General features: G+C 41.6%; 1 protein-coding gene and 1 pseudogene across 1 annotated transcript; one reads left to right on the top strand and one right to left on the bottom strand.

Annotated features, from left to right (window-relative positions):
• Window positions 1-80,310: 80,310 nt before the first annotated feature.
• Window positions 80,311-234,629, bottom strand: LOC126249947 (beta-glucuronidase-like). Its single transcript, XM_049951519.1, has 13 exons — window positions 234,516-234,629; window positions 220,830-221,027; window positions 159,652-159,834; window positions 148,499-148,665; window positions 138,870-139,015; window positions 127,944-128,137; window positions 124,683-124,829; window positions 116,542-116,714; window positions 115,183-115,326; window positions 112,806-112,890; window positions 82,680-82,856; window positions 82,151-82,289; window positions 80,311-80,602 (listed from the first exon to the last, which is right to left on the bottom strand). Exons 1-13 carry the CDS (start codon window positions 234,552-234,554, stop codon window positions 80,433-80,435), a joined length of 1,962 nt encoding a protein of 653 aa, XP_049807476.1. The 5' UTR covers window positions 234,555-234,629; the 3' UTR covers window positions 80,311-80,432.
• LOC126209462 (5S ribosomal RNA) lies at window positions 200,681-200,798 on the top strand (annotated as a pseudogene).
• Window positions 234,630-288,358: the final 53,729 nt, after the last annotated feature.

Genomic DNA, 288,358 nt, shown 5'->3' with positions numbered 1-288,358 from the left:
TTCCATCAATTGTCGCTCTCCTTTGCTGGTAACGGTCTGAGATTGTTCCAGCGTCCGAGAATTGTACGTAGCAGCTCTGTCCTTTTAAGAGAGGATGATAATTTCAAAGCATACGAGGAACTTCTCTATACCTAGAAACCTTATGTACTCTGCTGCAAGTGACCGGTGTAAAGTAACACCAATACCAGTGAAAACCACCCTCGTGCTGTTATGTGAGAGGTCTGCCGTGTACTCGATTCTAATATCCGTAGAATGATATACTTTCCACAAATTCGGATACTTTTGGCAGTACATACTGAAACCATCAGAACACGTCGGCGGCGAGAACATCACCGTTTTTCAAGAGCATCTGTCATTGTTGACGTGTTAGCAGTTCATTCATTTACTCGGAAGTAGTCCGCAGCTCGTGGTCGTGCGGTAGCGTTCTCGCTTCCCGCGCCCGGGTTCGATTTCCGGCGGGGTCAGGGATTTTCTCTGCCTCGTGATGACTGGGTGTTGTGTGATGTCCTTAGGTTAGTTAGGTTTAAGTAGTTCTAAGTTCTAGGGGACTGATGACCATAGATGTTAAGTCCCATAGTGATCAGAGCCATTTGAACCATCGCAAGTAGTTAAATGAAAATGTTTCCATATGGCGGAACTGAAAATGAAAAGTATTCCAAGATATGTAAGGTTGAGACTATACTGTCGTAAATGTTATTTGAGACAAGTAGATCATTTCCCAAAAGAAAATGAAATTTCTTTTCACGTTAGTAATTTTAGATTGCGTTACAGTTTTCAGGAACTTTATCGTTGTTCACGTGTCAGCAGTATCTTTATTTCCTCGAAAATCTTTAATGTTGGAGACACACAGAAATGCAGATAGATGGGCAGATAGATAGATAGAGAACAGAGGAGGAAGGAGGAGTTAGATTTTAACATCCTGTCAATATCGAAGTCATTTGACTCGGAGCACTAGTTCATCCGGACAAGGAGTGGGATGGTGAGCGAATTCCGGCATAACCTATCCCCCTCCCCCATCCTGCTCGACTATCATGTCTGGAGTAAAGAAACTTAACTAATAGGGGAAGGTAAGAGAAGATACTAAAATAAACTAGTACCCAAAATTTAAGTCCAATGAAAAAATATAGGGTACTTACTGAACAATGTCGGAAGGGATGCAGATAAGATAAAATTTAACCACAAAACGTTCGTCCGTATTCTCGTGCTGTACGATTTCTCCTCACACCAGGATGTTACAACCACTAGACTGGTCTATCTCCAACCAGATTCTGCACTTTTATCGGTTACCACTTCCCCTCCACATGACTGTAGTACAAGAATATTTCGTAAATTGAAACAAAAGTGACTGATATGTAAAGAACATATTCCTCCATTCATTTACGGTCCCATCCTGATGTTTATGACTCTACAAAGAAAGGTAATTATCTTCACTTCCGTGACATACAGATCAGCTACTCCACTCTTTTAGTACATAGTTCAATGGGAAAATGCAACTCCTGAGGCAACGATTGGATCTGTATGCAACTGTCTCGTAGAAACAAGAAAAAAAAACGAAGTAAGACTGGGTTTTAACCCTCTATTTGCCATTTGGCAACAAACCGTAAATTTACGTACAATGTTAAGGAAACCACTCGTTTATGCATGATGTTGCCGTCTGCCAATACACACACAGTGTGGCTGCAGAGAACTAAACTGGGTTTAGCACCACTATCTGGAAGAAACAGTAGAAAATCGATAATTTTTGCTGAAAGTCGAATGTACGTAAACACAAGCGAAAACATCTGAAAGAGTGAATTATTTCTGCCTTAAAGATCATATCTAGTAAGATTTTAAAGGTTTCTAAAATAATGCGTAATGATATCACAGATTATATTTCCATGTCTGTAAGTAAATGATTAATAATTAATCAATAATTAATAAAATGGCAACAAACCTGAAATATTGAATAAATCGATATTAAATCATAATTTCTATGTTCAACCTGTTACAGGGTATTTTCTGTGTCGGCCATAGCCCCTGAACTTTTTTCACTGAAATGAGTTACCTAAAAACAAAAGGGTCATACAATAGAGGGTTAAAATCGCGTCGACGATGAGGTCATTAGAAATGTGCACAAATTCTGATTGGATAAGAATAGGGAAGGAAATTGGAAGTTTCCTCATGAATGGAGCCATGCTAGAATTTGCCTTGAATGTTTTAAACAATGAATGACCAGACGGGTGTTTCATTGCTGTTCGCCGAAATGCATACACAGTGTCTTAATCACCGCGCCCCCTCGCTCGGTCGGTGTTGAAAAAAACATTGAATTTCGTTGTGCAGTTACTACCAGACTGATCACTCTTGTTCGAGTTTTCTATGCTTTACTACAAATATATCCTATCATCACAGCCTGAGGCACAATCAGTGCTGCTGAGCACAGCCTGTGTTTGCCCTGCACCAAGGAGTCTGCAGATTCTTTCATGTAAAACTGGCCGCAAACACCGTCTTCTTGCCATTACATTGTAAACTCTGACAATGATCGTAGCTACTCTGATTACAATCAAGTGCAAACACAACTTAAATACTACGCTGTTGTTGCACTGGAATAATATACGTTTTTAAATCACGAATAGGGGGATTGAGTAAGGTGGCGTTACGGTTAAGATACGGGACTCATGTTTTTATTCATTTATTTATTTGTCTATTTATATCCCATAAATCCAATACTGCGAGGCAGTCGCATGAATGTAGGACGTGTCATAATTATTACAAATAATACAAAAGGAATACATAAAAGTACCTCTTGCAAGAGGATATCTGGTATAAGACAAAATACAGATTAATAGGTATAGAAAAAATTACATTAAAAAATATGGTAGATTTTAATAGCTAAATGAAATACACAGTAATGTTAACAGTGATTCTGAGTATCGTAATGCACAATAGCACATCAAATTAGTAAATGAAAAAATCAATTACAGTTAACTCTACTGAGGAACTTGTTGGTAACTCGTTTTCATCATATGTAACTGAAAGGATACAAAACGCTGTATTAAAAAACTGAAGGAGGGTACATAATGAAACAGTTTCTTCATAATGGGAAATAATCTCTAGAGGTGTACTACAGGAAACGATATTGGATCCATCTTGTTCTTCTGACACATAAACGATCTTACATCGCATATCCAAGAACCATTATTAGCTTACTAGCTCTTTTTGCTGACAATGCAAGTACTATAATTAAACCTAATGGAGTAACTTCAGTACCTTAGACTGAATTAATATTTTCTTGAAAATTAATAGCCGTGCTCTGTGGCCTCGCGGTTAGAGGCGCCATGTAACGGACTGCACGGCCTCTCCCGCCGGAGGTTCGAGTCTTCCCTCGGGCATGGGTGTGTGTGTTGTTCTTAACATACGTTAGTTTAAGTAATGTGTAAGACCTTAGCATTTTGGTCACTTGGGAATTCACACACATTTGAACATTTTGGAAATTAATAACTGATGCTCTAGAAATGGACTGTCGCTGAATTTAGACAAAGAACAGTACATGCAGTTCAGTGTTGCGCAAACCCTAACCATATCATTAGAAATAATGCATGAAGGTAAGTCAATAAATTAAACTGAATGTTCTAAATTCTTAGGTATTTATACTGATAAGAAGTTGGACTGAGAGCCACGTACTACAGATCTTCTCAAGTGTCTAAGCTCTGCTACTTTTGCGTTACGGATAGTATCTGATTTTAAATATGATAATGCCAGAAAGTTGACTTACATTTTATAAGAGTTATGTCTTATCACATCATTTTCTGGGGTTTTCGTCATTGAGGAAAAAATCTTAGTTTGCAAGGAAGTGTGTAATATGTAGTGCCCATCTAGAACTTCTGGTAGACACCTTTTTAAACAGTTGGGAATACTGACAACGACGTCGTAGAACATTTATTAAATACTTTATTATGATTTAGGTTGTGAACAATCGTCCCAGTTTAAAAACAACAGTAGCATTAATAAATACTAATAGTAGAAGGAGAAATGATTCACACTTTTCACCACTCACCCTTAGACAGAGGTGAGGGATTCAGACATAAAATTTTTGACCACCTACCCATACAAAGATTTTAATGGGTAATGAAATTAACTTCAAAGAGAAACTGTTGTTACGTCTGTTAGACAACTTTTTCAAGTCCATAGAAAAATTTCTGACTGTGTAATAGTATGTGTGTCTTTAAGAGAGAGATAGGAAGACTGATCATAGTGAAGTGTAAAAATAAACTTAAGAAAACATGTAAATGATCAGCAATTTGCATTAACCCTATGAGAATAGGTACAATACTACAATTGAAAATCTGACTCGTTCCATACCAGAGTGAGATGTTTCAATTATGATTCATAGAGGGTGCAAATACTTAAATTAAGCGGGTTTCAAATTTTACTATGACCATCCAGACTTCTTTGGCTTCTACATCTACTATCATGCTCCGAAAACTACGGTACAATGCGTGTTGGAGGGTACCCTGTACCACTATTAGTCATTTCCTTTCCTGTCCCAGTAGCAAACAGAGCGAGAGGAAAAAAAAAATTGCTGTCTATAAGGCTCCATCCGATTCCTCAGTTCTAGTATCTTATCTTCGTGGTCCTTACTCGGAATTTATATTGGCGACAGCAACATCGTTCACCAGTCGGCTTCAAACGCCGGTTCTCTAAATTTTCTCAACAGTGTTCCTCGGAAAGAACGCCGCCATCCCCCCAGGGATTCCCAGTTGATCTCCGTAACATTTGGGTGTTGTTCGAACCTACCGGTAACAGATCTAGCAGCCCGCCTTTGAATTGCTTCGATCTCCTCCTTTAATCAGACCTGGTATGGATCCCAAAACAATCGAGCAGTACTCAAGAATAAGTCGTACCAGCATCCTAAGTGCGGTCTCCCTTACAGATGAACAACACTTTCCCGTAATTCTCCCAATAAACTGAAGTCGACCATTCGCCTTCCCTAGGCCTCACATGCTCGTTCCATTTCATATAGATTTGCAACGAAAATGACGGGCTGTGTCAAGCAGGACACTATTAATACTCTACCCCCAACATTACGGTATTGCTTTTCCTACCTTTCTGGATTAACTTACATTTTTCTACATTTAGGGCTAACTGCCGCCCATCACACCAACTTGAAATTTTGTCTAAGTCATCTTGTATCCGCGTACAGTCACTCAACTTTCACACTTTACCGTACGCCACAGCGTCTTCAGCTAACAACTGTAGATTGTTGACCAACCTGTCTGCCAGATCATTTATGTATGTAGAAAATAACAACAGTCCTATCACACTTCCGTGGGGCACTCGTGACATAACTTTGTCTCTGATGAACACTCACCGTTGAATCAAGTTCGTAACCACACTCAGGTCCAAATCCGAAGGCAAGGTCGGCAGTGAAGTAGAGCACTTAGAACTGACAGCGCGTTTATTACGAACACTGCGTAAAACCATAACAGAACTGAACTGCTGGATGGCGAGTGCTGCTACTTATGCGTACATCTAATATTCCAGAATACAAAAAAATTATAAACATAAGAAACTTTGAAAGCCTTCCAGAAATCATAAATACTAAATCGAAAATACACTGAAGAGCCAAAAACCTGGTACACCTGCCTAATATTGTGCAGCGCCCTCGCGAGCATGCAGAAGTGCCGTAACACGACATGACATGGACTCAACTAAAGCCTGAAGCAGTGCTGGATGGAACGGACACCATGAATCCTGCAGGGCCGTCCATAAATCCGAAAGAGTGTGAGGGAGTGGAGATCCCTTCTGAAAAGCACGTTGCAAGGCCTCCCAGATATGCTCAATAATGATCATGTCTGGGAAGTTTGGTGCCCAGCGGAAATTTTGAGCTCGGAAGAGTGTTCCTGGCGCCACTCTGTAACAATTCTAGAAGTGTGGGGGGAGGGGGGGTGTCGAATTGACCTGCTGGAACTGCCCAAGTCCATTGAAATGCACAATGGACATGAATGGGTGTACGTGATCAGACAGGATGCTTACGTACGTGTCACCTATCAGAGTCGTATCTCTGTGTATAAGGGGTCCCATATCACTCCAACTGCACATACCCCACACCATTATAGAGCCTTCACCAGCTTTAACAATTCACTGCTGACATGCAGCGTCCATGGATTCATGAGGTTGTCTCCATATCTGTACACGTCTATCCTCTCGATACACTTTAAAACGACTCGTCCCACCAGGCAACATGGTTCGAGTCATAAACAGTCAAATGTCGGTGTCGAAGGGCCCAGGCAAGTCTTAAAGCTTTGTGTCGTGCTATCATCAAGACTACACGAGTGGGCATTCATCTCCGGAAGCCCATATCGATGATGTTTGATTGAATGGTTCGCACGATGACTCTTGTTAATCACCTAGGATTGAAATCCGCACCAATTTGCGGAAGGATTGCACTCCTGTCACGTTGAAAGATTCTCTTCAGTCGTCGTTGGTCCCGTTCTTGCAGGATCTTTTTCCGACCGCAGCGTTATCGGAGATCTGATGTTTTAACAGATTCCTAACCTTCACATACACACGCGAAATGGTCCTACGGGAAAATCCTGACTTCATAGCTTCCTCGGAGACGCTGTGTCCCATCGCTCGTGCCGCAACTATAACACCACGTTCAAACGCACTTAAACCTGCCATTGTAGCAGCAGTAACCGACCTAACAACTGCGCCAGACACTTGTTGTCTTATACAGGGTGTTACAAAAAGATACGGCCAAACTTTCAGGAAACATTCCTCACACACAAATAAAGAAAAGATGTTATGTGGACATGTGTCCGGAAACGCTTAATTTCCATGTTAGAGCTCATTTTAGTTTCGTCAGTATGTACTGTACTTCCTCGATTCACCGCCAGTTGGCCCAGTTGAAGGAAGCTAATGTTGACTTCGGTGCTTGTGTTGGCATGCGACTCATTGCTCTACAGTACTAGCATCAAGCACATCTGTACGTAGCATCAACAGGTTAGTGTTCATCATGAACGTGGTTTTGCAGTCATTGCAATGTTTACAAATGCGGACTTGGCAGATGCCCATTTGATGTATGGATTAGCACGGGGCAATAGCCGTCGCGCTGTACGCTTAATTTCCATGTTAGAGCTCATTTTAGTTTCGTCAGTATGTACTGTACTTCCTCGATTCACCGCCAGTTGGCCCAGTTGAAGGAAGCTAATGTTGACTTCGGTGCTTGTGTTGGCATGCGACTCATTGCTCTACAGTACTAGCATCAAGCACATCTGTACGTAGCATCAACAGGTTAGTGTTCATCATGAACGTGGTTTTGCAGTCATTGCAATGTTTACAAATGCGGACTTGGCAGATGCCCATTTGATGTATGGATTAGCACGGGGCAATAGCCGTCGCGCTGTACGTTTGTGTCGAGACAGATTTCCAGAACGAAGGTGTCACAACAGGAAGACGTTCAAAGCAATTGATCGGCGTCTTAGGGAGCACGGAACATTCCAGCCTATGACTCGCGACTGGGCAAGACCTAGAACGACGAGGACACCTGCAAAGCACGAGGCAATTGTTCGTGCAGTTGACGATAACCCTAATGTCAGCGTCAGAGAAGTTGCTGCTGTACAAGGTAACGTTGACCACGTCACTGGATGGAGAGTGCTATGGGAGAACCAGTTGTTTCCGTACCATGTACACAGTGTGCAGGCACTATCAGCAGCTGATTGGCCTCCACGGGTACACTTCTGCGAATGGTTCATCCAACAATGTGTCAATCCTCATTTCAGTGCAAATGTTCTCTTTACGGATGAGGCTTCATTCCAACGTGATCAAATTGTAAATTTTCACAATCAACATGTGTGGGCTGACGAGAATCCGCACGCAATTGTGCAATCACGTCATCATCACAGATTTTCTGTGAACGTTTGGGCAGGCATTGTTGGTGATGTCTTGATTGGGCCCCATGTTCTTCCACCTACGCTCAACGGAGCACGTTATCATGATTTCATACGGGATACTCTACCTGTGCTGCTAGAACATGTGCCTTTACAAGTACGACACAACATGTGGTTCATTACGATGGAGCTCCTCCACATTTCAGTCGAAGTGTTCGTACGCTTCTCAACAACAGATTCGGTGACCGATGGATTGGTAGAGGCGGACCAATTCCATGGGCTCCACGCTCTCCTGACCTCAACCCTCTTGACTTTCATTTATGGGGGCATTTGAAAGCTCTTGTCTACGCAACCCCGGTACCAAATGTGGAGACTCTTCGTGCTCGTATTGTGGACGGCTGTGATACAATACGCCATTCTCCAGGGCTGCATCAGCGCATCAGGGATTCCATGGAGGGTGGATGCGTGTATCCTCGCTAACAGAGGACATTTTGAACATTTCCTTTAACAAAGTGTTTGAAGTCACGCTGGTTCGTTCTGTTGCTGTGTGTTTCCATTCCATGATTAATGTGATTTGAAGAGAAGCAATAAAATGAGCTCTAACATGGAAAGTAAGCGTTTCCGGACACATGTCCACATAACATATTTTCTTTCTTTATGTGTGAGGAATGTTTCCTGAAAGTTTGGCCGTACTTTTTTGTAACACCCTCTATTGGAAATGCCGACCGCAGTGTCGTATTCTGCCTGTTCACATATCTCTGTATGTGAATACGTATGCCTATAGCGGTTTCTTTGGCACTTCAGTTTAATTTCTGGTGGCCGAGTTCGAACTGGCAACTCATTTCACTCCAGCCAACTGGATGCACTAGAGCTCGCGGTGGCGTGCTCTAAGCTTTGTGGAGACCTTCCAATAGGAAGCAGGTACGCTAAGATCAATACTTCAACGTTTAACTTTAGTTCTTTCCTATTGATGTCACATTCTTCAGCATGACTTCACACTGTCTCAAGAGCCATGCATATGGCTCTTAGTTTTCCACCATTCTATGTCTGCCGATCACGAATGTCGTATAGAGAACTGAAGCTTTCACTGTAATTGTCCTTTAGCTGTAATGTATTTTTAGTGATAATATGGATAATCGGACAGAAGAATTTACCTTAAACGAGCGTTCTGTTTTATCGTTATAAATAATTTCATCGCCGGGACTCATAGAAGGTCGTCCATGGAAACATTTCCAATAGGGGGCAAGATTCTAGAATTGCAAGTGTTCCCTCTGGTTCAACTTTGCGGATGCCTTTGGACTCACAAGTAAATTTCTGAGGTGAAATTTTATTTGTTTTTCGAAGTTTGAATGTCATTCAAATTTGTCACCAAGCACTTTTGCATCATTGTATATGACGGTAGTATCTGTTCCCGAAAGAACAGTTACTGTTGATGACCATGCAGCTTTGCTAGAAATGAAATGATAGTTAAATGGACACTCTAGCTGAAATGAAGTATATCAACGCCTGTTTGCAGCTAGGGTGTCCATTTAATTATCATTTCACTTTTGCATCAGTTATCACACTATTAACATCCTCCTGTCATCTAATGTTCTTCAAAAAACTGCAAGCACTTTCGGGTAGCCTGAAAGATGAGAGACAGGCGTGGATAGTCGCCGTTGAGATAGCGTGCGGAGCTGTCTGTCTGACCAACCAGAGTCGCTTCAACTTCTTTCATTGGTGGATACGAAGTAAGCCGACCCTCTTAAGGGCAGCACGTAGTCTAAGGGATTACTGCGAGCTGATTTGCCCAGACAAGTAGTAGTTGCTGGCCTGTGTCTGGTGTGGGAGTGTCCCAAGTTACTGTGAGTTGATTTGCCCAGACGGGAAGCAGTTACTCGCCTGCACATGGTGTGGGATGCTGCTAGTTACAGCAAGTCGATTCTCCTGGAGGAGTAGCAGTTGCTGGACTGCAAGTGGTGTGTGGGTGCTACAAGTGACTGCATGTTGATTTACCTGGATGGCTAGAAGCTGCTATTTTGCATGTGGTGCAGAAGTACTACGAGTTACTAAGAGTTGACTTTCCTGTACCAGTAGCAGCAGCTGTCTGCACATTGTGTGAGGATGCCTTGAGTTACCGTGAGTTCAGTTGCCTTGACGAGTAGCAGTTGCTGGTCAGCATATGGTGTGTGGGTGTCACAAGTTACTGCAAGTTCATTTGCCTGGACAACTAGCACCTGCTAGCCTGCACGTGGCGTGGGAGTGCTGCATGTTACTGTGATTTGATTTGCCCTCACGAGTAGCAGTTGCTAGCCTGCAAGTTGTATGGTGATGCCACAAGTTACTGCGAGTTGATTTGCCTGGACGAGTAGCAGTTGCTGGCCTGTATGTGGTGTGGGATTACAAGAGGTTACTGTGAGTTGATTTGCACGGATGAGTAGCAGCTGCTAACCTGCATGTGGTTGTTGCTGTAGTACAAACTCAGAGTCCATACATCATTTCACGATCAGTATATAAGTAAATTCTGTATTAATAAAGATACAGAAAAAGAATCTGTAACCAGAGGCTCACAAAAAATATTCAGCTTTTTGACGAAATAAATAAATAAATATTCAGAATTCGTGGCATATAAGAGTTAAGATGTATCTGCAGGAGTTGGGGGTCATGGACAAACAAACAGACAAGCATTCAAGGAAAGAGTACAAAAGGTCACGTGCTTTTAGAAGAAAACCCAGAAGAAGAGAGAAAGGACATGAACAGAAGAAAGAAGAGATGAAGAGAGAGCAAGGATTAAATAGCACGTGGAAAAAATGGAACAAACAAGAGGAAAGGAATATAATAATATAAATGAGTTGTTTCGCTTGGTCTTTAGTTGGCCGAATTTGGATAACAATAACTCGTAAAGAATAGGCAGTGGCACCGCACAAAAGAGGAAAACGAGGTAACAACACACGTCTGAAGACCCACTGTGTTGATATAATAGTACTTTAGATACTGACGATGTGAGATATGAATATACCTCTATGTTGTTGTTGTTGTGGTCTTCAGTCCTGAGACTGGTTTGATGCAGCTCTCCATGCTAATCTATCCTGTGCAAGTTCCTTCATCTCCCAGTACCTACTGTAACCTACATCCTTCTGAATCTGCTTAGTGTATTCATCTCTTGGTCTCCCTCTACGATTTTTACCCTCCACGCTGCCCTCCAATGCTAAATTTGTGATCCCTTGATGCCTCAGGACATGTACTACCAACGGATCCCTTCTTCTAGTCAAGTTGGGCCACAAACTTCTCTTCTCCCTAATCCTATTCAATACCTCCTCATTAGTTACGTGATCTACCCACCTAATCTTCAACATTCTTCTGTAGCACCACATTTCGAAAGCTTCTATTCTCTTCTTGTCCAAACTATTTATTGTACATGTTTCACTTCCATACATGGCTACGCTCCATACAAATACTTTCAGAAACGACTTCCTGACACTTAAATCTATACTCGATTTAAGCAAATTTCTCTTCTTCAGAAACGCTTTCCTTGCCATTGCCAGTCTACATTTTATATCCTCTCTACTTCGACCATCATCAGTTATTTTGCTCCCCAAATAACAAAACTCCTTTACTACTTTAAGTATCTCATTTCCTAATCTAATTCCCTCAGCATCAAAATGGTTCAAATGGCTCTGAGCACTATGGGACTTAACATCCACGGTCATCAGTCCCCTAGAACTTAGAACTACTTAAACCTAACTAACCTAAGGACATCACACAACACCCAGCCATCACGAGGCAGAGAAAATCCCTGACCCCGCCTGGAATTGAACCCGGGAACCCGGGAACCCGGGCGTGGGAAGCGAGAACGCTACCGCACGACCACAGGATGCGGGCACCTCAGCATCACCCGACTTAATTCTACTACATTCCATTACCCTCGTTTTACTTTTGTTGATGTTCATCTTATATCCTCCTTTCAAGACACTGTCCATTCCGTTCAACTGCTCTTCCAAGTCCTTAGCCGTCTCTGACAGAATTACAATGTCATCGGCGAACCTCATAGTTTTTATTTCTTCTCCCTCGATTTTAATACCTACGCCAAATTTTTCTTTTGTTTCCTTTACTGCTTGCTCATTATACAGATTGAATAACATCGGGGAGAGGCTACAACCCTGTCTCACTCTCTTCCCAACCACTGCTTCCCTTTCATGTCCCTCGACTCTTATAACTGCCATCTGGTTTCTGTACAAATTGTAAATAGCCTTTCGCTCCCTGTATTTTACCCCTGCCACCTTCAGAATTTGAAAAACAGTATTTCAGTCAACATTGTCAAAAGCTTCCTCTAAGTCTACAAATGCTAGAAACGTAGGTTTGCCTTTCCCTAATCTTTCTTCTAAGATAAGTCGTAAGGTCAGTATTGCCTTATTGCCTCACGTGTTCCAACAGTTCAACGGAATCCAATCTGATCTTCCCCAAGGTCGGCTTCTACCAGTTTTTCCATTCGTCTGTAAATAATTCGTGTTTTATTGTGCAGCTGTGGCTTATTAAACTGATAGTTCGGTAATATTCACATCTGTCAACACGTGCTTTCTTTGGGATTGGAATTATTATATTCTTCTTGAAGTCTGAGGGCATTTCACCTGTCTCATACATCTTGCTCACCAGATGGTAGAGTTTTGTCAGGACTGGCTCTCCCAAGGCCGTCAGTAGTTCTAATGGAATGTTGTGTACTCCCGGGGCCTTGTTTCGACTTCGGTCTTTCAGTGCTCTGTCAAACTCTTCACGCAGTATCATATCTCCCATTTCATCTTCATCTACATCCTCTTCCATTTCCATCAAATTGTCCTCAAGTACATCGCCCTTGTATAGACCCTCTATATACTCCTTCCACCTTTCTGCTTTCCCTTCTTTGCTTAGAACTGGGTTTCCATCTGAGCTCTTGATATTCATACAAGTCGTTCTCTTATCTCCAAAGGTCTCTTTAATTTTCCTGTAGGCTGTATCTATCTTACCCCTAGTGAGATAAGCCTCTACATCCTTACATTTGTCCTCTAGCCATCCCAGCTTAGCCATTTTGCACTTCCTGTCGATCTCATTTTTGAGATGTTTGTATTCCTTTTTGCCTGCTTCATTTACTGCATTTTTATATTTTCTCCTTTCATCAATTAAATTCAATATTTCTTCTGTTACCCAAGGATTTCTACTAGCCCTCGTCTTTTTACCTACTTGATCCTCTGCTGCCTTCACTACTTCATCCCTCAGAGCTACCCATTCGTCTTCTACTGTATTTCTTTCCCCCATTCCTGTCAATTGTTCCCTTATGCTGTCCCTGAAACAATGTACAACCTCTGGTTTAGTCAGTTTATCCAGGTCCCATCTCCTTAAATTCCCACCTTTTTGCATTTTCTTCAGTTTTAATCTACAGTTCATAACCAATAGATTGTGGTCAGAGTCCACATCTGCCCCCCCCCCCCCCCTCTCTCTCTTTTCCTACTACCGAATTCCAGTCACCCATCAATATTAAATTTTCGTCTCTCTTCACTATCTGAATAATTTCTTTGATTTCATCACACATTTCTTCAATGTCTTCATCATCTGCAGAGCTAGTTGGCATATAAACTTGTACTACTGTAGTAGGCGTGGGCTTCGTGTCTATCTTGGTCACAATAATGCGTTCACCATGCTGTTTGTAGTAGCTTACCCGCACTCCTATTTTCCGATTCATTATTAAAGCTACTCCTGCATTACCCCTATTTGATTTTGCATTTACAACCCTGTATTCACCTGACCAGAAGTCTTGTTCCTCCTGCCACCGAACTTCACTAATTCCCACTATATCTAACGTTAACCTATCCATTTCCCTTTTTAAATTTTCTAACCTACCTGCCCGATTAAGGGATCTGACATTCCACGCTCCGATCCGTAGAACGCCAGTTTTCTTTCTCCTGATAACGACGTCGTCTTGAGTAGTCCCCGCCCGGAGATCCGAATGGGGGACTATTTTACCTCCGGAATATTTTACCCAAGAGGACTCCTTCATCATTTAACCATACAGTATAGCTGCATGCCCTCGGATCTTTAAAAATTAATGACGTCTAAACATCTTAAGCGATGTTAAAGATCAAAATGTCAACATGTAACACTGAACGGCGCTGACGAAAAACAGCTTCAGAATTTATATCAAAGCAATACAGAGTAATGAGCTGGAATGTTGATTATGAGGGATAAGAAACGGGTTTTGAAGAAAATAAATTGCACATCGATAAGTATAGCGACATATTAGGTAACACACTACATTAACTATTTGTAGACATATCAGTCTCATTAGCTTTAATACAGATAACGATAAATAATGCTAATCTTTACCATATCATCGAATAAGACACAAGTAAACTAAAAACCAAGAACGTCAGCAAAATGCAGGTGAAATTCTAGCTCTAATTGATGTGTAATACTGTAACCATGGAGACTGAAGCGAGGAAAGAAAATTTGTACCAATGTCAGGATTCGAACCCAGGTCTCCTGATCACTTGACAGACACTCTATCCGCAACACAACCCTGGCACCATGGCTTTTCACAATGCATGGATTTCCCTCCCCACACCTCCCTCCTCAATCCAAACTCCCAATCATACCTTAGCCCTCTAAGCTCAAACCACACTGCAGATACTCTCCACCTACGAGGGGACCGCGGGACTGCTACGGTCGCAGGTTCGAATCCTGCCTCGGGCATGGGTGTGTGTGATGTCCTTAGGTTAGTTAGGTTTAAGTAGTTCTAAGTTCTAGGGGACTTATGACCAAGGATGTTGAGTCCCATAGTGCTCAGAGCCATTTGAACCATTTGAACCTACGAGGGTCACTCCAAAAGAAATGCACACTTTTTTTTTTTAAATCCATGTTTTATTCTACATGTTTCAAAGTTTTACAGTGTTTAGATACATCCTTTAGGAACAGTATTTCCATTTCTCCACATAATTTCCATCCCTCTCAACTGCCTTACGCCATTTTGGAACCAGCGCCTGTATACCCGCACGGTAAAATTCCGAACCAACCTGTTGGAGCCACTGTTTGGCAGTGTGCACAAGGGAGTCGTCATCTTCAAACCTTGTTCCACGAAGAGAGTCTTTCAGTTTCCCAAAGAGATCATAGTCACATGGAGCCAGCTCAGGGCTGTAAGGAGGGTGTTTCAGTGTTGCTGTCCATCCGAGTTTTGTGATCGGTTCCATGGTTTTTTGACTGATATGTGGCCATGCATTGTCATGCAACAGCAAAACATTCTGCTTTTGCCGATGTGGTCGAACACGACTCAGTCGAGCTTGAAGTTTCTTCAGTGTCGTCACATATGCATCAGAATTTATGGTGGTTCCACTTGGCATGCTGTCCACAAGCAAGAGTCCTTCAGAGTCGAAAAACACCGTAGCCGTAACTTTTCCAGCAGAAGGAGTCGTTTTGAATTTTTTTTTCTTGGGCGAATTTGCATGATGCCACTCCATTGACTGCCTCTTCGTCTCTGAAGAAAAATGATGGAGCCATGTTTCATCACCTGTCACAATTCTTCCAAGAAATTCATCTCCACCATTCTCGTACTGTTCCAAAAGTTCGCTGCATACCGTTTTTCTTGTTTCTTTGTGAGCCACTGTCAACATCCTGGGAACCCACCTTGCACAAACCTTTTTTAACACCAACACTTTCAGTATTCTGCAAACACTTCCTTCCCCTATCCCAACGTAGCGTGACACTTCGTTCACTGTGATGCATCTGTCAGCAGTCACCAATTCGTTAACTCTCTTCACATTGTCTGGAGCGTGTGCAGTACGAGGGCTGCCACTGCTAGGACAATCTTCAATATTGCCGTGCCAACTTTCATCACGTAACCTGCTTGCCCACCGACTAACTGTACTGCGATCGACAGCAGCATCTCCATATACCTTTTCCAACCTCTTGTGGATGTTTCCCACTGTCTCGTTTTCACAGGACAAGAATTCTATGACAGCACGTTGCTTTTGACGAGCGTCAAGTGTAATAGCCATCTTGAAGACAAGCTGTGACGGCGCCACTCATGGGAACAGGTTGAACTAAGTTTGAAAACAAGCGGGTAGGATGTATCTACACACTGTTAAACTTTCATGCATGCATAATGAAAACTGTATTTTTGCAAAATTAGTGTGCATTCCTTTTGGAGTGACCCTCATATATTGGAACAGCACATCAGCAACGAACGAAATGGGATAGATGCTTTAATCAAATGAAACTATGTGCTTCTAGAGGCCTTATCAAGTGTCAAAAATGAGGCACGGATGGGAACTTGTACTGAAGAGGGAGGTGTACCAAGGTAGTCCACGCAGTTGTGCAAAGTCACTGTGCCAGTGTGGCATAGTGGTTAGCACATCTGCCTAGTGAGGAGGAGGCCTGGATTCGAATCCTGGCCATAATACAAATTTTCATTCATCGCATCAGTCTGCATATATACATTACGGATGATTGTGACCTTAAGGTCTTCGGAACCAAATAGTAGTTTCACAGGATTAATGCACCTGTGGTTCAGATTCAGGCAAGCTCTCATTTCGTTCGATGCTGAAGTGCTATTCCAACGCAGTTCGAAAGTCACTGCAGTGCTGTTGGAGTTGAGGGGCAATTTGACTGAGGCATCAATGGGAATTTGGGCTGAGGAGGGAGACATACTACGGTAGTCCCCGCAGTTGTGCGAAGCTGTGGTGCCAGGGTAGCGCAGTGGTTAGAGCATCTGCCTACTGGGTGGTAGAACCAGGTTCGAATCCTGGCCTCGGTACAAATTTCCATTTGGCGCTTCACTCTGAATTTATACACCATAAATTTTTGAGATTGATAGTGTCTCTGGAATCATATACACTCCTGGAAATGGAAAAAAGAACACATTGACACCGGTGTGTCAGACCCACCATACTTGCTCCGGACACTGCGAGAGGGCTGTACAAGCAATGATTACACGCTCGGCACAGCGGACACACCAGGAACCGCGGTGTTGGCCGTCGAATGGCGCTAGCTGCGCAGCATTTGTGCACCGCCGTCAGTGTCAGCCAGTTTGCCGTGGCATACGGAGTTCCATCGCAGTCTTTAACACTGGTAGCATGCCGCGACAGCGTGGACGTGAACCGTATGTGCAGTTGACGGACTTTGAGCGAGGGCGTATAGTGGGCATGCGGGAGGCCGGGTGGACGTACCGCCGAATTGCTCAACACGTGGGGCGTGAGGTCTCCACAGTACATCGATGTTGTCGCCAGTGGTCGGCGGAAGGTGCACGTGCCCGTCGACCTGGGACCGGACCGCAGCGACGCACGGATGCACGCCAAGACCGTAGGATCCTACGCAGTGCCGTAGGGGACCGCACCGCCACTTCCCAGCAAATTAGGGACACTGTTGCTCCTGGGGTATCGGCGAGGACCATTCGCAACCGTCTCCATGAAGCTGGGATACGGTCCCGCACACCGTTAGCCCGTCCTCCGCTCACGCCCCAACATCGCGCAGCCCGCCTCCAGTGGTGTCGCGACAGGCGTGAATGGAGGGACGAATGGAGACGTGTCGTCTTCAGCGATGAGAGTCGCTTCTGCCTTGGTGCCAATGATGGTCGTATGCGTGTTTGGCGCCGTGCAGGTGAGCGCCACAATCAGGCCTGCATACGACCGAGGCACACAGGGCCAACACCCGGCATCATGGTGTGGGGAGCGATCTCCTACACTGGCCGTACACCACTGGTGATCGTCGAGGGGACACTGAATAGTGCACGGTACATCCAAACCGTCATCGAACCCATCGTTCTACCATTCCTAGACCGGCAAGGGAACTTGCTGTTCCAACAGGACAATGCACGTCCGCATGTATCCCGTGCCACCCAAAGTGCTCTAGAAGGTGTAAGTCAACTACCCTGGCCAGCAAGATCTCCGGATCTGTCCCCCATTGAGCATGTTTGGGACTGGATGAAGCGTCGTCTCACGCGGTCTGCACGTCCAGCACGAACGCTGGTCCAACTGAGGCGCCAGGTGGAAATGGCATGGCAAGCCGTTCCACAGGACTACATCCAGCATCTCTACGATTGTCTCCATGGGAGAATAGCAGCCTGCATTGCTGCGAAAGGTGGATATACACTGTACTAGTGCCGACATTGTGCATGCTCTGTTGCCTGTGTCTATGTGCCTGTGGTTCTGTCAGTGTGATCATGTGATGTATCTGACCCCAGGAATGTGTCAATAAAGTTTCCCCTTCCTGGGACAATGAATTCACGGTGTTCTTATTTCAATTTCCAGGAGTGTAGTTTCATTTGATATAATAATTATGGTAGCGATAAGTTTAATGTTAGTTTTCATTCGTTATAAAGCTTACGTGCAATAAACGAAAGACATTAGATATTTGATTTTAAAAAAAGTCCGTGAAATCGATGTTTTTAAAAGCTCAATAGGGCATGGAAGCACAAATCATGTAGAGTGTTAACATGTGTAATTTTTATGGCATTGTGTATAGTATATGTAACTTTGTTGGTTTGGAAACTGAAGTTTCAGTCTATATGAAGGCAATGGCAATGCTGGTCAAATGGAGTTGGCTTTGAGAGGTCGACGAGATCGGACGTCCGTGAGTTAGAAGTTTGTCAGTCTCGAATAAAGTACTTAAAATTTCCGGTTGACGAGCTTACAGACCAGTATAATTTCTACAAGGGAACCATTCGACAGTTGCGCTCATTGAGTTTAACGTGAACAGCAGAGCAGTCAAAGACTTGAGAAATTTCCGCATAGCTTCATGGACTTGTAACTCTGAACTGCAGCGTCGTGTTTCGAGACTAGTGACATTTCTGAATAAGTTCGTGGATTTTGAAAAGTTATCCACACCCGCTTTTCGGACTTCAACGGTGAACAGCTACGTGGTGTGCTGGACTTAGTACTTTCGTAATCGAGCTAGCGATTTAATCTGCCGTTGCTCTTGTTCTAATGTTCAAATGTGTGTGAATTCCTAAGGGACCAAATTGTTGAGGTCACCGATCCCTAGACTTACACAATACTTAAACTAACTTATGCTAAGAACAACATACATATCCACGCCCGACGGAGGACTCGAACCTCTGGGGGGAGTGGCTGCACAATCCGTGACATGGCTCCTCAAACCGCGCGGCCACTCGGCGAGGCCCTTTGCACGTGTGATGCTAGTAGTAGTAGTAGTAGTAGTTATTGTTGTTGTTGTAGCTTTATTCATCCGTAGATCTCTTTTTACAAGGATATAGCACATGTCAAAGTATTTACAAGTTTAGAGCGATTTAAAATAAGTTTATTCGTATACACATACCTTTACAGACTTCTAGTTAGAGACAATCATTAAATTTACTCCTGATATAAAATACCACGCTGCTCACTCATACCTCACTATCAGTCACTGCACACACTATACACACATTGTTTCGTAACACTTCACTCACTACATACACAAACACACACACACACACACACACACACACACCGGTGACCTCTGGACCATTTTCTGTACCACAACTTCCCATTTGCTATCCTGAAAAACTGAGTCAGCATCTCTCTATAATGAATGAAATGCTGAGCTCAGAAAGGGGAAGAGGTGTTAGTGTTGTGCTATGCTTAGCTTGGGGGGGAGGGGGGGTAAGTATTTATAGAAAAGGAAAAACGAAGGGAAAAAACAAAGTGCGAAGGTGTTATGTGGAATGTTGGATGTTCTATAATCATTATTATTATTTATTTGTATAACTTTTTTTACCAAACACCTACTCTGTTTTATCTATTTAATCCCTCTTTGTATAAAATGTATTGCATAACAGATACTTTTTAGCTGCTTTTTAAATTAGTGTATTTTTGCTATTTCTTTAATCTCTTTTGGTAATTTATTGTACAGTTTTATTCCCTGGTAGAAAACGCTGTTTTAAGTTTTATCTTTATTTTTTTCTTGATAAATGTAAGTTGAGTCTAGCTCTTGTTCCAAGGTCATAGACAGAGCTGTTTGTGCAGTAATTACCAATGTTATTCTTGATGGTGTAAGGTATGTGATGCGTCTCAAACAGCCTCTCCATACAAATGCCAACCTCACCTTCACGAGTTGCAGCCAAGGATTGCTGCACGGTACACCCTGTTACCACTAACGAGGATATGGCGACCGGGTATCTCCCGGAATAAGGAGACACCCTCTACCAAGCGAAACGGCCTCCTAGGAGGGCGGATGAGCAGGTAGAGGCAGGGCACTCTCTTGTCCTTGGGATGGGAAAGTGTCCCTAAAGGCGGAAGAGCCACATGATGGCCAACGGCATAGAATGAAGAAGGCAAGGAGAAACCACTTCATTAAAGATCTAATTAGATTTCTCAAGTATCAGCAGCCATAATATGAATATGAAACAAGCTCTAGTAAAAATGCAATCCGGAGTAATAGCCCCTCATTCGGATCTCCGGGAGGGGACTACCAGAGATCTCGTTTCAACAGTTCGTAGGAAGAAAGGAAATAAAAAGAGCTGTAGTAGAATTGGAACGTGGAACGTCCGCACCTTACTGCAGATGGGGAAGCTCGAAAACCTTAAGCAAGAAATGAAGAAAATGAAGTTGGATATACTAGGAGTGTCTGAAATGAGATGGCCTAACTGCGGAGATTTCTGGAGTGATGAGTGCAGGATAATTCACACAGGAACGATAGAAGATAGACCTGGAGCAGGTGGGGTTGGAGTAGTTATGAGTCGAAAATTGGGGCAGAGAGTGAAGGGATATATACAATATGGAGGAAGGATAATACTTGTCAGTCTGGATACCAAACCTACAGAGACAGTTGTGATACAGGTCTATATGCCTACCACAAACCAGGAGGATGAGGAAGTTGAAGCTGTATATGAAGAGTTAAATGGAGCCTTGAGAGGAATCAAAGGAGAAACAAATTTAATAATCATGGGAGACTGGAACGCAATAGTAGGAGATAAAGAGGTACAGCCAGCTGTTGGACGCTACGGCCTTGGTAAAAGGAATGATAGAGGAGACCGACTTATAGAATTTTGTAACAGGAATCAACTGATAATATCGAACACGTGGTTTCAACATCACCCCCGTAGAAGATACACCTGGAAGTCACCAGGGGATAGAGAACGATACCAAATTGATTACATTCTAGTCAAAAATAGATTTAGAAATCAACTAAAAGACTCTAGAGCATACGCAAGCCCAGATATTGTGAGTGATCACAACATGGTTGTTGCGGAATGCCGACTCAAGTTCAAATGCATAAGGAAGAAAATAGGAAATGGAAAACTGGATATAGGGAAGCTTGGAAACCGTGAGACGCAGAAGGAGTTCCAAGAAAGGGCTAAGGATCTAATTCAACAGCACCCTATAGAGAATGTAGAACAACATTGGGAAAATATGAGAGATGGCCTAATAAAAGCAGCTGAAGAGATAATTGGAAAACAAAAACCTGAAAAGAGGAAGGAGTGGATAACTGATGAAATAATACTTATGTTTGAGGAAAGAAGGAAGCTCAAAAATAATGAAACGGAAGAAGGGAAAACGGCATACCGAGTGCTTAGGAACAAAATCAACAGGAAGTTGAAGCAAGTAAAAGAAAGATTCCTTGAAGACAGATGCAAAGAAGTTGAAGACCTTCTGAAGAAAGGGAACCTTGAATTAGCATACAAAACAGTGAAACGCTTCTTCTCAGGAGGACAAAGGATTAGATGTAATGCCCTAATAAGAGAGGATAATAAGATGGTGTATAATCATGAAGATATAGCACTTACGTGGAAGGAATACCTAGAGAAATTATATGGAGGCAACGTACAAGATGACATGATTGAAAGTGAGGACGAAGTAGATAAAGATGAACTAGGAGACAGCATACTAAGGTCTGAATTTGATCAGGCAATACAGGCACTTAAGCACGGAAAAGCACCAGGAATTGACTCATTGCCTGCAGAAATCATCAAAGCAGCTGGAACAGAAATAAAAGATAAATTGTATAAATTAATCTGCCAAATATATGATACTGTTCCATTACCAAAGAAAATGCCAGCAAAATCGTGTGCACAATACAGAACCCTCAGCCTAACATCACATGCATCAAAAATTTTGACGACCATCCTCCTCAGAAGAATTGAAGGGAACGTGGAATGCATGCTCACAGAAGACCAGTTTGGCTTTAGAAGAGGGAGAGGTACGCGAGAAGCCATTATGGCCCAAAGGCTTATAATAGAAAAAAGAATGGAAAAAGGAAAGGACACCTACATAGCATTTGTTGACCTCGAAAAGGCCTTTGATAAGGTTGAATGGAAAAACTATTCCAGATATTGAGGGAAACTGGAGCTAAGTACAAGGACAGGAGAACGATATGGAACATATACAAAGAAGAGGTGGCAATAGTGAGATGTGGGGAACATCAACAACAAGCAAAAATTAAACAGGGTGTGAGACAGGGATGTGCACTCTCCCCTGTCCTCTTTAATATGTACATACAGAAAGCAATGGACGAGGTCAGAGAAAAGTTAGGACAAGCTAATTGAATCAGGATCCAGGGAAAAATAGTTGATATGCTGCGTTTTGCGGATGACATTGCTGTCCTAGCGGAAAATGAGGAAGAATTACAAGTAGTGTTGGAGGAAATGGAAAACACTCTTGCTACACGGTACAACATGAAAATTAATAAGTCAAAAACAAAAATCTTAGTTGCAAGCAAACAAAATAATCAAGCAATTACGAATATAAGGCTGAATGGAGAGAAGCTGAAAGAAATACAAGACTTTGTCTACTTGGGAAGCAGAATAACATCAGATGGTCGTAGTAGGAAAGATGTAATAAGTAGAATAAATCAGGCAAAGACTGCATTCTATAAAAGGAAAGGACTCCTCACATCAAATATGATAAGTCTGTCGTTAAGGAAGCGGTTAATAAAGACCTTTGTTGGGAGTGTGCTTCTCTACGGCAGCGAAACCTGGACACTTGGAGAGGACGAAAGAAGAAGGATTGAAGGATTCGAAATGTGGTGTCTGCGAAGGATGTTAAAAATTCCATGGACGGCCAGGATGACAAATGAAGAAGTCCTGCAGAGAGCGGAGGAAGTTCCAGTTCTTTGGAAGACGGTCAAGAAGAGGAGAGGTATATGGATGGGACACATTCTGAGACATGAAAGTCTTCTCCACACTATAACGGAAAGCCTTGTGGAGGGCAAAAGGGCAAGAGGCAGACCTAGAAGAAAGTACATAAGCCAGATAATGCAGGACCTAGGATGCGGAAGTTTCACGGAATTGAAGAGGCTGGCCGACAATCGCACTGAATGGAGAGCTGCTGCAAATCAATCTTAGGATTGGCAACTTAAGAAGAAGAAGAAGAAGATTCTTGATGTGTACAGCTGACTGGTAAAAGTATTCACGTGGTGCAGTTAAAATCCCCAGTGTTTTGAACAGATCGTTACAATGAGCTCGACTACTATTTTTGGTTATTATTCTTATGGCTCTTTTCTGAAGTTTGAAAATTATGTTCATATTTTGTGCTTTTGTTCCCCAAAACAGAATGCCATAGGTAAGAATTGACTGTACATATGAATAATATGTAACTAAAAGACAATGCATGTTACACACTAATGATAGGATTTTAAGGGCATAATACGCTGATGACGTTCTGTTTGCAATTACCTTTGTGTGTTCACACTACTTCAACTGAGAATCAATATTCATTCCTAGAAATTTTGCATTTGTTACACAGTCTATAGAGGTGCCATCTGTATTTAACTTAACATTGTCATTTTTCTTCTTCAAACTGAAATTCATGGCATTAGTTTTCTTTATGTTCAATGCCACTTTTTTGCTTATTGACCAATCATAAACTTCCTTGAGAGTTTCATTTGCTTTCTCTTCGAGGAATTCTCTTGTTTTCTCAGTGACTATAACATTGCTGTCATCAGCAAAGAGAATGTTTTCACCATGAGTAACACTACTGGGGAAGTCATTGACGTACGTCAGGAATAGAATTTGTCCTAATATGCTACCTTGCGGAACTCCTATATTAACGCATTCTGGTTCTGCTAAGTCGTTTACTTAATGTTTAGATCTTTGTACCCTATCTGCTAGGTATGATCGAACCAGTCATTAGTTACCCCTCTTATTCCTAATGCTTCTAATTTATTTAATCTTGTGATCGACTGTATCAAAGGCCTTAGGAAGATCCAAAAATATGCCTGTGGCACACTCATCTTTATCAAGAATATCATGTACAACTTTTGTGAATTCTACTATGGCTGACTCCGTATTTTTGCCACTTCGGAAACCAAACTGAGATTCGCTTAAAAGATTGTCTTTATTCAGGTAATTCATTAATCTGTCTTTCATAATTCCTTCTATTATTTTTGGGAATGGTGTCAGCAGGGAAATGGGCTGGTGATTTTCTATATCTTCTCTATTACCTTTCGTAAGCAAAGGTACAACTCCGGCCTGTTTTAACTGCTCTGGAAATGTCCCTGATGTGAAGGATTCATTTATTATGAAACTTCCTGGCAGGTTAAAACTGTGTTCCAGTCCGAGACTCGAACTCGGGACCTTTGCCTTTCACGGGCAAGTGCTCTACCAACTGAGCAACCCAAGCACGACTCACGCCTCGTCCTCACAGCTCTACTTCTGCGAGTAAATCGTCTCCTACCTCATTCATTTATTATATTTGTTAAGGGACCTTGTACAATCTCTATGCATTGTTTTAGTACACACATTGGTACTTCATCTAAGCCTACTGAATTTTTATTTTTTAGTTTTTGAGCAGTTTTATTGACTTCATTCTCTGTGGTTGGAAGTAACATCATTGTATTTAATGCAACATTATTTACAGGTGTTATATTTGTATTGGGGAATTTTTGCTGTAACTTCTCTGCAATACTTTTAAGATGCTCATTTACATAGTTTGCTAAGTGTTGTGGATTATTTATTACCTTATACCTCTGCCTTAGCAGTATGTTATTCTGCATTTAGAATGAGATTTTCACTCTGCAGCGGAGTGTACGCTGATATGAAACTTCCTGGCAGATTAAAACTGTGTGCCCGACCGAGACTGGAACTCGGGACCTTCTGCATTTGTTTGCCTCTCCTCTTTTCCTTTTTTATAACGTCCCAGATTGTTTTGCTTTCATTCTCTGCATTATATATTATTTTGTCATTAAATGACTTTTTTGCAGCTCGCTTTGGTTCGACCAGTGCGGATTTTTTGACAATATTTTTGGAGTCAGAAGTAAAACGTTCAGGAAACATAGCCACATCAGACTGACTACAACAAGAGTATAACAGAATCAAGAAAGAAACATAGTCTTCAAGATAAGAATGAAGAAAAATTCTCCTGCTTCGACTAATATCTTGAAATGGTAAATGCCTGTTATCATCATGTGAATGACTTAACAGATCCAGAAGTCGTTGCTGGATAGTGGAAGGGTTTGGTGAGACAAGATCGTGTTAATGTTTAGTTTCATTTCAGTGGAATGACCTGCATGATAATATTGGTTATCGGACCTCGTGAAAGGCGTAGCGTGCAGGCTCGACTTGTAGAAATGAAAATACGTAACCGATAGCACACTGAAGGCGTGCGATCATCGCGTCAAAAAACCAATCACTTCCAACTAATTAACAGGCTGAAAATACATCAAATCTTTCTGGCTAAGTGGAACATGGTGCTGATTAGACTGTTTTAAATAAAATATATTGCGTATTTTAAGCATTTACTTATTATTTCATTAGTAATTGTAATAAAAATAATCAATACAGAACGTTATCGTCTGGAAGCTCTGATACGAAGGACAAGAGAGAGTTGTACATCGCTTTTGCAGTTTTTAAACAACAGAAGAACGAAAATTCCAGAGAGTGCTGAATACGAACAAGAGATATAACCTTTATCCAATACAATTAAGGTTTTTTTTTTATGGAAACATAATGTTTTCTTATATTTGTCCCTTGAATGGCAACGACAGTGTCTGTCACAGTTTCTGGTAGCGCCTGCGCTGTATCCCTCTTTCTAGAGATAAATATTCTAAAGAGAAAATAATTCAGATTAAACGTCTTTACGAATTATTAATTTTGTCAATCCTCCTAAAGTCAGGTGGGTGTAGCTCAGTTTGTTCAAAATAATAAACGATGGGGAGAACTTACCTTCATTTCGATGCTTTGCTGTAGATGACTCGTCCTCTAAGTTTCTTAAGTGAAGACGCGCCAGAGAACATCATTGTTCTCAAAAGATGTCAAAAGTCATTCAGTGTTTCAAGTGTACAGTTTATTACGTCAATCATAATGTACCCCAACAAGATTTCTCGCGCGCCTTATACGCTCTTCCTAACAATTGATGAACTGTTGCATTTCATAGTAAATTCGCTGATTACTATCACTCAAGTTGCTGATAATTAAAAAAAGTTATCATCCTGTAGTTACAATTGAAATGCATCGAATAACATACAATGGCAATTACAAATATCTTGTGCTCGTCGAAAAATAAATGGAATGGTATGAATAAACAGTGCTGATTACATTTTTGTTAGTTATACTGAAACTACAATGTCCCAGATATTCCTACCCTGTTTCTGGTTTCAAATATGAGTACATTATTTTTTAGTATGAACGGAATTTCAATATATTGTACAGCAGCCCAAATAAACACTTTGTTTAATTGTTAATCTGGTTTTTGTTTTATGAATTCTAATAAATACGTGATAATTACATGTGATTATGTTAGCCAATAGCGTAGCAACTGTCAGTATGATAGGTTTCAAAGATAGTAATTACAGTGTATTTGATACCTATTTTGTTACTCGATTGTTTGTAAACGAAAAGCCTAATTGCAGCTAAACGAAATGGCAGTATATGTTCCAATCAATGGATGGAAGTAATATTAGAGACTTCTTTGACATGAAGTTGTTGAAAATTACGTTACAGAACTCGAAAGGCGAAATTACTTACATGGGTCCTATTTAATAACAACATTTCATCAGGCAATCTAAATTATCTTCGAAATTGTAAGAAAAATAAGCTGTTATGTTCCGACCCTATCAGTCATGTTTCATTCAGTCGCTTATCGCTGACATATTGCTTTACTAAACAATTGGTTTGTTTTAGGTAACGAATGATTCATGAAGTTAATATGAGAGAACGGAATTTCTTGTCACGACATTCAGGCAAACCGTTTGATCGTAATAGACTGCTTAAAGTTTTCCAGTAAAGAGTTAGCTGTCATGACTTAGTGTTAAAGTCTGGAATTATAGCTGTGCTCAGGTCCATTTAAGGAAATATTTGCCCTCTCCCCCTTCCCCATTTGGGCATACTCGAGAGAAAAGCTGAGAAAACTGTGGCTCGAGCTACAGACGTTAAAACTTTGCAGAGTTAGAAATGTTATGAATAGTGAACATTGAGAATGGTACATGACAGGTTACAGAGACTGGATCTGTTGAGTACAGTTCTTGATAATGCGATTTATCACAATGCAGTGCTCAGTAAAATTGTCATTTAGTACTCGTTTTACAGTTTCGGTTCGTACCCCTCAAATTTGTCAGAAAAATTATATAATTAACAATTATACGTATATATAAACTTTGGTTACTGTCTTCATTATTACTATTATTATTATTATTATTATTTTGTTTTCCATCGTTTCACACAGGTAGCATCGTATGAATAAGATGTAGTACATAGGACAGACGCATTGAAAAGACTGTTAAAGTTTGTGTTTCACGATCTTTTGGGCCCACAGCATAGTATACGTCGGTATAAGACATGGTAGAAATGAATGATCCAAACAAGCTGCAATAAAGTAATATGTTTTTTTTTTTTTTTTTACTATTTTGCACGACGGGCCTGTTTCATCTTATTGCCATTATCAAGTGACGTCTAGTTGGAAGTGAAGATCATACTGCATTTATAGTAAAGTCTTTGTGTCATATCTCGGTAAGTAGGCCTATAATATCTCTTGTAGTTATAAGCTATTATACTTACCGAGACATAGCAGAACGACTTTACTATAGAGGCAAAATGGTCGTCACTTCCAACTAGACGTCACTTGATAAAGGCAATAAGTTGAAACAGGCCTGTTGTGTAAAATATTAAAAAAACATATTACCTTACTGCAGCTGGTTCGGAGCATTCATTTCCATAATGTTTTATATCGTATTTTGTGTTTCATTACAGTAAGTGTCAGAAATCAGGAAGTGCATTGTTTTTGCTGGTGTTGATAAAGTACGATGGACCCAAAGACATGGTGTAGGCGACAATGGCAGGCATCTTGGGACTCATCCCTGCAGTCAGGATCCAGACAGAGGTTGGTGGCCTGGCAGCAGGAAGGTCACGCCATCGCAATGCGGGTTGTACCTAATGACGCCATCAGATATCCCATCGATATCAGGTTACATGCAATAGTCTTACAACAGAATAACTACTATGGACGGTATGACTTAAAAAGGTTGTATTAAAAGACAATTCTTTGTTCAAATAGATGTGAAATTTTTACGCAAATAGAAATAACTTAGGATAAATCAAACATATTAAATAGATTCGTGTTATTGTGAGAGAGAGCGTTTCTTTTTATTTCATTTATGGAGTTTCGCTCAGCGTCCAGTACACGGTGATTTAAAAAACCAAGGATTTTGATGAACCATCTCATACAGCCGAAACCACTAATTTTGTAATTAACGTCCACAATATGCGCTGTATAAGGCTTTTTAGAGCAGTTTTTTCATTATTTCAATACACATTTCAACTCAATAACGATGGCGCAACTAGTATCTCATAACGCCAATCAGGTGAAATGCATGGCATGCAGAATGGTTAGTCAAGCCATTGGGTCGCTGTGCTAGTTTCACGCCGAACGTTTAAGTAAGTTAGCATTTGTGAAGGTGTGCGTACAATTGTCCCACGTCACATGAAGAAAACAAACTTAATAGTCTTGGACTACGCCACAAGTGGGTAGCAGACTGCTAAGCTCATCTTAGGTAATTACAAGATTATTCGTAGAGCTTCCATTGATGTTTTAGTTTTTGTTGTCTTCTTAACAAATCCTAACACAGTGCTAGTTTGACTGCGTCTTAACTTTTCACCATGTGTGTTCATCGCTGTCCCATATCTTCGTCACATACACACTAACACAACAACATTTTGGAAACTGAGTTCACCATATCGTATTTTATCAGTATATGTTATTTTCTGCATATGCTTTCGTGTCAAATCCATGAATCTCGATTGTTTTTAGTGTAAAGCAAAACACAGGCAAAATTGTTTGTAGAACTAATTGTGTACATCGTTCGGTAGGAATTACATCGATACCACATTAAAGAAGTAAATTTACAATGAATAAAATAGTTTTCTGTTTTGACGCTGACCTGATTTCGGAAAACCGAAGCGTTCTGCCCGAACGAACATTTATATATGCTAGGGCCGCGTCACGTATTCATAGGATAAAATTAATTTTTGCATAAATGGATCAACTCAAAACCATACATGGCAAATCACCTAAACATGGAGAAAAATGAAAAAAAGAAAACAGGCTCGAATTTGAGCAGAATACTTACTTAGAAGAGGTGAGATGCGAGGACAAATGTAATCATTCATAGCCTGCTTACATGGATAATTTTACGACTCATATGGCTTTGAATACTGTTACTATTAAATCAACTGTCCATCCTTATCATACAACAACATCACATGTTACGAAACATGTAATTGGTAATGAGGATATGCCTTTCTTGTGTCAATATTTCGTTTCATTTGTGCTATAAGAACTGGAAAAATTACATGAAGAAATATTACTGACAGCTAAATACTTGACATTTCAAACAACATATTATGTTATTTTTTCCAACCTAGCTCGTTGTTATTGTATTATACTGCTGCTCACTTGGACATATGACATCACAACCTAGCAGTGTGTTAGCTTAAGAAATAACGAAGAAATAGGTACTGGCTCACAATTGCAAAGCAACAATGTAATGGTACAAGACAAAATTATTTGTAGATGGTGCAATTTATAGATAGGCGCACCGCTCAAGGGATGATCTCAGTTTTAAAAGTTCACAGGTGTACTCATTGCTCATAGTCAAGACATACTATTCAGTGAACAGTATCTACATTGCATCAGCAAATGAAAGGTGGCCAAGACATGATCCATCACTTTCGCATGGGTCGCCCATGTAATTATAAAACCTTCTTTTAAGATTTGCCTGCATTTAAAAAAAGAAACAAAATATTTTATATTGGGAGAATACTAAAATAATATTTTAAGAAATCAGATTGGCTATAAAATAGTCACTGTTAATGTAATTAATCGGAGCACAGTGCAATTTATAGTGTAGAATAGTATAAGGTGGAACTTTCTTACCGATGTGGTGGCAGAGCAACTCAGTGCTAGGAAGAGAACAGCTCATCAACTGACTAAGACTGACCACATGCTAGCAGAACAGACGCTGACTTGTGGACAGTGTGATGTGTGATGTTATGTACTCATGACTTGTAGCACTGGGTTGCTCCCTTCACAAGCCAGCTGAATAATGAATTTTATTATGTGTTAACACTTAATCATATAAACAGGGCTTGTGATGCTGTGCCCCACTTTGCATAAGTGAATAAGTAGTCATGGTTTCATTGTCATTGTCATAATCTTGCCATTGCTGCTACCCTAACACAATGGTAACCAGCTTGGTATTTGTTACCATCTCACCTTCCCCAAATAAAATTTGGTGGGCCACGTTCAGCATGTCGAGCACTGTGTGATGGAGGTCTCACCAGCTGCGTCAGAGGACTGATGTGACAGTCTTTTGATCTTCAGTGACTGAAAAATTTCATGTGGGATGGAGAGTAGTGAGCTGCGCCACTATAATTATTGCTGTTATTGTTAATCGTACCAATAATGTACTCTTGAGTAAAATATTCCGGAGGTAAAATAGTCCCCCATTCGGATCTCCGGGCTGGGACTACTCAGGAGGACGTTGTTATCAGGAGAAAGAAAACTGGCGTTCTACGGATCTGAGCGTGGAATGTCAGACCGCTTAATCGGTCAGGTAGGTTAGAAAATTTAAAAAGGGAAATGGATAGGTTCAAGTTAGATATAGTGGGAATTAGTGAAGTTCGGTGGCATGAGGAACAAGACTTCTGGTCAGGTGATTACAGGATTATAAATACAAAATCAAATAAGGGTAATGCATGAGTATGTTTAATAATGAATAGGAAAACCGGAATGTGGGTAAGCTACTACAAACAGCATAGTGAACGCGTTATTGTGGCCAAGATAGATACGAAGGCCACGCTTACCACAGTAGTGCAAGTTTATATGCCAACTAACTCCGCAGATGACGAAGAGATTGGTGAAATATATGATGAGATAAAAGAAATTATTCAGATAGTGAAGGGAGACGAAAATTTAATAGTCATGGGTGACTGGAACTCGATAGTAGGAAAAGGAAGAGAAGGAAGCGTAGTAGGTGAATATGGAATGGGAGTAAGGAATGGTTGGTTGGTTTGTGGGATGAAAGGGACCAGACTGCTACGGTCATCGGTCCCTTTTTCCAAGTACTAAAAACACCCACAGAGAATAAAACCGATTATAAGAATAGAGCACAGACGACACAGAACAAGAGAAACTGAGACAAAGACCAGACAAAACGAACTAAAATCACACAGAGTGTGACGGTGGTTGGCCGACCATTGAGATAAAAAGGAAAAGCCAGCCACCGAGAACACATTGAAAACTCAGCATAAAATCATAGGCCAATGGCCAGAATCAACACAAAAGAACAGAACAAACATTCAGAGTAAACGATAAAAACCCCCTGCCCGAATAAAACGTAAAACTAAGCCAGCCATAACAGGGTCATCAGATAAAAGGGCAGGGAGCGTATCAGCCAGCGCAAATGTCTGCCTGACCACAGCTAAAAGGGGGCAGGCCAACAAAATGTGGGCCACTGTTAAAGCCGCCCCGCAGCGACATACAGGAGGGTCCTCCCGGCGCAGTAAATAACTGTGTGTCAGCCGGGAGTGGCCAATGCGGAGCCGACAAAGGACGACTGAGTCCCTGCGGTTGGCGCGCATGGATGACCGCCACACAGTCGTCGTCTCCTTAATGGCACTGAGTTTATTGGGCGTGATCCGATCGCGCCATTCAGCGTCCCAAAGCGCAAAAACTTTTCGGCGGAGGACTGCTCGCAAATCAGTCTCTGGGAGGCCAACATCCAGAGACGGTTGTCTCGTGGCCTCCTTCGCCAGGCGGTCAACATGTTCATTGCCCGGGATACCGACATGACCGGGGGTCCACACAAAGACCACAGAGCGGCCGCAACGCGCAAGAGTATGCAGGGACTCATGGATAGCCATCACCAGACGAGAACGAGGAAAACACTGGTCGAGAGCTCGTACACCGCTCAGGGAATCGCTACAGATAACGAAGGACTCACCTGAGCAGGAGCGGATATACTCTAGGGCTCGAAAGATGGCGACGAGCTCAGCAGTGTAAACACTGCAGCCAGCCGCCAAGGACCGTTGTTCGGAATGGTCCCCCAGAGTTAGCGCATACCCAACACAACCAGCAACCATCGAACCGTCGGTGTAAACAATTCCAGAGCCCTGATACGTGGCCAGGATGGAATAAAAGCGACGGCGGAAGGCCTCTGGAGGGACTGAGTCCTTCGAGCCCTGTGCCAAGTCGAGCCGAAGGCAAGGGCGAGGAACACACCACAGGGGTGTACGCAGAGGCGCCCGGAAAGGAGGTGGAACAGGGAAAAACCCAAGCCCGCAGAGAAGCTCCTTGATGCGTACGGCGATCGGACAACCCGACCGGGGCCGACGGCCTGGCAGATGGACGACTGACTGCGGGAACAGGACATGGTAATTTGGATGCCCGGGCAAGCTAAAAACATGGGCAGCATAAGCAGCCAGTAATTGTTGGCGTCGTAACCGCAGTGGAGGGACACCTGCCTCAACAAGGATGCTGTCCACAGGGCTGGTGCGGAAGGCACCAGTGACAAGGCGTATCCCGCTGTGGAGGATTGGGTCCAACACCCGTAACGCAGATGGGGATGCTGAGCCATAAGCCAGGCTCCCATAATCCAGACGGGACTGGATTAAAGCCTGGTAGAGCCGTAACAGGGTAGATCGGTCGGCGCCCCAGCTGGTGTGGCTGAAGCATCGCAGAGCATTTAGATGCCTCCAACACGCCTGTTTAAGCTGCCAGATATGAGGCAGCCAAGTCAACCGAGCATCAAAAACGACCCCCAAAAACCTGTGGGTCTCAACCACTGCTAGGAGTTCGTCGGCAAGATAAAGCTGCGGCTCAGGATGGACTGTTCGGCGCCGGCAGAAATGCATAACACGGGTCTTGGCAGCCGAAAACTGAAAGCCATGCGCTACAGCCCAAGACTGCGCCTTGCGGATAGCGCCCTGTAGCTGACGTTCAACAGCTGCAATGCCAGTAGAGCTGTAGTAAAGGCAGAAGTCGTCAGCATACAGGGAAGCAGAGACAGAACTTCCCACGGACGCAGCGAGCCCGTTAATGGCTATTAAAAACGGGCAGACACTTAAGACAGAACCCTGCGGCACGCCGTTCTCCTGGACGTGGGAGGAACTATATGAGGCTGCGACTTGCACGCGGAAGGTACGAAGCGACAGGAAATTGCGGATAAAAATCGGCAGAGGGCCCCGAAGACCCCATCCAAGAAGCGCAGAAAGGATGTGATGACGCCATGTCGTATCGTACGCCTTCCGCATGTCGAAAAAGACAGCGACCAGGTGCTGACGGCGGGCAAAGGCAGTACGGATGGCCGACTCCAGGCTCACCAGATTGTCGGTGGCGGAGCGGCCTATACGGAACCCACCCTGAGATGGAGCCAGAAGGCCCCGAGACTCCAGTACCCAATTCAAGCGCCGGCTCACCATCCGTTCGAGAAGCTTTCAAAGAACGTTGGTGAGGCTAATGGGACGGTAGCTGTCCACCTCCAGAGGGGTCTTTCCAGGTTTCAAAACGGGGATGACAATGCCTTCCCGCCATTGCGACGGAAACTCCCCCTCGACCCAAAGACGGTTGTAAAGATCGAGAAGGCGCCGCTGGCAGTCCACTGAAAGGTGTTTCAGCATCTGACAGTGGATGCCATCTGGCCCAGGAGCCGTATCAGGGCAAGCAGCTAGGGCACTGCGAAATTCCCACTCACTAAATGGAGCATTGTAAGATTCTGGGTGGTTGGTGCGAAACGAAAGGCTCCGACGTTCCATCCGCTCTTTAATGGAGCGGAAGGCCTGGGGGTAATTCGCAGAAGCGGAACTCATAGCAAAATGCTCTGCTAAGCGATTTGCAATGACGTCGGAGTCAGTACAAACTGCTCCATTCAGTGAGAGTGCAGGGACGCTGGCAGAGGTCCGATAGCCGTAGACGCGTCGAATCTTGGCCCAGACCTGCGAGGGAGGGACATGGAGGCCAATGGTGGACACATACCGCTCCAAGCACTCCTTCTTGCCTTGGCGGATAAGGAGGCGGGCCTGCGCACGCAGCCGTTTAAAGGCGATAAGGTGGTCTATGGAGGGATGTCGCTTGTGACGCTGGAGCGCCCGCCGGCGATCTTTAATCGCTTCAGCGATCTCAGGCGACCACCAAGGCACAGCCTTCCGCCGAGGGGACCCAGAAGAACGTGGAATGGCAGATTCGGCGGCAGTAACGATGCCGGTGGTGACCGATTGAACCACCGCATCAATGTCATCAGTAGAGAGAGGCTCAAAAGCGGCAGTGGAGGAGAACAAGTCCCAGTCAGCCTTATTCATAGCCCATCTGCTAGGGCGCCCAGAAGAGTGACGCTGTGGTGGTGACAAAAAGAGCGGAAAGTGGTCACTACCACACAGGTCGTCATGCACACTCCATTGGACAGACGGTAAGAGGCTATGGCTCCAGATTGAAAGGTCAATGGCGGAGTAGGTGCCATGCGCCACACTGAAGTGTGTGAAGGCACCATCATTTAACAGCGAGAGCTGCGACAATAAATGCTCAACGATGGCGCCTCAACCTGTTGCCACTGACCCACCCCACAGAGGGTTATGGGCGTTGAAGTCGCCCAATAGCAAGAAAGGTGGCGGCAATTGGGCGACCAGTGCAGCCAGGACATACTGCGAGACATCACCATCCGGTGGAATGTAAAGACTGCAGACGGTAACAGCCTGTGGCGTCCACACGCGTACAGCGACAGCCTCTAAAGGCGTCTGGAGAGGGACAGACTCGCTGTGCAGAGTGTGAAGGACATATATGCAGACGCCACCAGACACCCTTTCATAAGCTGCTCGGTTCTTATAATAACCCCGATAGCCACGGAGGGCGGGGGTTCGCATTGCTGGAAACCAAGTTTCCTGGAGAGCAATGCAGAAGAAAGGGTGAAGGCTGATAAGTTGGCGGAGCTCAGCTAGATGGTGGAAGAAACCGCTGCAGTTCCACTGGAGGATGGTATTGGCCATGGCTGGGAAAGGCGTGACGGGACGGGGAAGGCAGATTACGCCGCTGGGTCACCTGCTGCCTCCAAGTGAGCACCTGTGCCAGTACTTTCCATGGCGTCGGAGGGACTGGCGAGATCGAGGTCCTCAGCAGACGCCAGGATCTCCACCTCGTCCTCAGACGCAGAGTTTGAAGGTTGCGGTGGGACAGGTGCCACCGCAATGTCAGGATGCTTGGGAGCCTTTTTCTTCAACTGCTTTGCACGCTGTGCCTTTGGAGGGTCTGGCTGGGAGGGCCCCATGGGGTCAGTCTCAGGGATGGACGACGACCGTGAAGCCCTATGACCAGCGACTGGTTGTTGTTTCAAAACTTTGCGGGTGTCCGCTTTGACACTGGGCAAAGCCTGGGAAGGGAGGGTCCCAAGGGACCCCTTCCTGGCTAGAGTAGCCAAAGAAGCCCCACGCTTCTCCGGCTGGGAAGGGGGGACGAATGACCCCGATGGTTGGGGTGGTGTTGCTCCTGGAGTAGATGGAGCAACAGAGGGGGAAGTGCCCCCCACAACCAAGGGGGCCGGTTCATTGTGACATAGCTGAGAGGCAACAGTACGTGGCGACACGGGAGAGGATCGGACCGCTGTTGCAGCAGCGGCATAGGTGGATGTCATGGGCACGGGATGTAGCCGCTCATATTTCTGCCTTGCCTCGGTGTAGGTCAGGCGGTCCAGAGTCTTATATTCCATTATCTTCCTTTCTTTCTGAAAGATCCTACAGTCCGGCGAGCAGGGGGAATGGTGTTCTCCGCAGTTAACACAGATAGGAGGCGGGGCACATGGAGTATCGGGATGCGAAGAACGTCCACAATCCCGACACATGATGCTGGAAGTACAGCGAGATGACATGTGCCCGAACTTCCAGCATTTAAAACACCGCATCGGAGGAGGGATATATGGCTTCACATAACAACGGTAAACCATCACCTTGACCTTTTCGGGTAATACATCACCTTCGAAGGCCAAGATGAAGGCACCGGTGGCTACCTGATTATCCCTCGGACCCCGATGGACGCGCCGGACGAAGTGAACACCCCGTCGTTCGAGGTTGGCGCGTAATTCATCGTCGGGCTGCAGAAGAAGATCCCTGTGGAATATAATACCCTGGACCATGTTCAGACTCTTATGCGGCGTGATGCTAACGGAAACATCCCCCAACTTGTCACAATTGAGCAACCTCCGTGACTGGGCAGAGGATGCCGTTTTGATGAGCACAGAACCAGAGTGCATCTTGGACAAGCCCTCCACCTCCCCGAACTTGTCCTCTAAATGCTCCACAAAAAACTGGGGCTTGGTCGACATGAACGATTCTCCATCAACCCGCGTACACACGAGGTACCGGGGTGAATATTCTCCACTGCCTTCTTTAGTAAGACGTTCCTCCCATGGAGTAGCTAGGGAGGGAAACGATCTCTGATCAAATTTCTTCCCGTTGAGGTTAGACCTCGATCGCTTAGAGACTGCTGGTGGAGGCCCACCAGCGATAGATGATGTACCACGCTTCATTGCGGGTCATCCGCCCTGATGCCACCTACTCCGACCAAGGGCCCTCCCCACGGGCGCCACCCAGCCGCAGCAATAGCCACCTGGCAGGATGGCCATTGCCGGGAGTCCCGATGCCCCAGGGAGATGGGCATCTACTCCTTGGCATACGTGGGGAGGTAACGGTGCAGGCATCAGTAGAGCGATCCCTGTGTTGTCAGGGGGCTACAACCAAGAGGGTACATGGCGGCCCCACCACAACGGACTGGCTACCGTGCTGGATCTTAGGTGCAAAAATGGCCAAGGTCGTCGTCGCAGTTAAAAGAAACACTGCAGAGTGCAGCGTGGTAATCGCCCAAGAGATCGAAAACGAGCGGGACACCATTGCAACGACGAAAAAGTCGGCTAAAGGTCTCAATGCACGACGGATACAGTGCACTATGTAAGGCGCCCTTCCCCAATTGGCTCGCTCTTCGGAATAATTTAGAAAGATGGAGGTCAAACCCGAGAGGGGACCAACACATAAGGCCGAAACATTTGAGACTCATTTTAGTCGCCTCTTACGACAGGCAGGAATACCGCGGGCCTATTCTTACCCCCGAACCCGCAGGGGGGGGGGGGGGGGAGTAAGGAATGAAAGAGGAAGCCGCCAGGTAGAATTTTGCACATAGCATAACTTAATCATAGCTAATACTTGGTTCAAGAAACATGAAAGAAGGTTGTGTACATGGAAGAAGCCTGGAGATACTGGAAGGTCTCAGACAGATCATATAATGGCAAGACAGAGATTCAGGAACCAGGTTTTAAATTGTAAGACATTTCCAGGTGCAGATGTGGACTGTGACGACAATCTATTGGTTATGAACTGTAGATTAAAACTGAAGAAACTGCAAAAAGGTGGGAATTTAAGGAGATGGGACATGGATAAATTGACTAAACCAGAGGTTGTATAGAGCGTCAGGGAGAGCATTAGGGAAAGATTGACAAGAATGGGGGAAAGAAATACAGTAGAAGATGAATGGGTAGCTTTGAGAGATGAAATAGTGAAGGTAGCAGAGGATCAAGTAGGTAAAAAGACGAGGGCTAATAGAAATCCTTGGAAAACAGAAGAGATATTGAATTTAATTGATGTAAGAAGAAAACATAAAAATGCATTAAATGAAGCAGGCAGAAAGGAATACAAATGTCTCAAAAATGAGATCGACAGGAAGTGCAAAATGGCTAAGCAGGCATGGCTAGAGGACAAATGTAAGGATGTAGAGGCATATCTCACTAGTGGTAAGATAGATACTGCCTACAGGAAAATTAAAGAGACCTTTGGAGAAAAGAGAACCACTTGCATGAACATCAAGAGCTCAGATGGAAACCCAGTTCTAAGCAAAGAAGGGAAAGAAGAAAGGTGGAAGGAGTATATAGAGGGTCTATACAAGGGCGATGTTCTTGAGGACAATTTTATAGAAATGGAAGAGAATGTAGATGAAGATGAAATAGGAGATATGATACTGCGTGAAGAGTCTGACAGAGCACTGAAAGACCTAAATCGAAACAAGGCCCTGGGAGTAGACATCAATCCATTAGAACTACTGACAGCCTTGGGACAGCCAGGCCTAACAAAACTCTACCATCTAGTGAGCAAGATGTACGAGACAGGCGAAATGCCCTCAGACTTCAAGAAGAATATAATAATTCCAATCCCAAAGAAAGCAGGTGTTGACAGATGTGAAAATTACCGAACTATCAGTTAAATAAACCATGGCTGCAAAATACTAATGCATATTCTTTACAGACGAATGGAAAAACTGGTAGAAGTCGACCTCGGGGAAGATCAGTTTGGATTCCGTAGAAATGTTGGAACACGTGAGGAATACTGACCCTACGACTTATCTTACAAAATAGATTAAGGAAAGACAAATCTACATTTCTAGCATTTGTAGACTCAGAGAAAGCTTTTGACAATGTTGATTGGAATACTGTTTTTCAAATTCTGAAGGTGGTAGGTGTGAAATACAGGGAGCGAAAGGCTATTTATAATTTGTACAGAAACCAGATGGCAGTTATAAGAGTTGAGGGGTATCAAAGGGAAGAAATGGTTGGGAATGGAGTGAGACAGGGTTGTAGCCTCTCCCCGATGTTATTCTATCTGTGTATTGAGCAAGCAGTAAAGGAAACAACAGAAAAATTCAGAGTAGGAATTAAAATCCATGGAGAAGAAATAAAAACTTTGAGGTTCGCCGATGACATTGTAATTCTGTCAAAGACAGCAAAGGAACTGGAAGAGCAGCTGAACGGAATGGACAATGTCTTGAAAGGAGGATATAAGATGAACATCAACAAAAGCAAACGAGGATAATGGAATGTAGTCGAATTAAATCGGGTGATGCTGCGGGGATTAGGTTAGGAAATGAGACACTTAAAGTAGTAAAGGAGTTTTGCTATTTGGAGAGCAAAATAACTGATGATGGTCGAAGTAGAGAGGATATAAAATGTAGACTGACATCGACAAGGAAAGCGTTTCTGAAGAAGAGAAATTTGTTAACATCGAGTACTGATTTATGTGTCAGGAAGTTGTTTCTGGAAATATTTGTATGGAGTGTAGTTATGTATGGAAGTGAAACGTGGACGATAAATAGTTTGGACAAGAAGAGAATAGAAGTTTTCGAAATGTCGTGCTATAGAAGAATGCTGAACATTAGATGGGTAGATCACGTAACTAATGAGGAGGTACTGAATAGAATTGGAGAGAAGAGAAATTTGTGGCACAGCCTGACTAGAAGAATGGATCGGTTGGTAGGGCATATTCTGAGGCATCAAGGGGTCACCAATTTAGTATCGGAGGGCAGCGTGGAGGTTAAAAATTGTAGAGGGAGACCAAGAGATGAATACACTAAACAGATTCAGAAGGATGTAGATTGCAATAGGTACTGGGAGATGAAGAAGCTTGCACAGGATAGAGTAGCATGGAGAGCTGCGTCAAACCAGTCTCTGGACTGAAGGCCACAACAAGAACAGTGTACTCTTGAAATTGTTCTTCTTGAACAAGCATTTGAGAGAGGACGAGTCGCTCTCTTACTGTTGTCCATATTCAGGGCAGTTCTGTAATGTCAATTTTACACGCGAGACATCATTTTTGTGAGATGACATGAAGTTATCAGCGTGGGCAAGCACTGATGGGAACATGTATGTTGTTAATATATTTGGGATCTTTGTGGTGGCTCTTCTTTGAGTAGTTTTTTCTGGAGTTGAGAATAAACAGCCAGTTTGTTCATTTAACAGTAAATCTTGCAGTGGACGTTCGGGGCTTGGAAGCAACGCGCAGCTATTAGGGAAAGGAACATCTCGAAGCACTTACTGGGGACAGAATGCTGGTCCCAAGAAGGTGCAGACAGTGCGTTGGGCTGAAGAGGCGGAAAACTACCTTCACCTACTTTTTAGGCATCTCTAGCCATAGCAGGGCAGGGTCGCAAGAGAAATCTAGGTCGGCTGGCCGACGTTTCTCGACAGTGTCGTAAACACCCTTTGTGAAAAGGGATGGTGGCCATAAAAAATTATGAGTTTCTGTGTTCATCATGGACCGAATGCTGTCGAGAGAGCCATCAAGTGGTATCATCCCTCTGCCTGCAGAGTTTTTTTTAGAAGCCTCGAGCTTTCGAAATAAGTTTAGAAGGAATGCAACGTTTACTCTTAATTTAGCCGAGGCTCCTTATCGGACACGCTGTAACATTCAGGCTGTCCAGATAAGGATCTCCATGATAAATGGGTTGTTCACTTTAGAGGTATACGGAAACTCAAAAACATGCTGCCTAAAGTGGCCATTGGAAAAACAAGTTCGGAACTCAACATCTACTCCTCTCTGAGTGACTGTTTGTGAGTCAGCGATTGGCTGCTTCTCCTGTAAAGAGAAGAATATTGTTAACTTTGATTAGGATTGGTTGCTGGGTTGAGCAGACAATTTAGAGGAGAGATATGAAGCTCGTGGAGGCTTGTGGCTGCCATGAAAACCTTGTTAGGGCAGCTGTGGGAGTGATTTTGTGAGGTTTACTGTGGTTTGATGGAAAGAGAGAAGAAACTTTGTCTTGAGTCAAACTCTGGTCTAGAGAGGATTCTGGACTTCAGTTTTGTTATGAGGTGTTGCACTTGGGACACTTGTACTCAGCGTGATTTTGTAGTAGCGCTGGTCTTGACTGGGGAGCCTATGGTGAGGACTTAGCCCTACCGACAGTTTAGACCTCAGTCTTCTCAAACAACTCGCTGTGCCCAGGGCATTCGGATTCGTGACAGGCCTACTGCCTTGACGTTTGATCTCTTTGTTTGCACTGCCATATAAGTGAATCAAGCTGGTCCATGCTATGACCAGCAAACGGGAGTGTCACACGCTTGACATTTCAGGGCTTCATTAGAGAGTAATTGCGATCCATCTAACAGATCGCCAGCTGTGACTTCGCGGTTCTCGTGCCCGAGATAACGAATCAAAGGCGCCGCACATCGCTGCTCTGCAGGTGTTTAAACCAGGACTATCAGCTGAAACAGCGCTACACATCGAGAAAGGGGTATACACTACTGGCCATTAATTTTGCTACACCAAGAAGAAATGCACATGATAAACGGGTATTCATTGGACAAATATACTATACTAGAACTGACATGTGATTACATTTTCACGCAATTTGGTTGCATAGGTCCTGAGAAATCAGTACCCAGAACAACCACCTCTGGCCATAATAATGGCCTTGATACGCCTGGGCATTGAGTCAAACAGAGCTTGGATGGCGTGTACAGGTACAGCTGCCCATGCAGCTTCAACACGATACCACAGTTCATCAAGAGTAGTGACTGGCGTATTGTGACGAGCCAGTTGCTCGGCCACCATTGACCAGACGTTTTCAATTGGTGAGATATCTAGAGAATGTGCTGGCCAGGGTAGCAGTCGAACATTTTCTGTATCCAGAAAGGCCCGTACAGGACCTGCAACATGCGGTCGTGCATTATCCTGCTGAAATGTAAGGTATCGCAGGGGTCGAATGAAAGGTAGAGCCACGGGTCTAACACATCTGACATGTAACGTCCACTGTTCAAAGCGCCTTTAATGAGAACAAGAGGTGACCGAGACGTGTAACCAATGGCACTCCATACCATTACGCCGGGTGATACGCCAGTATGGCGATGACGAATACCTGCTTCCAATGTGCGTTCACCGCGATGTCGCCAAACACGGATGCGACCATCATGATGCTGTAAACAGAACCTGGATTCATCCGAAAAAATGACGTTTTGCCATTCGTGCACCCAGTTTCGTCGTTGAGTACACCATCGCAGGCGCTCCTGTCTGTGATGCAGCGTCAAGGGTAACCGCAGCCATGGTCTCCGAGCTGATAGTCCATGCTGCTGCAAACGTCGTCGAACTGTTCGTGCAGATGGTTGTTGTCTTGCAAACGTCCCTATATGTTGACTCAGGGATCTAGACGTGACTGCACGATCCATTACAGCCATTCGGATAAGATGCCTGTCATCTCGACTGCTAGTGATACGAGGCCGTTGGGATCCAGCACGGCGTTCCGTATTACCCTCCTGAACCCACCGATTCCATATTCTGCTAACAGTCATTGGATCTCTACCAACGCGAGCAGCAGTGTCGCGATACGATAAATCGCAATCGCGATAGGCTACAATCCGACCTTTATCAATGTCGGAAACGTGATGGTATGCATTTCTCCTCCTTACACGAGGCATCACAACAACGTTTCACCAGGCAACGCCGGTCAACTGCTGTTTGTGTATGAGAAATCGGTTGGAAACTTTCCTCATGTCAGCACGTTGTAGGTGTCGCCAACCTTGTGTGAATGCTCTGAAAAGCTAGTCATTTGCATATCACAGCATCTTCTTCCTGTCGGTTAAATTTCGCGTCTGTAGCACGTCATCTTCGTGGTGTAGCAATTTTAAAGGCCAGTAGTGTAATATTGCTGGTCTGGCTTGTTAGGGCAAAAAGAATCCCAGTCTCACCACTTGTTCTCAGCTGCACTAACGTAGTATAATTTCTGTGTACAATAGATCCATCAAAGTTTATTCAGTATTAGATAATTTCAGTTTGTGTTATCAATGTTTTGAGCGAGACAAACTAGTTCAGTCAGACAAACCTTAGTCTTTGCCAACCAGTAGCCAGCCAGTGGAGTGTTAAGTATCTGTTGCGTCTATTTCTGTTGTCAACAGTCATGTTTTATTTATCACCATGCTAACGTGTACTGTTTATTCCATTATTTTAATCAATAAACTCGTGCCATAACTTTTATAATAGATCAGTCTCTTGTTGATATATTAACCACCATCAACAGTTGACTAAAATAATGACAGGTCCACCATTTCATTAATATTATTTCCGCACTCAAGTTCATATAGATTCTGATAAATGTAATAGCTTCAAGTGGGGGCTAACAACAACACAGTCAGAGGGAAAAATCAAGTTACCAGATGCACGGACCAGATAGTCAAGTGGAAGGCTTACTAGTTAAAGCGATTGCTGTCAGGGCGTAAACTCATTGTTGCCTGTAGCCTTTGAAAACACACTACAGGTCCAGTGTAATCTTGCACATTCACTTAATAAAACTGACTGTAAATATGGTGCTGTCACTACCCCTCAGGACATTTAATTTGTGACAGGCCTGCATGATCCGTTTCATCGCTATAGATTTCCTCATCTAGTGTAGGAGTAATATTTTCACTACTGATTGTAACGACAAAGCGCAGTGTGTCATACACTATTTGTTTTAAAATGGACCGCCCTTCTTGCATACTACTAATTTGTGATGTAACAGTCTTGTGATTCCGGTAAACCTTTACCTAATTTAATTTCAAATGGATTTAATTCAGTGTTGACTACTTCTTCTGAGGCGTCTTTCTGAGACTAGAGCTCAGCAGCGGAATGCTGCACTACATGTGACATTTATGTTTTCCTGTTTAGGAAACATATCACCCAGTGTACTGGTTCCCCGCCTGGGGGTAACTACCTCCTGATGGGCAAAACGAAATTTTTTGAGGGGCAAAAACTTAGAAATTCGATTCTGTTTTAGTCATGAAAGTAAATTATTTTCCAAAGGTCCTTACTATTATCACAATTTTGTAAGGCTCTAATACTCATTGTATAAGTCATCAATAAGTAATTACTTTTTCTCAGTTAGTAGCATTAATGTGGTGGTTTCTCACATGATTCATCCACTACACACGTATGTCTGCTTTGTCTCATACATAACTGGTGATAAAAATGAGACATTTACGTAACAAATGCTAAATACTTCAAGAAAATGTCTCCTCCAAGTTGTAGATAGTACCTGTAGTAGTCCAGAAACTGCTTCATTACTCGCTTCGAAATGGATAAATGAATTAACTGACAGCTCGATGCAGCAGTAACTATGCAAGGACTGCTATAGTTGTACACAGTGTTATTATTAATATTAGGGTGGTTAGACACAAACATTAACAGCCTGAAATAGTCCAATTTCTGCCAGTTCAGAAATAAGGAGTGCAGCAATCAAGTGATTTACAAACATTAAGTATAGTGCACACATCTGAACCTGTTTGGTTTTAAATGGGGTTGCAGCGTGCATGTGAAGCAAGGGCTGCAGTGGAGAGAAGTAATGCAGGAGAAGTATGTTTTGTAACAAGTGTCTACCTCAGTGTGGATAGTTAGGTTTCTTATATGAGAGGGAGTTGTGGGCAAGGAGTTGTGGGTAGCACTTTCAATGTACCACGAATTCCTTCGTCAGGTCATTCATTTTAACGCCCCCCCCCCCCCCTCTCAAACAAACAAAGACAAACACACACACACCGACCACGGTGGCCGAGCGGTTCTAGGCGCTTCAGTCCGGAACCGCGCGATTGCTACGGTTGCAGTTTCGAATGCTGCCTCGGGCATGGATGTGTGTGATGTCCTTAGGTTAGTTAGGTTTAAGTAGTTCTAAGTCCTAGGGGACTGATGACCTCAGATGTTAAGTCCCATAGTGCTCAGAGCCATTTGAACCATTTTTGAAGACACACACACACACAATCTGTCATTCTTCTTTCATGATTTTAAAAATAAGTGTTCCAAGAACAGTCTTTCATTCAACAGTTTACTTAGGCGCTAAGGTTGGTGATAATGTGGGGGAGGGGAGCAACAGATGGCGGGGAGGGGGCGACAATGCGGAGTGCGGGGGTACTAGCTAATGTCTGATTGCACTCAAGAGTAATGGTCTAAGGTAGATTGAGAACCACTGACGTAGTGTATTTAACATTTCACTGTCTGCTTCCAAAGGTGAGTGCTCAGTGCCGTGCAATGCCATGCGAGAGGCCCAAGTATGATTCCCGGCCAGGTAGGAGATTTTCTTCGCTCAGGGACTTCTATTGTGTTGTCTTCATCATCATTTCATACTCATCAACACACAAGTCACCCAAATGGGGTCAACTATAAAGACTTGCACGAGGCGGCCGAGTTCCCCGCAGCTGGGGCTCTCGGCATAGCCACAAGCGTTATCATTACCAACATAGTCATATTTCGTTGACATTTCAGTACGCATTTCATCTTATTTACCTAACATTTCGCTATTCATTTCATCATATCTAGTTGACATTTCATTTGCCAATTGGCTAAACATTTGTTCTGTTGTAATAAAAGCGTTCAACATTTGCTTTTATCAGTAATCCTGACTTGTGATAAAATGCGTTAAGGATTAACTTTTTTGTTATGTGTTTCGGTTTCCATTGTGGTGGACTTAGTTATTTTTACTACAACATACAGGTAAAATCAAATTTTCTAAGGGGAAAAAAAGGTGTCGATTGTGTTTCGAACATAAAACTAAATTATTTGTTAAAGATCATCACTATTATCATCATTTAGTGAGTCTGTAATACTGATTACGTAAGTTAACTATGAGTACACTTTTTAAAGTACTAGCATTAAGACGTGACACAATGTAGTGGAGGTTACAGCTTGTGAAACAAATGTGTCAACTATGTGTTCCTCACATAGTCCACCCACTAAAAACTTACTTTCTACCCCATACCATGTACATATGACAGTAAAATTAAGACATATACATCACATATGCTTTAACATCTCCTGAAAATGCTTGCTCAGAGTTGTAGGTAGTTCCTGCAGTGGACCAGAAATTGCTTCATTGTTTACTTCGCAACAGATGAAGGAATTAATTGACAGCACAATGCAAAAGCAGCTATGTAATAGCTACTAAAATTCTATAGGGCCTACCCAGTATTATTTTGTTATTCTTATTAGTGACAGAAATCATACAAACAGCATTGGCAGGCAGAAGTCTTCGATTTTCTGCAAGTTCAAAAGTAAGGAATCCAGCAATCAAGTGACTTACAAACAGTAGACCTGATTATAGTACACATATTTTAAATTGGTTGACTTTAAGTGGGGGACGGGAAGCAGGATGTGGGTGAAGCAAGTGTCACGAAGGACAGGAGTGGTGCAGAGAAAGTATGTTTTGGAGCAAGTCTCCACCCCCAATGTGAATAGTTAGCTTTCTTTTCTGAGAAGGAGTTGTCGGTAGGACTCATGATCCACTAAGATCTGAAAATTAATGTTGTTAGAAATAAGCAGTAGGGGAGAGTTTGGCACCTAGAGAATAATGCACCTAGGAACAGATGAATTTTTCGGTCAGTACTTCAATCTAGTGACTAATTCTAGGATCACATCAAGAAATGCTCACTCGATACCATCACAAGCAGTCTCCACCATCTTCAACAGTTTTTGTTGTCAGATAAATTATCAAGTTGTGTTTTGCGAAGCATATCTAAATATTTCGCATTCTACAGATTTAAGTGCTGTGTAATATATCAAAGCTGTGTGAAATATATTGTTATTTCTTCAGGTACATAGTTTTATGGTGAGTAAAATACTATATATTTCTACAACTATTTGTATAGCACATGGACGGTTAAGCCAGGCTTACTCGGTCGTGCACCACCTTGTACCTTGAAACAGAAGAAGGTCTTTTACCATGGACGAGTTATACTTGCAAATGAAGTGGGTTTCTTTAGCTCTTAACAATTTTACCTATCTTGGAAATGGAAATCTGTGTTATTTTTCATTTTTCAGCAGTTTCTGTATTCACCTTGTAACTGGTTTTTGATAATGCTTCTGCTTAATTTGATTTCACTTACTGACTTTTGGCGTGTAGTACAGTAACAGATGATGATGAGGTCCCATACTCCGAGGAGCGTAGGGGACGATGCGGGAGACCCACACCGCAGTACTAGGGAAGGTCCTAGCGGAGGTGTTTGCCATTGCCTTCCTCCGACCTAATGGGGATAAATGATGATGATGATGAAGAAGACGACACAACAACGCCCAGTCATCTTAAGGTAGGAAAAATCACTGTCCCCGCCGGGAATCGAACCCAGGACCCTGTGCGCGGGAAGCGAAAACGCTACCGCAAGACCACGAGCTGCAGACCAATGCAACAGATAGACTATTAAATCCAGTATTTACAATGCCCTCAGTGTCAGTGGCATTGTAGCGAGAAGGAAGCGACTCTGCCTCACTTCTCCGGTTTCTGTTCACTAACCTGGTGTCTTGCTGCTTCGGTTGTCCCTCGTCGCACCTTAGTAGCGCTCAGGTGCCAGGTTCCATCCAGGTTGTGATCCTGCTGCAGCCAATAAGGACACTTCGCTCGTTTCCAAAATTTCAGCCAATGCGCGTTCAGATCGTTGTTGCTAGGCGGATCTGACGTCATGTTTGCGGACATAGTGACGGAAGTTTGTCTCGGAACACTGTCTCAGATTGTAAGATCCTACTACCGAATAGTCGGATCTTGTCCCTACTAAGGTTGCACAACATTGCCTCCTATGATTTCATCACTAATGCTCCTTGCTGACGCGTAATTGTCAAATGTACATGTAGCCCGGCTGCTACTGAGCATTCCCGATTGCATAAATGTGTGTAATACTTGGCTTAAACACATGAAGGGAATGCACGTATGCTTTACATATTGACAAGATTCTCAACTGCGGCGTTTTTAAACTATTGTGGAATGCCTGTTTCTAGGTATATGACCATGTTGTACCTTGGAACATGTTCTCACACTTGGAAAAATATTAATGTTTGGGAGTAATTTTTCTAATTTCATAAAAAAAGACTACTGCATATAAAATGTGAATGCCATCATTTATATTAAATATATTAAATTTCTTTTATCCAGCTGGCTATAGGCAAATCTGAAAAATGAACTAGGGTACAACTCAACCCCCCCCCCACCCCTACTAATCGTCTCATTGGCACATTAGTTTGTAGTTTAATAAAACACCTACAAAAACTAAATATAATTTATCTTTCGCCATTTTAAAAGTAAAAATCTTAACAGAAAATGTTTTTAGTTGTAATGTTTAGTTATGCGCTAAAATGATGATGTTGAAAGCGTGAGGGAAGGGGTGGGTTTTAGCGATTTTCGTTCTTTGCTACAGTCTGGACGTATTTTTGCATGGAGCAAACTGTGATATCTGCCAGCCAGTTAGTTTCACCAGTGGAAAGTTCACAACAGAACAAAGAAATGGCGTTATTCTAAAGAGAATAACTGATTTACTCTTAGTTGATTTCTCTACCACCGAACAATGTCTTCCTGTAGTTTGCTGGAGTAAATTTTCCACTTCCCTTAACAGTAGGAAAATTATCATCAGTTATTTGAAAGGAGCCTCTTTCTACAAGAGTTAGTCGTATGTCATCAGTTACTTTATCTCCCCATTGTCCGTAACGAGGCGATAAGTTAACCATACGAGAGGCAAACAATGTAAAATGACATTTTTAAAATGTTAAATAAACTCATAAGAAGTTCCAACATTCTCCGCAGAAATTTAGGGGGCTGGGATGATGGTGGGAGCAAGGCTCTAAACGTGTGGCTTTTCATACAAATGTGTTGGACAGCTTCGAGACATGTAATCCCACAAAAACTTAGTTTCATAGGTGACGGAAAACTTATTATTGGGTTGCTGTGTAAGTTTCTAGCGTTTTTTCGTAAATTTAAAAACACAATAGATACACATAACAGAGACTTTAGTCATCAATAATACATCCTCCTTCACTAATTATAGAAGTTTGCCAACGCTGGGCTAACTTTTCGGTACGCAACTGCATAAATCATGTGCTTCTGAGGCGAAGAACTTATCGTGGCATGACCGAAGTGCATTTTCATCCGGAAAGAGAATTCGTTGAAAGTTGCTTGATAGAGAGCGGGAAAGATGAAAATCTGACGGCGCAAGATCAGGTGAATAAGGTTGGATACAGAATTCATTCCCATCCATCTCCTGTATAGTGTTTTTTGTCAGCCTAGGAGAATGTGGGCGGACTTTATTATTGAGTAACACCACTTCGCGCAGTCTTTCTGGTCGTTTTTCTTGGACTGTGTGTGCAAAACGTCTCAGTTACTGATGAGAAATGTCAGCAGTGGCAGTTACGCCTCGGGGACGCAATTCGCGGAACATGACACCGCCGCTGTTCCACCAGATGCATAACATTATCTTTTGTGGATGCGCGCAGGTGTTTGTACGAAGAATTGCTGCTTCGCTGGTGCTCAGCCATCTCTTACTTTTCCTCATGATAGCGTAAAGACACCATATCTCGTCACCAGTCAGGACAGGAATGTACGGTTTCGTTCACGAGCATATTGACGAAGAGCAAGTAGAGATGCACACATGGCCACCCGCTGATTTTTATAATTTTGGCTTAGAGCGTTCAGTACCCGATTTTTGAACCTTCTTCATTGAATGTAAACATCGCAAGATGGTGGAATGATCACAGTTCATCATATTTGCCAGTTCTCGAGTGCATTGACGTGATCCAGTGTGGATTAGTGTGTTTAAACGGTCTTCATCAGACAGTGAAAGTCTTCCTGAGCGTGGAGAATCACTAATGGTAAAACGAGAAAGCCATTTTCTTGCCGTTCTCTGTCCAGTGGCATTATCCGGTTCAACTGAAGAATGAGATACAATCCGTCGGCTTTGTCCAGTGACGTCATAGTTTACTCACAGATATTAATTTCTTTATTTTCGAGCCATAGATAATAAATCACTCCCCTCCCTCCCCCATGAACCATGGACCTTGCCGCTGGTGGGGAGGTTTGCGTGCCTCAGCGATACAGATAGCCGTACCGTAGGTGCAACCACAACGGAGGGGTATCTGTTGGAAGACCAGACAAACGTGTGGTTCCTGAAGAGGGGCAGCAGCCTTTTCAGTAGTTTCAGCGGCAACAGTCTGGATGATTGAATGATCTGGCCTTATTAAACAAAACGGCCTTGCTGTGCTGGTACTGCGAACGGCTGAAAGCAAGGGGAAATTACAGCCGTAATTTTTCTCGAGGCCATACAGCTTTACTGTATGGTTAAATAATGATGGCGTCCTCTTGGATAAAATATTCCAGATGTAAAATAGTCCCCCATTCGGGTCTCCGGGCGGGGACTACTCAGGAGGACGTTGTTATCAGGAGAAAGAAAACTGGCGTTCTACGGGTCGGAGCGTGGAATGTCAGATCCCTTTATCGGGCAGGTAGGTTAGAAAATTTAAAAATTGAAATGGATAGGTTAAAGTTAGATATAGTGGGAATAAGTGAAGTTCGGTGGCAGGAGGAACAAGACTTCTGGTCAGGTGAATACAGGATTATAAATACGAAATCAAATTGGTGTAATGCAGGAGTAGGTTTAATAATGAATAAAAAAATAGGAGTGCGGGTAAGCTACTACAAACAGCATAGTGAAGGCCTTATTGTGGCCAACATAGATACGAAGTCCACTTTCAGGCTGGGCGGCGATGGTCGTAGCGCGAAACACAAACCAGCCATGCTCAGGAGCCAATACGGACAATGTGGGACGGCATCTCGGGCCGTTGTATGCACCCATCCTACTATTAACTTAATTGGTAATCTACATAAATTACTAAAATGTAGACTTTCACGGCCGGAAATATCATGTCCATTATAATTATCCGGGCTGTTATGCCGTGGTCGGTTGATGAATTCTGTGTCGATTCCCAACGTTTCGTCTCCGACTGCGGGAGACATCTTCAAGGGGGTCCGTAGCTCGATGGAAGGTCCAACACACCCACTGGCTCGCTACTGAGCCAGTGGGTGTGTTGGACCTTCCATCGAGCTACGGACCCCCTTGAAGATGTCTCCCGCAGTCGGAGACGAAACGTTGGGAGTCGACACAGAATTCATCAACCGACCACGGCATAACAGCCCGGATAATTATAATGGACATGACTACATAAATTAGTATGGCTGCCTGGTTCCTAAATGACTGTCTTACCATTATATAATCTATTTGAAACCTTCCAGTATCTCCAGGCTTCTTCCATGTATACAACCTTCTTTCACGAGTCTTGAACCAAGAGTTAGCTATGGTTAAATTATGCTCTGTGCAAAATTCTATCAGGCGGCTTCCTCTTTCATTTCTTCCCCCCAATTCATATTCACCTACTACGTTTCCTGCTCTCCGTTTTCCTACTATCGAATTCCAGTCACCCGTGACTGTTAAATTTTCGTCTCCCTTCACTATCTGAATAATTTATCTCATCATACATTTCATCAATGTCTTCGTCGTCTGCAGAGCTAGTTGGCATATAAACTTGTACTACTGTGGTAGGCGCGGGCACGAGCTCCACTGGACACATGGATGCCCACGTTAATGTTACTCAGAGCTTAGCGGAGCTGCTGCCAACTTGGCTCCATCCCGCAGTACAGCTGTCAAGGAGCTGTTCCCCTGAAAGACTGCCCTCCCGTTGGCATGTTGAAGAAAGTATCGGAATTCTTCAGACAATGCACCGCTCCGCCACTGCACTTCCAGTGCCAACGGTCACGTGCCCATTTCGGTCGTAGTTGCCGATGTAGTAGTATTAACATTAGCACATCCATGGGTCATCGTCGGTTGCAGAGGCCCATCCTTAGGAGTGTTGGGTGCACTGTGTGTTTAGACATATTTGTACTCTGCCAGCACGAGAGCTTCTGTAAAGTTTGGAAGGTAGGAGACGAGGTACTGGCAGAAGTAAAGCTATGAGGACGGTGCGTGAGTCGTGCTTGGGTTGCTCAGATGGTAGAGCACTTGCCAGCGAAAGGCAAAGGTCCCGAGTTCGAGTCTCGGTCCGGCACACAGTTTTAATCTGCCAGGAAGTTTCATACCAGCGCACACTCCGCTGCAGAGTGAAATTATCATTCTGCAAACATTTACTGTTATTAATCGATCATCCGCTCACACAGTCAACACAAAACCACTTCATCAGGCAATTACAGTGTCACCATTTTGGGGTCGCTCAGGGTGATAGCAAACAGAAACAGAGACGAGTGGACACGAAGTGTTCCGAATGGGGATCTGGCAGCCATACTAATTTATGTAGATTACCAATTAAGTTAATAGTAGGATGGGTGCATACAACGGCCCGAGATGCCACCCCACATTGTCCGTATTGGCTCCTGAGCAAAACACTTTGACGACCATTGATGTAGACCACTTGAAGAGTAAAATTAATTCAAGCGCTTTATGTTAGCCTGTTGTTACGAAGAATAACTTTCAATCGAGGACGTAGTTTACTGTCGTTTTCCAAAACACAAGCAGCTCCAAGGTAAATGACCATCTTGTTGCATACGAAGGGACCAAACTGCTGAGGTCATCGGTCCCTAGACTTACACAATACTTAAACTAACTTAAACTAACTTATGCTAAGAACAACAGACACACCCATGCCCAACGGACTCGAACTTCTGATGGGAAGGGCCGCGCAGCATACGAAGAGACAAAAGACATAGTTCAATAGCCATCTCGCTGTACGCAAAGAGACAAAATGAAAGTTGACAATACATGGATTTGTTCTGAACATTTTTGCGCTTTTATTGGAAACAGAGTTACAAATTGAACGTCGGCCGGTGTGGCCGAGAGGTTCTAGGCGCTGGAGTCTGGAACCGCGCGACCGCTACGGTCGCAGGTTCGAATCCTGCCTCGGGCATGTGATGTCCTTAGGTTAGTTAGGTTTAAGTAGTTCTAAGTTCTAGGGGACTGATGACCTCCTACGTTAAGTCCCATAGTGCTCAGAGCCATCTGACCCATTTTTTGAACAAATTGAACTGTTGGATCTACCTAATGCTAGTAGTAAATTTTAATCAGAGGCCAAGATGATTCAGTAAGACATGACCCGCGTGCCTTAAAATGCCTAGGAGGACATTCTATTCACTTGCAAAAGCATGACAGTCTTTGAAAACTACAGCACTAAAATGTTATCTTTTTGCAGATTTCACAGCTGAACAAGACTGAATCAATGCACTCCATCCCTCATTGTTTGTCAACGATATCGGACCTAGATACTATTTTTGTTTTTCTCTGTTGTAACGATGTAATGGAAACTTCAGCAGCTCTGATACATTTAAAATTTATCGAAATTAACACGAGTTGTATTTTATCGCAAGAGCTTCTATCAGCATTTCGTATTAAAATACGTAATAGAGCTAAATGAGAGGCAATGAAAAGGGCTTGGACAGAACAGGCCTGGATGTGGACAATATCGAGTTCTTTAGCTGAGTGAAATTTTCTGCGTTAACAGTAGAAATTAATGTATGTGCTGAATATGTTTGGCGAAAAGAAGCATACAAAATTGTAAAATATTCGTAGCAGTTAAGTGAAAGGTTGCAGCGGCTACTGCACTGGCCGCCTAGTGTCTACAGTATTCGTAATTTTCAGCCTTCCGCTTGTCAATCGGTAAAAACGGAACCCTTACAGGATCACTTTGTCGTCCATCTTTCTGTATGACTGTAAAAAGACTGTTTTTTTTTCAGGAACGCGTAACATGTCAAGTTGAAATTTTTGTCACATAGTAAGGTGTATGGTCCCTTGGCGGTGTAAAACATTGAAGCTTCAAAGTCAACGCAATCAAATAAATGGAAAATCCCAAGCAGCAGTAGTATCCCTGGACTTCTTCAAAGGCTTTTGATAGAGTACATCATGATGTGCTCTCATCAGAAATTGCAAAGAGTGGAGTCACTGGGGCTAGAAACTCATTTAAAGGGTAAAGCAGTGCACAGAGATGATACACTCTAATGGAGAAATACTGGAGAAAAGCAGGTCAAGTGTAATAAACATACATTTTTGTGTTCCTCAGGACTCTACTGTAGGTCCAGTCCTATTCACATGTTGTATAAATGATTTCCCAAGTTCTCTTGGCAATAAGCAATTGATCACTATGCATGCAGACGATACATCTGGTGTCTGCTGTGCAGACAGTGAGCCCAGCGTAGTTGAAGAGTGTAAGGTGCCTCTTACTTGAGGAAGACATATTTACCAGTTTTAATAAATTATTGTCTCTTATTGATGTATTCACGATAGTTAGGAAGCGCTGTAGTCCGTAGCCGGCCATGAGTCGGAGAGCATTTCCTACGCTGGCTGGCTTGGTGACGAAGTGACCATATGTCGCGCGTAGTGGGGTGGGGCTCGGCGCTGGACCTTAGCAACAAGCGTCAGCCTGGGAAATATATATGACGGGAAGTACCGCCATCTTGGCGCCAAAGTCACCGATTTTGTTTATTTATATTTAATAATTAAAATCATTTATGAGAACATGAATACTAGGAGGAGCCTCTGGATGTTTAAAACTATTTATCATAAGTTTGCCTCGTTAAAATTCACACCCGTTCATTAACAAATGCATATCGTAGTAAGTACGAACTTGATCGGAAATCCACGAACTGTGACGAAACTAGTAAGAGATACGGACTGCGCGCCAAAGTTGGCAGTCGGCGTTAAGAGCTCTTCCTGTCTTGTTCGATGGTAGCCATGCTCTCGGTTACGAGTAGTTTGTGACATGAGTGTTTCATTATTGATCTAATAGGAATAAAAGTGATATTACGGCATTCTGAATGTTGTGATTCTTGAGTTTCTCCCGGCGTATTTGATGATCAAAATATCCACGGGTGTACTGCCGGTCTACAGTGTCCAACGGGCACAATATTTCGGCGATCATACATGTCGCCATCATCAGGTGAACTGACGGACTGAGCTCCTGTGAACGTGCCGGCACGGAGATCCGTACACTACGGCTGCTCAGGTGGAACTGGGTTCGGTCGCGGCGGCGGCGGATTTAAATACCCTCCGCCCGCGGCGCGCTCACTCCGCCGTCCGCGCCCCGCGCCACGGTCGCGCGGTGGAACAGATTGCGACGGCGTCTGAGATGACGTCGGTGTGATGGCTCCGTCCGCCGTGGTCGTCACAACTATACATTTGCTCGATTTACTCTTGATTAACCCAATCGCTGGTTCCCAAGCCTTGCTAAGATTATAGCCACAGTCACGATTTATGATGTTAATTTCGAGTAAATACATACCCCAAAGTTGATCGACAGCAATTTCAGATAATTAGCTTCCACCGACAGAGACATGGTTGAAATGGCTCTGAGCACTATGGGACTTAACAGCTATGGTTATCAGTCCCCTAGAACTTAGAACTACTTAAACCTAACTAACCTAAGGACATCACACAACACCCAGTCATCACGAGGCAGACAGAGACATCCAATGCGCCAACGAAGAATCTGCACGGGACGACATTTACGAGAGCTGCACCGCGCACAGGTAGGAGGAAGTCCGACGACACGACCCTCCAAGGCGGATCAAGGAAGGTCCGACATACACTCGCAAATTCCGGGTGGAAATGCTGACCAGTTATACTGTACGTCACATATACCACCTCTACGGACTCGCGGCTAAGCTGAGTAATGACAGTATCAGTTTAGAAGCAAGGGGATCTTGCAAGAGATACATAACTTTATTGAAAAGGCAAGAGCTCACTTTGAAAGAGACAACCTAAAAGTAATCATAGAAAAAAGTAATGTTATTCGTTTTAAACCAAGTGATCCAAACGGACAAAATACTGTGATTGATGAAATTCTATCAAAAACCTGTACAGATTGTAAATTCTTGGATTTATGCATAGATGATCGACTTTCATGGAACCAACAAGCTGATTGTGTATGTACAAAAAAAAAAAAAAATCACACGCACTCTATGTGTTTTAAGAAGATTATCACTATATCTTAATTCTGAAACCCTAAGGACTGTATATTATGGATTAGTGTATCCTTTCTTTTGTTGTGGAATAGTACTGTGGGGTGGGACATGTTAAACTAATACGAAAATGGTTTTCATACTGCAGAAGCGAGCCTTGAGGATCATAGCAAAAGTAAAACCAAGAACTACTCGCAGACCCCTATTTGGTAGACAAAATATTCTCACAGTTTATGCCATGTATACACTAGAAACTATTATGCCAGTGAAAGAAGGCACTACGATCACAAAAAAACATGGATATTCACAACTATGAAACAAGGCATAGAAATGACTTTCATATGGTTAATAGAAGATTAACTTTAACAGCGAAAAAGTTCTATGTCGAAGGAGCTGTTTTTAATAACTTGTTACCAAACGAAGTTAAGATATTGACAGGGGATACTTTTAAAAAGCGAGTCAAGCAGTGGCTTATCCAAAAATGCCCTTATAAGTTGAATTTGTCATGAATTATATTGCAATAAGAAATAATGTAAACTAAAAAAATTGTAACTGTAAAAACTTTATACTTAGTTTAAAATGCACATGCATGTAAAATTATGTATTACAAGCAATAAATTGAAACTGAAATTGAATTGAAATCAAAAGATATGGCCATTTATGCCGCATATTTTGATACTTGCAAACTCTCTCATCAAGACATATAGGGTACTTCCCGTTGACCTTTTATCATGAGATTTGGCAAGAAACATGGTTCCACAGTACAAGTAAAGGAAAAATGCGGAAATAGTGCATTTGTAATTATATCACATGAAAAAAATATTTGTTACTTCTTATCTGACTGTCTGTCTGTCTGTTAAGACCCCTTTTCCTCAGAAACTCGAAATTTATGTCTTATACTAAGGTATGTAGTCCGCTGGCGGTGTAATAAATGTAAGTTTCTAAGCCAATGCAGTCAAAAGATACGGCCAGTTATGTCACATATTTTGATTCCCGCAAGATCACTCATCAAAACTTGTAGTAGGCCGATAAATAGTTCCGTAACAAAATAGCGAAAGTTATTCTTCTAAATGGCTCAATATGTTTTTTGGGGTTGCTGAATCCAAATTACATGTTGGCGACTTGTATGGGTTCGGCTTCACTATGAAAATCGCAAAAAAACTAAATTTTCGTAGTTTTTTATTTTACGCTTATATCTTAAAAAACTGTGCTTTATTCGATAATGACCATTGGACACAATTAAAATGGACAAAATGTTCTATAAAATGCGCTAGTCAGATCTGATTTACTGCCGAGTGGTATCGCTGAAGACAGCGAGTTTTTGCTCTATATGCGAAAACGTCAAAAACGCCCCCTCCCACTCCTTACAACGTGAAGAACATATATTTTATGAAAGAACCCACTACTCCACGTGAAAGCACATTAAATTTCCTACAAGAGGAGTCTGTAACATTCGATTTTCTCGCAAGAGAGGGAGGCACCAAATTACAAAAAATGCCTTCTGCTTCTTACAACCAAATGACATCTCTCATACCTCTGTCCCTCATCAGCGCTGTACTATCGGTGCGCTACTCTTAAAAGATGTTGTGTTGAATGAATTGATGGGAAGTATTTTTGATGAAATCATTAATAAATTATATTTACAACATGTTAGGTACACAATCAAGAGAAAATTCTTCACAAATCGAGCAAGTCAATAACGTGTTGCTCTACCTCTGACCCTTACGCAGGCAGTTATTCTGCTTGACATTGATTGATAGGGTTGTTGGATTTCTTCCTGAAGGATATCGTCTGTCCAATTGGCGCGTTAGATCGTCAAAATCCCGAGCTGGTTGGAGGGCCCATCCCATAACGCTCCAAACATTCCTTTTTGCAGTTTCTTCAGTTTTAATCTACAGTTCATAACCAATAGATAGTGGTCAGAGTCCACATCTGCACCTGGTAATTTCTTACAATTTGAAACCTGGTTCCTAAATCTCTGTCTTACCATTATATAATCTATCTAATACCTTCTAGTATCTCCAGGCTTTTTCCATGTATACAACCTTCTTTAATGTTTCTTGAACCAAGTGTTAGTTATGATTAAGTTATGCTCTGTGCAAAATTCTACCAGGCGACTTCCTCTGTCGTTTATTAAGCCCAGTCCATATTCACCTACTACGTTTCCTTCTCGTCATTTTCCTAACATCTAATTCCAGTCACCCATGATTATTAAATTTTCATCTCCCTTCACTATCTGAATTATTTCTTTTATCTCATCATACATTTCATCAATTTCTTCGTCAGCTGCAGAGCTAGTTGGTATATAAACTTGTACTACTGTGGTAGGCGTGGGCTCCGTGTTTATTTTGGCCTCAATAATGCGTTCACTATGCTGTTTGTAGTAGCTTACCCACATTCCTATTGTTTTATTCATTATTAAACTTACTCCTGCATTACCCCTATTTGATTTTGTATTTATAACCCTGTATTCACCTGACCAGAAGTCTTGTTCACCTGCCACCGAACTTCACTAGTTCCCACTATATGTAACTTTAACCTATCCATTTCCCTTTTTAAATTTTCTAATCTACCTGCCCGATTACGGGATATGACATTACACGCCACTGCGGCGACTTGCGTGGCGGTGGGGATGAAATGATGATGATAAGGACAGCACAACACCCAGTCCAAGAGCGGTGAAAATCTCCGACCCAGCCGGGAATCGAACACGGGCCGTTAGGTAAAAGATTCCGACGCGCTGACCACTCAGCTACCGGGGGTGGGGGACAACTCTTAATTAAATACAGAGAAGCGCAGTTAACAGCACCGTGTAAAAGACATTTTCACCATTTCGGGACCTCTTTGGAAATCAAAGTCAGTGTTATTCTATTTCTAACACTATTGCTCCCCCTCTACTGATTTTGTGCGTTGTTATTCTTTCCAAGCTTAGTTCAAAAATGGTTCAAATGTTTCTGAGCACTATGGGACTTAACATCTGTGGTCATCAGTCCCCTAGAACTTAGAACTACCTAAACCTAACTAACCTAAGGACATCACACACATCCATGCCCGAGGCAGGATTCGAACCTGCGACCGTAGCAGTCGCGCGGTTCCGAACTGCGCGCCTAGAACCGCCCAAGCTTAGTGTTGGGTAGCAAATGTTTCATGTGAGCTAAACCAGTGGTACTTCACTGTTTTGTTTTATCGAAATGATATGACATGTTCTCCCAGACTGCACCATAGATTAATAAACCCGTATATTTTCTCAGGACCTTTTGCCTGATAAACACACCTCAAGCCTATATCAGCGTGATTCGTTGGTGCGTGATTTAAGTGAAACAGTTGACACACGCGTTCTGCCTGGCGAGTTTCTGAATCAGAAACCGACAACATTATCTCAACAAGTTGACCGTTTGTGTATCACACGTTTAAAACCAAATATGTCACGTTTTATCTTGTTATCAGAGAACAGATAAAACAACAATCATACAAAGCTGGAAACTTCAGCCACGTTATCGTCGGTTGACTTCAAAGACACACTATCAAGTAGCGTATCACCCTGTAGCGTGGGCGTACACGATGAGGGGAAATCAGTGAGAGCAATTAATTTAATTAGGTGTCCTATCTGTTACCACTTACCCTAACAACAGATAACGATATCTTACCTGCAGACATCTGTTCGCTGACCCGTGTCAGCATCGGAGATCGAATCTCAAGTAGGTTTTTCATCCAGAAAAAGTTATACGTATAATAAAATACAGAGGCAAAGCAACAAACACGCAACACACAGGCAGTAAATCATTGGAATAAATATATATTGATCATTTGAAACACTTTGAATTTGAAGTAGCCTTGTTATCCCTGGGACGACATCAATCAGCAGTTCAAGATTATTCGTCGGATAGCCAGCTCGTTACAGGAATTAAAAATTTCAAGAGTAAAACAGTCGAACAGGAAATAAGGCCCTATTCACGCGGGAATACTTAAGTTTCCGAACGACTGAGGTACTCTACAACCAGGAGACCTGGCACGTGTAATTAGATGAGATCGTTTACACGGGGACACTTCAGTAGTGGCGTTCCAGTCACCGCGGCCCGACGTGCTAGTTGCCTAGTCTCTCAGTTTCATTCGTACCATTGGGTTTCGCAATGTGCGAAAAATGTTTAATTTGAAATTCTTGGGAGAAGTGGAGAAATACCCGAAACTATAAAATTACGAATTGAAAGGGTATTCAAGGAAGGAGGTGACAGAGAGCATGGCACGAAGTAGCCAAGGAGGTTGATCTATCTGGTAAATTCGTTATCAGGAATTAAAATTTTTTGCATAAAATAAACACTCCCTACTTACTATGCTTTAAGATCCATTCTATTGAAAAACTTATCAACGATTTATTAGCACCCACTATACAATGAATGCAATAAATACGTAACTAAAATGTTTTAATTACATATTAATACGTAAATAAAAACGTACAGAAACTCATTTTTAAGTTTTGCGGAAATACGCATTACACATAAAAATTTTGTAAAGAAAGACAATTATAGTAGATCCTGATTATTGTTGATGCCGTACTTCCACTGCCATGGGAGGGAAGCACGAGGTGTCAGAAGGTAGTTGGCTAAATAATTCCTTACTTCATAAGCAATAGAATGAGGATGCAGTGCAAAGTCTTACCTTGGCTGGATTCTGACTGTTGGAATTTCGAAGTTGTTGCACTGTTGTTCACCACGACTGTATTGGATATCTTCATGTTTTCGAATGAACTTATGGGGTACGCACACGGATTTTATTATGCCACTGCTCTTCCTGTAGTTCGAGAACGAATACGACTGCTCAGGACTTGGAAGTTCTGTGACAGCATTTCAGATGCGCATTCGACAGATTTTCTTCCTCTTCTTAAACTACGCTAATAAATTCTTTTCACATTATCGAATGTTCTTTGTGCGTATTGTCGCATCACGTAGTGTGATAATGGAAACGCTTCATCTTCTACAACGTAATAAGGAAAATTATATTCATTGTCATCATCTGGTAATCTCGAATGCAATGGAAAGTTTAATCTTCCATTTGTAATCCAGTGTTCGGTCCATGAAGCACGAAATATCCCTCCATCCCTTTATCTACCTGCATAACCAGTTTCAATGATAATGAATAAACCATCACTGAATGCCAACAGTACTGTAGAGTGGTATTGTTTTTAATTGAAGATAGTTGGACCCATCCCAGGTAATTTTTCAATGGGGATATGGTTCCCGTCCAATGCACCCAAGCAATTAGGCAATTAACAGTTTATATTATTCTCAGTGTAAGGATTAATCTACAGCTTCATTCTGTACCGGCTGTAATTACAATGCTGTATTATAGTATCATCATCACTAATAGAATCACTGGACACTGTAAGACTGGGGCCACAGCACACAAAAAAGCGCCCTACATACGTACGTCCTTTGCCCACAGCCAATGAAACTGATTTAATTTTCTGTTCACACTGCAAGTGACTTGGCAGTACAGGAGACTCGTGTTGTGCCTGTGTGAATGTGACCGGCTACTCGAGTCGTCCAGTCTCCCAGTCTCTTGGTTGTCAGACCTGATTTGAGTATCCCAGTGTGAATAGGGCCTATATGTCTGGCCAGACCGTAGAGAATCATAACTAGTGAAACGTGGAACACAATCTTAAGACACAGACAGGAGATAATTGTTGCTGACTCTGAGAGATAAGAGATTCGAATACAAGAGATTCTACCAAGAAAGAATAAATATAAAACTCAAAACACCATTTTCTAACTTGTAATAGAACTGAACAATAATTTTCCCAAAGAGAGTAAGAAGATTACTGAAACAAACCTACTAAAAAAGAGAGTTAAAAAGTACATGTTAAGCAATAAATTCTGTTTATTGAAGGATTACTTAGATAATACAGAGTAGGCGTTTGATAAAAGGTGTAACACAAATCTATATAGACCTATATAAAAGGCAATGTACTGACTAGTCAGTGACTCATCATCGCCCACCCGAAACCGCTAGGGATGGAAGCTTGAAATACTATATTATACTGTAATATATTATATTATATATTTTAAGAAGGGATATTTCCAAGTTCCACCCATACGGGGGTGAAATAGGGGATGAAAGGTTTCTGAAAGATGTTACTATTAAGGCACTGTAGAAGCTAGACCTACTAAAACTGGTGTTTCCTTTCTTAAAGCTAAATTTATTAGACTTTGAATTTGGATTCTCAGTTAGAAATGAAAAAGTACACATTTCACTGTTTTTGGAAATTCAATCCCATGTGGGTGAAATAGGGGATGAAAGTTTTTATGGAAATACTTCATTATGTAAGCATTTTTGAAAAGAAATCTTTGAAAACTGTTGTCTGGCTTCTCGGTTATAAATGAGATGCTTCACAGTTTTTGGAAATTCAACCCCTAAGGGGGTGAAATAGGGCCAAACTGAATCACTGACTTATCTTCGTCCAGCCAAAAAGCTAAAGATGAAAACTTGAAATTTAGAAATGTTGCTCTTGCACTGAGGGTGTCGTTTAAGAAGGGATTGTTCGAAATTCCAATCCCAAAGGGATGAAATGGTGGACGAACGTTTTTGAAAAAATGTCGTTATTAAAGCAATCTTCAAGGTTTAACTACGAAAACTGGTACTTGGTTTCCCAGCAGTGGCGTAGCGTGAGGGGAGACTTTGAGATTTAGTCTCCCCTGTATTCGTGCTTAAAAAAGATGCAATAATAATTCATAAAAAAATATAAACAACTTTCTACTAAGAGCACTAAATGTGCGAAGACATCTTTGTAGCCCGCGCCGCCGCACCCTGAGTATTGGTGTATCTGCCTGCTTGAGACTCGACTGCTCCCAGTCTCTGCCTCCCTTCCGTTACCTAGCCGTGTGCGCCTGAGCGTTCTCGGTTCCCCTCCACTTCCCCTCTTCCACGAAGGCCGGTGCGCTGCACTTGCCAGCAGGTATCGAGACTAGTCTCTGCCGCTTCTATGCTGGCTTTTAACACGGAAGTGAACAGTCGCGCGGTTTGTGTTCATAGTCATTCTAGGGTGATTTTAGTGCATATTTTCGTTTTGTCGCCAACATGAGGGAGCCAGCAACTGTACACCTTACAGAATTTTTATTAAAAACGCCTTTTTCTACATTAACGTACGAAAAAAAGTGCGAATTGAAGGACAAACGACCTACTCCTATACTCAGTGTAGTTTTAAGTGAAGCCAAACAAAAACGCACTTTTCAGACAGCCTGGTACGAAAAGTATGCTTGGCTGACTACGAATGCAGTTAATAACAGATTATATTGTTATATATGTCTTCTGTTTGGTGGTGAAAGGGAATGATTCAATGAGGGCATTTGTACAATAAAGAACTTTGACAGGAAAGCACAAAAACATCAGACATCAAAACGTCGCCTGCAGAACAAGGAATCATTTCAGTTATTGGGCAAAAGTAGAATTGAGCACGCCCTTTCTGAAGCCGCTGATCTGACTGCAATAAAATACAACGAACAAGTTGCATACAACAGGAGAGTATTGGCTAGTCTTATTCAGGCAATTGTATTTCTTTGTAAACAAGAACTAGCCTTTCGCGCCCATCGAGAAGACGAATCCTCCAGCAACAAAGGTAACTATCTGGAATTGTTGGATTTACTAGCTCAAGGAGAGCAGTTAATCCGAGACCATCTGTCATCATCCTCAACCTTTAAAGGAACGTCTCCAGATATACAGAATCATGTAATGGAAATGATAACTCTGGCAGTTAATGAGAAAATAAAATCTGAAATTTAGAACTGCAATTTCATTTCGATTCAGGCTGATGAAACATTAGACGTATCTTGTAAGAGTCAAATGAGTATAATATTCAGGTACTGTATTGCAGACAAAATTGAGGAAAGATTCGTTGGATTTTACGATGTTTCTGTAGATAAAACTGCTGAAAGTTTGTCAAACATTGTTCATGCAGTATTGCAAGAATGGAATGTGGAAGGAAAAGTGCCGGCCGCGGTGGTCTAGCGGTTCTAGGCGCTCAGTCCGGGGCCGCGCGACTGCTACGGTCGCAGGTTCGAATCCTGCCTCGGGCATAGATGTGTGTAATGTCCTTAGGTTAGTTAGGTTTAAGTAGTTCTAATTTCTAGGGGACTGATGACCATAGATGTTAAGTCCCATAGTGCTCAGAGCCATTTGGAAGGAAAAGTCGTTAGTCAACCATATGATGGCGCTTCAGTAATGGCGGGCAGATAAAGAGGACTACATCAATTGGTGAAGCAGTTCTGTCCCTATGCGCTATTTCTTCATTGTTACGCACACCAACTGAATGTGGTACTGTTACATTCCTCCAAAACACACGACAAGTAAGCATGTTTGTAAGTGATCTTACTGCATTCCATTCATTTTTCAGCAAATCATCAAAACGAACTGTATTGTTAACTGAGACAGGATTTAAACTGCCACATGCAAGCAACACTCACTGGAACTTTCGTTCCAGGGCAGTTTCAACATCTAGTCATTTCTCAGGACTATCTGATTTTTTAAAATTATATATTTGATGATACAGACTCTCAGTGGGACCCAGAATCTTTCAGCTGTGCTTAGGGAATGTAACGACAGATAGATGATCCTACGTTTGTCTACTTGCTTAGCTTCTACAGAGGGTACTTTGTTCATGTTGATCATCTCTTTAATGTTCTTCAGTCAAAATTTACAATGAAACGAACACCCTTAGCTGCTTACAGTCGTAGACATACGTCAACGGGGACAGATGAAAATGTGTGCCCCGACCGGGACACGAACCCGGGATCTCCTACGTACATGGCAGATGCTCTATCCATCTGAGCAACCGAGGACACAGAGGATAGCGCTACAAATAATAATAATCATAATAATAATAAGAATGACTATGAACACAAACCGCGCGACTGTTCACTTCCGTGTTAAAAGCCAGCATAGAAGCGGCAGAGACTAGTCTCGATACCTGCTGGCAAGTGTAGCGCACCGGCCTTCGTGGAAGAGGGGAAATGGAGGGGAACCGAGAACGCTCAGGCGCACACGGCTAGGTAACGGAAGGGAGGCAGAGACTGGGAGCAGTCGAGTCTCAAGCAGGCAGATACACCAATACTCAGGGTGCGGCGGCACGGGCTACAAAGATGTCTTTGCACATTTAGTGCTCTTAGTAGAAAGTTGTTTATATTTTTTTATGAATTATTATTGCATCTTTTTTAAGCACGAATACAGGGGAGACTAAGTCTCAAAGTCTCCCCTCACGCTACGTCACTGATCTATTGTAATTTGTATTTGGCGTCTCTATTAGAAATTAAAAAATATATATATGTTCCACTATTTTGGGAAATTCAGCTCCGAAGTCAGTGAAATAGGAGATGAAAATTATTAAGAAAATTTTTCGTTACATAAATAAATTAAAAAACTAAATCTTTCGAAATTGGTACGTATTTCACTTATCAGTTAGTATACAGAAATATGTATTAGGGGGTGAAAGGTTCTATGGAAATATCACAAGAAGAACGGAAAAGGTATGATTAACAAAAATTTCCACTCCAGTGACCAGAATAGCTTTTTGGTCAGAAGTACATTCGGAAATGCTTCTATGACCTTAATTAGCTTGAAAAGTTTAGAAGATATTGCAATTTGTGAACTACATAAAAAATCTATTAAAGAAAAACAAAAAACAAGTCTTTGTAGGCCATACAGTCTACGCGAGCGAAGCAACGGGCACTAAACTACTAAATGATAAGTACGATAATAAGACATTTCACACAACACTTTTACGCTATGTTTTCTTCCTTATTTCTTTTTTTCTGGAAAATCTTTCTACTAAAGCTATGCTTGTAATCTTTCTGAGCTCTACAAGTGACTCATTATGGAGGGACACTGACTTAGCCTATCAGGCTAACAAATGGGAAATCGCGGTACACAAAACAGAAGTCAGACATCTTTGCTATGACCTCGACATCAGCTTAGAGTGTGTGCAATGTTATATCATGAAACAACGAGTGTGCAATGTGTGCAATAACTGGGAGTTACAAATGAGTGAACAGTGTAGCAGTAGCCTTTTACATTTTTAAATAACTTATTTGTAAAACACTATTGTACGCTAGGGATTAACCGAATGAGGCTGCAAGTTTTAAACAGATTAGCATTGTATACGGCAATCCTAATTTACATTTTCTGTGGTTTCCGTAAATTACTTCAGGCAAATGACGGCATGGCTCCTACAATAAAGGCCATGCGGACTACCTTTTCCATCCTTATCAAACTAGACCTGTGAGAATACAAACGCGGGTATTTATCACTTACGTTCAGTATTCTTGTCAAAATGACCTACCGATGAATAAAACAACTACTACTAAAAACATTACAAACCTGTGCGTAAGTGGGCTCTGTCTGAAATATGCAACCAAATGAAGCCCAGACAGGGCTTCCTAGTATTTTATTGCCTCAGAGGAAACACACTGAAGCGAGTGATCCGAAAAAAAAGCAGTTCCAATAGCCATCCTTACCCGGGAGTCAGCACCGACCACTTCTGCGGTTTTTGCCGGAAGATGTGTAGGGGATCAGTACCAGTACAGAAGGGTTCTCCGCTATGACATTTCTGTACAAGCTGTGGAAAGCTCTCAGGAACTGGCGCAGTTATGTGCTGGTTAAGCAAATGAACTTCTAATGTGAGATACGGAAACCTGTAGGCAGTCAGCGACCTCGCCGACAGCGGTACGTATCTGCAGCCACAGAGAATGCGATCGTCATCATTAAGACCAAGGACTGTAAGTGGAAGAATCATGACATGCTTATAGGACGTTTAAAAAGAGTTACAAGCTGATCAAACAGATGATTTGGTACAGACTGTGAACTTTTAAATCCATATTAAGGACGAATATGCGCAGCAACTGGTGTTTTTTTTTTTTTTTTTTTTTTTTTTTTTTTTTTTTTTTTTTTTTTTTTACTGGAAATCTGTAAAGAGGATGTATCGCGAAACTGGCGAAATATTAATCGTCATTGATACAACCACAGAAGGTTGACGCACACCCATTATATCGAGGATGAAGAACACCCTGAAAAAAGAAAAAAAAGAAAGAAAACGGTCGCTTGCGGCACACAGAAAGGAAGGAAAATAGTAGATGTAACGACTAACGCGCTGTCGACGATGGGGTTATTAGAGGCGGAACACAAGGAAATATATCATATGAACCATACTGCCATTTGCCTTGATTTATTTTGGTACACTAAATAAAAAAATGTGGAACGTCGTCCTTCTAAATGCAAAAATCTCTAAAGTAGTTTCTGGCCAGTACAGCTGTGGCTGCGTAACATTCAATTGTATAACTCTTGAAATTGACGCTGGCAGATGGAAGGTTGATCCTATTATGTTAGCCTCAGTTCCATTGATTAAAATTCCTCTCCGCTCGAGCTCTACACGTTTCGCTTCCGTAAACACTCCTTGCTCAAAACAACTTACTACTACTATCAAATTCTCGTAGGTGGAGAAGATCCAAACTCAACACCGATTGTGTGACTACTTGTATCCTTAAATTTACATTATATGAACTGGTGCAATAAACACGACTTTCCTGATCCAGCATTGTTGATAACTAAAAATTTAAACAAGGAATCGTACGACTCTGACATCGTTCAACACATATTTATTACGGCTTTGGCGAAAAATTCACTCTGACGTATTTATTTCTCCAACACTCCACATACGTAAGACGCTACACTTCCCTTTTCAGTGACCTGAGGTCAGGGATCACCATCACCCTTCCTCCCTCTTCAATAAGACTGCTGCCCCTAGCAGGCTTACAATACTCGATAACACATACAACACATAAAAACACAACGCTTAATGAATCTACACAAACCCAACGATACATAACAAGAAAATAAAAAATAAAACTACAAATACTCTACTACTTTCTAGAATGAAAAGCATATGGTACTTCATGCTGTACTCTATCTTCCAGGTTTTCTCTGTGCTTAGTATCTCTCTTCACTCTTTCTTTCTTCCTCTTTCTTTCCTGTGACACGCCTGGAATCACATCGGGGCAACCCTTAAATGGCCATTATCGCCCAACGTGTACTATAGTCGTTCTAGTTGGCAGCTGATGCATCACATTAACGGACATGTGGTTTCAACAACTTGGTATGGCCCTTGATACCTCGTGAGGAACTTCTTCGTTTTCCCTTTTTGCGTATAGGGGCTGGACAGCATTACCCATTGCCCCACCCTATACTGGGTTAAACTTCCTTTCCGCTTTACTGCGTCTTCCTGTCTTTCCAAAGCCTCTGTATTCGCCTTTTGTGCTCGTTTCCAAACATCCCGAATTGTTCTCGCGATTTGACGTACAGAATCACGAGTCCTTTCTTTCTGTAGCTTCACTAAATCAAATGGTGACGGCATTTTTCGCCCGTACACTACCTCATATGGAGACAAACTGGTATTTTTATGGACTTTTGCATTGTATGCGCATACAATATGCTTCAAATACTCGTCCCACTGAAGGTGATGAGAATACACATAAAAACTCAGCATCTTCCCGATTGTTCTGTCTACCCGTTCTGTCCTTCCGTTGGCCTGTGGATGCAATGCGCTCGTCCTTTACGTTCAACAATTTACACAGCTCCTTCATTAAATCCGACATGAAGTTGGTCCCTTGGTCAGTAATTATTGTCTCTGGTACACCAAACTTCAATATCCAGTTATTTACTAACGCTTGCGTGACCATTGCTGCCTGTTGATTTAGCATAACCACCATCTTCACATACCTTGAAAAATGGTCTATTATTGTCAGAACGAATCTGTTCCCCGATGGTGTTCGCCTATAAGGTCCTAAGACATCAATCCCCAGCAAAGAGAATGGACATGTTGCTTCTGGTAATCGTTGTAGCTGTATCTGTTTCCGACTCAAATCTGCTCTCTGCGCACATGGTATACAATTCTTGACATACTGATCCACATCTCCTTTCCTACCTCTCCACCAATACCTCTCCGCCCTCTCCTGTTCGTCGCTCTACACCCTCCATGGCCGGATAACACGTGATCATGTGCTTCCTTTAAAACCTCGTCCCTCAGTTTCGCTGGCACTGCTGCCCTTGGCCCTAACTTCGTTGCCCTGCACAGAAGACCATCGTACATATTAAACTGTTGTTGTGTCCGATACAATCTACAATCGTTGTCCGCGACCTGTAATTTTTGCCATACTGCTAGGTTATAACCTATGACTTCTACTTTTGCCACCTTCCTACTTAGTACATCCGCATTACCGTGTTTCTTCCCAGCCTTGTGCACCACCTCGTAGTCGATTTCACTAAGCCTCACAGACCATCTAGCGAGTCTAGTAGACGGATCCTTCAACCCCAACAACCACTTCAATGCAGCATAATCTGTCACTACCCAAAATCTTCTCACATATAAATAATATTTAAAATATGTGATTCCATAGATTACGCTAAGCACCTCCCTCTCTGTTGTTGAGTAATTCCTCTCTGCTGCATTCAACTGCCTAGACGCATAGGCTACAGGATGTTCTCTCCCATCAATTTCCTGACTAAGAACACAACCTAATGATTGATTCGATGCATCGCATGCTAGTATAAACTCCTTTTCAAAATCTGGAAACACAAGAACCGGACTTGATGTTAACACTTCTTTCAGTTTGTCAAACGCTTTCTGACACTCAAATTTCACACACTTCCGTAACAATTGCGTCAATAGCTGTGCTAAATCTGCAAAACCCTTCACGAACTTTCGATAGAAATTGCGAAGTCCGATGAATGACTGCACTTCCTTAACTGTTTTCGGTTCCCGAAAGTCCTTTACAGCCTGTACCAACCTCTGATCTTTTCGTACTCCGTCCTTATTGATAATATGACCCAAATATTTTACTTCTTCTAACGCGAAATGACACTTCTCCAGGATTAACGTCAAAGGAGCAGCTCTTAACCTCCTAAAGACTTCCCTTAACCGCTATGTTGCTCCAAACTACTTGAAAACACTATAATGTCATCCAAATAGACAAGACACTGCCGCGGTTTCAAATCCCTCAATACAGTCCAGTAACCTCTGAAACGTTGCCGGAGCGTTTTTCAAACCGAATGGCTTCTAATGTACTGATAATGGCCTCCAGGTGTAGAGAAAGCAGTTTTTGGACGATCCTCTGGAGCCACCTCTAACTGATGATAACCATGTGTCAAATCCATCGTAGAAAAGTTCCGATATGTTTGGAATGGGGTGTGCGTCCGTTACTGTCTTACTATTGAGGTATCGGTAGTCACAACAGAACCTGTACTTCTTAGTTCCATCCGCAGATTTTTTAGGCACAACGACAATGCCTGTTCCCCAGCTATGCTCTATAATACCGTCCGCAAGCTGCTGATCAATGAAATCCTCCACAATCGGCTGCAAATACCTCGGTATTCTGTATGGTTTACGGTAAACCGGTGCTTCATTCCCTGTTGGTATCCTATGTTGAACTAATGGAGTTGCCGGTAACGGCCCTTGTGGAAAAAACAAATCCTTAAACTCCCACAATATTTCTTCCATCTGCTTCCTTTCTTCTCCTTTCAAATGCTTAATTTTGTCACGCAATGCAGTTCTATCGGCAGTTAGTGGTTGATCGCTTCGCCTACCTCTCGAACACCAGTCTTCATCAGCTGGGACGTCCAAATTTGCTGCTAAAACTCCTTTCCTCAAATTCGCGTCTACAGCGCTAAAATTATCCATGTTCACGGGAACTACTCGCCCGTCGTTCCCCTCCTGTACGCGTACAACACTACGTTTCACAAAACAACCCAACAGACCCAAAACTTCATTATCCTCCAATGGTTCAATAACACATACTGTACCCACAGGTAGATTCGACTCCACACTTACCCAAAGCGACTTCCCGGTGCCACTAGACACACACTCATGCGAATTAAGCCGTAATGCTAATGTACGCGGTTCTATTGGTTTGTACATTGCGACAGCTCTGCATTGACAACAGTTTCCCATAGCGGAAATAATATTCCACCAAGTTCCACAGTTCGTTGTCCAAGATCAATTTTGGCATGATGTTGATGCAAGAAATCTACTCCTAGGATCATGTCGTAGCCCTCGCTCACCCATGGTACTACCTCCATGCATGCGTTAAATCGGACTTTCCCTATGCGAAAGTCAACTGTCACTGACCCCAAAGGCGTGACCTCCTTATCCCCCACTCCACGCAACCAATAACGTGGTGGGTCTAACTTCCTTCGTCCTCATCATACCAACCATTCATCACATCTGAAATTTCCAAGTCCTCCACAAATGAACGCACATCCTCTGATGCCTTGCCAGAAAACGGAATAAAAAACTCAAGACGGCTGGATCAATCTCGTGCACCCTAGGCAACAACGACTGATCAGACGCGGTTTCCTCTTACTTCTAGATATTAACTCATTTCTCAACTGCGTATTGTCTGCTGTCAATTGTGCTATTTTTTCCAACAGAATCTGCACCGCTTCTGGTTCTGACACACCTCGCGTCCTGGACTCTGCCATTGTGTTGCTTTTGTTCTCAGTAAGTCCCGACAAAAAATTTAAGTACAAGAAAAATCTGACTTCCTACAACTCCATATCATCATACTCAGTAACATCACACTCAAATTAACACAAAAGTGATCAAACGCCACAAAACAATGTTACTCCCCGAACACACTAACACTTACTCTGACAACAAAAAATACTGTGCCCAAACAAAACATCTAAAATGTGGTTTCTGGCAAGCCATACTCAAAACACCAACAAGAAAGAAAACGTCCAACACTCAAAAGAACAATTTTGACAGCACTCACCACATCTTGTGACTGTACTGCAGGCGGTGGGCTCGAACGTCGTACTGGACAGACGACATCTGCTATTCTGACACCAAATGTAGTGGACGGGTGTCAGGAGGTGCCGTATTAAAACTAGTCCAAGCTTTTCAAATGTTATTTTTTCCACTACAGAGCTTTGTTGACCTCGGTCCGTGTCACAGGCCCCGCATTGCTGAGGTAGCACCCCAATGGTTTGTGCAACACACTGTGTCAAGCCAGCCTTGTACGGCAGCTACAGAGTTCCAATTACGTCAGGATGGCTGTGTTAGCAGCCGACTCAGGGGCCACCATCCCTGTTGACTCCGCACTGCCCCGCCGGGAGCCGTAGGCCAGCCGCACTGCTGCTTCTTCCTCAGCTGGCGTGGCTGGGAATGCGGCGGCAATGACTGCTCCCGTTCCAGCGTCCGAACCTGCGGCCCTCACCTTGTAAGTCTCCAGTGTGTGTCGGGAGCCGAGACGACTGTCGAAGAGTGGCCCGCCCTGGCTGGCTGCTGACCCCGCGTCGTCCACAGAGGGTCAAATCAGCGACCCAGCGTGGACTGGGACACTGTCACCCCATCTGTTACCGAGTGTCGCCGGTAGTGTGACACGCCCGTCCAGGAGAGCTGCCACACTTGAATGAATCTCGTTAGAAAACCACACCTATTTATACTCGGCTTCGTGGATCTGTTTCGCTAACGCATCGTTCCAAGTCACGTACGGCCCCACACCACGGATGCGCCAATGGGCCCCTTCTTCCTATAGCTTGCGATATGCGAACTGCTGCATTTATGCTTTTCAGCGGTTCGATGGCCCCTGTGGCCTCCATTCCATTTTGCAACCGCTGGTCAGCATAACTTACTGCAATCTGGCCCGCACCTGGCTGGAACTTGTGCTCAGAATATCGCACAAAACTAACTTTCCCTATCCTAAACTGTGGTGCGGCTACAACACTATGGGGTGAAGGTGGGCACCGATGCGTACGTTTCCCCCTCATGTAGTTAAATACCAACAGGCCACCAACAGTTTTTTTTTCCTTTGTTCTCAGATGTCGAGGAAGTACATCCGGAAAACAGAGCACTACAGTTATAGTGTAGACACGTTTAAACAAGCAATACATGCAGTAAGAACAGATGGGAGGAAAATCAGAGAAGTTGGTAGGAGCTTCAAAATAACAGAATCAACAATACGAAAATACCTCACAAAACCCATTAACGAGGTAACACAGCCAAGTTTGGAGCGTAAGGCTATTATTCCAGAGAGTGTTGAGCAATAAATGGTTGATTTTACCGTCCTTCTTTGCAACTTGTTCTATGGCGTAACACCTAAAGGCTTGCGGAAAATAGCATATGACTACATTGTGAAGAATGGTATTAACCACAATTTCAACAAAGAGAGTGGCTTAGCTGGCAAAGAGTGGATATACAGTTTTCTTAAGCGCCACCTGACCATCAGACTGCGGCAGCCGGAAAATACTAGTGTGAATAGAATCAATGCTTTCAGCAAGGTAGAAGTTACTCGATTTTTTGACAATCTGCTAACTTTAAAAGAAAAACTGAATAATAATCCCACAAGAATGTACAACCAAGATGAAACTGGCATAACCGTTGTACAAAAAAAGTGTTATAAGGTGTTTGCTACCAAAAGGTTCAAAGAGCGTAACCCCTGCAACTTCCACTGAGAGGGGCAGGACCATCACTAGCGTGTTTTGTATGAGTGCTGGAGGTCATTTCATACCTCCTATGATGATTTATCCAAGAAAACGAATGAGTGCAAGTTTTCAGAAAAATGTACCGGATGGGGCCATTTCCTGTTGTTCCAACAATGGGTGGACCAAAACAGAACTATTCAATGAGTAGCTTCTTCATTTTAAAAAACATACTCGCCCAACAGCTGATGAACCAGTGCTCCTTATATACTGGACAACCACAACAGCCACATTTCCATTGAGTCTTACAAGTTTTGTAAAGAAAACCACATCCACATGGTCTCTCTGCCACCGCACACATCCCACTGCCTACAACCCTTGGACCTAACCTTTTTCAACCCTCTGAAGAATGCTCTTTCTAGAGAATATGACCTTTTCATTGTACGAACAGGGCACCAGAGAATTACTGAGTACAAAGTTGCTGAACTTGTGAAGAATGATTTTCTTTAAGTTGCTACATTGTCAAATGCCTTATCTGGCTCCCGTACCCATACAACCCTGACAAGTTTTCTGAACTTGATTTTGCTCCAGCTTGAAAAGTAGACGGGCTAAGAGTGGAAGCAGCCACAGATTGTGACAGTCCATCAACATCTGCAGCACGTAAGACCCCATCAACTGCTACAAGTCCATCTGTGGGGCTCTTTGATGACCCTACTTCTTCAACATCCACAGGAGGAGAAGTTTATGACATATCTACCAGCTTTTGACCTAAAGAAGAAATCTGATAGGCCTAAGCCTGCTGAGGTTAAAACAAGAAAGCTCAGAGAAAAGCAGCACTCTGAAATACTAATTAGCACACCCATGAAAATAAAGCTTCAATTGGATATAGAAAAGAAAAGGGAAAAAGAAGAGGTGAAACAGCAAAGAATTGCCAATAAAAACATAAAGTTGCTAGAAAGCTTAATCTCGGCAATAGGCCTAAGCCTAATGCAAGAGAAAGTATGGATAAGAACAGACTTCAAAACAAGAAAAAGGATAATCAGACTTCTGGCTAGAAACACTTACAAAAGAAGGTAAACAAAAATATGATGATTGAAGAAGAATCAGACGATTCAGATGTTGACGAAGTTCCATTGTGTAATGACGACGAGTCCGATGATATCGACATGGAGACGTTTGACCCTGGCGCACTTCAAGGAGCCGACGATGAGATTTGCAGAGTTTGTGGAGATCATGGTAAAGACAGGGAACTGTGGTACAGATGTACTTTGTGCGGAAGATGGTGCCATGCAGCTTGTACCGCAAATGATTCTGCTACAGATTTTATATGTGATATGTGCAGTGAAGGACTTATCTAACTTCTCAAATCTGTAGGCCCCTAACATCAAAGAAAACTTTGCATTTTATTTGAAAACCAATAGTCCTGAACTATGTTAAATTTTGTAAAATTTGATTAAAACTTATGTTTAACCTAATCTAATATGTGCCTTATCAATATAATCTTTGGAACAAACCTTGTATTGTTTTTTTTCCTCTCCAGGTATTACTGCGTATCAATTCTTCTAACATGCACACAATTACCCCACCCGGTGCACACGTTTCCCTGATGTTCGGGAAACCGTGCGCTTAGGTAGTGTCTTGGAATTTAGTTTTTGGTGTGTGTTATTTTTGAATAATTTGGGTTATCTTAATTTTTTACAGATACTAGAATAGTTGCTCTAAGTTTTGATATAAAATAAACTTTATTTAACGAAGTCAAAATTTTTTAAAAAAAAGTTCCGCTTAGGTGTGCACATTTCCCCTAGTTTCCCCTACAGAGTTCAAGTAATCATTAGAAACCAAATGTTCTTATCCTATGTTGTACAGGTTCTTTCTTGGTCATTATTACATCTGTTTCAGAAATGGATAATATGATGCATAATCGTAGTAAGACAAGAATGTCAAAGCATAAAATGTATTAGTTTCTTTGAAGAGAGAAGAGGGTACATTCGATAGAATATTTCCATTCTGTATACGGAGAGATGTAACATGAACTGTATTAAAAGGCTGAGAAATGGTGTTTTGCTATTAGAGACAATGACATCCAGTCAAGTGCAAAGCAAAAAACTTGGGAAATATCCCTTTGTTGTTGAAATTATCAACATTCTCAATTACAGTAAAGGCTCTGCATCAACCCATGATCTAATGGATTTCAAAACCAAAGAACTGCTAGAGGCATGGTAAAATGAAGGTATGACTAAGGTGAAATGGGTGAATGATGAGTTAGAGAAACATCCATCTTAATATTCATCTTTAACCCATCCACATTACCCAAATGATTTATTTAGTATGGTTGACAAACTAATACTGAGTACAAAATAAAAGCAGGTGGCTTCTGACCATAAAACCAAAGACTTTGTACATCTCTATATCCATCCATATGCCTCAAACTCACTGCACTGCTTTCATGTTAAAGATTTGGGCTCACAGTACCAGTGTGCAAGGGGAAGCCAACCTGTGGGAGATGTGGTTTGTATGTTCAAGATCAATGCTCACCATGTACATTATCACAAGCTCCTGTTAACTGCTCAGACAAATGTTCAGTATGCTCTAAGGAATGCCCTCCTCTCTGTTTATAGGAACAGAAAATTCAAGAACTTTTGGACACAAGACAGCTACCACACACACAAGAAACAAAGATTTTCAAGGTTATGAAACCTGCAGTGTTTGCAACATCTTTCTCTACCATTGTAATGGAAACAGTCTCCATGTCAGATGCCTCAATACATACACTTCATGGAGAGGCTGTCACATTCATCTTGAGCTGCTGCAGTTGTTAGTATGGCTGACAAACTTATACTGAGTACAAAAGAAAAGCAAGTGGTTCCACCCATAAAACCAAATTTGTAAATAAGATATCTCCATCTATCTCTTTACCACCTTAAATCATTAGGTGATAAATCACAGGCCACTGGCATATTTTGTGATCTGTCAAAGGCATTTCACTGTGTAAATCACAATATGTTTTTAAGTAAATTAAAATATTCTTGTGTAATAGGAAACACTGCAAAATGGTTCAAACTGTGTCTCTCTGTCAGGAAATAAAGGGTATCAATAGTGAAGGGTCCTCTACTAACCAGTGAGGCGTCGTCCACCTGGGAACAAATTACATGCAGTACCCCACAAGGTATCATCTTAAGGCCATTACTTTTTCTTGTGTATATCAATGACTTTTCGTGAGGAACATTACCAAATGCCAAGTTTGTTGTGTTTGCAGACAATAAAAACATTACTACAAACAGAAAGACAAATACAAGTTCAGAAATATTTATTAATGAAATCTTCATGGATATTAATAAATGTTTTACGCACTTTTTTATCACTAAACTTAAAGAAAACACACACACACACTACAATCAATTCACAACTTGTAAGAAGTTTCCCCCCTGTATATGCTTAAATACAATGAGAAGCAGATAGAAAGTGTTGACTATTAAATTCTTGGTGTTACAGTCTGCTAAGAAATGCAACTAGGTGGAACACCCACAGACTTGCTGATGTCCTTAAACAAATGTTTATTTGAAATGCAGATATTTTCAGATACAGTTGGTATAAAAAAAAGGCTAACATTCTTCATTTACTTCCATTCCACTATGTCATATAGGAACACTTTTGGGAGTAAATCATGAAGCCAAATTAATGTTTTTCCAAGTCTAAAAATGTATAATATGCATAATTCTTGGCACGAACTCAAGAACATCCTGTAGAGGCCTGTTCAAGGAACTACAAACTAAAGGGCAGATTCCTAACTGGAAATGGAGGAAAAAAAGCACTATGATCATTGTACAGAAATACATTGTTGCTATAGTAGATGGCACTGACGAATGAAAGTTTCTCTGACCACATGCCCTGTGTTCCTTGTGTGTTGCATGCTGTGTGGTTGACACAAGGCCAAGTGGATGGAAACAGATGAGAAGGAGTGTTACTATATCAAAACAAGTACCCTCAGTGGCACCAACAACATGACGCAACATTTGAAGCCCTTTTTGGGTGTTTGTGTGACCATGGGTCTTTTCAGACAGAAGAATGTGCAGGGAAGTGGCGGACTGTATGTACCAGATTTGGAGGACCAGTTTCTAAAGTATATTCAGACAAACACTAGTACAAATTCTAGGCAAGTGGTCCGCGAACATGGTGTAAGTCAGAGTACAATTATGTGTGTCCTACTTGATAACTACTGCATCCTGTGGAGGCCACTTTGAACATCTGTTGTGACATGAATGTGATGCAGCTCTGTACTGTGTTCTGGGATGATTTGTTGTCATTTCATGCACACTGTCCATTTCCACACACATGTTCATATAACCTTTTTTCCTTCATTTACAGTCAGGAATCCATCCCTGCAGTTCATCAGTTTTATTAATGTTCACCCTGTATTTATTTCTTAATGTAATTTGTCATACACTGAGGTGACAAAAGTCATGTGATACCTCCTAATATTGTGCTGGATCTCCTTTCGCCCAGCATAGTACAGCAAAGTGGCATCGACTTAACAAGTCATTGGAAGATCCTGCATAAATATTTAGCCGCACTGCCTCTAACACTATCCATAATTGTGAAAGTATTGCTATTGCAGAATTTTGTGCACAAACTGAGCTCTTGATTATGTCCCACAAACGCTCAATGGGAGTTTTGTCAGGAAGTCTGAGTGGCCGAACCATTTGCTCAAATTGTCCAGAATGTTCTTCAAACCAATTATGAACAATTGTGACGTGGTGACATGATATTATTGTTTGGGAAGATGAAGTCTGTGAATGGATGCAAATGGTCTCCAATTGAACCAGAGAACCCAGTCTGTTCCATGTAAACACAGTATTGAAACTGTGAACTGAGATGTTGGTTAAAAAAAAAAGAGATTATTATTTTCAGTGAGGTGACAAAAGTAATGGGACAGTGATATGCACAATACAGATGGCAGTAGTATCACATAGCAACTTGCATGGTACCTTGTAAACAATGTGGGTCCATGGTTTGTGGAGTCTGTGCCACATCTAATCTTACCATCAGCTCTTATCACCTGAAATTGTGACTCATCTGACCAGGCCACAGTTTTCTGGTCATCTAGTATCTAATTGATATGGACACAAGCCCATGAGAGGCACCAGAGGTGATCTTGTGGTGTTACCAAACTCACTTGTGTCTATTATCTGTTGCCATAGACAATTAAATTAAAATTTCACAGCACTGTCCTTATGGATATTTTCGTCATACATTCCACATTGACTTCTGTGGTTATTTCACACAGTGCTACTTGTCTGTTGGCAATGACAACTCTACGCAAATGCTGCTGCACTCGGTCATTAAATAACGCCCACAGTGAGCAGTAATCCCTGAAATTTGGTATTCGTGGCACATTCATGATATTGTGGATCTCAGAATATTGAATTTCCTAATAATTTCTGAAATGGAATGCCCTGTGTGTCTAGCTCCAACCACCATTCTGGTTTCAAAGTCTATTAATTCCTGTCGTGCAGCCATAATCGCACTGGAAACCTTTACACAGGAATCACCTGAGTACAAATGTCAGTTGTATCAATGCACTGCCCTCTTATACCTTGTATATGTGATACTACTGCCATCTGTATATGTGCGTATTGCTGCCACATTACTTTTGTCACCTCTGTGAAAATAACAACCTCTTTTTTGAACCAACATCTCAATTCATGGAATCAATATTAGAAATAAAAATAATTTTCACAAAGATTTAAAGTCACCTACTTTGGTCTAGAGAGGTATTCATTACTCAGGAACAAACATTTTCAATAACTTGCCAGTTGGTTGGTTGGTTGTTTGGGGAAGGAGACCAGACAGCGAGGTCATCGGTCTCATCGGTTTAGGGAAGGACGGGGAAGGAAGTCGGCCGCGCCCTTTGAAAGGAACCATCCCGGCATTTGCCTGGAGCGATTTAGGGAAATCACGGAAAACCTAAATCAGGATGGCCGGACGCGGGATTGAACCGTCGTCCTCCCGAATGCGAGTCCAGTGTTAACTTGCCAGTGGCCACTAACTAGTAACAAAGTTCACTTTAAGAGCAGCCTAAATGATTTATTGGTGGCTGACCCTTCTGCTTGATAGATGAATGTGTTAGTACAAATAACTGATGAATATTTATAATTAAAAATTTCAAATAACATAAGTGATATGTAACATCTGACTCTGCATATCTTTAGTGCAGTATTGTGATCCATGAAACGACAGTTGTAAATGAATTTTTGTTTGATGAGACATGGCTACAACAGCCTAAGAATTATCATATGCACCTCAATGTATTGTACATTTACATGTTTTGTGCCAAGTTTTTTATAACATTTTGAACAAAATAATGTTTAATTTTTTTTACTTATTCTACATCCTTGTGGACCATTTCATTTGTGATCAGTGGAAGGTACATTAGGCCATCATTTTTTTTTTTTTTTCATAGGAATGTACTGTATAGTCTTGTTATTGAAATGTTATGTATCCTATGGATCTGTGGAGTGAAAAGTATATCTAATGTAATGTAATCTAACCTCTTATCTTCTAGATAGGAACATAAGTAGCTGTGTGGTATACACATTATACCTCATCTTTCTAATTTTTGAGTCAGAATAGTATGTCCCACGACATTTCAAAGTGATGTAAAATACCTGCAGTGAGTTCACATTGGTTGAAAAGTGTTATAGTTTGGTCAAAGAACTTGAAAACTGACACACGGTAACATCACTACTAATGATTCCCTAGCTGATTCTTACCGCATATTAACTGCCTCTTTACATCTGCAATACTCTCCACACTCCAGCATTTTAACCAGTCCACCCTCGTATGAAATATGCCTCAACACTGGCCTTTATTCAGCCCCATGTTATTGGTTGTCTCTCCTCAAATTTCGTTTATTGTTTACCACTTTTTAGTTATATTATGGAATTTACTGTTTGTATTGATAGCAGTTAACTGTTTGACAAACTAATTATGTATAGAAACACGTGCAAATTTGTAGTTGGTTGTAAAAAGACACAAAGGACATGGATTTGTGTTTTATTTACAAAAGGTTTATTTGAAATAATCTGATGTCATTTAACAATTTGTTTCATAAACAATATTCATAAAAGCATAAGTAAAGAACTGTGAATACTGATACAGGTACAGGTTGCAGTGTGGACAGTGGTATCTATTTTTGGCAAGTACTGCAGACATAGGGTGTAAGATCTGCAGGAACTGTTACATTATCATCTTCTCTTGCAAGGGACCAATAACGTTGCCTCACCAAATTTGCTGCCATCTTTGGTTGGCGTGATCTTGTGAAGATTCCCTTCTTGTTTCCACCAACACGTGTGTATGCTGCAATTAATCAGTGTGTACTGCAATTGATATTCATATTTGCATATTTAAATATCATGCACATACCATAATATTATACAGTGATTCATATTATGAAATACAAAAAAGTGGAGGTAATTGGCTCACATTCTGCAACAAATAAAATGGTCACTATCTGGAGAAAATCATATAAAAAGTGACATATCCATCAATGTCTGAGTAGCTTACGTCACTTGTGGTGTGTTATTTCCAATTCATGCTTAAAGCATAAGCATCCACAGCCAGTGATAATAAAACCAATGTTTTGGCCATCTTTTCAATAGCTCTCTTCATGGAATCTTAACTGGTGATTTCTGGGGATGTTCTTCCCTAAACACCATACTATTTCAGTTGTCATTTGATGACTGACATAATTGTTCTGTAATGCCATTGGACATTTCATAATCAAGTTGCCTAGGGAGAGGTGGTTGTACAGAAGGCTATTTGCCAATCATATTCTGACAGATGATTTATACAATACAGCAAATTGGCAGCTCTTAACCAGTAACTGTGTTTCCCTGCAACAAGGTGATGATGATGCTGCATGGAAATTCTCTTGTTGCCACTTGTTTATCCTGGTGAAGCCCACCCATTGGACTGGGTTCACTGGCAGCCCACTGTCAGCAACTTGTAACCATTATCTTTGTTTGTAATGTTGCACATTTAATTATTTCAATAGCCTCTCTTATTTTCCATTGTTCCATCCATAGCTGTCAGGCAGTCAAATACACTTCTTGAAAACTGTTGTGTCAGACATAATCAAGGTGGTATTTGACTATAACAGATTTGCTGTGTAGCCCCAGTCACAGGCAACATTCCTGTTCCAACATGCGAGTACTTCCCAGTCTCCCAGTTTTGCCAGACAGACATACTTACTTGTTCATAGATGCCTATGGCATAGATAACATCATCAACAGAATCCTTGTTGGCTTCAAATGATCTCTGATCTTGTGGTCATTCTGAAATACTGGTTGACACCTGCCAATCATCTGCCAGAGTAGAACAGAGAAATAGCCTACTATAGAATCACCACTCCACAGCTGTCTTGATCTAAGCTGCCCAGCTGGCCATTAACAAACTGTTCAAGGACAACCTCCAAAAAATGTGTTCAGTTTGGCTCCTGGAAGAAGACCATGTCCTTACACCCTCTGGCAACATTAAGAAGCTGCCAGTCACCATTTTGTGTGATCTTTTGTTAGTCCAAGCTGAGTAGGCCTCCAGTGGTTTTCATTTTTTAATTGTTTTCCTCACTCTTGAAGGTGTGGTTTTGGTGTCAAGCTTATAAAGGTACAAACACAATATTAAGCAGTGTTTCAAGAAAATGTCTTTTGAGAACTCTGCACAGTGAAAGTATTTCAACAAAAGATGGTCATCAAAGAGATGTATAGGATAATGCACCATAAAAATTGGATATTTTAAAAAGTAGTAAAAGTAATGTGTCAATTTATAATTTTATAATGCAAATAGTGTACTCAAATATATGTTGATGCGTCAATTACAGAATAATTAATATTGTTACTTGCTACTTACTTTGAGCAGTTTTGAAATCTGCAAAATTCCATATCATTTCTCCTACAAAATAACCTTTTTCTCGGAGCCTGTCAAATGCCTTGAAATACTCAGAAAACAGAGCTTCTTGGTACTCCTCTGACCAGATGTAACTTGGTTGCTGTATTAAAGAAAAACCTTATGATTTTTTGTAGAATTTTAGAAATTAGTTTCAGGTTATTAAAATTCTCATCTCTGCTTCAGTACTTAGTTCTTTCATTTCCTTGTCATAATCAAGTATACAACTAAAAGTGTAAAGAAAGAATGAAACAGATGATAAAGGCAGCAATTAAAATATTTACTTGACCGACATGAACTCTAGTGATTTTAGCTCATATTACTTTCTCATATCTTCGTTTACCAATCTAATTTGTTGAAGTTACTTGTGCGACTGGTTCAGGCTGATATGAACTTAACAAAAGCAAAAGTCTACTATTATGTCAGGTCAAATATAACAAAGTGCTAGTTTTAAACAAGTATTCGACACAATGTCTGATACAGTTTTCCTTACCAAGTGCAGTCCTTCCATAGCATCAGCTCCATATTCTGTTATTATTATTGGCTTGTTGTACTTTACCCTCCAGAAAGCAATTTCCACGAGTAACTGTTCCACAATGGTCTCAGTAAGCCCTCCATTCTCATACCATCCAAGGTAACGATTAACTCCAATGATATCCAAATATTGACTCTGCAGACAGAAACACGGCAGAATTATTGAAATACTGTAATCATTAAGTTTAATATTGACATAGACAAATAACCAATACTTACTCGCAGACATTTCTGTCAGTAAAGAATCTGACTTCCATGCTTCATAAATGTTTAACATCCATGAAAATATGCCAAACTTTTTATACTAAAGGAGAAAAAAATGTGTTACAACAAATAAAATATTGAAGTATCATATACAATGAAGTAGAGCTCTCATAATACATGGCTTCTGAAGTATATATATATACTGTTTCATAGAACTTTGAGAACTATTTTACAACAAGAGCTACTAGGTTGCCTTTCTCAGATGTCTGACCCTGAATAAACTGACCAATACCATGATAATCTATGAGGAACAGTCTATCCCTGCCAAGCTAAGATGCTCCTATGTCACTAAAGACCTTTCTACACCAACAACTGCAAACCACTATGAAGTGCTTGGTGGAGAGAATATCAGACTCTGGGTAAACAGAGGAATGTAATGATAGTTTCTTCGATGAGCCACAGTTCATCCCCAGTCATAGTACGTTCCTACCAAGTTAAGCTGCTCCTTTGTCTCTAGAGAGCCTCCTACATCCACAAGCATACTCTGAAAACCATTGTGAAATGCATGATGGAAGGTATGTTAGGGATTGTTCCCACTGCAGTCATATATGAAGTGCTTGAAAAATGACTGGATGAATGCCTCTGTGCACATTGTCGTTGCACTTTACATCCTTAAGAGTTATTATATGCAGTTGGTGTGTGAGCTGACCAAATCCAAATGTGAATCACTGATACTGTAGTCACAGGATGGTACCAGTGCACAGCATTACACAGCTAAATATTTAAAGCAAGTTGCTAACGTCTGCACCATTTTGAAATCTTATCAAGATATGACCAGTTATTTTTGAAACTTTTTTTCAGATAATACCTAATTATAGATAACTGCATCATCAGTGAAAAGTTTGAGGTTACTATTAATAGTGTCTGCAATGTAATCAATATAAACATAAGCAGCATGGGTACTGATACACATCCCTGAAGCATGTCCGAAGTTACTTCTGCTTCTGTTAATGAGTCTGCATCCAAGATAAAATACTATACCTTCCTTCTGAGAGATCCTCGAACTAATAACAAATTTTGTTTTATGTGGTACCCCATATGATAATATTTTGATTAATAAGCATTGATGTGGCAGTGATTCAATGCCTTTTGAATGTCAAGAACTACTTCGCCTACCTTACTTTCTTCATCCATAACTTTCAGGATGTCACGTGAGAAAGGTGTGACTTGGGTTTTGTATGACTAATATATCTATAATCTATGCTTGTTGCCAAACAGATGGTCATTCTCTTTGAGATAGTTCATTATGTCTAAGCTCGTAACATGTTCTAAGATTCTGCAACAGATGGACAACAATGAAATTTGATGGAATTTTTGTGGATTACTTATGCTACCCTTCTCTAGATGGATATGATGCACACTTCCTTTGGGTCACTGGACAAAGATTTTTGTTTGAGGAATCTATGGTATATTATGGTTAAAATGGGAGGTAACTCAGCTGGAAATTCTGTATAAAATCTGACAGGGAGTCTGTTGGGCCCTTGTCTGATTTCAGTTACTTTTCTGTGACACTAACACTAATATCTATTTCACTTGTCTCTGCAGTAGTGTGAGAATTACAGTCAAGCAGTACATCTGGAGCTTCCTCTGTAAATGAACATTTGAAAACAGAGTTCAACAGTTCTGTTCTGTTTTCCTACCCTCAATTTTGGTACCTGTGTCATCGATGTGTATCTGAACACTAACTGTGGTGCCAATGAAAGCCTTTAAATATAACCTGAATTTATTCATTTTTTCTGTGAGATCTTTCAATAAGATTCTGAATTTTTCTGAAGTACATGATATAAATTATATTGTACATGATTTAAAAAATTGTTTTGAGAATGCTGGCAATAGTGAACTGTTTGTGAAAAGACCTGACAAAATCATTTTAAGCGTATCTCAAAAAATACCACTATGAATAAATATATTACATAAGTAACTTAGTTTACTAATAAAATTATTTTGTTACTGACTTCATAACAACCATTCAAACATTTATTTTTAATGGCATGAAAGATAATGAAAATTTTTGTTGGATATGCAAGCTGCAGTAGAATTTTTAGAAATTTGTACTACTTTTCTATGAAACTGCTAACCATACTATAAGTGATTCTTCATATCTAAATTATCTGGTACTAATACAAAATTATTTTTATTTAAAGGGTCTATGATACAAAGAAATGTCCTCATTTGTATTACCCACACCCAGCTTCCTCCACCACCAGACCACATTCTGTAAGTGAATAATGGTCATCAACTTTGCTGGGACAGACTGAAATTTTTTGTGTAAGTTACTATCAATGACTGATATTACCATAACAACATTGGGATATTACAAGGGAATTATATCTGATTAGAGTTTGATAACTCCATGTTCATTCCATATCTCTCATTTAGCAGTAGCACACCCTGCTATCACTGCCAGAAACAAACACAGAAATATGAGGGCAAAGTGAAAGGCTTTTGGTTTCACATTGAAAGATGACGCTTTTATGCACAAAGTTGACACATGTTATTTTGAGACAGTCCATTTTACATAAATTCATTTTGTCTGGCATACTTGCACTTGAGTAGATTCCATGCTTGAATTACAGTACCAGAGCAAAATACTCATCTACATCTACATTTATACTCTGCAAGCCACCCAACGGTGTGTGGCAGAGGGCACTTTACGTGCCACTGTCATTACCTCCCTTTTCTGTTCCAGTCGCGTATGGTTCGCGGGAAGAACGACTGTCTGAAAGCCTCCGTGCGCGCTCTAATCTCTCTAATTTTACATTCGTGTTCTCCTCGAGAGGTATACGTAGGGGGAAGCAATATATTCGATACCTCATCCAGAAACGCACCCTCTCGAAACCTGGACAGCAAGCTACACCGTGATGCAGAGCGCCTCTCTTGCAGAGTCTGCCACTTGAGTTTGCTAAACATCTCCCTAACGCTATCACGGTTACCAAATAACCCTGTGACGAAATGCGCCGTTCTTCTTTGGATCTTCTCTATCTCCTCCGTCAACCCGACCTGGTACGGGTCCCACACTGTTGAGCAATACTCAAGTATAGGTCGAACGAGTGTTTTGTAAACCACCTCCTTTGTTGATGGACTACATTTTCTAAGGACTCTCCCAATGAATCTCAACCTGGTATCTGCCTTACCAACAATTAATTTTATATGATCATTCCACTTGAAATCGTTCCGCACGCATACTCCCAGATATTTTACAGAAGTAACTGCTACCAGTGTTTGTTCCGCTATCATATAATCATACAATAAAGGATCCTTCTTTCTATGTATTCGCAATACATTACATTTGTCTATGTTAACGGTCAGTTGCCACTACCTGCACCAAGTGCCTATGCGCTGCAGATCTTCCTGCATTTCGCTACAATTTTCTAATGCTGCAACTTCTCTGTATACTACAGCATCATCCACAAAAAGCCGCATGGAACTTCCGACACTATCTACTAGGTCATTTATATATATTGTGAAAAGCAATGGTCCCATAACACTCCCCTGTGGCACGCCAGAGGTTACTTTAACGTCTGTAGACGTCTCTCTGTTGATAACAACATGCTGTGTTCTGTTTGCTAAAAACTCTTCAATCCAGCCACACAGCTGGTCTGATATTCCGTAGGCTCTTACTTTGTTTATCAGGCGACAGTGCGGAACTGTATCGAACGCCTTCCGGAAGTCAAGGAAAATAGCATCTACCTGGGAGCTTGTATCTAATATTTTCTGGGTCTCATGAACAAATAAATCGAGTTGGGTCTCACACGATCGCTGTGTCCGGAATCCATGTTGATTCCTACAGAGTAGATTCTGGGTTTCCAGAAATGACATGATACGCGAGCAAAAAACATGTTCTAAAATTCTACAACAGATCGACGTCAGAGATATAGGTCTATAGTTTTGCGCATCTGTTCGATGACCCTTCTCGAAGACTGGGACTACCTGTGCTCTTTTCCAATCATTTGGAACCTTCCGTTTCTCTAGAGACTTGCGGTACACAGCTGTCAGAAGGGGGGCAAGTTCTTTCGCGTACTCTGTGTAGAAACGAATTGGTATCCCGTCAGGTCCAGTGGACTTTCCTCTGTTGAGTGATTCCAGTTGCTTTTCTATTCCTTGGACACTTATTTCGATGTCAGCCATTTTTTCGTTTGTGCAAGGATTTAGAGAAGGAACTGCAGTGCGGTCTTCCTCTGTGAAACAGCTTTGGAAAAAGGTGTTTAGTATTTCAGCTTTACGCATGTCATCCTCTGTTTCAATGCCATCCTCATCCCGGAATGTCTGGATATGCTGTTTCGAGCCACTTACTGATTTAGCGTAAGACCAGAACTTCCTAGGTACATAGAATTTTACTTTCGAATTCACTGAACGCTTCACACATAGCCCTCCTTACGCTAACTTTGACGACGTTTAGGTTCTGTTTGTCTGAGAGGTTTTGGCTGCGTTTAAACTTGGAGTGAAGCTCTCTTTGCTTTCGCAGTAGCTTCCTAACTTTGTTGTTGAACCACAGTGGGTTTTTCCTGTCCCTCACAGTTTTACCTGTCTAAAACGCATTTTACAATTGCCTTAAACTTTTTCCATAAACACTCAACATTGTCAGTGTCGGAACAGAAATTTTCGTTTTGATCTGTTAGGTAGTCTGAAATCTGCCTTCTATTACTCTTGCTAAACAGATAAACCTTCCTCCCTTTTTTTATACGCCTATTAACTTCCATATTCAGGGATGCTGCAACGGCCTTATGATCACTGATTCCCTGTTCTGCACTTACAGAGTCAAAAAGTTTGGGTCTGTTTGTTATCAGTAGGTCCAAGATGTTATCTCCACAAGTGGGTTCTCTGTTTAATTGCTCGAGGTAATTTTCGGATAGTGCACTCAGTATAATGTCACTTGATGCTCTGTCCCTACCAACCGTCGTAAACATCTGAGTGTCCCAGTCTATATCTGGTAAATTGAAATCTCCACCTAAGACTATAATATGCTGAGAAAATTTATGTGCAATGTATTCCAAATTTTCTCTCAGTCGTTCTGCAACTAATGCTGCTGAGTCGGGAGGTCGGTAAAAGGAGCCAATTATTAACCTAGCTCGGTTGTTGAGTGTAACCTCCACCCATAATATTTCACAGGAACTATCCACTTCTACTACACAACAGGATAAACTACTACTAACAGCAACAAACATGCCACCACTGGTTGCATGCAATCTATCCTTTCTAAACACCGTCTGAGCCTTTGTAAAAAAATTTCGGCTGAATTTATCTCTGGCTTCAGCCAGCTTTCTGTACCTATAACGATTTCAGCTTCGGTGCTTTCTATCAGCGCTTGAAGTTCCGGTACTTTACCAATGCAGCTTCGACAGTTTACAATTACAATACCGATTGCTGCTTGGTCCCCGCATGTCCTGACTTTGCCCCGCACCCATTGTGGCTGTTGCCCTTTCTGTACTTGCCCAAGACCATCTAACCCAAAAAACCACCCAGTCCACACCACACAACCCCTGCTACCCGTGTAGCCGCTTGCTGCATGCAGTGGACTCCTGACCTATCCAGCGGAACCCGAAACCTGACCACTCTATGGCACAAGTCGAGGAATCTGCAGCCCACACAGTCGCAGAACCATCTCAGCCTCTGATTCAGACCCTCCACTCGGCTCTGTACCAAAGGTCCGCAGTCAGTCCTGTCGACGATGCTGCAGATGGTGAGCTCTGCTTTCATCCCACTAGCGAGACTGGCAGTCTTCACCAAATCAGATAGCCACCGGAAGCCAGAGAGGATTTCCTCCGATCCATAGCGACATACATCATTGGTGCCGACATGAGCGACCACCTGCAGATGGGTGCACCCTGTACCTTTCATGGCATCTGGAAGGACCCTTTCCACATCTGGAATGACTCCCCCTGGTATGCACACGGAGTGCAGATTGGTTTTCTTCCCCTCTCTTGCTGCCATATCCCTAAGGGGCCCCATTACGCGCCTGACGTTGGAGCTCCCAACTACCAGTAAGCCCACCCTCTGCGACTGCCCGGATCTTGCAGACTGAGGGGCAACCTCTGGAACAGGACAAGCAGCCATCTCCAGCTGAACATCAGTATCAGCCGGAGACAGAGCCTGAAACCGGTTCGTCAGACAAACTGGAGAGGCCTTCCGTTCAGCCCTCCGGAATGTCTTTCGCCCCCTGCCACACCTCGAGATGACCTCCCACTCTACCACAGGTGAGGGATCAGCCTCAATGTGGGCAGTATACCGGGCAGCCACAGTCGTAGTCCGATCGGGGGATGCGTGGGACGAGCTGGCCATCCCCGACAAACCCCCATCCAGACCCCCACAGTGATGCCCATTGGCAACAGCCTCAAGCTGTGTGACCGAAGCCAACACTGGCTGAAGCTGGGAGCAAGGGGATGCCAACTCAGCCTGCATCCAAACACAGCAGTTGCAGTCCCTATCCATGCTAAAAACTGTTGTGCAAAGAACGTCTGAACTAATCAAATCGATACAAAATTTAAATGGTTATTAAAATACAAGATTGCCTAGTAAATGCAGTAATGCTGCTACTTGCGCACTGCTGACACACTGCTTGGCGGCGGAAGGAGACTATGCAATTTTACACTATTCAGGTACTAAAACGCGATGCTACAACTCTCAAATACTATAATACGCCCGAAATTTATGAATTTAAACAATGCAAAGAAATTAAGAATTAAACTATGTAACAAATGAGTGAGCTAGGAGTATACGACTTTCTGCTGGCAGCTGCTTATCCAACGGCGGCAGGGAGCACATGGATGAATAAACTCTGCATTGGGCATAATACATTATTCACCTACAAATTTAGCTGTGGGGATTGGTGAACATCACAGCCTACCAAATTTAAGGACTTGGTTGGATATCTCGAAGATCTCATATTTCAAATCTCTTAGTTTTCCCATTGTGAAAGCACTTTTGCAAGCCAATGCATTGTCCTGAGTAAAGGTACAGCAATAGGTTGATTAGTAATCAATGAGATAAATTATTTTTTCATTCACAAAAATATTGGCCATAACATATCTGCAAATGACAATGACTTGACTTACTTTAGTGCAAGACTGTCGACTGGTTTGGTTATTGTTTCATTTCAAGCATTAAGTCGCAACAGTAAAGACTAGGTATCTTGTATATCATAAATTCATTGAAATTGCATAACTATGTTTCATTCTGACAGTGTAGAATTCTGTAGATATCAGCAGTTCCAGGTTACTGTTATGTATTTGCATGTCTTTACAACCTTCTGACAGATGATCAGGGAAGTGAGTATTTTATTCAAATGTTCTATGTTTTTTATGCTATACTTTCTGACATGTTCCACACAGATGAGAATCATCTCATTTTTGGGTCTATGGAATGGTAAAAAGCAAGAGAGATATGAACATGATATCACCTACACCAAAAACCAACAGACAAGAGGAAAGCCTTAGACATGACCAAATGATTCTGTTAATATTTGGCAGGTTGCTTGTTTACAACATAAAATGAGAGCCTTAAGATATTTTGGCTCAGCAACCCCCCCCCCCCTCCCTCCAACCCAATCTTTGAGAAAACCACCCCTACAGTTCATGACACTCACTTGTCACAAAATTGGCAGACGCAATAGATAACTCAAAACTGAGCATTTTTCATCGTCTACAAACATTCATTTTCCTAGAAACTGAAGAAAGAAATGTTTATGACTGCTGTTTATGTACCCATAAGGTATTCATCATTAACCACAAATGGTTCTGATGTAGCAACCAAGGTATCTGGTGGGTAGCAAAGGACCTGTGACAGAGTCCCACATGAATTGTAGAGATTTTTTCCCTTTTCAAAATTGGTAGTAATAGCAGAATTAATAAGGTAAGTAAAACAATAAATAGTAACAAAAAGACAGGAAAATAAATTTGTCAAACACCTTGCATTAGTAAAGAGTTAAACATTTAATTCTGACCACTTTACATTCACTCTTTCGCTCACTCTGTTATGTGACCTCAGTTTCCTTTGATCAACTAGATGGATCGTAACTGTCAAATATTCATCAAAAAACAGACTTTGTTTACAATATTTTTTTCTTGAGAATTAATTGTGATGCATAGCAAGCATATGATAACACTGTCTGAAAAACTGATGCTGGAAGTTGATCATGAATTATGCTATGAATAGTTATTGGATGCATGTAGTTGTGCAACTCTTGCTGGGTTTTCAGAAGTACATTGCAGTTTTGAAGCTTTGACATACTGTAATTGGCTTGGCAAAAGCAAACATTAAAGGGATGACACAATTGGGTGCAATTTGGTAGTAATTCTTATACCATGTGAGGCAGCTGAATCTCATCATCTACAAACATGCTTTCATACATGACAGTATTAGTTTGTCCACTTCAGGAATTCAGTATAAGACAAAACATGTTTTTGGTAATGTAAAAGTTTACAATGTAATCAAGATATGTTTTGTAAACTGAAGTTTTCAATTTTCTGGACTTGGAGCAAGTGATGTAAACCTTTTTAATGAGTTGGTTATGTGATTGACCTCTTCTACATGTTGAAGGCCAAATTAATTATTAGTATCTTATAAGCAGAGGAAAATTGTAGGCAACAGCTTTCCATGTGCTGTGATGGAATATTGTGCCATGTATGAATGTATTATTTTATGTATACTACCTATTACATGGGTTTCTTTTTCTCCCTTCCGTGATAACATGCAAGAATACTTGTCTTCCCAGCACTATTACTCTGAAATAATTTTACACAATGGGGCTTAAAATTTTAATTCTTTACTAGTCCAAGTCATCTGAGAAATGTATTTGTCTACTTTGTTATTATGTTTTACTTACTTACTTCGTTAATACTCCTATTATTATGAGTTTTTATTCAAAGGGGGTGGGTGAGGTGTGGAGGAAGCCTGATGAATACATCTAGGAATAAAACGCAGGTTCTCTGATCCCCAGCCAGATGCCTTAGTCACTACAGCAGTGATGCTTTTGCTGAACAGTGTACATTATGAGTAAATGGTATTCTGGATATGGATCATAATATATGTAATAAACAGTTCCAAAGTTTTCTATATACACATATATTTTACCATAAAGACTGATACACATGAACACTGCATGAAGTACAAAGTCAGACTGAATTAAACATGGCGGCTCATCAGAGCAGTTAATGTTCCAAAGATTGTAATTTGTGTGGTCGATGTGACCTATTGACGCCACACAGCCCCCCACCCCCACGCAGTATGGAGTATGGCCTATGAGCCCTGAGGGGGAGGGGGGGGTCATGTAGGTGTCAGCATGAGTGGTGCAAGGTGGCAGGCGCACAACCGGAAGCTCCATCTCCGTCGGGTTAGTGAGCGAAGGTATGGCGGGCGGCCACCAGTCCAACTCATAATCCGAAAACCAGCAGGGGGGAATGATGCATCGGCCAACTCGCGAGTAGTGGTATGGGAGAGGAGGCGGTATGTGAGCATGCCTTCCTGAATGCATACTAAGCCAATCGAAGAAATGAAAGCTCGAACACATAATGGGTCGTACTCTTGTGGGAGGGACAAGCTGTGCACTATCTTGACACAGAGTTCCTCGATGAGGATCAGGTGTGTGCTGTCGATGAGCAGTACAAGCACACGATTATCTAACACCATAATTGACATGTCGTCGACGCGGTTAGGTGGTACGTTGCAGCGCAAAACGGAGGACGAGGCATCCGTGTCTCTAGTACCTGAAATGTCTTCAAAACCTGTGACTGGGGATGATGATGATGAATTGCCTGAGGAACCCGTGAACTGTGGTGGTGACTTGTTGGATGGAGGAAACCCAACTGTAGGTTGAACGGACTCGTTAGGTGGTTCGTCAAAAGAACATGTGCTCGGGCAGTCCAACTGGGATGGCAGAAGGGTGTTGGAGTCTACAAAGGCAGGCTTGAGGCTGTGTAGAGAAACGATTTGCGGGCAATCTTTTATCATAATGTCAAACATCGTCATGCCCCTCTGGAGTACTGTGAAGGGGCCGAGGCAAGGGGGTTGTAGGGGTCGTCTGACAGAGCCATCCCTGAGCATGACATGTGAGCAAGTGCTGAGTGCAGTCAGCACATAAGTGTCAGGTGGGGAATGGCTGACAGGTGGGTGTAGCCGGGTGTTTCTAAACTGTGCACACATCCTTCTGATAAAGTCTGGGGAGGAGGGGGAATTCCCGGGGTCTTGAGGGAGAATCAGTTCCCCAGGTAAAATCGGGTTTTCACTGAAAACAAACTCAGAAATTGTCCCGTGTAAATCTGGTTTAAATGTAGAACGTAGGCCCAGCAACGCCCAAAGAAGTGCCTCGGACCAGAGACAGTTGTGGCACCTGAGTGCAGTTTTAAGGGTGCGGTGCCATCGTTCCACCAACCCATTGCTTTGTGGGTGGTAGGCTGTCATATGGGTCTTTTTAATACTGAAAAGCTTACAGGGAATCATAAAAAGTGCAGATTCAAATTGTCAACCCTGGTTGGTTGTGATGGTGGATGGGTAGCCGAACCTAACAATCCAAGAAGAAACGAACGCTTTGGCCATAGTTTCTGCTGTGGGTAAGGGGACAGCTTCCACCCAACGAGATATTTGGTCTATTGTGGACAGGATATACCTGTGGCCCTCCGACGTAGGGAGGGGACCGATAAGGTCGATATGTACATGATGGAAACGTCCTTAGGGATGTCAAACTTGCCCAATAGTGGAGAGGTGTGATGTCCTATTTTGTTTTGTTGACAGGAAATGCAGCTGCATGCCCATGTTTGACAGTCCCCCGTTTTACATCTTTCCACATAAAATGCTCAGTGACAAGGAGAGTGGTGGCTCGGATGCCGGGATGGGCGAGATTATACAAGATGTCAAAAACCTGTTGGCACACTGTGGGCAGGAGCAAAGACTGCAGAATGCCCATAGAACAGTCGCACCACACTTTGTCTGAAATACCTTGGTAAACACGAGCGAAGACTGTGGGTCCATGAGCACACCCTGAGTGTCCTCGTCCGAAGCCTGTAGAGTGGCGAGGTCGGATAAATGAACAATACTTGAAACGGCACTGATCCGCGAGAGGAAATAAGTGGGAATGTTCTCTGTGTCTTTGATGTAGTGTACGTCTGTAGTAAATTGGGAGACCAGGTCGAAGTATCGGAAGGGTCGGCAGAGGGGGGAGAGGGGGGGATCCTCTGGCGAGTTGCAGAAGGTGTTCGCCAATGGTTTGTGGTCAGTAAGAATGAAGAAAGGACAGCCCTTGATGTCAGTGTGGAAATGTTTGATGGCCTTATACACTGCCAGAAGCTCTCTATCAAAAACAGAATATTTCTTCTGTGCTGTAGACAGTTTTTTGGAGAAGAAATGAAGGGGTGAAACTGTGTCGCCTTTGCTCTGTTGTAATACTGCCCCCACCGTGATGTCGCTGGCATCCACAGTGATGAACAAATTGGCAGACGGGTCAGGGTGGGCGAGTACAACTGCATGAGCTACAGCTGTTTGAAGAGCCCTGAAAGCATCTAGCAAGGGTTCAGTCCAATGGACTGGTTTAACACCCAAAGTTTGTTTGTAGGAGAACGAGTACATCAGTGGGGCCCGCACAGCGGCGGCAAAAGGTACATGATGGCGGTGTAATTTATAGTGCCTAGGAAATGTCTGAGTTCTTTGTACGTAGCTGGGGTGGCAATGACGTGATAACCTGCATGCAGGATTTGGGAGGCTGTATTCCATCTGCGGAGACAGTGTAACCCAGAAATATCACTGAAGACTGACGCAATTGGAATTTTTCTTTGTTGACCTCGTCACCATTGGATGCCAAAGTCTGGAGGACCTGGGATAAATGATCTTCATTGTCTTCAGTCGATTTGCTGAAAATGAGTATGCCATCCAGGTATGCGAAGCAGAACTCGAATCGTCGTAAGATTGAGTCAATGAAATGTTGCCACATTTGTGCTGCATTCTTTAAACCGAATGGCTTGAAGTTGTTCTGGAACAAACCGAGCGGCGTGATAATCACAGTCTTTGGAATGTCTTCCAGCACTACGGGAATCTGGTGATAAGCATGTTTGCAGTCAATCACACTGAAGCTTGTGGCACCCAGTAACATATGTTTGGCACGGGGTAATTGTCCATGACAGTGCGAGCATTTAAACGTCTCTAATCACCAGATAGTCAAAAAGAACTGTCGTGTTTGGTGACAAGGTGAACTGGTGAAGACCAATTGCTGTCCGATGGCTGTAGGATGCCTGCCTCCAGAAGTTTGTTAATTTGCTGCCGGGCCGCGCGCAACTTAATGGGGTTGAGGCATCTAACCTTGTGTCTAATAGGAGGGGTGGCAGTGGTAATTATCTTGTGTGTGATTCTGTCAGTGGCAGAAGAGACTGAACACTGCACAAGAGGCTGAGTAACATTCTGACATGGAGTTTTGGGATGAGTCGTGTGCGACGAGGCATGTATGTTAGTGTGAGTGGGAAAAGGCAGCAAGAAAGTCACATTCCTATAACGCGAGCGCAGCATGCACTTGTTTGTAGAGGTCAGATGCACACACAGCACGGAGCAGTGTGTGGCGCACAGCGACTGTCTGTTGTTAACTTTGTCTTGGGCAACCGGTGCAGGCGAGAGAGGCACTGGTGTCGCATGAGGGACAGCAATGGCCACCAAGTTGTTTGGCTGGCACGCGGGATAGGGGGAATGGTTATCAACAAGCAGGGCAGCTGCCTGTACAGTGGGCACAGTTGTGCTGCATGAGCAATTGTTATTAGAGACACTGTTTGAAACATGAGGCACTGCGCATAGTGGGCGCTTGGGTGGTGCACAGGTCACTGAACGCGAATTGTCACACGGAATGAATGTTTTTGAACTAACTTGATGAGTGTTTGAACTGATGCTTGGCGATGAAGTTTGTTCTGGTGAAAGAACTGCAGATTGTAGTTTTAACAGTGAGGTGCGGGCCACAGCGAGCTCGTTGTAAGTGTGAGCAATGCATTGTTTCAGCTCGTCGTTCTCCCGGCGGACGTGCACCACTGAGTGGTATTCTGATAGTAGGTTAGTGACGTAGGTCACAATCTTGCCCATGAGGGTGGAACACTCGCAAGTTAAATTCCATGTTGCAGTGGAAACGGAATGAGTATTATGGGTGCTGGAGCATGGTTTCTGAGTGTTAGACGGGTGGTGTAACACTGAACATTGGACTACGTTCAGGGAGAGCTTATAATGGGACAAAAAATCCATACTGAGAATTGGTTCATCGATGTCGGCAATGTAGAAGGTCCACGGGAAATGCAGAGAAGGGGATAGGTGCAGCATCACTTTCACAGAACCGACAGTTTGTAATGTTGATGCGTTGACAGCTCAGAGGAGAGACTTCGTCGGTGAAAAGTCGGTAGGAGGCAACGATTGAGGTACGATAGATGGCTCAAATGGCTCTGAGCACTATGCGACTCAACTTCTTAGATCATCAGTCGCCTAGAACTTAGAACTAATTAAACCTAACTAACCTAAGGACATCACACACATCCATGCCCGAGGCAGGATTCGAACCTGCGACCGTAGCGGTCGCTCGGCTCCAGACTGTAGTGCCTAGAACCGAACAGCCACTCCGGCTGGCGAGGTACGATAGACATGTCAGTGCCAGTGTCAATTAGGTAGACAAACTGTGATGAAATGTCTGTCACATATAAACGACCATTCAGCCAAGGGGAAAAGTGGACGGAGTGCATTGTTATGGGACGCCTGTGAAGTTCCCCGCAGGACTTGGCATCACTTAGTTCCTGAGGTCAGCATTTGGGTGTTGGCAAGGTAACCTACACTTCTTGGCCTCAGCCCCAAAAATCTTGTGGTACCAACAGTATGGATGAGCCGAATGTGGGGGTGGCGGTGACTGTGATACCAGGGGAGGCTTGTCCTCATTGATCTGTTTTGGGACATAAAACAGAATGTATGGAACGTGAGTGATTCTTGAGTGCTCGGAAAGAGGAGAGAGTGACCGAGTACTGCCTGGCAGCATAGAGGGTGTGGAAGCGGAACAGGCCCTGCCCTGCCTGCAGACAGCCAGTAAACAGGAGGTGTAGTGTGACACAGCGATGGTGGATGAGCTGGGTGTTTCTGGCGCAGGAGTGCATACAGCTGATCTGCAATGCACAAGCGAGAACCGATAGACTCAAAAGAGCACGACAGGAGGTGTATCTGTAGATTGGCAGGTAACTTGGGAGACCATACCACCCACAGCGTGAAGTCTGGCATTGCGTGTTCACTCATGAGTAACCTGAGGCAGCACCAAAGTTGTGACGGAGTGCGGCCTCCCAAGTGCTACTCATACAGAATCTTGATTATCAGTTCCTGTGTTGAGCAGGCAAGCCAGTCCAATACCATTTTCTTGGCGAACATGTACTTTGGTGGCAGTGGAGGCGAAAGTAGGAGATCACAAATTAAAACCGAGTAGTCATGAAGATGTGTCACCAAACATAGAAACTTGGAGTTGTCATCAGTCACTTGATGCAGCTCGAAGAGGTGCTCCACCAGTGCGAACCATGAAACTGGATTGTCCTCATATAGGGGAGGTAGCTTGGGTAGGCGGCCTGGAGGTGGAGACGAAGGTGGCTTCAGCATGTCTTGGAAGGCCTGCGGTGCTGCTGCACAAGAGTTCATGCTGGGATCCGGCATCACCGGAGTGGAAATGTTACTAGCACACATGTTCAGAGCAACAGCTGCTTGTAATGTCTCTGAAGATGCCCGAAAACACAATGCGGCAGGCACAGTCAGTACTGTGGAAGCGAACAGGCAAGTGGCACATAATGAGGGCCCATAAACTGGACAAGAATTTGCAGGAATAGCACTGACATTGTGCAACTCGGAAATGACATGGAAGGCCAGCACAGCAGATGCAGATGGTACTGCGGAAGGAGCGAGCGGTTGTATGGTCGGAATCGAGACCCCCCTGAGAGAGGGGGGAGGGGGGGGGGGGGTGGCCTGGAGCTTAAGTGGCAACAACTAGAGTTTTCCATGCACACTGGCCATGCACCCTTCGTGGTAGGACCATAAAATACTGGTGAAACCTGTTAGTGGTCGTGCTGTCATAGTACAATGTTGCTGGGTGGAGAGGCTATGTTGAGTGCACTCGTACCCACGTGGTCACGAAACTGGGCCGCCGATCTGGTGGTTTGTTCTAGCGAACTGGAGATATAAAAATGTACATTACTGATTTGTGAGGAAGGTGAGGCTGGCATAGCTTGGTAATAGTTGACTTCATGTACGTTTTGCACAAATTGCGGCATTGCACACAGCACTACTGTAACCGGCATTGTGGCGTGTAGAGGATCAAAGCACGTGTGCGAATTTTGGTCCCTTTGAACTTCGTACGAGCGATTGATTGTCACACTATTTAGTAGATCGTCCACTTCACTTTTCACTTGTTGTTGTGTGTAATCCAGTGAAACAAAACCTGTGTCCATTGTTTCAGGTAACTGCGTAACACTCGGTGGTTGTGGAGTTATTAAAGTAGAGATTATCCCCATCGAAGATCATAGATCATTGTCTGTTAGCTGCAAAATAACCAATGGCGGAGGGTTGTGTTGGCCTGGGCCTCCAAATCTTCATAAAGAATGTTCGGTGATGTAGCCATGGCATCGTATGTGAAACCTGTTGATTCTATATGACCGGCGCAGAAGTCGCAGAAGAGGTAGAACTTTTTTCTTTTTGTCTGGGGTCATCAATATGGGATTCTGGATGCGGATCATAATATATGTAATAAACAGTTTCCAAGTTTTCTACATACACATATATTTTACCATAAAGACTGATACACATGAACAATGCATGAAGTACAAAGGCAGACTGAATTAAATATAGCAGCTCATCAGAGTAGTTAATGTTCCAAAGATTGTAATTTGTGTGGTCGATGTGACCTATCAATGCCACAAGTACATAATGACACTGTTAACCCTTAACTCTAGAAGTGTGATCTCTCAGACCAATTTTCAATCTTGCTCTCTAAGGTCAGCTGTGGTGGAATGCTTCTATGGTCTGCCTACCCTCCGTGAACTAACAGCCCAACAATGTTTTGCTGCTGCTTGCATTATCGCCTTCTTTGTCTGTTGTTAACATGTCTTATTGGAAGGTGTTAGAGTCTCCTAGACTGTGCCTCATGAACTTTGTACGAGTATGTTTTCTTCAGTGTAGTACAAAATGTGATTGCAAGAGCATGTCAGTTTTAACTTTCCTGAGTTTGTTGAAATTTCTAGTCAATAGTGATATAAATCAAGAAACAGACAAAAAAGATGACTATTTTACAATAGCCAGTGTTGTTAGCCAGTGATCATAGTTGTGCAACTGAATGGGGATCTTCTTGTTGCTCTAATAAAATACTTAAAATGTTAGTTAAAATCAAATGTGTTCTGAATGATGATAAAGAAAAATGTAGATCCTATCACTGAGTGTCAGTTTTACAGACTTTCTCTTTGCACCTACTGAGTGTAATTTTTATGATCAAGTTCAAACCCTGGAATTTAGTTTTAGCCAGAAAGCAACAAAATAAACAAGGAGAATTCAAACAACACTTAAACAATCGCAAAAATAAATGTTATAAAACATAAATTTAAAATTTATTTGTGCCTTAAATCTCAGTTTAAACATAGGAGTCCCCAAGACCCCTCCTTGTAGTGTACGTTGCAGAAAATTCGCCTCATGAGACAGTTTAACAGTTTCTTTTCTTACAGACCCCATATATGATGATGAAAAATGACGTTTTCAATTATCTGTCAATTCCATAAATTTTGAGTTGATTACACAACATGAACTTTATGAGAGATTTCCTCAAAACTGAATGGCCGTTGAGCCAAAATATCTTAGAATTCTTCATTTAAGGTTTACATAAGTGACCAAATATAAGCCAAATCGATGGGCCATGTCTGAGGTCTTCTCCTTGTGAGTTCTTTGTAAAGCAGTCCAAACATTGGTGAAAAGATCATACTTCATTTCCGTGTTTACTTTTTGTCAGTATTCAGTAGCTGAGGCCCACATCTTGAACAGCTGTTAATGCTTCATTTAACATGTGATACAGTTTTTCTTTTGATAACTCTGTTGCAACAGCTACATCACACATTTTGCAATGTCCATCAAACGAATCTTGTGCAAATATTCTTATATTTAATTTATATACATTTCTTAATTGATGAAAACAAAAATTACAAATGAATAAATAAATGAAAGGTGCACTTACGTGATGCTATCTAATAAAAAAGACCCTAGAATCACATAATTTTTCATTGAATGAAGTCCTTATTTCAGCCCCATCAATTCTGATCATGTAATAGTAATTTGTCACCATATGAGAATTTAGTTGTTTATATATGCCAGCACTAGTCATTTGTAGCATCTCTTTGTAATGAAACTGGTCATTGATACACTTTCACTGTTTTATAAACAACACAATACTCTTATTTAATCCACATTGCAATTGAATAAACATCTCATAGAATAACATTTTTACGTCTGTACCTACAATGCAGATATTATTAACTTAATGTTCACTTATGTATCGATAAAAAAATTTATTTATCTAAACTGTTTTCACTGAAATGATTAAACTTGAAAATGGTCAAACATATTTTGTGTATTTGTGTAATTTGATACATTGTCATTCTTATTATGATTATCATTGTTATAATCATATTGATTTTGATGTTTGGAAAATTTGAAGTAGTTTACAAGAAACAACCTCAGATGAAATTTATAAAGAACCAAATGCCAACATAAAATTTAATATATTCCATGATAAATTCATATCAGTATTTGAAATTAGCTTTCTGCATAAGCTAATCAGAAGACCACTCATCACTCAAAATTACACAATACACAGCTATGATACAAGACAAAAATTGGATGTACATGTTCAAAATGACAACACAAATTTCAAAACGGCCTCGCCCATCCTAGAAACAAACTATACAATGCCTTACCAGATACCATTAAACACATACAAAACATTGGTCACTTCAAATCTAAATTGAAGTCGTACTTGGTTGATCACTGCTTTTACACAGTAAATGAATACCTACAAAACTAAATTTTTCTATGTTAACCCAATGTAGTCTCATTCAGAACAACATTTGAATTTTATCTCTCTGTATATAGTGTAACAAAATTTATTTACATATTCATCATTAATTGATATATTAATGTGTGTTATTATGTACAAAGGTATAGTATATGTAAAACTGTTAATATTAACATAAAAATCCAAATATCTCTTGCACATTGTGCAGCTGTAGATGAAAATGGATCAATAAATCAAATCAAAATCAAGGGGAATCAAACATCTATGTAAAAAACTATGGATCACTAAGGGGATTAAAGTATCTTGTGAAAGAAAAGGGAAATGTGTCTTTTGGCAAGAACAAGTAAAGACCCTGTCGTAGTTGCACACTGCAAAATCTACTCAGAATTACTAAGAAAGGTTATTACAAAATCAAGAAACATGCACATAATATCAGAAGTCAATATGTCTGACAACAGAGTTAAGGCAATATGGAATATAGTGAAGCAAGAGATAGGACAACCAACCACAGAAGCGGATAACATTACTATTGAATTGAATGGGAGGGTTATAAATGACAAGTCACAGGTAGCAAATGTATTTAATAATCACTTCTTAAACATAGTAGAAAGCATAGGGACCAAGAGTTCAAGAGAAAGATCACATCAATATGTTGAAGAAGTAATTCTCACAAAATTGCATCATATGAATGTACCACCAACTTCTACTTCTGAAATTAAGAGGGTCATGCATGCTCTCAAGGATAAAAGCTTTTCTGGTTTTGATGGTGTTTCCAATAGAGTACTAAGGATTTGTTACCATATAATAAGTCCAATATTGTCTGACTAACACCAGGCATTTTTCCAGAGAACCTAAAATATGCTGTTGTTAAACCCCTCTTTAAGAAAGGTGATAAGAGAGACTTCAGTAACTACTGACCTATTTCACCGTTGGCACAATTTTACAAAATTTTTGAGAAGGTGATGTATTCTAGAATAGTATCTCACCTTGGTAACAATAATATCCTCAGCAAACCACAGATTGGGTTTCAGAAGTGATGCTCTACTGAGAATGCCATTTACGTCTTCACACACCAGATATTACCAGCATTAAGGAACAAAATAGCACTGGTAGGCATTTTCTGTGACCTATCAAAGGCATTTGATTGTGTGAATCATAATATACTCTAAGGTAAATGGAAGTTTTATGGGACTGATGGTACAGCCAATCAATGGATCATGCCATACGTAACCAAAAGAATGCAGAAAGTGGTCTTAGTAGTAATTCAACCAACAGAATCCAGGGACATAATTCTGACTGGGGCGGGTGGGTTAATCACATATGGGGTTCCCCAAGGCTCAATCTTAGGTCCACTACTCTTTCTTATATATGTAAATGATCTACAGTCTAATATACAACAAGCAGAATTAGTTCTTTTTGCAGACGACACCAGTATTGTAATCACTCCCAGCATACATACAGAAATGGAAGAAATGGTGAACAATGTTCTCAAAACTATCATTGACTGGTTTTCTGCGAATGGCCTCACCCTGAATGTCACAAAGACACATGATATTCAGTTCTGCACCTCTGGGGGTACTGCACCAGTGATAAGTGTAATACATCATATGAAATAATGCATAGGTTGGAAACTTCAAAATTCTTAGGTGTCCACACTGATGAGAATTTAAATTGAAAAAAATAAATAAATAAATAATTGGAACTCCTAAAACAACTTAGTTCAGCCACATTTGCACTTAGAATCATAGCAAATTTTGGGGAGAGAGAAATCAGTAAGTTGACGTATTTTGCTTATTTTCAGTCAGTAACGTCACATGGAATAATATTCTGGAGTAACTCATCTTTATGAAAGAAGGTCTTCATTGCCCAAAACATGTGTAAGAATAATATGTGGTGCTCACCTGCGTTCATCTTGTAGACATCTGTTTAAGGAGTTGGGCATTCTGACTATAGCTTCACAGTATACTTATTCCCTTATGAAGTTTGTTGTAAATAATCCACTACAGTTCAAAACCAACAATGAGGTACACAATTACAATACTCAAAGAAAAAAATGACATTCATTACTCTACATTAAGGTTGTCTTTAGCACAGAAAGGAGTGCACAATGCTGCAACACAATTTTTTGACCACTTGCCCAGTATATAAAATGTCTAACCGACAGCAAAGTAAAATTTGAAAACAAATAGCGAACGTTTCTACTTGACAACTCCTTCTGTTCCATAGACGAATTTCTATGTTTGTAATGTGTAAAAGGTGGTGGGTAAGAATTGCTAACTTGATCTGTATATCTTGTTTTCATTTTGGGAAAAAAAAATCATCTGGTGATGTTTAGAGTACAAATAGATGTACAAATTAATTAGTAATATGAGTGTAAAATGACTCGTTCCACAAAGTGACGATTTATTGTGCAAAATGATCCATGGGACATGAAAATAACTAACTAAAGTAAAAGTAAGTTTTAAGTGTTACATGTACAAGTTGCATTTATTTGCATTGTGATCAATATCTGTGAAATGTATTAGCTTTGGAGTTGTGCCCTTGGCGCGAGGAATCATATTAGACTTCTTTTTTTTATGTAGAACTATGTGCTATGTAGATCATGATGGTGAATTAATGTTGGGTTTTAGCCATCATCCATTTGTTCCAGTCTTCTATCATATATACTTTAAATGGTTTATTTATCAAGACATCAAGAGGTAAATTGTGAAGTAATTCCTTCTGTAATAACAACAACTTTTGTCTTTCCCTGTCTCAATTTCTCTTTCATAAAATTTTTCAAATGAGTACTGAATTTATGGCGGCAAGTGTCAAAGTGCATCGTATTCCTCCGCGAAAAAACGGTAATTTCGGTGGTAAAAAGGAAGCCAGCCGAAAATGTAGGCCCTAAGGTCGAAAAGGTGAAACTAAGGGAACGCTTATCAAGTGTGCAATTCATAATCAGTGGGCAAAAAATGGAAATAAATGAACTTAAAGCATGAAATGGTCAACTGTCTCATCAAAACACGCCGAGACCTACGCAAGAAATCGCGGACCCTGCAGATAAGTGGAATAAAGTTTCAAGGAAAAACAGCTTTCAGAAAGTGGTAAAAGGTGTGAACAGTTTATATTTAGAGCACGAAAATTCATACGAAGTAGGCCTACTTCCAGATGAGGACTGTAAAGGCGAAGTTAACAGCGAATCACATGGAGATAAACAGGACTGTACAGTAGAGATAGGCCTAAAACAAGAAAGTATTGCACCACAGAAAGGAAATTAACACAAAGTGACTGAACAAAAATCTGCCAAATGCAAGCCAACAAAATGGGACATTGATGTCTTCCATGTCAGAGCTAGTGAAGTTTGCCAATTACTACTATCATTAGTTCAAAAGATAGCATAGCAGTCCACAATGCCATAGTGTTTTTCAAACATATGAACTTCCCTTAACATGCGCAGCTAAAATTGATCTATTTACAGATAGTCAAGAACAAGGAATAGCCACCGAATTAAGTTACTGATGTACTTACAAAATCAACATTGTTGTCAAACCATGCACCAACTTCAAAGCTGTGACTATAGTAGGCCTAAACCGTGAAAAAGTATAGGAACTGAGAACAAATGATTTATCTGTTTTCCTCACTGGAACATACGACATAGCAATCAGCAATACAAAAGAACTCACGATTTCTCTTAAGCAAAGATTACTTGAATTCAGAATCACAAATGTGATCGTTTTTTCAGTTGCACGTCGCCATGACTTACAGTACCAAACTGGTCCTGCATAAATGAAGAGGCACGAAAAGCAAACAAAGACATTCAAAATATCTGTAGACAATTTAAAAAGGCAACATTCGTAGATGAACTTGAAAGATCAAAAGAGTGGGAAAAAAATTCATTATTTGCAAGATTTTAGAAATAGTAGGTCAAAAATTACGCCTGAAGCAGGATATCTCGATAGCCATGCTGCTCAACAACAAATGTGTTGTGTCTAATTCTTTAAATAAGAAGTTCATGGTAACAGAAGTGACATCTCTCATGGCTCGAAGTGGGTCATTTATCTCTGTGCCAGATTAGACAGAAAACCATCAAATGGAAGCAGCCAGCAAGGCTGAACAAGCTAAGAAATGACGGGTGCAAGAAGCCAACAACAGCACCACTAAAGATCAGCACATGGATGAACATCCTGGGTGCAGAAAGCATTCAGAAGTCAAGGAGAGTAAAGAAGACTCCAAGCACCTGCACCGGTGATTTTTTGTGGACAGAATCCTTCCAAATAAAACTGGGATAAGTGATGTAATAATAATGCCCTTAGGAAATTTTGATGTTAATTTAAAATCCAGTAGACAAATAAATTGCAGTGACAAGTATCTCTCCATATACCACCACTATGTCCAGTCAATCACAAACAAAGTTTCAGACATTGAGGTTTTGCTAAACACTAAAATGCATTTTGTCAGTGTTCCACGTATCTCGGAACACTGGTTAAAGCCAGATCAGATTGCTTCATTCATAATACCAGGCTACACACACTTGCAAGCTACTTCTGTAGAAGAAAATACAAAAATGGAGGTACTGCTATTTTAATTAAAAGTGGGTTGGAATTAAAAACTTTTGATACTTTTCAGTTCCTCAATACAGAAAGAGACTTTGAAGCAACAGTTGTAGAAATCAGTGGTGCAAAGACAGTTGTTGTGTGTATCCATCGCTCTCAAAATGGTAACTTTAAGGCTTTAATCAATAAACTTTAAACATTACTAAACAGGACACATGTAGGCAAGGAATCAATAGTACTGTGTGGGGATTTCAACACTGACTTTCTTGCAATAAGCAGAAGAGAAGAACAGTTGTTCAACCTAACAGATACTTTCAATTTAAAGCAAAAAATTACAACCCCAACAAGAATTACGAAAATGTCTGCTGCTACTGTGGACCAAATATTTGTTAACACACCCTGTACTGCAAAATGTGTAAATACAAATTTTAGTGATAATGAAGCTCAAGTGGTAACCCTCTCAGACTGCTTACTACACAGACAAAACCATAAAAGCACTGTGACTGCAAGAAGTTTCAACACACAATGCATAGAAACATTCAATCACTTGTTATCAAGAGAACGGCGGAAGAAATTTCTCAGTTGCATGACACCAACAAAAAGTTTGAAAAGTTCTCTGCCATCTTCAACTATTATTTTGAAACAGTATTTCCTCTCAAAATATGGGTGGTAAGGAACACAGATCTAAAAGTAAAGTCATGGATTACAAGAGGCATAAAAGTCTCAAGCAACACAAAAAGAAAATTGCTCAGTTAGAGAAAAAACTGCAACATATCCCCTTTTCTCAATGGTTATAAAACAAAATATATTCAGGTGTGTTGAAAAGTCATATGTCGGCAAAAAATAATGGCCAATAATAAGTTTATATCAGAGTCAGAAAATAAAAGCAAAGCAATCTGGAAAATAATAAAGCAGGAAGTAAATAGGGAAAAGGAAAATATCACACTGAACTGTGACAATAAGAGAAGTACTCACCCGCAGCAGATTGCAAATCTGTTCAGGCAGTACTATGAAGACAATACAAAAAACCTAATAATTAATAATAAGAAAGATAGCCCAATTAACTAACAAAATAAAGTAAATTCTTGCCTCCACTCAATCTATCTCTATGACACAACCCCGAAAGAAACCTCCAGAAAAACATACCCAGGAATTGATAGTATTCCAGACTTTATCAGAAGGGAATGTATTATGAACATTGCAACACCTCTTGCAGAGATAATCAACTCATCTTGCTCAAATGGAACCTTTTCTGACTATCTTAAAATTGACAATGTGATCCCTATTCATAAAAAAGGTGACATAGCAAATTTGAAAAACTATAGACCAGTTTTTGCCAAACTCATTGAAAGAATCATGTATTTAACAGATTAATGGAATTTCTGAATAAGAACAAAATCTTCGGTGATGCTCAACATGGTTTTTGGGAAAATAAATCTATGACCTGTGCCATATATAATTTCTTACAAAATGCTCTAGAAGCACTGGTTAATAAACAAAATACTGCTGGTATTTTCTTAGATCTGAGTAAAGCCTTTGACATTTTGGACCACAGAATCCTGTTGGAAAAACTCCAAAAGTATGGCATTAGAGGCACTGCATAAAAACGATTCTCCTCATATCTGACAAATTGGAAACAAGAAATAGTAGTAATGTATGAAGTAAATTATAGCACTAGAACACATTTTTCAGATGCAAGAATAATTAAAACTGGAGTCCCTCAAGGATCCATTCTCGGATCTATTCTTTTCCTCCTATATATAAACGAACCCCAAGAACCATGGACCTTGCCGTTGGTGGGGAGGCTTGCGTGCCTCAGCGATACAGACAGCCGTACCATAGGTGCAACCACAACGGAGGGGTATCTGTTGAGAGGCCAGACATACGTGTGGTTCCTGAAGAGGGGCAGCAGGATTTTTAGTAGTTGCAGGGGCAACAGTCTGGATGATTGACTGATCTGGCCTTGTAACACTAACCAAAACGGCCTTGCTGTGCTGGTACAGTGAACGGCTGAAAGCAAGGGGAAACTACTGCCATAATTTTTCCCGAGGGCATGCAGCTTTACTGTATGGTTAAATGATGATGGCGTCCTCTTGGGTGAAATATTCCGGAGGTAAAATAGTCCCCCATTCGGATCTCCGAGCGGGGACTACTCAGGAGGACGTCGTTATCAGGAGAAAGAAAACTGGCATTCTACGGATCGGAGCGTGGAATGTCAGATCCCTTAATCGAGCAGGTAGGTTAGAAAATTTAAAAAGGGAACTGGATAGGTTAAAGTTAGATATAGTAGGAATTAGTGAAGTTCAGTGGCAGGAGGAACAAGACTTTTGGTCAGGCGAATACAGGGTTATAAATACAAAATCAAATAGGGGTAATGCAGGAGTAAGTTTAATAATGAATAAAAAAATAGGAGTGCGGATAAGCTACTACAAACAGCATAGTGAACGCCTTATTGTGGCCAAGATAGACATGAAGCCCACACCTACGACAGTAGTACAAGTTTATATGCCAACTAGCTCTGCAGATGAAGGAGAAATTGAAGACATGTATGATGAAAAAAAAGAAATTATTCAGATAGTGAAGGGAGACAAAAATTTAATAGTCATGGCTGACTGGAATTCGGTAGTAGGAGAAGGGAGAGAAGGAAATTTAGTAGGTGAATATGGATTGGGGCTACGAAATGAAAGAGGAAGCCGCCTGGTAGAATTTTACACAGAGCATAACTTAATCATCACTAACACTTGGTTCAAGAATCATAAAAGAAGGTTGTATACATGGAAGCAGCCTGGAGATACTGACAGGTTTCAGATACATTATATAATGGTAAGACAGAGATTTAGGAACCAGGTTTTAAATTGTAAGACGTTTCCAGGGGCAGATGTGGACTCTGAACACAATCTATTGGCTATGAACTGTAGATTAAAACTGAAGAAACTGCAAAAAGGTGGGAATTTAAGGAGATGGGACCTGGATAAACTGACTAAACCAGAGGTTGTACAGAGTTTCAGGGAGAGCATAAGGGAACAATTGACAGGAATGGGGGAAAGAAATACAGTAGAAGAAGAATGGGTAGCTTTGAGAGATGAAGTAGTGAAGGCAGCAGAGGATCAAGTAGGTAAAAAGATGAGGGCTAGTAGAAATCCTTGGGTAACAGAAGAAATATTGAATTTAATTGACGAAAGGAGAAAATATAAAAATGCAGTAAATGAAGCAAGCATAAAGGAATACAAACGTCTCAAAAATGAGATAGACAGGAAGTGCAAAATGGCTAAGCAGGAATGGCTAGAGGACAAATGTAAGGATGTAGAGGCTTATCTCACTAGGGGTAAGATAGATACTGCCTACAGGAAAATTGGAGAAAAGAGAACCACTTGTATGAATATCAAGAGCTCCGATGGAAACCCAGTTCTAAGCAAAGAAGGGAGAGCAGAAAGGTGGAAGGAGTATATAGAGGGAGTATACAAGGGCGATGTACTTGAGGGCAATATTATGGAAATGGAAGAGGATGTAGATGAAGATGAAATGGGAGATATGATACTGCGTGAAGAGTTCGACAGAGCACTGAAAGACCTGAGTCGAAACAAGGCCCCGGGAGTAGACAACATTCCATTAGGACTACTGACGGCCTTGGGAGAGCCTTTCCTGACAAAACTCGACCATCTGGTGAGCAAGACGTATGAGACAGTTGAAATACCCTCAGACTTCAAGAAGAATATAATAATTCCAATCCCAAAGAAAGCACGTGCTGACAGATGTGAAAATTACCGAACTATCAGTTTAATAAGTCACGGATGCAAAATACTAACGTGAATTCTTTACAGATGAATGAAAAAACTGGTAGAAGCCAACCTCGGGGAAGATCAGTTTGGATTCCATAGAAATATTGGAACACGTGAGGCAATACTGACCCTACGACTTATCTTAGAAGCTAGATTAAGGAAAGGCAAACCTACGTTTCTAGCATTTGTAGACTTAGAGAAAGCTTTTGACAATGTTGACTGCAATACTCTCTTTCAAATTCTGAAGGCGGCAGGGGTAAAATACAGGGAGAGAAAGGCTATTTACAATTTGTACAGAAACCAGATGGCAGTTATAAGAGTCGAGGGACATGAAAGGGAAGCAGTGGTTGGGAAGGGAGTGAGACAGGGATGTAGCCTCTCCCCGATGTTATTCAATCTGTATATTGAGCAAGCAGTGATGGAAACAAAAGAAAAATTCAGAGTAGGTATTAAAATCCTTGGAGAAGAAATAAAAATTTTGAGGTTTGTCGATGACATTGTAATTCTGTCAGAGACAGCAAAGGACTTAGAAGAGCAGTTGAACGGAATGGATAGTGTATTGAAAGGAGGATGTAAGATGAACATCAACAAAAGCAAAACGAGGATAATGGAATGTAGGCGAATTAAGTCGTTTGATGCTGAGGGAATAGGATTAGGAAATGAGACACTTAAAGTAGTAAAGGAGTTTTGCTATTTAGGGAGCAAAATAACTAATGATGGTCAAAGTAGAGAGGATATAAAATGTAGACTGGCATTGGCAAGGAAAGCGTTTCTGAAGAAGAGAAATTTGTTAACATCGAGTATAGATTTAAGTGTCAGGAAGTCGTTTTTGAAAGTATTTCTATGGGGTGTGGCCATGTATGGAAGTGAAACATGGACGATAACTAGTTAGGATAAGAAGAGAATAGAAGCTTTCAAAATGTGGTGCTACAGAAGAATGCTGAAGATTAAATGGGTAGATCATATAACTAATGAGGAGGTATTGAATAGGATTGGGGAGAAGAGAAATTTGTGGCATAACTTGACTAGAAGAAGAGATCGGTTGGTAGGACATATTCTGAGGCATCAAGGGATCACCAATTTAGTACTGGAGGACAGCGTGGAGGGTAAAAATCATAGAGGGAGATCAAGAGATGAATACTCTAAACAGATACAGAAGGATGTAGGTTGCAGTAGGTACTGGGAGATGAAGCAGCGTGCACAGGATAGAGTAGCATGGAGAGCTGCATCCTACAAGTCTTAGGACTGAAGACCACAACAACAACATATAAACGATCTAGGTGTAAATATAGAATTGCATCTAAATGTTTTGTTTGCAGATGACAGGCACCCTTCTTACAGGGGAAACATAAACATAGCTACAAGAAAACATAAATAAAGCTACAGACCAGCTAAATGACTCGTTTGGAGGAAATAAACAAATAATACACACTTCCAAAACAACTGTGCTTAATTTCTGTTTGAAAGAAGAAGCCTGCAACACTTATGTGACAGTAAACAACAGTGGAATTACACCCTCACTGGGAACAAAATTTATAGGAATATGGCTCCAAAATGATTTTAAATGGCAGATACATGTAACAAAAATGTATACAACATTGAAAAAAGTATGCTATAGCCTAGGCTTATTTGCACACAAAGCAAGCTTCCATACTTTTAGAATTGCATACTTTGCCCAGTTCCACAGTATTCTACAGTATGAAACTATATTCTGCAGTAGCACAACTGCTAGCTCAGTAATCTTCCAGACCAAAAAAGGAACTACAAGAGCAATGCAACATGCAAAACAGACTGACTCATGTGGGCCTCTCTTTCAGAAGTCTTCCATCGTCCCTCTCCCCTGTATTTTTTTTCTAGAAAATTGTAAATATGTCAGGAAAAATATCAAAGAGATAAATAAAAACTGTAATGTGCATGAACTTAATACCATGCAAAAAGACAAACTCCATGTTCAGTCAGTAAAGACAATAGCCTTTAAAATCTCCAGTAAAAATAGCACATACAAATGTACGATAGTCTGCCACATAAAATGAAATTTATTTCTTCATTTTCTCTGTTTCACAAATCCCTAAGGGCATTCTTATTAGATCACTGCTTCTTTCCAGTGGCAGAATTCTTAAACTATGTGAAGTACAACAGACATGAAGCAAGAATATGGAAAAACTACTGCTGCTAAACCAAGATCAAATATAATGAATTTATTGTACAATTAAAATTAATTTTGAAGTGATATGTAACCTGTGTGTGTGTGTGTGTGTGTGTGTGTGTGTGTGTGTGTAACATGCAAATGACATCCCCCAGATGAATAAATAAATAAAATAAAATTGTGTCTTATTTTGGAACAAGTGAGAAGATTGTTAAATAAAATGTGGAAAAATGCAACAAATGGCCTGTAACATTTCATTTAATACCTCATATTAGAAAACTGTAACCTGAAATCTAGTGTGGAAGCAGGATCATAACACTGGAAATACTGTGTCAAAAACAATTAAACTGAATAACAAAAGAAAGTAATTTCTTTCAACTTGAAAATATTAATGAACAGTTTTAATTGTATCCCTTATTTTACTTCTCAAGGTATTGAAATGTAATTATGCAAATCAGATCAATGTCAGAGCTAGTGAAGTTTGCCAATTACTTCTATCATTACTTGGAATATTTCTGCATAGCATAAATAAGAGATAGGTTAGAAGTTTGTTTGTCCATTTTTTTTCTTTTTTGTGTTGGAATTTTTGTGTCTTGCAATGTATCTTTTAAAGTCTCCATTATCTTCACAGGTGCTCTATTGATTAATCAGTCTGCAATTTTATTTATCTCTATCATCATTCCAAGACAGTTGCTGATGATAAATCAAGTACTCCTGAAACATTTCATTTATGTTGACTACTAAGGCATGTCCAAATAAAAAGCAAAGCAGCATTATGAAGATGATATAGCAATAATGGAAATACCTGTGGGAAAAGATATGTAAAATAAAGGAAATGCAACCACTTACCTATAGCAGCCTGACATGTGGTGTATAAACACATGTAACAGAAAACAGAGTTTACAAGCTTTTGAGCTCTGGCTCTTTTTCTAGAAGAAAGTACACATATTCACACACACAACCACACAGACACCAAATGCACACTGTTATGGCTGAGGCAAGTAACTTTGTGACCATGGTAGAGAGTTTTGGGTGGTTGCTTGTACTTTCCACAATAAACAGAGCCACTGCTTAACAGCTAGTGAACAATGTTTTGTGTTACATGTGTCTATGCATCACATTTCCATCTTCTGTAGGTGAGGGGTTGATTTTCCCTTATTTTACTTTATGAAAACATTAGCTACGTAAAGTCTTTGGTACCAATGTGACACATGCCCCACCATTACTTTTCTATTAATGAACCATTTGTGATGAACTGAAGGACTTATTTCATATTGAAGAATTCTATAGGAAGTGTACATCACAGTCATAAAACACAAATTCTGTTATTTGTACTTACTGAACGATCTCTGTCCCAAGCTTGGGCCTGTGCAATCGTAGTTGGACGAGTTGTATCAAGACTTTTTACGTGGTCAATTATTTCCCTGTAACACACACAAAAATATTGTTCAATATATGAGTGCACTCTATATCATGTAAAATATGTTCCCTTCAACCTAATATGTTTTTACCCAGGCTGAACAGAGTTTTCCACAGCCACTGAATAAGAGAAGAAAAGTGTATGTTGTGAATTGAGGAACTGAAGAGCAGATTTATTTTGCAGTATAATTATTTGCAGCAGTTTAATAAATCTAGCACATGGAGATTTCCCCTTAATACAATTCCATATTGACAAGTGGACTTCAGGAAAGCAGGCAGTTTTTGGGACATTGCCTACATTAATGAAATACCGCAGAACAAAATCGTGTCCAAAGAGTAGTTGTCATATACGAAGACTAAATGAAAAGTGAGAGAAAAAGGCATTTGCATGCTTGTCAACTAAGTGCTTCTGCTTTTTGATGAGTGGTCTCCCTTAATTCAAAAAAACTTTCCTACAACATTGTTTAACATTCGTAAGATGATAATAATATGCCAATAACAGAATATCTCTGAACATATAACTCCCACTTTGTATTGCAGCATTTGGATATGACATCAGTTTTTAGTTTTTCTGACAGTATAGTGCAATCACAGAGTGCATTTCATTTTTGTGGACTTGCAAAGCAGAGGAATATTCAATATTTACTACCTGATAAAAGTCTTTCTACAAATTTATTGTTCAAATATTATATGACTTTATAAAAAATCTCACAGTCTGTTAGTGAGTGAATGCTGAAATGAGTGTTTGTGATAAATTAACCAAGGATTGATTTTAGTCTTTCACCTGCTACTGAGCAGTCATTCAACTGAGACAACCAGCTTTTCACACTTACATTCTGGAACCACATGTGGCTTGGTCACTCTTCAACACATTCTTCCATCCAATGCTACAGGTCCTGCAAATTTAGTACTGCATTCTCTGTGGGTTATGAGAAATTAGAAGTGCCAGTTGAATGAGCCTTTGTGTTGTTCCATGTGGTGGAACTCTTTAGCTTAGCTTGAGAGCTATGTTTGTAAAATGCAGTGATCTGGATTTGAGTCACAGTTCACAGAACAGTTTAAACTGCATTCTAGAATCATTTACTGCATCATTCATCTTTTGATATTCCTTCAAAATGTATTTTATTTCGTAAATGAAAGGGGGGTTTTTGTTCCTGAATGAAAGTAACAAATCAGTGGCCAACATTTATACTCAAAACTTGATTTATAGTTTTCACTTCATGTATTTTTTTAAATTCTTTTGTTAGAGTATAGTGGTTAAAATACTAGATTTGTATTTGGAGAACAGGTTTCCAATCACCATCTGGCATTCCTGATTTGAATCCTCTATTGTTTCCCTAAATTGTGTCAGGTCAGTACCAAAAGAGTTGCATCAACATGGAATGCACAAATTATTTCACAAATTTATTTACTTGTGATAGGCTTCCACTATTGCAGATGTCAATAATGACAGACATACTAAAGAATTATAGTTCTAGTTCTCATTTAACAGCTGCAACTTCCAAATCTATCCCTTTTTACACACAGTGCATTCTGTGTAGTAAAAATGACATCAAGGTTTGTTATTTAAAATTACAGAGATGAAATGTGACAATACATCAGTGCTTATGGTCACAAGTGAATGATACTTTGTAAGCCAGAACACTAGTTAATTTGATGAATCTTTTCAGGTAACTAACTTAATATAATTTCAGATATGAATATAATAGAGGGAAACATTCCACGTGGGAAAAATATATCTAAAAACACAGATGATGTGACTTACCGAACGAAAGTGCTGGCAGGTCGATAGACACACAAACAAACACAAACATACACACGAAATTCAAGCTTTCGCAACAAACTGTTGCCTCATCAGGAAAGAGGGAAGGAGAGGGAAAGACGAAAGGATGTGGGTTTTAAGGGAGAGGGTAAGGAGTCATTCCAATCCCGGGAGCGGAAAGACTTACCTTAGGGGGAAAAAAGGACAGGTATACACTCGCACACACACACATATCCATCCGCACATACACAGACACAAGCAAACATTTGTTAACTTTTTTTCCCCCTAAGGTAAGTCTTTCCGCTCCCGGGATTGGAATGACTCCTTACCCTCTCCCTTAAAACCCACATCCTTTCGTCTTTCCCCCTGCTTCCCTCTTTCCTGATGAGGCAACAGTTTGTTGCAAAAGCTTGAATTTCGTGTGTATGTTTGTGTGTCTATCGACCTGCCAGCACTTTCGTTCGGTAAGTCACATCATCTGTTTTTTTAATATAATTTCAGTTTTTCACAGAAATAATAATTCTACTTTCCTTACCTATAATAATCCTCCGTTCCATTTAAGTATGTGCGTGGCTCGTTAGCTACAGACCAAATGATAGCACTTGGCCGATTCTTGTCTCTGTTGATTAATTCAGTTAGAGAACGCTTATGATTTTCAAGTAGCTCATCTGAGTAATTTCTGAAAAAGACATATTAAGAGTGTAAAGTTCTATATTCTGCCAATTATGTAACATGTAGAATGAAGGAGGTCACAAAAAGGAAACACCAATGAAATGTAATGCTGTTTGCTCAAGTATAAAAATAACTATTCTAAAAGATATTCTTATTTATGTAAGAGTCCCTTTATATGTAAAGGTAGTATGTGAGACCATTCAGCTCTCTGTTCATTCAGGACTGAGTTGGTGCATGTGTCATGCTGTCATCACCATCCTCCTGGCCAGTGATATCTGTGCTGGTGTGACTGTGTAAGTAGGCAAGCAAGGGCAATAAAATTGTATTTATTTAATTGTGGTAAGAAATGTAGGATTACTTGGATTATCTTCTTGCTCCTTCATGCCCATGCATCCGCAACTGCTCATCCTGATAGTAACCTCAAGGAAACCCTTAGATCTAAAAGACAAACAGTGCTGAACTAGAAACTGAGGGAAAATGGCAAAACTCTGGAAAACCTCAAGGAATTTAAATCTGACATATTGCACATGTGACTTGCTACGTGGGAAAATGAAACACCCTTGGCACCCCTAGTAGAGCAGTGGTGGTGAGAGTCAGACAAAGGTGGCAGATAAAAGACAGACTTGATGAGCTTATTGATGTGCATGAGCAAGGGCAAAACACTGAAGAACCAGATCTTTTTAAAAAAGTTCAAGCAGAAGATCAAATGGTGACTTCAAACTTGACAGAATGCCTTAACTCAATTGAAAAATGGTTAAAAATTCTAGAAAAAAATAGACTCCAATAAAATACACATTTCTGCTACTAGAAGGAGGATAAAACATTTATTAGTATGCTAAGAGGAAATTTTATGTGACCAAAAAAAGACCTGTCAGATGGTACACTTGGATTTTACGAAGCCTTCAGTATCACAATAACTTTGGTATAGATTGTTGTAATACATAATACTGTATTGTAATATAATTTGTTATATTGCTGAACACATTATTAAATATTTTTCTTATAAACTAGATTGTTTTCTTTAGTCTCTGGTCCCAACTGTACATAATTTGTGTGTATTTATATGTAAAATTGAATCTCGACTTTTACAAATTCGACTTGCATGGTTATCACTCATTCTCACCTACCACATAAGTATGGGGTACTACAGTATGCCCAAGTGCTGGTTATTTATGGTAAAAATGTGGCATATTATTTTATTTATTGCAGTTGCTGAACTTACTCAATATTCACTGCAGGGCATTCATCAATTATGATGAAACCTTCTTTATCTGCAAAGTCCATGATTTCCTCTGCATAAGGATAATGAGATGTCCTGTATGAATTTGCTCCCACCCACTTCAGCAAATCATGATCACGAGTTACCAGTGGGAGATCAAGACCTTTTCCACGAATCTGTAATATAAATGGCTAGAGAAACTACAGAAAATTTCAGTTTTAAATGAAGTCTCAACTTTTTGATTGATTCAATAATACTGCCATGTATTTTAGTTTGTTATATGTGACACATTTCTGCTTTTCAGGGCAGTTTCCTCTTTGGAGCAGACTGAAGTAGTCTGTCCCAACTCTCACTGATCATATACACACTAAAATAGAAGACAATAGAATGAAGGCTAGAATTCTAAATGTTTTGTTATGCAGCTATTTCACATAAGATCATACTGCAGTACATACACAAAGAAACATAAATATGGCACTTAATTTCCTCTATTTATATGGAGTCAACCAAAAATACAGTAAGTAAACTTGAAATGGTATCATTTTCCATGAGTATAATACTGGTTCAACATCTGTTGGCAGAAGAAAATACTTCAAATTTAACAAATTGTTAAATTTGAGTTTTGCAGTGATGCCAACCCACATACTAACTTATCATTGTCTATCATGGTAGGAAATGTATAAAAGAATGTACCTACTGTGTACACAATATTGCTATCAGTCACATTTTCTAATTTCTATAATTCATTTTTCCTATTTATCATTTCCCTCATAAAATCTGAGAGGATGTGCTCCCAAAAATTTTGAACATTCTTTTATACATTAGAGATATAACATGTGTGCATGATACCTTAAGGTTTTCATCAAACTGAATACTACTTTTACTCAAGGATAATTTTCTTGAATCACCAAACAACATGCAACAACTCTTTAGATTAAAAATATAAAAAAGAAGTAAAACAAACTTAGAGTAGAAAGATGAAGTAGGTAATATCTGCAGAAGTCTGGAAGAGACCTATATCTCAACAGTGGATAATAACGGCTGATGATGATAATGATGATGATGATGATGCTCTTATTATCTGGCAAAAATTATGAGGTATCATGCATGGCCACATAATAAACTAGAACAGACAAAAATCACAAAACTAATATCTGATGATGAGAAGATTATCATCCAGAAAGATGGATATATATTTAAATTATGGTATACTTTAACATATGAGCCGCCAGGCTAGCCGAGAGCACTATTGCACTACTTCCTGGATTTGGGTAGGTGCGCTGGCCCCAGATCGAATCCACCCGGCAGATTAACGATGAGGACCAGTATGCCGACCAGCCTGGATGTGGTTTTTAGGCAGTTTTCCACATCCCGCTAGGTGAATACCAAGCTGGTCCTCACGTTCCACCTCAGTTACCTGAATAGCAGACATTTGAACATGTTCACACTATTCCATGTCTTCCACTAGACGCAGACAGCTGGGGTACACTAATTCTGTCCCAGGGGGTTGGGGGTGGTGGCAGGAAGGGCATCTAGCCACCCTCTGCAACTAACACTCCAAATCAAGAGTAACACAGATGACCCCACATGACATGGGACAAAGGCTCCAAGAAAGAAAGAAATACATTAACATATTGTGTACACTGTAGTATTATATGAGTATTGATCTTTGCTGGTGTCATGTTGTAGTTGGAACCATTGAAACCCTCAATCATAAATTAATTTTACTTGTTTCTATGAGCTTTAAGCCATTTTAATATTGGAGGAAGATGTGGAGGGTAAAAATCATAGTGGGAGACTGACAGATGAAAACACTAAGCAGATTCAGAAGGATGTAGGTTGCAGTAGTTACTCGGAGATGAAGAGGCTTGCACAGGATATAGTAGCATGGAGGGCTGCATCAAACCAGTGTTTGGACTGAAGACCACAACAACAACTCAAATTGTAATTGTGTACTAGCTATGTTGAAAGATGAAAACATAAATACCACATGGTATAACAATACTGTGATTAATTAATTTTGAAAAGCTCATTGCGTCTTGGGAAACGGGTAAGCCATACTCAACTGACCAAAACTCACTCAAAAGGTTCCCAATCGCCTTCTGTAAGCCAGCTATATATTATAAATCGACCAAAGGATGCTTGCAGTTCTGTAGAGTCAAGTTCAATCCAGAATTTGACTGGCATCTGCACAATCATTGGTATGCTTTACTATTATACTTTGCATGTGACTGATGCCAGTCTGTCCAGTCTGTCCTTATCTGTAATTGTGATATAAGGAGAGGTTATTCGTGTAGTACGTAAGGAAATATGAATGTTTTAGTTGGACCACTTTTCTTGCTTTGTGATAGATGGTGCCGTAATAGTCACAAACGTATAAGTATGTGGTATCACGTAACATTCCACCAGTGTGGACGGTATTTGCTTCGTGATACATTACCCATGTTAAAATGGACCATATACCAATTGCGGAAAAGGTCAATATCATGTTGATGTATTGTCAATGCATGTGCGAACATTACAGAAGGTGAACTACTCACTGTTGAGAGGAATGTCGTTACACGTATTGCCAAATGCATTGAGGTTGACAGACGTCATTTTGAGCATTTATTGCATTAATGTGGTATTTACAGGTAGTCACACTGTAACAGTATGCATTCTCAGAAATGATAAGTTCACAAAGGTACATGTATCACATTGGAACAACCGAAATAAAATGTTCAAACGTACCTAAGTTCTGTATTTCAATTTAAAAAACCTACCTGTTACCAACTGTTTGTCTAAAATTGTGAGTCATATGTTTGTGACTACTACAGCGCCATATATCAGAAAGTGAGAAAAGTGGTCCAGCTACTAAAACATTCATATTTCTTTACGCACTACATGAATATGTAATAAAAAATGGGGGTTCCTATTTAAAAAAACGCAGTTGATATCCATTTGACCTATGGCAGCGCCATCTAGTGGACCAACCATAGCGTCATCTGGTTTCCCCCTTCAAGCTAGACAAGTTTCATTCTTTGTAGTTTTTTCGTTTGATGCTTATTTCATGAGATATTTGGCCTGGTCACGATCAATGGACCACCCTGTATATAGAGGAGATGATGGGTCATAGGCTGGCACAATGAAAAGAGTGACATACATTTAAGCTTTCTTCCAACGTAAAAAATGCGAGCGCGTGCGCACGCGCGCACACACACGCACACACACACACACACACACACACACACACACACACACACAAACACACACAATCACTGTCTCCAACCACTGGAGCCAGACTGCAAACTGCAACTGCAACTGTGCCTTATGCAGGCAGCAATCTGGTGTGGGTGGTGAGGATAAAGAGGAAGCATAGGGAGAGGATTGGGAGGGGTAGAAGATTAGGGGTGGGGGAAGTTGTAGTGCTTCTTGTTGCATATGGGTAAGATGTGGTTGGGATAGTTTAGGGCTGCTAGGTGCAGTCATGAGATTGGGGAAGGGGGGCAGGGGAGGGGGCCAGGAAAGGGAAGATGTAGAGAAGGGTAGAAAGCTAATGAGTATGTGGTGGAACAAAAGGCAGTGTAATGCTGGAGTGGGAGCAGGCAAGGTCCCGGGAAGATGGAGGCCAGGGGCTAGTGAAAGTTGAGGTAAGGGGGTACGGGAACGTAGGCTATACTGCACAAAGAGTTCCCAACAGCACAGTTCAGAAAAGCTGGTGTTGATAGGAAGGATCCAGATGATGCAGGCTCTGAAGTAGTCACTCAAGTGAATCACATTATGTTGGGCAGCATGTTCAGCAACTGGGTCCAATTGTCTCTTGGTCACAGTTTAGCAGTGGCCATTCATGTAAACAGACAACTGCTGGTTGTCATGCCCATGTAGAAAGGAGCACTATCTTTGCAGATTAATTTGTTTATCACATGGCTTCTTTCACATATGGCCTTGCCATTGATATGAAGGAGACACCTGTGGCTGGAATGGAGTAAGTGGTGGTGGTGGTTTGAGGATGAATGGGCAGGTCTTGCATCTAGGTCTGCTGCAGGGATATGAGCCATGATGGAAGGGGTTGGGAGCAAGGACGGGGTATGGATGAACAAGGATACTTCACAGGTTCAGTGGGTGGTGGAATACCACCGTGGAAGGGGTGGGAATGATGGTAGGTAGATATTCTTTATATCCATGGACAATGAGAGGTGGTCAAAACCCTGGCACAGAATGTGATTCAGCTGCTCCAGTCCTGAGTGGTACTGAGTCCTGAGAGGAGCACCCCTTTGTGGCCAGACAGTGGACATGTGGGAGGTGATTGGAGAAACAAGCCAAAGCAGATCTGTTTCAGGTGAAAGCATAATTTTGGTATGCTGTAGTATCTGGGAATAAGCAAGCCACTTCTAATCACAGACATATTTCATTCCTTTCAGGTTTTTCAAAAGTGTGTGAGAAAGTTGCCTTTGATAAAATACTAATTTATTACACTAAGCAGTACAGACTGGCTTTCATAAAGGATTCTCTGCAGAGTAAGCAATACAAAACCTCTCAAATTAAGTGCTAGCTGAGCTAAACAAGAAAAAAATCCTGTACATATATTTTCTGACTTTGCAAAGTGTTTGACTCATGTATCTTCAAAATTCTGCTAAACAGAAAGCAGAGGGTGTCATGGGTAGACTATATCACAGACATGGAACTATCCATCGAACTGGGGAACATAATGTGGGGTCCCAGAAGGATCACTACTGAACTCACTCTTGTTCTTAACCTATGTAAATAACCTTTCAGTGACTTTAAAACTCAGTTAAAAAATGTAATGTTGGTTGATACCACAAACATACCAATCAAGGGTTGAAAATCAACATTAGCAGACACAACTCAGATGGTCGCTGAAAAGACATACAAGTGGTTCACATATAATGGTTCAAGCCTTAATCCCACAAAGACTCACATAATGTGATTTAAAACAACCATCTGTACCAAAAATTAGTATCAGAAGTACATGTAAAATACTGTATGAAACACACTGTGTAATATTCCTTGGGATCCAGTTGGGTAACAGGTTAAAATGGAGTCAATACATATACAAACTGAATGAGAAGCTCAGTTGTGTGTGCTTTGTCCTCAGATGCATTTCTCACTGTGTTGACCCAAAGACAAGAATGTTGACTTATTTTACATTTTTCCAACCCCTGTTGTCTTATGAATTATCTTCTATTGTAATCCTCTTTAACAATCTTGGAATTCTTACATCACTTTCCAATACAACTACTACTTAACTTTTTTCTGAAAAGTAATCTTTGGTGCCCCTAAAATGATTAAATTTTTTACTCAGCATAAGTTACCAGTAAGAATATTGTGTAGAGTAGATAGTCATATATGTTGGAGAAGCCCTTTTAAGATATTGGAATTCTTACAGTGGCTCCAAAATACAGTTGTTCATTAATGGTTTTTGTTATTGCAAATAATCTTCAGTTCCAGCTGACCTGTAGTGTAAGATATTAAACATGCTCCCAACTGATACCAAGTTATACATCAGGAATCCTTAACAGTTCAAAAGAAAAGAAAAAAAAGCATACCTAATTAGTGACACTTTCTACAAATTATCTGAATGGCTGGCTTCAAAGATTGAAATTTCTGTTAGCTATATAGTCAGTAACATTATTTTTCATAAATCTGAATGAGAAGAATTAATGTACTGTAAATAGGACTCCGTATTTATAGATGTAGGTAACTATTTTCTTTGAAAAATGCCACTGCAAACAACAAAATGTTAAGCTACCAATTGAAAATAAATGGCAACTACTTAATTTAACTAAGGAAGCAGAAACTTTTCAGAGATGTTGCTTGTTTTCTAATTTAATTGACTGAAATTACTTCGCAGAAGTGTGAATAGTATTATGTGCACTGTGATGACTTACTGTTAATGTTGTTGTCTTCAGTCCAGAGACTGGTTTGATGCAGCTCTCCATGCTACTCTATCCTGTACAAGCTTCTTCATCTCCCAGTACCTACTGCAACCTACATCCTTCTGAATCTGCTTAGTGTATTCATCTCTTGGTCTCCCTCTATGATTTTTACCCTCCATGCTGCCCTCCAATACTAAATTAGTGATCTCTTGATGCCTCAGAACATGTCCTACCAACCGATCCCTTCTTCTAGTCAAGTTGTGCCATAAATGTCTCTTCTCCCCAATTCTATTCAGAATCCTCATTATTAGTTATGTGATCTACCCATCAAATATTCAGCATTCTTCTGTAATGTACTGTTAATACAGTACACAAATTAAGTTTCTACCTTTTACTTGTCTTTTGTTAATATAGACCCTCTCATTCTAGATCTCCAAAGATACTCTTTGTTTATTGGATGTGCAGAACACAATGAATGAATGAATGAATGAATGGATATAACAGAGCTTCTGTGAAATTTGAAAAGTAAGAGACATGTACTGATGGGTTTCAAACTGTGACTGTAGGTCAAGAGTTTTGCCTTGATAGCTGAACTGGGAAGAGCACTGCCTACAGAAGACAACAATCTATGTTTGAGTCCTGGTCCAGTACACAGCATTAATGTCAGGAAATTTCACAACAGTGTGCACTCTGCTATGAAGTAAAAGATCCATCGTTCAACAACAATTTCCTGTGATGGTAAATATTTGTTAATGAGTTGGGCAAAGCTCCTTTGTTTAAGTTTAGTAGGGACTTCAAAAGCAATTGGATTAGTATGAGGAATAAATATACGCCAATGGATCATATACAAAACTGTTTTGATTTACCAAAAATATAGTTTCATTTGCTTTGCCTGCAGAAGAATTTCAACAAGGAGTGAATGATCTCAAAACAAATTTTAACTGAATAATTGTGGAACTAGATTGATTTACAGTCAATATGCAGCTGTCCTGTAATGGGTCCATGGCTGTACAAAGGATTATGAAATTGAGTTGTCCTCACTCAGAATGCACTCTGTTGTACAATAATGAGAATCAGTTATGATAACATGCTTCATTTTAAAATCCAAACATGGACTACGATTGTGTTGCATACTATGATATGCTTTATGAATTTATAATATGGCAAGTGCTAATGCACTTCAGTGACACTTGAAAATATCTTATACACTGAAAACAGTTTTGGAGTAAAAATTGGATAATTCCTAAAGTTGCCTCATGAAAATGTTGTTTTATAAATACAATGCATATGTAATGTCAACCAGAATGAAACAAATAGTAGGGATCTGGAATAATGTTACTGAAACAGTTAATGAATTCATAAATTTATATGAATTGAAAATTATGATGTATTGGCGCAGAAACAAGTAAACAGGGTGGTACAGTGACTTGGAGTTCATTTGATTCATTCAAAAATGGATTCCCAATGTGACTGAAATGGAACATAGACCTAAAATGTGCAAAAACCTCAAAAATTGAAAGCTGCCTAATGGAAATAAGTGTAGTGAATAATGAGCAGGAAAATACATGGATCTGTTGTGTAAGAATTGAAGGTATAGTGAAACCTATGAAAGTGATGGTCATCACATATATTCAGACAAACTATCAAACGAAGGGCGAAGGAAGTTCTTAACTAATCTGCTCACTGAAAAACATCCTAGGTGACAATCTAAGGCAAGATTGGTTCATTAACCAGGAAACAGAAATAGCATTCTGGTATGTGTTAAAGTTTAGAATCATAATCTACCTAGAAATTTATAAGAAGCCATTATTGAGCAGTGAATGATAGCCAACTGATTATGATAAAGCTTACAACATGATTTTAGCAGAAACAACAACAAAAGTGTTATCTCGTAAGACATAAAATACATGTCTCAATCACGCCAGTAATAGTAACAATAAAATCATACTTTGAATAACAGATTTATGTAAGGGCCACAACACTGACAATTATTTACAGTAATTAAAATAGAATTTACTCCCTCCTTGTTCACTGAACATCATGGCATGGAAATCCATATAGAATTCATAATAACAGTCTCATGCTAGTTTTCACTTAATACACAGATTCAGCAGGATCATTTAAAAGAAATAACACTAAGCTACATCAACACTGCCCACTGTTAATGATCTGTTTTCATGCTAATATCACATTTACACTAAAATATACAGAAATATAAAATAGGTGGGAGGAGAGGTCAGAGGTGGAGAACAAGTCTTGGATGCTTACATCAGAATCTTCATGTCTACCAAATCCTCTAATGTAAATAGGTTTTCCATTAATAAGCAATGATGAATTGTCCCAGGAGAGCTGCCGTATTCCTACTGGTAGCCGGTATACATCATCTGTTGCCACCTCTGAAGAATTCACATGAACCTGTTTGCAAACAACATAAATGAATTATGCTTGACAATGATAATGTGCAAATTATAGAATACTACATATTTAAAGGAAAACTAATTTGTAATGAATCTACTACTAAATAATGTTAGTTACGCAGTAGGCCTGCTTAGATGGTAGCATTGTAAGCTACATATAAAACCTTTTAGACTGTTAGGTTAAGAAGTGAAAAGCCTCATGGAGACAGGTTGGTTGGTTTGTGGGGTTGAAAGGACCAGACTACAAAGGTCATCGGTCCCTTCCTCATGGAGACAGAGCAGGTCAGATACAAAAATGATTAGGAAACACAATGGCTTGGAAATGGCAGTGAGATATGTTGACAAGGGGAAGTGAGACTGACATAAGACAAAAGGCATATACAAAGAAAAATGATTTAAAAACTATTGATGAAGTTAAACATGTACACCAAATGAAAAGAAGACAGAAGAATCCAGAGAGAGAGAGAGAGAGAGAGAAAGGGGAGGGGGGGAGCAGAGAAAGGGAGAGGGGTAAGTAGAGAAGAAATGAGGAAATGGAAGAATATAGGAAGCTCTAAGTAAGTGGAAGATGTAGAATCAAAGCTGGAAACAGACCACTGATTGACAGTGGATATGAGGAACACATGAGGAAATAATGGCTTACCTTGGAAGACAGGTTAAAGAAAGGGAAACCTATATTTACGGTATGTGCAGACTTAGAGAAAGCTCTTGACAATGTTGACTGGGATACACTCTTTGAAATTTTGAAGATAGCAGAGATAAAATACAGGGAGAAAAAGGCTACATAGAACTTGTACAGAAACCAGATGGCAGTTGTAAGAGCCTAAGGGCATGAAAGAGAAGTGGTGATTGAGAAGAAAGTGAGACAGGACTGTAGCCTATTCCCAACCTTATTCAATCTGTACATCAAGCAAACAGCAAAGGAAGCTAAAGAAAAATTTGGTGGAGGGATTAAAATTCAGGGACAAGAAATAAAAAAAAAATTTGAGGTTTTACAATGACATTGTAATTACGTCAGAGACAGTAAAGGACTTGGAAGAGCAACTGAATGGAATGGGAAGTGTCTTGAAAGGTGGACATGAGATCAACATTAACAAAAGCAAAACAAGGATAATGGAATGTAGCTGAATTAAATCAAGTGATGCTGAGGGAATTAGATTAGGAAATGAGACACTAAAAGAAGTAGATGAATTTTACTGTTTTGGTGGTAGAATAACTGGTGATGGCTGAAATAGAGGGTATATAAAATGCTTACTAGTAATGGTGAGAAAAGTACCTCAAGAAGAGAAACTTGCTAACATCAAATATAAATTTAAAGTTAGGAAGATTTTTCTGAAGGTATTTTTCTGGAGTGTAGCCTTGTATAGAAGTGAAATGTGGACATAAGAAGTTCAGATGAGAAGAGAACAGAAGTTTCTTTAAAATAGTGCTACAGAAGAATGCTGAAGATTAAATAGGTACAATGCATAACTACTGCAGAGGAACTGAGCAGATCTGGTGAGAAAAGAAATTTAACTAAAAGAAGGGAACAGATGACAGGACATTCTGAGATATCAAGCAATTGTCAGTTTAGTACTGGAGGGCAGTGTGGGGGTAAAAATTGCAATGGGAGGCCAAGAGACAAGCACAGTAAGCAGGTTAAAATTGATGTACCTTGCAGTAGTTATTTGGAGATGAAGAGTCTTGCACAGGATAGAATAGCATGAAGCACTGCACACAACTAGTCTTTGGACTTAAGACCACAAAAACAGCATCATTTTAAACGTACAGATTAATGCATATAAACATGTATTAAAGTTACAAATTATATTTAATCCTTGTATATCTACATACCTACATGGCTTTTAAGTTGCCATGTTGTTTACCACAGTTAATGGTACATCATGATATCAGAGCCTACTTAAAGACAAATGTTGTTATTCACCTTTTGTCTTGCATTTCAGATCTCTCTAAAATCATTTGAAAGTTTCCTATCGAAAACCTGCAGATCGCAATTATTATGAATGTGGTGTTACATAAATACTTTTGAATTAAAGGAGACCACTCACTGAAAAGCAGAAGTGTTGAGTCATCGATAGGCAAAAACACACAAAGAGAGACAGTTACGGAAATTGCTGCACTAGTATGTATTTCATCATTGTTTACTCCAAAAACTACTCATGTATAGTTCTCAATTTTCATTCTCTATTTATAGGAAAAGCCCTCTATGAGGACTGCCTTTTTGAATAAATTGGTAATGCTGTAAACAGTGCCCCTATGACAATAGTAAACACAGAAATTTAATTAGCTGGCTTATCTGTATTTCCCCTTCTTAATACAGTGCAGACTGTAGCTGCACCTCTCAATAACTGATGAAGTCACATTTGAGATGTCTCCATAATTGCAAGTGACTTGTTCAGTTCCCAACAAACTACCTGTACAACTTTGTGAAACACAGACTATCATGCCATTACATATTCTCAAAAAAAGTTACATTAATAGGTGCAGAAGCTGGTCTCTGTCAGGTAAGATCAATAAGCCGTTTTCTTATAGAATTTGATTGACAGAATGTCTGTCTCAGCACAGAGTAATATTTGCCTTACCAATGTAATAGAGCTATAGGACTGATGTCTACAACTTGGTGTAATTTTTGCTCATTCACTATTATTTCCACACAAGCTTTGATTTAAACAAGCTGCAAACATGTATAAAAACAGATTTTTCCTCATACTAAACTTTCTTTATTTTAAGCTATATCTTTTTCTTACAAATTTATCAACTAAAATACACAATTTTTCAGTTCCAATATTTTCTTTTAATAATTTTAATCACCAGTTTTCTCCTCTGATTGTGAAAACATTCTGTTGGCACCTACCTAAATAGGGAGAAATGATCATCATGATAAAATAAGGGAAATCAGGGTTCACACAGAAAAATTTAAGTGCTAATTTATCTCGCCTGCTGTTCAAGAGTGGAGTGGTAGAGACAGCTTGAAGGTGGTTCATTGAACCCTCTGCCAGACACTTAATAGTGAGAAGCTGAGAAATCACATAGATGTAGACATAGATAACATTTTATGCAGTATGAGACTGATACTGCTGACATATAACTAGAAATTCAATGTAATACTTGCCTCAAGAGTGTAGAGGTAGCCTGGATTGGGATGCATGAGGTATGGCCACCAAGGATTGGCATTTGTCACAATCAGTTCTCCTGTGAAACCAGTGCTTGTAGCCACAGACAGACCTTCTGCATCCAAAAGGGATACAGAACAAGAAGGTAGCTCAGCAGACTGTCCATCAAATGTCACATTGTAGTACACAGTGCCTGCAAATACATTACTTCATTTATTACTATTACTATAAAGGAGACAAAACATGGAAGTTTTTTGTGAAAAAAAGAAGCCTGACAAGTTTTTCATTTCTGAAAATACTTTGATCGCATTATTAGCAGTCATACACATGATATTTATATGCTGTAATATCTGTAACAATATGTATATGTACAAAAATTGTACCTTTTTCAGTATTAAGTTAAAAAAGGCATATAATTATTGAAAATTTTCTCTAATTGGTTGCACAGATGGATGTGCTTGTCGTATCATGGACTGTTGTACACTGTCAAACACAGTGACTAGTGATTAATAGTTTTGTAAACTTCCATGAAACCTTATGAAGAGTACCTTCAGTAGCAATATCTGTTGCAGAAACCAATTATTTTAACAGAGCCAGCCAAAGTCTCATTGGACAGAATCTATACTCTGCTATCTGACAATTTTACATACAAAAATGATTGTGGTAGCTGCTAAACTAATAGGAGAAAAGAAATGCAACCTTATGCGGCCTGGGTTGTTGACCTACAAGGATTCAACTGTAAATGCAATTTTAAATGGATGTTGGCTACTGTCAGCCTAAAAGTAAGAATTGTGAGTAGATGCAGTGGAACATTAGCTCCCAGTGGCCAGTGAGCACAGTTTACTGATATTTGGATTAAGACAACAAGCATGTGAAATTATTGCAAGATGGGCTAGCCTCACCTGGCAGAACTTGCCAATTCAATGTAATGCACAGCATGAGCAAGACAGTTTTTCCATCACTGGAGTCTTGGTAGTATCGCTGAGCATGTGTGCAGGAGAGGCATATTGGCACAACAAGTACACTGCTTTCTGGTATAAATAATAGCTGATTTTGTTGGTTGGTTGGTTGGTTTGTGGGGGGTTGAAGGGACCAGACCTCAAAGGCCATCAGTCCCTAGCTGACTTTGTAACAGACTCATTTGCAGTCTAGCAATACCATCAGGATGCAGGGACTGTACCAGATGAGGAGATGACATGGAGCTGCCAGCAGCATCACAGGGTCTAGTCCCCATTGGGGTACCTGCTTCCTGCATTAAATCTACCCACCAGACCTTGTGCCACAGTGCAGTGGCCCACTGGACCACACCAACCGCAGCCAGACTCCTGCACAGAGGTAGGGGGTTGCACCACAAGCACAGTGGTCACCTTCTGATAATGTTGCGACTTGCCTTGACTGCCTGAATGGTGTGGTCACTTATCAAAGAGAGGCTACCTCTGCAAGATTCCAGTATTTGCAGCTGGCATTGGTGCTCTGTTTCATGTAACATAGCTCCAGGACCAGCACAGAGTGTGGATGTCAGCAGAGCAGGTCACCAGCACATGTTGCAGCCAGGTGGATGGATGCTAGTGGCCAACTGAGGGTCTACTGACCCACCCTGTGGTGCAGGGGCATGATTACCCTGTTTTAATGCCATAGCTCCGGTCATGTTGTGAAGCAGTGTAGAAAACATAAATGGTTGATGACACAGCACAAGGTATAATTATCTTCTTTTTGTCAGTTGGTAATTACTGCCTATTTGCATTGTGTATGAATGAAGGATAAAAGTGTTGCAATGTCTAAGTGAGAGACTCAGAGTGTCACTGGACCAGAGGCAGTCAAAGCATAAGTAAATGAAGTAGTGTAATGGAAATTCAGAAAATATGGTCTTGCAGCTAGAAATGAGGACTTAGCATTGCTCAGGGCACTGGGCCTTGTAACAGATACAGCTGCTGCTAACTTAGTCCTTTCTCTGGAAAGTTATTTGAGGATGTGATGTTATTCATGGAGAGCCTGTATTGTTGGCAAGTATTGGTGTTGGTCCAATAACCAGGTGCTGCAGGTAATGAAGTTACATTTAACAGGCAAGGCAAAGACTTTTTTTTATATACACAGAAGCAACCAAATTGTGTCAGTGCAACCTGTTATGCTATAGACTGCGTGGGCAGTGTGATAATGATACAAGATCATTGGAATAAGTGGAAATAGATTTTCAGGTGGAGGCAGTTGGGTTTATGTAGTGTGTGGAAGTGCCTCACATAAGTGAGGTCTATGGTATGATCCTGTGGTTAGACATTTTGCATTAACATCATGCCATAATTGACCTTTGATGATGTGTGGTCAAACTTAGTGGGAAGACGTTACAGCTTGGGGAAGCTATCACCAATACAGATCTGTTGCAAGGTGTGTATGTCATCATGATCAGTCCAATTAAACTACATACAAATACATTAAGGCTTGATTCGCATGACTGTGTGCCAAGTGGCACCCAGAAGTCACTTTGGGTGAGTGTGGAGCCACACATACTAGTCAGAATGTTTTGCATAACAGATGTGCTGGAAAGAAATGAAGTATTAGATTCAGCAAACTGTTTGGTTAAAAGGAGTACTGTAGGCATACACAGACGGACAGTGGGAAGGTATCACTTGCCAATACTGAGCGTTTTGGTGCCGAAAAAGTATAATTGACAAAGCGGATGTTGATAGCAAGACTGGACATTGTGGAGGAGGAGGATTGCTGCACAGAAGGTGTAAGCCATAAGCAGCCATAGACCACTGGTCAGATCACATTAGGTAACAAGGTGGAGCATCTAAAGGGAGTGGAGAGAATAAAGGTGGAGAAGCTGTAGGTGAAATTTGAAGATCTGATTTTTCCTGAGTGTCCATGGCCTGCGACACATGTTATACATACAGACCTCCGACAGGGAATAAAGCACCAGTGTACCACAAACAATGTAGAATACCTAAGTATTTGCAGCCAGTTCTGAATAAGTTTATTACCCGGCAGTTGGCTGATGGAATAATAGTAAATGGGGAGCAGGAATTGTGATCATGTCAAAACAGTCTATGGATGGTCCAAGAAATACAGATTTTGCTGTGATTATCACCATCTTAATAGTAAGTCTGAAACAGCTGCATACCCTATATCCTACATCTCAGAGACCATTTACAGTATGGGGCAGAGGCAGTATTTCTTGACCATGGATTTAAAAAGTAGATACCATTAGCTGGAGGTGGTCCCAGAGGGCTGACTGAAGATAGATTTTCCAACACACTGAGGCCATTACCATTATTGGTCAATGTTGTTCAGCCTGAAGAATACTCCTGCAATATTTCAGCATTTTTTTGGTGTAATATTGGAGAGGTTGAAGCCTTGCCAGCATCTAGTTTGCCTGTATGACATAAATGTGTCAAGGGATGTGAAAGAACACAAACAACATTTGAGAGAAGTATTTGAGAAGTTGTGAGCTACACATCTGATGTCGAATATGCAGAAGTATTACTTTGTATTGGAGGAACTAATTTACACAGGGCACATGATTAGATAAGATGAGGTGAGAACAGATCCATAACAGGTACAGGCAGTGTGAATTTTCCAGCTCTAAAGATGAGTGAAGAACTACCATCATTTTTGGGACTCTTAAACTATTATAGGAAATCTGCAAGTGGGTTCATTGGGTTAGTGCAACCACTCACACAACTGCTGGAAAATAATGGTGCAAAATTGTATGGATGGAGAAATGTAAGGGATATTCCAAGAGCTGAAGAGAACTTTTGACATCGCGTCCAATGTAGGTGCTCACAGATCCCAGAGGGAGTTCATGTTGTCCAGTGGTGCATCTAATCATGTTCTACATGTGTTCTGAGTCAGATCAATGGTGAAAAATATTCTATTGCTTTTGCATTGAGACCACTTAACAGGACTGAAAGAAACTATTTGACCATGGAGAGAGAAGTACTTAGCCTCACATGTGTAATGATGTATTTTTGATGTTACCTTTATGGGAAGAAGTTTAAAGCAGTGAGCAATCATGCTGCTCTGAAATGGTTAGTTGGGGTGAAGGACCTGTCCAGTAAACTAATGAGATGAGTGTTAAGATTCAGTGAGTTTTATTACAAAGTATTTCACAAGCCAGTAAAGAAACAAGGAAATGCAGACACATTAAGCACAAAGGTAGCGGTAGTAAAAGTAATGGGTCAGGACCTCGCTGAATGGCAGGTGGTGTAGAATGCTGACAGTGACCGCGTCGAGGGGTGAGTGAGGAAGAGTTGCTGGCGCAAGACTAATTAATATTGCACTATCTTCAGAGCGTGGAAGGAACTTCAAATTAAATTTGTCAATTGCAGAAATTATAAGAACAATATTTTATAACATTTTTATGCAAATTTTCTCTGAAGCCTGGTATGCTAATATGCGCTTGTGTTCATGCTGTACAGTGCAGAATAGTGTCTCATTTGCATTATTTATTGTAAACTACATGTTTATATGTCTTCTAAGTTGTGTGTATGTTACTTCGAGATTTTGTGTATAAATACCGTCATTGATATTTGATGTGGATAGGCTTCTGTAATTTATGGTGTTCAACGGAGAGGTCTATTTTGCCAGTCTGGGTTAACCGAATACAGTGAACGATTATTTCGTTATTAGCTAATTAGTGAGTGTTTGGGTTACTAGGAGGTTATTTTTATTTCATTTTTTTTTTCTTATCTGTGCATAGTGAATAGTTGAGAATGGATCCTGAATTGAAGGAGAAGGTTGTGGAGGAGGTAGTTAGGAAAATGGAGATAGGCAGGAGGACAAGGATGAGTCAGGAATTGGTAGTAGTGCAATGTCAATGGATAGCCCATTGGGTCATTCAACCGGTTACCCTAATACACCAGTAAAACCTATTGGAAAGGAACTGAGTCTAGAGGATGGAGAATCACAGTCAATAATATTCAAGGTCTTCCAAGAAATCAACAAGTGAATAGAAAGGGGAAATAACAAAATCAAGAAAGAAAACCAAGAAAATTTAAGGAAAGGACTGCAGGAATTCCAGGAACAGATGAGAATAACTCTTCAGGAGAGAGATGACAAGCTACAGGTGATGTTAGATAAACTCCGAGAAGAGATGAACAATATGAAGGCAGAGATAATCGGAAAAGCGGAGGGGGATGTCAAGGACATCAAAACTCAATTGGAAGAGAGGATGCAGAAAATTGAAACACATCAACTTCAACAAATTAGAGATGTGGTACAAATACAACAGCAGCACCACGTTAATATTGGTAAATTGGGAAATAGGCAAGTGAAATTGGAGGAGGCTGTGGAACATATAGTCACAAATGAGATCAAACAGCTGCAGGATGGAGTCCAACAGATAGAAACTAAAACCGAAGAGATTGATAGGAAGATAAATAGTGCCACCTTAACAATAGGGGAGGGCAAGTTCGTTACGTTAGTAAATGCTGATAATAGGTATACCTAGACCAACATGGGGCAAAAATATAAACCCAAAGGGGCATTGCATCCAATGATATTTACTAAATGGTTATGATGTGTTTTCCCAGCACACTTACGAGATTCAGATAATATTCATTTTGCAATAGACAGAATGGAAGGTGAAGCTTTCACTTGGGGAGTTAGGAAGAAAGAAGAAGTTACCAGCTACAGTCAATTTGAGGAAGAGTTTTTAAAGAAATATTGGTCCAAAAGTCACCAGTGTGCAACACTTGAAGATTTACTGCATCACAAGTCCCTTAATATTTGGAGAGGTACCTTGAGAGAATTTGCTGAGCATCTATGGGAGTTGAAACATTGGAGCAGCCAGTGAATGACGACATAATGATATCAGCAATTAAAAGGAGATTAAGTCGTAGAATGCAAGAAAACATATCTGGAAGCTTGATTAAAGATAAAGATACTTTAATGGAAGTATTGGAGCAATTAGAAACTCTTCGTGCACAGGAAAATGACCAAATGCATGGTCAGGATCAAAGTGGAAATAATTACTGTCAAAGTCAGCTTAATGGCCCACCGAATTACAGAGGCAGAGGTGGGGGTAATGGATATAGGAATCGTGGCAATGGTCGACAGTTTTACCACAATCATAGGAGAGATGATGATAACAGGAATTATGAGAGAAGGGATGATAGACAAAGGGATCATGAGGTACGAATTGAAGAAAGTTAGGTGTAGGGAGCCAGCAACTCTTTTGCTGGTATACCAAGTGGCGACTGGTACACTCCCAGCTGGGTGAGACTTTATTTCTCATTTCAAGTTTCACTCCTCTACCATCTTTCTCTATCCGTAGGTTAAGAAAGTTAGTGTAGTAGTTAGGATTGGTAGTGGTCATCCAAGTAATTCAGTCAGGAACCATCTAGCAGATTTATAGTTGACTTAAAATAAGGATAAGTAGTTACTGTTGATGTGGAGTGTGAGATGTCAAAGAATCAATAAGTTAAAAATCAGTTTAGTGTCAGTACATTACAAAATTAATAGTGCCAGAAGTAATAAAAGGAGAACCAGATCAGAAATTTAATATTTATAAAATGTGGTGGGGAGCTAATTGGTCAAACAAGAGTTTGTGTAATCTTACAGAGTTGTTTTATGAGGCATAAAAAGGTGAAGCAATTGTAAGAGAATTGAAGTAATGTATCAGCTTGTAAGTAGATGAACATATAAAGAAACAAATACATGAGGAGATAGTTGTTCGAATAAATGATGTGAAATATGATGAACGGAGAGGCCAAGGAGCCTGGAGTAGTATTTTTATGTAGTTATTGCAGCGAATATGGAGGGTTGATGTAGTTTGAAGACGTATATTTATTTGCAGTTGAAGTTGTTGTTACGTTGAGGGAGTTATGTGTAATGAAGTGTATTGTGTATGAGATATTTGAAGTATTGAAGTATATGAAGGATTGATGTAGGTTGAAGATAGATATACATTTATTTGCAGTTGAAGTTGCTGTTAAATTGAGGGAGTTATGTGTAATGAAGTGTATTGAGTATGAGATGTTTGAAGTATTGAAGTATGTCATTTAGCACATGAACAACATCTGTTGGAAAGTTATTTGTAGGTATACATGTTGATCTGAGGTATGCTGATAAAACAGAAAGTGTAACTTATGAGTAATGAGTAATTCATGTATCCAATTAGCTATCAGAGTCAATTATGGTTCTATTTAGGTCAAGCTTTAGAAGCAGAATTCTGGCACTGTGTATGAATGGTAAATATCCATATAGCAGATTTGAATTAAAGCAGTAATGTTAGGCAAAATGAAATGATCAGTAGTTTAAAATTTTTATTGGATGACCACATTAGTTATAGCGATGCATATAAGACATAATTTGGTGGTATAATAGAGCATTTAATATTATTGAGTTTGTAGAGGTATGAGGAATTGTAAAATAATTGCATAAGTCAAGATATAAATGGTTTATGTTGTTCTGATTTTCAATTTCGCTTTTGTTAAGTACTCAAATGAATAAGTTGTGAATTTCTTCCTTAACTTTTATGTGTGTTGGCCAAGTGAGTTATAAGTTAGAGTGATAGTAGTATGGACGACAGTAGCCCCGCTGAAAGGACGGCATACCAAAGGTGTAGCTGGCAGTCAACTAGTTTGTTTTCTTGCCTTTGCCGTAGCAAGTTATAAAAGATTAACCAGTAACAAATATGTAGTTAACGGCCCATACAAACCTTTGAAAGTGAAGATTTTTGGTAATTGAATGTAAGACAAAGTTTTATGAAAATATTTACCATGCAACGTTAATTAAGATTTTGTTGATTTAGTATGATGTTTCTGTAGGGGCAGTTTGCTACCGGAGCCAATAGGGTATTATTTGTGATATTATGTAACTTTTCAGTATGTGAAGCAGAACTTATGTTCCTCATTTTCATTTATATACTATGTGATAATTTTTTCCTATTATTCTTTTTTGCCTGTTGCTACAAAGAAGGTTTTTAGGGCGGGGATGTAAGGGATACGTGATCCCACGAACATAGATGCTAGTATCCGACGCCCAGGTCGATAGTAGACAGGAGTCGATTGTCGAGCGCTGCAGAAAGTAGTGAGATGAGTGTCGAGTGCAGACTGCAGAGTAGTACTGGAGAGTGTCAAGTGAAAAGGAGTGCGGGAAAGATGGGCAAGAATGGTGGTCAAGTAAAATTCACCGGAGTATGATGAGTGAGCACGTCCCCCTGATCGTCGTGGGCTTGACCCTCACTAATAGCGATTCGTGAGTGATATGAAACAGAAAGTGACAAGTGCCGAATTACGTGTTTTGCGTCGGCCAGCAACAACCAGGGATTGCAGGGAAGATTGTTGTGAATGTTAACCATCAGCATTGCGTGTGACGAAGTACTGAAAATCAGCTATCAATAAAAAGAGATAACTGCAATTAGACATGTAAGGTGAAGGTAGCAACTGCCTCAGAATTTGTGTGTTAGTAGGAAATATATATCAGTTTGTACATCGCACCCTTTGTGATCCTTAATAATTGACAGACTTTCAATCATTAGCTATTCCGTCTCAGAACAGCCGCATTCGGTTGAAATACTCCCAAAACCACAGCAGAACAACCGATAGCCTTTCATCCATTAAACACACGGTCATATATCATAATAATTAACTGTTTGGCGGCTTCGGTGAATTACCCAAAATCCAGTAAAGGAATTAATCGGGGGTGTTTCAAAGATAAGAAAAGGAAATATGGATCAGTATGTGAAGAACTGTGTGCAGTATGCACAGCATGCTGACATGAAATGTAAGCAAGTACAATTACAGGCACTGCCAGAAGCTTCAAAACCATTTGAGGTGACTGGGGTGGATGTGTTAGAGGCATTTAATTGGTCTCCAGTGGAGAATCATTTTGTGCTGCCAATGAATGACTATTTTTCTCAGCATGCCAAGCCACACATGAGGGTGAATCTCTGCAGAGTAGTTAATACAGAAAGTTAGTCAATATCAGCAAAGGCAACGATAAGTAACCACGATCTTGAGTGCCACGATACCTAGTAATGACTAACTCTGCTTCGTATAGCCTTCTTGAAGTTGACACACAGAGCCACCCAAAAGACCGATCTAATGGTAATACAGATCATGGTAATATGGATTTCCAGAGTGTGAAAGAGAATATGGCATTGTAAAAAAAGCTATATCTGACAGAATTTAAGAAGATATAAGACTGCAGAGTACATAGTGAATGTTTACAAATTGTCTATGGCATATGTCTTGGCAGACCATGAGAAGTGTAGAAGCACAAAGTGATGAAAGTTCTAGAGGAACTAATGGACTGCTAAGGGAGGTAGATGTAAGCACCTAAATAGCATAAGGAGGCATTTAGCATGTAAGGGTGGAAGTCAAATATGGGCTCTAAACTCTGAAAATCTTGCTGCCAGATATTTTGTAAGAGCACTTTCGTTGTATATGTGACACATGGTAGGGAACAAGTCCTAAAGAAGACCCAAGGGACAAGGTCTTCTCCACGAAGGGGAGAAGACCTAGTGCCACTACCAGACCAAGAGTGAGAAGGTGCAGCAGAACATTGTATTACACACTGGTGGCCAGTGAGCACAGTGTCTTGACATTTGGATTAAGACAAGAACATTTGAAATTATTGCAAGATGGGCTAGCCTCACATGGTGTAGTTTGCCAACACTCTGGTAATGCATGGCACAGGCAAGATGATGTATCCATCATCAGAGTTTTGGCGATGTTGCCTGCTACGTGACCAGGAGTGATGCATTGGCACAATAAGTGCAATGATATTTGGTATAAATAACCTTGATTTTATAACAGATTCATTCACATTCAAGAAGTACCATCAAGACACAGGAGCTACACTTACGGGGAGACAACATGGAGCTGCAGCTGTGGGTTAGGGAGCACACTGGGTTACCGGCTTCCTGCACTAAGTCCACCCACTGGACCCGGTGCCCAGTGCAGCAGGTCTGCGTCTCCACTCCAGCAGCAGTTGAACTCCTGCCAGGAGGGGTGGTTGCACCTCAGGCACAGCAGCTGCCTTATTAAACCATGGTGGGCACGTCTCTTGCTGCTCGCCTTTGCCACCTGGGTGCAGTCTGTTTCTGCAAGTACCACTAATGCCAGTGCTGTGGCTCACCATGGGCCTGACACTGAGTGCAGATGATGACAAAGCTGTGCACCATCATACATTGCCACCAGCTGGATGGACGCTAGCTGTTGGGTGAGGAACTACTGTACCAATGCACCCCTGTGGAGCAGGAGTGTGATTGCCTACCCACCACACCACAGAACCAATGTATAAGTTGGAAATAAAGTGTTAAACAGCCCCTTCTTCCTGGGCCTCATCGGCCTGCCATCCAGTGTCATCCATTAGACCCTGAGCCTGCTGATAATACAGCCATCCCATGCCACTCCTGTGGTTGCTTATATTACATATTGTAGGATCCATTTAGCATAAGATCAAGATATCTTTTCACAGGCATTATGCAAGTCAGGTGTGGTGTTAGTGAAAGTGCTCTGAACAGTCAAAACCTTTTTGATTTTGAAGTGGTACAGTGCTTTCTCAACAGATTGTTATGTTTCTAAAGTTTCTCATCTACCTCCCAGGACTCATCCTCACTGTTCATTACACTGCTTATGATAAATGAAAAAAGTGTCTGCTTTATCAAGAGTGCTTCAAAACGACATGTCTCAAAACTATTGCCATTTGACAATTTGCCCAGACTGTACTGTGAAACATACACACAAGGAATTGTGAATTGTTCTTGTTGGTACTGCCATACAGATGCTAATCATTTGATTACAGTAAAGAGACATGTCATAATATGGTTACCATTCCCAGTGTGAAGCTATTTGCTAAATGTTACTCAAAACAGGGCATATAGTGGGAGTTTCTTGTAATCAGTCTCAGGATCCCACTGTCTGGATGATTTAAATAAAACAATGAATAATTATTAATGATTCAAAAGTATAAGAATTTACCTGTCCCATCATCTGAGTACTCAGTTGTAATGGTGATGTCATCAATGAATACCTCAGGAGTCGTGTAGAGATGAACCGAGCGATCAATCCCCGCATAATTGAAGAAGTCAAATGTGTAAGTTTGATATGTCCTACTGCCATTTTCACTGCATAAAAAATATAATGTAAATAACAATATTCATGACACACAAGACATTCACTGACATTATTTGGCACTATAAAGATTTCCTGTATGAACATGTGTACAGATTTATTTGCAATGTAGCAAAACTCTTAACAGTATAAAACAATTCCTGAATCAAGGATATTACTGTAAGAAAAGTTAAAATATGATGTTTTGTAACTAGTCATTATTTTGTAAGAAACAATTGGTAAATGTGCAATGAAAGGGACGACACCAAGAGTAATGTGAAGTATCAAAGAGATGGGTCTACAATGTTTCAGAAGCAATAAGGTCTGTATATTTTTTTAAATTATTAATGATGCTCATTTAAAAAACAAAAATTAGTATAAATTTTTAAGTGTTGGTAAAATGAACCATTAATTCTATAATTTCAAGAAAAAAGCAGTTGTAAATCATTCACAACATTGACTTCAGCCTTTGATCCTGTTATTTCATGTCAACTGAGTGGTCAAGTCTTGCACTTTAATATGTTACTGCAAACATTGCTAGAAAGATGTGATAGGTGAGACAACAATTAAGACACTAGACTCATGTTTGGGTGGAGTGAAGTCAGTGCCCCTTCTGAATTTCTATATTTCTCACTAGAAACTTTATAGCATGCAACAATCCAAAGCTAGAATTCTACCAACTCTAGATAAGGAGAGAAAATAAAGAAGATTGAGATTTACCAGCTCCTTGACAACACAGTCACAGAAGTGAAGCACAAACACAGATTGGAGAAGGAAATCAGCTATGTTGTTTTGAAAGAAACCATCCCAAAATTTGTCTTAAGCAATTTAGAAGAACCACATAAAATGTAAATCAGGATGACTGGAAAGGTATTTGATCACTCTTACTCCATGACTCAAGGTCCATGTCTTAACCACTGCATCACCTTGATCAGAAACAATTCCAGGCATCCTCAGTCATTCTTGTAACAAACTCAGTGTAATGTATTGTGCAATATTTGTCAAAATACCAGTTTTTTGAAGACTTTGCTGCAGGATTTTTTAGGGTTGACACCAGACATTATTCTTACAGCATGCATTTGCATTCTACAAAATTAGGGTTGCCATAATCTCGGAATCAAAAACCAGGACAAAACTTACGGTCACCGTAGCCGATCGAAGGAAATAAGAGGAATAAGGAGTCCTCATGCTCATAAGCTAAGGGAAATGTGCATTTAATTAATGATCCAGAGTTTAGGAAGGCCTGCTTCATTAAGAAAGCATTTATTACAAAAAATAAGAATATGCATTACATTATTCAGTACATGAAGTTCTATTGTCATCATTTGAGATTTTCTTATACCAATCGTATTTCTCAGAACCTTGAATAGATGAAAGGAACTTAATCTGGTTCTCAATCAGTTTATGAAATTCACTGCAACTTACATTTTTCATATTGTACTGTATTTGCATCATTGCATTAACTGATTTTACTGTTAACCTATTCCTTTCTTCTGTCCCACTGTATCGACAACTCGCAATCTCGCAAATCGAAGAGGATGTACCGTACGCCTGAGCCTCACTGCCCATTGTTTCCATATCTCGAAAGCTGTTCTGTTCTGTTTGGATTTTATATAATGTGAAGGCAAAGAGATAACATATTGATGCTTCTTTGACAGCAATTTTTGAAATTACCGGAAGTTGACTTCAAATCCAGCAAATATCGCGGACATTTGCCTTTTCGGCCCAGATGTTTTCATTTACCCTAAAATCGCGCACTGTCCGTGAAATCCATGGCGTATGGCAACCCTATACAAAATGCAAATTCCTCGAGAATGATTCCTTGACTCTGTATCAAATGTTAATATGAAAACTAACATAATTTTTTCATTCATAAATAACTCATTGTTTGATATGTTTACTGCAACTGTTGCTCAACCACTGTGTTTCATTAGGTCTTTGGTGTGGGTTATCCAATTCCAGACTGGTCCATCTGTAATCCCAAAAACTGAACACTATCTAATTCTTGATATTTTTAAAACCCCTAGTTTTATTTCTCTCATTCTATGAGTAGTGACAAAATGTATGCTCTCAGACTTGAAAAATTAAATGATAATCCATTTACTCTAAACCATCATTTGACGTTTTCAAATATTTCTTTATCATTTTCACAGTGAGTGCTCTGGTACTTTCTTTTAATTCTTTAATTCTTAAATCTGTATAATTTTCAAAAAGGACATAATTTACACCTTGCAATAAGGGCAAGATGAAAATTCTTCTTGGCAGTGAAAGATTAAAAAGGTGCTTATTTTTTGACCAAATTAAGTCATGCATTTTCTCTTTGTCTTTCTGTCGAAAATGCTCCATCATAGAAGAACAATTCTGAAAGAACTGCAGAATACCTATCTCTGGCTGCTGTAAGATCTTTACTTCACTCAATATACAGGGTGATTCAAAAAGAATACCACAACTTTAAAAATGTGTATTTAATGAAAGAAACATAATATAACCTTCTGTTATACATCATTACAAAGAGTATTTAAAAAGTTTTTTTTTCACTCAAAAACAAGTTCAGAGATGTTCAATATGGCCCCCTCCAGACACTCGAGCAATATCAACCCGATACTCCAACTCGTTCCACACTCTCTGTAACATATCAGGCGTAACAGTTTGGATAGCTGCTGTTATTTCTCGTTTCAAATCATCAATGGTGGCTGGGAGAGGTGGCCGAAACACCATATCCTTAGCATACCCCCATAAGAAAAAATCGTAGGGGGTAAGATCAGGGCTTCTTGGAAGCCAGTGATGAAGTGCTCTGTCACGGGCTGCCTGGCGGCCGATCCATCGCCTCGGGTAGTTGACGTTCAGGTAGTTACGGACAGATAAGTGCCAATGTGGTGGCGCTCCTGCTGGATGGACTCTCCATACAGTTGATTGTGGAATTTGCAGCTCTCTGCTAGCTCTGCGAGTCGATTTTCCTGGGCTGCGAACAAATGCTTGCTGGATGCGTGCTACATTTTCATCACTCGTTCTCGGCCGTCCAGAACTTTTCCCTTTGCACAAACACCCATTCTCTGTAAACTGTTTATACCAACGTTTAATACACCACCTATCAGGAGGTTTAACACCATACTTCGTTCGAAATGCACGCTGAACAACTGTCGTCGATTCACTTCTGCCGTACTCAATAACACAAAAAGCTTTCTGTTGAGCGGTCGCCATCTTAGCATCAACTGACGCTGACGCCTAGTCAACAGCGCCTCAAGCGAACAAATGTACAACTAAATGAAACTTTATAGCTCCCTTAATTCGCCGACAGATAGTGCTTAGCTCTGCCTTTTGTCGTTGCAGAGTTTTAAATTCCTAAAGTTGTGGTATTCTTTTTGAATCACCCTGTATATTCCAGTTACAAATGTCTTTACCTGTTGGGCATATGTTACTCAGTTTTCTTCTGCTAGTGAATAAGGAATGTGCCAACAATTCCTGCTTCCAAGTGTTTAGTTTTCCAGTTTCAAAGCATCTTTAAATGCCCCAATAAAATATTACTTTTTCCCTTGCCGCATACTGGAGAGCAGTCCTGTTGTCATATCCAATAGCTTCCCACACCATGAGTCCAGGAGTTTGAGAGGTATACATCTTGATAACTGCCATTTCCTGAGACCTTTCACTGGATGATCTAAGTGTGTATTTTGTCTTATGTGATTGCCACAGACAGAAAGAAATACTCCCTGTTAAACACTACAGTATGCCACCTAATGTTCTAGTTGGCTCTGACTCAACACAATGTAAGTCTCTATTGTGTTTGGTGTGGTGTCAATAGTAAATGACGGTTAGAAACTCGAGATACTGACACACCTTCCAGTAATCTCTCCTGACAGTGCATGGTGGCACTCTGCCTGTAACCTCTACCCAGATTCTAAATGCCAACATAATTTGTCAGAGCCAGTCAAACAATCCTACAATCTTCTTCCTTCTGGAAGGATGCATGCCTACTCTCGTATTGTACTGTGCCTGCTTCACTGCCATTCATTCTACAGTCACTGTACTACACTGTTGGTCCCTCATGCCAATGATTTGCCTTCATCAAATTCCAAAAGATGGCAATACGCTGCATGTACTTATCTTGTGGGCATGCTACATTGCAATCTCCACCTGAAAAAATCTAGTAATGTTTGATACACCCAGTATTCATCAAGTATTCACACCATACTTCATCAATAGGAATGGCTATTTTTGTACTGAAAATAAGCTCACATAGGGGAAAAAAGGGTAAACTGGCCAGGTTGGGAAATGTGGTCACTGCTCATTTGATGTGTTCAACAGTGCTGCTTCCTGCTGAGAAGTGGCCAAACTAGCTGTAATCAACACTGTTAGTGTTGTCAGTGACATTAACAATGGAAGTTTTCTCTGTTATCTTTCTATGAAAACATTTAGGTTTCCCAATCATTTGATGTAAGTTACATCACTCTTATTACTTTAGTTGCTTCACTTTTATGTAGAGCAATATGTTTTTGTGATATCACAGTTCACGCACTGCCTTTTGGCTTACAAATATAAGGCACTGTAATTTCCTTTGGTTGAACTGTTTTCCATGTGAGCCACTTATACAAATATGGTTTTCGAATCAGGAAAACTGGCCACGCTATACACTGGGAAAAGTGGCCAAGGTGGCCACATTTCCTGGCACGTGGCTACTATTCCCAACAATTCATTTTCAAGTTGTTTGTCCCAATGAGAATTAGCTATTTCCACATTGTGTGCGTAGTATAATAATTGAAATTGAAACATTACAAATTAATTTATACATAAAACTAATATCTGTTGTAGGCCCACCCAGTTAGTTGAGCAGTTTAACACACGGCTTTCCGGAATGGGAAGGAGTGCCTGGTCCCCGGCACGAATCCACCCGGCAGACTTGTGTCAAGGTCCGGTGAGCCGGCCAGTCTGTGGATGGTGTTTAGGCAGTTTTCCATCTGCCTTGGCAAATGTGGGCTGGTTCCCCTTATTCCGCATCAACTATACTATGTCGGAAATTGCTGCACAAACAAGTTCTCCACGTATGCGTACACCACCATTATTCTACCATGGAAACGTAAGGGTTACACTCATCTGGTGTGAGTCGTTACCTGGGGGGTGGGGGGAAGGTCCATGGGGTCGAACCACACAATAACCCTCGGTTCGGTGTGGGGCGGTGGAGGGGTGAAGTGGACTGCAGTAGTCATTGTGGGGTTGTGAACCACTGTGGCTGCAGCAGGGACGGAGCCTCTCTGTCATTTCTAGGTCCCTGGTTAACATGCAATACAATACATACAGTATCTGTTGTACTACTTTTCTGGAAGGTATTGCAAGAGCTTCAAGATGGCAAGAAAATACACTCAGAAAATAAAGCAACAAACTTGGGTCACTGTTACAATGCAAAAGGTAACTGAAGCAGTAAAGAATGATAGCATGTCTTTTTCAGCAGCAGAAAAGCAGTCCAATATTCCAGGTGATACACTAAAACAAGGAGTAGTAGGGAAAAACAGAGTTGCACTTTTTTTAACTAGAAAAGCAATTTTATGGAATTACAGAGAATGATCTGCAGCAATCGGAATTCCAGTTGGGCAGAGCACAACAAAGCACCACATTGTTTTAACAAAGAGTCTGGATTGGCAGACAATGACTGGAGGGAGAAAATGTTGGAGTTGTAAGTGCTGGACTCATGAACTGTGCACTGGATGTGACATGGGCGATGACAATTTCACGAGTGAATTTTGTACATGACTTGATATTGTTCCTGAGCGTATAAATTGTGAATGAACTAGACTGAAATAGTAACCCATAATTAATCATTTATTTCTCTATTTATATTTGTTGACCTTTTTGTGTCAACAACGCACTGCAACACATTTCTTTTTCATTTTATTGTTGTTCTCCTAATAATAATCACTGGTGAAATAAAAACTACAAGTCTACCCATTTTGTAAAACCAAACAATCTGTTTGGGAATGGTAGCAAAGGTCTGTCCACCTTACCCCATTAGGTAGAGAATAGTGGTCACTATGAAAGCATTCAGAAAAACATTTACATATCCTATAAAATGTAGACTTACCTTAGCTATAAATATTTGGTGTGATACCTTACAGTATGTAGATTCGAGATATATATGCCCCAAGATTCTGTTAATAGTCATAGTTTCACAAAAATTCAATTTCAGTTAGGGTGGCCACTTTACCCCACCTTCCCCTAAGTATAAAATTTTAATCAAAAGCACACAAGCATTTGAATACTGACTATTAGCCTGGTAGCATTCAGTCAGTATGTTGTCGGTATTACATATTAAATTTCCATCAACGTTCATACTAAAAAAATTATGTTTTGGATTTTGATATTTCTTTCTGCTAGTGAGCTATGGTTCAGTTAATATCCACCTGCCTGCAGCTTCTTGTTTGTTGTGCAGTAAGTACTATATCCTCAGAGGCTACTTGCTATTTGTAGAATGATCTGCTGTGCACTGTAATTATTACTTTCTACTATTGGCCGGTTTTGGCTATTATCCCCTGTTTTGAGTAGTAGTTGATATTTATGAGCAATAGCCACCATGGTACTTATGGTGTGGGGAGAGTTCCAGTATGTTCTAAATAATTTTTCATAAAAGCTTGAGATGTGGCAGTATTATTACAGTTCCCCTCCCATGTTCATCCCACATTCTTAATTTTTGTAATAACTTAATAATATTGAAAAGTATGATTGTTCTTTGTGTTTTACAGTATTCACCTGAAAAGTCTATGTTTAGTGTTGCACTCCACATCAAAATCACAGCATTGTCAATTTTAAAGGTAGCAGAATTCAGAGATAAACAAGGGACCTGTGTTTTACTTTGTTCTGAGGTATGGTGAGGAAGAACACATAGCAAGCAGAGATGACTGCAGACAGGGTGACATAAGTTTCTGGTATGGATGGGAATACACTAAACAGATTCAGAAGGACATAGGTTGCAGTAGGTACTGGGAGATGAAGAAGCTAGCACAGGATAGAGTAGCATGGAGAGCTGCATCAAACCAGTCTCAGGACTGAAGACCACAACAACAACAACAACAACATGAATGGAAGATGTTCCCAGAGGAAGTGCCAATGTAGCTTCTTGAACCCTCTTGATATACATATACACTTCAGATTTAAAGAGAAGCAAGGTGCAGTTTAAGTGGAGGGAAACCCCTTGAGTCAGGAGAACTGGACTTGGCCATTTTCCTGAAATGGAGCAGAGATAAAACAGTGCATCAAGAATGGTGATTATTGTAAGATTAATAGTTGTAATAAAATTTTCATAATGATTGTTTTGAATGGGAATAAGCATTCATCACATTTCACAATAGTAAAACTATTCCGACTGTTTTACCTTAGAAAATGAATGCATATTACAGTATTTTAGGCACAGTATCTGTCTTTCCATAAGGAATCTAGTCATTTATTTAACAATTATCTTTTTGCTGTGGATCGTGTTCATTACTAACATTTCACAGTTGTCCACAATTAAACCTCATAATTTGAATAATTAACTTTGGAATACTATGTGTAATATTTATACCTACACAACAGCATAAGATTTGGCCTGTATTCTTAAGATTAGCAAATAAAAGAAAGTTTTTAATGAACTAAGGTCACAAACACATTTGAAATATGCAAATATTCAAAGTTAATAGAATGCAGATCAATTAAAATATAAATAGCATTTAGTGTAGTTTGATAATTGCCACAACATTTGCAATGGCCTGAAAGGTCACCTGAATTGGTACAGAATATTAATGAAACATAATTTTGAGAAATATGTAACTTAAAATTTGCTTATTTACAAAAAGTAATTACCCTTTTGAGAATTTACAGATCATCAGAAAGCTTAGGACATGGAGTATCTGTAATGTTCTGTAAATCTTGGTAAACTTGCTGTATTGGGTTGTTATTGAATACCAAATATTTAAGTTGCTTCATATATAATATTTTCTCTTGATTCATAAAATTGTTGACACTAGAATTCTTTGCTGATTTGTGCATTATTCAAATAATAAACAGCAATTAAAAAATCACTTTCAGAGAGAAACAAACTTTAAAACCTAAATTTGTCTAGTAAATTTCAAAACAAATATTGTATTCCTGTTATGTGTAATGTTAAACACAGAAAATTATTTTTTTTCCATAATTAATGATCATTACATAATTGTAGAGATGGTACATGAAAGTACCTTACATCTATTTAGTTTTTATTGTAACTACTACCTTCTATTTACTCCCCACATAAGGAGATTACAATTTAGTTTCTTATTTTATTTTGCAGAAAGTTCACCATGTCTGATGCTTAGAAGCTAGTGAGCATAAGATTTTTGGATATTAAAGGAGACAGACATACTTCTGTAGTGGTTATCTATGTTGAAGTATTGTGCAACAATGGCACCTATTGTCAAGTTTTTCATTACAATGAGTCAGAGTGAATCTACAGGTGGAATAAACAAAAATCCTCAAATGAGTCACATGGCCAGTGTTTGAGCTTATAATGGTATAGAAGCAATTATTCCAAAACTGCACAGAGCGGTATCTGGTTCTGAAGCAGATTACTATGCAGTTTCAATGTCGACCTGTATGTCAGGCATCGAAGCAAGTACATAAAAACACACTGTTTTTCTGATATAACATGTAATTGGTACATCAATAACCATGTTATGTGAGAAAGAAACACACTAATTTCCAAACATGAAACCAGGATAACATTTGAATATGACATCACATATGGTACAAAACATACTTATAGGGTAGAAGCGAATTTTATCATAACCATACCATAATACCACGTACTTTGCATTCACTGTTGGCATCACACTTAATGGTAACATAATCCAGCCATTTGCCAACCCTAAATCCTTCCATCAGATTGCCACAGGTTGTAGGGTGACTCACCATACCTAATGATTTGTTTACTGTTCAGTGGCATCACTCTTAACTCCATCTAAGGGTCATTTAGCACGGGAATGTGCAGTTAAGGAGGAGCTGCTGAACCACTGTACTCCATTCTTTTTAATTTCCTACACATAGCCATTGTGTTAGCTGGACAGCTGATAGCACTTTGGAACTCACAATTGATTCCTTCTGCTGATTTCATGTGATTTTTTACCACTTTACTCATCACCATATCACACACTTTGAATTCAAATCTTTCATTGTCTTAATGAACAATTATAACATCCTGTAACATATCTCAGCTCTGTTCTATGTAACATACTGGACCTTGTTGCCTGTTTATCCCACTATATGGAAAGAACCAGAGAGAAGGCTTAACAACAATTCCATTAAGATAGATGTTATTTTTCAGTTGATCATGATCAGACTTTTAATTATTAAGATGTTTCAGAATTCCAGAGATGATGTGAAGGTATTTTCATATGTTATTGGCATAACGTTATTTTAATTTCATGCAGAACATTAAACACAATCTTGAATTTGAAACTGTAAATTGTAATATGTTCCTTTGCCTAAAACTACACACTTACGTTCTCAGAGTTTCAAATGCACCCTGTGGAATGGTTGTATTGGTAAGTATATTGTTCACTGCAACAGTTATTCGGTTGCTTGCTCCATAATTCAGCAGAGATGTGATCTCAGATTGAAATGGTAGATGTCCAATATCATGTTCCATCACTCTGTAACCATTCAACCACTAAAAAAAGAACGGAAATATAAGGTGTCAAACTGTTGCTTCAATGGTTGACCCCATAAGCTAGAAATGTGTGAAAGACCTGAAGGTAATTGAAACTAAATACTGAAATAGTAAAAAGTTTAGCTTTGTGGATCAGATTTGTTTATTGTAGGAGTTTAAATGTGGTACAGAAAGTTCCGGAAGTAATAATTAATTTAGAAGTAATGGAGCAATTATCACCCCCTGCCACACCCACTCACCCATGACCCAACCCCCCCCCCCCCCGACACACACACACACACACACACACACACACACACACACACACACACACACACACACACACATGTGCAGCTACATTGTGCCAGCAGAACACACAATGTTAGGGCTGCAACTCGGCTGGTAGACTGGGCATGAAGTGTTGTGTTAGGAGGAGTGGCTAGAGGGACAAAGAGGTAGGAAGCAGGAGGGGTGGGGAAGGTTACCTGAAAGCTCAGAGGGAGGCAGCAGATGCATGGGGTAGGACTGCCAAACATGGGCCCCAGAGACACTGAGTTTGTTTGTTGAGGCCACGTGGATTATGAGAGCAGAGGTCTGCATAGGTCAGAGAAGCTGGTGCCGGGGGTTAAGGACCCAGAGCCACAGGTTGTGAAGCAACCATTGAACTTGAACATATTGTGTTCAGCAGTGTGTACAACAATTGGGTAATCAACCCTGCTCTTGGACACAGTTTGGCTGTGACTATTCATTCTAATTAACGGCTGGTTGGTGGTCACTTGCACACATAATCCTATGTAGAAATTGCAGCAGAGTTGGTAAATGATATGGCTGCTTTCACATGATGGAATAGCATAAGCCTGCTGCTGCTCTTACCCCATGACAAGGCCACCCATGAAAGCAGCCATGTCATATACCAGCTCTGCTGCATTTGTGCACAATATTTTATGTAGGCATGATCAGCACCCAGCTGCCACCAGAATGAATGGCCATTGTCAAACTGTGTTCAAGAATAGAGCTGACCACTTAATGGCAGAACACAACATGCTTCCGTTCAATGGCTGCTTCATAATCTGCACCACTTAGAGCCTTCTGCCCAACACCAGCCTCTGAGCTACGCAGATGAGAGTTGTCCTAGTAACATATTGTCCATTCCCACAGCCTTCCTCTCCTCAGTCTTTAATGACCCACTACACCCATACTCTCTACCCAACAGCTGCCCTTTCTTCTATACTATCACCCCTTCCCAACCCACTCCTCCATGTCGTCATCATCGTATGATGAACTCATCAGCTTCGGCGACTGTGTTCAGTATTCATATCCCAAGCATGTGCTGCTTCTGCCTCACACATTTTCATCTGTTACACATTTTTCCCCCCTCTGGGCCATCCACTACTGTTGTGACAGTGCCATGAGATTTAAAAGTGCCGCTACGTCAGTACGCGAACACGGCGATAGAGGCGCTCCGCAGCTCGGCTGAGCGCGGGAGCGCCACCTAGCTATGAACGGCGCCGGCCGCATGTCACGGCACTGCAGTTGAGCGACAGATACTGAGTTGGTAGTATGTAACTCGCTATTGTTTCTTCGTTTGTATATCCACGCAATTTATTAGGGATTAAAGGTTATAACACTTTTTGGCGACGAGGTCGGATATTTTTTTTCCTGCGTTGTGGACTTGTGTGTTCGTGTCGGGGCAGACATGGAACAGCTTCTGCAAGCGCTCATTGAACAACAAACACAGCTGACGGTTGCTATTCAGGCGTTGTCGACGTCGCTTACTCATCGTCTGTCTTCCTCTTCACCGCCTCCGTTCCCTCCTTACGACCTGAAGACTGGGAGGATTATGAGAAGCGTTTGCGGCAACACTTCTTGGCTTTCGGCGTTGTCGACGCTCCTATGTGAGAGTCGTTATTTCTGTCTTGGATTTCCCCACGTATCTATCAGCTGCTATCTCATTTACCCCCCTGCGGGAACCTGCCTCTCTGTCCTTCCAAGAAATGTGTGACTCATTGTCTAACTATTACCGAAAAAACACCCACGTCGTTGCCGCCCGTGTGGCGTTCTACCGGTGTCGTAAACAGCCCCATCAGTCTTACCGGGCTTGGGCGGCGGAACTACACGGTCTAGGTAGGAAATGTCAGTTTGTCACGGACACTCATCATGAGTCTTATGCTGATACAATGGTTAGGGACGCTATTCTACGGCTTGCTCCTGATAAAGAGGTTCGGCAACGTGCCTTACAACTGCCAAACCCGTCGTTGTCGGAAGTTCTAAGCATCGCTCAATCTTTTGAAGTGTCTCACGTTGCTGGTGCGCAAATAGACGCGTGGTGTGATGTAGGCGCTGTACAGACCACTTTCGACACGGACGATTTGCCTGTTTCGCAGGGGAACGACGATGTGGCGGCGGTTCACTCGCGTCAACAACGTCGCGTTGGGCCGCCAAGCTCGCAGCGAAAACAGCAACCACAGAAGCAGGTTCATTCCGCACTTCCCTCTTGTCCCCGTTGTTTCGTACAGCATGACATTCGTACGCGTGTCCAAAACGTTGGGCCACGTGTAATTCATGTAGGAAAAAAGGCCACATTGCTTCTGTGTGTCAGTCCCCTAAAGTTCCTGTAGGCGAGGACGAGGCATTGGACATGGATGTTAACTGTGTGCTTTCTCAAACAAATAAGTTGTTTGTTACTGTTCGTGTTCTGAATAAAGACATTCGCATGCAAGTGGACACTGGCTCTGCAGTAACTCTCATTAATTCTCGCACATATTTGGAGTTGGGCTCCCCTCCCTTGTCTCCCGTTACGCGAAATCTGCGAACTTATAATAAGCAGAAAATTCCTATCGTTGGTCAGTTTGATGCTTCCACTGCCTACAAGTCTGTTGTTAGGACCCTCACGTTTTATGTGGTGGATCATGCGGGCACTGAAAACCTGTTCGGTTATGATGCTTTCCAGTTGTTCGGGTTCTCCATTGATGATGATGTGCATCTCATATCTGAGGATATTCCGTATCAACAGCTGGATGGATTGTGTTCTGAATTCTCGTCCGTGTTCTCTGCTGGTCTGGGTCGTGCCAAGGATTTTGAAGCCCATATTACTCTTAAACCTCCAGCTCGCCCTAAGTTTTTCCGGGCACACCCTATTCCGATGGCGTTGCATGCGCCTGTCAAGGCTGAGATAGACAGGTTAACAGCTTCAGGGATTCTCCTTCCTGTTACCTCCAGCGAATGGGCATCGCCAATCGTGGTGGTTTCTAAACCAAACAGGAGTCTACGATTGTGTGGTGATTTTAAAGCCACTGTCAACTCTGAGCCTCGTTGACACTTATCCTCTTCCCCGTCCTGAGGAGTTATTTACCAAGCTCGCTGGGGGCCAGTTCTTTTCCAAACTTGACTTATCGGAGGCGTACCATCAGTTGCCGTTGGATGCGTCTTCCAAGTAATTTCTCGTCATCAACACTCCTTGTGGGTTATATCAGTACCAGCGGTTACCATTTGGCGTCGCTAGCGCGCCGGCCATTTTTCAGCGGTTTTTGGAACAGCTCACGGCTTCCGTTCCCAGCTGCATCAACTACCTGGATGACATTGTTGTCACGGGGGCCTCCACTGAGGAGCACCTTCGCAATTTGCGTTCCCTGTTCCGGGTTCTGCATTCAGCTGGGTTGAAATGCAATCTGGACAAGTCACAGTTCTTCCAACCCTCCATTGTGTATCTTGGTTTCCACTTGTCCCGTGAGGGTATACGTCCTCTACGTCAGCACGTTGCGGCCATTACCGCTCTACCCCGGCTGTCTACGGTCAAAGAACTTCAGGCGTTTCTAAGCAATATTGCTTATTATCACAAATTCATTCCATCCGCGGCGGCGGTGGCTCATCCTCTGCATCAGCTGTTACGCAAAAACGTTCCTTTGTTGGTCCGACGAGTGTGAGCAAGCTTTTGTCCGCCTGAAGGCGCATTTGCAGTCGGCGCCATGTCTTGCCACATTCCGTCCGGGTCAGCACTTGGTTCTGGCGACTGACGCGTCACAGTATGGCCTAGGGGCTGTTCTCGCCCATCGGTATGAGGATGGGTCGGAACGACCCATCGCCTATGTTTCCAAGACCCTCAACGATGCCCAACGGCGTTACTCTCAAATCGAAAAGGAGGCGCTCGCTATCATTTATGCTCTAAAAAAGTTCAGCGTTTTTTTGTATGGTTCTAAGTTTCACCTCATCACCGACCACAAGCCGCTGGTCTCTCTGTTCAGCCCCTCGGCGTCGCTTCCGGATAAGGCAGCTCACCACCTGCAACGTTGGGCCTTATACTTGTCTCGTTTTCACTATGAGATTCACTATCGCCCCACGGCCCAGCACGCCAACGCTGACGTGTTGTCGCGTTTGCCGATGGGCCCCGACCCGGTTTTCGATGGCGATGAACTACTCTTTCCACATTGATGAGGAAGAACGTCGTGTGGTCGAGGGTTTTCCACTTACAGGTTCGCAGGTCGCGTCGGCTACTGCACGGGACCCGGTCCTGCGTCAGGTGATCGGTTTTGTTTAATGGGGTTGGCCGGACAGGACCAAGGGCCGGGCATCGGATCCCCTTCGCAACTACCATGCCTTGCGCCTTCGTCTGTCTGTTCGTGAGGATGTTGTTCTTCTGGCCATGGATGGCGCATCTCCACGGGTCGTGGTGCCAGCCTCTCTTCGCAAAGATGTTCTCAAACTATTGCATGAAGGCCATTGGGGGATTTCTCGGACTAAGTCCCTGGCCAGCAGGCACGTTTATTGGCCCGGTATTGATTCGGACATCGCCCACATGGTCGCTGCGTGTGGTCAGTGTGCTCAACACCTGGCTGCACCCCGTACAATGCCCTCTCCATGGCCTGATCCGGCGCAGCCATGGGAACGGGTGCACGCTGACTTTGCCGGCCCCTTCCTCGGCACTTATTGGCTACTGTTGATTGACGCCTTCTCGAAGTTTCCGTTTGTTGTTCGATGTCCATCGCCCACCACCACTGCGGCGACGACGCTGGCTTTGTCCAAAATCTTTGCGCTAGAAGGTCTTCCATCCACGATTGTCACGGACAATGGCCCTCAGTTCTCTTCGCAGGCCTTCCGTGATTTTTGTACTGGACACGGGATTCATCATGTTACAGCACCGCCCTTCCATCCGCAGTCGGATGTGGAGGTCGAGCGCCTTGTCCGCACTTTCAAAAGCCAGATGAAAAAATTCCATAGTGTGTTTTCCACAGATGACGCTCTGTTGCAATTTCTGAGTTCTTATCGCTTCACGCCTCTGGGTGATCGCAGCCCTGCTAAACACTTGCATGGCCGCCAACTGCGCACTCTACTGCAGCTGCTTCGCCCTGTCAGGCCTTGTACTGTGTCCCCTAGTGCGGGAAAATACTCGGTGGGCGCCGACGTGTGGGCCCGAGGGTATGGATCTCGCCCTAAATGGATTCCAGGGGTGGTCAAGGCTCTTCGCGGCCGCCGGCTTTGTGAAATACGTACGGACGACGGCACGGTTGTTCGCCATTATGACCAGATGCGCCCACAAGTGGTGGCCACGCCGGTGCCACCGCCTCTTCTTTCGCCTCCACCAGCCCGAGAAGCCAGTCCTGTCGCTGCTGCCGATCTTCCGTGCGTGTTGCTGCAGCCGACGTCGCTACCGCTTCCGAGTACGCCGGAACCGGCCCCAGTCGCGACGCCGCCTTCTCCGGGACCCATCTCGCTGGAGCACACCCCGAGGTCCATGACGCCTATGGATGCTGCTCCGTAGTTTTCACCCATCATCTCGTCCAGGAGGCACGTTCCATGTACAAGGTTCCGTCCTGGACATTTTCGGCCATATTCTCGTGTTTATCCGCGGGATCTTCTCGGGGCATCCCAAGAGGCCATGGATGTCTCCGCACTGTCCGTGTCTCCAAGGAAGTGAGTTTTTTTTTCAAGGGGGGAAAAGTGTTGTGACAGTGCCACGAGATTTAAAAGTGCCGCTACGTCAGTACGCGAACACGGCGATAGAGGTGCTCCGCAGCTCGGCCGAGCGCGGGAGCACCACCTAGCCATGAACGGCGCCGGCCGCATGTCACAGCATGTAACTCGCTATTGTTTCTACGTTTGTATATCCACGCAATTTATTAGGGATTAAAGGTTATAACAACTACCTTTCCACATCTCCTCCTCCAGCTCCCCACTTCTTCACCCTATAGGCACCACACCTGACACAAGCCCTCACTCCAGTCTACCTGTTGAACAGCAGTTCCAACATTGTCTCTTCAGCTTGTACAATGTTGCTGTCTAGGTGTGCGTGTAGGGGGGAAGGAGGCAGGTGTATGTGGTTGTGTGTGATCAAAGGAATCATCTGAAAGTTAGCAAAGTTTTCATTCTAAAGAATGCAATCTTGTGGCTGTCAATGACTCAACACTTCCACTATTTGGTGAGTTGTCTTCATTACTTCTAAATTATTTACATAATGTAGACGACTGTCATCTCGTAGAGAAAATCTCAAACAGTTAGGTTTTAGAACTCGCAGTCTTGTTAATGGTAATTCTGTGAACAACGTGCACTGCCCTTATTTGGAACAAACCTATAGCAAACCTTTGAAGCAGTACACAGCAATTATTTACAGTTTTTCCCTGAACTCAGTCACAATAGTGCCTCACTGTTAATTTCACTAAATGATTGTTCATATTGTTATCAAAATTCTAACAGTTTGTCATCAGATGGATGGGATACCACTCATAACAAGCATTATAAATAACATTTAACTAATACAAGAATGGTTATGTATCATTTTATTACAAGGCCGTATTATGAATTGTCATGCAGCAGCCACACGAAGCAACATGCGGAAAAAGTGCTACACTTACAATTAAGAATATCTGGGCTCATGGCTAAGTGAGGACATACTAGATGCATTACCTGTGGTTACAACAAATCAGTCCAGCTGAGCATCAGAATGATTCCACTGCATTGGCTGTCAATAAATTCTACTTAAACTAATATTTTTGAAGAAGCAAAACAGAATATATTCTTTATTATGTAAGCAAGTTTTATGCTCTGATGATTCTGCCATTGATGTTTAACTTACAATGAGCAGCACACTATTTTCACTTGCAGATTTGGAACATAATATAGATTGACAGTTTTCAGTGTAGCATAGATACAGTTAGCCTGTTTCAGATGTAAGCTGCATAGTAAAACAACTATCCTAATTTGGGCATTGTGTTAAGAGGAATCAACATCTTTTAGAGCAACAGTAACTAAGGATCTGGAAAGAGGCTGAATCTATGAATGTCACCACGCAACCTTCAGCTCTGAGCTCTGTTGTACAAAGCAGGAGGGAGAAGCCAAAAACTTAAGTAAAATGCCATACATATTTTACACATGTTGTGGTGCACTTTAATACAAACAAATGTCAAGATTCAGTCAAGGAAAATTGACATTCATAATCACAATTAACAGATCATGATTCAAGAATTACACATTATGATTTAGAATTTATTAATATTTAAACTAAGTTTAGACAACAGCTAGAGTGGTACCGAACATTCTATATATTCACAACATTTCAGCAGTGACACCATCCCTAAGAATCTCAGTGGCACAACACAGTTAAATAATGTCATATCTTTATTGTCTCACAGTTTCAATAGAACATTGGAACAATAACTACACACTGACACTGAACACTAAATCAGATTTCTGCACTAATTGCTCATTTCAATATTTCAAAACATAGTTTACTGTAAAAACTTAACAATTTCTATCCTTAAAGTCCCTTTCCTGCTGGCTGAAGCGATAACACAAGAACTTTCAACAATATAAATCATTCTGACTGCAAGAACATGTTATTAGTGTCAGTTTCCTTTTAGACCATTTTACATATAAAATAAATCAGCCTGAAAACTGTAATGACCTGGCTAATAGACCATAGGTCCATCTTCAGCATAAAAAAACTGCAGTTCATAATTGAATCAACTGAAATTGTCCTTCTCATGTCACTGCAGGTAGACTAGCAACAATATGAAAAATACAGATCGTACTCACCACATGGAGGTGGTGCTGTGTGACAGACAAGCTGAACGAAGAAGACTGCTAGATATTAAGCAGTTATCAGACGAAGTCCTTCATCAAATAGACATCAAAATTCAGTCACAATCACACACATACAGTTCTCACACACATGCCTGCTGTCATCCATGTGTGCTAACACCTGACTGTGAGTGCATCAGAGACAAACTGTGATCTTTAGTGGGGTTACAGAGGAGGTGAAGAAGTAGAGAACGGAAAGTAAAAGACTATGCACTTGTGCTTGCAGGATAGGAGGCACATGGAGGGCTGGAGTAGGGACAGCGAAGGGAATAAACAGGTGGCAGACAGGGATTAGTGTAGACGGAGCCCAGGGGAGTTACAGGAATGAAGGATATGTCACACGAAGAGTTCCCACCAGTGCCGTTCAGTAAAGCTGGTAACGGTGGGAAAAATTCAGATGGCACAGGCTGTGAAGCTGTCACTTAAGTGAAGCACATTGTATTGGGTGTCATGCTCAGCAACTGTGTGGTCCAACTATCTCTTGGACAGAGTTTGCTGTGGCTGCTCACATGGACAGAGAGCTTGTTATAATGCTCGCATAAAATGCAGCACAGTGGTTGCAGCTAAGTTGGTAGACCACATGGTGGGTTTCTCAGGTGGTCCTGCCTTTGATTTGGTATGGGGTAGGACACAGTTTTGACAGGGTGGGATTAGGACTAAAGGGTGGATGTATGGGACAGGTCTTGAATTTAGCTCAATAGCAGGGTTTGAGAAATCAGGCAATGGGTTGGGATTAGAGGTGGAATAGGGCATACAAGGATATTGCATAAGTTCAATGGATGATGGAATATCACTGTTGGAGGGGTGGAGAGGATAGTGGGGAAGATACTTCTCATTTTAGGGCATGATGAGGGGTAATGAAAACCAAGATGGAGAATGTGATTTAGTTGCTCAGTCCTGGCTGGTACTGAGTAATGAGAGGGGTGCTCCTTTGCAGCCTGATATGGAGGGCATGCTTATAGGTGGCTGTGGAGACAGGGCAAAAGAGATCTTTTCTGAACAAGATGGGGAGGGTAATTTTGGTTTGAGATGACCTCCATGAGACCCTTGGCATGTTTGGAGAGGGACTACACATAACTACTCATGCAGTGACCATGAGTGACTAGGCCGATGGCCTTTGGCCCTCTCCCCTTACCCACAAACCACTTTCACCCAGTTCTGCACCAAGCAGGCCACTACCCTGTAATCCCTATGTCACTGCACACTCCCACAGACAGCACTAGTCTTAGCCTATTCCTGCTCTGCTGTCCCTCCCTCTCTCTGCACTACACCCCCTCTGTACCCTGCTACTCACACTGGCAAAGATCACTGCTCACCTTAGATCCAGTTGTAGTCAGGCCCTAATGCCTGGAGATGATAGTGGCCATGTGTCTCTGTGAGTTGTGCTTATGTTAATGTATGTGAGTTTTGTTGTCTACTTCTTATGAACGTCTTAGTACAAGAGCTGAATTATATCTAGCAGTCTTTTCATTGTGTCAGTTTTCTACTGAACACCAGCTATATGTGGTGAGGCAGTCTACCACTTTCACATTGTTGTTATTCCATCCTGGACATCCACTGTTTCGAATTAAACTAAACTAGATAATGATGCACATCTTACAGTATTCATGTAGATTATTATATAATGGTTTATGAGCTTCAAGCCTGTAAAATGAGTTCAGTAGGCTCTATAATGGATTCAAATCGTCAACTAACCATCTCCAGACTCAAGAAAACAATATTGTTATATATTTTTACTTATGTCATAGAAAATTAGCCTGTTAAAAGATTACATGGTGAGATCACTGAGAGGTCAGTAACACTGTAAAAGTAATTTTCAGCCAAGTAGATGCATGTTATAACAACTTTAGCTCTCATAGGAACTTAGGTGAATGTCCCCACAGTACAATTCTGGCTGTGCATGTTCGGCAGTGCAAATGTCAAGCAGCAATTCTCCTGGAAGGTGATGTAACCTCACATGATCACTGTCCAGGCCATTTATCAGTAGTCCATTCACAATGGTCCAAGGAACTCTACAATTCTGGCTGATGATGCCTTTTATTTAAGAAGTTGTCTTCTGAAGAGAGATTTTTTCACTGACTATTAATGAACAGCTTGCCCCAAAGCATTTGTCTCTCCCTCCACTGTTAACTGAATGACAGATTGCTACCTACTCTACTGTACTGCCAGAGCAAGTTGCGAGCATCTAGACTCTTGCATGAGACCTCGATACCTAATATCTTGTCATCTATTGGCTGTTTTACTAATGACCATACACGACGTACTACCAGTGATGGCAGTATGAGAAATTCGTTCATGGAGAGCATAATAAATTATCTGCATGACTGGCACCTTTACATTTCTATCATATAGCACTGTATAACATCCTTTCGACATTAGGTGTGATCATTGCCAGGGCAGAGGGGTGGAAATAGAGTTCTGGTATGGGAATAAACTTTCCAATTGATAATTTTCTAATTTATTGAAACTGTATGGCACATCAGCATCAATCAGACTGAAAAAAATATTAACTAAAAATTTTGGACTAGTGGTAGCCCTACATTCCTGTAGCCAAATCAGTTATTCACAAAGGCAGATAGGTAAAAACAAAGTGGTGGTCTAATTTGAATTTCACATCGTTCCAAGATGCACAGTTATCTGGTGGTGGTAAGCACTTGCCTTCCTTCAGTCAGTAAACTAATTTGTTTGGGGATGCAGGGCATGGCATTTGTAACACAAGCAGTGAATAGCCATAGGTGAAAGTGACATTTAGGTATAATGATTCAAGGACTGTGTTGAAGCTGGTTGGCTCACCACTCTCAAAGCAGACCCACAAAATGTCTCCAGGTAGCCTAGATAAGAACAGCCAACGTTGGGTACTTTTGGCCAAATTTTCTGTCTGCAGCACTAGGCGAGAAAGCACTTGAAATGGCTAAATTCACAAATCTGGTTACTGACCACTTCAGCGGAGTAGCAGACACTGCCAAAGCGCAGCCAGACACGTGTGTCTCTGCTCTCCCAGGACCGTGGCACGAAGAAGCTCCGGTCATACCAGACGAGCCCCACATGGTCACGCACCTCCTTCAGTGTTGTCACGTCATTGTAGCTGGCAGGCACTGGCATCGTCAGCACACCACCAGTCTGAAACAGAAATATCTTGCACTGTAAAGTGGCAGTTACATGGACGCTAGTAAAGCAGAGAGTTCAGTGTCTGAGTCCTACTACAATATCTTTCGACATGAATACTTCTCTTGATTCTATTACTAGTTTTCGATTATACTGTATGGTGAAAACAGTTCTCTATCTATTTATCTTTCCGTCAGTCTCTTTTCAATAATACCCAACATTTTTATGGTTACTGATACAGCAAGTCGAATTCGTAAAACATTAAAGTTGGCGACTCCCTTATCGAATCGATGTGTTGGATAGACTGATACACCCGCCAGTCCTGTGTTGATTTAGGGGAATTTCTCACACTCGTTTATGCAAACTGTGGGCTGGTATTTCATGTTCTCTAATAAGTGGTGCACAGAAACATGTGAAGTAGATCATCATTTCCTTCATCATAGCAATCGAATTTCCATTTCACCCAATAAATATAACAGAAGTTCACTGTGTACAACTTCCTATCTGATGTTAAGACTTTCTGCTGACAGAAGAGGCTCCTGGCCATGAAGATAAAGAATTTAGATCATGGTAGAGCAGATGCCCACTATGTGCACAGACCGAAAAATAGAAAACAATCTGAAAGAGAATGAAGAAGAATAACACGTCCGATGCGCTTTTCGCTGTTCGTACGATGACCAGCCATATAAGAAATGAGGTTAGTGGCTCTTTTATCTTTTATCATATGAAAACCGTTATGCAAACTACGTCTACCGTATTTAAACAACAGTTACTATTTTTAACCAGTACCGTACCTAAGTCTGTGACTTTGCACAACTGTCTGCAGTATCAAGAATATATTGTAAATACCGTAACTCATAAAGGAATGATCTTTATAGAACAAAGGAAGTCTGCTATGATTTGCAAAATCTCAGTGTTGTATTGACCTTGGCCCCATGCCATAGGACGGGAGCACTTCAACATTATCCTTTTACCCTCTAACGATGATTGCACATATCTGGGTATACCAAGGTTGCTACATTGGATATACTGCAAATCTCAGTGTGTTACAGTTGCAGTATCACTGTTACGAAGTCAACACTAGAAGCGACATTAACGTATGCAGTGCAGTATCGACTGGTATTACAATCGAACTGCTGGAGAAAACACTTCAAATTCATAAACTGAATCTCAGTGCGAGTTACTATGGAAGAAATATTCGACAGTACCGGAATCAGAAAAGAAGAAATCTGTTCAGTCTTCTCCTGGTGCATAGGTACAATAAAGCTCAGACGGTAAAGAATCGAGATTTATTTTGTAACTAACAGTCCTTTCGTCTTACTGTATATGGTCTTGAATTGTGTCTTTGTAGCCCGCCAATCATGCCAGTGCCTTTGGTCGATCAGTTTATTGCAAACTTGATTTTGCTGTTTGCCATATAATCTATTGTAAGAGGACCTGCAGCGGCTGTTTTATATAACCTTGGGTACCGTAACTCATAAGTGGTTTCCCACTGAGTCGGTAATTCAAGAGGAAAGTGTTAAATGAAAGGTAGGTGCGTTTATCTTAAAATAATCACGTTAAAGAGACAGGAAAATGAAATAGTAGAGTACTACTTAGCGTGATTACCGGACCTGTCTTCCATATTATACTTCCTCGGGCTACCTTCAGATAAATAATAACTTACCTGTAAGATCTTCCTGTCTCCTTGACTGTGGCAGCATCGGCGAACGGAACCTAGAGTAGTTGTTCTAGTTGGAAAGAAAGCCCCAGACAAGTGACGGGCGAGAAAAAGTCGATTATTTTTATCTGTACTCAACCGCAAACGCAAACGAAACTCGAGGAAGCCTTTACAGATTGGGGAAACCCCCATCCCCAGTGCCGAATTTTTCGTAGTAATCGCCTGTGCTCCACAGGATTACGAATTTATAAAAGAAGAATACAAAAGGTGAATAAAACTTTTGTCCTAGAGAGTTCTAATTTGAAAAAAAGAGCCGGAAATTGCTTTGAGAGAAAGATGAGAAGACATTGATTGGCCATAAGAGTGAATGAGGTTCGAATGGAAAGGGCGGCGACTGTGGCATCTCTTACATCAGCGTTTGGTGTGCAGTTGGGTTGCAAATGGGTTTCCAACTCGTTTAATACGTTCGAAATCGCCCCGTGATTACAGCCGTTGGATTCGTATTTTTTTCTTTTCAGCCTGAATCTGTAATTGAATTTTATATCAACTGAATAATTATGTACTCTTTCTCTGCAACAGCTGGACGATTCAACCGCTAGGGCCAGCTGCATTCCTGATACACTGTAGAGCAATGAGCAGCAAGTTAGGAAATGTGGTGCAGAGATATGGACTGAGACAACTATTCCACCACGCCCCCCAAGATACGACATGTGTTCGCGCTGTGAAAGACGACATAGCTCTTCGAGTGCCCGATGTCCCTTGCGAATGGAGCAGAATCTATATAGATCAACAATTCGCACAGTTGTGACTAGAGATGGGCAAAACTGTTCTTTTCAGAGATTGGATCAGAACTGTTCACTCCCTGAAATGAATTAGCTGTTTTTCATGACTCACCACTCATTTACAAAAGAAAATAAATGAAAGGCACATTGCCCTTTAAACTTGGTTTATTCCAGTACTATACCTGTATTTTGATCTTATTTGATCCTATTTTGAAGTAACATAGATAATGAGTAAGAATTTTGTATTGTTTATTGAAATTTCCACAATATGACAAAGTTTTTGATTATTGATTTATTTTGCACTAGCGTGGTTTTTTGGGTGATCGGAAAATGTTGTAGCTTGAGATTTACATTAACAATATATTTGGCTATAATGTATTAAAATTTCATTAACCTCATACAAATACATCGCAAGCCATATATTTTTCCTTTCGAAGACGCCTAAAATCGCAAAATCCGTACCAGAATAAGAAAAAAAAATATAAATTTGACTGTAAAACGAAAGTGCTGCATATAGCCTAACGCAGAATAAAACAAGGAAAATATTGGTGTATCACATTTTGCGATACGTTTATCGGTTCGCTCGTAATTAAAGCGTAAATTCGAGTGTCCATAATAAAAATCCTATAGTAAGAGTAGTCATCAGGAACCTAATCTAATCAGTTTAAACAAATAAAAATAAAATAAAAACAACTGATGTATACATAACATAATAATGTAATATACATAGCGGTATTACTACGAAGAACAATATCCAGTGGGGACAAACTCCGATGCAGAGGCGCTGAGTCGAGCAGGTCGAGCCGCGAGCTGTATTACTGCGTGAGCTGAGACCGCAGAGGCCAGAGTGACACCAGAGTCGCTTTGCTCGACGCTCTGGCTAGAGTCGAGACGGTGGGGTGAGCGTTGAGCGGGCGAGTTCCGAGGGTGGGGGGAGCTCACCCGCTCCGAGACAAATCGTCCGCTCCCTTGCGAGCAGGTTTTTGCAAGTAGTTCCTATGTTATCCGCTAGGTGGCTCTCTGTCCTGTTGCTGGCATCAACTGCCCAGAGGGCAGGACGTGCGACTGAAACGATCGCCGACAGAGTGCGATGCGAAGTTAAGCTGCGCCAGACACTGCACAGTGCACACGGCAGACGACGCACAGAGACGGCCCGGCATATGTGAAACACAAAATCCAATGGGGCACTGCACAATGCAGGCAGCCAAGGTAGAAGCAGGGCAGAGGCCGGCGCTGGCTGTGTTGTGTGGCGTGCACTGTGCTCTGACCAGCAGAGGCGCTGCTGATATGCTCCGTCTCTCTCTCTCTCTCTCTCTCTCTCTCTCTCTCTCTCTCTGCCTGGGAAACGTTTGGAGCTACCGTTCTTTTTTTCTGAATCACTGATTGTTCACTCCTTTGAAAGATTGAACTCTATGAATTAGTTCAAGAGCGGATCCCCCATCTCTAGTTGTGACGCGTTGTACTGACCACAAACGGCATAATAAACAAAGGAAGGTTGTGAAGTCAGCCACAGCTAAGCATTACCTGGAAAGAGGACATAAAATGCCATTTGAAAACACGAGAGTCTCGGCTCATGCGTTATCGTATTGGAGTTCCGTTGTAAAGGAAGTGGCCGACAATAGAATAAACAGCAACAATTTTAGCAGAACTAGGGAGAGACGAACATTGGGTATCGAGCAAAAGCAAAGACGGATAGCTTACGCCTGTAGGAAAGCAGCAGCGGCAGTTTCAAACGTGGCGCCAGCCCCTCGCGCCACGTGACGTCACTGGTCCTGCGGCCGAGGCCTATGAGAAAGGCAGGCCGCGGCGCGTACGTCTGAAAGTAGGCCTGCGCTCGCCCGCTCAACTCAGCAGACAAACTACATTTCTACACCTGTTAACTCGTAACTAGGTGTGTACGTTGAAACGAGAATTGCATCTTCTACTGGAGTCCTCTATCAAGGAGTCTTAGTGTTATTAGTCCTACAATGATTGGAAGTCCATAGGCCTACTTATCTACATCAACATCCACACTCCGCAAGCCACCTGACGGTGTGTGGCGGAGGGTACGTTGAGTACCTCTATCGGTTCTCCCTTCTATTCCAGTCTCGTATTGTTCGTGGAAAGAAGGATTGTCGGTATGCATCTGTGTGGGCTCTAATCTCTTTGATTTTATCTTCATAGTCTCTTCGCGAGATATACGTAGGAGGGAGCAATATACTGCTTGACTCTTCAGTGAAGGTATGTTCTCGAAACTTCAACAAAAGCCCGTACCGAGCTCCTGAGCGTTTCTCCTACAGAGTCTTCCACTGGAGTTTATCTATCATCTCCGTAACGCTTTCGCGATTACTAAATGATCCTGTAACGAAGCGCGCTGCTCTCCGTTGGATCTTCTCTATCTCTTCTATCAATCCTATCTGGTACGGATCCCACCCTGCTGAGCAGTATGCAAGCAGTGGGCGAACAAGCGTACTGTAACCTACTTCCTTTGTTTTCGGATTGCATTTCCTTAGGATTCTTCCAATGAATCTCAGTCATGCATCTGCTTTACCGACGATCAACTTTGTATGATCATTCCATTTTAAATCACTCCTAATGCGCACTCCCAGATAATTTATGGAATTAACTGCTTCCAGTTGCTGACCTGCTATATTGTAGCTAAATGGTAAGGGTTCTTTCTTTCTATGCATTCGCAGCACATTACACTTGTCTAGATTGAGATTCAATTGCCATTCCCTGCACCATGCGTCAATTCGCTGCAGATCCTCCTGCATTTCAGTACAATTTTCCATTGTTACAACCTCTCGATATACCACAGCATCATCCGCAAAAAGCTTCAGTGAACTTCCGATGTCATCCAAAAGGTCATTTATGTATATTTTGAATAGCGACGGTCCTGCGACACTCCCCTGTGGCACACCTGAAATCACTCTTCCTTCGGAAGACTTCTCTCCATTGAGAATGACATGCTGCGTTCTCTTATCGAGGAACTCTTCAATCCAATCACACAATTGGTCCGATAGCCCATATGCTCTTACTTTGTTCATTAAACGACTGTGGGGAACTGTATCGAACGCCTTGCGGAAGTCAAGAAACACGGCATCTACCTGTGAACCCGTGTCTGTGGCCCTCTGAGTCTCGTGGACGAATGGCGCGAGCTGTACCGCTGTACTGGTGTACAATAAAATTAAAATCATCGCAAAATGATTATCAGGTGCATAAGGCACCACTTCTTGCATGAAGTGAGGACTGTTATGCAGAAAAGACTAAATGCTGTAAACAAGCCATTATTCCATTTATATCGATTATTAATCTTGAATTAAATTTTGTTGTAGATCTGTTAATCAGTAAGACTTCATAATAGCAGATTCCAGTAGAAGATGCAATTCTCGTTAGTACGTACACGCCCAGCTGCGAGTTAACAGGCTTAGAAACGGATTTTGTCTGCTGAGCTGAGCGAGCGAGCGAGTTCAGGCCTACTTTGGTGACGTTGTAAGAGGTCCGAGCAGATGTAATTTCGATGTATTACTCATGCGTTGCCTGCGATATGCAAGGTATAGGAGAATCTCTGACCAGAGAGCAGTGTTTACTGTAGTAGGAACTGTGTAGCTGTTGTAGTAAGTTGTTGCTTGTGAGCAGTCTGCTCTGGTCTAGTCTGGTGTATCGTGTTGGCTGGGCCGGTCGTGGTGCAGCGATGCCGGAGCCTGAGCATTATTGTGTAAGGTAAAAAAGCAGCCTCGCGCATATGTAGTAGTGTTATCTCAAGTCCCATGCAAATGTTTTAAAAATCTCCTAATAATAATCTTTCTCATAAAAAAATAACTTTTAACAACCATTCATTTCAATTTAAAGAATTTACTTATTTCTCCAATCCATGATCATCCCGATTATTACAAAAGACAAATCAATTGTTTCCTTTCATAAATGACAAATCTATCGGCCAGCATTGCACAGGGCTGTGCCATAAAAATTTATTGTAAGAGCAGATATATATGCGTTATCCGGCGACTTCATTGAGGTAAGAATTTTTCTTTTTTTATTCAGAATGATCTTTCAGGGCCATGACGCAGCACTGCCGACGTCCAAAATTTACCAGGTTAAATTCACAGTCAATTATTGAAAAGTCATAAGTGATTGACAATTTAATTGAGAGGTTAGTTACATTGTATTATTACCAGGTTACTGAATTTATTTTTTGTTGGGACGTTACACTGAATGTGAACGACATAATTATAATTTTTACTGTTGAGAGGTTTAGGAATTTTTCTGTTTTGAGGTTACACTAAACGTGAATATTATTTATGTTAATATTTTCTGTTTGGAGGTTACGGAATTATATATTTTGTGGGGAGGTTACACTTGGCGACAACCGGCCAAGTAGTCAGTTATATATCTGCTCTTATTTACTTAAATGTAGTTTGCATCTGGCGCAACGCATTTACTAATTTGTCACTCTTTCTTTCACAGATCATCGGCAATTTATTGCTCTTTGTTGTAATTGTGTTTGTTCCATTTTTGCTTCGTCTTTGTTTCATTTTGTGCTTAATTTTGATTTGTGACAAATGCCGCGAAAAACTGTTAACAGTACATCGCGATGTGCAATGAGTGAAATAGCAGACTCGAATAATTTGACCGATAATTCTTGCGACACTCAGTGTAATAGTGATAATCGTCTAATTACAGATAATCAGTGCCTGCCGATGATTAGTATTGAGTTAAATCCTAATGATGGGCAAACAAATTCAATTATGTCCACAGTAAATTTAACAATTGATGACGCGGCACGTTCCGATACAATGAACGCTGCCCAGTTTGACACACCCGGTTTGCAAAATTTGAATTGTGAACAGATAAATATTTCCCACGAAGATGAACAATGTAGTCAGAATACGTCAGATTTATTTGATTCCGATGTAGTGTCCAACAGTGCACATCCGATTGGCAAACCTTTTCAAGAATCACAGAATGACCAAATGGTTGTACAAAACGTGACACATACAGATGCATCATCACACAGCACAGAGAATACAGCAGCTAATTTTGGCATGGCTCGAGTTATAGCATTAATGCTACAAATTAATGAAAATGTCAAACAACAAATTAATGAAAGTCTCAAACAGTCGAATGATAAGCAAGACAACAATTTCAAACAACTTAGTGAACAGATTACAGTCGTTGCCATGCAATGTCACGATACTAAAGAACAATTACGTGAGGAAATTAAGGCTTGTGCTAGGAACAGTAGTGAAGAAATTAGATCTGTGGCACAAGAATTAAGTAATACACGTGCAGCCACAACTAAATTACTTAGAGATGAAATTAGTGCAGTCGCTAAACAATGCTCTGAAAACGCAACACAGTTACGCGACGAGTTTAAATTAATGTCAGCAGAACTTTCACGCACACTTCATGCGAAAGTAGACGCGAAATTTGACCAACAGAACAGCCAAATTGACGAACGTTTTAATCACCACCTACAAAACAGTGAAACGCGTTACAGTAAATTTATACAGGAACAGAATAAAGTAAAGCAACAAGTCATGGAAACAATTACTGCACAGAGACAGGAAGATAAGCGTAAATTGTTTACGAAAGCAAAAACATACGTAGACAACAATATTGCTACAGTATCGGACGAAATCAAACAGTTGAACACCGAATTGCATGATGAAATCTCCGATCTTAAAACAAAAACAGACACACACACATTAGACTTTCAGACAATGACTAGTAGACTTGAGAAGCTGGAATTAATACAGGATCCCGATGCCATTAAAGCAGACGTTAAGAAATTGAACAAAACCACACGTAAAATACAAAAACAAATTAATGCTTGTGATGCTAAAAACGATGATCATGTGATGAATTGGCCAGTCGTATTGATGTTATCGAAAATAATAATGACACCAAATCAGACGATACGTCACCAGTTTCGCTTAATCAAACACCCGAATTCCAAAATTTACAGCAGACGATCAGTGAGATAGGTTCGTCTAATAATACATTACGTAGAAAATTGTGATCTTTACAGCACGAATTGACGGAGATGAAAAATATTTCAGCCTTTAATTCATCACAGCATACGCCACTTTCCGAACATTTGTCAGACTCACACAGCCAGTATAATTTAGGTAATCTACAGAGAGTACGTGAGTTAGATTCCGAACAGTCACAGACAAACAGATTATCATACAACCCTGAACCTGTTCAGACATTCAAAGACGAAAATTTTGATTACAAGCACTTCCTATCCGTGAGAAAATTTAAGGTATTTAAAAATGACAGAACACAGATTCACCCCTTGGATTGGATACAACAATTTAGCTTTGCTTTTCCACCAACTTGGCCCGTAACACACAAACTTGAATTTATTTGCAGTTTTTTGGAAGGCGAACCGGCAATTCGTATGAGACCGATCGCGAGACAATGCTATTCGGTAGAAGAATTTCAGAATGCTTTTCTGTCAGCGTATTGGTCGAAGACGACACAGCGCGGAATCAAGGATCAATTAATTAGTTTACCGAATTATGAGAACTCAAATTTTTCCACTGTCACGCAATTTTTTGAACACATGGTCCAACAAAACCAGTACTTAAGTGAGCCATACAGTGAATCTGCACTTATCCAATTATGTATTTCTAAATTACCACGATCGTTAAGAGTATCACTTTTAACAGGTCAGCAGAAAGAAAATATTTCGGCATTCAGAGATCTGTTATAGCTTTTGAAAGTTCAGCAATCAGATTATTCTTTCATAAACAAAAATTTTTCACATCATAACCAAGGCCAACCAACATACGGTAATTACGATCAGCCACGCAATTTCAATAGCAAAGGTAATAGACGCTCCAGGAACGACAACCACCAGAACTTTAATAACAGACAAAGTTTTAATTATCAGTATCGTCAAAATTATCAGCAACAGGAACCACATTTTGGTAACAATAGAGGTTTTTCCCCACAACAACAACAAAACCAGCCGGTTAGCATACCTAACCAACAATGTAATGTGCAAGGTCAACAAAGCGTTAATGTTTCGCCGCCTACACGTATAGCGTCGGCTCCACCAAATAGTAACGCACAGCAACAAGGAAATCACTACGTACATAAAAATGCCACAGCATCCTCCCGTAAATAACAGCACGTCAGAAAGAATTTGACTAGATACAGTACAGACTGAATCTTTCAGCAACGTAAGCAATACTTTTGACACAGAGAATCTTGTTCACGAAAATGTTATTACTTTTGACGACATCCGAGACACACTTTTGCATGAAAAACCAGTTATTCAAAAAACCATTTCCCACCCTGTCATTGAAGTAAAGATTGGATCATCCAAATTTTCAGCAGTAATCGATTCTGGATCACCTATGTCAGTTATAAATGAAGAAACTTTCGACAGATGTAACAAAGAGAATACCTATCCTACGATACCATTAGGCAAAACTAAAGTAAAAGGAGCAGTATCTGGTAAAGGAGTAGATGTAAAATTACAGACACACTTATCATTTTGTATTGCAGGTCATACGTTCCACTCAAATTTTTGGATTGTTCCCTTATTGACAACAGACGTTATTTTAGGTACGAATTTTCTGGTACAACATGACGCAATTATTGACTTTCAAAATTCCTATTTAATGTTAAAGGATGAAAATGTACAACTGGCATTAGAATTTCAGCACTCTTTATCTGCAGTAGAACAAACAATTAATCGGACAGAGGTCATTTTTGCATCACGTAACACGGACTGTCATTCCACATTGTTCACCGATATGTACGTACACAATTATAATACACCAGAGGAAGCTGACTATGACGTTATGCAAATGATTTCTGATAAAGTTAAACAGAGCAGTGCAAATACAGATGACGAACGTACTCAACTACGCAATATTTTTTTACAGCAAGCTCCAGTTTTTGACAACGTCCCTGGTACTATGTCCGGCTTCATGTATGAACTTCAAGTTAAACAACACGACACATTTAAAGCCAAACATTATCCCATTCCTTATATTTACAGAGAACAAGTTAAGAAAGAATTGCAAGCTATGCTTGACCAAAGAATTATTGAACCGGCAGTTAGTCCGTACGTAAACCCGCTCCATATTGTTAAGAAAAAGGATGGTTCACTTCGCCTCGTACTTGATTCGCGTCACATCAATGACATTATTATGAATGAAACAGATCGCCCACAGACACTAGAAGAACTTCTACAGAAATTTCATGGTACTGCTATTTATTCCACGTTAGATTTGAAATCGGGATTTTGGCAAATTCAGCTCCATCCGAACTGCAGAAAGTACACAGCTTTTCTCTGTTTTGGTGACTGTTATCAATTTTGTAAATTACCGTTCGGTTTAACAATTTCTTCAGCAGCATTTATTCGCGGTTTAAATACTATACTTCCGACAGAACTTAAAGACAGAATCACAACGTATGTAGACGACATTCTTATTGCAGAAGCTAACTGGTCTGAACACAATCTGATTCTTGAACAACTGTTACAAACTTTTCGTGCACAAGGATTTACAGTTAATCTCAGTAAATCGCACTTTGGCAAAACTTCTATAAAATTTCTTGGACATGTAATTTCAGCAGAAGGCATTGCGCCTGACCCAGAAAAACTTCAAGCTTTACGTGACATTACTGTACCGACGACGAAGAAACAATTACGCAGCTTTCTGGGAGTAATTAACTTTTTCCGTAAATTTATTCATTACTCCGCTGTAGACACCCCTAGATTATCCCAGTTGACGGGTAAAAACACTATTTGATCATGGGATAGCCAAGCACAGTCTGAAAAACATCGCCTTTGCAAGTCGCATTCTGTCACCTGCTGAACGCAATTATTCAGTCACAGAACTTGAAACATTATGTGTAGTATGGGCATTTACTAGATTTAGGCATTTTCTTTATGGAAGACATACGACCGTTTACACAGATCATAGAGCTATACAGTTTTTACTTTCCGCAAAATTTACACACGACAGGTTAAGCAGATGGAAACTTTACTTGCAGGGATTTAATTTTACAATTGTTCACATTACCGGCACACAAAATATTGTAGCAGACGCACTATCCCATTCTCTTAACAACAATCAGCAAGACATCGCAACCAACTTCTGCCAAGCAAATTCTAGCGTCATGTATATTCAAAAAGTTGCATTTGAAAATTTCATTTCGTCGTCATTACGAGATATAGCACAAGAGCAGAGTAAAGACAACGTATGGAAAGAAATTAAACACCTTTGGCAAGATAGGAATAATGTTACCATCAGAAACCATTACACTGTACGCAATAACATTGTGTTTCGCCGTTCTCACCCTGACAGCAACAACTGGTTACTATGCATTCCTGGCGAACTTGTTAACAAATTGATTTGGTATACTCATTTAAGTTACGCACATTACGGAGCCAGAAAATGTTTTCTTATACTGAGATAGAACTGTTATTTTGCCAACATGGAGAAACGTATACGACGAGTTTTAGCGTCATGTAAAATCTGCCAGAAAGCTAAGTCAGACACGACTTCACATATTCCTCCGTTACATCCCATTGTACCTGTTAAATTGAGACACATGGCCGCTGTAGACATTTTTGGTCCGATTCCCAGAACTAATAGAGGTTTTTGCTACATCTTTGTCGCTGTTGAACTCACTTCGAATTTTGTTACCTTCACTCTGTTACGCAAAGCTACTGCTAAATCTGTTTCCAAAGCATTTGTAAAACATTTTCTATTTCATGTAGGGCATGTATTGAAAGTAATTTCCGACAATGGACTACAGTTTGGATCTGCTATATGGACACGTATGTTACGAACAAGAAACATTTCTCCGATCTATATATCCAAGTATCACGCTTCTTCGAACCCTTGTGAACGACTAATTAAAGAAATTGGTAAACTATGTAGAATATACTGCCATAAAAAACATATTGATTGGGATACACACATACTGTCATTCCAGGATGTAATTAATTCCATTCCAAATGAATCTACTATGCTGTCTCCGACTGTTATATTGAAAAATGTTGAACCACCTAATAAAATTAAAGAATTAGTATCCTTTCCTACATCTCTTCGACTACGCCACCATGAAATAATTGACATTGCACTCAACAACATCAAACGTGCCGCAGAGCGCCGGAGAAGACAGCAAAAACAGGTTTGTACACGCCATGACTTTCACGTTGGACAGAAGATATTAGTACGCACACACTATCCAACAGAGGAAAGAGTAGATGTAGTAAATTTGAGCTTCTATACGCAGGTCCATATAGAATTCACAGCATTCCTCACCCCAATGTAGTACATGTCGAAACTTGAATGAATATACTTTATGATTTATCACATTGTAATGCCATTTCCTGATATTTATATGACCACTTATGCAATTATGTTTATATGAACACTTACTGATGATTATCATATGTTGTCTTGGCAAGTGCCCGGCAAGGTAAGGTTAGCAGGTCGCTTTTCTTGTCGTTACACATCAGACCGTGCACATTTTTCCAGATAAACTTACATATTTTATGACCAATTATGCAATTCTATCTATGTGACTACTTACTGATGATTATCATATTTTTTTCTTGGCAAGTGCCCGGCAAGGTAAGGTTAGCAGGTCGCTTTTCTTGTCGTTATATATCAGACCGTGCACATTTTCCATTTTTCGTGTATGTATGATTGTTTTCCTGTTTTGTTTGTATGCACTACGAAATCTTTAAGATATAACAAACACCAGTTGACTTTGACATTTTTCCTTATGATATCTCAATATCTTGACTATTTTACATTTTTTGCCACTACATTATGATACTCTGTGTACATTTTTTTTTTTTTTGCACTTGAAAACTGTCTATGTTTTTGACATAATACGTTTTCTGTCATGCTATGCTGTATGCTTAATTATATCACTAGAAACAAGTTTTTATTTAATGAGTATATGATTTAAATGCAAGATATTAATCCTTATTCATCATTTTCAGAAAGAAATAACCTAAACAAACCACAGTGGATTACTATGAAATAGGAATTTCACCTTCGGAATGAATGAAAGAAAATGCAATACCTTGTCATGAAGAGTAAATGGATCAGAATTAACAAGAATATACTATACACATCGTATGATAGCAGTCTTAACTAATTATTTTTCTTTCAGAATACGAGGCGATTGATGCAGGCTTTCAGACAGAACTACACATCTTAGTTTTAGTGATGAAATATGCTAGAAATAACAAACTCTATACGATGAATAGTTGTATGAAGTAAATGGTAATATGAATAATGAAGTGTCTTTTTTTGCAGATGATAATGAATGATGATGAATAGTTATATGAAGAATATGCTAATATGAATAATGAAGTTTTTCTTTTCAGGTGATGATAGTAATGAAGTTATCGTAATATGAATAATGAAGTTTTTCCTTGCAGATGAGAATAATGATGAAATTTATATATTTACTATTAGCTAAGAGATGCTATGTAGTTATTTAAGTATTTGTTGCAGTTCGTTTTGACAGTATGTCTTATGTCGCATGGTATAATGACTGAATGTGTTGGAAAGGACAGCTAGAGTACATACATACTGAGTACGCGTTTCATTACCTGTTAATTCGGAGTTCACTACTTTTCAGCATAATATGCGTTTCTTCTTTCAGCTCAATAATCCATTTTGTATTTTTTCCAGGAGAAGCTATTCATGGAGTTAATGTGCTATAAGCAGTTAGTCATTAAACCTGTTCAAGTACTTGCATTTTTTTTACCCATTTGTGTGTGACATTAATGAATGTGATCACATATACTCTACTTGTTCATAACTTTGCTACAGCTGACTCATGACGAATGACGTTATTAATCCTTATTTCCAGCAATAAGTCAAAAGCAAATATTTTCATTCCCCAGCAATTAATTATCGATCTCAACGCAATGCATTGCTAGCACAAAAAAATGTATTACCAGTCCCAAATAATGCTACCAGTTTAAGAGATATTTCTAGTTCTAAATAGAATGCAAATTTCTCAGATTTATTGAATCCATTATATCTATGTATTATTGGACCACAGACCTTGAGTAATAGTTACAGTGTGTTACATTTTAAATATGTCCTATGTCACTTGGATGATGAGTTCTGAGTAATACTGAATAATGTTTTGTAATAATGCATAAATGCTATGCCAATAATTTCTGTAAATAATATTTTTCTTATACTCTATAAATCCTATGCCAATAATTAACTCTCATTTTGAATGATGACTTCTGAATAATACTGAATAATGTTTTATAAAACCATATGAATACTTTGTAACTGGCCAATGAGTGCCAAATAATTACCGCAATCAGATGAGATATGAAAAATGTTTTGTAATATTCAATACTTGCTATATGTTTAGTAACTGTCCAATGGATGCCACTGTTTCTTATATTTTAAATTTGTCTTATGTCACTTACATGATATCATATACGAATACCAGTAGCTTGATGCTACACTCATTAACTCTTGTTTTGGATGATGACTTCTGAATAATGCATAAAAATGGTTTGTAACTTGCCAATGAGTGCCAATAATTACCGCAATCAGATGAGTTATGAATAGTGTTTTATAATATTCAGTACTTGCTACATGTTTAGTAACTGGCTAATGAATACCAAACGGCTGAAAGCAAGGGGAAACTACAGCCGTAATTTTTCCCGAGGGCATGCAGCTTTACTGTATGATTAAATGATGATGGCGTCCCCTTGGGTAAAATATTCCAGAGGTAAAATAGTCCCCCATTCGGATCTCCGGGTGGGGACTACTCAACAGGATGTCGTTATCAGGAGAAAAAAAACTGGCGTTCTACGGATCGGAGCATGGAATGTCAGATCCCTTAATCAGGCAGGTAGGTTAGAAAATTTAAAAAGGGAAAGGGATAGGTTGAAGTTAGATATAGTGGGAATTAGTGAAGTTCGGTGGCAGGAGGAACAAGACTTTTGGTCAGGTGACTACAGGGTTATAAACACAAAATCAAATAGGGGTAATGCAGGAGTAGGTTTAATAATGAATAGGAAAATAGGAATGCGGCTAAGCTACTACAAACAGCATAGTGAACGCATTATTGCGACCAAGATAGATACGAAGCCCACACCTACTACAGTATTACAAATTTATATGCCAACTAGTTCTGCAGATGACGAAGAAATTGCAGAAATGTATGATGAAATAAAAGAAATTATTCAGATTGTGAAGGGAGACGAAAATTTAATAGTCATGGGTGACTGGAATTCGAGTGTAGGAAAAGGGAGAGAAGGAAACATAGTAGGTGAATAAGGATTGGGGCTAAGAAATGAAAGAGGAAGCCACCTGGTAGAATTTTGCACAGAGCACAACATAATCATAGCTAACACTTGGTTTAAGATTCATGAAAGAAGGTTGTATACATGGAAGAACCCTGGAGATACTAAAAGGTATCAGATAGATTATATAATGGTAAGACAGATATTTAGGAACCAGGTTTTAAATTGTAAGACATTTCCAGGGGCAGATGTGGACTCTGACCACAATCTATTGGTTATGACCTGTAGATTAAAGGTGAAGAAACTGCAAAAACGTGGGAATTTAAGGAGATGGGACCTGGATAAACTGAAAGAACCAGAGGTTGTACAGAGTTTCAGGGAGAGCATAAGGGAACAATTTACAGGAATGGGGCAAAGAACTACAGTAGAAGAAGACTGGGTAGCTTTGAGGGATGAAGTAGTGAAGGCAGCAGAGGATCAAGTAGGTAAAAAGACGAGGGCTAGTAGAAATTCTTGGGTAACAGAAGAAATATTGAATTTAATTGATGAAAGGAGAAAATATAAAAATGCAGTAAATGAAGCAGGCAAAAAGGAATACAAACGTCTCAAAAACGAGATCGACAGGAAGTGCAAAATGGCTAAGCAGGGATGGCTAGAGGACAAATGTAAGGATGTAGAGGCCTATCTCACTAGGGGTAAGATAGATACTGCCTACAGGAAAATTAAAGAGACCTTTGGAGATAAGAGAACGACTTGTATGAATATCAAGAGCTCAGATGGAAACCCAGTTCTAAGCACAGAAGGGAAAGCAGAAAGGTGGAAGGAGTATATAGAGGGTCTATACAAGGGCGATGTACTTGAGCACAATTTTATGGAAATGGAAGAGGATGTAGATGAAGATGAAATGGGAGATATGATACTGCGTGAAGAGTTTGACAGAGCACTGAAAGACCTGAGTCGAAACAAGGCCTCTGGAGTAGACAACATTCCATTGGAACTACTGACGGCCTTGGGAGAGCCAGTCCTGACTAAACTCTACCATCTGGTGAGCAAGATGTATGAAACAGGTGAAATACCCTCAGACTTAAGAAGAATACAATAATTCCAATCCCAAAGAAAGCAGGTGTTCACAGATGTGAAAATTACCGAACTATCAGTTTAATAAGTCACAGCTGCAAAATACTAACACGAATTCTTTACAGACAAATGGAAAAACTAGTAGAAGCCAACCTCGGGGAAGATCAGTTTGGATTCCGTAGAAACACTGGAACACGTGAGGCAATACTGACCTTACGACTTTTCTTAGAAGAAAGATTAAGGAAAGGCAAACCTACATTTCTAGCTTTTGACAATGTTGACTGGAATACTCTCTTTCAAATTCTAAAGGTGGCAGGGGTAAAATACAGGGAGCGAAAGGCTATTTACAATTTGTACAGAAACCAGATGGCAGTTATAAGAGTCGAGGGACATGAAAGGGAAGCAGTGGCTGGGAAGGGAGTAAGACAGGGTTGTAGCCTCTCCGTGATGTTGTTCAATCTGTATATTGAGCAAGCAGTAAAGGAAACAAAAGAAAATTCGGAGTAGGTATTAAAATTCATGGAGAAGAAATAAAAACTTTGAGGTTCGCAGATGACATTGTAATTCTGTCAGAGACAGCAAAGGACTTGGAAGAGCAGTTGAATGGAATGGACAGTGTCTTGAAAGGAGGATATAAGATGAACATCAACAAAAGCAAAACAAGGATAATGGAATGTAGTCAATTAAGTCGGGTGATGCTGAGGGAATTAGATTAGGAAATGAGACACTTAAAGTAGTAAACGAGTTTTGCTATTTGGGGAGCAAAATATCTGATGATGATCGAAGTAGAGAGGATATAAAATGTAGACTGGAGATGACAAGGAAAGAATCTCAGAAGAAGAGAAATTTATTAACATCGAGTATAGATTTAAGAGTCAGGAAGTCGTTTTTGAAAGTATTTGTATGGAGTGTAGCCATGTATGGAAGTGAAACATGGACGATAAATAGTTTGGACAAGAAGAGAATAGAAGCTTTCGAAATGTGGTGCTACAGAAGAATGCTGAAGATTAGATGGGTAGATCACATAACTAATGAGGAAGTATTGAATAGGATTGGGGAGAAGAGAAGTTTGTGGCACAACTTGACCAGAAGAAGGGATCGGTTGGTAGGACATGTTCTGAGGCATCAAGGGATCACCAATTTAGTATTGGAGGGCAGCGTGGAGGGTAAAAATCGTAGAGGGAGACCAAGAGATGAATACACTAAGCAGATTCAGAAGGATGTAGGTTGCAGTAAGTACTGGGAGATGAAAAAGCTTGCACAGGATAGAGTAGCATGGAGAGCTGCATCAAACCAGTCTCAGGACTGAAGACCACAACAACAACAACAATGAATGCCAATGATTACTATAATTAGATGAATTATGTAAATGCTATGCCATTAATTAACTCTTGCTTTGAATGATCACTTCTGAATAATGCATAAAAATGGTTTGTAACTGGCCAATGAGTGCCAATTTTTACTGTAATCAGATGACTTATGAATAATGTTCTGTAATACTCCATACATAGTACAGAAATGTTTAGGAACTAGGCAATGAGTGCCAACAATTACTCAAATCGGTTGATAGACTAGTGTAATTCTCAATGATGACTAGCATAAGACTTAATGTCCTTCACCTTCTGACCTAATTACCAGAAATTACTGCAATATCCGTTTGTCCTGTCCATCCTCATGATCATGGAGCACTATATTTGGATTTTGCACTAATTCTACGTTGGTGAAAGAGTATGGATTCTACGAGAATGTGGTGTTGACACATCATGCTGTCCACCACCTTGAACGATGGAAATGTTATTATGGTGCTACCGTTTGGTGTACCTAATGTACTACCAAAATGATAACATTAAATATTAATACAACATTTCAGTGTCTTGGCTACACTGATTAATACTTCAAGGAAGAGAACTTCAGATTGTCTCACTTGGTGTTGTGCTTCTGTAGAAAGATATGGACTTTCAGTACAGCTACGTGCAACCTACTGTGCTACAACCATGATGCAATCCTTCCATTTCCTTTCCTAGTTCTTGTAAAATGGTAAAAAATATATACAGTGCGTGTGCAGTTTATGTCATTTGTTAATATGTTTTGTACTCATTGCGTATACATTTTGTCATTTCTTGATATGTTCTGTACTCAGTGCATGTGCACTCTATTTCATTTCATGTTCTGCACTTATATATATGTATATATTCTGTGACTGTAGACTTAGTTAATTAAGTAGATTATAGAAAAATTTGTTGCTCATGGCAAGTCCAATTGACTCACCATCGCTGCCAAATTTTTGCCCCCCCCCCCCCCCAGTGGAGGGTTATGTAAGAGGTCCGAGCAGATGTAATTTCGATGTATTGCTCATGCGCTGCCTGCGATATGCAAGGTATAGGAGAATCTCTGACCAGAGAGCAGTGTTGACTGCAGTAGGAACTGTGTAGCTGTAGCAGTAAGTTGTTGCTTGTGAGCAGTCTGCTCTGGTCTAGTCTGGTGTATCGTGTTGGCTGGGCCGGTCGTGGTGCAGCGATGCCGGAGCCTGAGCATTATTGTGTAAGGTAAAAAAGCAGCCTCGCGCATATGTAGTAGTGTTATCTCAAGTCCCATGTAAATGTTTTAAAAATCTCCTAATAATAATCTTTCTCACAAAAAAAATAACTTTTAAAAACCATTCATTTCAATTTAAAGAATTTACTTATTTCTCCAATCCATGATCATCCCGATTATTACAAAAGACAAATCAATTGTTTCCTTTCATAAATGACAAATCTATCGGTCAGCATTGCACAGGGCTGTGCCAGAAAAATTTATTGTAAGAGCAGATATATATGCGTTATCCGGCGACTTCATTGAGGTAAGAATTTTTCTTTTTTTATTCAGAATGATCTTTCAGGGCCATGACGCAGCACTGCCGACGTCCAAAATTTACCAGGTTAAATTCACAGTCAATTACTGAAAAGTCATAAGTGACTGACAATTTAATTGAGAGGTTAGTTACATTGTATTATTACCAGGTTACTGAATTTATTTTTTGTTGGGACGTTACACTGAATGTGAACGACATAATTATAATTTTTACTGTTGAGAGGTTTAGGAATTTTTCTGTTTTGAGGTTACACTAAATGTGAATATTATTTATGTTAATATTTTCTGTTGGGAGGTTACGGAATTATATATTTTGTGGGGAGGTTACAACGTACGCTCCGCTCCTGCCCCTCCGACTGGTTCCAGATGCTGCATTTGTGCCCACATAATCGGAATACCGTGCCAGCACCGGCAGTCAGATGTGTTTTACTCCTTACGACGATGCACAGAGAGCCATTCATAGCTCAAGTGAAAAAAGCTACATCCTCTTATATCTTTGGAATGTGATGTACTTAAGTCAGTAGCATAATTAAGAAGCTCCAGATCAGAAGATATTTATGTTGTTGTTGTTGTGGTCTTCAGTCCTGAGACTGGTTTGATGCCGCTCTCCATGCTACTCTATCCTGTGCAAGCTTCTTCATCTCCCAGTACCTACTGCAACCTACATCCTTTTGAATCTGCTTAGTGTATTCATCTCTTGGTCTCCCCCTACGATTTTTACCCTCCAAACTGCCCTCCAATACTAAATTGGTGATCCCTTGATGCCTCAGAACATGTCCTACCAACCGATCCCTTCTTCTGGTCAAGTTGTGCCACAAACTCCTCTTCTCCCCAATCCTATTCAATACTTCCTCATTAGTTATGTGATCTACCCATCTAATCTTCAGCATTCTTCTGTAGCACCACATTTCGAAAGCTTCTATTCTCTTCTTGTCCAAACTATTTACCGTCCATGTTTCACTTCCATAGATGGCTACACTCCATACAAATACTTTCAGAAACGACTTCCTGACACTTAAATCTATACTCGATGTTAACAAATTTCTCTTCTTCAGAAACGCTTTCCTTTCCATTGCCAGACTACATTTTATATCCTCTCTACTTCGACCATCATCAGTTATTTATGGTTTCTCAAATTTTGCGTTTAAAACTGGATGTATGTCAGTGGTATTTTTCAAGAATATCTGAAAAAGATTGTAGTCGTTCCTTTACACAAAAAGAGTGACAATCCTGTATTAATAATTATCGTCCAATTTCTGCGGTATCTATGTTCTCAAGAAAAAGTTGAATATTGTAAGCAAGTTTGCGTGCATTTGACAAAAACATACAGTGACTGCGCCTCAATATAGTTTTAGGTCCAAATTCTTAATAGTTACAAAAAAAAAAAAAAGCACTCTGTCTTCAGGCCACAAGTGGCCTACCGGGACCATCCGACCGCCGTGCGGATAGGAGGGGCGTGGGGTCAGCGCACCGCTATTCCGGTCGTTATAATGGTATTCTTGACCGAAGCCGCTACTGTTCGGTCGAGTAGCTCCTCAATTGGCATCACAAGGCTGAGTGCACCCCGAAAAATGGCAGCAGCGTATGGCAGCTGGATGGTCACCCATCAAAGTGCCGGCCACGCCCAACAGCGCTTAACTTCAGTGATCTCACGGGAACCGGTGTGTACACTGCGGCTAGGCCGTTGCCCTATCAATAGTTACAGCCTTCGAAAATGTTTCTGTTGTGAAATCCTTTTCTGAATCCAAATTATCTGCTGAAGTCACACTAGTGGACTTGAGCAAGGCATTTGGTTCTGTAAACCACAGATGGTTGAAACACGTGTATTCAGTAGCAGCGATGGCGAGGCATGACAGAATCTCTGACCAGAGAGTTATTTATCGTTACTAGTCTGCGCTTGACCGCGCGAGTTTTCCGTTGCAGTTGCGAGGCAGTAGTTGTACGTAGCGAGTCGCGAGAGCATGTAGTGCAGTTGCGAGGTAGTAGTTGTACGTAGCGAATCGCGAGAGCATGTAGTGCAGTTGCGAGAGGGTAGTTGTACGTAGCGTGTCGCGAGAGCATGTATAGTCTGATTTAAACTAGTTGTCACTTGACAGGCAACGTGCTGCAGGGCTCCCGCCACCAATAAACCAATGGCAGCCGGCGTTGTCGGCTGCCACTGCGTTGCCACTTCGCTCTGCCGAGCTGACTAAGGCATTGTGCCAGACAGTCCTCATCGAGCCGTTGTAGACGTGCGGGTGAGAGATTTGAGTGACTTGTAGCTTCGCGTGTTTACGATGTCTGATGGAAGCAGTCGCAAGAGAGGGAGGCCGAGGCTGCACACTCCTCGGAAACCTCCAAAAAGTGGCGGACATGGCGTCATTATGTCAGGCGCGTGAATACGTGTGTTCCTTAAGGGAGTATTTTGAGAGAGAGAGGGATGCAGGATGGCCTCTCGTTCCTTTGGATACGGTGGTGGAGCGAACTGCAGCTGCTCTGCAAGTTAGCGAACGACCGGTGATAAGAATCTGCAAGGAGAAATTCACGAAAGAAGGCTCAAGTGAATCATCTAAATTGGATACACCTGGGAAAAGAGGCGACTAGAGAAGTGGGTCACAAAACTTGACTCCTTTCAGGAAGATGGCATTCGTCGTCAAATATACGCATTTTATTCGAGGAAGGAGTATCCAACACTCAAAAAACTACATGCTACCCTCACAGCGGCTGACCTGTTTCAGGGTAGTAAATCGTCTTTGTTACGAGTCGTGAAAATGTTAGGATTCCGCTATAAATCCATCTCTGGCAGAAAGTTACTAATGGAACGCCAAGATATTGCAGCCTGGCGATGCCGCTTTCTTAGAGAATTAGTGGGGACAAATTTTGATGATATCGTTTGGCTTGATGAAACGTGGGTGAACGCAGGACACAGTTCAAAAAAAGGCTGGACAGACGGTACCATCAGCGGAAGTATGGCAGCTCCGATCGGCAGAGGAAAAAGGATAATTGTAGCACATGCCGGAAATTCAAAAGGTTTCATTCCAAATTGTCTGCTGCTATTCAGTTCAAATAAGACCTCCGACTACCACAAAGAGATGAACCACAGTACTTTTGTGAAATGATTGAAGACTGTGTGCTCCAGAACTTAACAAAAAACTCTATCATTGTTATGGATAACGCTCCTTATCATTCAGTAATACAAGACAAAGCACCCACAAAGGCAACGAGGAAAAACGACATTGTTAACTGGTTACAGAAACATAAGGTGCAGTTAGACAGTAATTTTACAAGGGCAGAATTATTAGAACTTGTATCGCAACACAAGCAAAAGAACCCGATTTACATTGTGAATGAAGTATCAAAAAATTACGGGCTCAGATTGCCTCCTTACCATTGCCATTTCAACGCAATAGAGCTGATTTGGGCTCAGGTTAAACGACATATTGCTGCAGAAAATAAGAAATTCTCATTAACCGAAGTGGAACGCCTTTTGAAAGAGGCAGTTGAAATTGTGACATCGGAAGACTGGCAGAAGGTAGAACATCACGTGAAAGGAGTGATACAGGACGCATGGATCAATGAAGGTATCTGACAACAAAGTGTCGAAGACTTGATTATATCTGTCAATACGAGCAGCGACACAGATAGTTCCACTGACTCTGGCTCTGAATTAGGCGGTGTTTTCACATCGTCTGATTAGTGTGTAGTGTACTTACTGCCATTAAATATTGTGTTTGTGAATTTATTTAGATTAATTCTTATTTTTGTTGTGAGTCTAAGAAATACTGTTTGGCCAGCTTTCGTCATCTCCTTTAGACTGAATTTTAATTCTATTTCATTTTGTATATACACCAAGATGTTATTCAATGTGTGTAATAGTTTTCGAGATTTGCAATCTAAAGAAGAAAACTTTTCCGGACGCGAAAATTTCTCACCCTTCAATAGTTAATGTAACAACGGCCCTAATTAAAATTAAGAAAAGATATATGATTTGCTTATAGATGCCACTGAGACCGATACTGTACGTAAATTTCAAAATATTTACATAATATTTATAGGAGATAGAGATTTTAAGCGTCATACTTGTTTCGAGTTCAGTACTGATAGGGTTGCTTAAAAATGCTGTTTTCAGAAATTTATATACAGGAAACGTGATGCACTACGAAAACTTTTAAGGATTCTTTGCCGAGTGCATTATTTTGGTAATGAATGGAAAAAAATATTTTGCTGTGACACGAATAGTTTTTCAGTAATGACGTGATAAGTTACAAGCTGTTTGCGAAATCGAGAATTTCAATGGTTTCAAACAAATTAACGTAACTCTTGTCCTAATTAAAATTAAGAATAGATATTTGACAGATTGAGAGACATTATACAGATATACATCATATGTGGGTTTGAAATTTTTCACTTACATTTTGTAGAAGATACAGGCTCTCAAACGATTTTCTATCGCCGGGGGTAGCGATGCGCTGAGGCGGCTGCCTCCAGCCAGTGCTTGACGTGACAACGCCGCAACTTCGCAGCGCAAACGTCAAGTGACAACTACTTTAAATCAGACATAGTTCGTCTGTGCGAGTAGCGCGCGAGACACAGTCGGAGTTGTGTGTGAGGAGTCGGCGGGCATCGACATGGGGGTCTGGTCAAGATTCGGGACAAGGTATATTTTTAAATAAGGTAATGAAGCAGCATTGCGCACATGTGATAATGTAATGTATATTAACTGTAATTAATTTGTTCAAGAATTGCCCCAATAATAATTTTGTTCTGAAAGCAATTTTTTAAGAAAATAATCATTACAATTGAAACAATATTTCCTTTGCTTTTCCTCCCAGAATCAATTTATCAGGTTGATTTTAACGTTAATTTTGTGGGGACTTAAAATTTTTTTTTTCATTTTTGTTATCATTGAGTTTTATTACTGTTGGAAGCTAACATTTGGCTCTAATTGCATTTTTATTCAATTCTTTTCATTTTCATACTTTTGTGGGAAGGTTACACTTAGCTCTACGTCCATTATCATTTGAATAATATTTTCATTACATTTTTTGTGGGAAGGTTACACTGGGCTTTATTCCCATTAACATTTAATAATTGTCATTTACAAAATTCTCCGGGGAGGTTACACTTGGCGACTTCCGGTCCAGGATTGTATTTCTTTGAGAATCTTCTGAAAAGTAGTCAGATATTTGCTTTTATTTACTTAATATAATTAGCATTTGGCGCAACGCTTTTACTAATTTTGTGACTTTCTTTCCTCAGATCATGGGCAATTCGTTGATTTGTTGTATTTGTGTTTGTTGCTTTTTGCATTGTGCTTATTTCATTTGTGAATAATTGTGACTACTGTAAAAATGCTGCGAAAGACTGTGAATAGTGTATCGCGAAGTATAATGAATGCAATTACCAACTTAAACAACTTGACCGATAGTAATTGTGACACGCAGTGTAATGATGACAATCCTGCGTTCACTGACAATCAGTGCGTTCCAACCACTAATGATGATTTTTATCTTACTGATGAACAAACCAACTCAATTGTCTCCTCCGTTAATCTGACGACAATTGATGACGCGGGGCGCTCTATTGTAATGAGCGCTGCCCAGTTTAACACACCCGGTTTGAAAAATTCACGTAACGGACAGACGAATTTTTCTAATGAAAATGAACAGGATACTCAAAGTAGGAGAGATTTATTTAATTCCGAAATACTGACTGACAGTGTACATTTGACTGGCAAACATTTTTGTAAATCTCAGAATAACCAAATGGTTACAGAAAGCGTGACAATTGCAGGTACACCACTAAACAGCACAGAGAATAGAAATGCTAATTCTGACTTGGAACAAATTATGGCAAGATTGCTACAGCAATAATTTAGTGAAAATAACAAACAATTTAAAGAAAATTTCAAACAACTTAGTGAACAGGTCAGACAACAGAGTGAAGATAACAAACAATTTAAAGAAAATTTCAAACAACTTAGTGAACAGAACGAACAGTTAAATGAAAAATTAGACAACAATTCCAGACAGCTTAGTGAACAGATCAAACAGCTTAATGAAAAACATGATAGCCTTAATGAAAAATTAGACAACAATTCTAGACAGCTTAGTGAGCAGATTACAGCCGTTGCCGCGCAGTGTCATGATACTAAGGAACAGTTACGCGAGGAAATTGAGGCTTGTTCAAGAAAAAGTAGCGAAGAAATTAGATCTGTTGCGCAAGAATTAAGGGAAATGCAAACAGCTACAACAGAAACACTTAGAAACGAAGTTAGCGGAGTCGCTAAACAATGCTCTGAAAAGGCAACACAATTACGCGACGAGTTTAAAGCAATGACAGCACAACTTTCGCGCACAATGGATGAAAAGATTGACGCGAAATTCGACCAACTGAACACTCAAATTGACGAACGTTTTAGTCTTCACATACAAAACAGTGATACACGTTTCCGCAAATTTATACAGGATCAAAATAAAGTAAAACGACAAGTAATGGAAACAATCACAGCACAGAGACAAGAAGACAAACGTAAATTGTTTGCGAAGGCAAAAACATACGTAGACATCAATATTGCTACAGTGTCCGACAAAATTAATACCATCGAACAGTTGAACGCGGAATTACGTGATGAGATTTCTGACCCTAAATCAAAAACATATATACACACAGCAGATATTCAGACAGTGACAGACAGATTCGAACAATTAGAACTAACACAGGATTCCGATGTCGTCAAAGCTGACGTTAAAAAACTGAACGAAACTACACGTAAATTGCAAAAACAGATTAATGCCTCTGACACTAAAAACGATGATCAGGTAAAAATACTGACTGAAAAATGTAATGAATTGGCCAGTCGTATTGATGTTATTGAAAGTAATAATGAGAGCAAATCAGACGATACTGCACCGGTTTCATTTAACCAAACACCTGAATTCCAACATCTACAACAGACAATTAATGAGACAGATTCATCTAATAACACATTGCGTAGAAAATTGTCATGTTTACAGCAAGAGATAACAGAGATAAAATATGTTTCAGGGTTTAACACATCACAGCAGACGCCACTTAGTGAACATTTGTCAGACTCACGCAGCGCGTATAACTTGGGTAATATACAGAGACTACGCGACTTAAAAACCGAAAAGGTACGCGACTTAAAATCTGAAAAGCTACGCAACTTAAAATCCGAAATGACACAGACAAACAGATTCTCACACAAACCTGAACGTGTTCTCAAATTCAGTGACGAGAACGTAGATTACGAGCAATTTTTATCCGTAAGAAAATCTAAGGAATTTAATAATGAGAGAACACAGGTACACAATTTGAACTGGATACGTCGATTTATTTTTGTATTTTCAATAGCATTGCCTGTAATGAAGAAACTTGAATTAGCATGGATACAGCAATTTATTTCTGAATTTTTACCGCCATTGCCTGTAGCGCGGAAGTTAAAATGTATTTGCAGCGCATAAAAGACCTCAGGGGATTCATTACGCTTTAATGAATATGTGCCGTAGCGTGCATAGGGCCTCGAGCTGTAGTAGTGCTGTTTCATCTTTAGTTTTCTGCACTGCTGCCTTCTCTTCTACTATCCTTTATATCTATCAAAACAGCTCTTTAACTATTGCTCTATCTAGGATTAAGAATGTATAATGAAAACCCGATAAGACAAATTTATACCGAAAGTGACATTTTTTCATTAGACGCTCAAGAAATGACAACCACGAGAATTTTAGTATCAGACAAAAATTTAATCATCAATATGTGTAAAATTAACAGCAAACGCATTTTTTGGTAACAATAGACGTTTTTCACCACAACAGCATGAAAGTCAGCCGCTTAGCATGCGTAACCAACAATGCAGTCTACAAGGTCAACCAAACTTTAATGTTTCGCCGCGTGCACGTATAGTCCCAGGTACAACAAATAGTAACGCACGGCAGCAAAGAAATAACTACGTACAGACAACACACTATTTCAACTCGTATCGCAATGCGCCGTATAGAAATTACTATCATGACAGACGTAAAAATGATGAGCACAATTTTCAGCGTACATTTAATAACAGTCGATCTTATGAGCAGCAACAACATCAGCAACAACATATTATCATGAATGAACCAGACAATAGGTGTCATCCATAGCGTAATACGTCAGGAAGAAATAATAGTACAGTTCAAATAGTCGAAATGCCACAGAATCCTGCTGAAAATAATAACACGTACGATAGAATTTAAACAGATACAGCACAGATTGCATATTCCAGTAACGTAAGCAATAATTTTGACATGCAGAATCTTGTTCACGAGATGTTATTTGAAATAAGCCTTGTTGAATACACCACTTTTATCGCACACAGATCTTACCAGATATTTTTCTATTGCCACCGACAGTTCCAACACCGCTTTAGGCGTACATATTTTTCAGGAAATTGAAGAAGATGGCTCTACAGTAATTAAAAACATCGCATTTGCAAGTCGCATTCTGTCGCCTGCTGAACGAAATTACTCCGTTACGGAAATGGAAACATTATGTGTTGTATGGGCTTTTACGAGATTTCGGCACTTTCTTTATGGCAGACATACCACCGTCTACACAGATCACAGAGCGATACAATTTTTACTTTCCGCTAAATTCACACACGACAGATTAAGCAGATGGAAACTTTATTTACAGGAATTTAATTTTACAATTGTTCACATTCCCGGCACACAAAATGTTATAGCAGACGCACTATCTCGTTCTCTCAGCAACAATCAGCAAGACGTCGCAACCAACTTCTGCAAAGCAAATTTCAGTGTCATGTACATTCAGAAAGTTGCATTTGAAAATTTTATTTCATCGTCATTACAGGACATAGCAAAAGAGCAAAGTAAAGACAATGTGTGGAAAGAAATTAAACACCATTGGCAAGATAAGAATAATGTTACGATTAGAAACCACTACAATGTACGCAATGACATTCTGTTTCGCCGTTCTCACCCTGACAGCAACAACTGGTTACTATGCATTCCTGGCGAACTTGTTAACAAATTGATTTGGTATACTCATTTAAGTTACGCACATTACGGAGCCAGAAAATGTTTTCTTATACTGAGATAGAACTGTTATTTTGCCAACATGGAGAAACGTATACGACGAGTTTTAGCGTCATGTAAAATCTGCCAGAAAGCTAAGTCAGACACGACTTCACATATTCCTCCATTATATCCCATTGTACCTGTTAAATTAAGACATATGGCCGCAGTAGACATTTTTGGTCCAATTCCGAGAACTAACAGAGGTTTTTGCTACATATTTGCCGCTGTCGAACTCACTTCAAAATTTGTTACTTTCACTCCGTTACGCAAAGCTACTGCTAAAACTGTTTCGAAAGCATTTGTAAAACATTTTCTATTTCATGTAGGGCATGTGATGAAAGTAATTTCTGACAATGGATCACAATTTCGTTCTGCTATATGGACACGCATGTTACGAGCTAGAAACATTTCTCCGATCTATATATCCAAGTACCATGCTTCTTCGAACCCTTGTGAACGATTAATGAAAGAAATTGGTAAACTGTGTAGAATATACTGCCACAAAAGACATATTTATTGGGACACACACATATTCTCATTCCAAGATGTAATTAATTCCATTCCAAATGAATCCACTATGCTATCTCCGTCTGTTATACTGAAAAACGTTGAACCACCAAACAAAATTACAGAATTAGTAAATTTTCCTACATCTCGTCGATTACGACACCACGAAATAATTGACATTGCGCTGAACAACATCAAACGTGCCGCAGAGCGCCGGAGAAGACAGCAAAAACAGGTTTGTACACGCCGAGACTTTCACATTGGACAGAAGATATTAGTACGTACACACTATTTATCCAGCAGAATAAGAGGTAAGTGCAGTAAATTTGAACTTCTATACGCAGGTCCATATCGGATTCGCAGCATTCCTCACCCCAATGTTGTACACGTCGAACCCTGAGAACCAGAAAAAGTAAAGGCAACCACCATGTCTCTAACATTACACCCTTTATTGAATGAAGACACTTTATGATTTAACATGCTATGATGCCATTTACACATTTTATGACTATTTCTGCAATTATATTCACATGACTACTTATTGATGATTATCGTATTTTTTCTTGGCAAGTGCCCGGCAAGGTAAGGTTAGCAGGTCGCTCTTCTTGTCGTTGCATATCAGTCTGTGCACATTTTTTTTAGAGAAACTTACGTATCTTATGAATAATTATGCAATGTTATCTAGTGACATATCAATTTTTATGAAATTTTTTCTCCATGAAAGTCTTTAATTCTCGCCTTTATGCTCTTCTTGTCGTTACACATCAGACCGTGCACATTTTTCCAGATGAACTTACACATTTTATGACTACTTATGCAATTATATTCACATGACTACTTATTGATGATTATCGCATTTTTTCTTGGCAAGTTGTCATCATTTGTTTATGTATGTACGATTGTTTTCATGTTTTGTTTGTATGCACTATGAAATGGTTAAGATATAGCAAACACCAGTTGACTTTGACATTTTTTGCCCTATGACATCTCAAGATTATGACTGTTTTACATTTTTTTTTTTTTTGCTGCTGCATTGTGATATTCTGTGTACACTTTTTGCATCTGAACACTGTCAATGTCTTTGACACATTACGTTTTCTGTCATGTTATGCTATATGCTTAATTATGTTACCATAAACCAGTCATTATTTAGTGAGTATATGATGTAAATGCACGACATTAATCTTTGTTCATCATTTTCAGAAAGAAATAACGTGTAAAGGAAATAGATTAAACAGAAATGGGAATTTCACATACGGAATAAACGAAAGAAGATGCAAAAACCCTATGAGGAAGAGTAAATGGATCAGAATTAACAAGCATTAACAAGAATATACCATACACATCGTAGAATAGCAGTCTTAACTAATTTTTTCTTTCAGACTACAAGGCGATTGATGCAGGCTGTCAGACAGAACTACACATCTTAGTTTTAGTGATGAACTATGCTAGAGATAAGGAATAGTTGTGTAATGAATAATGAAGTGATTTTTTGCAGATGATAATGAATGCTGATGAATAATGATGAAGAATATGCTACTATGGATAATGAAGTTTTTCTTTACAGGTGATGATAATAATGGAGTTATGATAATATAAGTAATGAAGTGATGGATAATGAAGTTTTTTCTTTACAGATGAGGATATTGTTGAAGTTATGCATTTATGCTATATAGTTATTTAAGTATTTGTTGCAGTTTGCTTTGACAGCAGGTGTTATATTGCATAGTATAATGACGGAAGGTTTTGGAAAGGACAGCTATGGAACACATTTTTATACACATTTCACTACCTGTTAATTCGAAGTTCACTACTTTTCAGCATAAAATGCCCTTCTTCTTTCAGCTTAATAATCCATTTTTGTATATTTTTGCAGGAGAAATTATTTATGAAATTAATGTGCTATAAGCAATGGTTCATTAAATCTATGTCATCTATGAATGTGATTACATATACTCTACTTGTTTCATAATCTTGCCACAGATGACTTATGACGAATGACGTTACACATTTTCATTTACACCAACAACCCACAAGCAAATTTTTCTCTCTTGCTTTCCCCTATAATTACCCAACGCAATGCATTGCTAACAAAAAAATGTATTACCAGTCCCAAATAATGATACCAGTTTAAGTGAATTCTGAGTAATGCTGATCAGCTATGAATAATATGTTACCTGAAAAATAAATACTATTAATTTCTGTATTGAGATGACCAATGCTTTGTAACTAGAAAGAACTACTAATTATGCTTTGTAACTAGAAAATGAATGCTATTCATTATGCTTTGTAACTTGGAAAAGAATGCGATTATTTAATAATGCTTTGTAAATAGGAAAAGAATGCTATTCATTATGCTTTGTAACTAGAAAATGAATGCTATTCATTATGTTTTGTAACTGAGAAAAGAATGCGATTATTTAATGCTTTGTAACTAGGAAAAGAATGCTACTAATTATGCTTTGTAACTAGAAAATGAATGTTACTCATTATGCTTTGTAACTGGGAAAAGAATGCGATTATTTAATAATGCTTTGTAAATAGGAAAAGAAGGCTACTGATTATTCTACTAATTACTGTATAGAGATAACCAATGCTTTGTAACTAGGTAAAGAAGGCTACTGATTATTACTATATTGGAATGACAAATGATTAATTAATAATGTTTTGTAACTGGAAAATGAATGCTACTAATTAATAATACTTTGTAACTGAGAAATGATGACTGTATTGGGATGACCAATGATAGAGTATCAACATTCTTATTGACTACCTCCTGTTTTAAGTAATGACTTCTGATGATTTGTAATTAGAGAATGGGTGCAAATATTCTATGTAAAACAATTAATGAACATTTTTCTGTAATACTACATACATGGTACAGAAATGTTCAATAACTGGGCTATGAATGCCGCAAACTACTAATGTAATTCCTAATTAAGACTAGTATGTGACTTAATGTCCTTCACCTTCTGACCTAACTACCCTGAATTACTGCAATATCCATTTGTCCTGTACATCCTCCTGATCATGGAGCACTATATTTGGTTTTTGCACTAATTCTACGTTGGTGTGCCTTGTAAGAGCGTGGTGTTGACACGACATGCTGTCCACCACCGTGAGCGATGGAGACGTTATTATGGTCCCACTGTTTGGTGTACCTGATGTACTGCCAAAATGATAACATGGAATATTACTACGACATTTCAGTGTCTTGGCTACGCTGATAAATACTTCTGGGAAAGGAACTTCAAATTGTCTCACTTGGTGTTGTACTTCTGTGGAAAGATATGGACTTTCAGTGCAGCTGCGTGCAACCTAAAGTGCTACAACCATGATGCAATCCTTCCCTTTCCTATCCTAATTCTTGTAACATAGTGAAAATCATTTTTTTTGCTACCATTATTTATATTCATGGCCTATACATTTTTTTCGATTTGATGAACTGTAGTACATGTGTACTTATGTCACTTATTAACATGATTTTTTGCCATTATGTTTATTTTATTGTGAAAATGCTAAAGAGTTTTTCAGTGCGTGTGCAGTTATGTCATTTGTTTTGTACTCACATTTTGTTATTGTCTAATATGTTTTGTACTTGATGCATGTGCACCACATTTACTTCATGTTCTATATCTGTATACATGCTGTAATTGTAAAGTTCATTAGTTAAGAAAAAATTTGTTGCTCATGGCAAGTCCAAATGACTCACCATCGCTACCAAATTTTTGCCCCCCCCCCCCCCCCCCAGTGGAGGGTTATGAAACACGTGTATTCAGTAGCAGCGATGGCGAGGCATGACAGAATCTCTGACCAGAGAGTTATTTATCGTTGCTAGTCTGCGCTTGACCGCGCGAGGGTTCAGTTGCAGTTGCGAGGCAGTAGTTGTACGTAGCGAGTCGCGAGAGCATGTAGTGCAGTTGCGAGGTAGTAGTTGTACGTAGCGAGTCGCGAGAGCATGTAGTGCAGTTGCGAGAGGGTAGTTGTACGTAGCGAGTCGCGAGAGCATGTAGTTCGTCTGTGCGAGTAGCGCGCGAGACACAGTCGGAGTTGTGTGTGAGGAGTCGGCGGGCGTCGGCATGGGTCTCTGGTCAAGATTTGGGACAAGGTATATTTTTAAATAAGGTAATGAAGCAGCATTGCGCACATGTGATAATGTAATGTATATTAACTGTAATTAATTTGTTCAAGAATTGCCCCAATAATAATTTTGTTCTGAAAGCAATTTTTTAAGAAAATAATCATTACAATTGAAACAATATTTCCTTTGCTTTTCCTCCCAGAATCAATTTATCAGGTTGATTTTAACGTTAATTTTGTGGGGACTTAACATTTTTTCACATTTTTGTTATCATTGAGTTTTATTACTGTTGGAAGCTAACATTTGGCTCTAATTGCATTTTTATTCAATTCTTTTCATTTTCATACTTTTGTGGGAAGGTTACACTTAGCTCTATGTCCATTATCATTTGAATAATATTTTCATTACATTTTTTGTGGGAAGGTTACACTGGGCTTTATTCCCATTAACATTTAATAATTGACATTTACAAAATTCTCCGGGGAGGTTACATAGTGTCACGTCATTAGGGACCTGGACTCTCCCTCGTTACATCCTATCTCTGTAACAGGAAATAAACTGTAAGCTACCATGGTCAAAATTCTTAGTTTCTGAATGTTACTGGTGGTGATTCCCAAGGATGAGTGTTTGGGCTACTACTGTTTATAATATGTATAAATGACCTGCCCAGTAATGTACCTGCAAATCTGAGCTTTATGCAGTTGATACAACTTTCATCAATTCTGGGAAGGACGTAAATAAACTAAAGGGGCAAAGTAAACATTTTCTTCGATTATCCATTATGTTGTTTGAAGTCAGTGAGTTAGCTATTAACTATGAAAAGACTGTAAATATTTTTTTCAGTTCATCCTATCATGGACCCTGAGTCCACTTCTACCAAACTGCTTGGCATACACCTTGATACAAAGTTAACTTGGGAGAGTCGAATAGACTACATAGCTCGAAAAATTTCACGAGTTACCTATCTACTCAAAAAATTACACACATCTGTTTTTGAAAAACTTCTGATTAGCTTCTATTATGCCTTCTTTCATTGTTGTTTAAACTATGGCATTGTTCTAAGGGGTAAGAAGAAAATCATCAGGAGCATCTCTGGGATTACCAAAACTAATATAACACTTAGGCCTAATTCCAAAGAATTACAGGCAATGATAGTTCCATCTCTTTTTATATACAGCTCCCTCCTAACATAAAAGAAAACCTTGACAGCTGTAATCTTAAGCTGTCCATTCCTAACCACTACACTCGTCAATCATTAAAGACAGACATACTTACAACTAAATTAAAAAAAGACGACAAAGCAGTTAGGAATACGTAGGAATACAGCTTTTCAACACTTTACCCGTGCAGGCACATATCTTTAAAGATAAGATCCAAAACTGGCTAAAAGAGAAAGCTTTTTCCACTTTTAAGGAATTTGAAAACTTTTCAAAAATAGAGCAGATTTACTAAATAACTCCTACTACTGCTTGCTTGTACCTCCTTTCTACGCTTTTCTGCCTCCTCTGGTATCTTGTCTTATGTATGTAATGAATGTAATGAAAGTGCAAGTAACTAAATAATTTTTAGCTCACATTTTACTGTTAACCACATTGGGAAAAATTTGTGTATGTCCTCTATTCTTTTATTATGAGAAACTTAGTAAGTAACTTAACGATGTTTAGTTTCATATTTAACCATTAACCGTGGGGAGAGATCTTTATGTATCGTCTATACTGTTTTATTGTGCATGTTCTTTTATTTTGTGCACTTTAATTATATGTAGTATCATAGTGCATGTAAGTCCGCGGTACTTTGTCTCAGCAGTGCTGTATTACACCTGCATCGTGCAACTGCCAGAGAATTAGTTGCTGACTGGCCAATATCCATGACGTCATAAGAAAAGCATAATAAAGTCCGTAACAATGTCGCCTGGGGCTTGGCCTGCCAGGAGCACTATTGACATTTAAGCTGTGCTCTTAGGTTCGTGCCAAACCACACCCTCGGAAATCGAGAAATATTCGGAATACACCCAAATGTTTTTGACAACTCGCAGCAATTTCATCTTTCGTCTACTAATCAGACTGAAGTTACAAAATCGAACAAACCCATTCTTGAGGCAGCGCGCTCTTATATGTAAATATTATCGAATATTGCAGAAAAGACTTGTATTACGTTAATACGAAAGCCCTAAAATCCATTATGAATGCGAAGACGAAAATAAAATTAGCTTGTAATAGGACGTCAGCCTACTGCCATCAACTCCATAGCTCCGCGCCTCTACTTTTCATGCTACGGTGAACTCATGTAACTACAGTCATTATTCCTCATCTTACGATTTCCTAACTACTTTTACCACTAATGTGTTGTTAGCTGAGACTTATTTATAAAAAATCGTACCAAGAATGAAGTGTTTGTCATAAATCTTCAATGCACCATTGCCTTCAAACGACATACGAAATAAATCAAACCTATAATACGAACACAATCAAATACGACTAAATCCAATCGAGAGTCCAAATGCTATCGAATTTCGTGGTCACACCGAGTTGCACTACGACTTTGTGAACGTTAGCCAATCAGCAAACCTAATCCCTTGGCGTCCCCAAGGTGCAGTACTCGACTACACGTGATAAGACTTGGACACATTTCCTCTGGACATCTGTGCTGCCGAGGCCTATATCGTGCAGGACACTGAACTTGCTCACGTTATTGCATCCTGTGATAAACGCTGCACTTTTGGAACTCCAAGTGTCAGTTCATTCTATTTCATTTATTTTCTTGTAGCCTTTAATTTATCATTATACAGACATCTGGCGATTTAGACTGTATTAATATATGATACTGTAACTGTGAAAGTGCTTTTTTATTGCTATAGCTTACAGCACATCCTAATACACCATGAGATATAGTTGCTTAGTATTACATCTACATCGGTACTCCCCAAGCCATCGTATAGGCCGGTTCCCACTAGAGCGCGGCAGCGCGGCGTGCGGCAACGGCAGCGGCAAGCGTTTTCCGCTTTGACGCGGCGGCTCGCGGAATTGGCGTTCCCACCTGGAAGCAGCAGACGCTAGCGGTAGCCAATGACGGACAGCCACTGAGGTACGGGGTGGGACCCACCGAAACGACCGGTGTGTTTGAATAACTATATCTTACACCTCCATGAAGGAAAGACGTGGTAGGGTGAAGACATACCAATTTTTCATTTTCTGTACAATGTACTCTTTCACATATTTCATTATTCATGTTATGTCATTTCAACATAAACAGATTTCATGACTACCGTTCATGATTATTCACTATCTCCTAACAGACTGAAACAATGTACGATAAAAGAGATTATTCAGATAGTTAAGCGAGACAAAAATTTAAAATGTGATACGGTAGCAGGTACAGGAAAACACCAAGAACACAAAGGCTTGGGGGAAGGGATGAAAGTGGAAGCTACCTGATAGAATTTCGCACAGAGCATAATGTAATCATCGCCAGCACCTTGCTTAAGAATCATGAAAGAATAATACATATTTGGAACAAAGTTTTTGAAACCAGATTTTAAATTATGAGATATTTTCCGGTGCAGACGCAAACCTACAATAATTTATTGGTTACGAGCTGCGGTTTACAACTAAAGAGACAGTAAACGGTAGCAAATTAAGGAAATGGAACTTGAATAAGTCAAGACCCACAGTTTTTCGATAATCTTAAAGTTACCGTAATACAACGACTGACTGAAACAGAGGAAGGAATCCGCTAGAATACGAATGGATATCTTTGAGAGAAGAAGTGGTGAATGCAGCAGAGTATGTGAACGGGAAGAAGGTACAGTAGAAATCGTTAGATAAATATATTAAATTTGACAAGAAGGAAATATATAAAAATGCAGCAAATAAAGTAGGCCATGGGAAATAGAAATGTCTAAACATGACGTTGACAGAAAGTCCAAAATTGCAACGCTATTTTGCACTTGGAAAACATAGGAGAATGAAAATGAGAAAGAAGAAAGAAAACTTAGCTCAAAGGAGAAGCAACTGTCAAGATCTCACTTGGCAAGCCAGAAATAAGCAAATAAGAGAAGGCTAGAAAGTGGAAGGAATATGTAGAGAGGAGAGGGGGAGGGGTTGTACAAACTAACATAAGCACAATGTTAGATTCCTCTGAAATGTCTGAACACGCAAGGCAATACTGATCCTACCACTTAGCTAGGTAGACAGACTGAAGAACTGCGAAACTGTGTTTATAGCATTTGCATGTTTAGAGAAAGATTTTGACAATCTTAACTAAAACATTCTTTGAAGCTCTGGAGATGTCATCGATAAAACACAGGGCCACAAGATTATCTACAACTTGTACAGAAACCAAACTGCATTTCTAAGACTTCAATGACTTGAAAGGGAAGCAGTAATTGAGAAGGCAGAAGTAGAGAGGATATGAAATGAAGACCGTGAATAGCAACAAAAGCGTTCTGAAAAAGAAAATTTGTTCACAGCGAATATAAATTCTAATGATTGGGTACTATTTTACTAAGGTATTTGTGTGGAGTGCAGCCTTGTATGTAAGTGAAATGTGGGCGATGAACAGTTCTGTCAAGAAGACAATGGACGCTTTCAAAACGTGGTGACCAATAAGAATGCTGAAGATTAGATATGAGGATCGTGTAACTAAAGAAGAGGAACGGAATTAAACAGAGGAGGAAGAGGAAATTATGGCATAACTTTGACTACAAGAGGGGTAAGTTGACAGGGAATATTATGAGGCGTCAAAGAGTGAGGACAAAGGGGTTGGGTGATTGTATTCTGCTAATAATCATCTGTTGAAATGCTATTCTACTATTTTATCTATTAATGTAAGCAGTGAATTTACTCTTCCATGCACTCCTCCACAAAACATTTAAACGAAAACTGAAATCAGCTGAACACCAAATCTTTCAACCACTGTCTGACAACTACTGCATTCACTTTCAACTTTCTATAACTATCACTGGCTAGCCACACACACATACAGATATAAGGAGAACAGAAATAAAAAAACATTAGTTTTCAGCATATAATTCTTTATGTTGGCAACATGTACATAAACAAGCCAAACAGGAAGGGACATGAGGTGAACACACTGCAGTTACGACTTCAAATCAGTGTTTTCGGTATAATGTCTACAGCTAGTGACAGAAGAAAAAAGATCGAACATGGAAATGTGCTTATGTTCCATAATCTAAGTTTTAGTTCAACCTCCAGCATGTGACCAGGTGAGGGGAAACGCAAATGTCCGCCAAAAACTCGACTCACTGTAAGTAATCAGTTATTCACGTAAAAAAAAGATGTGAACTGTTTTATAATCTGCAGGTATCACATATCAAAACAAAACTGAATCATTCTAGATTCCACCGAAGATGCCTTAAAGTAAAAGGCGAAACCCGTTTTGAACCAATAAAGTACGCTGGATAAAGAAAAAAACGTTTGTTACTTCCAAAGGAAATAATCAATAGCTGTAGATACTTAGCAAATTACATCTTATGACGTACCAGCAAATTAGTCACGGTTTAACTTCTCATTCCACATGCTATTAAATGCCGTTTAAAAAAATTCATCTATCCCTTCCGAAAAACTGTAGTTTCTTTCATATCTCGGTAGATAAAAACATTTTGGATATTTATCATGCGACGAAATACATGACTTTTTACAAGTTATCGTTTGCAAAAAAACACGTTTCGATTTCTTGAGCCGTTTACGAAATTTCCAGTTGATACAACCACATGGTTTACAACGAGCAGGACGAAGTATAGGTCGCGTCGCGAGCGACCCGCGCGCGGTCACCGCACAGCCCGTCCGCCGACATATCATCCAATATCCCGAGAACGGTGATAGCTATCGTTCTGCTCTCAGCTTTAAAAACAATTTTGATATGTTGACTAAATTTCATACGCAATAATGTATTACCTAAAATGAACTGTACGCAAAGTCCACGCAATGCGTTTTTACCTCTGCACACTCATAAAAATTTTGTGTAAAGGTTTACGTAAATGCGATACAGCAAGTAACCACGACAAATAACGAAAAGAAATTCCGTCCTTCATCGAGAGAAGATGTCAGGCTGTAACATGCCCAAGAATCAAATTTTTCTGCCGAATAGTTTTCTTGGAATCGGATGATAAGTATTTCATAGCTGCCGCCGCGTCCGCGCCAGCGGTTCGGCGAAAGTTCGTGTGGCCCGGGATTCCGTACCTGACGTCACGCTCAGCGCGTTCTGTGATTGGCGGCGCGCACCTGGGGCGCGTCACGCGGCAGCGGAAGCGGTTCGACATGGGCAAACCGCGACGCAGAGCCCGCCGCGCCGTGCCGCTGACGCCGTTTCCATGGCAACCACGCCGCTGACGCGCGGTTTTGACGCGCGGCAGCCCTAGTGGGAACCGGCCTTATGGTGCGTGGCGGAGCGTACCCCGTGCCACTACCAGTCATTTCCTTTCCTGTTCCGCTCGCTGGCCCGAGTGGCCGTACGTTTCTAGCCGCTACAGTCTGGAACCGAGCGACCGCTACGATCGCAGGTTCCAATCCTTAGGTTAGTTAGGTTTAAGTAGTTCTAAGTTCTAGGGGACTGATGACCTCAGATGTTAAGTCCCATAGTGCTCAGAGCCATTTGAACCATTTGAACCTGTTCCGCTCGCAAATAGAGCGAGAGAAAACCAACTGCCTATAGGCCTCCGCATGAGCCCTAATTTCTCAAATCTTATCTTCGTGGTCTTAACGCGCAATGTATGTTGGCGGCAGTAGAATCGTTCGGCAGTCAGCTTGAAAAACCGGTTCTCTAAATTTTCTCAATAGTGTTCCTCGAAAAGAACGCCGCCTTCGCTCCAAGGATTCCCATCATTTATTGTTTGTAGTACCTTGTGTCCACCTGTGAAGTTATCCAAAAAGGAGGCATTTTGCCATCTTTAAAGTTAAGGAGACGGGAAAAAAATGTTCAAATGTGTGTGAATTCCTAAAAGACCAAACTGCTGAGGTCATCGGGTTTAAGTAGTGTGTGAGTCTATCACACACTACTTAAACAGTTCCTTATAATAAATTTACAAGGTAAAAATTTTATACTAATAAATATACTAATTCTATCATTATTACAAAAGTTTTAAAATTAAATCAATAATCTTAATAAGAAACCTAAAATAGTTATAAAATCAAAATATAAAATAATGAACTAAAACGTAATCTCAAAGATAGCTGGTTTAAAGTTTTATGCTAAGAACAACACACACTTCCATGGGCGAGGGAGGACTGAAACCTCCCGCGGGAGAGGCCGCGCAATCCGGCCACTCCGCGCGGCAAGACGGTAAACTGAAGAGTGGTTTGTAAATTCGACGGGCTTGTGACTGCAGAAAAACTGTTACGTCAGTGTTGCTTCGTTTAAAAAATTTAGTTTCGAGGTGGACGACATGTCAGTATTGGATGAAACAGGCCCACTGAGAACTCGTAAGAATTTCCTGTGCGAAGCTGTTTTTATTTCAGTTTCACTTCGCAGTTTAGCTATGTCCCTATTCAGACTTCACAGTATTTCCCTCAGCTTACGTTGAAACTTCCATCATCTTATTCCACATGCTAGATACGTAATGCCAACGGCCTTGCCGCAGTGGTAACACCGGTTCCCGTCAGATCACCGAAGTTAAGCGCTGTCGGGCTGGGCTAGCACTTGGATGGGCGACCACACGGTCTGCCGAGAGCTGTTGGCAAGCGGGCTGTAGTCAGCCCGTGTGAGGCAAACTGAGGAGCTGCTTGATTGAGAAGTAACGGCCCCAGTCTAGGAAATATACTGCCGGGAGAGCGGAGTGCTGATCACACGCCCCTCCATATACGCATCCGGTGACGCCTGTGCGCTGAGGACGACACGGGGGCCAGTCGGTAAAGCTGGGCTTTCATAGCATGTTCGGGAGGAATATAATTATCCTTGGGTACGCAATAAAAAGAAAGAAAGTAACAAGTATGAAGGTTATATTTAGTGTCATAGGGGCGCATTAGAATCTTACTGTTGACAATGAAGAATTAGAATGCTGTCCTTACGTTACATGAAGTTCATATCAACTAATGTACAGCATACCACAATACTAATTTACATTTAGTGCATCTAAAATATCTACTCAGGGTAATACCTTCTATTTTTTCCAGAGAGATCACGAAGTCTTGAGACGGGGACGCGCAAATATCCAAGGAAGGAGATGCACCAATGCCAGTTCCCTTAATTTATTGTAGAAGAAACACTGATGTGTAGTTACACGTAGTCAGCGTCGAAATGCCTCCGATATAGTGAGTAAACAAAGCTCTTTACAGTTGTGTAGTGTGGCTTTATAAATTTATTGTACACACATTGACAAAAATTGTGATGCTGCAACAACAATATCTGGCACAGTTTATTGTTTAGGAAGAGAAAGTCGTTTTGCGTCAATCTGTATGTTCCTTTATTTTCTCACGCTGCCTTAGTTTACTGCTCTTTCGACTTTTTTCTTTTTTTGCTTTCTCTTAATCATTGAAGGCATAAGCGTCCATAGGCTATTTAAGCAATAGCACGAGCCTAATTATACTGTGTATTGTAAGTAACCAGTGGAAAAAAGCTTCTATCGGAGCACAAAAACGGGCGAATATACACCTGTTTAAAAGACTTTGCCTGAAAAGTGGGACAACGGCCGTCTCATTCTACGTTCCTCAGCATCTTTAAAAATTTTGGCATGAGAACAGTTCTTACTAACTTGTAACTCATGTCTTACTTCCACAAGTTCCCTGCCTGTAACTCGCTCACACCCACTAATACATCACTAAAGTCACTCGTATCCATCCACTCCCCTTGCCCATTCTCATCCACTCACTCAGCCCCACTCATTATCATTATTTCTTTGTGTCTCTCTGTCACTGGCTCCTGTCTCATAGCCACAGTCTCCTTCGTTCTGTCCAACTACCACCGTCTCCTCTCACGTTATTGTCTCCCTCTTGCACTCTGTTACTGCTACTATCCCATTCATTCATTCCCAATGGAGCTGTCTCTTCTCGCTGTCACTCTCTCTTCCTCGTTGTTAATGTCATAGACTCCTCTCCCATTATCACTGGCTCTCACCCACTTCCACTTCCTCCTCCTCTTTATTCCTCAAAAAATGGTTCAGAAGGTTCTAAACTCTATGGGACTTAACATCTGAGGTCATCAGTTCCCTAGCCTTAGAACTACTTAAACCTAACTAACCTAAGGACATCACACACATTCCTGCCCGAGGCAGGATTCGAACCTATGACTGTAGCAGCAGCGCGGTTCCGGACTGAAGCGCCTAGAACCGCTCGGTCACAGCGGCCGGCCTTTATTCCTCTTCCACTGGCACTGTCTCCTTCACTCTTTTCCTAGTACTGTTCTGTCACTGTCAACTGTTCCGCTGTCACTGTATCCCTCTCTTCCTCTCGCATTGCGGTTGTCTCCTTCGTTCTTTCTACTCCACAACCACTGTCTACTAGCTTCCATATTTGTTACTTCTCCGACTCCTTCCCACTGCCAGTGTCTCTTTCTCTCTCAGTATAAAAAAGTGCGATACATTCCTATGTCAAAATGTTTGCAAAATTTTTTAAAGGTCCCGAGGAACGTAGACTGAGACAGCTGATACCCCACTTCTCAGTCAGAGTCTTTTAAACAGGAGCATATTCGCCTTTTTTATGCTGCGATAGGATAATTTTTCCACTCGTTTCCTTGTTTTCCCTACCACTGCTGGGCATTTCATACGACAAGAACTTATGGGTCACTAAAATTTTGATAGTTTACGTATGTGAATTTGAAATAACGCAAAACTAATTTTACACCTCAGGGTGGATCTTACGTGAAAATTTTTTTGCATATGCTCCAGTACTACAACACGGGGTTTCCAGAACTCTCATAATGACAACGGAGATACTTTACACCATGTATATTCGTGCTGCGTCACTTTATAAACCACGTTTACGCCTCACACCGGATTTTAGGTACTTATTTTATGTGTACAAGCAAGGTAGCTTTAAACCTTTGTATCTCGGAAACAATAAAATATCCGTAAAAGGTCCGCAACCCGTGGTCTCGCGGTAGCGTTTTCGCTTCCCGAGCACTGGGTCCCGGGTTCGATTCCCGGCGGGGTCTGGGATTTTCACCTGTCTCGAGATGACTGGGTGTTGTTGTGTCGTCTTCATCATCATCATTCATCCCCATTAAGGTCGGAGGAAGGCAATGCAAACCACCTCCACAAGGACCTTGCCTAGTACGGCGGTGCGGGTCTCCCGCATCGTTCCCCTACGCTCCGTCAAGGAGTATGGGACTTCATCATCATCAACATCCGTAAAAGTTTCACTATTGTCCCAAATAGCTGTCCTGGTAATATAGCGCAAAAATGCGAGCCATTTGCTGTTCTTAGCCGTCTTGGAATCCCCGGTTCCGTCTTGGCACAAAAATGGCAAAAAACCATTTTTTTGGGGTTTTGTAAGGAACTGTTCGTTAACTAATGGTGCCCCATAAGCCTCTTAAGGCCCACCACAGACCAGTCAAATGCAAATAGAACCAACCGATCTGTTCTGTTTGCCTAAGCAGGAGGAAGTGTGTAATATTCATACTTTCATCTTATAGTGTAGGTTAGTAACACTAAGATGATCTATGTGTTTGATGTACAAATGGTCCCTGGTCCCTAGCCCAAGGGCTATCCAAAACAGTTGACCCTATCTCTATAGCATCAATAGAATCCGAGATATGAGCCGCGGAAGAAGCGCGTATTTATGCACGTCGTCTTGGGACATAGATAGCGCATGCTGTCTCATGTGTACCGAAAAATGTTGCCTACTATTTTAATCACCAGCAGGATTATTGTGACATCAAGTTTCTCGTCCAAAACAGGAACCAGTCAGTGTCACAAACAGAGCACGACGCGTACTATACCGCAGATACTGCGTCGTCACCATAAAAGGGGATGGCTACAACAGTGGGAAAAATATCTGGAAATACTGCGAGAAATTCATGCTTGAACATAAATGGAGATGCTAGCCACGTCTGCAGATTGCGCTACTGTATTTAACCAGGAAGGGAACCTACGAAATGTCGTCTATACATTGCAAGTGTCAGTCGCGGTCAGAACAATGTTCTGTGTAGCTTAGTGAATTATGTCGGAGCTAAATAAATTCTAACGTGGGCAATTTTTTGTGCTCGAGGATAATGGAATGTAGTCGAATTAAGTCGGGTGATGTTGAGGGTATTAGATTAGGAAATGAGACACTTAAAGTAGTAAAGGAGTTTTGCTATTTGGGGAGCAAAATAACTGATGATGGTCGCAATAGAGAGGATATAAAATGTAGACTGGCAATGGCAAGGAAAGCGTTTCTGAAGAAGAGAAATTTGTTAGCATCGAGTATAGATTTAAGTGTCAGGAAGTCTTTTCTGAAAGTATTTGTATGGAGTGTAGCCATGTATGGAAGTGAAACATGGACGATAAATAGTTTGGACAAGAAGAGAATAGAAGCTTTCGAAATGTGGTGCTACAGAAGAATGCTGAAGATTAGATGGGTAGATCACATAACTAATGAGGAGGTACTGAACAGGATTGGGGAGAAGAGAAGTTTGTGGCACAACTTGACCAGAAGAAGGGATCGGTTGGTAGGACATGTTCTGAGGCATCAAGGGATCACCAATTTAGTATTGGAGGGCAGCGTGGAGGGTAAAAATCGTAGGGGGAGACCAAGAGATGCATACACTAAGAAAATTCAGAAGGATGTAGGTTGCAGTAGGTACTGGGAGATGAAGAAGCTTGCACAGGATAGAGTAGCATGGAGAGCTGCATCAAACCAGTCTCAGGACTGAAGACCACAACAACAACAACGTATAGAGTCTGCTTCCGTAGCTAAGGTAGCCGAAGTGCTTGGGGTTTCAAGAGGCACCGTATCGAAGATTTAAAGCTCATAGCCGGCCGGTGTGGCCGTGCGGTTCTAGGCGCTTCAGTCTGGAACCGCGTGACCGCTACGGTCGCAGGTTCGAATCCTGCCTCGGGTATGGATGTGTGTGCTGTCCTTAGGTTGGTTAGGTTTAAGTAGTTCTAAGTTCTAGGGGACTGATGACCACAGATGTTAAGTCCCATAGTGCTCAGAGCCATTTGAACCATTTTTGATTTAAAGCTCATACAAGGAAAGCTGCAAAGCATCATCCGCGAAGTCACAACGTGGACGAAAGTGTGTGTTGAGTGATCGGACGGACCGTCATTGAAGACGATTGAGACGAAAAATAAAGAGGACAATTGCAAAAGTCACTACAGAACTGAATGTAGCACTCGCGAATCCTCAGCACAAAAACAACACGAAGGGAATTAAAGTTGAAGCAAATAAGCCCTCGGTCACAATTTTTAGTCCTTTTGACCAGTTTTCAACACTTCTATGAGTGCCTTCATCAGAAATTAAATATTTAAAGTCGCCTATAACATAAGTGCAAATTTATGAGAAAAAATGTTTATATAAAAGTGTAAGTACTGACTAACAGTACAAAAAAAGACAGTACTTACATGTCACGTATAAAATAAATATCAAGCCAGAAAGGCTTTAGTCACAAAAATTTTAAAAAGAATACATGAAAGGCGAGCCACTGTGGGTTGCTCATATCTATAAAGCCACAAGTAGCAACAGACTGAGGTGCCCCTCTTAGCAAGTGCGGGCAGCTGAACATTACACCAAGAGTGCTATCTAGTAGCCGTAAATATAAGTAGGCTACTTAACATTTAAAATATAGACAGCTGAATGTTAAAATGAACAGTATTTAGTACATGAACTCACAGGCAAAGTTTTATTTGACAACAGCAGACATGGTAACTTTTTGCTTATGTAAAAGCCCAGAAATACAGTTTGAAGACTGAAAACTGAAGGCGTTCGATATAGTTCCGCACTGTCGCCTGATAAACAAAGTAAGAGCCTACGGAATATTAGACCAGCTGTGTGGCTGGATTGAAGAGTTTTTAGCAAACAGAACAAAGCATGTTGTTCTCAATGGAGAGACGTCTACAGACGTTAAAGTAAGCTCTGGCGTGCCACAGGGGAGTGTTATGTTACCATTGCTTTTCACAATATATATAAATGACCTAGTAGATAGTGTCGGAAGTTCCATGCGGTTTTTCGCAGATGATGCTATAGTATACAGAGAAGTTGTAGCATTAGAAAATTGCAGCGAAATACAGGAAGATCTGCAGCAGATAGGCACTTGTTGCAGGGAGTGGCAACTGACCTTTAACGTAGACAAATGTAATGTATTGCGAATACATAGAAAGAAGGATCCTTTATTGTATGATTATATGATAGCGGAACAAACACTGGTAGCAGTTACTTCTGTAAAATATCTGGGAGTATGCGTACGGAACGATTTGAAATGGAATGATCATATAAAATGAATTGTTGGTAAGGTGGGTGCCAGGTTGAGATTCACTGCGAGAGTCCTTAGAAAATGTAGTCCATCAACAACGGAGGTGGCTTACAAAACACTCGTTCGACCTATACTCGAGTACTGCTCATCAGTGTGGGATCCGTACCAGGTCGGGTTGACAGAGGAGATAGAGAAGATCCAAAGAAGAGCGGCGCGTTTCGTCACAGGGTTATTTGGTAAGCGTGATAGGGTTACAGAGATGTTTAGCGAACTCAAGTGGCAGACTCTGCAAGAGAGGCGCTCTGCATCGCGGTGTAGCTTGCTGTCCAGGTTTCGAGAGGGTGCATTTCTGGATGAGGTATCGAATATATTGCTTCCCCCTACTATACCTCCCGAGGAGATCACGAATGTAAAATTAGAGAGATTCGAGCGCGCACGGAGGCTTTCTGGCAGTCGTTCTTACCGCGAACCATACGCAACTGGAACAGGAAACGGAGGTAATGACAGTGGCACGTAAAGTGCCCTCCGCCTCACACCGATGAGTGGCTTGCGAAGTATAAATGTAGATAAGGCACTCATAGAAGTGGTCAAAAAGACTAAAAATTGTGACCGAGGGCTTATTTAGTTCAACTTTAATTTATAAACGGTCACTGAACCAAGCAGCCATGTTTAAAACACGAAGGGAGCTCAATAAGCTTGGAAGGGCAGGGCGATTTGAATTCCGAAACCACTCATCAGTGTTGCAGATGCCCGTAACAGGAAAACGTGGTGTCGCAGCCATAAAACCTCTATTACGGAGCAATAGAAGAATGCCATTTGATCACATGATTCTTCCTTCACACTGTTCCAACTTCTGGCCGAGCTACCGAGATTGAAATGTGACGGAGATTCCGTGATTTGGGCAGGCATACTGTAGTAGTCTATGGACGTCATGGGTACTCTGTATGATCGCATTACTGCCAAGGATTATGTGACCGTTTTGGCTGAACAGGTCCATCCCATGGTACAATGTTTATTCCCCAACGGTGATTCTGTGTTCCAAGGTGACAGGACCCCTTTTCATGCAGCTCGCATCGTCCAGAACTGGTTTTGTCAGCACTGGAATGAACTGTCGCATCTCCTCTGGCCAGCCCAATCACCAGATCTCAATATTATTGCATCTTTGTTGCTTAACTTTGGAGAAAATGGCGCGTGATCGCTTTCCATCTCAATCACTGTTACCGCAACGTATCACTATTTACTGAAAGAATTGCATAAGATTCACTTAAAAATCATACAGGACCTGTATTTATCCATTGCGCGAGGACTCGAAGCTGTTTTCAATGCCAACGGTTTTCTTGCACCATATTAGGCATGATAATGTGATGTGTTTGTGGTGTTTCCATATTTCCACCTCCTGTAGGAGCACCTCGCAATACACGCTAGCAGCGACAGGTTTGTTTGGGTCATTCCGTTTAGCTATAGAGACAAAAAAAAAAAAAAAACACCATCTGAGAACTCGTTCTCGTCTTCAGCCACTCGTTCAAGGCTACACGCAACGCTTCATGTAGTATGTACAGGCTGAAAATCATTTAAACCGATGAGCTTGCACGGAACTCTGAAGCAATTATTTTTCTTTAGTGTCATATTTTCCTGCGAGGAATTTTTAAAACCTGTAGAGGGAGTTTTCACTGGACTTAAATTACTTAAATTAACCTACTCGCAGGTTCTATGGGAAAGCGAAAGCACTTTTTCCAATCTGTTTTCCTGTGAGGACAAAAAGTAACACAAACAAGTTTTAATTCTTTATTACCAAGAGACAACAACATTAATACAACACAATTACAGTAGAGGTTCAAAAATGCCTCGCTGATTTGTAAACTAAGGCTACACCGTGATTCACGTTCTGTCTAACGCAGTCAAAGACTGAAAGAGTGTCCTTAATTTCTACTACTTCTGCTACTATTCGGACAACGAGATGCTCTTCTGATTCACCGAGTTTTATAAACAAGTGAAGCCTGACATGGTCAGGGGGTACAGATGGCGTCTTAATGTGGTTTATTAAAAAAGGTTTTTTGCTCAAGAATCACAAGTTTTTTCCTATCACAATTAAATTCGATAACTAGTTTTGGTTTCTATCTGCAACCATCTTCAGATTGTTCAAAAATGAAAAGTTGGTGAATAAGCATTGGAAAGCAATGTAGTCACTCAAAAATATTTATTCGCAAGTACCAAAATAACAGTACGTCACTGGAAACGTCGCCGTGAGCAAGCCAGATTGTAGATGGTAATTTCACAGGTTGACGGTCATATAGGAAATTGTCCAGTTGCATGAGTAGAAGTTGTATCGAAAGCTCATTACTTGCAATAGTATAACTAACGACGCTTTCCAATGCTTATTCATATCTTGAAAGATCCGAAGAATATTGCAGATAGCAACCGAAACTAGTTATCGAACTTTAATTGTGATAGGAAACTGAGATTTAGACATTAAAAGTTTGAACTTAAAAAAATATTTAATAAAATTTTATAAACGATGTTGCACATCTCTCGTCGCACAAAAAGTTCAGATAGGTCAAATCAGCAAATCGAGCAGGCCGTGGCACAGGACCACCACTGCCAGTCCACTTTCCTGGAAACTGTCGGCTCAAGAACCAGCGCACAGGACAACTGAAATACGCCATCGCCCCGTCATGCTAGAATCACATGCGCTGTCATGTAGCAAGTGGCACGTCATCCAGCAACTCTGGCGAGGAAATTATAATAGTGTCATTTAATGGCCTGGACAGGAGACATGGCTCAATTAAACAGTCACCAGTAACATCTGCTCAGACATTCACGCAGAACCACAACTGATGAGCGCTAATAAATATGGTATGTGGATTAGCCTCATTCAAAACATGCGAATTGTGGATGTTGAAGATCCTATCACGCCTGAACGTTGCTTCATCTGTGAACAGCACAGAGGACAGAAATGTAGGATGTACTTGTTTTAATGATGTCCACCCCAAATCCTGTATCATCTCAGAGACCCTCCTTCCCCTATTTCGCGATAATACAAAACGTGCTGCCCGTCTTTGAACTTTCTCGATGTACTCCGTCAGTCCTATCTGGTAAGGATCCCACACCGCGCAACAGTATTCTAAAAGAGGACGGACAAGCGTAGTGTAGGCAGTCTCCTTAGTAGATCTCTTACATTTTCTAAGTGTCCTACCAATAAAACGCAGTCTTTGGTTAGCCTTCCCCACAACATTTTCTGTGTGTTCCTTCCAATTTAAGTTGTTCGTAATTGTAATTCCTAGGTATTTAGTTGAACTTTCGGCCTTTAGATTTAACTGATTTACCGTGTAATCGAAGTTTAACGGATTCCTTTTAGTACTCATGTGGATGACCTCACAATTTTCTTTACTTAGGGTCAACTGCCAATTTTTGCACCATACAGATGTCTTTTCTAAATCATTTTGCAGTTTGTTTTGATCTTCTGTTGACTTTACTGTTTCAGGTACCAGTGCGGAAACTGTGCTCTGAGTGGTTCATCATCTGGTCCCAGGTTGTGCACACGCTATAAGTGCAACGGATTAACAATTGCTCACGAGGGGCATTTCTTACATTCGTATGCTGCATGAGTGCTGAGAGCGATTGCGCCCTCTACAGGATGACACAAGAGAAAAATGTTTCTTCTTTCCCTGTAATCTCCCGGAGTTGGTCGGTTCAAATAACTTTCACACTCTGTAAAGTCCACCTTCTTCACACAGTTATGACACTATATGGGTGCTTTGTTATTCGACGAAAGTAGATATAACAGACGCTCCACTAAGTGTCGTAATCCTCTGAGGAGTAGTACGTAGTGCCTGTGATGGGCCCAGACTGTCTTCGTCAGTCATTTCGAAACGTACATACCACCAGCACAACAGGGTATTCACAGCGTAATGGACTGTCAGACTGGCAGAAATCGGCCACAAAGCACTCACGAGCATAGAATGCACGCTTTTACGACATCCTTGGTGTGATTGGTTTGTTGGGAATTAGGCTGCGGTATTTCTGAGGCATACTTTTGTACTCGATGTTACGTCATCTACAACGGGAGATATCCTCATAGGCATTGGGGAGGCAGGTAATTGATTCTCCAACGTAAAGCATTTTAAGAAGTGAATCAACGTGCGCTGTACTTCATCAGTTAGCCTAAACAGCCGAATAAACAGACTTTTTATCAGCATTTTGTGAGTTCTGTGAACGAATAGCTTTGGTGCACACAGTCTCACAGAATCTGAAAAATAAATCAATAAGATTGTAGCCCCGAATTACATCAGGACCAACAAAATGAGAAGGTGTGTCCATTTTGTGCGGCTTAGAGACGACAGCACTGAACATATCAACATCTGCGGTTCAGAGCGCAGAACTGGCAATACATACTGGAAGACTAGAACTATGATTGCCTCAGTCCTGTTTCCCTATATTACTGGACCAGTTCTATATAATTTCTGTCATTAACGGTAATACTTCCACACTGGTAACTAATATTCGTTATAGTATATCACCAAAGAAAGTACAATATACTTAAATTACAAGCGTCACCGCTGTACTATATTTTCACAACTGTTACAGAAATTTTATTTCATTTAATAAAGCCCAGTGGACAACTGTGGCTCATTCATTAGTGTTAACTGAAAGTGCGTTCTGATAAATGCTAACGCATTAGTAATACTTTTATATGTTTGGATACCGTGTAATGTGTGAGCAGTTGTGACTGTTTGCGAGAATGATTCTATTTCATCTTGAGGTTGAAGGTCGCCCTTGTGTCTGTGTTAGCTTACCAATAAATTTGTTTTTGGATCGGTTCCGCCTTGAGCAAACACAATTTTTTCTCCTGTTTCATTTCAGCACTGATGTCACTGGCTAAGACATATACAGATTCTGAGCTCGGGTGTAGGGACAAGTGAGGAGAGGGGGGGGGGGGGGGAGCGGATAAAGACTCCCTGAATGTGGGCTGAATGACAACATAGTTTTTATATTTAACGACATTTACATCTACATCTACATGGATACTCTTCAAATCACATTTAAGTGCCTGGCAGAGGGTTCATCGAACCACCCTCACAATACTTCTTTAATATTCCAGTCTTGTACAACGCGCAGAAAAAACGAACACCTGTATCTCTCATCCGAGCGAGCTCTGATTTCCCTTATTTATGATGATCGTTTATCCCAAAGTAGGTCGGCGTCAACAAAGTATTCCCTCATTTGGAGGAGAAAGTTGGTGATCGAAATTTCGTGAGAAGATTCCGTCGCAACGAAAAACGCCTTTGTTTTAATGATGTCCACCCAAATCCTGTATCATCTCAAAGACCCTCTCTCCCCTATTTCGCGATAATACAAAACGTGTTGCCTGTCTCTGATCTTTCTCGATGTATTACGGTATATTCTCTATGTACTCCGTCAGTCCTATCTGGTAAGGATCCCACACCGGGCAGCAGTAGTCTTAAAGAGGACGGACAAACGCTGTCTCTTTAGTGGTTGGTTGGTTTTGGGGAAGGAGACCAGACAGCGTGGTCATCGGTCTCATCGGATTAGGGAAGGATGGGGAAGGAAGTCGGCCGTGCCCTTTCAGAGGAACCATCCCGGCATTTGCCTGGAGTGATTTAGGGAAATCACGGAAAACCTAAATCAGGATGGCCGGACGCGGGATTGAACCGTCGTCCTCCCGAATGCGAGTCCAGTGTCTAACCACTGCGCCACCTCGCTCGGTGTCTCTTTAGTGAATCTGTTGGGTTTTCTAAGTGTCCTGCCAATAGAACGCAGTCATTGGTTAGCCTTCCCCACAACATTTTCAATGTGTTCCTTCCAGTTTAAGTTGTTCGTGATTGTAATTCCTAGGTATTTAGTTGAATTTACGGCCTTTAGATGTGACTGATACGTCGTGTATGAGCTCACACTTTTCGTTATTTAGGGTCAACTGCCAATTTTTGCACCATTCATATATCTTTTCTAAATCATTTTGCAATTTGTTTTGATCTTTTGTTGACTTTACTAGTCGATAAACAACAGCATCATCTGCAAACAACCTAAGATGGTTGCTCAGATTGTCTCCTAAATCGTTTATATAGATAAGGAACAGCAAAGGGCCTGTAACACTACCTTGGGGAACGCCAGAAATATCTTCTGTTTTTCTCGACGGAAATGTGACCTCTCTGACAAGAAATCACGAATCCAGTCACACAACTGAAACGATATTCCGTAAGCACGTAATTTCACTACAAGCTACTTGTATCGTACAGTGTCAAAAGCCTTCTGGAAATATAGAAATACGGAATCTATTTGAAATCCCTTGTCAATAGCCCTCAACACTTCGTGTGAGTAAAGAGCTAGTTGTGCTTCACAAGAACAATGTTTTCTAAATCCATGTTGACTGTGTGTCAATAGACCGTTTTCTTTGAGGTAATTGGAAATTTGTGGTAAGGTCTTAAGGGACCAAACTGCTGTCATCGGTCCCTAAGCCTACACACTACTTACTCTAACTTATACTAACTTACGCTATGGACAACACACACACATCCATGCCCGAGGGAGGACTCGAACCTCCGACGGGGGGAGCCGCACGGACCGTGACAAAGCGCCCCAGACCGCTCGGCTAACCCGCGCGACTCACTTCGAGGTAATACATAATGTTCAAATACAATATATGTTCCAAAATCCTGCTGCATATCGACGTTAATAATATGGGTCTGTAATTTAGTGGATTACTCCTACTATCTTCCTTGAATACTGTTGTGACCTGTGCAAATGACTCTTAGAGCACTTGCTACTAGTAAATATCCATTATTACATCTTGTGGCTTTCTTCAAAGTAATATTGAATTTTCCTGCCTGTCTTTTTGATAGAGCAGGATGCGAGTTAGATTTGCGCAGACTTTTTTTTATATGCTGAAAGGCAGCTGCCTTCCCCAATCCCCATGTATACCATACAGGATGAGTCAGGAGGAAAGGTACATGCTGTAAGGGGTGATAGTATTCGTGATTCTGAACAAAAATCTTCAAATGAACATATGCCATTTTCTTAGCCGTATACGACGTACAGCTGTTTGAAAATCACGGGCGTCAGTCCCAGGTCGTTCTTCACCAGCATTCGCTCGCAAATACAACCATAGCGACGCAGTGTTGTCTCTACTAACCATTTCAATGCGCACTTGGGACTTTCGCACAGTGGGGTGACAAGTCCTGCAGGTATGTATGTTATTTATTTCACAGTACTACAGTGGTTGCACCAGTGTACTTCAGTGTTGTTACGTTTACAGTCAAAACAGTACGGGTCAGTGTAGCGAAAATTAACCAGGTCTTCACACATGCGGAGTATGGTTACATGATTTTTGTCTGTGTGTTTTGCAAAAACACTGGGAATTACAGAGTTGCTGTTTTCGAACAGGAATGACGATTTCCTAACAGCTGACTTCCGGACAGAAGAGTATTTAGTAGGATGTTTGACAGATTGCGTGATCGTTGTATGTGAACGTCCCGTTCAACAAGATCTTAAAGGAGGACACTTGAAAAGGTATAACGCAGCCTAGCTACCAGCTCTGGAAGAACTTCGGCACTGCTTGGTATTTCACAGACACTATTGATGCGCACAGTACATGAACAGGGTCTGCATCCGTATCATCGGCAAAGAGTGCGACATCTGCATGTCGGAGATTGTGCCAAACAAACGGAATTATGCAATGGATCACTGTCGATGAACGCTGTATTCCACATATTCTGTTGGCAGATGAGTCAACATTTATCCGCGACGGTGTCAACAACACGAACAAATTACAACTGTGGGCAGATGAAAATCTGCACGCTACTGTGGAAACAAAGTTTCACCGGCGTTTCTCAGTGAACGTGAGGTGCGGTATTATTGACGGTCAACTCATCGGTCCAGTCGTTTTATATAATCGTCTTAATGGAGAACGGTATCTTGATTTCCTTCAAAGTGTGTTACCAGAATACTTGTTGGATATTCCTTTTGGAAGACGACGTCGTATGTAATTGCAGCACGACGGAGCTCCTGCACATCCCGTACGGCCAGTGACACGGTACCTAAGTGAAACGTGTCCTGGTCGTTAAATTGGTCGCCGTGGAGTAATTTCTTGGCCACCGAGGTCACCCAATTTTATTAAAAAAATGGTTCAAATGGCTCTGAGCACTATGGGACTTAACATCTATGGTCATCAGTCCCCTAGAACTTAGAACTACTTAAACCTAACTAACCTAAGGACATCACACAACACCCAGCCATCACGAGGCAGAGAAAATCCCTGACCCCGCCGGGAATCGAACCCGGGAACCCGGGCGTGGGAAGCGAGAACGCTACCGCACGACCACGAGATGCGGGCCCCAATTTTATTTCATTGCGTTACTGGTTGTGAGGTTGGCTTAAGAGAGAAGTCTACAAGCGCAGAGTGGACACAGAGGAAGAACTTCTCGCTCATATTTTACGTGTATGTGCTCAGTTATAGGACTGTTCGAATGAGATCATGTCAGCAAGACAGCAGCTGTCTACAAGAGCTGCAAGGTGCTCTGCAGTTGACGGTGGACTTGGTTCAAATGGCTCTGATCACTATGGGACTTGACATCTGTGGTCATCAGTGCCCTAGAACTTAGAACTACTTAAACCTAACTAACCTAAGGACATCACACACATCCATGCCCGAGGCAGGATTCGAACCTGCGACCGTAGCGGTCTCACAGTTCCAGACTGAAGCGCCTAGAACCGCACGGCCACACGGGCCGGCGACGTATCACCTGCAATTGACTTGTCCCCATTGTTTTCATTAGGTTCCTTCGGAAACCGTTGAGACGGAAATGATCGTATGGCATTGTTGGCCGGGAGGCCCCATTCGGGGGAGTTCAGCCGCCGTATTGCAAGTCCTTTTTAGGTGACGCCACGTTGGCGACTTGCGAGTCAATGATGATGACAATGATGATGGACGCACAACACCCAGTCCCCTGCCGGGAATCGAACCCGGGCTTCCTTCGTGGTAAGCGGTAACGCTACCGCTACGCCACGAAGGCGGACTCAGAAACCGTTAAGAACGGGACAAATGTTCATAGGGCAGTTTTTTCAGAATCAATCCTCAAAGCCTGTACCTTGCCTTCTGACTCGCTCTGTATTATTACTTTAGCTAAATTTTGTTTATTGCAACTAAACTCAGGGCCCATCCTTTGGATATCTATTGTACGGTCATAATAAGTTTAGTACTCAGCTGCTCTACTATTAATAATATCCGTTTTAATCTGGCTACCATTTGGCTTCCATTGCGATTTACACGTGATTCTACACTGTTGTTGCCACACAAACACACTAAGTGACAAAACAGTTCACGGTAGCACGGTAGGCCGACATCGTACAGCCTACACGAGTGAATAAAAGAACGTACCACGGAACGTACCACACAGTGTCCATACAGGGCAGTGCCTGGAGCACCCAAGCTCGCGTGTTAGTGCAGTCCCGTGACATGCGAGCACATGAGAATGCGACAGATACATCAACGAGCACCAGCTGCGCAGCCCCCCTCTAGAGTCTGCACAAAGTACAAAGAGGCGTCGAGGATATGAGACGCCAAATAGAAGGTACTGGCAAATACGAAAGCTCAAACTCTGCCCTTCGATATCCCCCAGTAAGGATTGGGGGGCCAAAGTGACGTGCACGTAAGCATCACTGTCCCCGTGCAACCAGCACAAGACATCGCGAACATTGAGGTTTTTTTTTTTTTAAACCTCCACAGCACGCTCTTAGCGCCCAGTGGCACAGATAGCAATGTGCATACAACTGGTTCACACGAATTCCGCAACTTTTACCAGGTCGGTTCAAGAACTCCGCAGCTTGCTTTGCCTAAAATTGATCTTATTGCTATTACCCGAACTCGGTAACTAGCAGCAGAATTCTGATTTAGCCTTGACCACTCCCCGAAATGTTAGTAAGTTATATTATTGGAACAGAGAAATGCTGTGCTAAAGATTAACATTACATTTTTACTACACATTTTATCTAAATGCCCAACTGACAGAGATGACGAGAAAGTGCCCACGTGAAAGAAATTGTAGTAACGAGCACTCACTGAAAGTACTTTTATTCAGGTGATAAACGAACGATAATATTTACGCTTTGTATAAAACACATTTAAAAATACAATCTATCCATTTCACCATTTTGCCTTCGTACAATTTTGAAATGGACGAATCCTTGTTTTTATTTGGTTTTCTTGAAGTTTTTGTACGGAACCAGAACCGGTATTATTTAACCAGCTACAAGAGTCTGTAATCTTCTCGAGTTACTTACAAAAGTGTAACATGCAGAGTGATCCGACTCAAACAAAGAGTTAAAACGAGACTGAAACCCGTCGCACGTATTTGTCGTTTTCCCAAGCGCAGAGGACTCCTCTGCCAAATAAAAGAATATAAAAATGCATTTTCCTCATCAGTAGCATTGTCTGTGAGAGTGAACTGTGCCGATTACGAATATTCATGCATGATACTCATAGATTATAAAAGTGCATGAATGAAACCGTTTCCCTTTTTGACACTTGGTGTCCTTTATTTTTTATTGCGTTTGTTACCGATTCCTTGGCGATCTGTTGTAATAAAAATGGATCATGAATTTATTTCCAATGTGTGTAGACAAAAAATGATCATTTCTCAGTGTAAAAATTTTGACATACTTCTTCTTGTTCGATCATCTCCAACCGTATTGACCAGTAGATTTCGGTTTCCCATGATGTCTGATTGTAAATTTTTTAATTGTCTGGCTCCTTTCATTACTCATGACGTTTACACCATTCTCCACCTTCATTGTCACTACCCTATATAACTAACAACACTTTGCAGATACTAACTTTCTCGGCACTAGACACAGCACTACTATGCTCTCCTTTGCCGCCAGCTGCAAGCTACCAGGCCAAAGGTGACGTTGCCGGACCCACCTATTTGGCTGAATACCCTGTTTCCTACCTGAAGGAAAAGCTGCAGAATGCGGGTAGGGGTATTAGAGGACCCGCCCTTGGAGTTCACGTCTGCCTCAAACACCAAGAAGAGATTTAAAAACAATGAAAAAATTCGAGAACACAACAGACACCGGAATAACGATAGAATTTGCATCAGACACTAATATACACTGCTGGCCACCGTAAATGCAATTCCAAGAAAGACAAGAGGTAGCACAACAAAATTTATTTTGTAGATAACATGTTGACCAAGTATCAAATGATTACGTTTACAGACGTCTGTGACATGTGGTTCCTGCCAGAATCAGTAGCCAGAGTAGCCGCCATTGTTGGAGATCACTGCTGCCACACGTCTCGGCATTGAGTCAAAGAGACGTTGGATGTGTTCCTGGGATACAGCAGCCCAAGCAGCTTCCACACGTTGCCAAAGATCATCTGGTGTGGCAGCTGGGGAAGTAATCTGGGTCACTCGTTGAGCAACCATGGACCACATGTTTTCTATCGGCGAAAGATCCGGAGAGCGAGCCGGCAAGGGAAGCAATTCAATCTGGTTATTGACGAAGAACCTTTGGACAATGCATGCCACGTGTGGTCGCGCATAATCCTGTTGAAATATGGCTGCGGCCGAGCCCTGAAGGTAAGGAAGGACAACTGGCTCCAGCACCTCGGATATGTAGCGCCGGCTATTTAAAGTACCGGCAATGCGTACTAGAGGCGTGCGAGAGTAATATCCAATACCGCCCCATACCATAATACCCGGTGCAAGACTAGTGTGGCGGTGCATAATGCAGCTGTCCAGCATCCTCTCTCCACGGTGTCTCCACACTCGAATCCGACCGTCGTGGTGCTGCAGACAGAAGCGTGCCTCGTCAGTAAAGACAACGTCATTCCATTCTGCCGTCCACATCCGTGTGTCATCACACCATTGGCGACGGAGACGTCTGTGGTTCTGCGTCAATGGTAGACGAAGCAATGGACGTCTTGCGGACAGACCACTCTGCTGTAAACGGCGTCGAATGGTACGCGCAGACACTGGATGATGCGTTACAGACGCAATGTGCTGTGCTATGGTTCGGTATGTCACTGAGCGATCCGTCACTGCCATGCGCACAATTTGCCTATCAGCACGTGCAGTGGTGCACCGAGGTGAATGCGATCGACCACGTCGGTCCGTCGTACCCTCCTGCATCCAACGGTCACATATCCGCATTACAGTTGTTTGGTTTCGTCCAACACGACTAGCGATTTCTCTGTATGATAATCCACAATCTCGGTAAGCCACTATCCTTCCTCTGTCGAACTCGGATACTTGATCAAAAGATGTTCGCTGTTGTCTACGAGGCATAACTGATCGTCTTGTGAAACAACCACAAGGTAAACACACGTGCCGAACATACACTCGTCGAAATCGCCAAGCCTTAAATGGCGCTATAAGGTGGCGCCACAGGCGCGCGTGATGTGCGTCTGCGCTGAAATTCTAATCAGTTGCATATCTCATCGCTGCAAACTCATGGTGTAAATTTCACTTGATTCGGATGCTTCCTTCAGGGTGTTGCATTTACGGTGGCCAGCAGTGTAGAAAAACCATAGACGCCATAGCACACAGAAGTCCAGTGACAGTTAGCAAATGATTACCTGTAGAACGGATAGAAGTTAATGGTTCCTGATACGATCAGAAAAAAAGGTATTTGTTCTAAAACTTGATGTCTGATGACTGAAGACAAGTTCGCGCGAAAATGTAAATCTAAATCCGTTCGAACCAGCGATGAAAAGAACCGCAGCAGCAGCTGGATACGCTAAGTCAATTAAGGCTTGCTCAGTTAACAGTTGCGTCGAACACCTGTGAACAGCATTAACATTCGTCAACAAGGCTGCAGTCTGTTGCTTCAAAGCTAAACTCTGGCCACCTTAGAACTGACTTTGTTGAGTGCTGAAGAGCGCCTCGTGTAGGAAATACACTACTGGCCATTAAAATTGCTACACCAAGAAGAAACGCATATGATGACGGGTATTCATTGGACAAATATATTGTTCTAGAACTGACATGTGATTACATTTTCACACAATTTGGGTGCATAGATCCTGAGGAATCAGTATCCAGAACAACCATCTCTGGCCGTAATAACTGACTTGATACGCCTGGGCATTGAGTCAAACAGAGCTTGGATCGCGTGTACAGGTACAGCTGCTCCTGCAGCTTCAACACGATACCACTGTTCATCAAGAGTAGTGACTGGCGTATTGTGACGAGCCAGTTGCTCGACCACCATTGACCAGACGTTTTCAATTGGTGAGAGATCTGGAGAATGTGCTGGCCAGGGCAGCAGTCGAACATTTTCTGTATCCAGAAAGGCCGGCACAGGACCTGCAACATGCTGTCGTGCATTATCCTGCTGCAATGTAGGGTTTTGCAGGGATCGAGTGAATGGTAGATACCATCACGCCGGGTGATACGCCAGTGTGGCGATGACGAATACACGCTTCAAATGTGCGTTCACCGTGATGTCGCCAAACACCGATGCGACCATCATGATGCTGTAAACGGATTCATCCGAAAAAATGACGGTTTGCCATTCGTGCACCCAGGTTCGTCATTGAGTACTCCATCGCAGGTGCTCCTGTCTGTGATGCAGCATCAAGGGTAGCTGCAGCCATGGTCTCCGAGCTGATAGTCCATGCTGCTGCAAAAGTCGTCGAACTATTCGTGCAGATGGTTGTTGTCTTGCAAACGTCCCCATCTGTTGACTCAGGTATCGAGACGTGGCTGCACGATCCGTTACAGCCATTCGGATAAGATGCCTGTCATCTCGACTGCTAGTGATACGAGGCCGTTGGGATCCAGAACGGCGTTCCGTATTACCCTCCTGAACCCACCGATTCCATATTCTGCTAACAGTCATTGGATCTCGACCAACGCGAGCAGCAATGTCGCGATACGATAAACTGCAATCGTGACAGGCTACAATCTGACCTTTATCAAAGTCGGAAACGTGATGGTACGCATTTCTCCTCCTTACACGAGACATCACAACAACGTTTCACCAGGCAACGCCGGTCAACTGCTGTTTCTGTGTGAGAAATCGGTTGGAAACTTTCCTCATGTCAGCACGTTGTAGGGATCGCCACCGGTGCCAATTTTAAGTGAATGCTCTGAAAAGCTAATCATTAGAATATCACAGCATCTTCTTCCTGTCGGTTAAATTTCGCGTCTGTAGCACGTCATCTTCGTGGTGTAGCAATTTTAATGGCCAGTAGTGCAGTTATACGGTGTTCTGTGCACGAAGAAAGATGGACAGCTAACTGCTGGTATCGACGTCAGTCCAAAGTGCCATTAATCGCTGCACAGGAACCAGAGAGCACGAGGTCTGGTTAGTATTCCCAATTTCTAAATGCAGACGAAGTTTTGACTGAGAGTCGATATAGATTTACCTTGGTGAGGTCATCGTTGAACCACGCTTCAGTATAGCCTACTTCGTCTGCGTCCAGCTTGAAGTTCCATAGGCCGTCCAGAGGCCTCACCTCCCTGGACTCGGATTCCCTGGGATACAGCACGCCACTTTTCGCGACTGGCGCCACTGCAGCTGTAGTCAGCAACAGACAGAACCTCCACATCCCGGACATGGCGGCCTGTGAATAAGATGGTCAAAAACAAAAATTAACGTTTCTTCAGTATTTGGGACATGAAGCACATTTACATCAAGGGATGTCAGAAGTTAGATACTTTGAAATGAAAGGAAAGTGATGCGTCATCAAAATTTCCTTTTTTAGAGCTCCGTACCTCAACCGGTAAGAGCGGTAGCCTCATAGAGTCACTTCGTTATCCGCCTGTCTGCCTGTCTGACCGACTGTTCAAATCCCATTTTCTCAGGATAGGGTAGACTTACCAAGTTGAAATTTACGTCATACATTAGCGTCTATGGTCTCTTGGCGGTATAATAAACGTTAGCTTCAAAGACAGTGCCATCAACATTTATGTCACACTTGTTGGTACTCGCAAACTCATTCATTAAAACCTATAGGATTCTTCCCGTTGATCTAGAATCATGAAATTTGGCAGGGAGCAATGTTTCGCAGTGCAACCAAAGAAAAAATCCGAAAATTGTTAATTTGCAATTATATCGCATGAAAAAATATTTCGTTAGTCATATGATACCCGACTTCAAACTTGAAATTAAAACATTCTCGAAAGTCTTTGAATGCCTGGGAGCAATATCTTGCCATTATCAATGTCGATAACAGGCAAAAATCGTCGAGATCCTTGATTGCCGGATAGGATGAACTGTGTATTACGTAATTAAATTTGTACGGAACCTTCAGTGCATGAGTGCTGCTTACACCTGGACAATTTTTGTTTTCAGTATGACAGAAAAATATTTTAATCACACAAAAAAAAAAATTCGAGTAGTCTAACGGATTCTTCCATCACTTCTACAAGTCTGCTGTTATATGAGGGCTGTAAGTATCCGACCCTTTTTTTATCATTGACACCAACAATGCTATGGGGCGGTGTACACACTATGTTTGTAGGCATACGTAGTGTGCATGTCTGATTTTTTTTCAAGACAGCGGAAACAACCAGTCTCTGCTAGCCGTTGGAAAGTGAATACATATAAGTGGTAGTCGTCGGATTTTGTTTTGTGGGCAACAGACAAAGTGGGACAATATCGTTTCATCAAATTTTGTTTTAAGATTCGCGATTCTCAAGTTGAAACATCCCACAAGATTCGACAAGTGAGCAATAAAGGGGTGGTACAACCGCTTCAAAGATGGCCGCTCATCAGTGAAGAATGAAGCACGTTCCTATAGGCCCTGAACATCCAGAAATGAGGTTGTTATAGATCATGTAAAGACCCTGGCAGTATAGGGTAGACGAATAATGGTCAGATAACTTGCAGACGAGATTAAAATTAGTATTCCAACCATTCATTCCATTTTAACGGAACATTTGGACCTAAGAAGGATCTCAGCAAACTTTGTGTCAAAGTTGCTGACATCTGGGCAGAAGCAACTTCGTTCGGAGATCGAATAGGTCATACTGGATACTGTGAACAGTAATCACAACTTTCTTGACATAGTGATCACTGGTCATGAGTCCTATTTCATTGTGGGGTCATGAGTCCTAGTTCATTTGGTTACGACACAGATACGAAGTTCTAGTCATCTCAATGGAAGCATCCATCATCCTCGAGACACAAAAGAGCGACGTAGGCCTGCAGCAACGCGAAACTCATGCTGACCATGTTTTTTACTCCAATGGCGTGGCCCATCATGAGTAAGTTCCAGTAGGTATTAGTGTTAATATAGAGTACTACCAACAAATTCTGCGTCACTTTCGTAAAGTAATGAGACACAAAAGGCCGGATTTGTGGGCAGCGAGCAATTGGCACCTTTGCCACGCTAACGTAACCGTTCATCGTTCTCAATTAATTCAGAACTTTTTGGCCAAACACAACACGACTGTGGTCTGTCAGCTTCCCTATTCGTCCGACCTAGTACCGAGTGACCCTGAACTGAAAAAGTCTCTGAAAGAAGCAGATTTCAGAACAGGAAAGACGTTATGCAGAATTCGACGGAGCAGCTGCGCACCATACCGAACGATGATTTCAGAGATGTTTTCAGCAGCGGCAGCAGCATTGGGAGAGATGCGTAGCAGCTGTAGGGGTCTACTTTGAAGGTGACTGGTGCCAAACGATTCTATCTGAATAAAGACAGATTTCATAAGTAATAGTCGGATACTTTTCGAACAGCCCTCCTACGTGTGGACCGTGGGTGATTCTGAAATTCACATAAGAGTGAATAAATTCTTGAATTGCCTCGGAAAACGTTTACGTACCATGCCCTAGACTCATCAAAAATTTGCAGAGATGCTTTGTGAACATAGATGGAGCTTGATAAGCGATAATTTGACTGGCTCTCGAGTTATTTAATATAATAATAATTCATTTTCCTCATTTTGAGATTGAGAGCAATGAAAATCAGGTAACGTCCCTGTATTTTGACATTGTGGAATATTCTCACTTGCTATTCCATTATTTATTGTTTATTGCTCGCTTGTTAGGATGTGAGGCCGGTGGAGAAGAAAACCAATGGGGACATCGAGACAACGTTAGAAGACACGAGAAAAGCAAACCTCTCCTTCTGTCTGGCCAGGGAAGAAGAAAGCGTGCTACAACTTTTCATCATGAATTTTCAATGTAGACCTCCACATGCAGCAATTCGCAAAAAACCACTTGCGCTGTTAGCGTGTCCGAAACAGTAATCTGTTACGGCACGAACATTCCGTACCTCAACCTAATTAGTTAAGTAGTTCGGCAGTGGGGTAAGATGCCGCTACACACCTAATTTGCTAACAAATGGAGAGTGACAGTAGCTTGTTCAAGGTTTGTGAGTACACGGGCAAACTAAAGAGGTATGTGGATAAGTGTTGTAAAGTGCTGTAACGATTAAGGAAGTGAAATGTATAGAAGATAAGAAGTTTTAGCCTGACAAAATATGGTAAAAATTCGTCTTTGTCAGTTTGCATAACTAGAGTTTAAAAAATTGTTATGAGAAGGATAATGTGAGGGTAGAATTAACAATACAGTGACAGAATTATTTTTCTCAACCCTAAGACGAAACCATTCCTAATTACTTTAATACAGGTCTCACATTATCGTAGTGCAATGATGACGAGAAAATATTTGAGCAAATTGGGAAAACAATATAGAGGGTACACTTTCAAAAACAATGTCCTAGGCAAAACCGACATTGTACCTGCGTATATCACAAGGCAGTGTAAAGTTTAGTAACTCCATTACACTGGCAGAATACAACCAGCGCTTCATTCTGGTAACACCCAAAGGACACTCAAGTTAACAGCAAAATCAGAGTCCAGACGTGATGAAGTGTCTTGAACAAAAAACCTACATAGTTATCATCAGAAATATCGATAACACGAATCAATACCGAGCTTATGCTTAGAAAGGGACATATATTCCCATGCAGATTTCACAACAGAACTGAGGCCTTATTGACAACAGGAGTAATTTGTTGAATTACAAACCTATATCACTGACATAGATTTGCAGTCAGATTTTGGAACATTACAAAATACCTAGAAGAAAATGATGTCCTGATGCACATCTAGCACGGATTCAGAAAATGTAGTTCTTGTGATACACCGCTGGCTCTTTATTCACACAAACTAATGAGTGCTATCGACAAGGCTCTCAAATTGATTCCACATTTGTAGATTTCCAGAAGGCTTTTGACATCATTCCTCACAAGGGGTTTCTAATCAAATTCCGCGCCTATGGGGTATCGTTGCAGTTGTGCGACTGGATTTGTGATTTCCTGTCAGAAAGGTCACAGTTCGTAATAATTGACGGGAAATCATCAAGTGAGGCAGATATGTTATCTGGCGCTCCCCAAGAAAATGTTTAACCGCTACGCTGCTTTTAATTTACACAACAAATTTAGGAGACAGTCTCAGCACGTCTCTTACATTTCTTGTAGGTGATGCCTTCCTTTAGGATCTAGTAAAGTCATCAGAAGATCAAAACCAATTCCCATATGATTAATATAAAATTCATGTATGGTGCGAAAAGTGGGAATTGACTGTGAATAATAAAAAATGCGACGTCCTGTACATGAGTGTTAAAAGAAAACTTTAAACGTCGGTTATGAGATAAATCTCATAAATTTAAAGATTGTCGATTCATCTAAATAACTACAGATTACAATTACGAACAATTTAAATTGGAACCATGGCACAGAAAATGTGGTAGGGAAGGCGAACCTGTAGAACAGTTAGCAGATGTAACAAATCTACTGGCCGGCCGGTGTGGCCGAGCGGTTCTAGGCGCTTCAGTCTGGAACCGCGCGACCGCTACGGTAGCAGGTTCGAATCATGCCTCGGGCATCGATGTGTGTGATGTCCTTAGGTTAGTTAGGTTTAAGTAGTTCTAAGTTCTAGGCGACTGATGACCTCAGATGTTAAGTGCCATAGTGCTCAGAGTCATTTGGACCATTTTTGAATAAATCTACTAAAGACACTGCCTACATTTCAATGTTATTTATAATCCGTCTTGATTGCCAAAATGTTTATTCACACGACCGGTTTCGGTTCCTCTAGAACCATCTTCAGATCTGAAATTTCGGTTACAGGAGTAACCCGTTCACACACAGCAATCAAGATGGGTTATAAAAAACATTGTAAAACCAGTGACTGCGGTATCCCATCAGACATTATATCTGTTTTTGCAAAAACTGCCTACATTTAGCTTGTCCGTCCTCTGCTGGAGTTCTGCTGCGCAATGTGGGTTATTTACTGGGTAGGATTGACAGAGGACATCGAGAAAGTTGAAAGAAGTAATCATCTTGTGGTGTTGCAGTTCTTCTTGTTATGTCCGTGCTTGTTACGAAAATAGGACGAGGAGTTCCTTCTTATGCAAGACACCTTTCTAGGTGAAAGAAAACGGAAAAAAGGTGTCTTGCATGAGTCGGAACTCGTCGTCCTAGTTCAAAGAAGGGCAGCTCGTTTTGAATTATTGCGAAATGGGGGAAATTGGGGAGAGAGTGTCACGAATGTGATAAGCAAATTGAGGTGGTAAAAAAAAAAAGGGGGGGTTCTGAAGATGCGGCAAGAGGGCAAGACGGGCCTCGGGGCATCTTTGAGAAAACGGAGTTCACAACTAACGTCAAGATAGCACTCATACACTACTGGCCATTAAAATTGCTACACCACGAAGATGACGTGCTACAGACGCGAAATTTACCCGACAGGAAGAGGATGCTGTGATGTGCAAATAATTAGCTTTTCAGAGCATTCACACAAGGTTGGCGCCGGTGGCGATACCTACAACGTTCTGACATGAAGAAAGTTTCCAACCGATTTCTCATACACAAACAGCAGTTGACCGGCGTTGCCTGGTGAAACGTTGTTGTGATTCCTCGTGTAAGGAGGAGAAATGCGTACCATCACGGTTCCGACTTTAAAGGTCGGATTGTAGCCTGTCGCGATTGCTGTTTATCGTATCGCGACATTGCTGCTCGCGTTGGTCGAGATCCAATGACTGTTAGCAGAATATGGAATCGGTGGGTTCAGGAGGGTAATACGGAACGCCGTTCTGGATCCCAACCGCCTCGTATCAATAGCAGTCGAGATGGCAGGCATCTTATCCGCATGGCTGTAACGGATCGTGCAGGCACGTCTCGATCCCTGAGTCAACAGATAGGGACGTTTGCAAGACAACAACCATCTGCACGATTAGTTCGACGACGTTTGCAGCAGCATGGACTATCAGTTCGGAGACCATGGCTGCGGTTACCCTTGACGCTGCATCACAGGCAGGAGCGCCTGCGATGCTGTACTCAACGACGAACCTGGGTGCACGAATGGCATAACGTCATTTTTTCGGATGAATCCCGGTTCTGTTTACAGCATCATGATGGTCGCATCCATGTTTGGCGACATCGCGGTGAACGCACATTGGAAGCGTGTATTCGTCACCACCATACCAGCGTATCACCCGGCGTGATGGTATGGGGTGCCATTGGTCACACGTCTCGGTCACCTCTTGTTCACACTGACGGCACTTTGAACAGTGGACGTTACATTTCAGATGTGTTACGACCCGTGGCTCTACCCCTCATTCGATCCCTGCGAAACCCTACATTGCAGCAGGATAATGTACGACAGCATGTTGCAGGTCCTGTACGGGCCTTTCTGGACACAGAAAATGTTCGACCGCTGCCCTGGCCAGCTCATTCTCCAGATCTCTCACCGATTGAAAACGTCTGGTCAATGGTGGCCGAGCAACTGGCTCGTCACAATACGTCAGTCACTACTCTTGATGAACTGTGGTATCTTGTTGAAGCTGCATGGGCAGCTGTACCTGTACACGCCATCCAAGCTCTGTTTGACTCAATGCCCAGGCGTATCAAGGCCGTTATTATGGCCAGAGGTGGTTGTTCTAGGTACTGATTTCTCAGGATTTATGCACCCAAATTGCGTGAAAATGTAATCACATGTCAGTTCTAGAATAATATATTTGTCCAATGAATACCCGTTTATCATCTGCATTGCTTCTTGATGTAGCAATTGTAATGGCCAGTGGTGTAGTTAGATGCAGATCAGGAAGAAATCAGATCGGCAGAAAAGAACCGAATACCACTGAGAAAGAAGCCGCTTCTTCTGGGATCAGCAAGATGGAAATGGCATACCAGCTGACTAGAGTTACAACAAACGATCCATATTGTTTAAAGCTAGGCGCACGTGAACGATTTTTCAATCGACTGATCAAAAATCAGCCAATAAAGAAATTGTAGCACATTGAAAGATGGCTGAATAAGTCACCTTTCATTTCTGCCAGCGTGATACTAATTATCACGTATAAGTTGCACAGTTGACTTTTCTGTGTCTGATCGGTTGGCAAGAGTATACGCAGGGTGTAAATATAGCACGCAGACAGGATGAATGCAAGCCCTCAGCGGGTCTCCTTCTAACCAATAAACCGCCGTCTCTGACACTGAGGTAGAACAAGCTTTCATTAGAAGACACAATAGACCTTCACCGTTACCTCCAATGAACTCTCACTTGACACCACTAAAGTCGCAAATGGCGGTGGTTGGGGTCAGTGGAACGGACCTACAGGATGTCTGGCTCGGAGTTGGGGCCGCGCGGGGTTAGCTGAGCGGTCTGAGGCGCTGCAGTCATGGACTGTGTGGCTGGTCCCGGCAGAGGTTTGAGTCCTGGCATGGGTGTGGGTGTTTGTCCTTAGGATAATTTAGGTTAAGTAGTGTGTAAGCTTAGGGACTGATGACCTTAGCAGTTAAGTCCCATAAGATTTCACACACATTTGAACATTTTTTCGGGGTTGGGCTTGAAGTAATCGATTTGTAACAGTTCCTTGCATCGCTGTGGTGCCAACTGCTACTCAAATTGCTGCTGCAGACCCAATCGGTGTACCAGAGCCATATGCCGAAACGATGATCTTCCCTCTCGGCACTGCCACTTGGTTGTCGGGAGTGACTGCACATTCTCGTGCGCTCCGCTGCCAACAGTCAAGTACAGTGGCTACAATCCTGCCAAGTCTTTCTACAATATCCCAGAAGGAGCATCCAGCTTCTCGTAGCCCTAATACACGACCTCGTTCAAACTCAGTGAGGTGCCAACAGTGGCGTCATTGTCACCTTAAAGGCATTCTGGTCTAACATCGACTCACCACGTTCAATCTCAAGGGTGAGAAACGCTCACGACCGTTACATTGCGTATTTTAAGCTAACATTCAAACGTGGAAACACACCTGCCAGCTTTCGTTTATGTCGCACAACTCCTTGGTGTTGCGATTTTCTTCCGTACGTGTGTTTACAACTATTGTGAACCACTTGTGAAGCGTTTGTTGCAGGAATACGAGTGGTGGCTCTCCTTAAACCCGGGAAGGACCCGGAGTCTCCGAAGAGCTATCGACCCATAACCCTTCTCTGCCACCTGTTTAAACTCTATGAAAGATTGATCCTCAACAGAATAGAGAAGATCGTTGATTCGAAGCTAATTCCACACCAAGCAGGGTTTAGACCTGGAAAGTCCTGTACCAGTCAAATTCTGGCATTGACGGAACATATCCAGGATGGGTTTGAGAATAAACTAATCACCGGGCTGGCACTAGTCGACCTAAGTTCCGCCTATGATACAGTAGATCACCGGACACTACTGCATAAAACCTACGAGACCCTGAAAGACTACCACCTAGTCAAGATAATCGAATCCCTGCTCCAAAATAGACAGTTCTTCGTAATGCTTGAGGGGAAAAAGAGTCGATGGCGGAATCAGAAAAATGGGCTCGCCCAAGGGAGCGTGTTGGCGCCAATCCTATTCAACATATATACAAATGACCAACCAACTCTAGACAAAACCAAAACTTTTGTATATGCAGACGACCTGGCAATAACAGTTCAAGGCAACAGGTTTGAAGCCATCGAGGAGAAACTAGAAACCGCCCTTTCTACAATCTCAACCTACTACAAAAAGAATTCTCTAAAACCCAATCCCTCCGAAACTCAAGTGAGTGCATTCCATCTGAACTCGAGGGAGGCAAAGTACAGGCTCAATGTTACCTGGGATGGGACATTACTAGAACACACAGATACTCCCACCTACCTTGGCGTCGTGCTGGACAGAACATTGACATACAAATATCATTGCGAAAAAACACGTAAAAAAGTAGAAGCACGAAAGTCCCTAATAAGAAAGCTGTCCAATAGCAAATGGGGTGCAAAACCTACCGTGGTCAGAACTTCAGCCCAAGCTTTGTGCTTCTCAACTGCCGAATATGCCTGCCCGGTATGGTGCAGATCCGCCCACGCAAAAAAGATAGATATTAGCTTCAATGAAACATGCAGGATAGTGACAGGCTACATGAAACTAACCCCCATAGAAAATCTTCACAGGGCCGCAGGTTTCAAAAAACCTGACTCACGTAGGAAAGCCCATGAACATACCGAGAAGCTAAAACAAACCTTTGATGCCCGTCACTCAATATTTGGCCTAGAGTGTGGCCCCAGCAGACTCAAATCCAGACGCCGTTTCCTAAGTTGCGCCTTAGATGAGCCCCCCCATCTACTATCCACTAAGAGAGGACCCACCAAGCGGCGTTCAAAATGGCTCTGAGCACTATGGGACTCAACATCTTCGGTCATAAGTCCCCTAGAACTTAGAACTACTTAAACCTAACTAACCTAAGGACATCACACACACCCATGCCCGAGGCAGGATTCGAACCTGCGACCGTAGCAGTCCCGCGGTTCCGGACTGCAGCGCACCAAGCGGCGTTTCTGGTGATTGGAAAACCTGGAGAATGCTTAACCGCATCAGAACTGGGGTGGCTCCTGTGAAATCTAATCTGATCAAATGGGGTTTGTTGGACGAAAATGACATGGAACATCTTCTACAATGCCCTGCCTGCCCCCACAGATGCACCCTCGACGATCTATGGCTGCCTAAAGAAGAAGCATTGGACATTGTCCAATACTGAGCAAACAAATTTTAGTTTCCGGACACGAAAAAGTAAGTAAAGTAAGCAGGAATACCGGTACCCAAGAAACAATTTTCTACAGGAATGTGAACTACCAAACATTTGAAGTGTGTGATCGCAGTTCTTCATACTGCCTACTGAACTGACCTTTCACTTGTCTTGCACGTATTACTTGATCTACCCGATATTTTATGCGTCGTTTCTTTTGTCTCCATTTTATAAGAAGAGCGCAAACGCACGAAACCATTTCGAAGTTGGTGCTTATATCAGCATTGAACCAGTCAATAAATCTATCTTGCGCCCGCACAGTTATCGACCAGTTTACAAAAGCTCAGTGCTTGCTATCGGCCAAATAAAACTGGCCGCTCGAAACATCGTTCACACGCGCTTGGTCTAACACGAGCCTCAGACACCGTTGTGTCGTCATTCAGTCTGCGGCCCTGGTACTCAGCAAACTGCCTCATAACAAATTAGAAAGGTCTGGGCGACAATTTAGAAGCCAAGGAAGATCTTAATGGATATTCTTTTATTTTTTTAAATGAATACATCGCCATTTGACTGTATTGTTGTTTATTTAATTATCTGAAAAATGTTTTTGTTGAATACGACGTGCTCCCGCTATTATTTATTTCTCTTTTTACAAGAGGATGATTATTTTTCTTAATTTATGGCCAATTTTGAGCTTGATGCCCTTAAATATATTAATGTCATACACTGAATCACTTGAAAATGGCATAAAAGGCCGAAACCTGGGTCGTAATTAAACAAACAAGAATACAGTCAAATGGCGGTGTGTTCATTTAAAAATTATTGTATGACTGTTGCTCAGCAACTTCAAAAACTGGTTAATGGATATTCTTAGGCCCCTTAAGAGTTTAGAACACAGCTTAACAATAAACTATACTCTCATGCGGAAAAGGTGCAGATTCTATGCAACAAAGAAAAATTTCATTCTGTGGACACATGACACGAATGAGCCTAAAAGGCTGATCATACGTGTACTGACCATTTTCTGGGCAAAAAACACCAAGGGCCCTTGGTTCACAGAGGTTCAGTGGCGTCTTCAAGATGTGACGGTCACAAACGGAAACATTCTCAATCACGATCTATTGAAGAAGAAACTTGGACACACACCAGCATTTCCAAGAAAAGCCATATTTGAAATCTGGCTGAAGGAAGAGAGGAGGCTCACAGAAAACGAATGAAAGGCTACTGGGTGCAAGTCAAATCTCAAAGAAAACCACTGTTTAAATAACGTGGCCCACAGATGCTCGAAACGAAAGAATAAGAAGAGCAGAAGTCTCTCAAATCAGTTGCTGATATATTTCATGTGAGACAACAAAGCGAATTTGCAACAATTTACTTTAGGAACTGCAACGATAAAAAAGTTGCAATTTTCAACTTTAGTTGTGGGGAGTTACAACACTGATTTAAGAAAAACCTTTTCTTGTCGTCATTTCTGTGAGCATATAATATAAGAGGAGATATAGAACAGTTAATTAAACAACAGTTTTAATGACAAAACCGCGAAGTTCATAGCTGCTTTACTAACATTACAAAAACAGACGTTGCCCAAGTATATATTTATTCCAATGTACTATTAGTCAGCCACCTCCTCCCCCTCCCTGTCCATCTTGGTCTTCCATCCTCTCTGCATTCTCCTGCACCCTCTCTGTCCATCTCCACCTGCCCTTCTGGCCATCTGAAGCAGATGGCTCCTTTCCCCTCTGCCCAACTCCTGCTCCCCCCTCTAATTCCGTCTCTTCCACTTCCCTTTCTTTGTCCCTCTCCTGCTCCCTCATCTTTCAGTCCACATCCTCCCCATTTCTCTGTCCATCTCCTCCTTCCCCCTATAGCTATTCACGTAATCCTGCCTCCTCTGTCTGTCCATCTCCTTCTCTTTCCTTTCTCTGTCCGTCTCCTCCACTCCTCCCTCTCTGCCCATTTCCCTCTCCCCGCCTCTCTGTCCATCTTCTCTACCTCCCCTATCTGTGTCCATCTCCTCCTTGCTCCTTGCTCCTCTCTGTCCATCTCCTCCTTCAGCCTCCTCTCTCCACATTATCTCCCCCACCCCAATAGAGAGCTGGTGGTTCTTACCCCCACCGAATTTCTTTTCAGATAATAAGATTAGATGGGTAGATCACATAACTAATGAGGAGGTATTGAATAGAACTGAGGAGAAGAGGAATTTGTGGCACAACTTGACTAGAAGAAGGGACCGGTTGGTAGGATATGTTCTGAGGCATCAAGGGATCACAAATTTAGCATTGGAGGGCAGCGTGGAGGGTAAAAATCGTAGAGGGAGACCAAGAGATGAATACACTAAGCAGATTCAGAAGGATGTAGGTTGCAGAAAGTACTGGGAGAGGAAGAAGCTTGCACAGGATAGGGTAGCATGGAGAGCTGAGTCAAACCAGTCTCAGGACTGAAGACCACAACAACAACAACAAGTAATATGTGTACCAAGTTTGATTGGAATCGATCCAGGGGTTTAGGAGGGGTCTATTACCCGTGGCTTTGTCCACATACGCACGTGTCACGATGTACTTCATATGTATTTAATATAATTCACACATTTTTGTACACGTATTTCACATGTATCTCTAGCGAATTTCGCCCTGCAGCTTCATTTTCATGCAGTTCAATGTTTATGACGTAGTATCTCCTGAACTGTGGGTCATACAATAATATAATTTTGCAGGAACATCTGTGAAACATGTTGCTAACAGAGTTAGTGGTAACGCAGTAATAAATTAGAACGCCATGATTCATGCGGCAATTTTACTGCACGAACAGCAAAAATCTAGTACGCGATCACCTTTCTTCCTTTCGTTATTCTGCAGGGGTTGCCAGCGAGAAAAAAATTCGTAAAGGCTTGAAATTGTGTGTAATGTTTGTTGCAAGTCACTAAGTGCTCTCATTCTCAAATATTGGATGAATAAATTACGGATATTCGCGCGTCCTGTGCTGCACTGCTATTTCACCGCCACCCCTCTGATAGGTAGGTGTTCTGACCCCCACAGCGCCGGCCGGAGTGGCCGAGAGGTTCTAAGCGCTACAGTCTGGAACCGCGCGACCGCTGCGGTCGCAAGTTCGAGTCCTGCTTCGGGCATGGATGTGTGTTATGTCGCTAGGTTAGTTAGGTTTAAGTAGTTCTAAGTCCTAGGGGACTCATGACCTCAGAAGTTAAGTCCCATAGTGCTCAGAGCCATTTGAACCATTTTTTTCTTACCCCCACAGCAATTCTTTCCAGACAGTAAGTGATACGTGTGCACTTTTAGTTGAAATCGGACCAGTGGTTTGGCAAGAGCTGTGGAACGTACATACATCCATTTTATGTATGGATTTGGATTACAGTGTGGCTCAAATGGCTCTGAGCACTATGGGACTCAACTTCTGAGGTCATTAGTCTCCTAGAACTTAGAACTACTTAAACCTAACTAACCTAAGGACATCACACACATCCATGCCCGAGGCAGGATTCGAACCTGCGACCGTAGCGGTCTCGCGGTTCCGAACTGCAGCGCCCAGAACAGCACGGCCACTTCGGCCGGCTGATTACAGTGTGGCATCTCGTCGATAACCCAGCTATTAGATATGGCGCACTAGCTCAGTTGGACACGTATAGGACAACAAACTAGTGTTTTGATCACTGAACTGAGATGTTGGATAGTCTGATACATGATAAAAATGGAAATGCCGTGTGGCTGGGGCCTCCCGTCGGGTAGACCGTTCGCCTGGTGCAAGTCTTTCGATTTGACGCCACTTCGGTGACTTCTGTGTCGATGGGATAAAGCGATGATGATAAGGACAACACAACACCAAGTCCCTGAGCGGAGAAAATCTCCGACCCAGCCGGGAATCGAACCCGGACCGTTAGGTATGACATTCCGTCACGCTGACCACTCAGTTAACAGCATGATAGAGGAGATTTGTCTAATGACTAGTGCATTCAGGCGATACATGGCGTTATCCGGCGTCGTACTACTTTGTATGCAGCTTCTGCACATTATGTTGATAGTTGCAACAGTATCGGGTCATGGCGCAGCGTGCGTGCCGCAGAGGACAGCGAACGCGCTTCTCAGCAGGAGTCGATACGTACCCTGACCGCCGACACTGCAGCCACCACCCACGCGGGCATCTCTCTCTTTGCTCTCCTTCGTAGCAGCCTCCCTCACGGCGTACAGGCCGCAGACGGAGTGCAACTGACACAAACATCCGGCGACTACACCTCATTGGTCTATTCGAAACGTCGCAGGCGCGCGTTTCGTTAGCGAGCCTTTAACAGACGCCCGGGCGTCACGTGACTCGCGCCGACGCTGAGTCAAGCCCCCACGCATAGCTGTGAGCAGGCCAGCTGTTAGGTCATCGCAGGCGGGACTGCAAGGTACACCGCGACTGCGGCACGTGCGCCAAGACGCGCCGCGCTTACGCAGTGAATAGATTTGAAAGCGGAGAAACGCCGTAAGCGATAAGGATGCTTACGAACTGTTCCGTAAGAATCCGTGTACTAAACCGTTTACACGTCCGTAAGAACTAATCACCAGGCTGTTGTACTTCCGATTCCAAGGAAGTGCCCCGAAATACTACTACCGGACTGTTAAAATTAAAGTACAGCTACTTATAGGGGTATATCTATGGCAGCGAAACTTGGTAGATATGTTAATGCGGAACCGGTTTACCTTGGAGGCAGCAAACTGGCGCTGTGAATACAAGGAAGGCGTATAGCAATATCTTCAATGTAATGGATAACGAACAGAATGTGGGCAGGAATAGTCAAACAAGTGAGAAAGGCATAATGTTGATTTTATTATTAATCGCCCCTAAACACTTCGTTCAACGTGAGCACCAAGACGTTGATGATATGCTGTAGAGGCCAGATTTGCACCTAATGGCCAAAATTGGAACTAATTTTTCCAGCGTAAGTCCGTTCCGCATTAACGCGATAGTATATCTACCAAACGCGATAGTATATCTACCAAGTTTCGCTGCAATTCGGTAATTACATCCCAACTGGCCCTTCGTGAGAAGCTGTACTTTAGCCAGTGTCAAAAAGAATTATTGATTTAAAATTCGATTGAAGAGAATTTAAATGAGTATTTAATCCACCACAGCCACACGCACTGGCAGTCGCAATAATGTCGTGGTGCTCGAACCGTAGGCAGTCGATTAGAATTCTAGTGAGAAAGATTTTCATCTTCCGAATTTTGTTCCTTGCATGAGGCGACTTGACCGTCGGTCGGTGAATTGTATGAAGTCTTGTATATCTCATTCCATACCTTTCATTCCATAAAAATCCAGAACAGCGGGAACGGTCAGGCTTCTTAATTTAGGTAGCCACCCCTGTAGAACACGTACACAGTTCACATATCAAATTTGGATATTTGTGGTAAGGACTATGGGACCAAGCTGCTGAGGTCATCGGTCCCTAGGTTTACGCACTACTTAATCTAACTTAAACTAATTTACGGTAAGGACAACACACACACCCATGCCCGAGGAAAGACTCGAACCTCCGACGGGGGCGCCGCGCGAACCGTGACAAGACGCCACAGACCGCACGGCTACCCCGCGCGGCTGTCACATATCAACCACAGGTTTCAGAAAGCTAAGGGCAAACCAAGAGCACCCTTCTACATTGTCGGAAAAGTTTATTGATCAAATGCTTCTTGTGGAATTTACATCTACATGATTACTCTGCAATTCACAATTAAGTGCCTCTCAGAGAGTTCATCGACCCACCTTCAAGTTGCCTCTCTATCGTTCCACTCTGAACAGCGCGGGAGAAACTAACACTTAAATCTTTCTGTGCTACTCTGATTTCTCTTATTTTATTATGATAATCATTTCTCCCTATGTAGGAGGGCACCTACAAAACATTTTCACGCTCTAAGGAGAAAGTTGGTGAGGTCCTACGCCGCAGAGTAATACTCCAGAAGAGGACGTAGAAGCGTAGGCTAGGCAGTCTCTGCAGTAGATCCGTTGCATATTCTCAGTGTTCTGCCATAAATTGTAGTCTTTGGTTTGCTTTACCGACAACATTATCTATGCAAAGGTACTAATGTAAGTTATTCGTAGTGTTTAGTTGAATTTACAGCCTTTACATCTGTATGATCTATCGTGTAACCGAAATTTAGCGTATTCCTTTTGTCACTCAAGTGCATGACTTCGTACTTTCCATTATTGAAAGTCAATTACCATTCTTTGCACCATACATTTATCTTGTCTAAGTCGTTTTGCAATTTCTTTTTATCATCTGGTGACTTTACGAGACAGTAAATGACAGCATCATCCGCAAGCAATCTAAGAGTGCTACTCACATTGTCTCCTAAATCGTTCTTATAGATCAGGAACAACAGAGGTGCATAACACTTCCCTGAGGAACGCCGGATATTACTTCTATTTTACTCGATGTCTTTCCATCAGTTTTTACGAAGTGTGACCTTTCTGTCAGTAAATCACGATTCTAGTCGCACAACTGAGACCATAGTCCACAGGTACGCAGTTTGATTAGAAATCGCTTGTGAGGTACGGTGTGAAAAGACTTCTGGAAATCCAAAAATATGGAATCAGTTTGACATGCCCTGTCAACAGCACTTATTACATCGTGGGAATAAAGAGCTAGTTCTGTTTAAAAAGAACGATATTTACTGAATCCTTGTTGGCTGTTCGTCGGTAAATCGATTTCTTCGAGATAACTCATAATGTTCGAACACAGCACATATTCTAAAATCCTACCGCAAATCGACGTGGGTCTATAATTCAGCGAGTTACTCCTATTTACTTTCTTTTGTGACTTATACAACTTTTCTTCAATGAGCTATCCATTATATATGATTGCTAAATATGAAGCTACCGTACCAGATACTCTGAGAGGAATCTGACTGATATACAATCAGGATCGGTACCCTTGCCTTTATTAAGTGGGTATCTACTACTAAGTTACTCATGTCGGCAGTTGTTCTTGGTTCGAATTCTGGAATATTTATTTTGTCTTCTTTCGTGCAGGAATTTCGGAAAACCGTATTTAGCAACTTTGCTTTAGCCGGACTCTCATTAGTAACAATACTAACAATCCCACTGTTATGGCGCGGTGATGGTATGGATGTGTCTTCGGAAGCAGGACCATATGACCAGATGGATTTTCTGCCGAATTTCGGGACAGAGTTTCGTTATGGGAAGTATTAAAACCATTTCGCACTGAACTTCGCGGTACATTTCGAGCTTCTGTAAAACTTTGCCAATCTTGAGGATTTTGCGTTTTTTTAAAATTTGACATTTTCTTTTTTTTTTTTTTTTTTCGTGGCTCGAACCACAGTGGTCATGAGTGGTGTGGTGGTGATTTCCCATGGGACCAAACTGCTGAAGTTATCGGTCCCTAGGCTTATAAACTACTTAATCTAACTTAAACTAACGTACTCTAAGGAGAACACATCCATCCATGCCCGAGGGAGGACTCGAACCTCCGACGGGGGGAGTCGCGCGAACCGTGGTAGGGCGCTACAGACCACGGGGCTACCCCGCGAGGCTGGTCACTAGTTGTTGGATATGCACATCATCTCAGAAGATAATACTTAGTGCTACCGATGTGTTCTGAGACCAAGTGACAGTCAGTGGCATGGCGTTCATTGTCTTCTCTGCCTCCGTCTGGTAACCTCAAGCACTTTATGTCAAAAAAGGCTATCAACGTTATCTCGGATTTGTCACTCGCTTTTTTTGGGGGGGGAGGGGGGGCGGAGGGAAACACTATGAACACTATGCCACTGAATGTCACTTGGTCTTCGGATCGTACAGGTAGCAGCACGTCTGATCTCCCGTAATGACACGGATATGCAACAACGCGTGACCACGGTACTTCGACCGGTTCCACAAGAAGCGTTTGCTGACAGTTTCCAAGAGATTTACAACCGATATCGTAAGTACATTGAAGCTGATGGTGATTACTTTGAAGACCAATAAAGGTATTTTATTTGTAACTCTTGTTTTTTTTTTCTCAGACCATTCACCGAATTTTTCACATGCATCATCTATAGGCATGCGTGTTCAAATGCAGAGATTTGTAAAGACGCAGGATACGGCACTGCGGTCGGCAACGCCTATATAAGACAACAAGTGTCTGTTATTAGATTGGTTACTGCTGCTACAATGGCAGATTATCAAGATTTAAGTGAGTTTGAATGTGGTGTTATAATCGGCGCACGAGCGATGGGACACAGCATCTCCGAGGTAGCGGTGAAGTGGGCATTTTCCCGTACGACCATTTCACGAGTGTACCGTGAATATCAGGAATCCGGCAAAACATCAAATCTGTGACATCGTTGCTGCCGGAAAAAGATCCTGCAAGAACGGGACCAATGACGACTGAAGAGAATCGTTCAACGTGACAGAAGTGCAACCCTTCCGCAAACTGCTGCAGATTTCAGTGCTGACCATCAATAAGTGTCAGCGTACGAACCATTCAACGAAACATCATCGATTGGGCTGTCGGAGCCGAAGGCCACTAGCATACCCTTGATGACTGAACGACACAAAGCTTTACGCCTCGCCCAGGAAACTTGTTGTCTGGTCGGACGATTCCCGTTTCAAATTGTATCGAGCAGATGGACGTATACGGGTATGGAGACAGTCTCATGAATTCATGGACCCTGCATGTCAGGAGGCGACTATTCAAGCTGGTCAAGGCTGTGTAGAGGTGTAGGGCGTGTACAGATGGAGTGATAAAAATGAATGTCGTGTGACTAGGTCCTCCTGTCGGGTAGACCGTTCGCCTTCGATTTGAAGCCACTTCGGCAACTTGAGCGTCGATGGGGATGAGATGATGATGATGATTAGGACAACACAACACCCAGTCCCTGAGCAGAGAAAATCTCCAACCCACCGGGGGATCGAACCCGGCCTCTTAGGATTGACATTCTGTCGCGCTGACCACTCAGCTATCGGGGGCGGACAGATGGAGTGACATGGGACCCCTGATACGTCGAGATACGACTCTGACAAGTGACACGTATGTAAGCATTCTGTCTGATCGCCTGCATCCAATCATGCCCATTGTGCATTCCAATGGACATGGGCAATTCCAGCAGGACAATGCCCCCCCTCCCCCCCATCAAGTCCAGGAACACTCTTCTTAGTTTAAACACTTCCGCTGGCCAACATATGCAAGTAGGCTGTATAGGTTTTTTTATTGGTAACGCCACGTAGCGCTCTGTATGAAAATCACTGGCTGTGCTGTGTGCAGTCTGTGGCTGGTTTGCATTGTTGTTGGCTGTTGTAGTGTTGGGGAATTGGCTGTTAACAGCGCGTAGCGTAGCGCAGTTGGAGGTGAGCCGCCAGCAGTGGTGGATGTGGGAAAGTGAGATGGCGGATTTTTGAGAGCGGATGATCTGGACGTGTGTCCATCAGAAACAGTACATTTGTAAGAATGAATGTCATGAACTGCTATATACATTATTACTTTTGAACACTATTAAGGTAAATACATTGTTTGTTCTCTATCAAAATCTTTCATTTACTAACTGTGCCTATCAGCAGTTAGTGCCTTCAGTAGTTTCAATCTTTTATTTAGCTGGCAGTAGTGGCGCTCGCTGTATTGCAGTAGTTCGAGTAATGAAGATTTTTGTGAGGTAAGTGATTTGTGAAAGGTATAGGTTAATGTTAGTCAGGGCCATTCTTCTGTAGGGATTATTGAAAGTCAGATTGCGTTGCGCTAAAAAAATATTGTGTGTCAGTTTAGTGTTGATCAGAATAGGTAAAGAGCGAAATGTCTGAGTACGTTCAGTTCTGCTCAGCTGTTTGAAAATCAAATAATGTAAGAGATTTATCAGCACAGTAATTCAATAATTTTTCTAAGGGGACGTTTCGCATATTCCCCAGATATGAAAATTATTGAGCATATCTGGAATGCCTTAAAACGTGCTTTTCGGAAGAGATCTCCACCCCCTCGTACTCTTACGGATTTATGGACAGCCCTGCAGGACTCATACTGTCAATTCCCTCCATCACTACTTCAGATATTAGTTGAGTCCATGCCACGTCATTCTGCGGCATTTCTGGGTGTTCGAGGGGGCCCTGCAAGATATTAGGCAGGTGTACCGGTTACTTTGGCTCTTCAGTGTAGATTTCTCTGTACTCTTCGGCAATTACCTCACAATCTATGTTTTACTGTCCACTGACTATATTAGTGTTTTAAAAATGTAAAACGTTGTTGTGGTCTTCAGTCTGAAGACTAGTTTGACTCACCTCCCCACACTAATCTCTCCTATGCATGTCACTTCTTCCCTACGTAACTGAATTTACAGCCGCCTAAACCCGTTTATTCCACTAAATCCTTGGTCTCCCTCCACAGTTTCCATCTCCCTCCCTCAAATTCACAACAGGTGAAAACGATAACTGTTTACAACGTACTACCGTCATATAAGGGAAGTCGAGACGAACAATCTGATGTAGGACACTTTCGGTCTACCAAGCCAAAAAACACTTTAAAATGATTTGCATAAGTCTCTTAAGCTAATTTGGAATATCCTCTCGCTCTCTACACCAGCGACTTGGTCAAATTATTGATTCTTTTTTTTTTTGTTAACATCAGCAGTTTAAAGTTTCCCATGAGGATAATGAAAGAAAAATATACTTCAGTGAAAATTATACAAAAATTAATTAGGTTTACAGTTCAACAAACAAAGTAGCCTCTTAGTAAATACACCAGAGGAGCAAAACGATTTGTTAACTCAACGCTAATAAATTCGCAAAACTTTGATTTAAAATTTACACAAACATCAGTTTCATAATAATTAAGTGCAAGGGGCGTCCCCCCCCCCCTCCCCATGAACCATAGATCTTGCCGTTGGTGGGGAGGCTGCGTGCCTCAGTGAAACAGATAGCTGTACCGTAGGTGCAACCACAACGGAGGGATATCTGTTGAGAGGCCAGACAAACGTATGGTTCCTGAAGAGGGGCAGCAGCCTTTTCAGTAGTTGCAGGGGCAGCAGTCTGGATGATTGACTGATCTGGCCTTGTAACATTAACCAAAACGGCCTTGCTGCGCTGGTACTGCGAACGGCTGAAAGCGAGGGGAAACTGCTGCCGTAATTTTTCCCGAGGCCATGCAGCTTTACTGTATGGATAAATGGTTGGTTGGTTGGTTGGTTTGGGGAAGGAGACCAGACAGCGTGGTCATCGGTCTCATCAGATTAGGGAAGGATTGGGAAGGAAGTCGGCCGTGCCCTTTCAGAGGAACCATCCCGGCATTTGCCTGGAGTGATTTAGGGAAATCACGGAAAACCTAAATCAGGATGGCCGGACGCGGGATTGAACCGTCGTCCTCCCGAATGCGAGTCCAGTGTCTAACCACTGCGCCACCCCGCTCGGTATGGATAAATGATGATGGCGTCCTCTCGGGTAAAATATTCCGGAGGTAAAATAGTCCCCCATTCGGATCTCCGGGCGGGGACTACTCAGGAGGACGCCGTTATCAGGAGAAATAAAACTGGCGTTCTACAGATCGGAGCGTGGAATGTCAGATCCCTTAATCGGGCAGGTAGGTTAGAAAATTTAAAAAGGGAAATGGATAGGTTAAAGTTAGATATAGTGGGAATTAGTGTAGTTCCGTGGTAGGAGGAACAAGACTTTTGGTCAGATGAATACAGGGTTATAAATACAAAATCAAATAGGGTAATGCAAGAGTAGGTTTAATAATGAATAAAAAACTTGGAGTTTGGGTAAGCTGCTACAAACAACATAGTGAACGCATTATTGTGGCCAAGATAGACACGAAGCACACGCCTACAACTGTAGTACAAGTCTATATGCCAACTAGCTCTGCAGATGATGAAGAAATTGAAGAAATGTATGATGAGATAAAAGAAATTATTCAGATAGTGAAGAGAGACGAAACTTTAACAGTCACGGGTGTCTGGAATTCGATAGTGGGAAAAGGAAGAGAAGGAAACGTAGTAGATGAATATGGATTGGAGCTAAGAAATGAAAGAGGAAGCCGTCTGGTAGAATTTTGCACAAAGCACAACTTAATCATAGCTAACACTTGGTTCAAGGATCATAAAAGGAGGTTGTATACACGGAAGAAGCCTGGAGATACTGACAGGTTTCAGATAGATTATATAATGGTAAGACAGATTTAGGAACCAGGTTTTAAATTGTAAGACATTTCCACGGGCAGATGTGGACTCTGACCACAATCTATTGGTTATGAACTGTATATTAAAACTGAAGAAAGTGCAAAAAGGTGGGAATTTGAGGAGATGGAACCTGGATAAACTGAAAGAACCAGAGGTTGTACAGAGTTTCAGGGAGAGAATAAGGGAACAATTGACAGGAATGGGGGAAAGAAATACAGTAGAAGAAGAATGGGTAGCTTTGAGGGATGAAATAGTGAAGGCAGCAGAGGATCAAGTAGGTAAAAAGACGAGGGCTAGTAGAAACCCTTGGGTAAAAGAAGAAATATTGAATTTAATTGATGAAAGGAGAAAATATAAAAATGCAGTAAATAAAGCAGGCAAAAAGGAATACAAACGACTCAAAAATGAGATCGACAGGAAGTGCAAAATGGCTATGCAGGGATGGCTAGAGGACAAATGAAACGATGTAGAGGCTTACCTCACTAGGGAGATACTGCCTACAGGAAAATTAAAGAGACCTTTGGAGAAAAGAGAACCACTTGTATGAATATCAAGGGCTCAGATGAAAACCCAGTTCTCAGCAAAGAAGGGAAAGCAGAAAGGTGGAAGGGGTACATAAAGGGACTATACAAGAGCGTTGCAAATGGAAGAGGATTTAGATGAAGATGAAATGGGAGATATAATACTGCGTGAAGAATTCGATAGAGCACTGGAAGACCTAAGTCGAAACAAGGCCCCGGGAGTAGACAACATTCCATTAGAACTACTGACGGCCTTGGGAGAGCCAGTCCTGACAAAACTCTACCATCTGGTGAGCATGATGTATGAGACAGGCGAAATACCCTCAGACTTCAAGAAGAATATAATAATTCCAATCCTAACGAAAGCAGTCGTTGACAGATGTGAAAATTACCGAACTATCAGTTTAATAAGTCACAGCTGCAAAATACTAACGCGAATTATTTACAGACGAATGGAACAACTGGTAGAAGCTGACCTCGGGGAAGATCAGTTTGGATTACGTAGAAATGTTGGAACACGTGAGGCAATACTGACCTTACGACTTATCTTAGAAGAAAGATTAAGGGAAGGCAAACCTACGTTTCTAGCATTTGTAGACTTGGAGAAAGCTTTTGACAATGTTGACTGGAATACTCTCTTTCAAATTCTGAAGGTGGCAGGGGTAAAATACCGGGAGCGAAATGCTATTTAGAATTTGTATAGAACCCAGATGGCAGTTATAAGAGTCGAGGGACATGAAAGGGAAGCAGCTGTTGGGAAGGAAGTGAGACATGGTTGTAGCCTCTCCCCGATGTTATTCAATCTGTATATTGAGCAAGCAGTAAACGAAACAAAAGAAAAATTCGGAGTAGGTATTAAAATCCATGGAGAAGAAATAAAAACTTTAAGGTTCGCCGAAGACATTGTAATTCTGTCAGAGACAGCAAAGGACTTGGAAGAGCACTTGAACGGAATGGACAGTGACTTGAAGGGAGGATATAAGATGAACATCAACAAAAGCAAAACGAGGATAGTGGAATGTAGTCGAATTAAGTCGGGCGATGCTGAGGGAATTACATTAGGAAATGAGACACTTAAAGTAGTAAAGGAGTTTTGCTATTTGGGGAGCAAAGTAACTGATGATGGTCGAAGTAGAGAGGATATAAAATGTAGACTGACACTGGGAAGGAAAGCGTTTCTGAAGAAGAGAAATTTGTTAACATCGAGTATTGATTTAAGTGTCAGGAAGTCGTTTCTGAAAGTATTTGTATGGAGTGTAGCCATGTATGGAGGTGAAAAAAAATGGTTCAAACGGCTCTGAGCACTATGGGACTCAACTGCTGAGGTCATAAGTCCCCTACAACTTAGAACTACTTAAACCTAACTAACCTAAGGACAACACACACATCCATGCCCGAGGCAGGATTCGAACCTGCGACCGTAGCGGTCGCGCGGTTCCAGACTGTAGCGCCAGAACCGCTCGGCCACCAGCGGCCGGCCTATGGAGGTGTAACATGGACGATAAATAGTTTGGACAAGAAGAGAATAGAAGCCTTTGAAATGTGGTGCTACAGTAGAATGCTGAAGATTAGATGGGTAGATCACGTAACTAATGAGGAAGTATTGAATAGGATTGGGGAGAAGAGGAGTTTGTGGCACAACTTGACAAGAAGAAGGGATCGGTTGGTAGGACATGTTCTGAGGCATCAAGGGATCACGAATTTAGTGTTGGAGGGCAGCGTGGAGGGTAAAAATCGTAGGGGGAGACCAAGAGATGAATACACTAAGCAGATTCAGAAGGATGTAGGCTGCAGTACGCATTGGGAGATGAAGAAGCTTGCACAGGATAGAGTAGCATGGAGAGCTGCATCATACCAGTCTCAGGACTGTAAACCACAACAACATCAACAAGTGCAAGGACAAAGTGTGTTTAATATTCAAGACCGATTGAGAAAGTTATGAACTTCAAATGGTTAAGACCGACGAAGGCGCTGTTGTAAAAGGTAAGAGGATATTGAAAAAATCGCTGGGTGCGAATACGCTGTAGCTTTTTTCTGTAGGCCAATTTGACGTTGTTTTTTCTATTGCAATTTCGGCCTTAGGCCATTATCAAGTGCAGCTGAAATACAAAACGTTTATTTCAGCTGCACTTGATAATGGCCTAAGGCCGAAATTGCAATAGTGGAAATAAAAAGTTTAACAGTCACTGGCATAAACATGATGTCTTTCAAAAAAATTTACATGACTGGGAATACCTGTTATGAAAAGTTAATTAATTTGACGTTGTTTCGTGGCTTGATAGACCTCAAGCGTCTTATATCAAACTGTTCGTCTCGACTTCCCTTACACCATTGTGGCACATAGTAAACAGTTATCATTTACACCCTGCATAATTAAATATTCCATTATGCATCCGGATGTGTCCATCAATCTCTTCTTTTAGTCAAATAACTCCGTAAAGCTCTCAACTATTAGATGCAATACTTCCTCATTAGTTTACTGGATAAACCCATCTAATCTTCAGCATTCTCTCGGGTTTTTCTTTGACGTTTCAAGTCAATAGTCAGTTAGTTTCATATTCCGTAGATCATACTGGAGTTTTAAATCGTAGTGATGTGGAACAAGTCCTTTTACATTCATATCGCAAATTAATTTTCAGACACGGCTACATGCTGAACAAGTTTTTTACTTTTTTATTATTTTTAAATGCACAGATGTGAGTTACTAATTCCAACCCATCACCAATTACAATTCCAGTAATAGAAATTCTTCTACGAAAACGAAGAAATTGTCAAGGAGAAACTTTTTCACTTTGTTTTCATATTTTATTTTGCCGTCTGTCAGACATTTTATATCAATTGGTAAGTGATAACAAATTATGGTTGCAGCATTGTGCACGCCTTTTTGTGCTAAAGACTACATTAATGTGGAGTAATTTTTCCTTCTGGTACTGTAATTATGTACATCATTGTTTCTTTTGAACTGTAGTGGATTATTTGCAACAAACTTCATGAGGGAGTAATAATATACTGTGAAGCAGTAGTCAGAACGCTCAACTCCTTAAACAGATATCTACAAGGTGATCGTGGATGAACACACGTAATTCTTACAGCATGTTTTTGAGCAATGAAGACTTTCTTTCTGAAAGATGTGTTACCACAGAACATAACTGCGTGTGGCATTGTTGTTGTTGTTGTTGTCTTCAGTCCTGAGACTGGATTGATGCAGCTATCCATGCTAATCTATCCTGTGCAAGCTTCTTCATCTCCCAGTACCTACTGCAGCCTACATCCTTCTGAATCTGCTTAGTGTATTCATCTCTTGGTCTCCCTCTACGATTTTTACCCTCCACGCTGCCCTCCAATACTAAATTTGTGATCCCTTGATGCCTCAGAACATGTTCTACAAACCAGTCCCTTCTTCTTGTCAAGCTGTGCCACAAAGTCCTCTTCTCCCCAATTCTCCTGAATACCTCCTCATTAGTTATGTGATCTACCCATATAATCTTTAGCATTCTTCTGTAGCACCACAATTCGAAAGCTTCTATTCTCTTCTTGTCCAAACTATTTACTGTCCATGTTTCACTCCATACAAATAGTTTCAAAAACGACTTCCTGACTCTTAAATCTATACTCGATGTTAACAAATTTCTCTTCTTCAGAAACGCTTTCCTTCCCATTGCCAGTCTACATTTTATATCCTCTCTACTTCGACCATCATTAGTTATTTTGCTCCCCAAATAGCAAAACTCCTTTACTACTTTAAGTGTCTCATTTCCTAATCTAAAACCCTCAGCATAACCTGACTTAATTCGACTACTTTCCATTATAATCGTTTTGCTTTTCTTGACGTTCATCTTATATCCTCCCTTCAAGTCACTGTCCATTCCGTTCAACTGCTCTTCCAAGTCCTTTGCTGTCTCTGACAGAATTACAATGTCATCGGCGAACCTCAAAGTTTTTATTTCTTCTCCATGGATTTTAATACCTACTCCGAATTTTTCTTTTGTTTCGTTTACTGCTTGCTCAATATACAGATTGAATAATATCGGGGCCTCTTATAACTGCCATCTGGTTTCTGTACAAAGTGTAAATAGCCTTTCGCTCTCTGTATTTTACCCCTGCCACCTTTAGAATTTGAAAGTGTGTAATCCAGTCAACATTGTCAAAAGCTTTCTCTAAGTCTACAAATGCTAAAAACGTAGGTTTGCCTTTCCTTAATCTTTCTTCTAAGATAAGACTTAAGGTCAATATTGCCTCACGTGTTCCAACATTTCTACGGAATCCAAACTGATCTTCCCCGAGGTCGGCTTCTACCAGTTTTTCCATTCGTCTGTAAAGAATTCGCGTTAGTATTTTGCAGCTGTGACTTATTAAACTGATAGTTCGGTAATTTTCACATCTATCAACACGTGCTTTCTTTAGGATTGGAATTATTATATTCTTCTTGAAGGCTGAGGGTATTTCGCCTGTCTCATACATCTTGCTCACCAGATGGTAGAGTTTTGTCAGGGCTGGCTCTCCCAAGGCCGTCAGTAGTTCCAATGGAATGTTGTCTACTCCCGGGGCCTTGTTTCGACTCAGGTCTTTCAGTGCTCTGTCAAACTCTTCACACAGTATCGTATCTCCCATTTCATCTTCATCTATATCCTCTTCCATTTCCATAATATTGTCCTCAAGTACATCGCCCTTGTATAGACCCTCTATATACTCCTTCCACCTTTCTGCTTTCCCCTCTTTGCTTGCTTTCCCTTCTTTGCTTAGAACTGGGTTTCCATCTAAGCTCTTGATATTCATACAAGTGGCTCTCTTTTCTCCAAAGGTCTCATTAATTTTCCTGTAGGCAGTATCTATGTTACACCTAGTGAGATAAGCCTCTACATCCTTAGATATGCCCTCTAGCCATCCCTGCTTAGCTATTTTGCACTTCCTGTCGATCTCATTTTTGAGTCATTTGTATTCCTTTTTGCCTGCTTCATTTACTGCATTTTTTTGTTTTCTCCTTTCATCAATTAAATTCAAAATTTCTTCTGTTACCCAAGGATTTCCACGAGCCCTTGTCTTTTTACCTACTTGATCCTCTGCTGCCTTCACTATTTCATCCCTCAGACCTACCCATTCTTCTTCTACTATTTTTCTTTCCCCCATTCTTGTCAATTGTTCCCTTATGCTCTCCCTGAAACTCTGTACAGCCTCTGGTTTGGTCAGTTTATCCAGGTACCATCTTAAATTCCCACCTTTTTGCAGTTTCTTCAGTTTTAATCTACAGTTCATAACCAATAGATTGTGGTCAGAGTCCACATCTGCCCCTGGAAATGTCTTACAATTTAAAACCTGGTTGCTAAATCTCTGTCTTACCATTATTCAATCTATCTGATACCTTCCAGTATCTCCAGGATTCTTCCATGTATACAGACTTCTTTTATGATTCTTAAACCAAGTGTTAGCTATGATTAGGTTACGCTCTTTGCAAAATTCTACCAGACGGCTTCCTCTTTCATTTCTTACCCCCAATCCATATTCACCTACTATGTTTCCTTCTCTCCCTTTTCCTACTCTCGAATTCCAGGCACCCATGACTATTAAAGTTTCGTCTCCCTTCACTATCTGAATAATTTCTTTTCTCTCATCATACATTTCTTCAATTTCTTCGTCATCTGCAGAGCTAGTTGGCATATAAACTTGTACTACTGTAGTAGGCATGGGCTTCGTGTCTATCTTGGCCACAATAATGTGTTCACTATGCTGTTTGTAGTAGCTTAACCGCACTCCTCTTTTTTTATTCATTATTAAGCCTACTCCTGCATTACCCCTATTTGATTTTGTATTTATAACGCTGTATTCACCTGACCAAAAGTCTTGCTCCTCCTGCAACCGAACTTCACTAATTCCCACTATATCTAACTTTAACCTATCCATTTCCCTTTTTAAATTTTCTAACATACCTGCCCAATTAAGGGATCTGACATTCCACGCTCCGATCCGTAGAACGCCAGTTTTCTTTCTCCTGATAACGACGTCCTCTTGAGTAGTCCCCGCCCGGAGATCCGAATGGGGGACTATTTTACTTCCGGAATATTTTACTCAAGAGGACGCCATCATCATTTAACCATACAGTAAAGCTGCATGCCCTCGCGAAAAATTACGGCTGTAGTTTCCCCTTGCTTTCAGCCGTTCGCAGTACCTGCACAGCAAGGCCATTTTGGTTAGTGTTACAAGGCCAGATCAGTCAATCACCCAGACTGCTGCCGCTGAAACTAATGAAAAGGCTGCTGCCCTTCTTCAGAAACCACACGTTTGTCTGGCCTCTCAACAGATACCCCTCCGTTGTGGTTGCACCTACGGCATGGCCATCTGTATCGCTGAGGCACGCAGCCTCCCGGCCAACGGTAATGTACATGGTTCATGGGGGGGGGGGGGGGGGGCTGTGGCATTATTGAATGAAAATATGCAAAATATGGCAAGTTACTGATTTGTCTCTCCTCAAGATTTGCAATGATTTTAAATGCAGACGTGGGTCAACGAAGATGTTTTACGAGTTCCAAAATGTGCTCTTTGTGGTTTAAATTCTCATCAACATGGACACCTAAGACTTTTGAAGTTTCCATTCTAGTTATTAATTCCTCACCATGTGTCTGTGTAATATCCATAGATCTGCAGAGCTGAATATGTTGTGTCTTTTTAAAACTCAGGATGAGACCATTCGCAGAAAATCAGTCAATGGTGCTTTTAAAAACATTGTTTACCATTTCTTCTGTTGCTGTATGTATGCTTAGACAGATTACAATACTAATACCATCTGCAAAAAGAACGAATTCTACTTGTAGTATCTTAGACACAAGATCGTTAATATAATAGTTAACCTAAGATTGAGCCTTGGGAACCCCATACGTGATTTCTCTCCAGTCAGAATTATGTTCCCAGACTATGTTGGCTGAGTTACTAAATCATGCGCATTCTGCATTGTTTTGGTGAGATATGACATTATTGATTGTTTGTCTATGCCATAAATCCCTTAAAACTTCAATTTATCTTGGAGAATGCTGTGATTCACACAGTCAAATGCTTTAGATAGGTCGCAGAAAATACCGGCTAGCGCTATTTTATTATTTAATGCTTGTAAAATTCGGTGGGTGAACGTGGAAATGGCATTCTCAGTGTAGCAACACTTCCTGTAATATTTCTGGCTTTGCAGCCATCATATTCGACTACAAGAAGCTCTTTTTAGAGCAGTTGAGAAAGCAGCAGTGGCAAGATGACGTAATGTGGTATGAGGTACCGATGACAGATGGTTTGTTCGGTACAGGTACTGTGAGAAAGACCGCCTAAATTGTGGTCCTTCTCCGCGAATGTCTGCAGCGTTCGGAAGTTGAGCGCCAAAATGGTAATCTTCAATTATTGATAATTGAAAAATTAAACAGCGTATTTAACTGAATTTCAAATTAAAACATCTCTCAATAGCGTGCTATCATTCCATAATGTCACAAGTATTAATAACCAGTAGAATAATAACAACTGCTGAACGAAAAGGCAGGCGAAGCACTTTGGTATCTTCGGATCGCGCCTAACTTAGATGGCGGGCGAAGTAGTTCGGCTGTAAGATCAGAGCTGGTAGGGAATTCTGGGAGGACAGACATGTTGTCTGCCGCGGTCGGTGTTGGTTAAGACTTCATTAGCAATGTACGGTTATTTGGAACATATAGTTGAGAACAGTGTTACAGTAATTACGGATATACGCATTCATTAATTTGTTGAAGAAAAGAAATTTTTGTGACTCTAAAGTGGAGAGTAATTGTGCAATTTCTCGTGTTCTGCTAATAAAAAGCGAGTGGCATTCCGTATAAACAAACTGATTGGAAATTTAATTATTTCAAAAATAACAGTTCCTCGATAAGAGTATCTTACAGCCTCAGGATAACGGATTCACGACCTACGAGCTATTTTCTGCGCAAGAAACAACAACTGTAGAAGACTGCAGGTCTGTGTACATTTATTAGAACTTATGCATTCCACTCAGAGCAGTGGAAGCAAATAGGCACCTCGCGTGTACTGCAGTCTTAAGTCAAATGAGATCAGTGACACGTCATCTGTGGTAACACAGAGGAGGTAGGGAGAAAAAATATTTTTGAGGGAAGGGGTTTATCATGCGCTTTCTCCCTCTCTTCCTCTCTTTTTTAACTTGCCGTATTCTGAAATCCAAACTGTAACTAGATGAGTATATTATTGTCGCTAAGGTGAGATACTATTCTAGAATACATTACCCTCTCAAAGAATTTGGAAAATGATGAGAGTAGTGAAACAGGCCGGTAGTTATCGACATCTCTGTTATCACCTGTCTTAAAGAGGGACGGAATATTTCAGACTCTCCAGAAAAATGCCTTGAGTGATACATTACATATTTCAGATGAGACCGGCATTATTATTTGGAATCAAATCACCAATACTCTACTAGAAACACCATCAAAACCAGATGAGCTTTTGTTTTTGAGAGAATGTGTATATTTTTTAATATCAGAAGGAAAAGTTTGTGATACATTCATATGACTGAATTTTATGAGAATTACTTGTTCAGCATGCTGATGCGATTTTTCTTTTGAACTGTTTGTCCATATACTCTCTGCTCTACTTACGAAAATAATTACTGAATATATCTGCTAGAGTCCAGATCCGTGCTATCAGCAGAGACTACCTAACACAGGTAATTGTTAATTTCCTTGACAGACAGGAGAATCATTTGTGCGCCCAGTGCATTCGACTGATTAAAACACATGGTGCGTGACTTTTATGGAGCATTTGTCTGTTTCTTTGTGGCTTCTACATGTTATTACAGGCGATGATGATGATGTTTGGTTTGTCGCGTGCTCAACAGCGCGGTCATCAGCGCCCGTACGAATTCCCAGTTCTTACAGTCCAATTTTTTTACACATTCCAATTCAGTCACTCTCACAAACAATGATGATGTTGATGAAATTATGAGGATAACACTAACACCCAGTACCCGGGCCGAGAAAAATCCCCAAGCCGGCCGGGAATCGAACCCGGTGTTATTACAGAGGTACGTGCTCTCATCCATCTAAGTTTATCTTCACACGTAAATATCATTGTACTTCAGATTTTATATACACTGTGTTTTTATGTTTTTGTAGTTCAGTCTATGTTTCTGACAAATCCTAAGAGGTTAAGTGCTTTTAAAACATTGAGATGCAGACTGTTCATAAAACAGTTCGGAAAACTTCTTGATTATTCGCTTCGAGGGGATGTCAGTAATACTGTGTACATTACTCCAACTGCCACCAGACATGGATTTATTGACCGAAGCTATGTTCACTCCATGAAGCAGAATGCTGCTACAGATCACAGAGTTGGACAGCCACTGCTATGAAGGTATCAGTCACGTAATGACACTCAGAGTAGACTGCATGAATATTTGTTGTAAATTAATTCCCATAAGCCTTCAAGAAAATGTCATTTGTCTACAGTTTAATAGTGGAAAGGGAAAATGTTCTATGTGCCCTTAATTTTCAGTTTTATTGTGTTCTCGGTACTTTATTACATGGCCCTAGATCTAATCCAAGTGCGAAACCATGGAGAAAATCTTTAAAACGTGAGTTAGAAGATAGCGCATGGTGTTTGTGCCAAGCTGTAGTCGCCTATGGAGTTCCAAAGTTTAAAAGAGCATGAGAAGTGGCTTTTGTTGACTATGGTTCTGCTAAATAAAGACCTAATGCTGTATTTAGGTATCTGTATTGTCACAAACAAAATGTACTTTAACACTATTAATGGCATTTCTTCATGCTACTTTCTCGTAAACTGATATTTTTGAGCCCGTGGCTGTGTACAAAATGCAAGTAGATTTTTGCAGAGAAGATAACAGTAACCAACCCCTTGCTAATAATGTCATTTATTTACTCAATTAGCGCCCTTAACGGTTATGAACCGACAGATTCTTCCTCGGACAGCTGCTCACATTTATATTACAGTTGTTGCTGTTCACATCAGTTGTTAAAAAAAGAGCCAACTAAAAACGTAAACAACAACAAACGTTATGTAACTGTGAACAGCTGTCTGAAGAAGAACTGTCATTTCGAAACCGTTAACGGCGCTACTTGAGTAAATAATGGCATTATTAACTGTGGCTGGTTTCTGTTTTCTTATTTGCAAGAATCAGTTAGTAAAAACTTACTTATTGGCATGTAGAAATAGTTTCCTGGCCTCGCGCTTAATAAAGCATGTATGTTCAAATTTGTCTCATTATTTTTTTTGCGGTTTTGCAGTTCAAAATATAATTCTGTTGTATCAGATTCCCCTCTCAGTTTTTTTACATACAAATCACGTATGTATAAACAAAAATACATTGTTTTTTCAATCTCTTGAAAAACATCAGATTTGGCAAGAGTGTTTACCATTTCCACTTCCACTGTTCAGTTGTTCTCAGTCACTCTGAAAACAATTATGGACATGTCATACGCGTAATTCGAGAACGATGACTCAAAATAATGTGCTGCTTAACAAAAACCGAGCGAAGTGGTACAACGGTAAAAGGAAAAGTTCAAATGTGCGTGAGTTCCTAAGTGACCAAACTGCTGAGGTCATCGGTCCCTAGACTTACACACTACTTAAACTAACTTATGCTAAGAACAACACACACACACCCATGCCCGAGGGAGAACTCGAACCTCCGGCGGGAGGGGTCGCACAATCCGTCACATAGCGCCTCAAACACCGCGGCCACTCCGCATGGCGTAACTACAACGGTAAGACACTGGCTATACCAGCCTCGTCTGGGGCCCAGATTTAGCTTTTCCATGGTTTCCCTAAATATCTTAGGGCTTATGCTGGGATGGTTCCTTTTAAAATGGCATGATCGATTTCCCGCCCCACTTCTAGCTTATTCCCCGTCTCTAACGACGCCGTCGTCGACGGAGTGCTTCCTTATTCACAGGAGGTGCTCAGTTTGTGATGTAAAGCTGTACTCAGCCCCAAAGCTTGACTGAACACAGGACTGTTCTACTGCACATGGTCCCACAGAACGTGGTATGCCGCTGTCTTCATCTGTCTTTGAAACAGCCTTATCCAGTCACTCTAGGGGGCATGTGATTAATGTGGACCCCACACTACAGTACAGTCTGCCATTTTTCCCTTTAAGAAGTCATTGCCACAGGTGTTTTTCTACATTTCGATCTCTACTCGAAACGGTACAGAGGACTGCCTGAGACCAGTCCCATTGCAGATCGTGATTTATTTTCAGTCAAGTAGAATACTAAAAGTCTTGGTAATGCGGGAGGTGTTTAACAGTTGTGAATAAATGGGAGGGGATTACCAATTCCGGCATTTGCCTTGCAGCCAAGGGAAACCACCCGAAAACTTTGGTTGGAACTGGAAACGAGATTAGGACATTTCTCATTTATTCTGGAACAATGTTGTCGATTGTTCTCAACATTCGATGTATGTATGAATGTGTGTGTGTGTGTGTGTGTGTGTGTGTGTGTTTTTGTATCCAATACGTGACAGAAATAAATCCTAGGAACGACTGGGGATTGAACCTAAATCATTGGATTTCCTGTCGTACACTAAGCCACATATGTTTATTTATTTATTTTTACATCGAACCACTCCTTTTTGATAGGTCCTCAAACATCTGGTACATAAGAAGATAAGTCTGCCAGCTCTGGAACGTATCAATGTGGGTGCAGACTCTGTGTTAGTACAAGGGACGATCAAAATGATTCCTCCTGTGACATTGCTTCAGCGTATTTGCAATATAGCTTGACTCCGATGCGGGTATATAAGCACCGGCAGGTATGCAACGGATTGGTATGGCATTCGTGTCGTTCGGACGTTCGTGCGGTAAATGCGGAAACGTGAACTATAGCTACGTTATTACCAGATGTGTCCAAACAGGATCGACGAGCTGTTATGGTAACGCACGCCCCAATCGCAAATATCGTAACTCAAGTGGGAGACACTCAAGCACCCGCCCCATAGTACTGCTCTCTTCCTATGCAGTTATCATGCCTTCGATCCTTTAAAAATGGCTTTGAAGGGCCGACGATTCTTGTCGGAAGAGGATGTTCAGCAGATAATTACGACCTTTTCCACGCAGCAGGATTCGGTATTTTAGCAAACGGGTATCTTCATGGTGCGTTGGTGGGATGATTGTCTCAATGCTCACGTGATTTTGCCTGATTGGCATAAGCATTCTCGACTGTACTGCCTTCGAGTGGAAACTTTTTGATCTCTCTCTTACACGATTCAAGATCGATTCCTGGTTAGACCCGTATTATAAAATGGGAATTTGATTCTACTCCTCATGATACGACTCCAGAGCCTTAACCACTATTCTTCCTCTCTCGAATAAACAACCAGTAACTGTGATCTTGAGTTCACTACAAGTGGCCGATTAGATGTAAACTTCGCAGGTAAAGTAAATGTACAAGTGTAGGACTTTTTCGTTAACTAAATATTTTTTCAGCGAGAAGTGCCTATAGCTACTCACTGTGTATGACTGCACTGTCTACGGGTACGGAATCGGCAAACTGTGAACTGAATATCGCACTAGCGAACCCTGTCATCACCGAAACAGCACGATGGGAGCTCCAAAAGCTGCAAACTGTCGGACGAGCAGGAATTCCAGAACCACTCATGACAGTTTCAAATGCTCTTAACAGTAAAATATGGTGCGGAAGCCATAAAACCTGGGCTATGGAGGAACTGAAGAAACTCATTTGGTCCAATGAGTCTTGTTTCACACTGTTTAGAACTTCTAGCCGAGTTTACGTCCCAAGAGTGTAACATGGCGGACAGTCGGTGATTATTTGGGCCACCATATCGTGGTATTCCATGGGACCCGTGGTTTGTCTGGTAAGTCCCTTTACGGCCAAGGATTCTTTAACTATTTTGGATGATCAGACCCATCCAGTGGTACAATGTTTGTTTCCGAACCGTTATGCTGTGTTCCAGGACGACAGTGCTCCTGCTCACACAGTTCGCGTTGTCAGGACTGGTTTTTGAGCACAAAGATGAATTATCTTATCCCCTTCTGCCACCAGTCTTACCAGATCTCAATATTACTTAGCCTTTGTGGTCTACTTTGAAGATAAGGATACGTGATTGCTATTCATCTCAATCATCGTTATCTGAACTTGTCACAATTTTGCAAGAAGAATAATAAATCAGTAGAACGAAAAGCCAGTCCCAGTTGCAAAATTTTACTTTTTACTCATTCGATGACTAGTTTCTGGCCGAAACACATTTTCAAATCATCATAACAAAGTCGAAAATGGCATTTTCGAGGATGTCAAAAATGCGCAATGAATATAAATGTTCACTGTCTTGGTGGTGTAAAAAATTTAAGACTAAGTCAATGCAATGAAAAGATACGGCCATGTACGTCATATTTTGATACTCGCAATGCTCACTGATCAACACCTACAGTACACGTCGGACCTGCTGGTCCAGTGGTCAGTCCAGCTTTAGCATCCGAGCAGAGCGGACATGCTGTGTCTTTCCTCCTACAGCCTCGCGGTTCTAGGCGCGCAGTCCGGAACCGTGCGACTGCTACGGTCGCAGGTTCGAATCCTGCCTCGGGCATGGGTGTGTGATGTCCTTAGGTTAGTTAGGTTTAAGTAGTTCTAAGTTCTAGGGGACTGATGACCACAGCAGTTGAGTCCCATAGTGCTCAGAGCCATTTGAACCATTTGAACCTCCTACAGCGCAAGCACGCTCGTCTTGTTTACTTCCTCTGGCCGACAATAACGTGACGCCATAGCGCAACAAGAATCAAATCCGAAAATCAACGTTGAAATTCGGGTTTGGAAATGACTTTGACAGGCCAAATGCGCTCGATATCGAGCGCTTTTTAAAGGAGGAGGCCAAGATCCCGGCTCCCTACATCGCCTGCATCCACTTGTACATCTATGGTCTACGTGAAACTTATTAACGACGCTAGATGTGACAAGATCCTTCGAGACACGAAGCAAGGACTCCGCTTCTGCCACTCAGACGGAAATGTTGGCAACGTCAAGGTTGATGATGCTGGGCTTGGACTGCAGGCTAAACGCATATTCGAAGTGGCCTTCGAACTCTCGGCGGCAGGAGTCATGGCGGCGCTCCACCCCTTCGGCACGGTACAAGATCTAGAGGCAGAAAAGTGGACCCAATTTAATATTTATCCAGTCCTCAATAGACTATGCCAAGTCCACATTGAACTCCAACGACACGTATCATCACCTCTCCATATAGAAGGTTGCCGGGCCATAGTTACTGTATTTATGACGGTCAGCCCAAAACGTGATCTGGATGCGGCAAAGGAGGTCACCTACGTTCCGATTGTCTCCAGCGTCGGATCACACAATTTCAACCGCAGAACGTGGTACCACCACAGATGCTGACGATCATCCCAGTAACTTACTCGGCGGCGCTCCCGACACCTCCGCCTGTCCAGACACAACAGATAGACGTTGCCGTCCGGAACAATCCGCGGCGGACCGACGTATGTCTGATCAGTCAGCCTGGTCAGTGATAGAACTCTGTACAATGCTATCGATATCACCAAACACTGCAGGCACCACCAACACTTACCGTAAGAACGAAAGACTTTTTGCTGGCGAGGTGTGAGTCAGTGCCATTGTCTAACACGGAAGGCCACGCACTAAAATGGTATTCACTGACATACTGAAAACGACGCTGTAGGACTGTGTTAGAACACGTCAGCTTCCACTCGCCGGAGGAAGAAGAACTGATCCAGCAGGACGCCAACAATGAGGCTGATACGAACCGAAGCCCTGCAGAATGGACGGCGGTATGGGCGGCGTACATCTGCCAGTCTTCTGCACCGAGCAGTAATCAGCATGAACGTTCCAGCGGAGGCTGTGAAGCCACTCGGTCCCTTCCTATCAACCACTACGACGTTATGGAACATGTACAGACCTACACAGCTATGTCGGACTGGGTAGGACGCTGATCCTGGGTCCACTGAGGTGCTGCCGGAACATCCAGTCTGATCAATACTGGGAGGGCCAAGGTCAGTGGGGTATGACATCACACATGGTGTCCACTTCCGTCCACCATCACCACGAATAACTCAGCCCAACCATTGCACTGTCAGGCTTCTTGCTTGGCCACAATGAATATGAGTATGGTTAGCCTTCCAGGCAAGATCCAACTCCTGAGAGAAACTGCCAAACCACTGTACCATCAGGCTTACTGCTAGACTGTGATGACTATCAAAATGGTCAGCTCCCCTTCTAAGATCGAATTTGTGAGAGAAACGACAAAGTCCACAATATCTGACTGTGCATTCCTGGAAGAAGTGCAAACTAATGTAATCCCAGACTTTTATGGTTACGCAACATAAGTGATACCTGATGGTGGTGAATTTGGTGCATGTGGCATGTAAGCCACCAACATCATATATGGCTCCTCTGCTCGAGGATTAGTGATCATGGCACTCGGCACCTGTTTTATTAATGTCGAGCACCACCAAATGTTGTGACTGGGCCAGTTTCTACTCCATGGACGTTGCCTGTCTTTACCTAGGACAATATGAACACAGCGTCTTATTGGCAGTTTTAATTGCGTCCTTCTTCCCAAAGACCAAATCCTATACTAAACGCCTTGTTCGGAAATGGGTATGGTGATTCACAGTTTTCCCTTGCGAGACATGTAGGAAAAGATACACAGCTGCAGCTCTGGACACGCACATCTTACCAGTCATTCGGCAAGCGTGTCACAAGGTCATACGCAGGGAGTGGTGGTCGCTGAATGATGGCCTTTTGGCTACTCCAGTCACACCACTTATTCTGCTTGATGCATCTTCATCCCCAACAAGAGTAACAGCTTTTGGAAGATGAATGTAACTCAAGTCCAGGACCCAGCTGCCATCGGCAGCTAGCTGCAATGTTGGCCATCTTGAACATCACTCCCAAAACCCCTCAACTTTGGCATGATGCCTCCTCTGCACCAAACTCACAGTCTGCAAGATACTTGTGCAATTTGGCAAGGACACGACTACATGGCACTGGCAAACCATGGATTTTTACTACTCGGTGCTCAGAGACCTCGACTCTATATCCCCACTGTCAGAGAGCCAACAATAACGACACCTAATTAAGGCTCACATACTATCGTGGCTGAAGCACTGATGAGAAGGCGCCATAATCCGCTTGCGACGACATAATCAAACGGAGTCAGAGGTACCCAGGATGTACCACATTGTGGCAGACATGCCCCGTCATCGTCGCTGATTTATCAGATATCTTACAACGTGAGACAGTCGCTCCTGTACAACCCAAGCAACCATAGCGGTAGCCATGGAGGATCATTCTTGTCATCTTTACCAGGAAAGAACCGTAGATGACGAAGCCACTGCCTTACAGCAGGTGCCGTGCACTGTCAACATGGCAACAGTGACGATATTAACGGAAGAAGTGTCGCCTGAAGAGGTGGGGGATGCAGTTAACAAGTCTACATGTCCTGATGAATTAACAATCGAGTTTTATCGGACTTCCGTGACTTCGTGATGGCCTGCTGGGTTTTCCACAAACACATGTCACTGGACTGCACAGTACCACCTCCTTTTGTTGAAGGACTTCTTATACCAGTACACAAACCAGCGGGAGGGCAATCAGACTATCATCCATCTAAATATTGAATGCCCCATACAAGACCTTTGCCCAGTTTTGGCAGACCGCATTAAGACGACACTGTCGATCATCCTTGCCCTGGGTTAGACGTCATAGGGGGGAGATGACAACATAGGAGGATCGTTCCGAAAGTTATGCCTCCTATTTTTTGTGGTGACTTTGGATGTCCACGCCAGACTTCGTTGGTGCAGTGCTGCTGCTTGAACCTTCCTCTTTCATTTGCAGGTGGTTCCCTTGTTCTGCGGTAGTTTGCGCCAGCAGATGAGTATTCCAAAGTGGAGTCTGATACGGACGCACGTTTTGAACAGCGATGTGTGATTGAATTTTTCACTGCTGAAGAAACTGCGCAGATTGAAACCCATCGACGCTTGCTAAAGGTGTATAGAGACGATACAGTAGACGTGACCAGAGTGAGGCGATGGGTACAGCATTTTCAAGGTGGTGAAAAGGTTGTGCATGACATGCCACGCTCCGGTCGATCCTGTACAGCTGTCATGCCTCGCAATGAAGAACGTCTTGATCAACTCATCCATGCCTTGCAAACAATGTTAAAACAACTTGGTTATCGCAAAGTTTGTGCGAGATGGGTCCCATGGATGTTTACAGAAGGACAAAATACACATCGAATGGAAATTTGTTGGCAGCTTCTGGACCAACATGAAGCTGAAGCTTAAGGTGACAGTTTTTTGAATAGCATCGCACCACTATGAGCCAGGATCCAAGAGACAGTCCTTGCGATGGCGACATGCGAATTCTCCGTTAAAGTAGAAATTCAGGACAGCCGTCTGCAGGCAAAGTGACGTGCACAGTTTTCAGGGACAGCCAGCATGTGGTTTCTTTTGGATGCCCTGGAGCCTGGAGAAACTGTCAATTCAGGACGCTACAAAACGACACTGACTAAGCTGAAAGCCCGAATTTCCAGGGTAAGACCAGAGAAGAAGACCAACTTTCACCTGCAACACTATAACGCCAGCATCCACACCAGTTTGCGACCACGCAGCTTCTTGCAGAATTCGGCAGGACTGTCTTACCATATCCACAGTACAGTCCCGATTTAGCACCTTCAGACTTCCATCTCTTTGGGTCTCTGAAAGATGGACCGCGTGGCGAACATTTTCAAGATTCGGATGCTGTTGTCAATACTGTAAGGAAGCGGTTAGCCTCAGCTGGTTCCGATTTTTACAGGCGCGGCATGCATGCCTGGTTCATCATTGGCAAAAGTGCATAACGAACGGTGGTGACAATGTGGAGAAATTACAGCTGAAATAATGCCTTATTTAGCTGTGCTGTTGTGATTTATGTATCTCCTGTAGTTTCCATGAATAAAAACAGGAGGCATTACTTTCAGAACGACCCTCGTCCATATGGCCACCGGGTATTGCAGAGACTTAATAGCGATCCTCGGCGTGCCGCCTGAGAGCGGCGATCGTCTCCATCGATTTCTATAGGACCTTCTACAGAGCGCACCTTAACTTCCTCCTACAGGTGATTGACTGTATGGGATTTCCCCCAATGCTTATCGACAACCTGCGGCGCCATTTGGCAACAGTCAGCTCTCAGGCACAGGTCAACACAGACGCGGGGCCCAATACCTACCTTTATGCAATCATGCTCGAGCCACTCCTTGAGGGCCCCAACCGCAAGCTATCTGGCATCACACTGTGGGCATCATCTTGCGCTATAGGGCATACGCTGACGATCTGCTATTGTTGGATCATCCACCCATGAAGTCTGTATCGAGCGATAAGGACAGGCCTTGGGAAGTCTTCTGAACAAGGTGGCTGTTCTGGATATTGGGCGCTGTCTTGAGCTGGGCGCTTTAACCCCCTCCCTCCAGTTACTGAACTGAGGTATTTGGGAGTCACGTTTATGAATGATGTGCGCGAAACTTCCACAGTAAACTATCGATGGTCACTATGGATCGTACACGTGATGGTATGCCAGAACCTACTCCTGGACGTGAACCAGCTGCACCGTGTGGAATATCTGGACGTCTATGTGGTGTCATAACTTGGTCACATGGCACAGGTCCTCTCCCTACCGGTGGTGATAGGTCGCAGACTTCAGGTGGCTTTCAGTTATTACCTGTTCACAGTAAAGTACGTCATGACACTCTCACCCCTCCTCTGTAGATGGAGGGCTAGGGCTCTTTAATGTCAGGGCACTGACAGATGCCCTCTATATGAGCAGGACCAGTCAACGCACCTCCCTCACATGTCCTCTACTGGAAGTTCTGATGCTGGTTTTTCACATTCCTCTGGTATCAGTGGCACATACTGTGACACATCTCTCCCATGTATCGATATTCATTTTAGAATTCTGCTATGTAATATCGGATCTCCCCGCAACACGGCCGTCGAAGAAAAAAGATTTTTATACCGTCCTTATGCGGGCAGTTCTGCATAACGTGGATGACACAAAGTACCCAATTGTCCCTTGGCCGTGAGTGTGGGAAACGACACACCACCACTCTCTGTCCATCACCAGGCGCACCAGATGGTATTATGTCACCAACAAAAAATGCTATTGCTCCATGCTACTGGATTAGCGGACTCCCTCCTTTGTACTGTCACCTCTTGGACACTGATGAACACCGCTTCCGGCATTTGGGGATTGGCACAGAAGATATTAGATTGTTCCCTCCGCATCACACCCGACATGTTGGAACCTCAGACCATACTCTGTCGCTTCCCCCTGTAAAATATCATGCGCTTACTTGGTTCAAGGGAATGGCCATCGAAGGGGAGAAATGAAGCTTGATACTGGTGGTACCTGCAAAACGTTCACAACGCCTCTGAATGCACAATGAAGTGCCGTACGCTCTTCACAAATTATTTACGCAGTGTTCCCCCCCCCCCCCCCCCTCCCTTCCTCCCTTGTTGCCAGGCTCAGTTTGACGTTCCGCACAACATCACATTGAAGATAGAAGTTCTGAATTGTAAGCAATGAGGAAGGAAAGAGATTGGCTGATTCATGGAATACTGCATTCGTTGAGGCATTAGCAAGGCAGAATGAGTCTGGTAGATATTTTGTTGAAGATAGAAAACACCGATGGTAATAAACAAGAAACATCCAGTTGCACCATTCCTTGAACAAAGATCCTTTAGCTGAAGTTGCATAAGATATTTCTGTTTATCTTTCGAATATCATTTTTTGTAACATTATGTTTAATTGGAGTCTCATTCGTACACATTTAGTAATTATAATCCTGTAAAAAAGTTGTAGAATTGTCGATCTTATCACCTTGGAAGAATTTTTGGGAATAGTTATGGGCAACGCCTAAAGAGGGATGTTCATTTCTTTCATGGTACGGTAAAAGTGGCGATGCCAAGTAGGGGGTAGCATTGCTTTTTTTCCATTTAAATAGAAGTGATGTGAGTTCAAGCTCCGCTAATCGATGGATCGCCTGTGCGAGTCCCGCTTACTTTTTGTTTTGTTTATTTTTTAAATGCATATTTCATTCAACAATGGTCATATTACTTCATATATGTGACATTTGAAAGGTATAATGAAAAAACAAGTGTATTTGCATGAAATTGTATGTGTTTACATGTTGGTACTGCGGTTGCTATGGGTTTATTTGTCCACTGACTTTTTTTTGTAGTTCACTGTTGCTACCTAAGTTTACACATTGTCATTTTGTCATTTGGAGATAATGAGTGGACCTGTGGACGCTAGAAAATGGAGTGCCCAGTGGAGAAATCGGAACATTTCCGACATATTCTTCTGTTTGAGTTCAGTAGAGGGGTGACAGCAACGAATGCAGCCAGAAACATTAGCGTCGAGTGTGGGGATAATGCCATTGGACAGATAACGTCAAGAAAATAGTTCTCTCGTTTTAAGGAGGATTGTTTCGACATTAGTGATTTTCCAAGTTCAGGGAGACCTTCGGACTTTTTAAGGAGATCGTTTAAACGCATAAATCTACAATTATCCATGTCAGAGTACTCGAGAACTGGCAGATGTGATGAACTGTGATCTTTCCACAACAGTGTGACATTTGCATGCAATGGGAAAGGTTGAAAAATCGGGTATATGGGTACCGCATGCTGTAAGCCAAAATTATAAAAATCAGCTCGTGGCCTTATGTGCACCTCTGCTTGCTTGCCAATTGTCTCGTGAAGAACACCGTCCATTCCTACCTTGTATCGTAACGGATGACGAGAAATGGTGACTTTACGCTAACGTATGGGAAAGAAAGGAATGGCTGAGCCCAAACAAAGCAGCAAGCCCCCGTACAAAGACCTGCGCACATCCGCAAAAGATAATGCTATGCATCTGGTGGAACATCGACGGTGTGGACTACGACAAATTGCTTCCCTGGGGTGGAACCATCACTGCTGACATTTATTGTCAACAACCGAGCCGTCTTGCAGACGCAGTCCTAGAACAACGAACAGTAATACCGCGTCAAGTGATGTTATTCCACGATAAAGCCCACATGCTGCTATGCTGACTTCGCTTGACGCCTTTCTAAGAGACAGTCCCCATTCCAACCAAAATTAATATGTAAACGTAGACCAGATGTGGCCTAAATTAAAACAAAATAGTATCGACAGCAAATGAGAGTTTTATACCAAATAAATACATGGTACACAAACCGATCAGATTTCTATTGTAGAAGTGCGAAAAACTCATTTCCAATTTAAAAGAACGTAGAATCTCCAAGGTTGGCAATGTTTTACAGGATGTCGAAATTTAGCGCGGACTTCAGTGTGTGATGTTTTTTATTGATTCAACAACGAAACTCTGTCTCGAAATCTGGCAGAAAATCCAAAGAGATTCTGGTCGTATGCAACGTACTCTTGCGGCAACACGCAATATATGGACTCACTGCGTGAGTGCAATGGTAAGGCTACTGATGACAGCGCCACTGAAGCTGAGTAACGAAGCAGTTTTCTGAAATTCCTTCATCAAAGAAGTGCATATTACAGAATTCGAATCAAGAAAAACTCCCAACATGAGTAACTTTGCCGCTTAAATCATTTAATAAAGGCCTGTGGTCCACATTGTACAGCAGTTAGGTTACTTTCAGAGTATGTTGATACACTAGCTCAATATTTAGCACATGTACAACCAGTCGCCAGTCGGAAGATTCGTACCTAAGGACTGGAAACTTGCGTAGGTCACACAAATAGTCAAGAAACGAAATTGAAGTAATCGGCTGAATTACAGATCCATATCACTGACGTCGATTTTAAATGTAGTTTTGAAACGTATTCTGTGTTCGAACATTATGAATTATCTCAAAAAAGTTAACCTATTGACACACTTAGCACGGATCCATAAAATAACGTTCTTGCAGAACACAAGTAACTCTTTAGTCAAAAGAAGTAATGAGTGCTATCGACAAAGCATCTTAGATTTATTCCCTAGCTCTAGGTTTTCAGAAGGCACACCGTACCGTTCCTTATAAGGAATCATACTGGGTGTCTGTGGAGTACTGTGGCAGTCGTGTGGCTGGTTTGTGATTTCTTTCATTTACTATGAATTAAGTCATCGATTAAAACAGAAGTGATATCTGGCGTTCCCCAAGGAAGAGTCATAGGCCCTCTGCTGTTCCTAATCTATATAAAAGATTCAAGAGACAATTCATCTTAGACCGATGACCTCGCTGTCTTGTCTCCTCCCTCAAAAACAACCCAACCCAAACAATTCATCTTAGACTGCTTGCACGTGATGTTGTCGCTTACCATCTGGTTAAGTCATCAGAAAATCGTAACCAACTGCAAAATTATTTGGACAAGATATCTGTATGGTGTGAGAAGTGGCATGTGACTCTAAATAATAAAGATTGTGAGGTCATCCACATGAGTACTAAAAAAAAAAAAAATCGGTTAAATTTCCATTATACGATAAATCATACAAATCTAAAGTCTGTCAATTCTACTAAATACCCAGGGATTACAATTACTAAGAACTTAAATTGGTACCATAAAACAGAAAATGTTGTGGGGAAAGCGAGCCAAAGATTGCGTTTTATTGGCAGAACACTCAGAAGATACAACGGATCTACTAAAAAAACTGCCTAAACGACGCCTGTCCATCCTCTTCTGGAATACTGCTGCGCGGTTTGGGATCCTCGACAGACAGTGCTGATGGAGGACACGGAAAGAGTTCAGAGAACAACAGCTAGTTTCGTATTATTATAAAACAAGAGAGAGAACGTCGCGGAAATGACACGCGGGTTGGGATGGCTGTCATTAAAACAACGCCGTTTTCCGTTGCAGCGAGATCTTACCACAAAATTTCAATGTCCAACTTTCTCTTCCGAGAGAGAAAATATTGTTTTGACGGCTACCTACATAGGGCGAAACGATCATCATAATAAAATAAGAGAAATCAGAACTTTCACGAAATGATTTAAGTATTCGTCTTTTCCGCGTGCCGTTCTAGAGTGTAATGGTGGAGGAATAGTCTGTAGGTTGTTCGATGAACCTTCTGCCACGCGCTTAATGGTGAATTGCAGAGTAGTTATGTATACTGAGGTGACAAAAGTCATGGGGCAGCGAAATGCAGATCTACAGATAGCGGTGGTATCGCTTACACAAGGTAAAAGGGCAGTGCATTGGTGGAGCTGTCATTTGTACTCAGGTGGTTCTTGTGATAAGGTTTCCGACGCTGTTATTGGCGCACGACGGAACTTAACGAACTTCGAATGCGGAATGGTAGCTGAAGCTAGACGCATGGGGCATTCCATTTTGGAAATTGTTACGGAATTCAATACTCTGAGATCCACAGTTTCAAGAGTGTACCGAGAACATCAGATTTCACGCATTATCTCCCGCCACGGACCACGCAGTGGCTGACGCCTTTATTCACCGACCAAGAGCAGCAGCTTTTGCATTGAGTCGTCACTGCTAACAGACAAGCAACACTATGCGAAAAAACCGCAGAAATCAATGTTGGACGTACGACGAACGTATCCTTTAGGACAGTGCGGCGAAACTAGGCGTAAATGGGCTATGACAACGGACGACCGCCGAGAGTACCTTTGCTAACAGCACGACATCGTCACCTCCCCTGGGCTCGTGACTCTACTGGAAAACCGTGGCCCGCTCATATGAGTCTCCATTTCAGTTGGTAAGATCTGACTGTATAGTGTTCGAGTGTGGCGCAGACCTCACGTAGCCATGGACCAAAACTGTCAACAAGGCACTGTGCAAGGTGGTGGTAGCTCCATAATGGTCGAACTGAACAGATCACTGACTGTAAATAGTTATGCTGGGCTACTTGGAACCCATTTGCAGTCATTCAAAGATCGAATATACAGGGTGTTACAAAAAGGTACGGCCAAACTTTCAGGAAACATTCCTCACATACAAATAAAGAAAATATGTTACGTGGACATGTGTCCGGAAACGCTTAATTTCCATGTTAGAGCTCATTTTAGTTTCGTCAGTATGTACCGGACTTCCTCGATTCACCTCCACTTGGCCCAATTGAAGGAAGGTAATGTTGACTTCGGTGCTTGTGTTGACATGCGACTCATTGGTCTACAGTACTAGCATCAAGCACATCAGTACGTAGCATCAACAGGTTAGTGTTCATCACGAACGTGGTTTTGTAGTCAGTGCAATGTTTACAAATGCGGCGTTGGCAGATGCCCATTTGATGTATGGATCAGCACGGGGCAATAGCCGTGGCGCGGTACGTTTGTATCGAGACAGATTTCCAGAACGAAGGTGTGCCGACAGGAAGACGTTCGAAGCAATTGATCGGCGTCTTAGGGAGCACGGAACATTCCAGCCTATGACTCGCGACTGGGGAAGACCTAGAACGACGAGGACACCTGCAATGGACGAGGCAATTCTTCGTGCAGTTGACGATAACCCTAATGTCAGCGTCAGAGAAATTGCTGCTGTACAAGGTAACGTTGACCACGTCACTGTATGGAGAGTGCTACGGGAGCACCAGTAGTTTCCATATCATGTACAGCGTGTGCAGGCACTATTAGCAGCTGATTGGCCTCCACGGGTACACTTCTGCGAATGGTTCATCCAACAATGTGTCAATCCTCATTTCAGTGCAAATGTTCTCTTTACTAATGAGGCCTCATTCCAACGTGATCAAATTGTAAATTTTCACAATAAACATGTGTGGGCTGGCGAGAATCCGCACGCAATTGTGCAATCACGTCATCAACACAGATTTTCTGTGAACGTTTGGGCAGGCATTGTTGGTGATGTCTTGATTGGACCCCATGTTCTTCCACCTACACTCAATGGAGCACGTTATCATGATTTCATACGGGATACTCTACCTGTGCTGCTAGAACATGTGCCTGTACAAGTACGACACAACATGTGGTTCATGCACGATAGAGCTCCTGCACATTTCAGTCGAAGTGTTCGTACGCTTCTCAACAACAGATTCGGTGACCGATGGATTGCTAGAGGCGGACCAATTCCATGGCCTCCACGCTCTCCTGACCTCAACCCTCTTGACTTTCATTTATGGGGGCATTTGAAAGCTCTTGTCTACGCAACCCCGGTACCAAATGTAGAGACTCTTCGTGCTCGTATTGTGGACGGCTGTGATACAATACGCCATTCTCCAGGGCTGCATCAGCACATCAGGGATTCCATGCGACGGAGGGTGGATGCATGTATCCTCGCTAACGGAGGACATTTTGAACATTTCCTGTAACAAAGTGTTTGAAGCCACGCTGATACGTTCTGTTGCTGTGTGTTTCCATTCCTTGATTAATGTGATTTGAAGAGAAGTAATAAAATGAGCTCTAACATGGAAAGTAAGCGTTTCCGGACACATGTCCACATAACATATTTTCTTTCTTTGTGTGTGAGGAATGTTTCCTGAAAGTTTGGCCGTGCCTTTTTGTTACACCCTGTATATGGCATTGCGCCATGTAACCGGGCCCCAGTTGTTGGGGATTGGTTTAAAGAACATTCTGGGCAGTACGAGGGAATGATCTGCTCACCCAGATCGCCCGACATGAATCCCAACGAACATTTATGTGACATAATCGAGAGGTCAATTCGTGCACAACATCCTGCGCCGGCAACACTTTCCCAATTATGGACGGCTATAGAAGCAGCGTGGCTCAATATTTCTGGAGAGGACTTCCAGCGACTTGTTAGTCCATGCCACGTCGAATTTCTCCACTACACCGGGCAAAAGAAGGTTCGACACGGTATTCGGAGGTATCCCACGACGTTTGTCATCTCAGTATAGATGCAGGTGTATTCAGTCACCACGTCTTCCACAGATCGCCATCTATTCTGCTTTAAAGAGAAGGCAAGCCTCCTACCTGCACTTTCTGTGATGAGACGTGGTCGTCCAATACCTTGTCACACACACGTGGTTTCATCGTACAATTTCCAAAGATGCTCACGATAGTAGCACGGAACGGCCGAACACCCTCGCCGTTCCCGCCATACGCGTTCCCAGGAGCCAGGGCACAACAATCGGCCCGTTATCATAATCAGTTATATCAGTGGATTTCCCCATTTGCTGCCCATATCGTCGTCAGCATGATTTCCTACTCGGCTCTGCTTCGCTTATGTGCTTTGCTTGCCGATTCAAGTGCCCATAACGTCAGGAGACGGTCTTCCCTATCGGGGCAGTCTTAAAAGTGGTTTGGCTCTTCGGTGATGTCACTGCAATCGTTTGTCACTACACAGACTCCGAATGACAGCAAAGTGACAAGCACCTATGCATGATTGACAAGCAGACAACAGCTGCTGCTCATTGCATCAGTGATAACATTACGATTTTAATCAAAACAGACAACGCTCCCATGACTGCGTGAAAAAAATTCTTTGTAAGCGACCGATTGCTGTACTTTGCTCCGTATGTTTTTATTAAACTTCAGTTGGATACTTGAGACGTTGTGAAACGCCTTTAATGTTACTGTGGTTATCAGGTTAACGTTACTGGCGGTTTATCACGGAATTGGAGTAAGAGGTAGGTTCATGAGAGAGCAGATTTTGGTAGATTTTTGTAAATTTGACATTACACAATGGAAGAATGAAAATTGAGCTGAGAGTGCAGCTTTGAAACATATCACCTCTCACCATCAAGCCTCTCATCATGTCTGCTGACCGTCTGTGAGCACAGTCGCACAGTCACTGTGACTATATGACATTTCGCCTTTGGATCTTGTACGGAGTCAAGTCATGCTGCTTCGATTCACACTGACCAGACATTTACAGAAGTATTACGCTTGTTCCATACAATAAATATGAAAATTGTGTAACGATTATGATACCTCTAAAAATGTCTGGTCAGTGTGAATAAAAGCAACATGACTCGTCTCCGTACAAGTTCCAAAGGCGAATTGCCAGATAGTCACAGTGAATGTGAGACTGTGCTCACAGACGGTCAACAGACATGATGAGAGATTGTAATGTCGCTGGTGAGAGGCGTGTGTTTCGAAGTTGAAATCTCGGCTCAGTTTTAATTTTTTCATGGCGTAATGTTAAACTTACAAACTTCTACCGAAATCCGTTGCCTCATGGACCAACTCTATTTCCGTGAACACCTCCAATAATGTTAATCTGGTAATCACGATAACGTTAAAGGCGTTTCATAATGACTCCAGAATCCAAATAATGAACTAATAATGTCCTCTCTATAGTTTTAGACGTAACATCAGTAGCAAAGTACAGCAGTCAGTAGACCGAGTGAGGTGGCGCAGTGGTTAGACACTGGACTCGCATTCGGGAGGACGACGGTTCAATCCCGCGTCCGGCCATCCTGATTTAGGTTTTCCGTGATTTCCCTAAATCGCTCCAGGCAAATGCCGGGATGGTTCCTTTCAAAGGGCACGGTCGACTTCCTTCCCCATCCTTCCCTAATCTGATGAGACCGATGACCTCGCTGTCTGGTCTCCTTCCCCCAACAAACCAACCAACCAACAGCAGTCAGTAGCTTACAGTCGTTAGTTTTTATTCGAGCGTTACCTATTTCGGTTAAAATCTTAATGTTATCATCGACAGAATCAGCAACACCTATCGTCTGCCTGCCTCTCAAACAGAAGTGTTTGTCGTTTAGCTGCCATTTCGAATACAGCATTTGAATAGACAGCTAAGTGGCAAGTACCTGATATAGTTTAGTCAATCAGAAGATGGGTGCTAATGATTGACGAGGTGATAAATATAATGTCTGAAGATAATTAATCCTAGTTAAAGCACTTAACGGTCACGTGAATATGAGCGATTTTGATTGTTTTCGAAATTGAGCTACAAGCTTTATTTAACATACAAAGGAATAACAGACATTGTCTGCGAGTGAGCATTGATTAAAATCGGTGGGGAAAATCGAAAAGTTGTGCCGGACGGGGATTCGAACCCGGGTTTCCTGCTTACTAGGCAGATACTCTGACGACTGAGCCATCCGGAGACGGTCGTCATTGCTACTGCACGGTTAAGCTAGCACGTTCCCCACCCCTCCCGCGCCAGCCCAAATTTTCAAGTTATCCTCATACCACTAATGTAGTGCTCCTTGCCCATTATCCTCCTTACGCGCTGCATTTCGCCGATTCTCGTAAGAGTTCGAACCTGGTGTCCATCTGCACTGAAGAGGCACAGCATTTTTATGTAATTAAGGGGAGACAGCAAATGGCCTCTTCAGTGCTGATGCACACCTAGCTCCAAGCTGGAACTCTTAACGAGTATCGGCGAAATACAGCGCGTAATGAGAATAATGGGCGAGGGGCACTACATTAGTAAGTAAGTGAGAATTTAAGTATGACGAAAGGCGTGCTAGGGTAGTCCGTACAGCTGTAACGACGATTGTGTCCAGATGGCTCAGTGATCGGAGCATCCGCAGTAGTAAGCAGAAGGCCCGAGTTTGAATCCCTGTCTGGCACAAATTTTCGCCTTTCCTCATTGACTTCAGTCAATGCCGACTCACAGCCAACGTCTGTAATTCCCTTGTGTCTTAATTCGTAATTGCTGCTAAATCAAAAAATGGTGTCTGTTTTTTCGGAAGTGTCCGAAAGAACAGGCACCACATATACGTATAAAAGCTTTGTTTCTTTCAAGCGGTCGGTACAAGCGTCAGTTGAGCAATGGATGCTGCCCTTGCATGACAAAGGATGCATATTAGAGAGTAACGTCCCGTCAACGTCAACATCATAAGAGACGCAACACCATCTTAGTCTGACACAAATGGGAGAGAGAGGCAGCTGTGGCCTGCGTAAGGAACCACTTCAGAGTGCGCCTAAACTGTTTAGGAAAATCCATATTTTCAGGAATAAATTTGATCTCTGTTCCGCCCCCCCCCCCCCAAACCGTTCTTCCTATTCGGTCTTTAGCAGTTTCAATAACTCCAGTAACACACTTTCTTCATTATTCTGCATTCCACGGGTTTTGGGTCTTTATTTTAATGGATAACCGCGCCTATAAGTATAAATTTGGCGAAAAGCTACTTACTTTTCGAAGACACTGAATTCTGAATAGTGACGAAAGGCTGCTTCCATTAGCGTAAGACGAGAAACAGCGGTTTAAGAGATGAAAAGCCTTTCAGCTGATCACTAGCATTAGTAATAAGGGGAACTTTACGAATCAATTAGTAGTAGAAGTTAGAGAAAAATACGTGATTGAGACTGAAATCACAAAATACAAAAATGAACGCACCATAAATGAACGGAGTGCGTTAGAGAAAATGCCTCCAGACTATCTGAGAAGAAAGCTTTTGAGTGGCAATGCGGCCTCAGTTAAATTTTGTGGAAGATGAGAGATGAGAAATCGAGATACACACATATTTTATACACTTATTTAGTTTTGAAAGTACCACTATCACAAACGTCGGAACTCTAAAACTGGAAAGGAAGGTAACCGAAATCATTGTGTGAGTCGTGAGGAAGGGAAAATGGGAGAATTTCCAAACGGTGGCTGTAGATGTTGCACCCTTGCCCCTCTTTATATATAGACAAAATCTGTGTAAAAAGGTTTAATAAGTTGTGTGACCAATTTTGAAGATTGTAGGGTACGTTGGTGTCTAGGGGAAAGTCACTAGTAGAATTTACTGATTAAAGTTGTGCTAAGTTCCTGCGAACTGACTAAATTTCGAGCAATATAAACACGCTAATAAAAAAGATATCCGAACCTACTCGAATTATAGAAGAATCAGAGCACAGAAATTTAGTAAACATTGCTGATTTCGTTTCCACACGGTGTTTTATCTGACCAGTAATTTATGAATATTGGTAGTGTTTAACATCACAGCAGATTTTGCTTAAAAGCGGTAATATGACTTATTTCAAGAACAATATTAATATTATTGTTAACAGTTTAACACAACCACTAATAACAATACTTGAGTTGGAACGGTAGGCATGGGCGGGCAGCAGCGGATATGAAGAAAGCAAGCGAAATACGAGAGAATGACAAACCGATGAGAAAAAGTAATACTCGAAAACCAGGATCAATTTCTTTGAAAGAGGAAGTGAAGTTATGAGAAGAAAAAAGAAGCTTTCCTTCCGTGAGAATTTTTTGACATTTTGGCGAAGAAATTGCTGTGACAACAACGAAAAATACTCGCAATTAATTTTCAATGAACCATGGTAGTGGATCCTATGTGAATTGCAGATAACTGGCTCCAGCGGCGGACAGGAGTTCGAATACGTAACTCCTTTGAGATATGTAGCACATTATACCACATTGGCTTGCTCTTGCATGACGCTATCAGGTACAGTTTTAGAATCCATATTTCATTCATATGAGACAATTTTACAGTTTTGTGGCCAGAAAACGACAGCAAAAATAAACGTCATCTATACTTTGCAACCCTACTCAGATGGCACATGCATGCTATACCATATTTGACATAGCACATAAGGTTATGAATTATTGTTAGTACGCAAAAACGAACACACAAAAAAAACGTGACAACACAAGCCGTTATTTTCGCTGAAAATGTGCAGCAATTATCCAGTGGCTGAAAACTACCCTAAAAACAAATGATTCAAATGGCTCTAAGCTCTATGGGACTTAACATCTGAGGTCATCAGTCCCCTAGACTCAGAACTACTTAAACCTAACTAACCCAAGGACACCACACACATCCATGCCCAAGCCAGGATTGGAACCCGCACCCGTAGCAGCAGCGCGGTTTCGGACTGAAGCGCCTAGAACCGCTCGGCCACAGAGGCCGGCTCTAAAAACAAGTCATAGACATTTACGAAATTCAACTCATAATAAAAAGAATGCAAATACTTGGCAAACGGAATGTGCCGGTGGGTATGAAGTGAAGCCGTACAAATCGTCATTTGCTGCTTGATGTCATGCCCACATAGTAGGAATAGAAAACTGGCTGAAATAAGGAGTGAATAAGAACGAAATTCTAAATTCAGATTGGAATATAGACTAGGCGCCAGTGGTGGCGGCGTATTTATGGTCGACTTCTGTGTCTACATTTCTCTACAGTTCCACTCTCGAACAGCGCGCGGGGAAAACGAATACTTAAATGTTTCCATGGAGCTCTGATTTTTACGGTGTTCATTTTTACGGTGTTCATTTCTCCCTATGTAGATGGGCGGATACAATATATTGGTGATTGAAATTTTGTGAGAATAGCTCACCCCAACGAAAAACGCCTTTGCTTTAATGAATGCCACACTAACTCGCGTATCAATCATATCCGTGACACTCACTCCCCTACTTCGCAATGATACAAAACGCGCTGCGCTCCTTTGTACATATTCGTATCCTCTGTCAGTCCTCCCTAGTAAGGAACCAATACTGCAGAGCAATAGTAGAGCACGCAGTAGGGTAGGCAGTGTAGTGAATTTCTTGCTCTTCTAAGTGCTCTATCAATAAAACACAATATCTGGTTCGCCTTCCCCACATTATGTGTGTGCCTATTCCAATTTAAGTTGTTCGTAATGGTTGTCTCTAAAGGTTTAGTTGAACTGATTGGAGTGCTTAATCGTCTAATCGAAATTTAACGGAATCCTTTTAGTGCTCATACGGATGGCCTCACACTTTTCATTATTTAGGATCAACTGCCAGTTTTCGCACCACGCATGTATCTTGTCCACATCATTTGCAACTGGTTTTGATACTCTGATGCCTTACAGGACGGCGAATGACAACACCATCTGCAACAAAAAATCTAGGACAGCCCCCCAGGTTGACTTCTAAATCATTTATGTGGTTTAGGCAGATTAGAGGCCTTTGGGAAGGCCAAATGTCACTTCTGTTTTACTCGATGAGATTGCATCTATTACTACGAAGTGTGACCCTTCTGAGAGTCACCCGAATGAGGCGATACTCTATGGGAAAACAATTGAATTAGAAGCTGTTTGTGAGGAACTGTATCAAAAACCTTCTGGAACTCTAAAATATGGAATCAATATGAGATCCCCTGTCGACAGCACTGATTACTTCAAGATAATAAAGAGGTAATTGTGTTGCACAAGAAGAATATTTTCTGAATTCATGCTGACTGTGTGTCCAGAGACCGTTTTCTTCGAGGTAAATCGTAATCTCTGAACACAGTGTATGTTCCAAAATGCTACTAAAATCATCGTCAGTGATATGAGACTGTAATTCACCAGATTACTCCTATTTCCTTTCTTTAGAATTGGTCAGACCTGTGCAACTTTCCAGTCTTTAGGTATGGATCTTCCGTCGAGCGAGCGGTTGTGTATGACACCTGCACATGGAGTTATTGTATCAGCATACTCTGAAAGGAATCTAACTGGTATACAATTGGACAGGGTGACGCCTTTATTGAATGACTTAAGCTACTTTGCTACACCGAAGTGTTGCTCACGTTGACAGCCATTCTTCGTTCAAGTTCTGCAAGATTTACTTCATCTTCTTGGTGAAGGAATTTCGGAAAATCGTATTTGGTAACTCGACTTTAGTGGCCTGTCATCAGCGACATCACCAACGCTATATTGCACTAAAGGTATCGACTGAGTCTTGCCGCAGGTGTACTTCACATACTTCCAGAAACTCTTTGGATTTTCTGCCAAATGTCGAGACAGGGTTTCGTTGCGGAAACTATTAACATTATCTCGCATTGAAGTGTGCGCTAAATTTCAAGCTTGTGTAAAACCTCGCCAGTTTTGCATTATTTTAAATTTGGAATGCTTTTTTCGTTGCTTCTGCAACAGTGTTCTGACGTTTTTTGTGTACCGCGGGGGGCCAGTTCCTTCTTTCGTTAATTTATTTGGTATAAATTTCTCAATTATCGTGAAGACCTCTTTCACGTTTAGTGAGGCTATGACGGAATCCAAATGTGAAATAATCTGGTTAAAGGCAAGTATCAAGCTGGGCTAAACATGGTAACCGGATATTTGCATAGACCACCCGCCTGAGTAGCCATAGCGGCAGAGCGCTTCGGAGAAAAAATGGAGAATATCGCGTGTAAGTTTCCTGGTCATACCTTTGTAATAGAGGATACGTCCATTTTCCAGTTATAGAATTGGAGAGTGATGGGATTCAAATGAGTCGGAGAAAGATGTGCATGTGTGATTGTTTTGAATATCTTACCCGAAATTACTTCGGGCAGATAGAGAACCAACTTTTTTACATTTCCTAGTAACTGATAGATCCGACCTCTACCAGTCAGTTAATGAAGGACAAGGCATTAGTGATCATAAGGCCGCTATAGGATCACTGACTACAGATGTTACAAGGAATGTTAAGAAAGGCAGGAAAATATTTTTGCTTAACAAATGTGATAGGAAACAAATTGAAAAGTATATGAGTAGTCAAAATCAGATATTCAGCTACGAAAGAAGATGTGGAGCAAAAGTTGACGAAATTCAGAAGCGTTGAGCAATAAGCCTCAGATGAGAATATGACGAGTAAGGTTGTGAGGGATGGCAAAGACCCACCATGGTAAAACAAACACGTTAGAAAGCTGCTACTAAAGCAAAGAGAGTTTCATTACAGACTGAAGCGAAGTCAAGATATAGTTCACAAGCAAAAGCTGAACGAAACCAAAGTGAATGTAAGAAGAGCAATGCAAGAAGCGTTCAGTGAATTCGAAAGCAAAAATTTTACCAAACGATCTGACTAGAAATCCTAAGACGTTTTGGTCTTACGAAAAATCAGTAATAGTAATCCTCAATGACCATAATGACACCGAAACGGAAGATTACAGATAGAAGGCCGAAAACGGAATTCAGCATTCCGAAATCTATGGATATTGCGCGAAAAAACTTCTTCCTCTTCTAGCCATATTATATCGTAGATCGCCGGAACAACTACTATTGGAAAAAAGGACAAGCCATTTCTGTTTTCTAGATCGCTTGTCGAGCTGATGCACATAATTATAGTTCTATATAGCTGACGTCAAACTGTGGTAGGAAATGGAACATGTTTTATGCCCACGCATTATGACGTTTCTGGAGAACGAATATCTCCTCTATAAAAACCAACATGGCTTCTGTAAACTCAGATCTTGCGGGTCACAACTCGCCCTGTTTGTCCGTGAAATCCAGAGAGCAGTTTGACAAAGTCGCACGAATTGGTGCCGTGTTCCTTCACCCCCGGAAGGCATTCGATACAATTCCGCACTGTCACAGTGAAAGAAATACGGACTTACCGTGTATAGGACAAAATATGTGACTGGCTTCAAGCCTCTCTACGGGATAGGACGCAACACGTTGTTTCTAAGTGGATGAAACGGACAGATGTAAAGGTAATTCCTGACGTACCTTATGGGTCTGTTAGACGCTCGGATTCAGAGGTTAGACAAAAATATGGAAACACTGCGAGAAATACATGCTTGAACATGAATGCAGATGCTAACGACACCTGCAGGTTGCGCTGTTGCATTTCTCCACGAACAGCACCTGTGCAATGTCCTCAGTACGTTGCAAAATTCAGTTATGTTCAGACAGTGTTCTGTATAGTTGTGAGTGCATTATGTCGGAGCTAAGTGAAATCCATTGTGCGCATATTAGTGGTGCTCGTATGGTGTGTGCTTCCGTAACCAAGAAAGCCGAAGTATTTGGTGTTTCAAAAGACACTATGTAAGTGTACTGCCATATCGCTGGTTTAGTTGTGGAGTATCCTTGCGGGCAGCGGCGTCTAGAGAGTCGAGCAAGGGACACGGAACTGTTATGTTGAGTAGTGTGTAGCTCTGCATGTGAGAGGCACTGTTAGTATGGAAGTTGAAGTGTTGCTACAAGTGCTGTTACAGTAAAGTGATAAAATAAGTAAATGATTCAGAGGAATGTGCGTCAAGAAGTAATTTAAAAATGTGCAGTGCTGCTGATAACGTATTTGTGTATCCTCTCGTTGCGTGTCGTACCGTACTGAATCAATCATCCGCGCCGTGTTCGGTCTCCCAGAATGAACTGATGTGAATCAGTAGAAATTAGCGAAAGGCAAAGGTCTCGAGTTCGAGTCTCGGTCCGGCACACCGTTTTAATCTTCCAGGGAGTTTCACATCAGCGCACACTCCGCTGCAGAGTGAAAGTCTCATTCTGGAAACATCCCCTAGGCTGTGGCAAAGCCATGTCTCCGCAATATCCTTTCTTTCAGGAGTGCTGGTTCGGCAAGGTTCGCAGAAGAGCTTCTGTGAAGTTTGGAAAGTAGGAGACGAGGTACTGGCAGAATTGAAGCTGTGAGGATGGGTCGTGAGTCGTGCTTGGGTAGCTCAGATGGTAGATCACTTGCCCGCGAAAGTCAAAGGTCCCGAGTTCGAGTCTCGGTCCGGCACACAGTTTTAATCTGCTAGGAAGTTTCTGAGAGCTACGTTTTTAGAAGAGTCAACAAATATATTGCTCCCTTCTGCGTATATCTCGCGAAATGACCGTGAAGATAAAATGAGAGTGATTCAAAGCCACACGGAGGCTTACCGACAACTATTGTTCCTGCGACTAGTACAGTTTCGGTGGGGAAGTGAGAGTGATGTACATAGTACCATCCGCCACAATCTGGAAGGTGGTTTGCAGCGTGTGGCTGTAACAGAGCGAGGGAGAAATGACTGTCTATAGGTGTCTGTAAGTGCTCTAAGCTCTCTTATGTTACTCTCATCATTCACATGCGAGATATGGGATGGTGGCAATAGGACTGTCGCTTCGTCTTGTTCAAATGGTTCAAATGGCTCTGAGCACTATGGGACTTAACATCTGAGGTCATCAGTCCCCTAGAACTTAGAACTACTTAAAACCTAACTAACCTAAGGACATCACACACATCCATGCCCGAGGCAGGATTCGAACCTGCGATCGTAGCAGTCGCGCGGTTCCGGACTGAAGTGCCTAGAACCGCTCGGCCAGAAGAAAATGAGATTTGTCCCGTGAAGTGGGCTCGGAAGATTCGGTTGTGCAGCGATGTCTCCACATGTCTTGGTTCAAGAACACGTCTGTTGCACAGCTTTAACGTGCCGACAAAGTACACAGTGATTATACAACGCCGCGAATAACTCGATTCATAAAATCGCCTAAGTGGTCTAGTGGTTAGCCTGGCCACGCACTCTGATGTCTTGGTGAACAGCGTGAGATTAGCTGCGGCGAGAGGACAAGGAGCATCTCCACTCAGAGGAAAGCAACGAGATCTGTAATTATCGTCTTATTACATAAGGATACTACCGACATTCGGAACGGTATAATTACCAGAGACAAGAAGTAGACACCTACTTCTGTTAATACGTTAGCGACAAGGTCACAAGACTTCAAAGTGCAGAGCGAGAAACCAGTTCGGCGATTTATACATTTGCCGGAAACGCAACAAGACAGCAAAATGGCAGTGACTGCAGTACGTTCTGTATAAACTTCCCTCGCGCTTCATCTGTCAGTATGTCGGGTACTCCTGCAATAGCGAAAACTACACTCGTTTGGAAGATGAACTGTAGTCGACAGGGCACGGATGAAGGCGTAGGCATTCTACAGAATGCTCACGTTATAAATGATTAATTACTAAGCTAAAAATTTAGTAAATACCTTTTAATGTTGATAATATGCTCAGACTACTGAACTGAAGGAAACTGTGAAACGTGCATCTACATGATTTACGAAAGAAAGATTTATTCTTTTGTCTTTCTGTAATTTGATATTATTACTCGATAAACTTTTTGAAGTACAGAGGCCCAGAGAATTGTAACATCTAAAGAATGGAGAGTTTGCGACACTGAAACACACGATACCCCATCACTCATTACTGAAGGTAGCTATACAGATGATTCATCAATTTTTACAACCCACTTCAAGAAAATTAGACCACCTTTTTCTCTTTTGTGTTGTTCTGAACAACTTGCCTACAAACTCCTGAATATAACAGTAACTGGAGACGAATAACGTGAACAGAAAAAAAATCAGAGGTGGACGGACTTATATCAAAAATTTATGGTATCGATTCCTACATTCCAAAGAATTGAACCACATTCGCTTTGGCATATTCTCGTAATGCCCCTAATGAAAGCGCTGTTTTGTATCCCGCACCTATCATTATTACCGGAACGAAATCGAAAAAACCCATTTATCCAAACATTTCTTACGACTGCCTTTGAGTCTGAGGCACCAATCATCTTTTTTTTCTTTTTTTTTTTTCTATATCAGCATTATAGATGACAAGCTCGGGACAAGTAGCAGGCTGGCGTTCTCCTTAAGCGTTTTAGGACAACCTTAGCGAGGACGCATAGGGCACAGGTTGCACTATGTTAATGTAATAACATAGCTGTAAACCACCGGTATCCGTTGGCGACATTGGAAAGTTCGAGGCTGTTGCACAGCTGGCCCAAATGATTGCGGAAATCCATCGCATCGTTCAAACTGCCCCGTAACACCGCAACAGGCCTTCTCCGAACAACACATTCATACCGAGCGTTCATGTGTTTCTACATATGCAAGAATTATTTTACATCTAACGTTATTTTACATCTACGTATGTCCGGCGCTTGAATGCTGTTCATTTCTAAGATTGTGATTTTTGTGGCGAGCTGATTTCAAATGGAACACACGCGCTATCGGCAACTCCGAAGAGTTTCTGCTTGTACGTTGTAACACCTCCGCCCCCGTCACTCCCTTCCCGCCACCCAAAGTAAGATTTGCCTCCGAGTGGCTGGCCGACTACCAGAAAGAACGTGTTCATTCCACGCTGCTCCCAGTTATTCTGTAGTGACTCTCCTAAACAGCCGAGATTGTTAACTGTGGCGCTCCACCGTGTCCAGATCTGGATAGTGGTAAAAATGTTCATCACCGGTATTTAGCGATCACTGAGCGCATACTGAACTGGAGAGACTACTCCACGAAGCCAAGCCACGTCACATGACGTCACGGCCGCCATGATAACTCGGGCAAAACTGTCAAACTGTTCTGTTAAACAGGAGAAATGAAATTACTGTTTGCTAATACTACGTGCCGCTGTCTAGTTATAGTCTGAGTTCACTGATTTGATCAGTCGAAAGTATTAAGCACAAGCACTACTAACGACCGCGAATGACCCTCGACAGAGGCGCTCGCAGTTTTCTGTGTAAAGACGCCTTCGAGAGTTTCTGTTTATCTGCATCTTTGTACAAAGGCGCCAGTATTAACATTATTGTTACAAATAATAGTAGTGATGATAAGAATAACAAGTGGACAAAACATGCAACGAAGATTCACAGCCCGCATCTCGTGGCCGTGCGGTAGCGTTCTCGCTTCCCACGCCCGGGTTCCCGGGTTCGATTCCCGGCGGGGTCAGGGATTTTCTCTGCCTCGTGATGGCTGGGTGTTGTGTGCTGTCCTTAGGTTAGTTAGGTTTAAGTAGTTCTAAGTTCTAGGGGACTGATGACCATAGCTGTTAAGTCCCATAGTGCTCAGAGCCATATGAAGATTCACAATGGTCGAAGGAAAGTGAAACCTGATCTCTAATGAACACTGTAACTTTAAGAAGATAAGCATAGATCTGGTACATGAACCTATGGTGAAAACTGTTTTATAAAAAAATAAAATAAAAAAACCAGCGTAAGAAAAGAACTGCAAGTTCAACCGTCGCGGAAGCATATTCACGAGCTGATAAGAATTGAAGCTGTGACAAGTAATCTGGCTCTGAGCACTATGGGACTTAACACCTGTGGTCATCAGTCCCCTAGAACTTAGAACTACTTAAACCTAACTAACCTAAGGACATCACACACATCCATGCCCGAGGCAGGATTCGAACCTGCGACCGTAGCAGTCGCGCGGTTCCGGACTGAGCGCCTGGAACCGCTAGACCACCGCGGCCGGCAAGTAATCTGGTTTTCAGGCCAAAGACAATAACTACGCCATGAAGACTAAATTGTGGCAGACTAATTCTTTGACATGCGACGTACAAAGGAAGCCAATATGAGGCGACGTAGTGTGTTTGCAAGAGGCAGTGTGGCCAGAGGGCTTGGGGATGGCAGCTGATTGCGTGATGTATGTATTTGGCACATGACTCGTGTTCGGGTCGTGGGGAAGCAGAGTGGCATGATAAACACCCGTGAATGACAGTAAGCATGACTAGCTCACAGGCAGATCAGAGACAGGAAACAGGACGCAGTGTGGGGGATTTGAAAGTCGTCCGTAGCGCCTTTCTAAAGCTACGGAGAGGATTCCAGGCAGGAGGCGCATTCAGTGGCAGGAAAGAAAAGACGGTCACGCTAACACCGTTATCTTGCTTCAAGTGTCCAAAACTGACTAACCAGCAAAGAACCTGCATTGATTAGAACACAACAGCAGCATTTGGGTCACACGCTACCAGTCAGACTGTATAGCTTTGGGTTCAATAAATCGATCTGTTTGCTCGACGACCCGCTACGTGCCTCCGCGCTTATATTGTGAAGAGAGATCGCTATGATGCCCCTGTCCGTGGCAGAATGATACCTAGAGCCAGTTCATGTGTTTCGTATAGGTACTGTGACAGTTGCAGTTGGCGACTGAAAGGGCGTCCGACCACAAACTGTCACTGACATTGCCAAAACCTATGTAACAATGCCGACCCAGTACAGAAAAGGCTAGGAGGAGGAAGAGGAACAAGAAGAAGAAGAAGAAGAAGAAGAAGAAGAAGAAGAGTGTGACAGCTACAGTACAACTGGGGCGATATACCGCAACGATGAGAGCGGCATTTCTCTAGTGCATGTGAACGTCGGTACCAGCTGATTGACTGCACTACTCTACCACTCAAGGCTGGTGTCGTGGACGATTACCTGTAGCTTGAGAACATCATACGCCAGCAGTGATAATGTCGTTTCTCAGGTTTAAATTCAACTAATATGCCATGAGGTTACACTAGGCTGAATGACTCCAGCGCTAAGACCGCCTGGATGAACCAGGGGGCGCTTGTACAACAGTGATAAAGCTACTGCTAAACATTCCGGATGACCTGACCCTCAATATTGAGAGTATTCGTGTGCTCTGTGTTGCACCGCGAGAACATCACATCCCGTACTGATGTTCTGTTTGCATTTGCCTGTGTCCGTGTTACAATTTGCTTCTGTAAATTCATCAATAGACGCACGTTTGCAACAAAGAAAGTCTTAGCGTACCATGCTGCATCTGACCCACGATATTTATCAGAACTTACGTATAATAAGTACCAATGACAATTTAGTCTCGTCATTCTAACATCTGATAAAGTCTGAGTTCACGCAGGCTGCGAGTTTAATTTCATGAGGGCTTGTCACGACCAAAAAATGTTCTGTAATGTGTTTTCAGAGTATTCGGTTTTTTTATATAGTTGGCAGTAGCCATTCTTTATTTATTCTGTTCTTAACTGTATGTGTACTCATCTTGATGCGATAAGGGATCTTCGAGTTTCACGATACAGCATGAGGCACGGCGATAACGTGTGCAACAAGAGTTCCTATAGTGTGTCCTGCGAAGGATCTCTCATTACAAAACGAAATGTCTCCAAAACTAAGATCGATAGATGAGTGCAACAAACAGCATGTTCAATGGAAAAGCTGTAAGAATTTTATACGGAAGTTGTATAGAATTTTCGAAATAGCTCGAAAATCTGATAAAAGAGGGCGCTGTAATCGCAGTACTTAGTGCCTATTTATTAGGGCGCCGCATCTCAGAACGATCGCTTCCACAGCCTGACTTTAAGGGAGGTTAGCGTATCGAAGAAAGAGGTTGAAATCATTTGTTTCATTGAACACGTTTTTCTCGTGCTGGAAGACATCAGGTTTCAGCACAGTCCTATAGCAACAAGGCGCAGTTTCCAAACACGATTTAATGTTCCAAAAATACCCGATGCGAAAACATTTCGCAAATTCTTTGCCAATTTCCTACGGACAGTAAAGCGTGGCTGATGAACTAGCGGGGAATGTTGGCCCCAGGCAGTCGTTACCCCTGAAAATGTTGCTACGTTTTCTGGAATTACTCAGTAAAATACAAGGAAATCCGTTCGAACAATTGCTGCAGAGGCTGGTTTTAAGCGTTCCAGCTACACAAATTTTAGCTCACGTCCAAAGTCACCAGATCATACCTGCACGAGCTGTGCAATAGAGGGCTGACTTTGCGAACCAGATCCTCACGATGATTGATAACGAAGGATTTGATGCTATCTGCATCTGATTTACAGATATAGCACACTTCTACCTGAATGGTAAAAAAAACAAAGCTGGCTATTCTGGGGTTCCGAAAATCCCCATTTGTGTGAAGCGACACCACTATATTCCCCCAAAGTTACTGTCAGGGCTGCGGTATGCAACAGAGGCATTATTGGCCCTTGTTTCATGCGAGAAACAATCGCTAGTGAACGTTACGTTGCAATTTTGACACAGTTTGTTGCCACACAGATAACGTTGGCCTCGTGATGACTGGGTGTTGTTTGATGTCCTTAGGTTAGTTAGGTTTAAGTAGTTCTAAGTTCTAGGGGAGTGATGACCATAGCTGTTAAGTCCCATAGTGCTCAGAGCCATTTGAATTTGAAAGATAACGTTGGATGGTCAACCAGGCACCGAGTGGTTCACGCAAGATGTGGCCAGGCCACACTGCATCGAACAGATGTTTCGCTTTCTTGCTGAATACTTTGGGGAAAAGAGTCATTGCAATAATGCAGATTTATTGGTGCAAGAGTGGATTGGCCTCCATATTTGCCCAATCTGACTCCTTGTGGAGCACATAGAAATATACAACTAGAACCATCTTACCATGCTGGACGAGCTTCAATCCGCTATCGGTGTATCACCTGAATTCATTTCCGTTGAGACAGATTCCGTTGGCAGATTTCATTGTTCGTTTGCGCCGTCTCCGTACTGTGAATGGTGGTCGTTTAATACTGTGGTGTGATTGCCAAGACTGCTTGCACAGAACGAGTTTAACTATGTATAATGATACTGTATGAACGTCATCTGTTAGCAATTTTTGAAATATTACGAAACTTCTTTATAACTTCTGCATAAAACCCTAATCTCTGTCGCAATAAGTATGCCTTTTGTTGCACTCGTCTATCGACCTTAGTTCTCGAGAAATTTAATTTTGAAGCCAGGGACTCCTTCGCTGGACACCTTGTATGTACTTTGTGACACGTGACACAGCTATACAGTGTGGCGTTCCACCGCCATACGCACACAACGTCAATAGGGATGTGATGTTCTCGCAGTGCAACACAGAACACACGAAGACTTACTGTACTGTAGGTCAGGTCATCCGGCCTGTTTTGGAGTAACGTGAATTTTCGAAATCAGACAGTTACCTATCAGGTCCATTTTGCATGATTGTTTTGAAGATCTGTGGTAACCTATTTCTTAAGTCCAAAAATCGAGGTACTACTACCGTATCGCAGCATCTCTATTAAGGTCTACACTTCATAACGTGTTGAAAACTGCAAAATGAAACACGCTCATTCACGTTTAAAATTATGTGTTGTGTTTAGAGGCAATAATACTTTCAACACGATTTTTTTTCTTGTATAGCATTCTGTTTAAGAGACACGCATTATTAGGCCACGGAAGTTGTTCTCCTTGTAGTCCTGTCAGAGCCTAATTAGCACGAAACTGATAACTCACTTAAGAGATGCTCGCGCGGAGGACAAGCTTACCTTTACCAGGCGATTAACTCTCGACAACGTGATACGGAAATTATTCTTTTCCGAACAGTCGTGTAACAATGTGTCTTGTTTAGTGGAATTGGTTTCTATGAGGTTATAGCAGCGCAGCAGCTGAGGAACCTAATTTGCCAATCATATCTCTAGCCTGATGTCGATCAAATCTAGATCTCTTCTGTGGTTGCTGAAGCCTTTACGTCTACGAAGCCAGGATTTTTACCACAGTGTAACTAGCTGCTGTTTTAAATGACTCACACGTTTACGTTGTTGAGTTACGTTCATACAGTTGTCAAAGAACGCATTTACTCGAGAAACCATGAGGATCCCGCTTGAACGCTATTGCCATAACGTGTCTATGAACGGAAAAGTCATGTTGCAATGCAGTATCACTTGTCATCAACAGTTCGATTTTGCATGGCGTGCGCGCGCCAGTCATTCTTACCTTTCGTAATGTTCAGCTGAGTGCAGATTATGAAGAATGAAGACGCGCAGATTTCCAGCGCGACCCCCAACTGATACAGCGGCTAGCCTCTGCGCCGCTTATCGCTGTCCTCTCGCATTTCTAAACACACACACACACACACATTCAGGAGGGGGAAGGCGAGAAGGGACAGCCCCTCTGCGCTGACGTCAGCCAACCATCAACGAGGAGCAGTGGGTAAACTCGACGCGCCGGCTGCTGCAACAGCTGATATTGTCACGTGACCGCTCTGCATAGCCCTTTTTTTCTCTACTAAGCGTACATCCATAAATTGCAATCACTGTCAAGCAAACGGTACATCGGATTTGGCAGAGCGTCATTTGTCACACGTATTATATCCGTTACAGTCCCACTCAAAAATGACGACTAACGCTCCTCGTAAATGAGTGGACCACATGCGAAACCTGCTATGTCCTTTTCTTTCGTAAAATGAAGTAATACTGCTTTCCTGTAAATCTCGTCAAGATGAACCTCATACAAGGGTAAAATTTGTGCAGGCTCCATTTCACCCATAATACAACAGCCATTGAAATAATGAAGCTCCAACAGAACACAAAATGATCCGTGGCAATAATCCAGCAAAACACGCCATGTCCGTAGCAGCGAACTAGATGCACAGTTTGCTATGACCTACATTAATACAGTTTACATCAGTTTAACAGGCCGATTGTGGCAGGATTTTTTTCTTACGGGTTGTATTCAGGTTCCATATTTTCAATGCGTATACGGAGATCCTTCTCTTCCTTCTCCCCCTCGTCCTCCTCCTAGCCTTTCCCCGTTTCTGTACTGGGTCGGCATTGTTACATAGGTTTTGGCAATGTCAGTGTCAGTTTGTGGTCGGACGCCCTTTCAGTCGCCAACTGTAACTGTCACAGTACCTCTACGAAACACATGAACTGGCTCTTGGTATCATTCTACCACGGGCAGGTGCATCATAGCAATCTCTCTTCACGTAGCGGGTCGTCGAGCAAACAGATAGATCTCTCGAACGCAAAGCTATACAGTCTGACTGGTAGTGTGTGACCCAAATGCTGCTGTTGTGTTCTAATCAATGCAGGTTCTTTTCTGGTTAGTCAGTTTTGGACACTTGAAGCAAGATAACGGTGTTAGCGTGACCGTCTTTTCTTTCCTGCCACTGAATGCGCCTCCTGCCTGGAATCCTCTCCGCAGCCTTAGAAAGGCGCTACGGACGACTTTCAAATCCCCCACACTGCGTACTGTTTCCTGTCTCTGATCTGTCTGTGAGCTAGTCATGCTTACTGTCATTCACGGGTGTTTATCATGCCACTCTGCTTCCCCACGACCCGAACACGGGTCATGTGCCAAATACATACATCACGCAATCAGCTACCATTCCCAAGCCGTCTGGCCACTCTGCCTCTTGCAAACACACTACGTCGCCTCATGTTGGCGTCCTTTGTATGTCGCATGTCAAAGAATTAGTCTGCCACAATTTAGTCTTCATGGTGTAGTTATTTTCTTTGGCCTCAAAACCAGATTACTTGTCACTGCTTCAATTCTTTATCTCTCTATGTTATGCTTGACAATTGTGCTTCAAACTGCTGCATTTACCAGCGCAAAGTATCTGTCAACAGTGTTAGGCATCACAACTTCTAGAATGAGATTTTCACCCTTCAGCGGAGTGTGCGCTGATATGAAGCTTCCTGGCGGATTAAAACTGTGTGCCGGACCGAGACTTGAACTCGGGATCTTTGCCTTTACTAGGCAAGTGCTCTACCATCTGAGCTATCTAAGCACGACTCACGACCCCTCCTCACAGCTTTACTTCCTGCCAGTATGTCGTCTCCTATCTTCGAAACTTCACAGAAGCTCTCCTGTGAAACTTGCAGAACTAGCACTCCTGGAAGAAAGGATATTGCGGAGACATGGCTCAGCCACAGTCTGGGGGATGTTTCCAGAAAGAGGCTTTCACTGTGCGGCGGAGTGTGCGCAGATATGAAACATACTGGCAGATTAAGACTGTGTACCAGACAGACTCGAACCCGGGACCTTTGTCTTTCGCAGGCAAGTGCTCTGCCATCTGAGGTATCCAAGCACGACTCACGACCCGTCCTCACAACTTTACTCCCGCCAGTATCTCGTCTCCTACCTTTCAAACTTCACAGAAGCTCTCCTGCGAAACTTACAGAACTATCACTCCTGGAAGAAAGGTCCCGAGTTTGAGTCTCGATCCGGCACACAGTTTTAATCTGCCAAGAAGTTAATTTAAACTTCTACTGCGTGTGCGTGCGAGTCTAGAAG

The sequence above is a fragment of the Schistocerca nitens genome, chromosome 1 (assembly GCF_023898315.1).
Source record: "Schistocerca nitens isolate TAMUIC-IGC-003100 chromosome 1, iqSchNite1.1, whole genome shotgun sequence".
NCBI classification, from domain to species: Eukaryota; Metazoa; Arthropoda; class Insecta; order Orthoptera; family Acrididae; genus Schistocerca; species Schistocerca nitens.
Note: the sequence above shows the minus strand (reverse complement) of the source record. Positions and strands in the feature narration are given on the sequence as shown.

What these genes read in the sequence shown, in the direction of transcription:
- LOC126249947 (XM_049951519.1), bottom strand. Translation starts at nt 234,554, where the DNA reads ATGCCCGCGTGGGTGGTGGCTGCAGTGTCGGCGGTCAGG. An exon ending in GCTACCTCTACACTCTTGAG is followed by an intron (nt 124,830 to 127,943) that starts GCAAGTATTACA and finishes GTTTGCAAACAG; the next exon opens with GTTCATGTGAATTCTTCAGA. An exon ending in GTAGACATGAAGATTCTGAT is followed by an intron (nt 116,715 to 124,682) that starts GTAAGCATCCAA and finishes TTTATATTACAG; the next exon opens with ATTCGTGGAAAAGGTCTTGA.